The sequence below is a fragment of the Bos grunniens genome, chromosome 9 (assembly GCF_055505025.1).
Source record: "Bos grunniens cultivar Pamir isolate PY7600 chromosome 9, Bosgru_T2T1.0, whole genome shotgun sequence".
Taxonomy (NCBI): domain Eukaryota; kingdom Metazoa; phylum Chordata; class Mammalia; order Artiodactyla; family Bovidae; genus Bos; species Bos grunniens.
In genome coordinates, this window is record NC_141173.1 from 90,796,923 (window position 1) to 91,085,280 (window position 288,358).

A 288,358-nucleotide genomic window follows, 5' to 3' on the forward strand; every position below is an offset into this window, starting at 1 on the left:
TAAGTGAGGTCATGCAGTGTTTGTTTTCCTCTGTCTGACTTAGTTCACTTAGCATAATGTTCCCAATGTCAATCCATGGTGTTACGAATGGCAGGATTTTCTTTTTATGGCTGAACAATATTCCATTGCATCTATATCACATTTTCTTTATCTATTCATCCATCCATGGACACGAAGGTTGTTTCCATGTCTTGGCTATTGCAAATAATGCTGCACTGAGTGTGGGAGGACAGACATTTCTTTAAGACAGCGATTTTATTTTTTTCAGATATATGTCCAGTGTGAGATTGCTATATCATACCGTATTGTTAACTATAACAGTTCTATTTTCAATTTATTGAGTGTTCTCCATACTGTTTTCCACTGTGGCCACACCAATTTATATTTCCATCAACAGTGCACAAGGGCTATCTTTTCTCACATCCTCATCAATATTTATCTCATCTTTTTTTGGTAATGACTATTCTAGCAGGCATAAGATGATACCTCATTGTGTTTCCAGGAGTCTCTGGACCAACGGTGAGTCTATTTGACTTCCCATGGAGTTTTAGACTATGTGCCTACTCCCAGCAGCTCCCAAATATATTTCCCTGGCGTGCCAACTTTTGACATCCTTCTGGGCTCTTTTAGAAACCAGGTTTTAACCAGTACATCTTGGATACAGATGTACTATTCTGCATCCAAGTTCCTAAAATGCCCTGGGCTAGACACGCCTCGTGGCAGAAGTTCAGCACACCCACCATGCGTGCGTGTGTGCTCTGTTGCTTCAGTTGTGTCTGACTTTTTGCAACCCTATGACTGTAGCCTGCAAGGCTCCTCTGTCCATGGGATTCTCCAGGCAGGAATGATAGCTTACAGTGAAAGGTGCTGGATTAGTGATCTCTGAAGAAGAGAGGTTAGTTTCAGGATTAGAGATGAGGCTTCAGGCACTCAGAGCTTTATGTGGCAAAAGTTTGAAAGTTAAAGTGAAAGGCACTCAGTGTGTCTGACTCTTGCCGACCCCATGGACTACACAGTCCATGGAATTCTCCAGGCCAGAATACTGGAGTGGGTAGCCTTTCCCTTCTCCAGGGGATCTTCCCAACCCAGGGATCGAACCCAGGTCTCCTACATGGCAGGTGGATTCTTTACCAGCCTAGCCACCAGGGAAGCCCATACAGTGAAAAAGGGATGGAGAAAGATTCTGACATAGACATCAGAAGGGGACAGGAGAGTGTCCCACTTGCTAGTCTTACCAAAGCCCTATATACTTTTTCAAATGGTTACTAACAATAGAAAGGTCTTATCAGAACCACTCCCAAAACATAAAACAACAAGATTAGTCCAATAAAACTTTTTAAAATTTTTATTAGTCCAGTCTTAATGTTCCCATTAAGAAGGAGAAACGTGTCCTCGAGCAAGATACCTTGTACATTAGTACAGAGCTTAAGGAAAAACATACTCGAGCAAGATGTGTTGTTTTGTTGTGTAATCATTAGCTCTGGGCTTAAAGAAAGTTAGTCTTAGAAAAAATAGATTGTTGTCATAACAACTCAGAGCTTAAGAAGAAAAAAAAAAGTCTTATGTGACTAAGATGAAGGAATGTAGAAAAAAAAGTTTCTCTCTTTCTCCTCTTTGAAGGCCCTTGGGCTCCTTATCAACTTACCTAAGAATTAACTCTCTCAGGAATACTGGAGTGGGTTGTCATGCCCTCTTCCAGGGGGGTCTTCCTGACCCAGGGATTGAACCCTCATCTCCTGTGCTTTCTGTATTGCAGGCATATTCTTTACCACTAAGCCACCAGGGAAGCCCACAGCCACAGATACTGCCTTGGTAAAGAGGAAATGGTACCTTCAGGAAAGGATGAAACCTGACCTCAGAGGCTTTTTTCAAATTACAGGAGTATGTGGCTTCCTCCACGCTGAGCCCCTTGCCTGAGAACCTTGTGGAGCTGGTAACAGCACTCCTACTTCCTTCTTCTTGGATAACTGGGGAGTCCCTTGAGACCAACTGTCTGAGTTGGACAGGGAGTTGGTGATCTTCACTGATAGCAGAGCCACCATCATAAGGAATGCAGCTGCCTGGAGAGCATGGCATTTTACCCAGCCTCAGTTACCTCTCTATTGAGAAGGGCACTCCTGGCTCAGCCCAGTTGGCAGAACTCATGGTTGTTCACCTATCCCTTAAAGAGGCCTTAAAAAGGGGCCTTTTTTTTTTTTTCCAAAAAAGGGGCCTTTTATAGACCCACATTTTCACAGGCTCCTGGACCTTTGCTAACATTCTTGTGGTTCAGTCTGGCCATTGTATCCATGTTTGGAAATGAATAATTAAAACACAGACCAGTTACAGAGGCAGATGATATATACCTAGCCTGTGCATCACTATATTCTTCAGGATATTTTTCAAAATGCTATGCTGAAACTTTCATTCCACCAACAATTCATCTAGCTGCATGACACAACAATAAAATCTGTGAATAGCTGAAAAAAACCCCCAAAGTCTTCTTTATTTGAATCCCTGTTAAAATATGTAATTAGAACTCAATGATTGGATACTACAATGCAGCTACACGGGAGATAACAAAATCCAGATGTGTGACACCAAATGCCATCTTGGGAGTAAATAAGGCTGTCTTCAAGATTGTAGCGGAAATTGTAAAGAATGAGTACAACCTCATTAATGACTATTTTGCTATCTTTGGCAGCTGCTCTTTAGAACCAAATGCTTCTTGTTGCCAAAAGACATGGGCACTGAAGTGGAGATAAACACTCCATATTCTATGGATATTTATTTTTCCCAGAACACAGAATTAGGAAAAAAATGACCCAGAAAATCATGGAATTCACTTTTATTGTCTACTGTTAATACAAAGTATTATCATAATTATTATACATGTTACAATAGAAAATTTAGAAGACAAGAAAAAATGTTAATTAACCATAATCCCACCAACAAATGACCACCACACCTCTGTATTTTCTGCTTCTCCTCTATGCATAAATCAAATTATTTTTAGAAAAATACCTGCTTGCACAAGTAGTTAAAAGACACTTGCTCCTTGGAAGAAAAGCTATGACAAACCTAGACAGCATGTGAAAAAACAGAGACATCACTTTGCAGACAAAGGTCCATATAGACAAAGCTCTGGTTTTTCCAGTAGTCATTTATAGATGTCAGTTGGACCATAAAGAATGCTGATTGCCAAAGAATTGATGCTTTAGAATTGCAGTGTTGGAGAAGACTCTTGATAGTCCCTTGGACAGCAAGGAGATCAAATCAGTCAATTCTAATGGAAATAAACTCTGAATATTCATTGCAAGGACTGATGCTTAAGCTCCAATCCTTTGGCCACCTGATGCAAAGAGTGGATCTGTTGGAAAAGACCCTAATGGTGGGGAAGATCAAGGACAGGTGGAGAAGCAGGCAACAGAGGATGACATGGTTAGATGGTGTCACCGACTCCATGGACATGAATCTGAGCAAACTCTGGGAGATGATGAAGGACGGGGAAGTCTGGAATGCTGCAGTCCATGGGGTTGCAAAGAGTTGAACACGACTGAGTGACTGAACAACAAAGATTTATATGGGAGCTTCCCTGGTGGCTCAGATGGTGAGGAGTTTGTCTGCAACTCAGGAGACCTGGATTTCATCCCTAGGTCAGGAAGATCCCCTGGAGAAGAGACTGGCTACCCACTTCAGTATTTTTGCCTAGAGAATTCCATGGACAAAGGACCCTGTGGGGCTACAGTCCATGAGGTTGCAAAGATTCAGACACAACTAAGTGACTAAATTTGGCTTCCCTGGTGGCTCAGATGGTAAAGAATCTGCCTGCAATTCAGGAAATCCAGGTTCAATCCCTGGGTGGGGAAGATCCCTGGAGAAAGGAATGGCTACCCACTCCAGTATTCTTGCTTGGAGAAATCCATGGACAAAGGAACCTAGTGGGCTACAGTTCATAGAGTCGGACACAACTGAGCGACGACACAGAACAAAGTGAATATGATCATGTCCTTTGCCCTTTAACAGAGTGTATTTAAACACCAAAAGAAAGCCTTGAAATAAGTGTTATTTGGGTAAATATAGGTGGAGGTGAAATAGAAGCCAAATCTATTTCCTTTAATGTTCCTTTAAAATAAAAACTCGTCTTGACAGTAAGAATCCCATGACAAAAGATAAACTTAAGGGCTGGGTTGTATAGAATGCCTTTGTTTGGGCACCACTTTTGACTTCTCCAGAAAGTTGTAGAAAAGTCGTGGAAATTTGGGATTCCAGGACAGTAGTCTGAAGTCCCTCTGTGACCTCAGAATAGTCACTTTTTCTTGGTATTTTAGGTGACTGTCTAGTTGGAGTGCAAGTGATGTAGTAAGTTCTAATATTTGCTAACCTCTTTCTTTCTCTACCTTACCAAATATTAAATGATTATTTTCCATCTATGCTTCCCTATATAAGAAATATGGATTCTGCAATATTAAGCTAGTAAACAAATTCACACTGAAAACATAACAAGCACAGTAATTTCAGTAAATGTACTGGCTAGTATCATTCATAAAGTTAAATTTGATGCTAAAATAATATTCTTTCTTATTTTAAAGCAATGAACCATAGACGGGGAATGTATAAAATGTATAAAAATTGATGATTTGAATTTTATTGAGATGCATTCTAAGATTCCTGATGATTTGAAGCTATGTTTTTTTCAGTCAGCAAAATGTATTGATCCTGTACTTTAGAAAGAATTTTAATGGCAAAAATTGAAATAAATAGATTCAATCATTCAATCAATGATGAAACATCTCTTATTTCCTGCAACTGAGAATAGTGATGAAGAGGCGGACGGTCCTCACTTTCACACGGCTCACAGTCTAGATAGCGAATGCCGTCTGGAAATGGTATATAAATGGAAGAGACTTAAATAGGCCCACAGGATAGCTGGATTCCTGTGGTTTCTTCAGACAAACTTTAATAGATTAAGATTCACATTGTTTTTATGCTATTAATTTAGTTTATAAACTAAATGATTCTGTGTCCAAATTCGAAATGAGTCCTTTTCTATGAAAGACAACACTTTTTAAAAAACACATTTTGGTTGCTATGGTCAAATCATACGGATGAAGCAAACTGAAAAAGCTACCTATTCTAGCTCTCTGACTTATTTACTACCACCCACTAGCTTCTCACTGGACTCTAACACAATCCAAACTCCTAACTGGAAGCACAAATCTTGCAGGCATTCAGCCTCAGCACCTCGTGTTCCCATCCTCTCCTGTCCTGTTCTCTGCACACTTGAGTTCAGGCTCAATTGAGGACCTCTGGGTAAATTTTCCATTTACCTTGTCTCGTATGCTTTTCTCTTAGATTTTGTATAGATGTTTCCTTCTCATCACACAAGTGACAGTGTCAATGCAGCCCCCTCCAAAGAGGCTTCTCTTATTTCCAATTAAAAGGATAAATTCCCAGCTTGGCCATTCTCTTTCCCATTGCCTTATTTTAGAGTCGTCATAGTACTACTTAGTATTTGAAATTTCTATCTTTTTAGTTTATTTATGCACTATTTATTAGCCCTCATATAAAAGATCTAAGAGTTCAGGAATCTTGTCTATTTTGTACATTAGTTGCTATTTAATGAATACTTGTTGAATGAATGAATGAATGAACATGATTCCGTCTTGTTTTAAAATATCTCCAAAGAGGGATCACTGGGATCACATTTTAACTGTCTTAATTTTGAACTAACTGTAGAGTTTCTTTCCCTTGTATTTATTCAAAAATACTTACATTTTAGCTGGTAAGCTTTTTCTTGTTCTGTTCTTTTTAGAAAAAGATACTACATATTTGAATTTTTTCCCCAGACAAATGATTTTAGTTCCTTTAGGCTTCTGTCTTGGATCTTATGGATTAGTATTCTAACAACGTAGAAGTCTCGTTCTCTTCTGAAACCTATTCAAGTTTTTTATGTTGCTCTAAGTTTTGAAGCTTGGAAAAGTAGCTTTTATATGAATAATGTTCTGATCAGTGTTGAATGCCTATGAATCATCATTTCTGTTATATGAATCATGTTCTGATCAGTGTTGAATGCCTATGAATCATCATTTAATACACAAAAGGGGTAAATTAATGTCTAACAGCAATTTGTTTCCTTTATCTTTTCCTAATGAAAATTAAAATCTCATTATTACAGTACACATGCATGTAGAAATATTAAATTAAAGTTATATTCCTTGCAGTAATAATTTCCTATTTTCATCATTTTTGAAAAGAAATAAAGATGGTGTAATGGTTCCAGACTTTTAAAATGTAGCTAAATAACCCTTAGAAATATGAGTAATCATAAACAAATGTTTTATTCAGATCCTAATTGGTGATTAATCCCTTTTTGTCCTTCCTTCTTTGTCATGAGCTTCAACAATATTATGTTCCATTTGTTGAGTGGCCTCTGACATCTGGGCTGCACAAATCCAATCAGTGGCATTTCACATTACAGAGTTACTCATGATGTGCTAATGTCCACATCACCTTTGAAGCACAGTCTCTTAAGGAATACAAGAAAGATCAGGTCTCACTTAACACATATGGTTAGAAAGTTATTTGTTCTACACGTGGAAAGACTATGGGCTTCCCTGGTGGCTCAGATGGTAAAGAATCTGTCTGCAATGTGGGACACCCAGGTTTGATCCCTGGGTAGGGAAGATCCCCCTGGAGAAGGGAATGGCTACCTACTCCAGTATTCTTGCCTGGAGAATTCCATGGACAGAGGAGCCTGGAGGGCTACAGTCCATGGGGTCACAAAAAGTCTCATCATGTAGTAACAAGATCTCTGATGTTGGCCATATTCCTTCTGATCTTAAATAGACTACTTAGGGGGAAAAAAATGAATGTTTTTCAAGAATGTACCTCATTCATTCTGCTATTTGACCAAAAATGAAAATCTGTCTTGCTTTTAATTTTCTATCAAAGTCTTTAATACATGACACTTTTTCAGTGACCAGCATCTGAAGATGTATGAATATAAAATATATAAGGTACCTGTCCCTTTGCCATGAGGAAAAAAAAAATCTTTCAAATATGCCAAAAAAATGACAGTCACTGAGGTATCTTAATATCTAAATAGTATTTAATGACATTGCACTGGTTTCATTGCTTTTTTCCTTTTGTTGTCATGGAGAGTGTGTGTACACAGGATCTCTGAGTAGAATCAGATGAGAAAAGAGATTGGTCTCCAAACCTAATCTCCCTGGTTCTATTTATTTGAACTACCCCTGCCAGATTTACCTTTCTTGCACATAATGATCAACATCCGTCTGTCTCTCACACCCTCTGTGGCTACCTAAATCATTTGGCTGGTTTCCAGATTCTTTAATAATTTGGCTTTATCCTATACAACTTAATTTTCAAGGAAACTCCCAAGACATTGCTCCAGTGGTGTTCTTCATCCTAAAATCATCATTCCTATGAACACAGCTTACTGCTTCTTGCTCTCTTGTTCTCATCCATATCCTACCCTCTCTTGCTAGACAGTGTAGCTTTTCCTTACCCATCATAGTGCTCTTCCTTCAAATTCCAGGCCAAATCACAACTTTTCCCATGAAATCTTCCCTAATCTCCATCCTTCTCCCTCCTAACAATGCAATACCATCTACCCAGGTCAAGTCCCCTCTGGCCTTCTTTTTCTTAAAATCTCAGAATAGTTCAAAATTCAGCATTTAAATTCATGCACATCCTTTCTTATGTCATACATATTACTCATATCATTCATATTTGGCCATAAGAGCCTTAAAAATCAAAACACCATGTCTTAAACTTTTTTTCTCCCCCAAAGCTTATAATGCTGTATGGCTTTGTCCTGGAGTGTGCAGAGGAGGGGTTCCAAGCATGTCTCAAGGCCATTAGCATTACACATAGTGGTTGTTCAGTCACTAAGTCAGGTCCAACTCTTTGCGACCACATGGACTGCAGCATGCCAGGCTTCCTCGTCCTTTACTATCTGAAGTTTGCTCAAACTCATGTCCATTTAGTCAATGATGCCATCCAACCATCTTGTCCTCTGTTGCTCCCTTCTCCTTCTGCCCTCAATCTTTTCCAGTGTCAGGGTCTTTCCCAATGAATCGGCTCTTAGAACTGGTGGTAAATAAAGGTCCATTCTGAAGGAGATCAGCCCTGGGATTTCTTTGGAAGGAATGACGCTAAAGCTGAAACTCCAGTATTTTGGCCACCTCATGCGAAGAGCTGACTCATTGGAAAAGACTCTGATGCTGGGAGGGATTGGGGGCAGGAGGAGAAGGGGACGAGATGAGATGGCTGGATGGCATCACTGACTCGATGGACGTGAGTCTGAGTGAACTCCGGGAGTTGGTGAGGGACAGGGAGGCCTGGCGTGCTGCGATTCATGGGGTCGCAAAGAGTCGGACATGACTGAGCAACTGAACTGAACTGAACTGATGTTTTAAGTGATGAAAAGAAGTGACAAATGGACAGAAAGGAAGCAGTATTTTGAATAAGACATGGTGAAATACAGAAGCCCAGAACAGCAAGTTCTGGAGCTTAGTAATTTTTGGAAGTATTTGCAAGGCTAATGCATTCTATTTTCTGCTTAGAAACATTCAGTGATTGATATAAATCAGCCCTATAAGCCAGTTGGTAACCTGCAAACAAATGGTGCAGTCTACCTGGCCATCACAAATGAGATCTCACCAAAGAGATTTTGTTTTTCCTCTAAATATACTGCAGAGTGGCTGGCACATCATAATTGCCCAATAAATACTTGCTGGCTGAATTAATCAATGAATGAATTTCTAAATAATTAAGATACGAGCATTGACACTGATTCTGTGCTATTTAAGCTTAATATATACTTTTCAATCATGACCAAATGGAAACCCTCTTGACCCTTTCCTGAACTGTAGTAGGTATCTATCTTAGACTGTTAGGACTGCTATGTACAAGATATCATGGACTAAGTGGTTCATAAGCCACAGAAACTGATTTCTCATAGCTCTGGAGGTTGGGAAGTCCAAGATCAAGGCACTGGCAGATTCAGTATCTGGTGAAGACCCCTTCATTCATGAAGGATCCACCCTCACAACCTAATTATCTCCCAAAGACCTTATCTCAAAATATTAATATCAACTTTGGGGATTAGGCTAGAAGCCAGTATATGTATTTGGGGTGGGGAAGACACAGATTTTATCATAGCTCAGTCGGTAAAGAATCTGCCTGCAGTGCAGACCTGGGTTTGATTCCTGGGTTGGGAAGATTCCCTGAAGAAAGAAAACCTGCTCCAGTATTCTCACCTGGAGAATCCCATGGACAGAAGAGCCTGGCAGGATACAGTCCATTGGGTCACAAGAGTCGGGCTTCAGTTCATTTCAGTTCAGTCGCTCAGTTGTGACTCTTTGTGACCCCATGAATCGCAGCACACCAGGCCTCCCTGTCCATCACCAACTCCCGGAGTTCACTCAGACTCACATCCATCGAGTCAGTGATGCCATCCAGCCATCTCATTCTCTGTCGTCCCCTTCTTCTCCTGCCCCCAATCCCTCCCAGCATCAGAGTCTTTTCTAAAGAGTCAGCTCTTTGCATGAGGTGGCCAAAGTATTGGAGTTTCAGCTTTAGCATCATTCCTTCCAAAGAAATCCCAGGGCTGATCTCCTTCAGAATGGACTGGTTGGATCTCCTTGCAGTCCAAGGGACTCTCAAGAGTCTTCTCCAACACCACAGTTCAAAAGCATCAATTCTTCAGCACTCAGCTTTCTTCACAGTCCAAGTCTCACATCCGTACATGACCACTGGAAAAACCATAGCCTTGACTAGACGGACCTTTGTTGGCAAAGTAATGTCTCTGCTTTTCAATATGCTATCTAGGTTGGTCATAACTTTCCTTCCAAGGAGTAAGCCTCTTTTAATTTCATGGCTGCAGTCACCATCTGCAGTGATTTTGGAGCCCCCTAAAATAAAGTCTGACACTGTTTCCACTGTTTTCCCATCTATTTCCCATGAAGTGATGGGACCAAATGCCATGATCTTCGGCATGACAGCAACTAAATCACCACCAAATATTAAGTCTATAGCAGTCTCCCTGATATATTTACTCACGGTCAGATATGGCCGAGGATTTTGTTGTTGTTTAGTCACTCAGTCATGTCTGACTCTTTGCAACTGCATGGACTGTAGCCCACCAGGATCCTTTGTCTGAAGTATTTTCTAGGCAAGAATACTGGAGTGGGTTGCCATTTTCTCCTTCTGTGCATGCTAAGGCACTTCAATTATGTCTGACTCTGTGACACTGTGGACTGTAGCCTGCTGGGATGCTCTATCCATGGGATTCTCCAGGCAAGAACACTGGAGTGAGTTGCCATGCCTTCCTCCAGGGGATCTTCCCAACCCAGGGGTCGAACCTATGTCTCTTATGTCTCCTGCATTGGTAGGCGGGCTCTTTACCACTAGTGCCACCTGGGAAGCCCATTCCCTAATTAATTATCTGTTTTCTCCTCTAGAATCGGTGCTATAAGTGCTGTGAGCTCAAGGACCATAACTGCCTTCTTCACAGGTAAATCCCCTGTGCCTAACAGAATCTGCCACCCTGTATAAAACAAACATTTGAAGGAAGAAATGATTAACTTTCAACACCACTGAGGCTGCATTTTTCCAACCTCCACTCTGTCTACATTTTCCACAGCCCTCTGCATTTTAAAGTCAGATATTATGTGAAGGTTAGTTTGTATCAGTTGATAATTATCCTGATAACCATCTAACCCATACTCTCTAATGCTCATAAATAAAAGAATGTCTCATGATCTTTATTTTTAAATTCATTTTATACCATAAAATATTCTTAAACAAAAATATATATAATAGCTTCTAATAATTGGAAATAAAGATTTTTAAAATAAATGTATACTCAAATTCATAAAGAAAGAACATATTTTGGCAGACTGTTAGATATTCCCATTTGTTTTGCACAATGGTTGCAGATAATATTTGGTCTATTTACCTAGTTATTATTTTCCAGTTCTGATTTTTGTTATTAATTATATGATCTTAGCACATTAAAAATAATAAATAAAATAACAATGTATTTTGCTGTTACATTATAATCTAAAAAGAAAAATCAGGCTAATTAAGAGTATTCTAGGACTTTAAAAATAATTTCATTTCTCTTACTCTGATGATAGCTAAGAAATGAATTACTCATAGTTGCACCACTTCATAATAATATAGACAAATTTTATTCATGCTTGCATTATTCAATCTGCCTGAAGAAATCTGTCACTTTTAATAAAATGCTCAATATTTCAACATCATCAATTATTTCCACCTAGTAGTGTTTTGCCCTGTAAAAACAATTAAGTCAATAGTGTCACAACCAAAGATTATACTAAACACATTTTGAGTTAATTTAAATAACTTAAAAATATAAGCTAAACACTTAAAAATATAAGATGAACTTGGTATAGAATGCATACTACAGAAAAATGAAAAATAGACATCAATTCTCCTAAATCGACACAGTGCTTATATGTAAATATGCAAAAGAGAATCATCTATATGAAAGCCAATTGTGCTGTGCTGTGCTTAGTCGCTCAGTCGTGTCTGATTCTTTGTGACCCTGTGGGCTGTAGCCCACCAGGCTCCTCTGTCCAGGGAGATTCTCCAGGCAAGGATACTGGAGTGGATTGCCGTGCCTTCTCCAGGGATGAAAGCCAGTTACCTGATGCTAAATTTGAAAGTATCATTTTATTCATCTGATATATCTGTTTTTCTTATAGTTTTATTCAAAAGTTATTATAAAACTTCTAAGTATTTTGGAAAAAACAAGAATTATAGCTCTGTCCACACCCTGTATTTGATGAAAGGTAGATTAGACCAAAAATAATTGTCATTTTGAGAATAGCTACATTGTCATTTTCTTCCTGTGACTCATATCTGTGTCATTTATACTCTTAGTAGTTGTTTTTTTTTTTTTTCCTCTTTTCTTTTATCATCTAAGATGGCAGTCCTAGCTCCAGGACTAAAGAGGAAAAAAAACCAATAGTCCCTATAAAGGTCAGTCTTAGTCATAAAGGAGATGCACATCTGTGGGGTATAATTTCAAAGGTATCAAGCAAGTCTCCTGTTCCCAAAATGTTTTCTAGTCAATTCCAAAATTTATTCTGTGAGAGGGACTTTTTACTTTGATTAGGATAAAAACTAAAAATATGAGTTCTTCAAAGACATGACACTTTGACCTAAAAGTATAGTGAGGTTCATTATTAAACAAAGCCCTTCTAGATAGAAGAGTTCTGTAGACAGAAGGCAGAGAAGAGAGTAAGATGCAAAGACCCTGGTTACCCAGTGTGGGTGGAGTTGGTGTTGCCAACATCCATTTTATCATGGAGAAAGCAAGGGAATTCCAGAAAAACATCTACTTCTGCTTCATTAACTATGCTAAAGCCCTTAACTGTGTGGAACACAACAAACTGTGGAAAATTCTGAAAGAGATGGGAATACCAGATCACCTTACCTGCTTCTTGAAAAACTTGGATGCAGGTCAAGAAGCAACGGTTAGAAGTGGACATGGAAAAACAGACTGGCTCCAAATTGGGAAAGGAGTATGTCAAGGCTGTATATTGTCACCCTGCTTATTTAACTTATATGCAGAGTACATCATGAGAAACGCTGGGCTGGAAGAAGCACAGGCTGGAATCAAGATTGTCGGGAGAAATACCAATAACATCAGATATGCAAATGATACCACCCTTATGGCTGAAAGTGAAGAGGAACTAAAGAGCCTCTTGATGAAAGTGAAAGAGGAGAGTGAAAAAGTTGGCTTAAAACTCAACATTTAAAAAGCTAAGATCATGGCATCAAGTCCCATCACTTCATGGCAAATAGATGGGGAAACAATGGATACAGTAAGAGACTTTATTTTCTTGGGCTCCAAAATCACTGCAGATGGTGATTGCAGCCATGAAATTAAAAGATGCTTACTCCTTGGAAGGAAAGTTATGACCAACCTAGATAGCATATTGAAAAGCAGAGACATTACTTTGCCAACAAAGGTTCGTCTAGTCAAGGCTATGGTTTTGCCAGTGGTCATGTATGGATGTAAAAGTTGGACTGTGAAGAAAGCTGAGCGCCGAAGAATTGATGCTTTTGAACTGTGGTGTTGGAGAAGACTCTTGAGAGTCCCTTGGACTACAAGGAGATCCAACCAGTCCATCCTAAAGAAGATCAGTCCTGGGTGTTCATTGGAAGGACTGATCTCCTTTAGTTTCAGCTAAAGCTGAAACTCCAATACTTTGGCCACCTCATGCGAAGAGTTGACTCATTGGAAAAGACTCTAATGCTGGAAGGGATTGGGGGCAGGAGGAGAAGGGGAGGACAGAGGATGACATGGCTGGATGGCATCACTGACTCGATGGATGTGAGTCTGAGTGAACTCCGGGAGTTGGTGATGGACAGGGAGGCCTGGTGTGCTGCGATTCATGGGGTGGCAAAGAGCCAGACACGACTGAACGACTGAACTGAACTGAACTATCTGATGGTCCAACTCTAACATCCATACTGGAAAAAAACCATAGCTTTGACTATACGGACCTTTGTTGGTAAAGTGATATCTCTGCTTTTTAATATGCTGTCTAGGTTTGTCATAGCTTTTCTTCCAAGGAGCAAGTATCTTTTAATTTCATGGCTGCAGTCACCATTCACAGTTAATTTGGAGCCCATGAAAATAAAACCTGTCACTGCTTCTATATCAATATATCTCCTCAACTAAGGTGCAGAAAATACCTTTAATCTGTTTAAAGAAATAACAAGGCAGAGTTGTCCCATTAGACTTCATTTGCAAAAGATGAATTACTTAAAAAGATAAAATTACAAGGATTTCGGGAGGGTGACAGTAGAGCCGTAAGCTCCTCAGGACTCCCGAGTGCAGAGTTCAGTGTGAATGTACAGATCAGCAGTCGTGAAACTGGCCCTGACTCCAGGGTCTCTCCTAAGGCCTCCTTGAGGACAGGGCCATTTTGCTTTTCTAACACTTTTGTTCCTCTGGAGCATCTAGGACACAATCTGATTTACTTTTTGTAAATATCACTTTTACATCGGGTGGAAATTTGCTAGGAATGGAAGAAGGGAATTCAGTTAAGAAGCTCTTGAGCGATCTTGCTGTTGGTGAAAATACTCGCTCTACTCTTCTATTTCATTTGGGCATCATGAAATATCTGTCATTAGAAAGCCCTTGAAAATCTTTTGCTAATCAGTCCTCATAGATCAAATTGCCGTAGAATATATTTAACTAGCACAAAACCAACAGTGTATTCTTTTCCTTATATTTGATGTTCCCTTTTCTTACACATATTGAATCGTAAAGTTGGAACCTTGACTATGAATTCCATAATATACTGTAACCATTTCCAATTAAAACAAAAAAGCAATATAATAAAATACAACCAAAATTATGTTTCATAAATACTTTTGCATTCCTAATGACCTAAACTCTTGCTATTGAGGAAATTCTTCACTTGGACTACATTCCTACATAGCTTCAGTCAATCAGTAAAACACTGTGAAAGCTCCCTTTTAGTTTCTACAGACTCATCATCTACAACAGCGTTCAAGAGAGAAAGAGGAAGACAGCTGTCCTCACAAACAAGGACATACTATTTTCAGCAGAATAAAGCTCCTGCTTCACAGAGGTGAATATAAAATGGAAAGTTGGTATTTTTCCAGTGGTAAACGCACTGCAGCAGCCAATGATGCCAATTTGTTTCCTTTCCTTTATGTCTACTGGAAGGACAGGCCTCAAATGCACAGTGAGCTCACGAACGCTGCTGTTTTATTCAATTAGATTCTGGAGTAAGGCAAAACACTATAGACAGAAAAATCTATGACTGTGTAATTTCATCATATTTAAAGGGAAAGAGACACTGCTGTTTTTTGGTTCTGAACTTGTAATTTCAGAGGTAACTGAATCAAATAGTTACTATTGCTACTGCTGCTGCTGCTAAGTCACTTCAGTCGTGTCTGACTCTGTGCGGCCCCATAGACGGCAGCCTACCAGGCTCCCCCGTCCCTGGGATTCTCCAGGCAAGAACACTGGAGTGGGTTGCCATTTCCTTCTCCAAGGCAGGAAAGTGAAAAGTGAAAGGGAAGTTGCTCAGTTGTGTCCGACTCTTAGCGACCCCATGGACTGCAGCCCACCATACTCCTCCATCCATGGGATTTTCTTACTATTATGAATGAGTTAATTTCAAGTCAGAGAGGCACAGGTGACTTACTCAAGGATAGTAATCAAGATCCTATTTTTAAGAGACAGTTTGATTTTGTAGAAAGAAAAATATATTTGTGGCTAATTTAATGAAAAAAACCTTGTGAAGCATGGCCTTATTACTATATTATTCCTAGTTTATTAACAATTTTTAGTTGTGGACTATATATAGAGATGGTTGAAGAATAAAAAGAAAAAGATATCTACCAAAATATTCCAGTGCTAGAATATAAGTCTGGGTTATAATTTTTAAAGTAATTACAGAGATGTGCTTTTATGATAACAAATTATTATATTTTGGTGTCTATCAATTGTTTTAAAGACTTTTTTTGATGTGGACCTATTTTAAAGTCTTTATTGAATTTGTTACAATATTATTTCTGTTTTCTAAGATCCCAAGACATGTGGCCAACCAGGAATCAAATCCATACCCACTACACTAGAAGGTGAAGTCTTACCCCCTGGACCTCCAGGGAAGTCCTGGTGCCTATAAACTTTTGAAAAAAGATCTGAGAAGATGCTACAACTTTTATAGAAGTTGTGCACATTTACATATAAAATATGTATAAATAATATATAATTAAAATAATATCTATAGATGTATACACATATTTTATGTGTATATACATATGCATATATGATATACAGTATATTAGGCAGAAGTGTGTTTAATGTGTATTTGAATAACTGAAACTTATGTATATCACTGCAGATTTCCTTGTCTTTTCATAGACAGAAAACTTTTATAACCTAACATGAGACATCTGTCACAGGGAATGACAGTTCCATAAATTTTAGCTTGACTGTTCACCTCCACTCTGGATTTAGGAAACACATTTTGATGATTCATATATATAGCATAAAAGTATTATTGACAATAAAATGACATCAGGCTATATAGACCCATAAATAAAGAGAACTCAAGACTTTCATATAAGTAATCCATGTGAGAAAATCATTGTGTAAATTTGGAGACACCTATCCTATATTGGCATGATGGGCACAAGTCCTTAAAAAAGAAAAATAAGCGTGTAGTTTCCATTTTTTAAACACATTCAGAGTTCTTCTTCCCTTCCTTCTAAAACACATATTTTGGAATTTTATGGTGCCCAGCGTTAACTTTCTTCCAGTTGCTTGCTTTTTGAAACATACTTCATAAGAAATGATTTATTAATTAGTTAGTGGAATCAATCATTTGTTTTCTGCAGTTAACCATATTGAGGAGAACAGTGATTCTGAATCTTTAATGTGCATATAAATCACCTGGTTGTTGTTATTCAGTCACTAAGTCATGTCTGACTCTGAGACCCAGTGGACTGCAGCACATCAGGCTTCCTTTTCCTTCACTGTCTCCCAGAGTTTGCTCAAACTCAGGTCCATTGAGTCAGTGATGCCATCCAACCATCTCATCCTCTGTTGCCCTCTTCTCCTACTGCCCTCAATCTTTCCCAGCATCAGTGTCTTTTCCAATGAACTGACTCTTTGCATCAGGTGGCCAAAGGATTGGAGCTTCAGCTTCAGCATCAGTCCTTCCAATGAATATTCAGAGTCAATTTCCTTTAGGATGGACTGGTTGGATCTCCTTGGAGCCCAAGGGACTCTCAAGAGTCTTCTCCAACACCACAGTTTGAAGGCATCTGTTCTTCGGCACTCAGCCTTCTTTATGGTCTAACTCTCACATCCATACACAACTACTGGAAAAACCATAGCTTTGATGGACCATAGTTATATGGACCTTTGTCCGCAAAGTTATGTCTTTACTTTTTAATATGCTGTCTAGGTTTGCTTCCCTGGTGGCTCAGAGGTAAAGCATCTGCCCGAAATGCGGGAGACCTGGGTTCGATCCCTGGGTGGGGAAGATCCCCTGGAAAAGGAAATGGTAAGCCATTCCAGTACTCTTGCCTGGAAAATCCCATGGACAGAGAAGCCTGGTGGACCACAGTCCATGGGGTCGCAAAGAGTCAGACAAGACTGAGCGACTTCACTTTCACTTTCTTTCACTAGGTTTGTGATAGCTTTTCTTCCAAATCACCTAGGGATCTTACCAAACTGTAGAATCAGACTCAATAGGTCTAGCGTTGCTAGCAATTTTTCAGATGCTATTGCAGTTGGGCAGCAGACCCAAGTGGTCTATCAAGGCACTAGAATCCTTAACCCAGTTATTTGTTTCTGTTCCCTCTCACCCTCAGGAATTCAATGAACACATATCGAACATGAACTCTGAACCAGCCACTGTGCCCTCCAAAAAGCATATCTAAGTGCAAGCAAGTTTTCAAATTTCTTTTTTCTTTATATTTTGCTGATTCCCTTTCCGTTATGGGAAATAGGGTGCAAAATGCCCCAGGGAAAGTGTGAATGGAGAATATAGGCTACACTTGCTCGAGAATAAGTAATTCCTTCATTCAGGTTAATTTTTTGCTAAGCACTGTTTAAATCCTGGGGCTAACTATCCTCATAAGTGTTACTAAAGGGAATGTCTCATTCTTCCCTAACAGCTATAAAAATGTAGCCTGATATTTCAGTTATGAGAATCAACCAGAAGCTCATTTTCTCCATCCCTTCAAAATTTTTTCTAAGTAGGAAAATTTTATGGAAAGATGTTTTTTGAAATCAGACACATTTGGGTTTAGACACAACATATTCCACTTACTTGTGTGATCCTAGGTAACTTACATCAATTCCTCAAGCCTCTGTTTTCTTACCTGAAAACACGGTTCATACCAATTACCTTACATTCATTTACAACATATATCTTGAACACCTTCAGTGTACTGGCCACTGGTCTAGCTTTGGATGGATCAGTGAATAAACTGACACAGACATCTTCCTCCTACGACTGTTGGGCTTCAGTGTCCAACTCTCGGCGATCCTACAGACTGTAGCCCACCAGGCTCCTCTGTCCATGGGATTCTCCAGGCAAGAATACTGGAGTGGGTTGCCATGTCCTCCTTCAGGGGAATCTTCCTGACCCAAGAGGAAAGTCTCATGTCTCCTGCATTGGCAGGCGAATTCTTTAGCACTAGCCCCACCTGGGAAGCCCTGCGTGGAAATAATGCTATCACTAGGGCCCGGCACATTACTGATGCTCAAAAATGGTAGTAATTAGCAGTTTGTATTAGCTTTCAACTTTCTGGTGTTTTCCAGGTAACTCACAGGTAAGTAAAATTGCCATATTCATGAATTTTCATAGCAGTTCTCACTTTTTCATGCTTACTCTAAGCCAGGCATGATTCTAAGTGCTTTATGTATGTATCCACAGTCATCTAATCCTATGAAGTAGGTTGTTATTCTCATTTCATGAGGATAAGAACAGTGATGCTTAGAAAGAAAATTAAGAAATTTACCAAGATCACAAGCTGGTAAATAGTAGAGCTGGGATCTGAACACACAAAGTTTGGCTTCAGAGATTCTGCTCTTAACCACAACACCCTGTAGTAATAAAATTAGAACCATTCTAGGTAATTCCAAAAAGCTTCACTTCACGTATTAAAAGTGCCCATGCGTGCTTGCTAAGTCACTTCAGAAGTGACTCTTCGGACCGTAGTCCACCTGGCTCCCCTGTCTATGGGATTCTCGAGGCAAGAATACCAGATTGGGTTGCCGTACCCTCCTCCAGGGAATCTTCCAAACCCAGGAACCAAACCCGCATTTCTTATGTGTCCTGCATTGGCAGGTGGGTTCTTTACCACTAACACCACGTGGGAAGCCCCCAAAGTGCCCTCACCAAACCGTAAGTTAGCTAAGTGTAGTGTGCCTTACCTACTCCAGTACTCTTGCCTGGAAAATCCCATGGACGGAGGAGCCTGGTGGGCTGCAGTCCATGGGGTCGCGAAGAGTCGGACACGACTGAGCGACTTCACTTTCACTTTTCACTTTCCTGCATTGGAGAAGGAAATGACAACCCACTCCAGTGTTCTTGCCTGGAGAATCCCAGGGACGGGGGAGCCTGGTGGGCTGCCGTCTATGCGGTCGCACAGAGTCGGACATGACTGAAGCGACTTAGCAGTAGCAGTACGCCCTCTGGTGGAAAACCAAAGAAAGAAACACAAGGAAACATTGAGGGCAACAGGAAGAGACAGCAATAAGTTCCCTGACATTCTGGGCTCTAGAAAAGTTTGCAAGTTCATGAGAATGGCTGGAAAACCTTCCAGGAACCAGATATATAAGAGTACTGAGTAAGACTAAACAGAAAACATGATGTAGCTCTCTCACGCTGGCTACATATGACAGAGTCTTTACAGGGACAACTCTGCGATGGAATCTTATAGCATCTCCAAAATGAATATTAGAATCATAATTTTTACAAGAAATCATTTTAATTTAAAAAAGTGTTTGTCAGAATGTAAAAAAAAAACATGATCATGAAGCTACTGTGCATCACCTGCTCAGGAAGGAATTGCTAGCAGATGTGGCTTTCCCCTCCTCCTGGTGCTGAAAGTATTAGTTCCTGGGATATACCTTCCTAAGGCCCTAAGGGCTAATTCTGTGCTCCCTACTCTCATCTCCCAAGCAAAAGCTGCTTTAAAATAAAGTACTATTTCTTCACTTCTCAGACTATACACTCCAGTGGTTAGAGGCAGTCGGTCTTAAATGTGAACTGACTGGTAGAACTCGCCTGCACAGTGTCTGGTGAGAAGTCACCACACTGAAATTTTCCTGTTCAGGCAGCTGAGGTGGGGAGGGAAGTACTTCCCCCTCTTATGCTTCTCTTCACTCTCCTCTCATTCCCAGCAAGATAAGCATTCGTTTTTCAGTCTCTCAGTCGTGTCTGAGTCTTTATGACCTCATGAACTACAGCCCACCAGTCTCCTCTGTCCATGGGATTTCCCAGGCAAGAGTACTGGAGTGGATTGCCATTTCCTTTTCCGGTGGATCCTCACCCAGGGATTGAACCCACGTCTCCTGCATCGGCAGGCGGATTCTTTACCGCTGAGCCACCAGGGAAGCCCTCTTTTATCTTCATACAATCCATCCTCCGCTCATTTTAGTGCTAGTTCATCCTCGATTGAAAAAACTCATCCTTAAAAATATGGGTTGGCTTAAAGCTCAACATTCAGAAAATTAAGATCATGGCATCCTGTCCCATTACTTCGTGGCAAATAGATGGGGAAACAGTGGCTGACTTTATTTTTCTGGGCTCCAAAATCACTGCAGATGGTGATTGCAGCCATGAAATTAAAAGACACTTACTCCTTGGAAGGAAAGTAATGACCAACCTAGACAGTGTATTAAAAAGCAGAGACATTACTTTGCCAACAAAGGTCCATCTAGTCAAGGCTATGGTTTTTCCAGTGGTCATGTATGGATGTGAGAGTTGGACTATAAAGAAAGCTGAGCGCCAAAGAATTGATGCTTTTGAACTGTGGTGTTGGAAAAGACTCTTGAGAGTCCCATGGACCGCCAGGAGATCCAACCAGTCCATCATAAAGGAGATCAGTCCTGGATGTTCATTGGAAGGACTGATGTTGAAGCTGAAACTCCAATACTTTGGCCACCTGATGTGAAGAGCTGATTTGAAAAGACCCTGATGCTGGGAAAGATTGAGGGCAGGAGGAGAAGGGGATGACAGAGGATGAGATACTTGGATGGCATCACTGACTCAATGGGCATGGCTTTGGGTGGACTCTGGGAGTTGGTAATGGACAGGGAGGCCTGGTGTGCTACAGTTCATGGGGTCCCAAAGAGTCGGATATGACTGAGCGACTGAACTTAACTGACTGAAAAATATGGGAGTATTTTTATAATTTTTACTTAAAAATCTAAAAAATATATTTACTTTAAAAAAATAGTGCATGCATGCTGAGTCGCTTCAGTTGTGTTTGACTCTTTGCAACCCTGTGAACAGGAGCCCACCAGGCTCTTCCATCCATGGGATTCTTCAGGCAAGAATATTGGAGTGGGTTGCCATCCCCTCCTCCAAGGGATCTTCGAGACCCAGGAATCAAACTTATGTCTCCTGCAACTCCTGCACTGCAGGCAGATTCTTTACTGCTGAGCCACTGGGGAAGCCCTAAAAAAAATAGTGCTAGTCCTTAGAAATAAACTAAACTGGGTTCTGAAGTTAGGTCAATAATAATACGTGTTGCCTTAGGGGGTCATGAACTCCAGCACCACTTCAGAGTTTCCTTTCCTGCCACTCTACTCTGAATTCTTTAAAAAATGATTTCTTATGGCGTTTGCCTAGCTCTTGACATGATATAGAAGTTGTTTCTTTCTGTCATGTAAAGAAAACAGGTGATGAGAATTAGTTTTCTTCACAGTAGTAAAGGAACTCCTGGAATATTGGCAGCATAAAATTACATTTTGGAGAAGGAAATGGCAACCCACTCCAGTATTCTTGCCTGGAAAATTCCAAGGACAGAGGAGCCTGGCAGGCTACAGCCCATGGGATTGCAAAGAGTTGGACATGACTTAAGGACTGAGTAAAATTACATAAATGAAATGCAGTGGGTGTTGAATCATGTTTTTAAAAAAAGGGAGGGGGTGGTTCCTTCTTCTTCCCTTTAATACTAATGATCACTTCTTTTCACAGACTTTGTCCATTTTATCATCTTTTTGAAACCAAATGAAGAAGTGTAGCTGGACATGCTCATCTATGTCCACTATGTAAAATGACATTGACCAAAAAATAAACCCTCAAAACCAAAACAAGGCATTAGCAAAACCGTGTTTTTGCAAACCTCAAACTATAGGATCCCTATAGCCCTCAAAGCTCTGGAAGAAAGGAAAAGCTTATTCCTGGGGAAAGGGTCACAGAAGGTTCCAGCAGTGATGTGGAGGCAAAGCCCAAGTTCAGTTCTACTCATTGACTTCCACAGATGCCAGCCTAAATCCACAGTCAGTCATTCTTTTTATTCATTTCTTCCACAAATATTTAATAAACACTTGCTGTGTGACGGGGAGATAGGACCTGGCCTTCATTGGTATGAGAGGTGACCTGTTAGTTTGAGAGTGAGGAAAGGGCAGAAGTCAGATGAGGAGCAAGTTGCTGACAAACCATGAGTGTTGGGGGCTCTGGAGAAAAGTATCCAAGTCAATTTAAATGACCTTTAGTCCCTCATTTTCCAGCAAATAGCCTCTTCTCTCTCCACCTGAAAGTGAAAGTGAAAGTCACTCAGTCGTGTCCGACTCTGGGACTCCATAGACTGTACAGTTCATGAAATTCTCCAGGCCAGAATACTGGAATGGGTAGCCTTTCCCTTCTCCAGGGGATCTTCCCAACCCAGGGATCGAACCCAGATCTCCACCATGGCAGGCGGATTCTTTACCAGCTGAGCCTAGAGGGATGCCCTATCCTTATACCTAGAATAAACTTATTTTTAGAGTATGGAAGATCTAGATACTAGGGTACTAGAGTGTGATCTGTTTGGGCTATGGAGCCAGAAAAGATTCTTCAGCTACATGTTTGTTGTGTGATCTTAGACCAGTGCTGTCCAACAGAAACATAATGTGAGCCGCATATGTGATTTAACATTTTCTAGTTGCCACACTAACAATTATTAAAAGAAATAGGCAAAATGTATTTTATAGTATTTTATTTAACCTAGTATATCATTATTTCAACAAGTAGTCAGTATACAACTTATTCATGAGATTTTGTTTTTCTTCGTATCAAGTCTTTGATACCTGGGGTGTATTTTACATTTGCAGCTCATCTCCTTTTGGATTTGAATGAGCCACATTTCAAGTGTTTGCCAGCTTCCTGTGGCTACTGCATTGGCCAGTTGCAGATCTCAGCTTTGAATATAAATAGTGGACGTAAGTTTTGAAAATAAGGAAGTCTTTCGTTCTTTATACCTGAGACCAAAAGGTAAATAATTTATAGCTACCTATCACAAGCTGGAATTAAGATTGCCAGGAGAAATATCAATACCTCAGGTATGCAGATGACACCACCCTTATGGCAGAAAGTGAAGAGGAACTAAAAAGCCTCTTGATGAAAGTGAAAGAGGAGAGTGAAAAAGTTGGCTTAAAGCTCAACATTCAGAAAACGAAGATCATGGCATCTGGTCCCATCACTTCATGGGAAATAGATGGGGAAACAGTGGGAACAGTGACAGACTTTATTTCAGGGGGCTCCAAAATCACTGCAGATATTGATTGTAGCCATGAAATTAAAAGACGCTTACTCCTTGGAAGGAAAGTTATGACCAACCTAGATAGCATATTGAAAAGCAGAGACATTACTTTGCCAACAAAGGTTCGTCTAGTCAAGGCTATGGTTTTTCCAGTGGTCATGTATGGATGTGAGAGTTGGACTGTGAAGAAAGCTGCCACCGAAGAATTAATGCTTTTGAAGTGTGGTGTTGGAGAAGACTCTTGAGAGTCCCTTGGACTGCAAAGAGATCCAACCAGTCCATTAGGAAATCAGTCCTGGGTGTTCATTGGAAGGACTGATGCTAAAACTGAAACTCCAGTACTTTGGCCACCTCATGCGAAGAGTTGACTCATCGGAAAAGACCCTGATGCTGGGAGGGATTGGGGGCAGGAGGAGAAGGGGGCAGGAGAAGGAGGTGGCTAGATGGCATCACCGACTCGATGGACATGAGTTTGAGTAAACTCCAGGAGTTGGTGATGGACAGGGAGGCCTGGCGTGCTGCGATTCATGGGGTGGCAAAGAGTCGGACACGACTGAACGACTGAACTGAACTGAATGGATCCTAGATAAACACTATGTTGTGGGCTTTATACTATAATCTGATAGTACAGATCGAATAGAAAAGCAGTAACATTGTTTCATCCATTTTTACATTAAACTTCACAGGAATGAACAAATTGGGGTGTGATGTTGTAAGAGCGCCATCTAGTGGCATAGTGCTATTTACAATGTTGAAGCCGAATTTGAGAAAAAGGGTACAACTCCAAGCAGTCAAGGTACGATTATGATTTCAAGAAAGTAGCTTCAGTTTCTTAAATTTTAAGTAATGATGGAGGAACTATCATTGTTGCTCTCATATGCAATCTTTCAGGCAGACCCTTGAGTTGTATGAACCGGGCTTGACAAACTTCTCAGCCAGGTAGAGGATATGGAAATACCAAACTCTGGGTGCCAGGTAACATTTTAACACGAACCCTGGTGAAAGGCAGGCAAGGCTTTAGTGCTACTATATGAGTATGGTATTTGCTCCAGTGGAATATGACAAAGCGAACACTCACACAAGGCCAGTGCCTATGAACACATTGAGATTTTAGCAGAAATCCAAGAATATAATCTCTACCATTTAAATGATGACAGAACTACTGCAGAGCTGCCAACAACTTTCTTTGTCAGAATAAAAGCCTCAGTGAAGCAGCATTTGCCACTAGATGGTTGCTTTAAGTAATCAGAAATACCAACTGGCCCCAGCACTGTGTTAGAGTCGCCAAGAGTGACTCTGAGAGTACAGACTGCTCACTCGCTCGACCAGAGAAGCCATGTGAAGGCGGTCATTTAGGAGACTAGCTCCCCGGAGAGACCGAGTTTGACCAGGGTCAGCTCAAGGGCCCTTCTGAATGTAGTTATGGATTCTTGCCACAACATGAACCACCTAAGAAATCTCTTTTTTTTTTTTAAGGATTTATTCATTTTTATTTGTTTGGCTGCTCCATGTCTTAGTTGTCACATGCAGGATTTTTGATCTCTATTGCAGCATGCAGGATCTTTTTAATTGCAGAGGTATGTAGGATCTAGTTCCCTGAACAGAAATTGACAGGGGCCCACAGAATTGGGAGTAGAGTCTTAGCCACTGGACCACCAGGGGAATCCCAAGAAATCTTTTGACATAACATTTATTTAGATTCAATCCATAAAACATATAGGGTTTCCCTGGATACCAGAACACAAAGACATTTTAGGAAGCTTAAAGCCAGTAGTGTGACTTTCTGTTAAAAAAAAACAAAAAAAAAGGAATCATTAAAAAAAAAATACCCCATGTATCAGTCACCATGAAAGCACTAACACCTGTAAGTTATTCCTTCTCCTTTCTGTAGCAGACTTACAATAGTCCATTTTGGTGATCTATTTTGGTGCTGGAGTATGTGTTCTTTATTCAGGGACATTCTACACAGCTGCAAGATGGCTTAGCCTCCTGTAGTCATATTAATGTTGATTTCAGGTCAGGTAATTACACATCTCAGAGCCCTGGGGAGGACTTGACATTCTTAAAAATGATTAGTGCAGCTAATTGAACGGTGTAAGGAAAGACTTCTACTCCCCTTTCTCTAGTCCAGGGTTCCTAGAAAGGGGTGCCCACTCTGCATTTGTTGTCTATAATTGCATAACAAATCATTCTCAAACTATGGGACTTAAAATGATAAACATTTATTATCTCAGGAGTTCAGGAATTTGGGATCAGTTTAGTTGGGTGACTCAGTTTGTACTCAGGATGTCAACAGGGACTAAAATTTGAAGTCTGAACTGGAACTGGAAGACCTACTTTCAAGACGACTCACAGACTCAATTCTTTCAAAGACCTTAGTTCCTCACAGTGTGGGCCTCTCTAGGCTGCTGACAACGGACCTTCCCCCAGTGGCTGATGAGAGAAATAAAGGGAGGTAGAAATTACCATGTCTTTTACAACATAGACTTGAAAGTGACATGCCATCACTTCTGCTGTAGTCTGTTAGTCATGTAGACCAAACCTGAGGGAGTGTAGAAGGAGATTACACAAAGTTGTAAACACCAAGAGGCTGGGTTCACAAAGGATATTTTAAAGGCTCTTCTATTCACATTTTACTGAAGATTTAAGACATTATAATATGGCAAGAAAATGAAATAAATGCATATAGACTGTAATGGCAGAAATAAAGCTGTCCTAATTTTCAGAAAACATTGATCATCTACATAGAAAATCCCATAACTGAGTTTAGCAAGGTTGTGGACTACAAGTTCAGTCAATTACAGTTCAATATATTAACAATGAATAATTGAAAACTGAAATTAAAGACACCATTTACAATAGCATTAATATATAAAACTTAGGAATAAATCTGACATAGGATGTGCAAGACATGACAATTAAAAGACGAAACTGCTAAGAGATATTTTAAAAGATGTAAATGGAAGAACGACTATGTACACAAGTTGGAAAACTCAGTGCTGTCAAAATGACAATTCTCTCCTTCTCATCTAATCCAATAGATGAATAGGTTCATTGCAAGCTCAATCAAAATCGCAATTTGTATGTTTGTAGAAATTAACAAGCTAATTATAAAATTTATGTAGAAATAAAAAGGATCTATGATAGACAACTTTGAAAAAAAATTTTAAATAGAAAAGGACTGTCACTACTTCATTCCAAGACTTATTAGTGATCAAGGCAGTGTGGTTTTGGAGTTCAAGAGACAAATAGGTCAATTAAACAGTACAGAGTCCTGAAATAGTCCCTCATGTTTATGTAAAATTGATTTCTGACCAAGATGCAAAGACATTTCAGTTGACAAGAAATGAGTCTTGTCAACAAATGATGCTGGAGCAAGTGGACACTCATTTCAAATGGTACCTCCCACTACATCCCAAATGTAAACTGCAGATGGACCACGGACCTAAATATGAATTTTAAAACTATAAAGCTTCTAGAAGAAAACAAAGGAGAAAGATATGTATGCTCTTAAGTTAGGCAAATTAGTTTTTTTTTTAATTAAGTTATTTAATTGGAGGCTAATTACTTTACAATATTGTAGTGGTTTTTGTTATACATTGACATGAATCAGCCATGGGTGTACATGTGTCCCCCATCCCAAAGCCCCTTCCCACCTCCCTCCCCACCCCATCCCTTAGGGTTGTCCCAGTGCACCTGCCCTGAGCGGCCTGACTCATGCATCGAACCTGGACTGGAGATCTATTTCACATATGGTAATATACATGCTTCAATGGTATTCTCTCAAATCATCCCACCCTTGCCTTCTCCCAGAGTGCAAAAGTCTGTTCTTTACATCTGTGTCTCTTTTGCTGTCTCGCATGTAGAATCATTGTTACCATCTTTCTAAATTCCATATGTATGTGTTAGTATACTGTATTAGTGTTTTTCTTTCTGGCTTACTTCACTCTGTATAATAGACTCCAGTTTCATCCACCTCATAAGAACTGATTCAAATGCATTCTTTTTAATAGCTGAGTAATATTCCATTGTGTATATGTACCACAGCTTTCTTATCCATTCGTCTGCTGATGGACCTCTAGCTTGCTTCCATGTCCTAGCTATTGTAAACAGTGCTGTGATGAACATTGGGGTACACGTGTCTCTTTCAATTCTGGTTCCCTCAGTGTGTATGCCCAGCAGTGGGATTGCTGGGTCATACGGCAGTTCTATTTAGTTTTTTAAGGAATCTCCACACTGTTCTCCAGAGTGGCTGTACTAGTTTCCATTCCCACCAACAGTGTAAGAGGGTTCCCTTTTCTCCATACCCTCTCCAGCATTTATTGTTTGTAGTCTTTTTGATAGCAGCCATTCTGACTGGCATGAGATGGTACCTCATTGCTGTTTTGATTTGCAGTTCTGTGATAGAGTGATGTTGAGCATCTTTTCACGTGTTTGTTAGCCATTTGCATGTCTTCTTTGGAGAAATGTCTATCTAGTTCTTTGGCCCATTTTTTGATTGGGCTGTTTTTCTGGTATTGAGCTACTTGAGCTGCTTGTATATTTTTGAGATTGTCAGTTGCTTTGTTATTATTTTCTCCCATTCTGGAGGCTGTCTTTTCACCTTATTTATAGTTTCCTTCACTGTGCAAAAGGTTTTAAGTTTAATTAGGTCCAATTTGTTTATTTTTGCTTTTATTTCCATTACTCTGGGAGGTGGTTCATAGAGAATCCTGCTTTGATTTATGTCAGGGTTTTGAGGTTAGGCAAAGTTCTGAGATGTAACACTCAAAGCATGATGAGTTAAAGACAAATGTTAATAATTTATATATGATCAAAAATACTCTTCCAAAGACACTAGGAAAATGAAAGATAAGACAAACTCTGATAAAACACTTGTACCGACTGTATACTCTCAAATACCAATAATAACACACAAATGATTTGATAGACACTTGACCAAAGAAAATGTACGATGGCAAATAACAATGGCAAACATCATCAGGGAGATGTAAATTAAAACCACAATGAGATACTGCTACAAACACATTCAAAGGCTAAAATTAAAGACAGACTATACCGTGTGCTGATGAGCACATGACATAAATGGGACTCTCATACACTCCTTGTGAGAATATGAAATAGTACTCATTGACTTCCCTGGTGGCCCAATGGCTAAGAATTCACCTGCCAATGCAGGGGACAAGTTTGATTCCTGATCAGGGAAGATTCCACATGCTGAGGGGCAACTAAGGGCATGAGCCACAACTGCTGAGCCTGTGTGCCACAGAGATCCTGCTCTGCAACAAGACAAGCCACTGAAATGAGAAGTCTGGGTGCCGCAAAGAAAGTGTAGCTCCTGCTAACCGCAACGAGAGAAAGAACAAGCGCAGAAACGAAGATCCAGTGCAGCCGAAAATAAATAAAATAGTAGTCACTTTGGAAACATTTTGGTATTTTCTTAAAAAAGTTAAACATATAATGACTATATAGCCCAAACATTCTACTACTAGATATTGGAAAGCAAAAGTGAGAGTTGCTCAGTCGTGTCAAACTCTTTGTGACCCCGTGGACTACACACCGTCCATGGAATTCTCCAGGCCAGGCCAGAATACTGGAGTGAGTAGCCTTTCCCTTCTCCAGGGAATCTTCCCAACCCAGGGATCAAACCCAGGTCTCCTGCATTGCAGGTGGATTCTTTACCAGGTAAGCCACAAGGGAAGCACAAGCATACTGGAGTGGGTAGCCTATCCCTTCTCCAGTGGATCTTCCCGACCCAGGAATTGAACTGGGGTCTCCTGCATTGCATGGACATGGAACAACAGACTGGTTCGAAATAGGAAAAGGAGTATGTCAAGGCTGTGTATTGTCACCCTGCTTATTTAACTTATAACATCATGAGAAACGCTGGGCTGGAAGAAGCACAAGCTGGAATCAAGATAGCCAGGAGAAATATCAATCACCTCAGATATGCAGATGACACCACCCTTATGGCAGAAAGTGAAGAGGAACTAAAAAGCCTCTTGATGAAAGTGAAAGAGGAGAGCGAAAAAGTTAGCTTAAAGCTCAACATTCAGAAAACTAAGATCATGTCATCTGGTCCCATCACTTCATGGCAAATAGATGGGGAAACAGTGGAAACAGTGTCAGACTTTATTTTTCTGGGCTCCAAAATCACTGCAGATGGTGATTACAACCATGAAATTAAAACATGCTTACTCCTTGGAAGGAAAGTTATGACCAACCTAGATAAGCATATTCAAAAGCAGAGACATTACTTTGCCAACAAAGGTCTGTCTAGTCAAGGCTACGGTTTTTCCAGTGGTCATGTATGGATGTGAGTTGGACTGTGAAGAAAGCTCAGCGCCGAAGAATTGATGCTTTTTAAATGTGGTGTTGGAGAACTCTTGAGAGTCCCTTGGACTGCAAGGAGATCCAACCAGTCCATTCTGAAGGAGATCAGTCCTGGGTGTTCTTTGGAAGGACTGATGCTAAAGCTGAAACTCCAATTCTTTGGCCACCTCATGCGAAGAGTTGACTCATTGGAAGACTCTGATGCTGGGAGGGATTGGGGGCAGGAGGAGAAGGGGACGACAGAGGATGAGATGGCTGGATGGCATCACCGACTTGATGGACTTGAGTTTGAGTGAACTCTGGGAGTTGGTGATGGACAGGGTGGCCTGGCGTGCTGCAATTCATGGGGTCGCCAAGAGTCGGACACGACTGAGCGACTGAGCTGAACGGAACTCCTGCATTGCAGCCAGATTCTTTACCAGCTGAGCTACCAGGGAAGCCCCTCTCGATATTTGCCAAGAGAAATTAAAGAATACAACTTGCAAAGACTTATATATAAATGATTTTAACACCTTCATTTCTGGTAGCAAAAAAATGGGTGAAAAATCCAAACATCCAACTACCAGGGTGAACATACATGTAAACAAACTGGCATATCCGACAGTGTATTTCTTATTAAGAGAAAGGATGAATTACTGTGCACATAAAATGGATGAAACTCAAAAGTAATATTCATTGAAAGTAGTCACATAGTACAAAGTGATTTCATTTATAGAAAATTCTAGAAAAGACAAAGTAATCTACAGTGACAGATCACTGATTGCCTGGGGACTAACAGGAGGGATTACAAATGGGCAGAAAAAAATGATAATATTCATTACCTTCATCTGGCAAGTGATGGCTTCATGCATGTGTATGTCAAATTACATACTTTAATGCTTTTGTTTGTTGAAAGTTCCTTTAAGAAAACCATTGTTAATTTCATTGGAGATTTTATTCCATTAGAAAGACACACCCATTTAAGATAATCCATTTAAGATAAATCCTCTATCTTGGTTTCCTGTTGAGATCAAGGGCAAAGCCCTTAAGCCTCTAAGAAGCCCATTGATTGAGATGAATCAAAGTAATCTGAATCAAAAACACTGGTCATTGCAACCACCACCCTCCTCCAACAACACGAGACAAACTAAACATGGACATCACCAGACGGTCAATACCAAATTACATTCTTTGCAGCAGATGGAGCTCTACACACTAAGCAAAAATTATAGCTGGAGCTGACTGTGGCTCAGATCATGAGTTTCTTATTGCAAAATTCAGACTTCAATTAGGGAAAACCACTAGACCTGCCTCCTGTGAAACCTGTATGCAGATCAAGAACAATTAGAACCCGACATTGGAACAACAGACTGGTTCCAAATTGCTAAAGTAGTCTGTCAAGGCTGCCTATTGTCACCCTGCTTATTTAACTCATATGCAGAGTACATCATGAGAAATGCCAGGCTGGAGGAAGCACAAGCTGCAATCAAGATTGCCGGGAGAAATATCAATAACCTCAGATGTGCAGATGACACCATCCTTATGGCAGAAAGAAAACAAAAACTGAAGAGCCTCTTGATAGTGAAAAAGCAATGAATGAATGAATACACCAGAATTTCCCAAAGTGTGTTTTATGATCTTGCTTTGATCCATCTTGAAATGCTTATTTCAAGACCCAATTCCACTACTAAGATACTGGGTGGCAAGAAAATTGAAACTGGAATATGTAATTCTACAAGTTTGAGTAAACTCCAGGAGACAGTAGAGGGCAAAGGATCCTTGCGTGCTGCAGTCCATGGGGTTGCAGAGTTGGACAGGACTTAGTGACTGATGAGATGATCTTCCCTGGTGGCTCAGACGGTAAAGCATCTGCCTACAGTGCGGGACACCTGGGTTTGACCCCTGATGGGAAGATCCCCTGGAGAAGGAAATGGCAAACAACTCCAGAACTCTTGCCTGGAAAGCCCCATGGACAGAGGAGCCTGGTAGGCTACAGTCCATGAGATCGCAGAGTCGGACACAACTGAGCAACTTCACTTTCACTTTAGTGACTGAACGACAATCTCACAAGGTTCCCATAAGGAGACAAAGACCCACTCAATGCCTTTCCACACGTCAGTCTCCTACAGCTTCTTCAGCTGTTTCTAAGATTTAAATGTTTACCTACATAAAAGATTCACATTATTTATCAAGCTTGTAATAATTTTATTCATAATAGGAAAAAAATTACTTACATATATATACAAAAGACATGTATTTTCTTACTCTGACATAAAAAACACAGAAATATGTACATATGTACAAAATATTAAAACATTCAAACTTTACAAATAAGGAAAACAAGCAAAACTTCACCAAGGATACTTTTTTGGGAAATACACTCTAAAAAAGAGGTAAAACAAAGGTGACGAGACATTTACGTGGAGACACCAGAAGCTGATATTTCAGTAGATATTATTAATTGGGTAAAGCAAATAAAATAATCTGTTAATAGATGGTAAAGAAGATTTACTTTTAAGACTGTTTAGGTAAAATGACATGGTCTTCCTTTGCCATAAAATGGAATGAATTTTATTTAACCTCTGAATCACAATCATCATAGTTCCCCTTTTTTCCTTAAAATATTTATATTTTCTGATTTACATTGAGAATTTTAAATTTTTTCACTATTAAATTGTAAAATATTTTAATAAGTTGTGTACCCTCTTTTTTCACTGAAGGGAAAAATCCCATGTATTACACTGATTTCAACATAAAATTGAACATCACAATACATTTTTTTTTTTTAGTTAAAACCTAATATTTTTCTAACTAGCCTTCATGATCGATCTCAATTGATGTAATAAGCAATCATAACCGTCGTAAATTCTTCTTGCTTTTCTTAGTACCAGGCACAGGACCCATTTTATAACTGGCTTTTAGGGGCTTGCCATTTGAACAGTCTTCGGAGGTATGATAAGTACACAAACACTTTGTACAATAATCAAATCCACAGCTTTCTCGTTTACAGGTTGCCCGTTGTAAATAGCAATCATATTTTGCAGGTGAATTACAGCGAATACAGGCTTTAAGGCTTTCATTCTTTTTCAAAGTTTTGGCGACCTAGAAAGAAGAAAATCCATACACGTATTTTACTAAGAACTGAATGTAATTTAGCTAGTCAAAACAAGGGCACTTCCCCAATACATGTATTAGAGCACCAACACAACTCCTGCCTTTCAGGATCTTACTGCTCAACGTGGGAACAGACCACTGTCAACTGACCCAGTGGTTATTGTAGCATTAAGCTACAAATATGCTCTAATTCATAAATGCTACTCCCACATCAATGCCACCTTTTCTGTGGAACCAGGAGTTGGTTGCTCTTTTACCTCTAGCTTTTCTTTAAAAAAAACCTTTCACATTATATGGCATTTACCTTTATATAGCTATGAAGGTTACCATGTTTCCCTATCTATGTAGTGCCTGATAAAATTGACTTTTTGCTTAGCTCTCTCTTCCTCAGTTATCAAAGGCAATAATTGTGAAATGTAGTATTTAAGTTTTAGAAGAAACTTCAAGGTTTCTCCTTATTCTCTTAAGTGTTTCTAAATTAGAGCTCAACACCACTGAACTGTCATAAACAATGCCAAATAATATCTATTATTTTTGGCATAGAAAGACATCTCTGTGTACTTTCCTAATTTGATTACTTGAGTCATAAATGGTTTTCTTACTCTAAATCCTTTTAACAATAAATACCTCATTTCCAATTTATTGATAAACAAAAAATTACCTCAGAGAATTCACTGTGTCGACTGTAAGTAGAATGTTTCTGATCACCTGGATCAGGTAACTTAGTTCGAGCATCTTTTTTGGGGAGAGTCTGGGTTGCTGATTTTTGCACAGATGCTAAAGGGGTTCTGAATAAAACATACTCTCTGGTCGAAGCGTGTGGTGAAAACTTAATGTTTTTTTCCTAATTAAAAAAAAGTTTGAATAGGATTAAAAATTATCCTCCTATATTCTCAATAATCAGAAATTTTTATCACGTTTATACATGTAAAAAAGGGCAAATGAGAATATAAAGGATTTATTCCTGTATTCAATTTACCTGCATGTGTGTAAGCACAGCCACCCACAACTATTCAAACATTTAAAGCCTAACAACTAAGTTACTGAGAGAAACTACGAATCAGAAACTGTGAGAAAGCAACTTTACATGCTTAGTACCCAGCATTTAATACATGATTTATAAAGCACTACCCCCAGAACAAAAGGTCATTCTTCCTACCCACCAGTAGATGGCAATAGTCACATTCAAGTGTCACATCAGTGCTGTGAAAGGATTCAAAACAATCTATTGAGGTAGAAAATTTTTCATTGACACCAGCTTATGGATAAAGAAACTGAACCTGGAGAATTTAAGCAACACTCGACCTTAGTCTGCCAACTCCTAAGTCTGAAATTTTTATCGTGTGTTGATCTTTATTCTCAGAAACATCTCCAAAGTTACTAAGTATTTTGCAAAGTGAGTGAATTCCCTTCCTACACTAAAAATCTTCTATATGTAGATAATTTTACTACTTTGTAACAGATAAAATCCCAGCCCCTTTATCTTTGTATTTTCTTTTAATGAGTTATGAATGTAAAGGATTTCCAGATCTGTTATCTTTACTATTTCTCTCTCCCATTTCAAAGGTAGAGAGCACTAGCTGTTATATCTTAAAACAACTGCATAGACTTACAGTAATTCTTTGTATTGCTTTATTATACAATTGCAATGCCACCTTGTCATCTTCCAGAATCTTCTTCCAAGTTGTGCTCACTTTAGACACACTGGAAAAATAAATGATTATAAAGGGAACAATTAAGCACCATGAAGGCTAAGATGAATATATTACAGAAACACAACCAGTGCAAAAAAGAAATTTCTATTAGCAGTGCTTCGTAAACCTGACTATACTTAGAACTGCCTGTGGCACGCACTTAAGATTTAAGGATGGCCCATGCCTAGTCACTTGGGTTTAGTTGGTCTAAAATGGGAGCCAGGGCTCGAGCTCCCCCCCGCCCCCAACCTTTTAAAAAGTTCACCATCAAGTAATTCTAAGTAGATCTAGGCTTAGGAACCCCAACACTTCATTTTTTCACAATATACACAAATATCAAATCGGAAACTCCATTGTGTATATAGCTATTTATTAACATTAGACAAATTTCAAACATGTGACACATTGCTACTAGTAGAAATCAATTTAAAAAATCCATTTTGTTAACAAAAATGTTGTGATGTTGATTATCCCTCAAGAAGCTAGTCAATAATAAAAATCAATACTTGTGCCTGTTTTGGTTCAGTTATATTTCATGGACCAGCGTAAAGTAACAAAGAGTACTCCTGAAATTTTTTCAAAAAGCCAAAAATGAACCAAGTTGGAGGCAATCTAATCCAATACTCTGGATAATCATTTTCTCAATTGTTGTTTAGTTGCCAAGTTGTGTCAACTCTTGCGATCCCATGGACTACAACCCGCCAGGTTCCTCTGTCCATGGGATTTCCCAGTCAAGAATACTGGAGTGGGATGGGGAGAGGGGTTCAGGATGGGGGACACATGTATACCCATGGCTGATTCATGTCAATGTATGACAAAAACCACTACAATACTGTAAAGTTAGTAGCCTAAAATTAAAATAAATTAAAAAAAAAAAAAAGAATACTGGAGTGGGTTACCATTTCCTTCTCCAAATCTTCCCGACCCAGGGACTAAACCCAAGTCTTCTGCATTGGCAGGTGGATTCTTTACCACTGAGCCACTACTGCTGCTGCTGCTAAGTCGCTTCATTTGTGTCCAACTCTGTGCGACCCCATAGACGACAGCCCACCAGGCTCTGCCTTCCCTGGGATTCTCCGGGCAAAAACACTGGAGTGGGTTGCCATTTCCTTCTCCAGTGCATGAAAGTGAAAAGTGAAAGTGAAGTTGCTCAGTTGTGCCTGACTTCTAGTGACCCCATGGACTGCAGGCTACCAGGCTCCTCTGTCCACTAGGGAAGCCCTAATTCTCTGTTGCTGCTACATTGCTTCAGTCGTGCCCGACTCTATGCAACCCCATAGATGGCAGCCCATCAGGCTCCCCGGTCCATGGGATTTTCCAGGCAAGAGTACTGGAGTGGGTTGCCATTGCCTTCTCCAATGGCAATTCTCTGTTATCTCATCCTAAAAGGTTTTCTCTGGTTGGATAAGGAGGAAAGGGCAGTCAGTAAAACGTTTCTAAGAAATAGTCATAATCAGACCCATTTGTATGTTTCTGCATTTTTATCACTTTTAAACTTGAAAATGGTCTAAAAAGAACAGAAATAATTACTTCATACTTTCAAGCGCGACAAAAATCAAATTCCCATTGGACCTGTACAGCAGACCCCTAGGCTGTTGTTTTTATAGTTATGACCAGAAGATGTAGCTTAGATATGAACAATTTCAGAACCAAAAGAAACAAAGATCCTAACAGAAATAGCTTTCACTAGCATAATATGAAATTTGAAGTAACTGGATTAAAAGCATACTTTCATCACCTCAATTAAAACTACAGTGCAAGACTACACTACTATCTTTGCATGAGCTGGTAGCGCTGAGCTATCTAACAAAAATATTCACGGATTATACTAATACATACACTCAGAGCAACAATACTTACTTGATTAAGTCCATCTCACTGAGTTGTGTTAAAATATTTGCTAAGAGATGTTTGAGTCCTCTTCGAAATAGTTCACTGAGAATATCTACACATTCGAGGCCCATTTTCCTACCAATTATATTCTGTAGTCTAAAATTTCCACTGGATATAAATTCCTTCAGCTTCTCCCAATCTATTTTAGGATTTCGTTTACAATTTTTTTTTAACGTTGAACAAACCACTTTTTCAAAATGAAGAGCTGGCAGCAAGTTTTTGTTGGGATACTGGTCTGGGCTTTGTGTCTGTAGCAGGCAGCATTGTGGACTGTCATTGAAACTTTCCACCAGGGCAAGGCTACTGTCTTCATGTTCACTGAGGCCACTTCGTTGGGAAAATGAAGAGTAGCCACTGTCTTCATAACATCCGCTGGTCTCTAGTTCTTGTATGTTATTGGAACTATCAAGTGTTTGTTGTATGTGTTGATTTTCCTTGTTATGCAATGGCTTGCTTTCAGGTTCAAGTTCTACAATCCTGGGGCTCACAACGGGGGACCCAACATCTGATACCCTGTCATAGTCTTTAATGCAGTCTTTATAAGAACCTTCCAAATATGCAGTAGTATAGGAACCTTTTCTTCTACTGTCATCAGGCTTTACTGGTTTAATTCCAGAATGAACATGGTTATAGTTAAAATCACACTTCATTTTGACAGAGAGAGTGGAACTTTCTTCTTTACAACCTACAAAAAGAACATAACATTATGCCGGATGGCAAAAATTTCCATATATATCACTACTTCTTTAACTTTGGGATACAGATTTAATCACTTTGCATTCTTTCAGAACTGTGTACTTACCATGAAATTAGCTATGAAATTATCCAAGTATAATGTGAGAAAATATTACTAAAACCTAATAAGTACATATATCTTATTCTTGAGGGAGTACTTCAGTACAGTCTGCTTTTAAATCTGGTGTAACTATACCATCTGGCTTTTAGAGTCGTATCTGAATAGAAAATAGTGACAAAAGGGACTATTTAACAAATAGTCTGTGCTTACAGAATAAGGAAATATGATGCATCAAGAGTAGGGCCTGAGGTAAGAGACATCCCTAGAGAAATCAAATACTTCTAGAAATATGGTTAAGATAATGGAAGACGGAATGTATAAGGGTCAAAACAGTTTTGATAAAAGTTGCAAAAAACTTATATATTTAAATGTTAGTAATTATTATAACTGACTCATTGGAAAAGACCCTGATGCTGGGAAAGACTGAAGGCAAAAGGAGAAGGGGGCGGCAGAGGATGAGATGGTTACATAGCATCACCAACTCAATGGACAAGAACTTGAGCAGACTCTGGGAATACCTAAGAACAGGGGAGCCTGGTGTGCTACAATCCATGGGGTTGCAAAGAGCTGGACACAACTTAGCGACTAAACAACAATTTTAAGTCTTATAATAATTAATCACAAAACCTATAGGAAGTTTAGAGAAAGGACTAAAGAGCCAATAAATTTAATCATTTGTAAGTTAACCACTGGGGGTTTCCCAGGGGGCACCATGGTAGTGTTTAGAATCCGCCTAAGCGACTAAGCACACAGGCACAAATTAACCACACTAGTGACTTCTGGGGCAGGATGATTTTGCTGAGGGTTGTCCTGTCTGTTGCAGGATGTTTAGTAACTTTTAGCTATCTGATGCCATTAGCAGTCACTATTCCTCTAGCAGGACAATAAAAAATGTCTCCAGCAACCATTTATTGCCAAATGTTGGGAGTAGGGGGAAGTTGTGGGTGTGTGTGTTAGTTGCTCAGTCATATCCGACTCTTTGCGACCCCATGGACTGTAGCCCACCAGGCTCCTTTGTCCATGGGATTCTCCAGGCAAGAATACTGGAGTGGGGGAAGTTAGCAGAGGCAAATCTCCCCCATTCTTAGTTAAGAACTGCTGTTTTAAAAGATGATTAGGATTTCTAGCAGGCAATAGTGGCTGGGAAGGAATATAGTAGATGGGTTTAAGAAAACTGTTTAGCATTTTTTAAGGCAGAGTATATGGATTGTATGTGCTTCTAATGTACTCCCCCCATCTACTATACTATACCTCCTGCAAACCAATCACAGGTAGGTAACAATTTACCCTATAAGTAAATATACCTAAGTACAGTCAGTATGTTTAGTCTGTACTAAACATTGATAATCTGTTTATATGGAATTTACTGTTTTTACTTAGAACAGAAATGCTAAGCACTAAAGGACACCTTGTAGATAGAAACTTTCTTTTAATTAAGTTTAAATTAAAAGTTTAGGGACATAAATATTCCCCCAATTAACCCTAACTCTAGAACAAATTATTCTGAGTTGTTCCCTTGTACTCAGAAAAGAGTAAAAAATTCTGAGATTTTCATTTTTGCCTCAAGTAAGGAATTAAGTACGATTTAGCTAAGACCACCCATGTTATCTGAAGATAAAGAAACCACCAACAAAGACACGTTTTATTTTGTTTAGTTCCCTAAAGGGAATGGGCATGTTCAGTCGTGTCACACTTTGTGACCCTATGGACCATATAGCTCACCAGACTCCTCTGTCCATGGAATTCTCCAGGCAAGAATACTGGAGTGGGTTGCCATGCCCTTCTCTTGGGGATCTTCTATGACCCAGATATAGTATCCCGTCTTTTGTGTTTCCTGCAATGGCAGGTAGGCTCTTTACCACTAGCACCACCTGGGAAATCCTAAAGGGAAGAGGCCTGAAACTATATTTCAGAAACTCAATTCTTTTCAAAGGTATTCTTCCTCTGCTGCCTTTACAACTCAGTTACTGAAAGACTATCCTACAGAACCCTGTTCATTCAACATTATTCTCAAGAGTATGGACAGTTCCTTAAATTCAGAGCTAATAATGATTCAGCTACTTTATAATTGTTTAGAAGTCAACAATTTCCAACATTTCCAAACATATGTTCAAAACTCTGAGGTAGAATGTGAAGTGAAAGACGCTCAGCCAACGCTCAGTCATGTCCGACTCTTTGTGACCCCATGGACTTCTCCAGACCAGAATGCTGGAGTGGTAGCCTTTCCCTTCTCCAGGGGATCTCCCCAAACCAGGGATCAAACGCAGGTCTCCTGCATTGCAGGTGGATCCTTTACCAGCTGAGTCACAAGGATCATTAAAAAAGTGTGTATATATATATATATATATATATATATATATATAAAAAGCTCACAGTTCGGAGACCTCTTGAATCAGAAAGAGGAGGACTAAGAGTCAATCCTAAAGGAAATCAACCTTGAATATTCATTACAAGGACTGAAGCTGAAGCTCCAATACTTTGGCCACCTGATGTGAACAGCAGACTCAAAAGACCCCGATGCTGTGAAAGACTGAAAGCAGAAGAAGGGGACGACAGAGGATGAAATGGTTGGATGGCATCACTGATTCAGTGGACATGAATTTGAGCAAACTCCAGAAGACAGTGAAGGACAGGGAAGCCTGGCACGCTGCAGTCCATGGGGTCGCAAAGAGCTGGACACAACTGAGCGAATGAGCAGTAGAGAGTCTAGCTCTGCCACTTCATTTACCCAATGCCTACTTAGTGACAGTCTTGAGAAGGAAAGAAACTAGCCACAGATCTTTTGAAATCCTGGTATCTTGAAAGCCTTGTGAAAATCCAGACAGAGGTGGACCCTGGAAGGAAAAGTGTTGAACTTTCAAGGAAGAGGAAGGCCTGCAGGGCTGTGACTCAGTATACGATAGGGGGATAAGGATTGACAATTAATGTTGAAGAGATATAGAATGCTATAGGATTTTTAGGGTAGACTGGTTTAATTCATCGTGTAATAAAGAGCCTCTGAGGGGTTCTAAGTGAGACATCTGGTTAACACTAGGATTTCCCTGTAGCTCAAACGGTAAAGAATCTGCCTGTAATGCAGGAGACCAGGGTTCGATTCCTGGGTTGAGAAGATCTCTGGAGAAGGGAATGGAGATCCACTCCAATATTCTTGCCTGGAGAATCCCATGGTCCTATGGACAGAGGAGCCTGGCAGAATAGTCTGTGAGGTCGCAAAGAGTCAAACATGGCTGTGCAACTAACACACAAACACACAAATAAATAAACAAATGATTGCCAGCTATGGAAAATATTGGATTATATGAATAGGAAGGTATAGGGTTGGTCAAGAAGTTCATTGGGTTTTTTCAAAAGACACTGTGGAAAAACTTGAAAACTTCTCCTGTGACAAAATTTGAACAAACTTCTTGGCTAATCCAATATAAGTGAAAGCAGGGAGGGTAGTTGGAAATGCTTATCACAGGAGTCTAGAGTTGGGTACCCAAGACTAGGATGACCGCAGGGCAAATAAGAGATAACTGAATAGATCTGAGATCTTTTCAGAAAGGTAAAGTCAACAGAGGTTGGTGATACACTGTATTAGATGTGAATACCCTGGGTTTAAATCATGAGCATCTCAGGTGAAAAACAAAAAACTGAGCAAGTTAACTCTTAAAGCTTGTTTCCTCATGTATAAAATGCAGGTAAGAAAACCAAACTGGACTAAATGCATGGTGGAGTTTCCATCACATATAGTTTAATAAACAGAATCTATTTTCACTATATTATTTTTGTAAGCCAAACCCTTCATATTCTTTATATTTAAATCACGAACATGTTCAAAGTGGCAAAATACATTCTACACAGACTTATGCATTTCAGATTATATTTTCCCCTAGGAATCAAATCCAACTTCAAATGAAAGTCCTGGCTCAGCCTTTTGCCATTTTGTGATCTAGAACATTGAACTGGTCTTTCAATTTCTTTAAAATGGAAATACTATATCCATAATATCTACCTCATGGAGTTGGTAAAGATTCACCATTGCATTTTTAAAACCTCTTATTTACCAACTCAATAGTCCAATCATGAAAAAGTGGTATTAGGTAGTTAACTGTACAAAGTTAACTTCTATTTAACTTCCCAATGTAGATTTAACATTTCATAGTAAAATATAATACTTAAAAAGACTATAGTGCTTAAAGTTAAAAAATCTTTACAGCTATCCCAATGCTAAATAATTAAGTACTACAACCTCCAGTACCTACAAGATAACCAGCATGTGTCCAATACCAATGAGGCATGGCTAGTCCTTTAAAAGAACCTCAAGACCTGCTGCCATAAACTGCAAAAATCAGTCATAATCCCCAAGAGAATATTTTAGAAAAGCCTATTTCAGAAATATTTGAACGCAACAGATTTTTACATTTCATTTTCTTAAATTTTCAAATATAGAAAAAAATCTAGGGGACAGCAAATACTCTCGTGAGGGGCAAGGTAGTAGACAACCGAAGTTAAGCAACCAAAAAAATCCCTTCTTAAAGCCACCAATCTCCAGAATTTCAGAGGGTTTTGAGTCAGGGATTTCTAGACTAAGACTTAACCTGTTAAATTATTTTTTGAGTCTTCTAGATTCCTTTTCTAAAGAAAGGACCGTCTTTCAGTGGTTACCAAATATACACCATCAAGTTGTTAACTTCTAAAATTTTTCACAATTTCTAAAGTAAAATGAATGCAGCTGGGTCTTTTTAAGAGAGAGCAACAAAGAGGATAAAAGTTAAGCATTCATTTGGGTGCCTTCCATTCCACCCAAGAGCTGGAATAAAAGACTGGGTCTCCAGAAGCACAGGGGAAAAAAAAAAACAAACTAATTCTTCACTTCTCAGATGATCTTCCCCAATTCTTCAAAATCAGCTACATTTGGACAAATTCGGGGTTTCTGCATTAAAAATGCCCTTTTCCCTCCTTCCATTTCAGTCCAGGCCTTGAGACTGAGTCACTCACTGGGTTCAAGGAGGGAAAAAAGGAGAAATTAAACGTTTTTGTTCAGACATCCCCAACAGAGCCTTGGCCCGATGAGAGGGGTCCCTTCATTTGGCGGGCATTGGAGAAGGGGAGACCCTGGAAATCCCGAGGGGTCGGAGGGGTGGCCCTCAGGGCGCGGACCGGCGGAGGAGGCGGGAGATAACAGCGAGCACGATCTCCCGCGCCCGCCAGGAAGACTGAGGTGGCGAAAACCTGGGAGGACTGACTTCCGACCTGAGTGCGGGGCAGGAGTGCAGAAGGGGCGCTGAAGTGAGGGGTCGGGCACCCGGCTGGACCCCGAGGGCCGCTGGCTCGCGGGCCCTGTCAGCGCCGAGGCTCAGGTGTGGGGGAGGGGCGGCAGGGGGCATTTGGCGCCCGGGCCCGCGGGGTGGAGGCAGGCAGCCCTGCCCAGGGTGAGGAGGCCCCGACCCGCACCTCCCAGGGGGGCTGGCGCCCCGGCTCGCCGGCACAGCTGGACCCAGACGCGCCGGCCATCCTGCCCCGGGACCTCTGCTTCCCCTCTCCGGCCTCCCCCCTGCCTTCTTCCTCCAGGTCCCGGGGGAACCGCCGTCCGCCCTCCCGAGACCCAGGAAAGGGCCGCACGGCTGGACTCGGGAGGGTGTCGGGTCCAGGTTGTTGTCCACCGCCCCCCCACATCCCGCCACCGTCATTCCCCCGCGGGCACCCCTTCTGGAAGGCGCGCCCCGCTCGCACCCTCTCCTCTCACCCACCGTCCGAGGGGCAAGGGCGCCCGGCGGCTGTCAGGGTGCCGTAGCTGCAGCGGCAGGAACCGGAGAGCGGCCGTAGGGAGCAGCTGCAGGGCCGCCGGCTCATGCCAGGGGTAAGAGAGGAGTCGGCCTCAGGTGAGAGAGCTGCTGCCGCAGGAGAAGAGCAAGCGGCCAGCTTCTCAGAGCTCTTATCTTCCAAAAGGCGCCAGCTGGTACTTTTAAAATCTTTGAATTTGGTGCCCAAATCTGCACGGCCCAATGGGGCACGCAGCTCACACGCGCGATCCAATGGGAGGGCGGCGGGAGGGCGTCCCCTCACTCGCGCCCAATGGGAGGCTGCCGAGGCGGGGCCGAGCCGCCAGGCCCAGCCTCCTTCCTCCCTCTCCAGCACCTCTCGTCCGGAAAGATGCGGAGGCCGGGGGCGGGGCCGGGGCGGGGCCTCGGAGCGCGGGGAGGCCTCGGCTCGGCCGCACGTGGAGGGCTCCTACCACGCACGCGCGTTCCCGCCACGCTCTCCTGCAGTCTGAGGGACCGGCCTCCGGCGGGTCCTAATTTCATCCTGAAGGCGGCTCCGGCTTGTGTCTGAGCAGCTCCGATGGGTGCAGAGCACGGCCGACTTCCTCCGGTCATCTCTTCAGCGGGAGTTTGATGAGCGGCGACTCCTGACTGTCCGAGAATGCAGACTTTCCGGAAGATGAACCCTCCCCCCAGCTCGGCTTAGCCCGCCTCTCTAGGATTTAGGCGCGCTCCTCTCGCCTTCTAGTTTCGCCCCTCCCCCTGCTCAGCGCTTTCGCGCAAGCGCTGGTGGCGGGCGGCCGCCTTGGAGTTGGCGGGTTGGCGCTTGCGCGCTGGGGTCCCCCGCGTTTCTCTCAGGAGGCGGGGGAGGCGGAGAGCCCTGGGCAGCGGTGGGTGGGGCCGCGTCCCTCAGGCGCGCGGAGCTGGTCCTGCCTCCTCGGTGGCGGGAGACCCCGACTGACTTGAATCTCCTTGGGCCCGAGCTGAAGGGATGAGACTGGGACAGTCGCTTTTTTGTAAGCGTGTTTGTTTTTTTACTTTAGACCATTGTTCCTCAGCCACCTTGCTTTAATCACGGACGTTTAAGCTTATTAAATATATATCTACTGTACTCTCCTGGGTTTCCTTTCAAGTGCCAAGCACACACTGTAATCCTATTCCAGAATCAATGAGTGAATGAATCAGTCATCCTGTCCTGGGAGTTCCAAACCTAACTCCCTGAGTCTGAAGGCCCTTGGCCATGATTTTCTAGTGATGGAGGAAAGGGTGGAAGTATTCATTGCTAAGTCTTCTATTAGCAAGTTGTACCGTACGTGTCATACTGAAGTTTTAACTCTGTACGTTTAAGTGGTGACATTGCATTCCCCAGTTTCGATTTTGGTCAGAACGCAGTGAAGCCAAAGGATGTAAGCTCCCGAATGTCCGAATTCCTGTCTCTCGCAGTTTTCCCACTTTTGCCTTTCTGCAGCCTCCAGGAGAGTTAATAGTTGGCGGTGTGGTAAGCAAATGCAGAAGACAAGAGGTTCGATCCCTGGATCGGGAAGATTCCCCCCCCCCCCGCCCCCAGGAACAAATGGCAACCCACTCCTGGTGGCCTATGGTCTGTGGTGTCGCAAAGTCAGACTTAGCATGCAACACACAGGTGCTCAGTTAAGTTGTTATCAAGTCCTTTGTGAAGCAGGGCGGGGATCAAGGTGGATCCTGCAAATGCTGAGTAACTAACATTTACAAAGTGCCTATCAGATCAAAAAGCTACCATAGTTTTAATATTCATTTAACAAATCACTCCATTGCAAACATCCCTCAAACAGTTAACCACAATCTATAGGATCTGGCTTCTACCTGACCTCCACTCCTACAGTCTTTTGCTCTGTTGGCTCTAGAATTCCGTCAAGTCCTGGAATAAGTCTTTGTGTAAAATTTTTTATAGTTCATCATGGTTTTCTGCGTTTATTTTTATTTTTTAGAATGTTGCCTTAAATTAATATTTTTCTTGGTTGCTGAAATTTTGGGCATCCTCTTAAATTTTGCACCTGAGTCCTGTCTCTCACCCCACCCTGGCCCTGGTGCTAAGTCCTGGAGACACATGGTTGAAAAGACAGAAGTCTTGACCTTCAAGGAGTTTACATTCTGATGGGAAAGAAATTGGCAGTTGACAGTTTTACTGAATGAAAGAGGAATATAAAACAACATAAGAATTTAAAACCTCTTCCCAACCCAGGTATTGAACCAGAGTCTTTTACATCTCCTGCCCACCTGGGAAGCCCTATAAAACAACATAAGAGGGTAGAGAATGGGCTGACTGGAAGGTCATGGCTAAGGACTTTGGGTGCTCAAGAAGGTTTCTGAGGCTTTGGACAAAGTTTGGAATGTTGAGGTGGCGATGCAAAGATCTGCATAATAAGCAGAGGAAGGAGGCCGAAGGTATATGGCTTATTCCAGGACTTGATGGAATTCTAGAGCCAACAGAGCAAAAGACTGTAGGAGTGGAGGTCAGGTAGCAGCCAGATCCTATAGATCGTGGTTAACTGTTTGAGGGATGTTTGCAAGGGAGTGATTTGTTAAATGAATATTAAAACTATGGTAGCTTTTTGATCTGATAGGCACTTTGTAAATGTTAGTCTTTAATTCTCACAATAACCTTAGCATTTTCATTTTCTGATTGTGCTTCAAAGTGTAAGTTCATTGTCATAGAATGACACAGCTAATAAGCAAAAATTCCAGCCTGAGTCTTTGGGAATAGAGCATGTACTTTCCTCTGTGTTACACTGGGGAGTAATATTTGTGGGAATCCTGATTGTTTGTATGTACATTTTCATGTTACTTTTGACAGGGGCAAAGTGAAGGGACAAAATAGGTGACGATAGTTAATCCAACTAGGGGATTTAAGTAAAAAATATGGGAGACCCCTGTAAGTTAATAATTTCTCAAGAAATTATTAATAATTACTCAAGAAAGAATAATTATTCAAGAAAGCAGGCTTGCTTAGCAGCAAAACCATGTAAGAGAAGCTCGTGACATGCCCCAGGAAATAAAACAATGGTGGCGTGACACCCCCATCCTGCCCAGTGAACTCAGTAAGTTAATGATCCATAGGACATGCTCTCTGCATAAAAACATAAAACATAAAAACAATAATTTGTGGACCTCGCGTGACCATGTAAGGACAAGAAAACTCCCCTGCTTAACCTGGACGAGGAACTAATGATGGAAGCATGAAATCTACTCAAGAAAGATGCAGAAGCTCTTCTCCCCACTTTTCCTTTGATTATGAAACTATTGCCCAGTAAGTTCATGCGACACCCCCTTTCCCACCCACTTGTTAACCTCACAAGCATCCTGTTCTAGTGTGCGTGTGTGTTAGTCACTCAGTTGTGCCTGATTATTTTCAACCCTATAGTCTGTAGCCCGCCAGGCTACTTTGTCCATGGAATTCTCTAGGCAAGAATACTGGAGTGGGCTGCCATTTCCTTCTGCAGGGGATCTTCTCCACCCAGGGATTGAACCCAGAACTGCCACACTACCATCTGTCACCTGGGAAGCCCAGGTGATTCTAGTAAATCACTTCTTATGTATCACTTTGCCTCTTGCTGAATTCTTTCTGCACTGAGACATAAAGGTCTATGGTACTGAAGCTCTTCAGAGCCCCCGAAACAACACCCCAGTTTCACTTCCCATTTGACCTTAGAGATCTTTATTCACCTCTATTTTTAGATGAAGACATATATATGAAATTTGAGGGGAGGGGGTTCTCCAGTTATTTTTAAAGTTTATTTTCAGAAAAAGACTAAGATGTTGGGAAAATTAAAATTACTATTGTAATGTAAGGTAAGATAAAGATTGAAGCATGTTTTATTGCATGCTGGAATAGTCTTTTTCTCTAGGTTTAAGTTACTTTATATTGATTTTAACTATTAGAGCTTTATATTGAAATGCTATTTTTTATACTTATTTTTGATTGATGATTGCTTTACAAAATTTGTTTGATTTTTGCCATACAGCAGCATGAATTAGTCATAGATGTACATGTGTCCCTTCCCTCTTGAACCTTCCGCCCAACCTTTCCCACCCCTTCCCACCCCTCTAGGTATCACAGAGCCCTGGTTTGAGTTACTCTGAGTCATACAGTGTATTTCCGTAAGCTATCTGTTTTATATATGATAGTGTATATGCTTCCATGCTACTGTCTCCATCTCACTCTCTCCTTCCTCTCCCCAGCCCTTGTCCATAAATCTGTCTACATCTCAATTGCTGCCTTGAAAATAGGTTCATCAGTACCATCTTTCTAGATCCTGTATATGTGCATTAATGTACAGTATTTGTTTTCTCTTTCTGACTTACTTTACTCTGTATAATAGGCTCTAGGTTGATCTGCCTCACATTAGAACTGACTCAAATGCATTCCTTTTTATGGTTGAGTAGTATTCCATTGTATATATGTACCACAGCTTCTTTATAACCATGCATCTGTTGATGGACATCTAGGTTGCTTCCATGTTCTAGCTATTATAAAGTGTTGCAATGAACATTGGTGTGAAGAGTGAAAATGTTAAAGTGTTAGTTGCTCAGTCGTGTCTGACTCTTTGTGACCCTATAGACTATAGCCTGCCAGCCTCCTCTGTCCATGAAATTCTCCAGTCAGAGATACTGGAGTGGGGTGCCATTCCCTTCTCCAGGGGATCTTCCCAGCCCAGGGATTGAACCCAGGTCTCCTGCATTGCAGGCAGATTCTTTACCATCTAAGCCACCAGGGGAGTCATTGGGGTATATATGTCTTTTTCAGTTTTGGTGAATATTATTAACTGATAACTAACTTTCAATAGGCTCATGAGCACCTGTTAGTTTCATTCTTAGTGGGAAGTTTAGGCAGGACCTTTCTGAATTGTACTAGATGTCAACAGATGTATGTACCTCTTTGTTTTTGCAAATCTGTATCAGAATTGTTGTTTTTAGGTGGAAAATGAACTGCAGAGAGAACTGTCTTTATTCTCACCAAATCCTTATTGTATACGTGGGGTGTCTGGAAATAACTGAGATGTGGTGCCTGCCCCCTTTGCTTACTGTCTGGGCCTGCAACCTAATAGATGTAGATTCTCAGTAAATAATCTTTGAATAAAAACATTATGAGTATGGGGGTAGAGGATAACGTGTACATAATATAGCTGTGAACACTGGATGAGTCAAATGCATCTAGTTACAGTGGAATTTTTATAGTGACTATATTATAGAATAGAGGAGTGACTTCTGTACCCCAGGGTACGAGTACAGGACAAGGTTTGTCAACCTCAGCATTCCTGGCATTTTGGGCAGATGACAGTTCTTTGTTGTGGAGGCTGTGCTGTGCACTGTAGGGTATGACAAGATCAGAACCTTGCGTTTTAGGAACATGAACCTGGTGGTTATGTATGCATGATCTGAATTAGAGAGGATGCAGGGGACTATGCAAGTAGTCCAGGGGATGTAATTTTGGACCAGATTTGAATGGAATCTGTGAAGATGAGGGTGTTTAGTAAGAGACTAGGTGTGAGCAACAAACTGCCTATGAGGAAGAGGAGCAGAGAAGCCCCAGCAAGATGGTAGGTGCTGGAGCAGTGGCTGTGCAGTACTGGAGAGGCTCTGAGGAGATACCCCAGATCCAAGAACAAAGGAGAAGCCCCAGCAAGATGATAGGAGGGGCAAAATCATATTCAAGAATCAAACCCCATACCCTCCATAGACGCTCACAGGGCTCAAACAAACCTTGTACACACCAGGACCCAGAGAACCCTCAGAGACAGAGACAGAACTGTGAGCATCTCCTGTGGAGTAGGGGTCAGCGGTGGACTGCCTCAGGTGCAGGGGCTCTGGGTGCAGCAGACTTGGGTATAGCATAAGCCCTCTTGGAGGAGGTCATCATTAACCCCACCATAGAGGCGCCAGAATTTACACAGTCTGGGAAACAAACTCTTGGTGGGCACAAACAGAACCTTGTGTGCTCCAGGAGAAAGGAGCAGTGACTCCACAAGAGACTGACCCAGACTTGCCCGTGAGTGTCCAGGAGTCTCTGGCAGAGGCGTGGGTCTGCGGTGGCCTGCTGCAGGGCACTGAGTGTAGCAGTACATGCATGGGACCTTTTGAAGGAGGTCACCATTATCTTCATTACCTCCACCATAGTTTCCGTTCAGTTCACTTCAGTTCAGTCACTCAGTAGTCTCCGACTCTTTGTGACCCCATGAATCACAGCACGCCAGGCCTCCATGTCCATCACCAACTCACGGAGTTCACTCAAACTCACGTCCATTGAGTCGGTGATGCCATCCAGCCATCTCATCCTCTGTCATCCCCTTCTCCTCCTGCCCCCAATCCCTCCCAGCATCAGAGTCTTTTCCAATGAGTCAACACTTTGCATGAGGTGGCCAAGTATTGGAGTTTCAGCTTTAGCATCAGTCCTTCCAATGAACACCCAGGACTGATCTCCTTTAGGATGGACTGGTTGGATCTCCTTGGAGTCCAAGGGAGTCTCAAGAGTCTTCTCCAACACCACAGTTCAAAAGCATCAATTCTTTGGCGCTGAGCTTTCTTCACAGACCAACTGTCACATCCATACATGACCACTGGAAAAACCATAGCCTTGACTAGATGGACCTTTGTTGGCAGAGTAATATCTCTGCTTTTCAATATGCTATCTAGGTTAGTCATAACTTTCCTTCCAAGGAGTAAGCATCTTTTAATTTCATGGCTGCAATCACCATCTGCAGTGATTTTGGAGCCTCGAAAAATAAAGTCTGACACTGTTACCACTGTTTCCCCACCTATCTGCCATGAAGTGATGGGTCCAGATGCCACGATCTTAGTTTTCTGAATGTTGAGCTTTAAGCCAACTTTTCCACTCTCCTCTTTCACTTTCATCAAGAGGCTTTTTAGTTCCTCTTCACTTTCTGCCATAAGGGTGGTGTCATCTGCATATCTGAGGTTATTGATATTTCTCCCAGCAATCTTGATTCCAGCTTGTGCTTCTTCCAGCCCAGCGTTTCTCATGATGTACTCTGCATAGAAGTTAAATAAGTATGGTGACAATGTACAGCCTTGACATATGCCTTTTCCTATTTGGAACCAGTCTGTTGTTCCATGTTCAGTTCTAACTGTTGCTTCCTGACCTGCATATAGGTTTCTCAAGAGGCAGATCAGGTGGTCTGGTATTCCCATCTCTTTCAGAATTTTCCATAGTTTATTGTGATCCACACAGTCAAAGGCTTCGGCATAGTCAGAACCACCATAGTTTCAGTCAGCTCAGTCGCTCAGTCGTGTCTAACTCTTTGCGACCCCATGAATTGCAGCACGCCAGGCCGCCATGTCCATCATCAACTCCCGGAGTTCATTCAAACTCATGTCCATCGAGTCGGTGATGCCATCCAGCCATCTCATCCTCTGTCATTCCCTTCTCCTCCTGCCCCCAATCCCTCCCAGCATCAGACTCTTTTCCAGTAAGTCAACTCTTTGCATGAGGTAGCCAAACTACTGGAGTTTCAGCTTTAGCATCAGTCCTTCCAAAGAAATCCCAGGGCTGATCTCCTTTAGAATGGACTGGTTGGATCTCCTTGCAGTCCAAGGGACTCTCAACAGTCTTCTCCAACATCACACTTCAAAAGCATCAATTCTTCGGCGCTGAGCTTTCTTCACAGTCCAACTCTCACATCCATACATGACCACTGGAAAAACCATAGCCTTGACTAGATGGACGTTTGTTGGCAAAGTAATGTCTCTGCTTTTCAATATGCTATCTAGGTTGTTCATAACTTTCCAAAGAGTAAGCATCTTTTAATTTCATGGCTGCAGTCACCATCTGCAGTGATTTTGGAGCCCCCAAAAATAAAGTCTGACACTGTTTCCACTGCTTCCCCATCTATTTGCCATGAAGTGGTGGGACCAGATGCCATGATCTTAGTTTTCTGAATGTTGAGCTTTAAGCCAACTTTTTCACTCTCCACTTTCACTTTCATCAAGAGGCTTTTTAATTCTTCACTTTCTACCATAAGGGTGGTGTCATCTGCACCATAGTTTGGCCCCAGGTAAATAATAGGGAGGGAAAACAGTCCCACCCATCAACAGAAAACTGGATTAAAGATTTACTGTACATGGCCCCGCCCATCAGAGCAAGACCCAGTTTCTTCCTTAGTCAGTCTCTCCCATCAGGAAGCTTCCATAAGCCTCTTACCTTTCTCCATCAGAGGGCAGACAGACTGAAAACCACAATCACAGGAAACTAACCAATCTGAGAACATGGACCACAGCCTTGTCTAACTCAATGAAACTATGAGCCATGCCTTGCAGGGCCACCCAAGATGGACAGGTCATGGTGGACAGTTCTGACAAAACGTGGTCCACTTCAATATTCTTACCTTGAGAACCCCATGAAAAGTATGAACAGGCAAAAAGATAGGACACTGAAAGATGAACTCCCCAGGTCAGTAGGTGCCCAATATGCTACTGGAGCTCAGTGGAGAAATAACTCCAGAAAGAATGAAGAGATGAGCCAAAGCAAAAACAACTAGTTGTGGATGTGACTGGTGATGGAAGTAAAGTACAATGCTGTAAAGAGCAATATTGCATAGGAATCTGAAATGTTAGGTCCAGTAATCAAGGCAAATTGGAAGTGGTCAAACAGGAGATGACAAGAGTGAACATCGACATTTTAGTAATCAGTGAACTAAAATGGACTGGAATGGGTGAATTTAACTCAGATGACCATTATATCTACTACTGTAGGCAAGAATCCCTTAGAAGAAATGGAGTAGCCATCATGGTCAACAAAAGAGTCCAAAATGCAGTACCTGGATGCAATCTCAAAAATGACGGAATGATCTGTTTGTTTCCAAGGCAAACCATTCAATATCACAGTAATCCAAGTCTGTGCCCCGAAGAGTAATGCTGAAGAAGCTGAAGTTGAACGGTTCTATGAAGACCTACAAGACATTCTAGAACTAAAACCCCCCAAAAGATGTCCTTTTCATTAGAGGGGTCTGGAATGCAAAAGTAGGGAGTCAAGAAATATCTGGTATAACAGGCAAATTTGGCCTTGGAGTACAAAATGAGGCAGGGCAAAGGCTAATAGAGTTTTGCCAAGAGAACGCACTGGTCATAGCAAACACCCTCTTCCAACAACACAAGAGAAGACTCTACACATGGACATCACCAGATGGTCAACACCAAAATCAAATTGATTATATTCTTTGCAGCCAAAGATGGAGAAGTTCTATGCAGTCAGCAAAAAGAAGACCGGGAGCTAACTGTGGCTCAGATCATGAACTCCTTATTGCCAAATTCAGACTTAAATGGAAGAAAGTGGGGAAAACCACTAGACCATTCAGTTATGACCTAAATCAAATCACTTACGAGTATACAGTGGAAGTGACAAACAGATTCAAGGGATTAGATCTGATAGAGTGCCTGAAGAACTATGGACAGAGGTTCCTGACACTGTACATGAGGCAGGGATCAAGACCATTCCCAAGGAAAAGAAATGCAAAAAGGTAAAATGGTTGTCTGAGGAGGCCTTACAAATAGCTGTGAATAGAAGGGAAGCTAAAGGCAAAGGAGAAAAGGAAAGGTATACCCATTTTAATGCAGATTTCCAAATAGCAAGGAGAGATAAGAAAGTCTTCTTCAGCAATCAGTGCAAAGAAATGAGGAAAACAATAGAAGGGGAAAGTCTAGAGATCCCTTCAAGAAAATTAGAGATAACATGGGAACATTTCATGTAAAGATGGGCACAATAAAGGACAGAAATGATATGGCCCTAACAGAAGCAGAAGATATTAAGAAGAGGTGGCAAGAATACATGGAGGAGCTATACAAAAAAGATCTTCATGACCCAGATAATCACGATGGTGTGATCACCAATCTACAGCCAGACATCCTGGAATGTGAAGTCAAGTGGGCCTTAGAAAGCATCACTACGAACAAAGCTAGTGGAGGTGATGGAATTCCAGTTGAGCTCTTTCAAATCCTGAAAGATGATGCTGTGAAAGTGCTGCACTCAATATGCCAGCCAATTTGGAAAACTCAGCAGTGGCCACAGGACTGGAAAAGGTCAGTTTTCATTCCAATCCCAAAGAAAGGTAATGCCAAAGAATGCTCAAACTACCGCACAATTGCACTCATCTCACACGCTAGTAAAGTCATGCTCAAAATTCTCCAAGACAGGCTTCTACAGTACGTGAACCGTGAACTTCCAGATGTTCAAGCTGGATTTAGAAGATGCAAAGGAACCAGAGATCAAATTGCCAACATCTGTTGGATCCTCGAAAAAGCGAGAGAATTCCAGAAAAACATCTATTTCTGCTTTATTGACTATGCCAGAGCCTTTGACTGTGTGGATCACAACAAATTCTGGCAAATTCTTAAAGAGATGGGAATACCAGACCACCTGACCTGCCTCCTGAGAAATCTGTATGCAGGTCAGGAAGCAACAGTTAGAACTGGACATGGAACAACAGACTGCTTCCAAATAGGGAAAGGCGTATGTCAAGGTTGTATATTGTCACCATGCTTATTTAACTTATATGCAAAGTACATCATGAGAAACACTGGGCTGGATGAAGCAGAAATGGAATCAAGATTGCAGGGAGAAATATCAATAACCTCACATATGCAGATGACACCACCATTATGACAGAAAGCAAAGAAGAACTATAGAGCCTCTTAAGGAAAGTGAAAGAGGAGTGAAAAAGTTAGCTTAAAACTCAACATTCCTCAACATTCAGAAAACAAAGATTATGGCATCTGGTCCCATCATATTATGGCAAATAGATGGGGAAATAGTGGAAACAGTTGACAGACTTGCCAAGAAATTAAAAGACGCTCCTTGGAAAAGTTGACCAACCTAGACAGCATGTTAAAAAGCAGATACATTACTTTGCCAACAAACGTCCGTCTAGTCAAAACTATGGTTTCTCCAGTAGTCATGTATGGTTGTGAGAGTTGAACTGTAAAGAAAGCTGAGTGCCGAAGAATTGATGCTTTTGAACTGTGGTGTTGGAGGAGACTCTTAGAGTCCCTTGGACTGCAAGGAGATCCAACCAGTCCATTCTAAAGGAAATCAGTCCTGAATATTCATTGGAAGGACTGATGGTGAAGCTGAAATTCCAATACTTTGGCCATCTGATGTGAAGAGCTGACTCATTTGAAAAGACCCTGATGCTGGGAAAGGTTGAAGGTGGGAGAAGGGGATGACAGAGGATGAGATGGTTGGATGGCATCGACTTAATGGAAATGAGTTTGAGTATACTCCAGCAGTTGGCAATGGACAGGGAGGCCGGTTGACCACGGGGTCGCAGAGTCGGACATGACTGAGTGACTGAAGTGAACTGAGGAAGAGGAATTGAGTACAATTTAAATTTGAGAGGGAAATTCATGCCAGGAAAGAAACTGAGATCACAGCACAAGAAACAAGTTGTAGAGGAATAGGACAAGTTTCATTTTAGACAGTGATTATCTATTTATACTGGCTTCCCAGGTGCTTCAACCCTAAAGAATCTGCCTGCAGTGCAGGATAGGAGGGTTCAGTCTCTGGGTTGGAACAATCCCCTAGAGGAGGAAATGGAAATCCACGCCAGTATTCTTGCCTGGACAGAAGAGCCTGGCAGGGCTACAGTCCACGGGGTCACAAAGAGTAGGACACAACCTACAGACTAAACAACAAATCTGTTTATAAATCTTCAAAATTGCCATTCTGACTGAATGAGTTTTGATTAACTGATGTTGTAGGCCATTTTGTAATGAAGTTCAGTTTTGGTTCTGAACAATACACCAGATTTCTAGATAAATCATTTTAGATCTAACTGCCTTTTAGATGGAGAAGGCAATGGCACCCCACTCCAGTACTCTTGGCTGGAAAATCCCATGGATGGAGGAGCCTGGTAGACTGCAGTCCACGGGGTCGCTAGGAGTCAGACACGACTGTGTAACTTTCAAGTAGACAACCTGAGCGACTTCACTTTCACTTTCATGCATTTGAGAAGGAAATGGCAAGCCACTCCAGGGTTCTTGCCTGGAGAATCCCAGGGACCGGGGAGCCTGGTGGGCTGCCGTCTCTGGGGTTGCAGTCGGACACAACTGAAGCGACTTAGCAGCAGACTTTTATGTATCTTAGTGCCATAAGACAAATTTCATTCCCTGACCAACCCTTTCCCATCCTTGTTAAGCATACATACCTGAGATAGAAGTATACCGGGGAATTTATTGCCTTACCATCCATGTTGTCATACTGTGTGGAAAGTACTGTGGAATACTTAATAATATAAACTTAAGATATATACCATTATCACCCTGTATTATGAACACATATATGAAGTAACTGACAAATTCTGGTCTGAATTGGCATTGGCTCCCACTTTACTCATTAATCTAGTTAATTCCTTCATGAGCAAAAGTAATTTTTGGAACTCAGACAAAGATGAGTAGAGCAACATAATTTTTGCAGGAAGCCTACTGGAACAATACACCTAATACTTTTAAGGATCTTAGAATTAACCATTTTAGATCAGACTGCCTTTTAGATCTTAGTGGAATACTAATGCAGAATAGTGAATTCGGCCTAGGGCTAAGATGCCCTTTAGGTGGACCTTGAAGTCTGTCTGTGGAGTGTGTGTTTTAGGCAGAGAGGGCAGAGAGAACAAAGGCAGGCGTGGTGACAACGCATACTGTGTAATTCAGGTAGCTGTGTAGATGCAGTTTGTACAAATACCTACAAAATCTAAGAGCCTTAAAGGTCTTATTAACCCTCTCACATTGTCTCTTTATAAACAAAATGGTTTTCTTCATTCTCGTCTCTTCAAGACCTAATGGCACTAAGATCTAAAAGGCAGTTTGATCTAAAATAGTTAATTCTAAGATCCTTAAAAGTATTAGGTGTATTGTTCCAGTAGGCTTCCTGCAAAAATTATGTTGCTCTACTCTTATCTTTGTCTGGGTTCCAAAAATTACTTTTGCTCATGAAGGAATTAACTAATTTAGATTAGTGAGTAAAGTGGGAGCCAATGACAATTCAGACCAGAATTTGTCAGTTACTTCATATATGTGTTCATAATACACAGTGATAATGGTACATATCTTAAGTTTATATTGTTAAAATTACCAAAGTATTAAGATTTCTTCTAACCAATAAGGTGTTCTAACGGGAAGGTTTGAGAATTCACTGAAGGTATTTTCCCAACTTCATCAGTATGATTCTCACACTTTTTCTCCTGGGGGCAGAGAGGGAGGAGCAGAGAGTATTAGAGAATATTCTTTTATTAGAGAGTAAGAAACTTACTGGCTGTCCCCTGTTCCCAGAGTAAAATCTAATATTCAAGACCCTTCACAATTTCAATCCAACTTTTTTTCTTTTGGCTGAGCCATGAGGCATATGGGATCTTAGTTCCTCAGAGGGACAGAACCTGCACCCTCTGTATCAGAAGCATGGAGTCTTAACCACTGAATCACCAGGAAGTCCCTCAATCCAACTTTTTTATTTTCCCCTATAACTAATAAAACGAGAAATTAAGTCTATTATATACTGTATATTATATACTTTAGTATATTTAATAACCTGCAGCCATGTCCTTTTGATTCTAAAAGGAAACCTAAGACCCAAGGGGAAACTGATAAATCTGGGAGACCCAGGCTTGCAACGTGGACAGTGAATATTGTTGTAGGAACATGTCTTGCTGTAATCTTGGTTGCCTAGGTCACTAAAAGGGGCATTCATCAGCTGTTCTTGTGAAGGCAGAACAGAATGCCTCTCATGAGCAGAACATTCTGGGGGAGAGGGGTACTTTTCAAAATAAAACTCCCTGATGTATTTGGTAACCTTTGGCTAGCTTAAATTCTTAACTGTCTTTAATGGTTTTTCTGGAGAAGGCAATGGCACCCCACTCCAGTACTCTTGCATGGAAAATCCCATGGACAGAGGAGCCTGGTAGGCTGAAGTCCATGGGGTCACAAAGAGTCGGGCACAACTAAACGACTTCACTTCCACTTTTCACTTTCATGCATTGGAGAAGGAAATGGAAACCCACTCCAGTGTTCTTGCTTGGAGAATCCCAGGGACAGGGGAGCCTGGTGGCAGTCTATGGGGTCACACAGAGTCGGACACGACTGAAGCGACTTAGCAGCAGCAGCACACCTCCCTTTTACAGCAGAAAGAAGCTACCAACATAAAATTACTCTGAAATTTAGCACATGCTGGAACTCTAAAGGACATCTGGCTAACAAATGTTGACTTAAGAGGAAACAGTTACCTGACAATAATGTAGGTTTGAATGAATGTCATATGTATGACAAGGTGTCATACATATGTCCATAAAAATTCAGACAACTATTGATTTTAACAAATATGGAAAAATGTGCAATTCTGAGAGTTAACTAAATGTCTCCTAGTTCTCTAACCTATAAATCATATAACCTTAATAGTGAAATTGCTTTTCCTCCTCTGGAAATCCTAACTTGTTCTAACTACCATAAATTTAACATTTATTCATTATCTACTAGGTAGAGCTCTTCATAATTGTCATCCTGGAGTTTATGTTTTCAGAATATTCTTGGGCCAGCATTTCCAGCTTCTCTCACTTTTTTATAGGCTAACTGTCATGTCCTATTTCTTTTCTGTAGTTACAGGTTGGATTTATTAATACTTTTTGAAGTGAAGGAGCACACACACCATGGGAGAACAGTGAGGGTCTGTTTATCAAGCACATGATTTATTGGTGTTGCTCTAAACACCAAGAGGTCTTTGACAGCTGTGCAGCCTCAAGTAGACGTTCCTGGGCTTTCCTTCCCTCTCAGGCCTCCATCCTCTGAAGTCAGTCTTATCATTTCATGTTTTCCCTTGAGAGTCAAACCAAATTTCTGATCATTCATTAAATACTTTACATAAAACAAAGGACTATTCTCTTTTGTCTACTTCTTGTAAGGAAGAGTTCAAAATATTCAGCCAGAGTCATGATTATATGTTTTTTCACTTAATACGTTCAGAGACATATATAAATTAGCTGTTTATTAAAAATGTTATTCTCAACTGTGTTAACTCATGTGTTTCAAGAGAATACTGTATATACACAACCTGATTTGCTATAACAGAATTTTCACAAGCTATACAAGTCTTTAATAACAAATCAACTTAAACTTTTTTGGAAATAATTTCTACTAAAGATTCATAATTAGCATAGTCCTTCAATGACTGTACAAGTTCATCCAGTAGGTACTCTCCTTGCATAAAAGTTTCAAGATCATGAAGTGACTTGTTTATTCTGTGATCTGTGACTCGGTTCTGTGGAAAATTATATGTTCTTATTTTCTCTGACCTTCCTTTTGTGCCAATCTACATATTAAAAGAAAAAAAAAAGAATACAAGATAGTTAAACTCAGGGCAACTAAACCTACAAAGTTAATTTACCTGGAGATTAAGCTCTTGGTTTATAATTTGAAACACAATGTTAAAAACCATATTTTAAACATTTTGAATTCTCAAATTTAACATGGGCACTTGATACAGAAAAAAGAACACAGGCTTGAAAAGTCAGACAGCTTAGTACTTGAATTTTGAATCCTCTCTGCCATTTTTTTTTACTTTATAACTTCAAGTAATTTACTTCAACTTTAAACTTTAGTTTCCCCATTTATAAAATACAGATAATACCTACTAACACTGATAATGTACACATACAGCCTGGCACAGAGTTGATATCCAAAAATGGTAGCTAAATATATATAATCTCTGTGAATTAATCTGGTTATCATCAGTGATGACAAAGTGATCAATTCTCCATAATAAAGGAGTTAATAGAAGGGCTCTGTAATTATAAAATCAACTGCCAAACAGGAAGAAGGTAAGTTCAATTTCCTTTCCAACTTTCTTCCATAATTTTAAAAGGATTCAAAATGAACGGGAATTCGGTATATCTTTTTAAGATAACTTTGCTGAAAATTCTGAGAAAGACATTTTTGAATACAAAAACAGTGTAAATGTGTAACAAGATTACTATAAAACAAGCCCTTGGTTGAATGACATGAATTATACTTTAACTTTGACAAATACAATGAAATAATTTTAACACATATTAAAACTGGGTAATCTAAAACTATTTTTATCTTTTCAAAGCATTTAAAAAATTCAGTTTTACCTGAATCTTTCTAGCATTGTATCGTTTACTTGTTTCTTCTTCTAGCTGCAGGCTGTACAGTTTTGCACGTAACTTTTTCATAGCCATTTCTTTATTTTTCAGTTGAGATCTTTCTTGCTGGCATTCAGAAACAATACCTGAATAGTGTTATGAGAATTAAAAGAGTTTTAATAGAAACATCTTCTTCACGTATTATCAAGGAATACTCCTCTTCCTTCTTCCTTTATGAAGGGAAAAAATAAGACTCTAATATTAAAAAAGGAAAATGGCTGTCTGGGGAGGCCTTACAAATAGCTGTGAAAAGAAGAGAAGCAAAAAGCAAAGGAGAAAAGCAAAAATATAAACATCTGAATGCAGAGTTCCAAAGAACAGCAAGAAGAGATAAGAAAGTCTTCTTCAGCAATCAATGCAAAGAAATAGAGGAAAACAACAGAATGGGAAAGACTAGGGATCTCTTCAAGAAAATCAGAGATACCAAAGGAACATTTCATGCAAAGATGAGCTCAATAAAGGAAAGAAATGGTATGGACCTAACAGAAGCAGAAGATATTAAGAAGAGATGGCAAGAATACACAGAAGAACTGAACAAAAAAGATCTTCATGACCCAGATAAACACGATGGTGTGATCACCAACCTACAGCCAGACATACTAGAATGTGAAGTCAAGTGGGCCTTAGAAAGCATCACTACGAACAAAGCTAGTGGAGGTGATGGAATTCCAGTTGAGCTCTTTCAAATCCTGAAAGATGATGCTGTGAAAGTGCTGCATGCAATATGCCAGCAAATTTGGAAAACTCAGCAGTGGCCACAGGACTGGAAAAGGTCAGTTTTCATTCCAATTCCAAAGAAAGGTAATGCCAAAGAATGCTCAAACTACCACACAATTGCACTCATCTCACACGCTAGTAAAGTAATGCTCAAAATTCTCCAAGCCAGGCTTCAGCAATATGTGAACTGTGAACTTCCTGATGTTCAAGCTGGTTTTAGAAAAGGCAGAGGAACCAGACATCAAATTGCCAACATCCGCTGGATCATGGAAAAAGCAAGAGAGTTCCAGAAAAACATCTATTTCTGCTTTATTGACTATGCCAAAGCCTTTGACTGTGTGGATCACAATAAACCGTGGAAAATTCTGAAAGAGATGGGAATACCAGACCACCTGATCTGCCTCTTGAGAAATTTGTATGCAGGTCAGGAAGCAACAGTTAGAACTGGACATGGAACAACAAACTGGTTCCAAATAGGAAAAGGAGTTCGTCAAGGCTGTATACTGCCACCCTGTTTATTTAACTTATATGCAGAGTAAATCATGAGAAATGCTGGACTGGAAGAAACACAAACTGGAATAAAGATTGCCGGGAGAAATATCAATCACCTCAGATATGCAGATGACACCACCCTTATGGCAGAAAGTGAAAAGGGACTAAAAAGCCTCTTGATGAAAGTGAAAGTGGAGAGTGAAAAAGTTGGCTTAAAGCTCAACATTCAGAAAACGAAGATTATGGCATCCAGTCCCACCACTTCATGGGAAATAGATGGGGAAACAGTGGAAACAGTGTCAGACTTTATTTTTGGGGGCTCCAAAATCACTACAGATGGTGACTGCAGCCATGAAATTAAAAGATGCTTACTCCTTGGAAGGTAAGTTATGACCAACCTAGATAGCATATTGAAAAGCAGAGACATTACTTTGCCAACAAACGTCCATCTAGTCAAGGCTATGGTTTTTCCAGTGGTCATGTATGGATGTGAGAGTTGGACTGTGAAGAAGGCTGAGCACCAAAGAATTGATGCTTTTGAACTGTGGTGTTGGAGAAGACTCTTGAGAGTCCCTTGGACTGCAAGGAGGTCCAACCAGTCCATTCTGAAAGAGATCAGCCCTGGGATTTCTTTGGAAGGACTGATGCTAAAGCTGAAACTCCAGTACTTTGGCCACCTCATGTGAAGAGTTGACTCACTGGAAAAGACTCTGATGCTGAGAGGGACTGGGGGCAGGAGGAGAAGGTGACGACAGAGGATGAGATGGCTGGATGGCATCACTGACTCGATGGACGTTGAGTCTCAGTGAACTCCGGGAGTTGGTGATGGACAGGGAAGCCTGGCGTGCTGCGATTCATGGGGTCTCAAAGAGTCAGACATGACTGAGCGACTGATCTGATCTGATACACATAACAGATAATTTTACAGTTATTAGAAAACTGAAAATTGGACTTACAGCTCAAAATATTTACATACTGAAAGCATACATACTGAAGAGTAAGCATTAGTCATTTAATATGGATTATTTTCTGGTACTTTTACCTAGTCACAATTTTTTTCAAAAAGTAGTAACTACTCATTATACAAACTGAACTATAAAAGTTAATGTTATTACCAGAGATAATCACTATTAATATTTTTATTCCTGTTTATATACTATGTGTTACATAAAACATCATCTTAAAGTTTAACATGAGAATTTTCTCATTTAAAAAAAAGAGAAAAAATCAAGCAAGCACTGCCAGCAAGCACTACCAACCATGGGAATTATGCCTATCTGAGATCATTTATAGGAAGATTGAGGTTTCCTATCCTTGTGCTCTTTTTCACATGTAAGTCACTGGAGCAACACTTGTAAAAACACATGTAGTTCTATCTAACACAATTCTAAAGACTTAAAAAAAATTACAGCTCCACTGCCTAACACTATAATCAGGACAGAACCCCCAGATGTCTGCAGATGGACTTAATGGAAAGAAGCCCCTGAAATTGCATGCAAAACTTTGTATATAAGCATGTTTCTGGGTAAAAGGTCCAAGTTTTCATTTTCTCAAAGGAATTCATTTTCTCCTCTCTCCAAAAAACACTAAAAACTGGTGATTTAGAGCATTTTCTTATAAAGGATCACCCATGATATTACTTCACTGTGAGGATTTTTTTTATAATTAGTGATATAATCACTAATGTGGAAATTTCCTGGGCACGGATCTTTCCCTCTTCCTGCCTTTGTAATTATCCTACAGAGTTTCAGCTAAGGAATCGAGATAAATCAAGTGTTGAAAATAAACAGTTCCTAGTAGCCTATACGTTGCTGGTAACTGAAGATCTGTTTCAGAGGAAAAGTCATTCAGAGTTTGATTTTTATGTTGAAGAAGGAACCACGCACCCGTTGGGAGATGAACGATCCGGACAGCACTGTCTGTGGTGTTCACATGCTGCCCCCCGGCTCCACTGGCTCGCTTAGTATCAATCCTCAAATCCTTAGGATTAATCACCAGGTTAATCTATACATAAGAGAAAAGTTAGGAGTTTTGAAAATTACATGTGTGATCTGTTCAAAGAGAATTATTTATAAAAATGCACGTCATAGATAATATTCGTATAAGATTTGGAAGGTTTAATTTTAAGAAGAGAAAATAATTGGAAGGATACCATTTTTTTAAAGACTTGTCTTATTTGAAGAGTGGGGCTCACCAGGTGGCACTAGTGGTAAAGCCGCCTGCCAGTGCAGGAGACATAAGAGACGCAGGTTCAATCCCTGGGACAGGAAGATCCCCTGGAGAAGGAAATGGTAACACAATCCAGTATTCTTGCCTGGAGAATCCCATGGACAGAGGAGCCTGATGGGCTACAGTCCACAGGGTCACAAAGCAACTAAAGTGTCTTAGCATGCACACAGTGGATAAGTATCAAAATATAATGCAAAATAAAAACAAAACCTCCCTAATCCTCAAAAACTAGACTTCTCTGTAAACTACCCTCTTATTACCAATGGCAGATCTCAGCTATTAATAGAAATGTGAATATAATCACTAAAATGATTTCTGAGTTCAAAAAGACTTTAGTGGAGGAAAAAAAAAAGACGCTAAAACACTACAGGAAGGTTTTATTTTGTTTCATTTTAAATACAGGAAGACTTAAACATACTTAGAGGCAGAGCAGAGATGAATGGAAATGGCTAATACCAAGAAGTCAAGGATACAGATTCAATTCACAAATACACTGGATCTGATATCAGCATAATGCTCTGTCCTGGCAGTCACCATCCAAAGCACTGCATTTAAAGAGCTCTTGCATGAACTATACCCACTCTGTGAGATGTCCACAACTCTAGCAGCAGGCATCTTATCATTCACAGGCCTTCTAGGTCTCCCTATGTAGCTCTTAACTGTTGCTGCTGCTGCTGCTAAGTCACTTCAGTCGTGTCCGACCCTGTGCGACCCCATAGACGGCAGCCCACCAGGCTCACCTGTCCCTGGGATTCTCAAGGCAAGAACACTGGAGTGGGTTGCCATTTCCTTCTCCAATGCATGAAAGTGAAAAGTCAAAGTGAAGTCGCTCAGTCGTGTCCGACTCTTAGCAACCCCATGGACTGCAGCCTACCAGGCTCCTCCGTCCATGGGATTTTCCAGGCAAGAGTACTGGAATGGGGTGCCATTGCCTTCTTTGTCTTTACTGTTGCTGCTGCTGCTAAGTCGCTTCAGTTGTGTCCGACTCCGTGCGACCCCACAGACAGCAGCCCACCAGGCTTCCCCGTCCCTGGGATTCTCAAGGCAAGAACACTGGACTGGGTTGCCACTTCCTTCTCCAATGCATGAGAGTGAAAAGTGAAAGTGAAGTCGCTCAGTCGTGTCCGGCTCTTAGTGACCGCATGGACTGTAGCCCACCAGGCTCCTCCATCCATGGGATTTTCCAGGCAAGAGTACTGGAGTGGGGTGCCATTACTGTTGCTAGGAAGAATTAAATGAGATGATACATGGACCTCAGTCTCCATCTTTTCCTGAAAATCTCTATCTCCAAGATGCTTAAGCCAAAGTGACTAGTATCAAGGTGTTGCTTTTGCCATTTATCCTGCTTCCCTCTCTCCCTTAACTATCCTGTTCCTCACCTAGATTTCCTACAAAAATTAGACTAAAGAAAGGAACTCCATGTACCCTATTAGACAGTAATACAGACTTTCTCAAAAGTAATAAACAGAAATCCTCAAGCTTCCTTCTCACGTGCTTATTTCATTCTAAAAAAAGAAGTTAAAAATTTCCCATCACTTTTCAGTGTCAGTGATGTAAGCAAAATATAACTCCCCAACTAAGCTACTTAAAAATATATAGACTGAGAATTTGCTGGTGAAAATAAAGTATACTCATTGTGTACAATGTAGCGATGTGTTACTATTTTAATATGATTGGATTATAAACTCACAATTCTGTAAAGTAGTTACCCTTTATTAAAACAGGATTCTTGCTATTGATATTCTGGGAACAAGTCACACAAAGCGAGTCGCCATAAAGGCAAGCAGCTCGTAAACTCTATTTAATATTGTTTCTCCTTTATATGGTCTCAAAATACCTGCTATAAGCTTAGTAGTGGAGAAAAATAGACAATGCAAGATTATATGACTTTGTAGTTGTTTAGTCACCAAGTCATGCAAAGATGGACACAATAAAAGACAGAAATGGTATGGACTAACAGAAGCAGAAGATATTAAGATGAGGAGGCAAGAATACATAGAAGAACTATACAAAAAAGATCTTCATGACCCAGATAACCATGATGGTGTGATCACTCAACTAGAGTCAGACATCCTGGAACGTGCAGTCAAGTGGGCCTTAGGAAGCATCATTATGAACAAAGCTAGTGGAGGTGATGGAATTCCAGTTCAGCTATTTCAAATCCTAAAAGATGATGCTGTGAAAGTGCTTCACTCAATATGCCAGCAAATTTGAAAAACTCAGCAGTGGCTGCAGGACTGGAAAAGGTCAGTTTTCATTCCAATTCCAAAGAAAGGCAATGCCAAAGAATGCTCAAACTATGGCACAATTGCACTCATCTCACATGCTAGCAAAGTAATGCTCAAAATTCTCCAAGTCAGGCTTCAACAGTACATGAACCGTGAACTTCCAGATGTTCAAGCTGGATTTAGAAAAGGCAGAGGAACCAGAGATCAAATTGCCAACATCCGCTGGATCATCGAAAAAGCAAAAGAGTTCCAGAAAGACATCTACTTCTGCTTTATTGACTACGCCAAAAGCTTTGGCTGTGTGATCACAACAAACTTGAAAATTCTTAAAGAGATGGGAACACCAGACCACCTGACCTGCCTCCTGAGAAATCTAAATGCAGGTCAAGAAGAAATTGTTAGAACTGGACATGGAACAACAGACTGGTTCCAACTAGGGAAAGGAGTATGTCAAGGCTCTATATTGTCACCCTGCTTATTTAACTTCCATGCAGAGTACATCATGGGAAATGCCGGGCTGGATGAAACACAAGCTGGAATCAAGATTGCTGGGAGAAATATCAATAACCTCAGATATGCAGATGACACCACCCTTATGGGAGAAAGTGAAGAACTAAAGATAAAGAGCCTCTCGATGAAAGTGAAACAGGAGAGTGAAAAAGTTGACTTAAAACTCAACATTCAGAAAACTATTATCATGGCATCCAGTCCCATCACTTCATAGCAAATTAGATGGGGAAACAATGGAAACAGTGACAGACTTTATTTTTTTTGGCTCCAAAATTACTGCAGATGGCAAGTGCAGCCATGAATTTAAAAGACACTTGCTCCTTGGTAGAAAAGCTATGACCAACCTAGACAGCATATTAAAAAGCAGAGACATTACCTGGCCAACAAAGGTCCATCTAGTCAAAGCTATGGTTTTTCCAGTAGTCATGTATGGATGTGAGAGTTGAACTATAAAGAAAGCCGAGCACTGAAGAATTGATGCTTTTTCTGAACAATGGTGTTGGAGAAGACTCTTGAGAGTCCCCTGGACTGCAAGGAGATCCAACCAGTCCATCCTAAAGGAAATCAGTCCTGAATATTCATTGGAAGGACAGATGTTGAAGCTGAAGCTCCAATCCTTTGGCCACCTGATGCAAAGAACTGACTCATTTGAAAAGACGCTGATGCTGGGAAAGATGGAAGGCAGGAGGAGAAGGGACGACAGAGGATGAGATGGTTGGATGGTATCATCAACTCAATGGACATGAGTTTGAGTAATCTCCGGGAGTTGGTGATGGACAGGAAAACCTGGCATGCTGCAGTCCATGGGGTCGCGAAGAGTCAGACACGACTGAGCAACTGAACTGAACTGAACTGAACTGAACGTGTTCAACTTGCAACCCCGTGGACTGCAGCCCTCCCAGCTCCTCTGTCCATGGGATTTCCCAGGCAAGAATACAGGAGTGGGTTGCCATTTCCTTCTCCAGGGGATCTTTCCAACCCAGGAATTGAACCCACATCTCCAGCATTGGCAGGTGGGTTCTTTACCACTGAACCACTAGGGAAGCCCTTAAGTTCACTTATATGTCCTTAATTCTTACCATTTATTGTTAAAATCATACCTATTGGACTGCGATAATATATTTGAAAAATGAATTAAAATACAAGATGACAGTCAAATAAGAAAAGGAGATACTCAGTTCAGTGAGGTGAGTGTTAGTTGGGGGCAAGGTGCTGTGCTGGGCTAGGACTCCCGGGAGGGGGGCTATGGTGCCTCACCTCGGTGGGCTGCGGTAGGATGGCTACAGTTATGGTGCTGGTATGGATGCGGCCTTGCTTCTCTGTCTTGGGCACTCTCTGGACTCTGTGCACACCTCCTTCAAACTTCATGTGCTTATAGGCTTCTGAACCCCCAATGCTGGCAGATGCATGTCTAAGGCCACCTTGAAAACATTGGTGAAAGACGTTTGTTATTCCTGCCAATTACAAATAACTGACCATCACTTCTACCATCTTGAAATATAATTAAAAGAGCTACAAACTTATATAAACACATCAACTGTGAAACACTGAAAGCCTTTAGCAAGTCTATGATATTCAGTGTTTTAGTATCTTTATTGTTTATAATTATTAAACATAAAGCATTTATGGTGTCAATAAACTGACTCAGTAACACCCTGAAGGACTACTTTTAAAAAACCATTAGCCACTGAATGACAAGTATTTTATAGGCCATTTCAAAACTGGTAATATTTCTGCATTCAACATTATTAAGTTTGAGCAAACTCTGGGAGATAGTGAAGGTCAGGGAAGACTGGCATGCTGCAGTTCATGGGGTCGCAAAGAGTTGGACACGACTTAGCAACTGAACAGCAACAATTATTAAGTAAATGATAAGCATAAAACTACTTAATCCTCCTTACACAAAAATTATAAAGCTTAATCATGGTCTTTCCAACCCTTTCCCTAAAATACACATAAATAAATAAAATCTATGCTTTTCTCAAAACAAACCAAACAGTTTACTGACCTATTTCACTTGGAAAATATTCCAGGGTTTCAAAATGCCATCTTTTAAATGCAGCATACTGCTGATACATATCAAATATCTCTGAGGTAAACAACATTGCCTCCTGACCCCCAACTCCTGCAGTTACCTCCAGGATCAAATCATTTTTATCTGTTTCTTCTGAGGGAACCAAAAGTAAGATAATCTGCAAATAAAAAATATCACCCCTCCTATAATTAAGATTTAAAATATTTGAAAAAGAGCTCAGTGATTAGATATAGAATTTTAAATATTTAATTTACTTAAAAAAGTTTCTCTAAGCAAATACCTTAATATTGCTGATTACTATTCAACCATCTTGCCAACTAGACCATACAATGCATAACTTCTAAAAATATTAATGTTATAACTACATTACAAATGCTATAAGGTTCAGCTAAAACTTACAAGTTTATTTCTTTTTGGTGTTCATGTATATTAGTTCTCTATTCAGTTAATGATTAAGTCCTTGCTGTGAAAAGGACACTGTATTGTGTGTAGCAAGCATAAGAAGCAATCCTTGGAGATTTATAGCCTACTATGGCAGGAAAAGAACACTCGGATTGCATTTGTATTTTTCCTAAGCTTCTTTAATATGGAAGAGACATGTGCAATTTTGGAACTGCAGAGGCTCTTAAGAGATGATCTGGTCCAATACCCTCATTTTACAAGTCAAAGAAAATGAGATTAACAGAGTGCAATGATGAATTAAAAAGCAAAGTGTCAGTTACTGGAACTCAGATCCTTGTGCCTAAGTCAGTCTTCCTTCCACTAAAATTGTATGTTTCACACTTTAGTGTGTGTTAGACACAGACACAATAGAAGACAGACTTCTCAGATGAGGTGGATCAAGAAAGAAAAGCCGCCAACATTTATAAAAATGGTTCTTTAATAGAGAGGCACTCTGCTAAGGACTTTATGTATTTTAATTCTTAATACATCTTGGGCAGGTACTATTAACAGCTCCACCTTAAGATGTGAAAACTAAGTTTCTCAAGTTTAACTTAACTAATAAGTTTAACCCTAGTTGGCCAATACCCTACAACTAGAAAGTGGAAGGGCTAGAACTTGAACCCAAGTCTCCCTGAGTTCTGAAGCATCGCCAAGGTGTGCTGGCCAGGAGCTGGCCTTGTTCTCCTGCTTTCCCGTAGCTCTAGCCTGTGCCAACAGAATGTGCCCATTCACATCCTGAACTAGCACGACGCAATTTACACCTGTGAATTACTAGCCAACAAACAGAAACCGTTAATACACGCATTCTTCTACCTCACAAAAAGTTTATAGAGTAGAAGCCAAGTTACCTGAAGCTTTTCAGTCTATTGTGGAACTTTTCTTCCAGAGTAGGTGGTGCGGAAATTAATTTTTGGTAAGTTCCACACTTAGGTAAAGAGAGAGAATTTCTATGTTAAGCATCCCAGTTCCAAGCTCCGTCCTCACTTTATCATGTTCTTTCACTTATATTTCCAGAGATAACTGCTGTAAACCTTAAAGCTCTGCTTTACAGAATTAACAATGGATCTAATTTCATGATTTTTCATCTAACTTAATATGTTCTTCTGCAGTTCTCCTAGATATAAAGCCAATACTCTTAGATATAAATGCAATTCTGTTTTCAAAATCCTAAGGGGCCTAGTCCAGGCTGGCACTCTATAAGAGTATCAAAGACAAAAAGATAAAGAAATATTCCTGCTTCCACCTACCATTGCTCCACAGTCTCTTCTACTCATGTCTACCCCCACCCTCACCTCTCTTAAAAAACAAAAGAGAGAAAACACATTATCAACATTTCATTGCCTTCTTGGAAAATTCTATTAATGTGACATTCATCTTTCTTTCAGATTTCTACAATCCTTTTAGTATGATAAAAACAGAGCTACAGGGAGTATGCTTTTTCTGCTTTAAAAACCAGGTTTATAATTGTAAATACTAGCATGCTGATTAGTTCTTGACTTGCTTTTATAAAGTTCTAGTAAAATATAATGGAAGTGATAGCAGAATGCTTTATTCTTTGCACAAATGCCATACCTGATGCTTTAATTGAGCTATTTCTTTTTCACATGAAGTTATTTCATTTTCGGCAAGTTTCCTTAAGTCCTCATTTTCATCTAAGAAAAAAAGGCAGCAGGTTGAGTTTTCCTTAATTAGTATTAAATAGCTGACAGAGTTCAAGGTAAAAGTTTTGTCACTGCTGAAGGGAAATATAACAATTACCCTTTTTTAATAACTGTCATTAATTTATAGCACTTTATGCACTAGTTTTTATGAGCATGCAGTTAAAAAACAAAAACTTTTTTCCTGATGAGAAGGGTAGAAGTTAAAAATAAAAATAATCTCTATGGGAAAATACAAAGAAGCTACTAAACTTTTCTATAATTCTTCCTCCCCCAACTATTCATATTAACAAATATGCTTTTAGTTTTCAGACTTAGGACTCTACAATAACGAATGAATGCACTGAGTAAGTTAGATCAGAGGGAAATATAAGGCACCATTAGTAAAGCCAAAACTGAGTTAAAAAGTAGAAAGTTATTTATTGTCTTATTAGGAAATGCTTCATTAATATAAAAGTATCCACCTAAACATTTAGACCCTGCCTGATATTCACAGAGTACCTACAAGAAGTACTCTTCTTCTCTTTCAGGCTTTACTCTAGTTCTTATTTCATCTAGTTTTCACTTTTACCTTACAAAATATACCTCCTCTTTCCTCTATCTGATGGACAACATGCAACCTATAAAACAGAGAGAAGCGGAAATTGTATCAGCTATTACAGTTTGTTATCTCTGTTGAAAGATCAAACTCTGTATTGGCTGGAATGTCTTATTCATTTACTAAGAACCAATTACGCTGGGAACTGGGAATAACATGTAACACTTGCCCTCAAGGCAGGATTTTAGATCATTTTAGTTTCTTTATATTATTCTAGGGGAGAAAAGCTCACAAAAAATAACAGCCTAAAACATTATGTGGTTAAATATTAAAATAACAGCATGCAGAAGCAATTTTTTGTTTTAGAGATGCGCAGAATAAAGGAAAAAAGGATTAACTCAATGAGAAATAATAACAGCAGCAAATTGAGATAAACAAATACAGGGAGTGTTGGTGATATGGCAGGATATCATTTTGGTAAGAATGGGTTATGAGATTTGGTGAAATGGAAAAATGTGCTTCATTAAAAAAAGCAAAAGTGAATTAGAGCCCCAGTTCAACCACTAAGATTCTCTTAGAACATCTCTCCTAACGTCTCTGAATGTCAGTAATCTCAAGAGTAAATGAAAGATATGAGTTGGATAACTTCTAAGGGGCCTTATTAGTTCTGAAATGTAGGGTTCCGGTTAAGATGAAGAAGACTGGAACTAGGGTGTAGAAGTAATCTAACTTAAATACTTCATTTTATTTAATTCAGGTCCCCCAAACACTATCAATTTCAACATGTATTGAATATAATTTTTTTTTTTTTTTATATTAAGGCTTTGTGGCTGCTACGGGGACTTGAAGCTTGGCTTATGAAACTGATTTAATTTTCCCCTAAAAAAATACTTCTAATTTTTTTTTTCTTTAACACTCTGGGCAGCTTCTTCTCTTAAATCACTTAATTTAGACTCTCCTTAAGTCTCAACTATACAGTTGCATTAGCCTTCTGTCTTCCATGGCATCTTTAGTCCTGTTCCAGATTGCTTCTCAACTACCTCCCATCAAAGTTCCTAAGCAACAAAGCTATTCCCATTATTCACTCCCAATCCAAAAGCTTCTGCTGGCTTCCTTCTGCCAAAAGGATGAAACCAAACTTTGCAGGTTAGTATTTGAGCCTTCTTACAAAATGGTTAACCCCACCCTCCGGCTACCCCTCGCCTCCCCAAACCTACCCCTTCCTCAGTTAACACAGAATGCAGTGTTTAAGAGCATGAGATTTGGAGTCAGTCCTATTCAAGCTCTATTCCTTAAGAGTAGTTTAACCTGGGCAGAGCTATGTTCTCTTTGTATCTCAGGTTCCTCTTCTGCTGCATGAGGCTAAAAGAACCTACTTCATAGTTTATTATGTGAACTGGATGAGTTAATAGACAAAGAAAAGCAAAGCCTAGAGGAGGCAAAGGATCGATTAAAGGTAAACTATTATTATATCATCTAAGGTTGGGCCTTTATACCTGTACAAGCCTTTCTCCTTCCAAGTTCTCCTTGCTCTCCCAGGTCTTTACTGATCTATGTTCTCACTTATCAGCTGTATCAGAATTAATTTTCTTGCTTCAGTAGACTGTGACCCTCTCTAGAACCTTTCCTCTGGCTGGCCACAGGCCAGCCACTAGGCATCCCCAGGAATTTGTGCAAATTAAGTAACTTGAGCCCCATCCAGATTCGAATGGGCAAGAATCACTTGGCAAGCTTGTTAAAACCGCCGCATGTTCTAGGTCTCAGAGTTCCAGTCTGGGTTTACTTAGCACGCATTTTTTCTGTCACTTTTGCGGGTGGCCGCTCTACCACACTGAGAAACAATGCTCTCAACTCCTTAACAGGAATAGGGCCTTGTCTTCGGTGAGCTCATCTCCTGCCATTAAATACGCAACCAATTAAAGTCAACTTAAGTTTTGTAAAAGGGCGTACAGCACTGTCAAAAGAGCACAAGGAGAGGATGGGGACCAGAACTAACATAATGATGTCTTGACCTCTGGTGTAAACCATAAAGAGCTGCAACTGAGTAAAAACTTCAAAATCAGAGTGTGTGGAGACGTGACCGGCGGCTTGGTGCAAAGGGCAAATGAAGAGTCAAGACTCCGCTCTGAATCCCGCTGCCCTAGGCCAGGCCCTTACCATGAAGCAGGTGCTGGGTCTCCTGCAGCTCCTGCTCCTTGTCGCTCAGAAGTTTGGCCACCGCCACCAGCTCAGGCCGCCTGACCTGAAACTGGGCTTCAGAGCCTACCTGGCGCTCTAGGAAGGTCCGCAGAGCTCCGCCGCGGGCGAACAGCTCCTCCAGGGGCAGGTTACTGCAGCTTAGGTGTCGGCGGGCCGGTATAACACCCCGGCGGGCCCAAAAGCCCCGAAAAACATTCCAAACTAACCTGGGGCGCATAACTACAGCCAGTCCACCATGGCAAACAAGACCCGGAAGTTCCGGACAGAGCAAATCTCGCGATACCGCGAGGCTCGGACACAGGGGCGAGGCCTATCCGAGCTCCGCCCAGCTCATGCGCCAGTTTAAAGGGGCTTCCAGGAAGCCTGGTTGGGAACTTCCGGTCATGCATTATTAAACGCCGTAGTATTCGCGGAGGCCGGAAGTTGAGATGCAGAGCTAAAAGCGATAGGGGCGGGTCTGAGAGACCTCGGGCTCCTCCTCTAAAGGGTAGGTCAGAAACGCCTCCTGTAACGAGCCGGGGCGGAGTATTGGGCCGGAAGGGGAAAGGCATAGATTGTTATTACGCTTTCTGACGTCAAGATTGCTTCTCAGGTACTCAGTGAAGCTTTCAAGTACCGTGCTGGAGGGCCGTCCAGTGTCAGCTACAGGAGCTGAGATCACAGTACAGATGTCAGTCTGGACTGACGTTCCCAAAGGCGAATTGTAGAATGGCCATCAGTGTGTGTATGTGTGTTTACTCCTCTTCCATTTCTCGTTCTCCTGTTTCTCCTTTCGACGGTGGTTAAGGCTCGACTCATGGGGTCGCAAAGAGTCGGACACGACTGAGCGACTGATCTGATCTGATCTGATCTGAAGGCTCGTATTAATGGGACGTGACAAGTGGATTCGAAGACCAGTTACCGAGTGATTTAGCAAAATCTACTTTCCTGCCCTTTATCTGCCACTTAATTTACATAGCCTTTAAACGACTTGCTTCCACACCGATTCTCCTGCCTAGTCTCACTTATCCCTTGTTAGTCGGCTACTTTTTAAAGACGTTGAGCCATTCGTTTCCTGTTTGCTGCTAACCACTGCCAAGCAAAGCCTTGACAGCCCCGCCTCCGGGGGCCCCGCCCGCCAATTTGACATGGTGGATTAGTGCCCAGAATACTGAAGTTTATTCGTGTAATGCTTTTGAATTTTTAAAGACCTCTTCATAGACCACTAGAAGAATGTATGAAGTGAAGTGAAGTCGCTCAGTCGTGTCCGACTCTTTGCGACCCCATGGACTGTAGCCTATCAGGCTCCTCCGTCCATGGGATTTTCCAGGCAAGAGTGCTGGAGTGGATTGCCATTTCCTTCTCCAAGAAGAATATATAGGAGAGTATAATACAACCCAGAGAGGCCTGGGGACGCTACAGCTGAACTCTCAATTGGGGAACTCTCACCACCTAACTAGTTTGAGCAGGGCTTACTTACTGTACAGAGACCTGACATACTGAAAAAGTTTCTCATTTATTTATTTTTTAAATATAAAAATACAGGAGTCCTCTGCAAGGTTCAGTCATCCTTACTTAAGTCATCTAATCAAAATTGTTAAGTATAAAATTCTTATAAAATGCGCTTGCATTGCCTCTGCTGTATTCATTTCTGTACTCTACATACAAATGCAAAGTGAAGTAGAGGAATGAGATCACTCTCCAAACAATATAAAACAGAAATATGTTTGGCTACTTAGAAGCTTCCACTAACTCAAATCTTCTTTCATTTTGTATGTGAATTAAAGCCACACTACTTTTACAAAATTGTCTTGCTTTAAAGTAGTGATTGAAATCGAATCTTAAATTCAAATCCGAGTATAGAACAGGACTGATGAGGTTATCTACATCTCTTTTAGGAACAGGTATTTCTCAAGTCTAAACTCAACTTTGAATATTGTTTTAAGCACAGAATTGGGGGGAGCTACTTGACTCCAAACTCTCAGCTGAATTTTCAAAACAAGTCATTTCATGAACATACTTCATTACTTATAAAAGGTGCAAAGGTGCAAAAATGTAATAAGCAATAACCTTGTAAAATAATGTAAAGAATCCAGCCAGAAATTATTTTCCCTCAGATGTGTAAGCAATTTAAGTAATATAAATAAGTGTACCTTTACTCCTGTAATGTGACACCAATGAGGAAACAGTGACTTGTCTAAGGATACATGGGTGAATTCTTTATTAATTCAAAACATTTAAAAAAAGTCAGTGTGTAATGCATGTGTGTTTTACAGTAATATCCATGGGTGTCCACAGTGTAGTCAAATGAAAACAGCTGTAGTTTGATTTACTTTGAAAAGTCAAAGATCTATACCGTTTGAGATTTCTGAATTTTCTTACATTATTGTCATGCTCAACTTCTATTATATGTTGAAAATTCTAGCATTTTCAGGAAGTCTTATTGTACATAGGTAAAAATAATAAAATAGATTCAAGGAAGGAGGAATAAAAACCCAAAACAACTTAATTTAGAGGAAAAATAATCTGGATTATCTATTCAATTTATAAGTACCTACAGTTATTTTGGCATTTCAAAATAACCAAGCATGGTATCTCAAGTTATATTCATGCATTCAAAACTTCTTTATGGTCCACTAATAAATATTGATCAACTCCAAAATATGGATATAGATTATTAAGTACAATGAACATAGCAAAAATTTACACATGTTCAATATGATAAATTTTACAAGAATCGAACACATTGAAATTATTTTTAATATTTAGCAAACATCTTAAAATCATATACAAGAAACATTGTATTTATGACAAATAGGTTAAAGCAAGACGGAAAAAATCAAGTCTTACATTATTCCAGTATTCGGTGTTCATTGTTCAGTGAAAGGCAATATAGAAAAGTACTCACCAAAATGACCATCAATTGAGACTACCTTTTAAGACAGTAAGACTAAAATCTTCACTACCCAAGAGACGTAGAGGATTAAGGTAATTATACATGTAATTCAAGAGAAGAAATTCACTTTCACCCCCATTAAGTGAATATTCAAGTTAACACTATTTTGGAGTTTTACTTTCCTATATCAATTTCCAGTTCATTATATTTTCTTCATAATGTTTGTTAGCAGTCATTTAGTGGAAACTAATAGCAGCGCTGAGGAATCTGCTCTGAGTATTATGTCAGTGTAAATGTCCAGTAAATCTACCTCCAAAATACCCTCTTAAAAAACGTATCACTTTACGTTTAAACGTATCACTTTACGTGGAAAAATCTAACAGACACTACCTCAGTCAGACGATGACGTTCAACATCAACAATAAGTCATGTTGATGATGGTATGTACCTTTGATATGGTGTGATATGAATGGCACTTCTGTGGTCTTTCCTCCAAAATCTAATAACACCTGTCTATTCATGGGAAAACGATCAGAAAAATTCCAGTTGAGGGACATCTTACAAAATACTAGGCCTGTAACTCCTCAATACTGCCAGGGTTATCAAAAACAAGAGAAATTTGAGAAAACATCATAGCTAAGAGGGTAACATGATGACTAAATGTAATACCATATCTTGAACAGAATCCTGGAACAGGAAAAAAAAAAATTATGAAAAGCAAAGAAGGGCAGGGAAGCCTGGCATGCTGCAGTCCATGGTGTCTCAGAGAGTCGGACATGACTGAGCAACCGAACAACAGCAAAGGAATCTGAATAAAGTATGGACTTAATAATGCATTGATATTGGTTCACTGGAGAAGGAAATGGCAACCTACTCCAATAGTCTTGCCTGAAAAAAATCCCATGGACAGAGGAGTGGTGGGTTACAGTCTCTGGGGTTGCAAAGAGTTGGACGGGACTTTGTGACTGAACATCCATGTATCGGTTCATTTATTGTGACAAATGTTTCATGGCTGTGACATGTATGGATCCTATCTGTACTATCTTTTCAATTTTTCTGTAAATCTAAAACTATTCTAAAATTAAAAGTTTAATAAAAAATTTTATGAACACACAACTACCTTTTATTCTCTTACTTTCGTGATAAACTTATTTTAAAAATCATACTACCTTAATAGTAAAAAGCATGCTTTCTATTCCATGGCAGTGTCAATGTTTTCTACTGGCTATCTTTTTTACCTTGGGTTTTAGCTCTAACTCCTACATATATACTTGGCAGATTAACTGAAAAATTCTTCCTATGCTTGGGAATGTTTATTTCCTGTGGAATTTAAATTTTCAAATGATTTCTCTTAAACTTTGATTTAAACCTACAATATTATACACCCACTCACACATCTGCATATACACATCTAAATATATCTGTGTGTGTGTCATTGAAAGAAACATTTCTTGTTTGTAGATTGAGTATGATGTTGAACTGAGAACAGTGATTTTGAATCACATTATTGAACAAAGCAAAGACATATTCATATATTCTTCTGTCTTAAAATGAGCTTGATCGTATTTTTTGAATGAATAATTCAATCAGATTTTTAAAGTACAGTTTCAAAAAAATCTTGGCAAGTGCGTTGAAGGCACTTAATGCATTCATTCTTGAAATGGGAATTACTGAGCTAGAGAACTTTGATATAATAATATGTAACACTTCATTCTTTCTATGTTTAATTCATTCTCATGACAATCCTGTAAATTTTTATATTCTTCATTTGAAGAGAAAGAAACAGGTTCAGAGAGGATAAATGATTTGCCCAAGGTCACATGAGACAGAACTATAACTGGAAGACAAATGTATAACTAAAGCCTGGTATTTGGAAAGAAAATGTATCCCTCTGTGGATTGTTGTGTGTTCCAAGGATACTACTAAGAGTGCTGCAAGGAAGATCTGAAACAAGTTTTCGATATCAGTTTCACTGGTAAATATTTGCAGTTGTAATAACTAAACTTTTTATGGATTGTTTTCTCAGAAGAACAAACATTTTATATTGGTCAGAGATTAAAAAAACTGAAAAGGGCATACAAAGTGTTTGCAAGTTATATTTTGAAAACTAAGGTCATAAAGTGTCAGTATAAATACAGGTAAAAAAACAATTCTAGAAATATCTTTCCCACTTTTCAAAATAATTTGCCATCTAATGCAAAGTTTTCAAAGCTTGTGTTTGATAGGGCCCTATCCATAGACCTTTTAGGTGGCTTACTTTGTATTTTCTGACTGTATTTTAAATTTCTTCCTTGCATACTTCTTCCTCAAAGCATCTGGTATATTGCCATTTTGTAAATGTAGTTTGTTACAACTACAATATGACATATTTCTTCAATATAAGTTAAAAGTGTATAGAAAAAAAAGGATACATTCAAAAATAAGAATCAGGTATTATTTTAAATCAGCTTAATGGGGTGAAAGTGTATTTTTGCCCCTAATAAATAAATACTATTTACCTATTTCTATAGTCCTTTTGCAAAACTGAACTCTCAGGTAAATACATGATACACATTTCATTCCACACTAACAACCTAGGCAGCATGAAAGGATACTAATAAACACCCCATGCATATGACCAAATATCAACTGGTCATCTTATGTACATATTTTAAGATTAAAAAAAGTGACCACATTACGGTCTTAACTTTTGCACTTCATAGTGTTGATATCAAAATTGTGTTTTGCTATTGTTCTTTTGCCAGTGCACCTACTGAGCTTAGAGCTGCCCTATAACACTGTTGGGATATCTGTATTACCTTTGGGTAACGTAATAACAATTATTCAAAGTAAAGAAGCATCATCCATTCATTTTTAATGTGATCTAAGTTCAAAATGCATCTCTGAACAGATGTCTCCAATTTATATAAATATATATGTATATTTATATATGACCTATATCCTCTACTTTTCTTTCCATTATAGACACATCTGAACTTAGGCATTATTTAAAGAGCATTAACCTCTTTCTGTGTACATTAGCAGATTCTAACAGTATACAAAGATATCTTGGTAATGTAAAACATGAAGTGTACCTTCTAAAGTGCTAATTTTTCCTCAGGGAGGAACTTACTCTCTAGAAAAAAATCAAACTCTACCAAAACAAATATTGTGCTCTTGGAATGGTAGCATAGACACCAGTTGAGGGCTTTTTTGTTTGTTTGTTTGTTTATTATAGCTCTGTAATTAAAACAGAAAGAATTACACCATACTTTAAAAATTGGTAGAGTTGCAGATACATAGACATACTGTTAGATACACTTAAAACATTTTGAAATTAAAAGAGTTGCTCTCCCCTCCCCTGAAAATAGGAATTTAGCACAGAGGTCCTCACATAGTGTGGTTATCGATATTTGATGTGTAAATCTACCCTAGACTCATTCTCAACACATTTCTAATCAGGTTTCAAAAGGGTATATCAGCTTCAAAATCTGTATTCTACAAATGCCCCGGGTTAGAGATTAGGACTCTTTATAAGGGCCCTATCTTTTACATTTGGTAAAATATTAAAAGTATTGTCAAACAGACAATTCATCTAATAGTCCAAAGTATCTTATAAAGATAACTTATGACTAGCAGGTCACCATCATATATAGTAACAACAAGAATATAAAGTCTACACTTAAAAAATTTGATTCATGCGGTGTATCTTAGTATATTACATATTTTCTAGTCATGTATACCATACATTGTGCCTCAAACACAGGAACAAATGTGATATTATAACATATATGTGTATACATCATTGTAGCATAACAAACTCAACTCTAATCAAGAAAAAAATAGTTTAGGAACAATAAACTTCACGATAGAAGTGATGATTCTTTTAGGTTTTTCTTCACTCGTTAGGAAAAAAATATGACTTTTTGTAAACATCTTCATAGCTCTCTTTTCCCACTATGTTACTGAAAACTATTATTCAAACAGTAAATATTTAATTGACATGGATAAAGCATGTCTTAACACTAACACTTTCAGACAAAAACAGGCATTTGTTAAAAGAAATGTTTATTATAAATATTTTCTATCTTATATTTTAACTACATTTTCATAAAGAATGTATTTAAAAGTGCTGAATACGGTAGGATAGTCAGCAACGCCAGTGTAAACAGAACGCTTTGTTTTCTACTCTGCAAACGTTTTTTTTTTAATCCCATTTTGTCAAACACTGCAACAGTTAAAATATTTGCATAGGGAAGATTATAGCCCTTTTAATCATATCTCCTGAATGCTATACAAATTAGAAAATCAAATTCACATAAAAAAATTCTTGAAATGTTTAACTTTATGGAAAAAGAAAATTACGATGCCAACCTTTCAAGTAAAGTAAATTTTAAAAAGAAAACCCCAAACTTGTTTTTCTTAAAAAAAGTTTAATAAATTAAAAAAATGAGAGGTAGTTAAAAAATGACAAAGGAAACTTATAATTTTAATATCATCCTTAATATAAGGCCAGTATTCTTAGTGGATATAAATATTTTTAAAACTTTCATTTTAGGTTACTCAATATTATACTTATTAAGTTTAAGATTAAAAAAATAGCCTCCAGGGGATATTAATATTCAAATGTAACACTTTGATATAAATATGACACTGTTGTCTGTGTGTGCACGACAGGATACTGTTTCCTTGAATGTCAAAAGTACATGCCAAGGTCAGGCAAGTATTTTTTGTCTTAAAAGATTTAGTGGTACTTATAAAAAAATAATATGGCAGCTAAAACATTTGAGCACTGTTCTGCCTTTCAATTAGGGATGAGAATTAATAGTTTGGTTTTAACATATTTTAAATAAGTTATTTTTAAGATACTACGTGAAAACAGTTAAGGTCTGAAGTAGAGAATTATCTTCTAAAGAACCCCTATAAAACTTTTCTTCGTTAAAAACCTTAGCTTTTACTGGATTTCACTTTCAACGAAAATATGCCACAGTCCAGATGCTATTCATCCAAAGTTTTAAGATGCTACATATAGGCATTCCTTTATTAAATCTTTTCTTTATATTCCAAAACTAAGTTATCAAGCTTTTTTTTTCTTGCTAAAGTACATACTTTATGCAACCATTTTAGAACTGGAGACCCAGTCTTTAATAAATTAATTACAGTATTGGACATCTGATATATACATAGATTCATTTTCTTCTATTACAACTAAAAACAATATCACTCTTTGATTCGTCATTGAGATAGAATATCTTCAAATTGTTTTGTGCTTTTTTCTTTTTTCCTCATATATATATGTATATATTATTTTTTACATAGCAAACTCTTCTGTAATGAAAATGCCACAGTTTTGGCAGTGAACAACCAGAGGAATTCCCCATGAGGATTTTCCAACAAACAGAGATAAATAGCTCTTTTTTCATGTACAGAAATATTGGCTTCAAAGTTAGTGTACTGAACACAGTATATAGCATGTTGACTACCAGAGTTACAATTTTAAAATTGGCTTTTTCTGTCTTAGAGTATATTTAAAAATGCAAACCACAGCCAACTTTGGGGCAATTATTTCTATAAGACCATATTGCACAAAAGTCCTTAAATACAGATATAAGTTATGCCATTTGGATTTAAGTGTTGTGAAAACTAAATGGCAAATGAAGCGGGTTTACTTGGCACATGCAGTCTCTGGGCACACTAGGAGACTGTTCATAGGACTACAAATACAGTTTGCTTGCAAGTAGAATGAATGCGTGTTCAACGAAATAAACTTAATTTGGCAATTCATTGTTTTATGTGGTATTTTCTCCAAAGTAACCACGGATAAACCTTGATAAAAATGGAGCCAAAGACCATATGGTTGTATTTTCACAGTAGCCTGAGGATTGCTAAACTGTAGTTCTCCAGGAACTCAGTTTCAGGTGTTACGTAACTACTTTTATTTCTCATCGCAGCCCTCCAAAATGATTTTCTTTAATAAAAATTAAGATTCAGAAGTAGAGCTGGCAGTACTTTCAACAAATGACTTATAAATTTGAGAGTTCAAAAACCTGGGGAAAGAATCTCTGTGCATTAAGGTATATATCTGGAGTTGGGCATCTTCATACATGTGAGGATTAGGATCCAACAGATTTCTATTGATCACCTCTCTAACTCGAGAATCGAGACTGACCTAAAAAGAAATAAGAGCAGATTTATTACATAATATTTTTTCAAAAGATCTCAATCAAGTAACTATATGCTCATGACATTTCAGAGAAACCTTAAAGAGTAAATCTAAAAATCTTGAGGTTATGTTTTCAAAGCTCTCATAACCCTGCATACTTTTTTCCTTCAAAAATTGAATTAAACAAAAACCAACTGTAAACCAAAATTTGAGTTCAGATATCTTGGCTTACTTGGATGTACCCCTTCTATGCATTCATTCAGGAGTTTTTGACAATTTCTCTCATTGTTGCAGTGCTAGAGAGTCCCCTAGCTAGAATACAAAGGTGTGTGTGTGTGTGTGTGTGTGTTAGTCGCTCGGTTGTGCCTGACTCTTTGTGACCCCATGGACTGTAGTCCACCAGGCTCCTCTGTCCATAGAATTCTCCAGACAAGAATACTGGAGTGGGTTGCTATTCCCTTCTCCAGGGGACCTTCCTGATCTTCTCCTGGGTTTCCTGAACTGCAGGCAGATTCTTTATGGTCTGAGCCACCTAGGAAGCCCCTAACCAGAATACAAAGTTACCTCCTCCTATTACATGACTGCTGGGCTGACTCTCTTCATTGAACAAGATAAAAATCTAGCGGAGAGTAGTTCTCTGTCAAAACAACATGTAAATTACATACTGATACCTGACAGTTTCACGTCCCAACAAGTCCTACTGTGTCAGGATGACACCAGGAATGTGGAAGGGCTGAGCAGAGCAGAACCAGAGCACATACTCTTCAGGTGTTACAACTATAGACCTGTTCACACAGAACACGCTATAGTCCTTCCCTAGGAATACGTCCAAATCACTCTGTACTAAAGATTAGAAGAACAATTTCTTGAAATGCAGTCTTTGAAAGAAGAAATATCAGTAGGAACTCAGAGCACCCATTAAAGTAGCCATACAGTGTTATTTGAAAAGTGTAAAGTAATTTTAAGAAATTAAATTCTGCAAGTGATTCTGTTTTTTGTTTTTGTTTTTTTCTCCCTGAATGCTAATCCTGTTGGAACTGGTAGGGTAAGTTGGAAAAGGAATGGGGAGGATTAAATAGCAATAAAGGCATGCTATGGGGAACAGAACTAAGCTCTTTCCTGAAACGAAAGAAAAAAACCCTCCAAGAGGCAAAACACCTCTGAGTCTGATTGGTGTCTGACGTTCTCACTGTTGAACAAAGACCAAGGTATGGTGATCCATAGTTACCCATTTCATGATGTACTTCTATACAAAGCCTTCATATGTATAGCTAAGCTTTTGTCACAAGCATCTTGCAAAAGCTTTTTTGGTTCTGGCTTCATTTTCCACCCATTCTTTGGATAAGCCTGGGATCTGAGATGGTCCCAATGAGAGAAGCCACTCATATTTTCTGGTGTTCCCAGATTCCTAAACTTTATAGCCCATGTGGAGTTGAGTTCATAGAAACACCCCAGGATGACAGCTAGCGGGGGAAGATACATCAGGAAGTGGTGATCCAGACTAAATTTCTGTGGTTTTGCTAGACTAAGTTATACAAAGACAAAATTAAACGTTTCTTGGCTGAATTATGTGTTATTCTCTCTAGATTCTAAAGAAAAAAAATGTTCTGGAAATGGGTCAAGTTTAATTCTCTGTGTTATTGCCACAAGGATCATCAAGTACAAAGTAAAAAAGCACAGAATTTTAAGCTCAACTTCTTATTAAAAAATATTTGTGCCTCTCGCTCAACAGGAAAATGTTGATACTGAAGTTTAAACTGATAGGTCTTGTTCTGAAATGTGGTATTATGATAAAGTGAATCTTAACAAACATATTCTACTATTTTTTTTGCAGATGGTGCTTTTACTTTCAAACTTGTGTACTTTTTGTTTCATTGGAGAAAGGAACACTAGATTAGTGATAAAGAGATAAAAGAGGTCTTTATTTCGTAAATAATAGCATATTGAATATATGCTATTTAACACATACATTCCCTAACATATATATTTAACATATGATAAACTGATAACAGTTTATCAGTTGCTAGAATGATATTCGTTATCTTAAGACAGAAAGCAAAATAATTTGAATTATTAAATGTGTTGAGTCTTCATTGTATGATTTAAATTTTATTTTCAAACTAAAAACAGTAGTGAAATATCATAGAGAAAGTAATACCATTCAACATTTAGTAATCTGTAACAAAAACACATTTGCTATTTCCATTTAAAAAATAAAATATTTACCTTAATATCTGGTGGTTTGTTTGAAAAGGTTGTCTGTTAGTCAAAAGACGTGTAGAGAGGTCAAATAACAAGGATAAACCCCATGAGTATGACAATCTATGGTTTCATCTTGTGGCCTCTTTGTGCTTCGATTGTGGAACATCTATAATACAAATTAGTGCGGGTGGATCCCAGCATGGGCCTGAGCCTAGGCCCCCTAGGATTCACCCCTGAGTAGTGCCATCTCATCTGGGGTGAGATGCCTTAGTGCCTAAGGCCCCAGGGGATTTCCTGTACAGACATAACTTAAGGGAAAAGAAAGTTGAGTAGCACTAAGACAACAGCTATTCTAGGTAATGCAAATTCTTTTCTTACTCAGTCTTCCCAGACTCCCGTTTAGCGGGGTGAAGGAAACAATGTGTGCTCAGTCGAGCCCCACTCTGCGCAACCCTTTGGACTGTAGGATTTTTCAGGCAAGAATACTGGAGTGGGTTGCCATTTCCTGCTCCAGGGGATCTTCCCAACTTAGGGATCAAACCCATGTCTCCTGCATCTCCTGAATTGCAGACAGATTCTTTACGACTGAGCCACAGGGAAAGGGAGCAAAGCAGTGCTGTAATAATAGAGTAAAAAGACAATCTACTCCCGTGGGGCTGGGCACACGACAGCACTGATAGACCCGGCAGCCCTGACCCAGCAGTCTTAGCGGTGCTGGAAAAGTGGGCGTGTTGAGAGGCGGTAAGTGAAACTGATGGAACCATCCATTGCCACAGGGAGGAGACAGGGAAGAACAGCACGTGGCTTACAAACACAAAAATATCCACCAGCAACTCCACACGGAGAAGGCAATGGCACCCCATTCCAGTACTCTTGCCTGGAAAATCCCATGGACGGAGGAGCCTGGTAGGCTGCAGTCCATGGGGTCGCTAAGAGTTGGACACGACTAAGCGATTTCCCTTTCACTTTTCACGTTCATGCATTGGAGAAGGAAATGGCAACCCACTCCAGTGTTCTTGCCTGGAGAATCCCAGGGACAGGGGAGCCTGGTGGACTTCCATCTATGGGTTCGCACAGAGTCGGACACGACTGAAGCAACTTAGCAGCAGCAGCAGCAGCAGCAACTCCACAAACTAGTTGGGAGGAAAATGAAATGAAAGCTAAAGGTTCAACAAGAGTGTGGGGGTAAAATGGGCAGAATGAAAACAGAAATCTTGTTTGTGTGACTGGGGAAAACCTGGGTCAAACTGAATTATATACTATGCATGGAGCTAATTCACGTGAAGTAGGTGGATATGGCCAAAAGGCAGCACACCAAGTTTTGAGCCTGACTTCCCCTTCTGGTCATAGAAATGCAATGAAAATTTTGATTCTTTGGACATTGTTTTGGTGGAATTATACTGAAAATGAATTACCACAGAAAGTCTTTTATCCTCATAAAGACCCTCCTAAGTTAACTTAATTCCTTGAACATTTTCTTTTTTTACATACCATGATTTAATTTTCCCCCATTTTTTTCATTTTATTTTTAGTTTTACTGAAGCTGCTTTACTATTTTTTTTCTAAGTAAAATATTGATTAATTTTTTTTCCTTTGTAAGCCCATGTTAAATTTTTACCAACTATAGCTTCTGCTCCTGGAGATGTTCTCTATAATTTTAACTAACTTTGGTCTCATGTAAAATTTTGTAAATTTGAAGGCTATCTGATTCTCCTATCTGTTTTAGTACACTTTTTACCACATGCATTTTTAGCCATATTACTTTGTGTCGGTTACTTCTATGGAAAATAATTCTATATTGCAAATAAGACTGACTATTGGAATGCATTTCTTGAAGCAAAGATCATTGGTACAGTAAGGTGGAGTAAGCATACTCCTGGTGGCGAATAATGATGGGAAAGTTTATCTTGCTTCTGAAGGACAGTTCAGACATGTGATGAAGGTTGCTAGTTCTCACTGTGTCTCAAGTTCTAAGTTTGGGTTCACAGAAGTCCAGAGTTGTGTCATGAATAGAATACTAAACAATGGAATAACAACGAGCATATTGTAGTTGGAAGAGCTGCACTTGGAATCAGAAGATCTTGGGCTTATGTTCGCTCTCTACCAGATATAATTCTACTGTCCCTGCTTTACTTCTTTGAGAATCAACTGGTTTTGCTATAAAATGGTGCCATCTGTCCTAGAGGCTAAAGGGTTATTGTGAGATTTATACTGTAATAGTATCCATAAGAGCATTTTATCAACAACAAACTTTAAGCCCAATGTAAGATAATAATAGTACTGCTAAGTCGTTTCAGTCGTGTCCGACTCTGTGCGACCCCACAGACGGCAGCCCACCAGGCTCCCCCTTCCCTGGGATTCTCCAGGCAAGAACACTGGAGTGGGTTGCCATTTCCTTCTCCAATGCATGAAAGTGAAAAGTGAAAGTGAAGTTGCTCAGTGGTGTCCGACCCTCAGCGACCCCATGGACTGCAGCCTACCAGGCTCCTCTGTCCATGGATTTTCCAGGCAAGAGTACTGGAGTGGGGTGCCATTGATTGATCATATGTATAACAATACCTTTTTCGTCAAACCCAATGCCTTTAGACTTCGTATCAGCTTGAATTTTACCTTCTCAGAGTGACCTTACCAGACTAACCTTATTCTAATGACATCACTTGACCTCCACGCCATCATAATGCTTATCACGATTTTTAATTACTTGTCTTTGACATGATTTGTCTGTCTTCCTAAAATGAAAGCTCCGTAAGGTTCACCATTATATCCCTAATATCTAGGCCAGTACCCAGCTCACAGGAAGTACTCAATGCATATTTTTGAATGATAATATGCATGCACAAAGAAAACTAGAAAGATACAATCAAATGAGTTTTGTTAGGAAAAACTGATTTAAATCATCAAAACTGTTAAATTCACATAATTTTGCATGAAGAGACATCTGTCTGTGTGCACACATGGGACCACATGTCTATCACATATACAATATTTTTAGATAATTCTGGTTTTTAAACAGGCTTTTTGCTTTCTCCTCCTAGATAGCAACTATGAATAGAAGGAGTTTAGGGTGAAATCAGAAGAAAACAGTACCTACTACTATAAAAACTGTCATTCAGCAGAACCTGAAAGTCATAGATTTAGTTGGTTTTAGAGCTTCACCCAGGCCATTATTCTATAAAATGAGGAAGCTGAGGCCACAGAACACTGAAGTGAGTTGCTTAGTGTTCGACAGTTAAGTGGCAGGCCTAGATTACAGCCATGGTTAAGGACAACACCATCACCAGATATCCGAACACACATGCTGCTGCTGCTTCTGCTAAGTCGCCTCAGTCGTGTCTGACTCTGTGCGACCCCACAGACTGCAGCCCACCAGCCTCCGCCGTCCCTGGGATTCTCCAGGCAAGAGCACTGGAGTGGGTTGCCATTTCCTTCTCCAATACATGAAAGTGAGAAGTGAAAGTGAAGTCGCTCAGTCGTGCCCGACTCTTTGTGACCCCAGGGACTGCAGCCTACCAGGCTCCTCTGTCCATGGGATTTTCCAGGCCAGAGTACTGGAGTAGGGTGCCATCGCCTTTTCCCCCGAACACACATAGTTTTCTGTAATTCTGATAAGTCTTACAGTTGTTGCAAGATTTACAATTATCTCTTTGTTCAATAGCTCAATGTTGCTTAAGTTGGTTACAACTTTTAATCAGACTGTTTGATTAAAGTTATTTTGCTGAGCTGATCTTTTCAATACTTAATATGAGCTGCCACTGACAACTGCAATGCATAGCAAGGCTACTATTCATCTTAAATTCCTCTCTATTACTTCCATTTGAGGTACCTTTGAGGACCTCACATAAAAAGAAAACTTACTTTTGAAAGAAATGACATTTTTTGTTTTTAGATTTTTTAAAATTTAAAATGTGGTCATTTCCCCTCTTGAAATGGGTGCTACACCAAGAATGAGAGATATAGTGAGTCCTATACATGTCAACATGTCAACATGTATCTTATAATATAATGTTTAAGTTGTTAAAAATGCATATAACATAATCTTAAAACAACAAAATGTAATTTTCAGCACACTGGCTTCATGAAGGAAATATGCTATGTTGATAACATTTTAAGAATGGGGACCTCCTCTACATTTAATAGGCTTCTCTGAAGACTCTTGAGAGTCCCTTGGACTGCAAGGAGATCCAACCAGTTCATCCTAAAGGAGGTCAGTCCTGAGTGATCATTGGAAGGACTGATGTTGAAGCTGAAACCAATACTTTGGCCACCTGATGCGAAGAACTGACTCACTGGAAAAGACCATGATGCTGGGAAAGATTGAAGGCGGGAGGAGAAGGGGACGACAGAGGATGAGATGGTTGGATGGCATCACCAACTCAATGGAGATGAGTTTGGTTAAACTCCAGGAGTTGGTGATGGACAGGGAGGCCTGGTATGCTGCAGTCCATGGGGTCGCAAAGAGTCAGACACAACTGAGCAACTGGACTGAACTGGTGGCTCAGTTGGTAAGAAATGTCGGCAATGCAGGAGACGCAGGTCCTGTCCCTGGGTTGAGAAGATCCCCTGGAGAAGGAAATGGCAATCCACTCCAATAATCCTGCCTGAAAAATTCCATCAACAGAAAAGCCTGGCAGGTTACTGTCCATGGGGTTGCAAAGAGTTGGATATGACTGAGCAGCTAACACTTTCCTACATTTAACAAAGGAGAACATGATGACCCAATCAAATTATGGTAAAATGAAAGTCTGGTGAAGAAAACTGAGGTTCTGGTTAAGAATAAAGTCCTGACAGCTTGCAGCTATTTAGTTACTACCATTTTACAAATGATTCAAATGTTCACGTTCTTTAAAAAATATTTTAAGTAGAAACCGTCTTAGAGTTTCAGAGGTAGAGCCTGATTATCTAGCCCCAAAGTAGGAGACAGATTCCCGACTCCATTTGGTTCGCAGTGGCTGCTGTGCGGACTGTGCTAAGAGAGATTCTGAGGTTGAATCTGGGTGCAAAAGGCAGGGTCATGGTGTGTGTGCATTAGTCTCACAGTCGTGTCCGACTCTTTGTGACCCCATGGACTGTAGTCCACCAGGCTCCTCTGTCCATGGGATTTCCCAGGCAAGAATACTGCAGTGGGCTGCCATTTCCTTCTCCAGGGGATCTTCTTGATCCAGAGATCGAACCTGAGTCTCCTGGATTGCAGGCAGATTCATTACCACCTAAGCCACCAGGGACACCCAAGATGACGAGTAAACTGACCATGTCGTTTGCTGGGACACGGGGGCCTTAACAGCTGTCGTTCTGGATTTGGTTCACTATCCTCTGTGCCCCTTTATACTTTCAGTTTTGTAAACAAATCAGCTGAATACGGAGGCCCAGATAAAAGTGAATTAATTTATCCCAGGCCACACAATTAAGTTGGAGCTGAGTCAGGACTGGAATCCTATCCATCTGAGTGTTAATTTAGTGTTCTTACTACTATATAGTCCGGGATCTCTGAAGGTGAAATTAATACGCTAGTAAAATTCAAGTAGAACTGATGAGATGCTGAGGGTCTAAAGAGACCAGAAACCTGTAAAGTGTATCTTTAGGATGCAGAATTTTAATGGTGTTAGGAATACAAAGTGGTATCAGTAATACATGTTTGGAGGCTATAGAAAAAATCATCCCCACCTGGTTTCTATGGCTACCTTTCTTTACCTTAATGCAGGAAATAAAAAAATAAGACAATCTTTTGTGTATCCAATCCAAGCTTTCTCATGCAGAGACAATACTACTGGGGTAGTCTGGAATACCAACGGCACTTATAGAATGACTGATACATTAAAAAAAAATTACTTAGGAATACTTGATGGGAAGTGAAATGGCTTATATAGCATTTCAAATACAGAGTCAATAGACACAGTGAAAGTGAAAGTCACGCAGTCATGTCTGACTCTTTGTGACCCCATGGACTATACAGTCCATGGAATTCTTCAGGCCAGAATACTGGAGTGGGTAGCCTTTCCCTTCTCCAGGGGATCTTCCCAACCCAGGGACTGAACCGGGGTCTCTTGCATTGCAGGCAGATTCTTTACCAATTGCGCTATGAGGGAAGCCCAGAGTAGACACAAACTCATCTTTTGGATTTCAAGGTAAGGAGTGTAAGACAGGTTGGGGTCACATCAAGTGTGGTAACACGGCCTGTTTCCAGGGAACATAATAAATGTCTGTGTGCAGGAGAGGGGAGTGAAGGATAGAGTCTGGGGGCAGAAAGTACCAGGTCAGAACGTTTACATGGATAGGTGAAATCACAGTGGATTAAGAGAGATAGAAAAGACAAGAAGAGGGTGACATGCAGAAGAGAAGGCATTCCAGGAAACTCTAAATTCGCATTCCTAAAAGCCCTGGTGGAACTCACTTACTCAGCACTTCAGAGGCTGGGCAACTACGAACCGCTCCCCCTCCAAGTGCTTGTAACTCTGGGAACTGGACCCTTTCTCAGGAGCAAATTGATTTTTTAAAAGTTAATGGAAAGGTATTAAACTGATTGTTTGAAATGTTCCTTATTTATTAGGAACATTCTAGCAATGGGAAGAACAGCTTTCACTTAACAGGAACAGGAAAACTAGAACAAGGGAAATGATTACCATTACACATCTCTCCCCCAAGAAGAGTAATGGGGTGATGCCTGCAGGCTCAGTCACTCAGTTGTGTCCGACTCTTTTCAACCCCATGGACTGTAGCCCGCCAGGCTCCTCTGTCCATGGGATTTCCCAGGTAAGAATACTGGAGTGGGTTGCCATTTCCTCCTCCAGGGGAACTTCTTGACCCAGGGACCAACCCTGCGTCTCCTGTGTCTCTTGAATTGCAGGAGGATTCTTTACTGCTGAGCCACCAGGGAAGCCCAGTGGGTCATAAATGGTCATTTTTCAGTTCTATATAAATTCTAATACAAGCATCAACATCAACATGCTTTTCTGAAGCATCAACATTCCCACCCCTCCCCAGACCAGAGGTTTTCAAACAGTAGGTATGTGGGACACTGATTAAAGGTACAGATTTCTGGGCTCTATTTTCCAAAATTCAGGTTCAGAAGTTCTGACTCGGCCTCGAGAACTTGCTTTTCAAACAAATGCTCTAGGAGATTCTCAGAGGGTGATCTGAGGATCACACTTTGAGAAGCATTGCCCCAGTGTAAGTCCTTCTTTTCCATTTTAGTTGAATTCTTGGCCAATTGTATTTACCAGGCTTCCCAAGGTTAGTTCTGAAAAGCAAGTCACCATCACAGGAGTCAGCCAGAGATAAACAATCAAAGCACAGTGGGGAAACCTAACCTTGAAACACCTGCTCAGGTAGATTCTTAGAATGGAATCTAGATTATCTACCCAGATAAATCTTCTAGCCTCTCCACACCCAATGCATTACTCAATTCGGACAGAGGTCCTTTTAAGTTCATCCTTGGTCTTAAGAAGCCCACATCAATCCTTTACAGATTTTTACCTCTTTTGGTGAGAGTATAGAAATGTAATCGTCATATATCATCCTGGCCTTTTCTTCAATTACTTTTTTGTTCTGCTCTTTCTTTAAGTCTTCACAGGCAAGCCAGAAAAGTAGGTTCTCCTCACTGTATTCCGTTCGCAGGAACTCCCTGAAGAGATTTCTTCCTGCCGGGGCCTTCATCATCTTGTCAAAATTTTGAGACCAGGACAAGACTTCATCTGAAGTGGGGTTTTGGCTGCCAAGACAGAAGAGGGGCATTATCAAAAGCAACTTTGGTGCAGGGATGAGAAGTAGATAGAAATGCTGCCATCTAGTGGTCATATAGACTCAGTCCAGCCTGACCTGGCAAACATCTGCCAGGACTGGGCTAGTTATTTCTGGGTCTTGACAAAAATTATTGTAGGTATAAGCTATGTGTTTGGGAGCCAAGCATTCAAATAGCAAGGCTCGATACACACTGAGCACATGGTCATCATCAGTTCAGTTCAGTTCAGTCGCTCAGTCGTGTCCGACTTTCTGACCCCATGGGCTGTAGCACGCCAAGATTCCCTGACCATCACCAACTCCCGGAGCTTGCTCAAACTCATGTCCATCAAGTCGGTGATGCCATCCAACCATCTCGTTCTCTGTTGTCCCCTTCTCCTCCTGCCTTCAATCCTTCCCAGCAGCAGGGTCTTTTCCAATGAGTCAGTTCTTCCCCTCAGGTGGCCCAAGTATTGGAGCTTCAGCTTCAGCATCAGTAGTTCCAATGAATATTCAGGATTGATTTCCTTTAGAATGGTCATCAAAGATTCTTAATGAAGCTTGGACATTTTTGAACTATAACAATCTACCACAAATCTATTACATTACTTTGAAAGGCAAACTGAACTTTTTGTTTGCATCTGATGTAGATCTTAGTTTCCAGGTCATAAGATAGAGTTTCTCTTTTCATCTCTGGTAGCTGTATTTTCACTTTTCACTGAATCAAAAATAAGAACACATTGTGTGCTCTTTCACATATTTACCTAAACTTTAAGAATTATTCTGGTAAATATTATGAGTGAATTGTAACCACTGAATGGAGTTACCACAGCTTTTGAACTGTGGTGTTGGAGAAGACCCTTGAGAGTCCCTTGGACAAGGCGATCAAACCAGTCAATGCTAAAGGAAATCAGTCCTGAATATTCACTGGAAGGACTGATGCTGAATCTGAAGCTCCAATACTTTGGCCACCTGATGCGAAGAGCTGACTCATTAGAAAAGACCCTGATGCTGGGAAAGACTGAAGGCAAGAGAAGAAGGGGATGACAGAGGATGAAATGGTTGGATGGCACTACCAACTCAATGGACATGAGTTTGACCAAGCTCCAGGAGATGGTGATGGACAGGGAGGCCTGGCATGCTGCAGCCCAGGGGGTCCACAAAGAATCACACATGACTGAGCGACTGAACAACAGCAATGACAATTAAAAAGCATAGACCATTTACAATGACATCAGGGACTTTTTAGATACCTGTATTCAGGTTTTTTAGCAACTATTTCCCTGCAAAACCTCGTTTGCCTATACATCAAAGAAGTATAGGAGAGAAGCAAAGATAATTTTATGGCTAAATTGATCCTGATTTTGCTTTCCTATGCCTTGGTATGTTTAATAATTTTCCAACCTAAAATACATTAGGTCAGAAAAGTAGTCATATTTATTTTTTCCTTACCTTTTGGACCAAATATTTTAAGTTGATTTACTATTATTCTAAGATGTCTGAACCTCCTCATTTGTTAAAAAAAATTTAAAAGACAGAAAAATCACTATGAAGCCTCAACATTAAAACCTTCTCCTGAGCAGCAGAAAAAGAAAGCACCTGTCATTATACAAATAATCTACTTGTGTTTCAATTCTGTTCTGTAGATGCTGCGTTTCGAATTCTCATTTTGGAGAAAATACTTGGTTAGAGTCTGTTCCAATGGAAATGGGACCAAGGACCAGCTAGGTGCCTTTCTGACTTAGGTAACTTCATAAATCGTTTTTGTTTTAGACTCTACACCTATAAAGAGAATGACTTTAAAAATTCTTAGAAAGGGAACTAAAGAATTAGGGCAATTTGGGGGGGGCATAGTTAATTCACGTAGCAATCATTATTTTTGGAAAGAGAAGGATAAACTCAAGCAATGTTTTAGCCAATAGTTGAACAGATCTAACAGAAAGAGTGATAAAAAGGAGTTGCAATCACAAAACAAGATCTGCCAGACGGAGTGGGCATTCATTTCCCAAAACCGTTTTGAGAAGTACCAGGAAGCAAGAGACGCTGTTTAAGCCCTGGGAAGAGGTAAACAGCACAGATACGCAGACACAATTACAGCACAAGTCACTCACCATTCCTCTAGGACCTGGATACTCTCCATCTTCGTGGTATGCGTGGGTCTTCCTGCATTTTCCCCTCTTTCTTCATTCCTAACAGTGAGGCTGTAATGTAGTATAACACTTTATTTTGTCAAGGGAAAACAAATTATTTAAAGAAAAGAAAAAAAAAGTTCTAGGACAACACTTCATGGAAGAATTTTATTGCCAACTATGTGAGTGTATTCAGAGTACAAAAGAAGCAGCACCATTTTTAAATGACAGGTAAGCCCTCGTCAATGAAGGGAGAGAGAATTACCATTTAATAAAGCAAGCCATAATCTCAAGAATGGGTGCTGTCACACCTTCTGACTTCATCCTTGAAAAATCTGAATTACTTACAATCTTTGCGACACCCTATGTGATTATATGCCTCAAAATTCTATATATATCATTATATTACTCTTTGGAGTAATGCTATTTTGACTTGTGGTTAGTTCTATTCTGATTTCAGCTGATTCTCCCCCCTTGATAGCTCTGCAGACCAGGCTTTCTGTGACTTCCCATCATTCCTCCACCCACTCAAGTTTGAGTGACAGCATTTGTATTTGACATTTTCTTTGCCCTTTCATCTCTTCAAGCAAACCTACAATAATCCTAGAGGGAAAGCCAGTCACTGAGGGTCTGAATAGGAGAGTGTTGGGTGGGAGGCCTTGCTGTGTCTCTGGGACACAAATTTGGGAATTCCATAGGATTATAGGAACTAGGTTATTGATATTTCTCCCAGCAATCTTGATTCCAGCCTGTGCTTCATCCAGCCTGGCATTTTGCATGATGTACTCTGCATATAAGTTAAATAAGCAAGGTGACAATATACAGCCTTGACGTACTCCTTTCCCAATTTGGAACCAGTCTGTTTTTCCATGTCTGGTTCTAACTGTTGCTTATTGACCTGCATACAGGTTTCTCAGGAGGCAGGTCAGGTGGTCTGGTATTCCCATCTCTTTAAGAATTTTCCAGAGTTTGTTGTGATCCACACAGTCAACTGAGGGACTGAACTGAACTGACAGGAACCAGGATAATCCCAGGGGCTTTAGTAACCCAGAACAAGAATAAGATTTCTCTGATTCAGGTAAACTAGCCAAGCAGCATCGTGGTTCTAGGTGTAGACAATGTGATGGGGAGGTTATGGGCAGGGTGGACAGAATAACTCAGTGGCCTTGGAAAAGTCAAGCTATTGAATCAGCCAATTGATCCCCTCTGTCTAGAAGCCAAGGAGCTTCACAAGAGCCTACCAGAGAGCAAAGGAAGTTGGGATGACATCTCGTTCAGTCATTATTTATTCAATAAGGGGAAATAGAAACCATTACTTTCTAGTGCCTATTATGTGCCAGCCACTGTGGTTTTACCTTCAATTTTACTGTCCCCATTTTATAGATGAGCAACGAGAGGCACAGGGCTGTCTGTCAGTCACTCCGTTGTCTCTGACTCTTTGTGACCCCAGGGACTGTAGCCCGCCAGGCTCCTCTGTCCATGGAATTCTCCAGGCAAGAATACTGGAGTGGGTTGCCATTCCCTTCTCTAGGGGATCTTCCTGACTCAGGGAACGAACCTGGGTCTCCTGCATTGCAGGCAAGCTCTTAGCCACCAGTGAAGTCCAGTTGGCCCAAAGGCAGGCACTAAATATGCAGTATGATTGGAATTGGAACCCAATTCTCCTGAACAACCCTATAACTGTTATTGAGTGCCTGTATCTGTTATTATGAACCATGCTCGCTGATAGACACTACAACAATAGACTCCTTATGTGAATGCAGAAAAGCGTCACTAAATACAGTGGTAGCTTAGTGCATGAAGGCTTCCAGTAATTAGCTGTTATTAATCTGGAACATCTGGGGAAGGAAATGGAGACAATATCTCATTAATTCATTCTCAGGTGCCAGGGTGAAGATGGGAGAATGTAGCAAAGATTTGAAGGCAAAGGAGTCAATCTACAACTGAAAGTGAGACTAGATGGAAAATTCAGTCAGAGAGAACTTTCAATACTCTGAGATAAACGATAATGGAAAAGAATACTAAAAAGAAGGTATCTGTACATGTTTGCGTGCATGATCAGCCGCTCAGTCATGTCCAGCTCTTTGCGACCTCATGGACTATAGCCTGCCAGGTTCCTCTGTCCATGGAATTCTCCAGGCAAGAATACTGGAGTGGGTTGCCATTTCCTTCTCCAGGGGATCTTCCTGACCTAGGGATTGAATCCATGTCTCCTGCATCTGTGTGTATTTATATATATAAATCACTTTGCTGTACAGCAGAAATCAGCACAACATTGTGGATCAAATACAATTAAAAAATGTAATCCTCAAAAAAAAAAAAAAGTGGACGATCTGGAGAAAAGAGAAACCTATAGGAATTAGAAAGAATTCTTCAGTCAGAAAAAGGACACTTCAATGAAAACAGTCATAATGAAATAAATTCAGTTCTTCTCTATCAACTTCTAGGGCAAGTGGCAGATTTTACTGGTGTAGAAAATCTCTCACAAAGGTGGTGTGGCCCAGGGAATTCTAGCCGATTGTCACTCAAACGTCCAGAAAACCGAGGCATGCCCTGCAGGGAAGCAGCAATTCCTGACCGCTCTCAGCCTTCAATGTAGGGGAACCTGAGGAAATGGTGAGGTGGGATTCAGAGAGCCCCCCAGTTGGTTGGAGGGCTGCCTGTGGGCACTGTGAATGCGCTGCAGCTCAGGTATGTGTTGGAGGAGAGAGTCATTAACTTCTCCAAGTGTCTTTGAGGACGAGTGCCTCTCTGGAATTTGACATATTTCCAGCAATGATGGGAAATTATACACCACTGATAATATTACGTGAAATTTCCTGGAAGAAGCTAATGACGGGAAACGTATAAAATATGCAATTTAGGGTGAAAGTGAAAGTCGCTTAGTTGTGTCCGACTCTGCCACCCCATGGACTATACAGTTCATGGAATTCTCCAGGCTGGAATACCAGACTGGGAAGCCTCTCCCTTCTCCAGGGGATCTTCTTAACCCAGGAATCGAACCCAGGTCTCCCCCATTGCAGGTGGTTTCTTTACCAGCTGAGCCACAAGGGAAGCCTGCAAATTAGGAGGGAAATTCTAAATAGAAAGATCACATTTAAATAGAAAATTAGTACTCATTCTGCCAAGCTTCACTGAGCTCTTACGTATGTGTGCACACATAGGGGGGACTATAACAATATTAGGACATGAGGCTGCTTTGCTGATTAAATAAGAAACCCCTTAAGAATTTATTTTGGTTACATTTCCATACCGTGTCCTATGGAGTGTGCTACACCAATGCAGATATCCTTAATTCTCATAACATCTGTGAAAAAAATGTATTTTCCATTGTGTCTTCACTGTAGAGCAACAAATCTGGACTCCACACACATGATTCACAAGTTTCTGAACATGAATCCTGGCTCCTGTATCTGTTTCTGTGATATTTACAAACATCCCAAATGCCAGCATATTAAAGTGATCATTATGAAATATTGGGTTGTGTGTGTATCTTTTATTTCTACAGATGGTAAAATATGGACACATATTTGTACTAAAACTACTTATAACAGACATTCATTCAGTAAGTGCCTAACTGTTCACCGTTTGCTCCATTTCTTTTTTTCATTTTTATTTTAGTTTTGGATGTGTTGGGCCTTAGTTGCAGCAAGTGAGATTTTTGGTCGTGGCACTTGGGTTTAGATTCCCGGCACGTGGGATCCTAGTCCCCGGATCAGGGATCAAACCTGTGTCCTCTGCATTGCAAGGCATATTTCTAACCCTGGACCACCAGGGAAGCCCCTTGCTCCATTTCTTGATCCGGTATTGGACACAACACAGTCCTGCAGAAAGAAATTGACTTTTAGCAATCAATGTGTCCTTTTTAATCAACTGCCCTTTAGGACCATTCTCTAAAAATTGGTTTCAAAGTTCCAATTATCAAGAACTACCGATAATGCCATTTTAAAAGATGAAGAGAAATGGAGACAATGGTAGAAGACTTGATACTAGACTATTTTCCATCTATGTCTTAGACACATCTGTCCCAAATTTCACTAGGTCTTGCTCTAAGTAATACAGTCAGTGTTTTGTTTTGTTTTTTTAGGTAATAAAATACAGGACATATTTGCTGTGAATCAACATATACATATAATACGTGCTTAAAAAAGCTCTAAAAGAAAAAAAAAAAAACAGTCATGAGGGGTCATGTGGAGACATGTTCTTTTTCACTTTTACACTGCTCGTAACATTTTAAACTAACATTTGCACTTTTTAAACAACTAAAGCCATTGAAGAGAACAGAATGCATAAACAATGCTCACTGTAGAAGTCTTGATCAAAGCTTAAATGTTTTATGGGAGAGAATGCAGATAGTCTATGCTAATATTAAAATCAGCATATAAAATCCCGTTAGAGATTTCTTCAAATAGTGACTTTAGGAAGAGAAATACATTGGGTGTATTTTAGAAAATAAGGAAGTATGTCCTTTTTACGTGTGGGTGGGTTTTTTGTTTGTTCACCAAGGAGTTTGGATAGTGGAATGGGGAAACATTACATACTGCCCTTAATCCAGTTTACTTCCTGGTTCTTCGTCATGGCAATGTATGGGACCTATTTTGGAAGAAGGTCTACTTTTTAAAGAAAAACTGGTTCTTAGGGAAAATCCTTGAAATGGTTGTAAACAAGATGAAAACTTTATAGTAGCCCTGTTAACTCTGAGATAAAGGCTGAGGACAAAATCACATGTGTCTTTACACAAACCATCAACTGAGGAATTGATTAGATGTTTCAACTTAATACAGTATGACATCAAGGCTCAAGAAAGAATCAGTCATTGGTAAAAGGAACTCATTATTTTGACATTCTCACATTGTACTATCAGCTTTTCCTTTTTATGTGACTGTTCTACCTCAAATTTCCTAGTGCAAAAATGGAATCAAGTTCCTTCAGGTTCTGGAAAAAAATTGGTAAGTTATTCTTTAAATGTTTCATTTTTCTCAGTCAAAACATCATGATAAATCAATACTACAGCTTTACTTAGGAGTCAAAGACAATTTACAAATGTGTATGAGACACCTGATTTATGCAAGAGCGTCTGAGTTGGAAAGTCAAGATGAACAAGACAGAGGCTCTGAAACTGAGGCTTTCTGACAGGTAAATAGGCATCATAGAACATTATACTGAGAGCTGAGTTAGATGTGTTTGCCAGATGGAGACCGAGGCAAAGGGAATTCCAAGCAGAGGGGGAAGAGTTGTGTAGAATTGTGAAAAGGCATGACATCAACATAGAACTAAGTGGGCAGATCAGATGTTTCAAGGTGGGAGCGATAAATTAGAACAGGCAGTGAGGCGTGATTAGGTGCTGAGCCAGGAAAACAATGAGGTGGAATCCGAATCTCAGATAGATCTCCTTTAAGATGATTTTGGCTTTCCAAGCTTTATTTTCCCTACTCACAATGGGAACAAAGACTAAACACTTGGAGCAAAAAGGCAAATTATTACACATGCTTAATTCAGTTCAGTTCAGTTCAGTCGCTCAGTCGCATCTGACTGCGTCCCCATGGATTGCAGCATGCCAGGATTCCCTGTCCATCAATGGAAAGGCAAATTGACTGCGTATTTAAATGACAATTTAAATGACTGCATATTTAAATGACAAGTTTATCTGAGTTTTTCCTTTCAACTTGAGAGAATAAACCCTTACACCTTGCTGTCATTATACAACCCTTTCTCATGCAACACCTTACCATTTCTTCTTCACAACAGTCCTGGAAAGTAAGCAGGATTTTTTTTTGTTTTATTAATCATTCCCATGAGTCAAGAGGAAGTACTCGCCAAGGTTGACTTACTGATTGCCCACAACTAAAACACATCAAGCCTAGCACTGGAACTCATGCCTTCTGCCTGGTTTCACACTCATTTTTGCTGTGCAGAGTTTCTTCTCTTGATATAGAGGAATGAATCGTGGTATTTTACCTTTTCAGGTATTTACAAAATGGGTTGCTCTTCAACGTTTGGAAAGGGTAAAACCTCGTATTGCAAACCCTCTCGTCACAGCGCTCAGTCTCTAGGAGGCATTGCCAGGACGACTGAATATGCGATAGATATTGGCAAGGAACAACTTCTCAGCTCCCTGGGACTTGAGACTGCCAGGGAGAAAGGAGCTGTTCTAGAAGCTCTGACAACAAAGCCTGACAAGGGAAAGAAGAGGTGACGCCACTCGTGACTACAGAACCGGGGTCGCTACCGCAAGGAGCCTCCCTGGGAGGCTTTGCTTCCACAAGCTAAGACCACTTTGGGGAGAAGCGGATTGGGAAAGGGGAGAAGCACCGATGCATTGCTTAGGAAAGACTATACAAAGGAAGAAAAACGGGAGCCGAAGGGGCATAACCATATACCCTCTGCCATTTCAGACAAATACAAATCCAGTGATAATCAAACCTATGACTTGAACCTCATCTCCTTCCTTTCTATACTCCGGTGAAACGACCTGGTTTTGAATGGGGTGTGTGAGGATGGGAACGGTGGTTAGAAATGTGTCTGGAAAGGTTATACAAGACTTGTCCCCCAAAAACATTGCCCCTAGAATTACTCCTCCTATTTTTCATAATGAGGTATCAAATATTGTAAAATAAATGTTTCATCTGGCTTAAGCTTTTATTTCATTGAGTTAAAACCTGTCAAAGTAAAATAATCTGCTACTAACACTCTGTCCGCTAGAGGGCAGTGTTGCATTTATAAACAATGTTTTCATCAAAATAAAAAAGAAAAAAAAAAATGCAAGTTTCTGAGTTTATCCTTATTTGGAGAAAAAAAAAATCTATCCTTATATGTATGGGGTTTTCATAATTACATCTTTCTAAGGACTTTGAAAAGAGTCATTAAATTTTCTGTGAGTGAAATAAACTCAAAAGCGATAAATTTAATCTTGGGCTAAGTTGCTTCAGTTGTGCCCGACTCTGTGCGACCCCATAGACGGCAGCCCACCAGGCTCCCCCGTCCCCGGGATTCTCCAGGCAAGAACACTGGAGTGGGTTGCCATTTCCTTCTCCAGTGCATGAAAGTGCAAAGTCAAAGTGAAGTCGCTCAGTCGTGTCAGACTCTATGCGACCCGACCCCATGGACTGCAGCCCACCAGGCTCCTCCATCCATGGGATTTTCCAGGCAAGAGTTCTGGAGTGGGGTGCCATTGAGGTGTGTATAATTATACCTAGTTTTCCTTTTTGCTACTTACCCTAAGTCATTTAACTTAGGAATATTTTAGTCTTAAAAAAGGGTCAGGCATAATCCTATTAACATTGTAGTTATTCTTCCCAATGATAAGCTGTTTGAACTCTTAATATGTCTCTTGCTGGGGTAATATGGCCTGAAGATACATTCTTAGAATAAATTAATTAGAAAAGATTTTAAACTACCAACAGGCAGGAAATATTTTTTTTCCTTAAAATGTGTTCAAAGAGCCATGGTGAAAATGGATCCCAAAGGATTTCAATGCCAGTTTGTGCTGTATGTTAATCACTTCTTTTGCTGCCAGGTAAAGACAAAATCACTGCATCTTCTCACACGTGGTCTCTTTGTTACCAATTTCTCTCTACACCTGCTTCTTTGAAAAGATATGTTTCCAAAACTCTCTTTTTCTATTGGTATTAAATTTTTGTTTCTATCGGTATTAAATATTTATATTAGTATTACATTTTTATTTTACTTATTTCTATTGGTATTACATTTTTATTTTTATTTCCATGTATTTTAGGTTTATGGACATTCAATTGGTTTGGGATGCCAACTGCATTTAACAAGTTATTACCTGGTTAAAATCTGGATCTACTATGTTAGCTTATGTTTAGTTAAATAACTGAAGCCTCCTATTTGGCATGTAGATAGTTTCTTTTTCCCCCCCTTAAAATTAAGAGAATTACAGGATTGAATATTTAGATGTATTTTATATAATATATGCCAATTATTAGAATCCTCGACTTCAGTTCCCAACTTGACTGAAGCCCTATTTTAAGCTCTTTCTTCAGCCCACTGTAATTTTTGCTGTAAGTCATAATTAAGTTGGATGCTTCTGTGGGAAAGCAAGTATCTAGGATGTGAAAAGACCAACTGGACTTTTATTGACTTAGTAGACACTGTTATTAAAATGGCATGTAATCACCCATGTCCTTAAATGCTTCAGTTAAGTTGGAATCAGGCTTCTCGTTTTAGTTAACATGTGTGTCTATTATAAAAAGCAGAATGAAAAGGCTAAAACACCAGCAGCTGATACTCAGAAAAACATCTGCTAGCTGTCACTTACCCATCCATGGCATTCATTCCTTCCCAGGGATTTTCCAGTTACTATGTGTGTGACTATGTGTGGGATTAACAACAATTGAAGGTGATAATCCTGATCTTTGGGGAGACTTGCTTAATCTCAGGATATGATGAACTTAGAACACTCTGGGTATAAATGAGTGTGTGGTCCCTGCTCCACAGAACTCAGGGAATACTGAGTTCTATCTGTACTCCTTTATACGAGAGTTGGAGAGAAAGGACCAGGGATACCCAATGTAGAAAATAGGTTCTGTTGCATTAACTGAGATATAAATAGAACATGCTAAGCACACAGTGGCCAAATTCCATGAAATCTGAAAATTTCCCATCAGCCTGAGACTTGCAACTAATATCTATCAATAAATGATTATTTAGGGATTCCTTAGAAAGTACTGAACCCTAAAGTAACAGGTATAGGTATGTTGTGAATCCCATCTTAACAGATGAAGAAATTGAAGCTCAGAGAGACTGAAGTGAAAGTCGCTCAGTCATGTCCGACTCTTTGCGATGTTATGGACTGTACGGTCCATGGAATTCTCCAGGCCAGAATACTGGAGTGGGTAGCCTTTCCCTTCTCCAGGGGATCTTCCCAACCCAGGGATCGAATCCAGGTCTCCTGCATTGCAGGTGGATTCTTTACCAGCTAAGCCACAAGGGAAGCCCCCGAGAGACTGAGAAACTTGCCAAATATTTCATAGCCATATGTTATAAAACCAGGATTCATCCAGGTCTAATTCCAGTGTGGTTTTCTTCCCTCTCCCATGCTGCTTCTTGAAAGTAGGCTTTATATGAGGAAGGCATGTTATTAGAATTTGTGTGTCATCTTTAAATACGGCCAGGCCACATCTATTCTGAAGGAAGCACATGGAGTTATTATTTGACTATTACTTATGAAATTGGTTAATTAAAAGTTTCTGTGCTTTTTTGCTTTATACAAAAAAGTAGCAATGAAATATACTTTCTGCTTAGGAGCACATGTTCCCAGGCATGAAAGTGAAAGTGTTAGCCGCTCAGTTGTGTCAGACTCTTTGCGACCCCATGGACTGTAGCCTGCCAGGCCATGGAAATTCTCCAGGCCAGAATACTGGAGTGGGTAGCCATTCCCTTCTCCAGGGGATCTTCCCAACACAGGGATCAAACCCAGGTCTCCCACACTGCAGGAGGATTTTTTACCATCCAAGTCACCAGGGAAGCCTCCCAGGCATGAGATGTATATTAATAAAGACAGGAATTTTGTGGCATTGAAAATGATCATATTTATGAAACCCAATGAAGCAGAAGTATTACACAATCAACTTCATATAGGCAAGAAATGGATTTTATTGTCTTATCTGGCAAGTACTTAGGAATTCTTCTTTTTCTTAGATTATTTTCCATGTGGACCATTTTAAAAATCTTTATTGAATTTGTTACAATATTGCTTCTGTTTTATGTTTTGGTTTCTTGGCCTTGAGGCGTGTGGGTGGGATCCTGGCTCCCTGACCAGGGATCAAACCTGCGTCTCTTGCATTGAAAGGCAAAGTCTTAACCACGGGACTGCCAGGGAAGTCCCAATCAGTCGTTCTTGAGTGAGGTCCTAAGACAGCAGGCAGATTTTAATAGGTTTACCAGGCCTAGATCTAAAGAAGCTAAACCTAAAAGGAATATAAAAAGTTCCATTGAGAGAGACGAAAATAATATTAATTTCAATCAGATGTAGGGAAACTATGACATTTTCCAGATAAGCAAGGGGTAGCAAAAATGTTGTGACTAGTTTTCATATTATTATTGATTTGAAGAGGCTGGGGTGGGGTGGAGGAGACAATTCTTAAATATTGTCCAGGTGGCTAACATATTTGGCTAGGATTTACAGGGGCTAGATTTCATTTTGTTTTAGAAATTGAATAATTTGATTAAATCAGAAAGGGAACCCCAGCTTCCCTCACCTTGAGTCTTCACTCCAAAGGATCAGGGTGTCTCAGAGCCTTTGGAAAGGGGTGCACTCAGCAGTGTTTCTCTCCAAGTTTTTCCTCCTCGTGCACCTTAAAGAGAAGTTTGATTCTCCGAGTTCACTGACCACCTCCCGGTCGAACAGACGACAAGATGTTTTACTATCCTTATCCCTTTGGACCTCCCTGGTGTGTTTGCAACATCCATCTTTCCCCTGTGTGTGAATCTCTCCGTTCTCCGGGCTGCTGTGCCAGCCTCGTGGTGTGTGTTGTGTGTTACCTCCCAGACCATCTCTTCTGTCTTCTGCATTTGCAGAGCTGTACCGCTCTTCCCTGAAAGGCTGGTTGGTATTTCCCGAGGTTTCAGCCTGTAGTTCATCGCTCTACATGCTAGGTCATCTTATCTCCTGTCTACTGTGTGCTGATGACTCCCTGCTTGTTCTACCCAATCAAGATCTGCCCTGCAAGCTTCAGCATCATTTCCACAACTAATCCTCGGGTACCACCAATGGAGCGAGTCCAACTGGGCCTAACCACCTTCTCTTCCAACACGCTCCCCCCTCTCTGAAGGCTCCGTCTCTCTACACCAGCTAAGGCGGCTCCTCGACACCACCACCACAGGGCCAGGTCAGGGTTGGCAGCCCCCACCACAAGCTCTGAGGCTTCTGCCCTCTGACCTTTCCCTCCCCAACCCCCCTTCATCCTCACTCCCCTCTGTGATTCCTCACCAGGCTCCTCACACTTGGACGCTCCCCTCTCTGACTTCCCTTCCACGTCATGGGAACCATGACCCAGGTAGCCCCGCAGGCATCCCCAAGACACCCAGCAGGACGCGTGTGTCGCTGGTTCCTCCCTGAGCTCAGGCTGTGAGCACCTGACCTTCCTGCTGGCTCTTGCTTTCTTCTAGCTGGATTTAATCTTCTTTCTCCATTCTTTTTTGGTTCATTCTTTCTACTCTTTCCAACAAGACTGGCTATAATGTTTTCATTGAGTATTTTATTTTCTCCATACCCATCTTTCCACTGACGGTCTAAGCGCTGCAAATGTGACTCAGAAAAAATATATATATACATTTACAGTAAACGAAGAGTTGAAAAGGAATGGATAAAGAAGATGTGGTTCATATATACAATGGAATATTACTCGGCCACAGAAAAGAACAAAAGAATGCCATTTGCGGCTACATGGATGAACCTAGAGATTATCATGCTACGTAAAGTCTGACAGAGAAAGACAAATATTGTATGATACCACTCATTTGTAGAAATTAATTTAAAAAATGATATAAATGAATTTATTTATAAAATAGAAACAAACTCACAGATTTTGAAAACAAACTTACCAAAGAGGGAATGTTGAGGGGAGGGAAAAATTAGGAGTTTTGGGATTAACAAACACACAGCTATTATTAATATATATAAAAATAGATAATCAACAAGGCACATACTATATAGCACAGGGAACTCTATTCAATATTTCCTAATAACCTATATGGAAAAAGAATCTGAAAAAGAATGAATAAATGCATATGTATAAATGAATCACTAGGCTGTACACCTGAAACTAACACAATATTGTAAATTAACTATGCTTCAGTACAAAAAAAAAAAGAATGGAATGCCTTCAATGGCAAAGGGTCAAGGAACCCTGATTCTGGCAGTTTTCCAATAGATAGCACTCAGAGGTAACACAGACTCGGCAGAGGCCGCCTCAATACTAAATTTTTCTGGAGGGTGACCTGGGGAGTAAAACCAAATAGTCATGTCTAGATTCAACTGCTTATTGAGAGTCTGTTCGCTGTCACACTGAGGCAGGGAAAATCCTGTGAAAGCTAATGACGTCAACAGTATCAGGCAACAATCAGCCTTCAACTTTAAATGACTGAATGAACAAGGGCATGACTTAGAGAAGGTCCCTAACCCCAGTGCCCACTTTTTGGTTTTGTGTATATGGCCTGGGAAACCTGGGTTCATTCTGGTACAAGTTTTTTGACTGTGTGTGTTTAAACGTTATGATAAGTTATAGAAACTTACTGATAAAATTTACCCATGACATGGTGAGACAGAGTTTTAAAACTAGAATTCTTTGTAAGCGATGTTTTTGATGGTCTGGTTACAAGTCCTTTGGAAGTCCTATGTAGCAAACCTGTGCTCCCACGTGAGATGAATCAGTCTCTGAGGGTGACAGGCAGAGAAAAGACTGCTTTTCTCTGAAATGACTCAACTGGCATGTGTGAGTGGATTTACTTCCAGGGGGATGGTTTCTTTACCATGGAGCAGACACGGATTTTGTTTTTCCTTTCAAAAAATATCCTTTGGCTTTTAAAGCATGCCTTTTAGTATTTCCACCGGCAAAGAGCTAACGTGTGACAGCGTCAGAGGATAAAATAGGACATTATTTTTGCACTGTTTTGAATTATACAGGCTGTGGTACTTGTTAAAAATGGAGGGAGGGGTGACCAAAAGTATGCTGATGAAGTGTTTAAGGTTCACTTAGTCAGATCTGTTCCATGGTCTGGAAACCAGTGTGTCAAATGGGATATAATTTTAACTTGCACAAGGCTATTTAACTCATTCATCTCTTGACCAGTTTCTCCTGAGAAGGATGCAGACCATCCAGTGCAGTGGACCAAATACTGCAGGCAGTACCCAGGAGCGCACGGGACTGTGAACTTCATTTGACAAGTCTTAGTTAATATAGTTCTTGAAGAGTTTACAAAGTAAAAAGCTTTGGAAACGGTTCATATCCAGCCTGTAAATGAAAAGTATGGAAGTGTCATCTTATAGTGGACAAAACAATGCATTGGGATACTAAGAGCCTTGCATTTTAGTCCCCCTACTGTCCTTAAGGAGCTTAATAACAGCAGGCAAGTCTTCAGTTGCCTTATCTGTCAAATCAGACATAGAATGTTCCAAATACTAGCTTTTAGCAAGGCCATTTTTCTTTCAAACAAAATCCTGTATCTTAATCTGATGAGTGAAAAAGCTAAATAGAGAACCATTCCCTTGGATACTGCCAGTGGGGAGCTTGGGACCGTAGCCAGTGACACTCCCCACCCAAACCCCCCAGAATCATCATCTCACTATCACACAGCAGCAGGAGGAGTCAATGGAACATTCTGGACACATGGTATCTGAAATCTGTGGAGTTCTCATCTTTTATGAGTAAACACAGAAATCAGTGTTGCTTGCTAGGACACCCCCAGGAGTAATGGAGAATTAAAACAGAAGTGGCTTAGTACCTAGAAACTTCCTTGAAAAAAAAAAAAAAAAAACACCAGTCTGGGTTATTTTAGTGTAGCCTCTGAAGTTAGGTGAGAGTTCATGGAACAATTTGGAAATTAGGTTTAAGCTCGCAGTGCATTCTGAAATCTCTCCCTTTCTACCTCCTTTTTGAGGCACCTTGTTAGCACGATGCAACACGCTTTCACAGGTGTCTGAATGATCTCATGGATTCACACTGTGAGTGGTTTCGTAATGAGCCCACATCTTTAAAAGCATTCTTTCTCATAGAGAAGAGGGAAGGGGGTTAGCTACCTGAAGAGGCAGGTCGCTTTTTTGAATCCTGATCTAAGGGGAAACATTATTTTGACAAACCTGAACCTCTAGACATGTGGTCTTGACAACACCGTCCTGGTCGGGAACAGCTTGGTCCCCTCTGCAGAAGGGCTTGCAAGTCTGTAGGCCGTCTGGTTGATGGCCAAGACTCGGACATCCGTGACTTACTTGTGTAACAAAGCTTAAAGGGGCTAAACCCCATTCCTTTGCTTTCTCTTCTTGAAATGAAGGGCACTGGGGAGAAGAGAGAGATAGATGGACTTGGGGAAGGAACTGAAGTGGTTCTTTGACAAGGACAGAGGACATCGTGAAGAAGTCCTAACTGTTGAGATTTTTGAAGGAAAATATGGGAATATTCAGTAGTTATGTATTTATTCTCTTTATCATTGCCCCAAACAAACCATAGTGGTAATTTATAAGGACAGAAATAAATTTAAGCACGAGAGAGGAGCTGACGATGAAACGCGAAAGAGAAATGCAAATCTGAGGAAAATACTAAGTTGTTTCAAAAAGCTATAACATGGGAGGCTCCAGTGAGGTATTTATATTTATTACTAGACAGAGAAATTGATTTTCTTGGCACTCTATTTCCTTAAAAGGAGGTAAAATCAGCTACATGACAACTGTTCCTACTTAAGAATGACGGTTATGTCAGACTTTGATTTCTAACTTTTTTGTACTTAAATTACATTTTTTAGTGTTTCTTTTTGTTCTACTCCTTTGACCTAGCCTGGAAAATTTGAAGAACACTTCTTTCTTTTTATTTTCCCTCTCTAATAAGCTTTGACAATTTCTTGCCCTAAACTCAAAGTATAAAAGTTATGATATTTAAAGAATGGATGGGTAAAGGACATCTCCATTTATGAAGAGTTAACAGTTCCAATTAGCATCCAACTTATCGGTTTTTTTTGTTTTTAAATAGTTGCTTACATTAGAAACTACCTGTGTGAGCTCAGTCGCTCAGTCGTATCTGACTCTTTGTGACCCCATGGACTGTAGCCCACCAGGCTCTTCTGTCCGTGGAATTTTTTAGGCAAGAGTACTGGAGTGGGTTGGCGTTTGCTGTTGGAGTGAGTTGCCATTTCCTACTCCAGGGGATCTTCCTGACATAGGGAATTAACCTGCGTCTCTTGCATTGGCAGGTAAATTCTTCACCACTGTGTCACCTGGGAAGCCTCCATACTACCTTGATCTTAGCCAAAAGGCTGAGAGCAATTACATACTATTTATCAAAAAAAGACTTGTATGCTTATGGATTGTGCATTTTACGACCTAGACTTGGGTATCCATGACTCACTGATAGCAAATACTGTTCTTGACAACAATGTTCTCTTGTCTAAAACTAATACAACGCTCATCCAAGGCACCATATGTTTAGGGTCCAAATAGCAGGTTGGCCAAAAGATCACTCCGGTTATCTGTAAAAACCCAAAAGAACTTTTTGGCCAACCCAATACTTGTCACCCTAGATGTGTGGAGAGTTATTGTAGCTTCCAAAAGCTAATTTGTTCTCCATCCACTGTGTTCCGAGACAATCTGATGCTCACAAGCTCTCATTGACTATTGTGCTTAATGTACACCTGAAGAATTAATAAAAGCAAGTCTTGCTAAATATCTGAAGGACAGATAAAAGCAAACTGCACGAAACATCTGTTTGACAACAAAGATTACACAACAAAACTTCAGTGTTTGTTATTTTAATCCTGAAGCAATTCAGAAATGATTTCCTGCAGGCAAATACACTCATATCCTAATTACTGGAACATGGCATAGAGCAAGTGAGAAATAGAAGTCTAATTCTTAACAGGATGTAACAAAATATTTGCAATGTTTTATACAGACTTTAAAGTAAAACAGTCTTCCTTTCCAAAATAATTTTTTTTATTATATCCACAAGGGGACATTAAAAAAAAATGCATTATTTGAAGCTGCTACTGCTAAGTCGCTTCAGTCGTGTCTGACTCTATGCGACCCCATAGACGGCAGCCCACCAGGCTCCCCCGACCCTGGGATTCTCAAGGCAAGAACACTGGAGTGGGTTTCCATTTCCTTCTCCATATTTGAAGCCAGGTCTTCTTTAAAGAGTTTTTATTTTTCCCATATGAAATGTTCCATAGCCCAGTAACCAACTCTTATTAAATGCACACTATGGGTCAGGCGCTGTTCTCAGCTAGTATGTGTTTTATCTCATTGAATGTTTAAAACGACCTTATTACGTAGGGATTCTTACCACTGTCATCTGATAGATGAGAAATCTGAAGACACTGAGCAACTTGTTGAAGGTCAAACAGACAGTGACAGATGAAGAGTCTGAACCCAGGCAGTCTGACTTGATGCTTTTGAACTGTGGTGCTAAAGAAGACTCTTGAGAGTCCCTTGGACAGCAAAAAGATCAAACTAGTCAATCCTAAAGGAAATCAATCTTGAATATTCATTGGAAGGACTGATGCTGAAGCTGAAGCTCTAATACTTTGGTCACCTGATACAATGAGCCGACTCACTGGAAAAGACCCTGATGATGGGGAAGATTGAGAGAAGGAGGAGAAGGGGACGATAGAGGATGAGATGGTTGGATGGCATCACCGACTCAATGGACATGAGTTTGAGCCAACTAGGAGATAGTGAAGGACAGGGGAGTCTGGTGTGCTGCAGTTCATAGGGTCACAAAGAGTTGAACATGACTGAGTGACTGAACAACAAGTCTGACTTCAGAACCACCATATAAAGTTGTTCCCCTATAATTCATGGATTAAGGCCAGAGCTAAATGATCTCCTGAAGAATGAGACAGAAAAAAATTTACACAATCGCACTAAAATACTTCCCTCTTTTAGAACTCTCTTTCTTCCATCTGAAATACTTAATTTACGGCTTAAGGTTGAAAGAAAAAGGAATCATAGCATGACTTTTCCCAACAAGGAACCATCATCTGGGAAGCAATTTTGATCTTTATAAAAACTATTTTAAACCTTCTAGATTGCTGCAGTATGGGATAGTTCTCTGGCAATGAAGTCTCCTAGAGAGCTGAGAGTGTGTTCAACACCAAGGCTGCCACTGGAGCATCACGTTTCATCTTCTGCTTTGGTCACTGTGATAATGCCACTAGATCACAGGACCAACCTCCAAGGATGTTGGGAAACTGTAGCGATCATGCACAGGAAGATGACTCCAGCAGCTGGGCATTGCTTTATGTTTTTTAAAAAAAATTTATTTATTTTAATTGGAGGCTAATTAATTTATAATATTGTAGTGGGTTTTGCCATACATTGACATGAATCAGCCATGGGTGTACATGTGGGCACATGTGCTTTATGGTTTTGAAACAGGTTGGGGAGATCCAACGGACCATTGCTAACCCAGAAGATCCACCTATGAATTGGATCTTATAGGACCCTGAAACATGCAGTTCTACGGAAATTTCATTAAGTTTAGTTTGGCCCCTCCAACCTCCCAAGGGATGTCATCTTTGTAAATCTCGGAATTCTGGGTCCCACTGATTTTCTTATTTGAAGGCACTTTGTGGATTTGGAATGGAAACAGGTTTTCTGAAGTGCCCGAATCATGGACATTTAGCACTAGCCAGTACCTTGAGAATCAACTTTAACTCTCCATCACTTTTCTAGTGAGGAAACCACAAACCAGAGATTACAACTTTAATGTCAAAGAAGCTGTCAGTGACAACACTGCATTGGTAGCAGGTTCTCCGGCTCTAAGTTCAGAGTTTTTAACAAACTGGCTTGACCTTCATACCCATCATAGCCCCTGGCCTTTTAGATTTGTGGGCGTGAGTCTGTGGCACTTCTTTATCCTTTTTAGGAGTCTGTGGCTGAGGCTGCCACTCAAATCTGTGACAGAACAGTCAATCTCTCATGAAAGAACATAGAACTAAAACACTACATGGAATTCAATACTGCTAGAGATTACTTTAGTGTTCTTGCACCTTCTATTATGGGAGAATGCTGTCTACTGTTCAACAAATACATAGCCGCAAATCTTATTTTTACTCATACCTTTAAGAAGCATGGGTGGAAAAAGTCATGATACAAAACAATTTTTCATTCTTTCCTACCAATTTCAGTGTAGATTCTGAGGAAGTATTATATTTTGCTTAGGGAAAGGTGTGCATTAAACCAATGAACATCTCCAATAACTGCTGCTTGTAAAGGGAATAAAAAGACAGATCGAGAAGTTTCTATGGTTCCAAGAGGTGACACGCATGTTCACGCCAGTTATGACGCAGCTCAGGTGTGGTATCACACAGATAAGAGGACGTACCAGGAGCAGCTGCAGCAACAGCACCAACAAAAGCAACACGTGTTGTTGGGTCTCTGGTTTCCAGGTGCCTGAGACACAGCAGGTGTTTCTTCATTCTGTGACTGCTGCCTTTTTCGCATTTCAGCTACTGCAGTGCCCAGGTGGCTGAAAGAAGAGAGAAAACATGAGATTGGAAAAAATTACGAGGGTAAATTGCCTCTGCGGAAGGAAGCATACTTTAGTTAAGGGGTTGGGGAGAAGACAATTTGAGAAAAGGTAAACACGAATAAGCTTTAGCAGTCAAGTTGCCAATTCTCCAGAAGTTTTTTTAGGCAAAATTCTAAAAACTACCACTTTCGGCCGCATACAATCACAGTAAGTGTTGCCACGTAATCAGAATCAGTTGGGAAGGTAAATATGATAAGGTTTGAAAATGTATTTTCACTTCCTTCTTTACTCAAAGATGACTACACCTGCTTTCCTTTATGGACACCTTTACATGGTTATAGTGGGTGTGAGTGTTTTCTCCACTGACGTTTACACTAAGGTTATAAGTTTACGAATCATCGCTGCACGGTTTCTAACTCTATAACATAGTCAAGAAGAACAGTTTGATTTTAGCCCTCTCTGACCTTTTATTTTTTTCTCATCTCTTTTTAAAACATACAAACTCCTTTGTGGCACTTCTGGCTCACCGTCCCAGGACTTGATAACATTGGCAAAATTCCTTACTCTGGTAGGTGTCCCTGTTGCAAATGCATCAGCTCCCTTTCCTCCAGCACTCAAAATTTATGTTCATTTAGTAGATACTTGTGGAAAAATAAAAAGTTATCAAACCCACAAGAATCATTTTAGTGGAATTTATATATCATGGCAGATAAGAAAAATGCTGGGGTACAGACTGTCCTACCAGTGACCTTACTGGTAGGGTGAGTGGCCACATATTTATAAGCCAAGTGAGTTGCCACATATTTATAAGACCAACTCTAATCCAAAAGTTATTTATGATAAAAAATAAAGTTTTATTTTATTAGACTAAAAGATAGCATAAACTTCTAGAAAAGGGAATGATTCTACTGAATAATATTTTCACTAATATGTAATGTATGTAAACCACACATATATATTATCATATGTATGACTGTAAGCAATATTTGTTAATAACATAAAGTACTTTGGAATTTTTAGCATTGTGATCTCACACTTTAAAAAACATTTTCAGCTCTGAATACAATGATACTTAAAAAAATACCATATTCTTTTTTTTATTTTATTATGTTTTACTGGAGGATAATTGTTTTACAATGTTCTGATAGTCTTTGTCATAAATCAATATGAATAAGTTATATCGATATATAGATACAGATATCCCTTCCCTGTGGAGTCTCCCCCTCCCCACCCCACCCCCTCTAGGTTATCTCAGAGCACCAGGCTGGGCTCCCTGTGTTACAGTAGCTTCCTGCTAGTTACCTATTTTAAACATGATAGTGTATATATGCCAGTGCTACTTTCTCAAGAGCAACCCTCTCCTTAGACCAGAAACAGACCAGAAAACCACAGTGGTGGATAAACAGGGGTAAAGTCACAGTAATTCTGTAATTCAACTACGGGAACAGAAAGCAGCAAAGGCTCCATATTCAACTGGGGTAAAAAATGCTCCACCGTGAGCAGTGGAAGGCCAGAGTTCAGGTCACCTGAATAAAGTCAGGGGGTGGTGGTTCTGTCACTCATAAAAAGATGCTAAAAAAACGATCTGTACTATCAAGGGTAGCTAGTGCCCGGAGTGAGAGGATGCACAGAGAGCCCCCTGACCTGACCCAGGCCAAGCAGCCCACAGGTTCTGTGAGCGGGTTAAGGATATCTCCAAAACCATTCCTGGATGAGAGAAAATCCTGAGATGCCAATGAAAGAGCTACTTTGGAACTGAAGGTCTTGAGGGAGTATAGGAGATAACTGAGAAGCATTATAAAGAGTGAGAGTGAGGAATACACCTCTTAGTGAAAGCACAAAATCCAATGAACACTAAAACCAGAAAGTCACTCAACAATCATGAGATGACTACACTCCTGATCAAATGCGAATAATAGAATCATCTAAAATTAGTTTAATGAGCATATATTTAACATAAACAATATGACAAAGGAAAAAACTGTTCATGTAAGAGAACAAGAAATTATAAAAACAAATATAGGCAAAAATGAAACAAAAACAGATAAAATAGAAAATGGAGAAACAAACAACATAGCCATTAAAAAGATTCAAATGAAATAATCTCTTCCCATAGCAACCCCCAGAAGAATAAGTATCAAGGACTGTACTCAGAATTCAACAAAGAGAAAAGCTGAAACATATAAAAGGGAATTGAGACAACTATAGCAGTAACACTGAAAGATTCCTGTATGTGTCCAACAAGATTTTTATCATAAGGAAAGAATTAACAGACTGTCAGGGAAGTATTTTCCAGGAAGCTTTATTGGAAGAAAAAACAAAAAAACAAAACCAAAAAGACTTACGATGAAAGAGCATACCACATGCTTTAGCAGGATTAATAAAATCCATACATATATGCATTAAAATATAATCACAGAACTCTAAGATAAAGATATCAGCTGAATTACCCACAGAGGAGTAGCAAGGACTGACAGAAGAATAGCCACAGCAATCAGACAAGAAAAATAAAAGACCAAAATCGGGGACTGACCTGGTGGTCCAGGGATTAAGCATTTGCCTGCCAATGCAGGGAACATGGATTCGATCCCTGGTCTGGGAAGATCCACATGACATGGAGCAACTGAGCCCATGCGCCGCAACTACTGAGTCTGTGCTCCACAATTATTGAGCCTGTGCTCTAAAGTCTGTGAGCCACAACTACTGAGTCCGTGTGCTGCAATTACTGAAGTGTGTCTAGAGCCCATGCATTGCAACAAAGAGAAGCCCTCACTCACCACAACTGGCGAGACAGCCTGGGCAGCAACGAAGACCCAGGGCAACCAAAAAATGAATTCCAAATTGGAAGGGAAGAGGTAAAATTGACTACACATGAAAACTACCAGAACTAATAAGTAAATTCAGCAAGGTAAGAATCTGCCTGGAATGCGGGAGACCTGGGTTTGATTCCTGGGATGGGAAGATCCCCTGGAGGGCATGGCAGCCCACTCCAGTATTCTTGCATGGAGAATCCCCATGGACAGAGGAGCCTGGCGGACTACAGTCCATAGTGCTGCAAAGAGTCGGACACGGCCTCGCAACTAAGCACAACACAGCACACAGCAGGATACAAGGTTAACATGCAGAAATCTATTGCATTTGTTTATGCTAACAATGAAATATCAGGGGAAAAAACGCTTAGTTGCATTTGCTTCCTGTGTGCCATGATAAACAGTGATGCTAAAGGTAATTCACTGTGGTTTACCTATAAATAAAGAAAGAAAAATTTGTATGTCTGTTATATTTTTCTTTGAGTTCACCAATCAAGTTTTAAGCAAAATAAGTCTTCTTAATGTTATACAAGTGAAGAAAGAAAAAAAAAAGTTTTGCAAAATGATCATATCTATGGACTGAAACTGTCAAATACTTTTGAATATGTGGAGGTCAATCCTTCTTCCTTCTCTTCAACCCCATAGGGAGAAAGACTGTCAAGAGATCACTTACTTTCAAAGATAGAGGAGAATGAAGTAGGAGAAATTCTCCTTTACAAGAACGCACCTGTGCACCGAACTGGGACTTCAGGCTTTGTGAAATGTGCAGCCCCAGGAGGATGCAGGATCCAGGGGCAGAGCAGGGCCGGGAGCAGGTGTGGTGGCATCTCAGATTGCTCCCCTCACACTGGCCAACTTGAAAACATTTCATTTAGGGCTTTCCTGGTAGCTCAGTGGTAAAGAATCTGCCTGACAATGCAGAAGACATGGTTTTCATCCCTGGTCTGGGACGATAATACATGCAGAGCAACTGAGCCTGTGTGCCACAACTGCTGAGCTTGTGCTCTAGAGCCCAGGAGCCACAAATATTCAAGCCCTCGGGCCCTTAAGCTCAGCAACAAGAGAAGCCACTGCAATGAGAAGCCCGCGTACAACTACAGAGTAGTTGTACTCTGCAATAAGAGAAAGCCCTGCTCTCTGCAATAAGAGAAAGCCCATGCAGCAACAAAGACCCAGCACGGCCAAAAGTAAATAAACAAATTAAAAAACAGAAATACTTCATTTAGTTCTCACTGAGGTTCTGCAAATGCTGTTATGGAATAAGATTAATGGCTCCAGCATCTTCATTTCCCCCTCCATGGCTTAGGAAAATTTATTAACCAGGAAAACCCATAAATCTATATTGTGATCAGAGAGGGCTTTCCTTCTGTTGTGAATTAATTGTATCTTCCAAGAAATGAAGAGAAAATTCTGATCTCACTCCAGTTGTATACAATTTTATCCCATGTAGCTCCTTCCATTTTTTCTGGATGAGATGCAATGATCAAAACCATCTTTATGCAAAAAAAATCAAAATTCAACATGCAGAACTACAGCAAAACAAAAAGCTCTGCACATCAAAATGAAAGTCAGTCTACAGAATGAGGGAAGTACTTGGGGACAACAGGTCTGATATGGTCCCCAAATATTTCCCCCATCCTTTAGATTGACTCAGTGATAAAGACCCCACCAGCAAGGCAGGGGTCACAGGAGTTGTGGGTTCGATCCCTGGGTCAAGATCCCTGGAGGAGGAAATGGCAACCCACTCCAGTGTTCTTGCCAGGAAAATCCCATGGACAGAGGAGCCTGGTGGGCTGGTCCATAGGGTGGCAAAGAGTCAGACATGACTGAGCGACCGAGAACATATGTCTGATAAAAGGTTAATTTGCAAAATATACAAAGAATTCCTACCATTCAATAACAAAAAGACAAATATGATTTGAAAACGGGCAGAGGAATTGAACAGACATTTTTCCAAAGGAGGCAGACAAATGGCCAAACAGATGGCAATATGCTCAGCCTCACTAGTCATCAGGGGAGTGCAAATCTAAGCCACAACGAGATTATCACCAGACACTTGTTAGAAGGGTTATCATCAAAAAGACGAGCGAGAACAAGTACTGTCCAAAAATGTAGAGGAAAGGGAACCCTTTGCAATATTGGTGGGAATGTAAATTGGTTCAGCCACTAAGGAAAACAATATGGAGGTTCCTAAAAAAATTAAAAGATAACCACACGATACAGCAATCCCACTTCTGAATATATGTCCAAAGGAAATGAAAACTGGATATCAAAAAGATACTTGCATTCCCATGTTTTGAAGCATTATTCACAAAAGCCAGGATATGGAGATGACCTAAGTGTCCATCGATGGATGAATGAATAATGTGATATACATATACACATACAAACAATGGAATATTATTCATGGATAGTTCTTGAGGGCATTATGTTAATGGTGATAAAGCAGACAGAGAACAAATATTGTATGACATCACTTATATGTGGGCTTCCCAGGTGGTTCAGTGGTAACAATCTGTCTGTCAGTGCAGGAGAGGCAAGAGACACGAGTTCGATCCCCGGGTCGGGAACATACCCTGGAGGAGGAAACGGCAACCCACTCCAGTACTCTTGTTGGAAACTTTTATGGACAGAGGAGCCTGGTGGGGTATAGTCCATGGGGTCACAAAGAGTTGGACAGGGCTGAGCGACTGAGCAGGCATGCATTACTTATATGTAGAATTAAAAAAAGTTGAATTCATAAAAACCGAGAATAAAATCATAGGTACCAGAAACTAGGGTGTGGGGGAACTGGGAAGATGTGGATCACAGGGCACAAACTTGAAGTTAGAAGATGAATCAGTTCTTCTTATTCATAGAAGATGAAGAGCTAATGCATGGCACTGTGATTATAGTTAACACTACTATATTGCCTATTTTGAAGTTGTTAAGAGACCTGAGGATGAGATGTTTGGATGGCGTCACTGACTCACTGGACATGAGGTTTGATCAAACTCCAGGAGATGGTGAAGGACAGGAAACCTGGTGTGCTGCAGTCCATGGGGTCACAAAGAGTCAGACACCACTGAGCGACTGATGATGATGAAGAGACTTGATCTTAAATATTTTCACCATAAAAAAAATGGCAATTATGTGATGGGATGAAGGTGTCAGCTAATACTACTGAGGTAGTCATATTGCAATATATAAATGCATCTGATCAACACACTTTACACCTTAAATTAATATTGTTATATGTCAATTATATCTCAGTTTAAAGAACATCTTTACAGTTTGAATAAAGAGTCAAATAAAACAATATAAAATTTAAAAGGATAAATACAAGCATCTAAAAAGCTGCATATGACAAGGATGGGAGAAACATGGCTTAATAGGACCATAACAAGGTAATTTATTGGACAATAAATTCATTATTAATCAACAGTATGATATAAACAAAATCATTTAGAATGCATTAATAAGAATATGGTTTGTAATACAAACTGGTGATAGGTCTTCTCTGGGCTGGTTAAATGATTACGTTCAATTTTGGCCCCCACAACTTAGGAAGGAAAGTGGAATTTGCTCAGAAAATCAGGAAAGTTAAAAAAAAAAACTTAAAAAAAATCTCATGAGAATATTGCACTTAGAACATAAGTGTTTAAAGAAGATTCAGATAATCAGAATCAAAATTACCTAGTATTTGAAGTAACATCCAGTAGAAGAAAATGTCCATCTGCTTGTAAGATCCCTAATGTTAGAAGATGGATTGATAAATAGAAGCAACCGAAAGAGACTTGCTTTCATAAATAGAAAGTCTGTCTGATATTCAGGTAAGACCTTAATTTACCTGTGAGGTTAGTATCAAGTCAAGCGTTCTTGAACTTATTCAAGCTAAGGCTGGACATGCTGAAAGAGGTTGATGTACAGGGGCCTTAAGTTTACATGGATCGTTAGACTGAGAAAAATGTTCTTAGTTCTAAAGTTGTTATTCTTAAAATGGGCTGCCCAAGCTGAGAACTGTCTTTGAAAATACAGTTGGGAGGGAGAAGAAGAACTGTTTTTCTTTTAAATTTGTTCTCTTGTAGATAGCAATGTCAATTCTTGAGTACGCCCTGATGTTATTCTTTATCATTTTTGCTTATATATTGTTTCCCAATTGAATTATAAAACTCTTATGGGGAAGGAGAGAAAAATATATTTAATATATATTGGTTTTCCTGGAATTTAGCAGTGTTTTCTGTCAACAGCAGATGCTCATGATATTGTATAAGCTATTGTCAATAAAAAACAGTGGATTTTTTACAATAAAAATACAACACAATAAAGTAAAATAAAATAAAAATGTGTATTTTATCCTCTTAGAAACATTCATATCTTATCGTAGGAACACGACTCAGGAATTGAAGCTGGGTCTCCTGCCTTGCAGGTGGGTTTACTGTCTGACCCACCAGGGAAGCCCATATAAAACTTCAGTTCAGTTCAGTTCAGTCGCTCAGTCGTGTCCAACTCTTTGCAACCCCATGAACCGCAGCACGCCAGGCCTCCCTGTCCATCACCGACTCCCAGAGTCCACCCAAACTTAGAAATATACAAATGACAATATCCTCCATCCCTCCTGCTAAGTTGCAGTACAATATGGGGATTAAACCATCTTTGGAGTTGGGCTGTGTCCAGATCTTCCCTCTTGTCATCAACTGTACACCCTTTGGATAGTTATTTAATCTCTTTGTGTCCAATGTCCATATCTGAAGATATTTATTGATAATTACAGAACATATCAGTATATCATTACTACTATAAGGGTTAAGTGGATTGAAAATTTAAAATACTTGGGAAAAAACCATCATACATACAGTAAGTACGTAAGTCCTTACTTAAGTATGTTGTACTCAAGTCCAATGCTTGAGAGCATTGTACATAATGTCACCAACAAGCTGGTGTGGTAAATATTTTCAGGCTACAGATGCTGAAGATTTCTATCACTTCCTTCCTACTGACAGATCACTCCACTTTATACAGGGCGGATTGTACTGTTCTTGTGTCCACTGGTTAGACTTTTCCTAGATCAGAGATCTACACAAAGGCTTACTCAGTGAAGAAAGAAAACTAATGGTTTGAATTTTCACTTCACCACGAACACTGTAATTTTTATCACATGTAAATGAACTGAGTCTGAAGTGACTCATAGTATCCACAATCAACTCCTTACCCCTCAATCACACTTCATTATAATTGAAGCCGTCTTGTCATGTTTAGTGAAAGCATTCCGTTTTGTCATATAGTTGTTGATTCAGTGTTGAGCCCCAAAAAGGTATTTGCTAAATAAGCCAAATTTGTGAGGCCCTTTTTAGCATGAGGGCGGACAAGAAGCAATTCACCATATTTATTCCTAGTCGTGATATATTTTCCCTGTGAAGGAAAACAACCCACTCCTCAATTTAAAACTTCTGATAACTACCCTGCTTCAGCTAAGCCAGCATATATTTATGTAATGGAGCAAACTTTCAGTGACACCTTCTGTTTCACGACTTATTCTTCTAAAAAGGGTGGTATCCAAAACAGCTTTTCCCCCTTTTTTGAGGAGGGGAGAATTTTGGGTATGCTTTTTTCAAAACTCACCATTTGGAAAAATCACCATTTTATGATTACATTAAATGAAACATTCAAGAGGTAAACTCTTCGTGCATTCAGAGTGAATAATCACTAGGAACAGGATTCGGTCCACTCTTGGCAGTTAGAATCTGGTTCCATCAGTGAATCCATCCATTCAATTCCTTTTCCTTAGGAAAGCTTGCTAAATGCCACATTATGTTGAATCAGCAATTCTGTCGTGTTCATATTTTCATACATATTTATAAATACATAAATATGTATCATAACATATAAATCTATAAAAAGACTAGAAAAATTTTCCTCCTGGGCTTTCCTCTACATTAAAGTAGAGACCCAGAACCTTGTTAGTCCCCTTCCTCTTTCAGCTCATGAGCATTTTTCAGACACGTTGAAAAGCATTAGTTGATGGAGCTATCCAAAACAGCACCTTGTGCGGCTCAGCTGCTAATTTTTGTCCCCCAGAAGATTCAGTCATTTCCATCTGACAGAACATCACAATTTCTACTCGTGTGATTCTGCACTTCTATCAATTTTCTATTTTCTTCTTTTGACTATGATTTTTGGAGTATAGTGTCTTTGGAGTGAAAGAGATCTGGACTGGAATCACAAAGAGCTGCCTGTGCTGGCTACATGGCATTAACGTACTTAATCTCTGCCTCTGTTTGTAAAACGGAGCATACCTGCTTCACAGGTGCTGCAGTGGCAAAAAATCTGCCTGCAACACAGGAGACGCAGATTCAGTCCCTAGGTGGGGACGATCCCCTGGAGGAGGAAATGAGACCTCACTCTAGTATTCTTGCCTGGAAAATTCCATGGACAGAGGAGCCTAGTGGGCTACAGTCCATGGGGTCGCAAAGAGTCAGACATGACTGAGCACCCACAGAGACACACACACATATCTGTAATTACAATAATAATAATTGCTCCTACTTTTATTACCTTTAGACAAATTACTGTCTTCATATTTGTTTACAAACATACTCCTGATGATTTCCTTCAAATTGTATGATAGGTTTTTAAACTGTAACTGCAAGGATGAGAGATTTACTTAGCAGTTGCCAAGGTTTTCATGCAAAGAGTTAAAACTTGGGTGCTTGCCATCATTCCAAGTGTAGTCTTTGGACCAGAAGCATGACACCCCCTGGGAGGTTTTTAGGAAAGAGGATTTCAAGTCCCACATCAGATGTGCTGGATCTGATTTTGCATTTTAACAATACAAAACAATATGGAGATACAAATGATGGGTGTACTTAGAGCCTGGGAAGCACTGGTTCAGGCCACACTAAGCTGTGAACTTGAAGCATCGTGGTTGTCGTGTAGAGGAAGTGTATTCACAAAAGTCAGAAAGACATCGTGTGTTCGAGTGAAGCACCAACTGGAAGGAAAGATCACCAAAGGCTCGTTCAACTGCTCCCTGTCAGGCTCATTCACTTGTTTTCCTCTCTCTAGGGCTTTCTTCCCAAAAGACCCTGATGCTGGCAAAGACTGAAGGCAGGAGGAGAAGGGGACGCCAGAGGATGAGATGGCTGGACGGTATCACCGACTCAATGGACATGAGTTTGAGCAAGCTCTGGGAGATAGTGAAGGACAGAGAAGCCTGGTGTGCTGCAGTCCATGGGGTCACAGAGAGTCAGACGTGACTGAGCGACTGAACAACGACAGGTGCTTTCTGCTCAGTGTCACAAAGAACTGTGTGCCTTCCTCTTTGAGCTATGACTTGTCTACAAGACTGTTTATATGAGAACTGGACTCTGACATCCTAAAGGGTCTCACTATTTTTGGTATCTCCAGCACCTGGTGGGGGTACTTCCTCCAGGAATCTTTGCAGAACTTCCCAGCCTGTGGGAACGTGCCGGGCACTGCTTACACTTCTCTGACCTGTAATTCCATATTGTTTTAGAGCTTTGCCATTTGAGAGCTTTTCTTACAAGACTGTGAGTTCTTTTAGGGCACAGTCTAGACCATTCACGTTGGTACTTTTGATACTCATGAAATAACACTCATGTGTCTTAAGCTTCCACTAAGAACTGGTATTTTGCGAGCTGATGGAGGTCATAGAACCAACCCTCTGTTTTATTCTTAGCGAAAGAGTTAGCTTCATGGGGAAAAATTTCTCTCATAAAGTTTATCCCTTTTTTTCCTTCTTCACATGTTGATACCTGCTCATGTTTGTGTATTTTGGAATCTAATATAAGTGAAAGTCACTCAGTGGTGTCTGACTCTTTGGGACCCCGTGGACTGTAGCCCACCAGGCTCCTCTGTCCATGGGATTCTCCAGGGAAGAATACTGGAGTGGGTTGCTCTTTCCTTCTCCAGGGGATCCTCCTCAACCCAGGGATAGAACCCTGGTCTCCTGCATTGCAAGTAGGTTCTTTACTGTCTGAGCCACCAGGGAAGCCCATGCAAAAGTTAGTTATTTGGATGCTTATATTGTCAAAAGGATATGTGGTAAAAGCACCATGTTTTCCAGGAATTTCACCACACACAAAAGCTTGAGAACCAGTAAGGTCGTCAGTGTTTGTTAAATGAGTGAAACAGAGAAAGAAAAGGCTCTTCTAGTGCAAGTGAGTAGGCAGATGCTCTAACAGAGGCCAGAGTTGCAGAGTTAAAATGAATGGAAAGGTTATTCAATTACTGGGTAATTTCAGAAAGTCTACAAAACCAATACAGACAAAGCAGCACTTTTAAAGGCCCAATTTTTACCTGACTCATTCAGGCTTTGCTTTAGTTTAAAACAGCAGCATTAGCTTAGGGTGAATGTTTTCGAAATGGGACCAAAAATACATTACAGTAAGAGCAACTCTGTCATAAACACTGCCTGGTGACGATGCGACTCCTTAACATGGCCTATTACTGTCATTGTGCCATTCGAGAAAATACCAGGGATTAATATGGAGTCATAATGTGTTTACTTAGGAAAGAACTGATAGCACTTTCCTCTTTGTGACATATTCATTTTGAGATTCATCAAACTGCTTTTCAAAGAGCAGACATGCTCATTATTTCAATCCACATAAAGAAGATAAGCAAGTTAACATGAGGAAAGGAAAAAAGAATGAAAATGTGAAAAGAAAAAAGAACGCAGTACAGAAAACAAAATCACAACATTTGGGAAAAGGGTGTGCCAGAGACAGTGTCTCCGAGCAGAAATTATTCATACAATTATTTAAGATGCTTACACAAGCAGGGATAATTACTGTGGAAATTCAACATAGGACACTGTTTATATAAACACGTTAAACGAGAATAGAGATTAATACCATGTGGAAGCATTCCCAAAAGGATCTAAAACATACAAAATATATCCCATTTATGTTTGTGTTTCATGTCATATCTCTGCATGCTATTCAAGTTCTTTTCCACAACTAAGCCGACAGGGGTTCCCTCTGATCTCTCTTGCATTTCGTAACACACCCATATGGAACAATAGTCAACTCACACATACTCAGCATATGAGGTAGTATACTATCTGTTCTTCCAGAAGCTACATTCTGTATATTTTGCTTTATACTCATAAACACCTAAAAAAGAACTTTAAAATATATAATCAGGTAACCAGTAAACTTGCTCAAAAGTCTGTGTTCTACTCAAGGTGAAAATTTGTCAAAGAGAATGATTTGTGGTCATCATTCCCTTCAGTACATTTGCTCAGTCGCTAAATCGTGTCTGACTCTTTGTGATCCCACGGGCTACAGCATTCCAGGCTTTCCTGTCCTTCACTATCTCCCAGAGTTTGTTCAAACCCATGTCCATTGAGTTGGTGATGCCATTCAACCATCTCATCCTCTGTCGCTCCCTTCTCCTCCTGCCCTCAATCTTCCTGAGCATCTGGGAATCTTCCAATGAGTCAGCTCTTTGCATCAGGAGGCCAAAGGAATGGAGCTTCAGCATCAATCCTTTCAATGAATATTCAGGGTTGATTTTCCTTTAGGATTGACTGGTTTGATCTCCTTGCTGTCCAAGGGACTCTCAGCACATTGCATCTATTTAATCAAAATAATGACTTCCCTTTACTGTCTTTAATATAAGTAATTTCAGCAAACGGATGCCTATTATAAAGTTCATTTCAGTTCAGTCTTTCTTTTTTTCAATAAGAACGCTGACCTCCAGGAAGTACACAAGTGATGGAATCAATTCAATCAGCTCTCTTCAGTTACACAGCAAAACATTTTTACTCATTGCAGGAAGAGTGGGCAGCTGCTATTAGAAAGGCTGAGTACAAGGATGAGGCTCTACTCAGGAGCCCCTGACCTGGCTACTCCCAGTCGCCCACCAAGGACCCTCCGAGATACAGAAAAGACACAAGAAATAACAGTTTTATTTTGGCAGGGGGTGGGGAGGTGAGGAACCATAATTATTCTTCACTCTCATATATTCATGGAAGAGCACTGGTAATGAGAGAAACTGTTAATTTAATTTTTAACAAAGACTAAATCTGGGGCAAAAAGTGAACACTGGCAGTAATATCCAGAACAAATCAGAGTCAGGTCTAGATGGATATTGACTAATGATAAATGATAGATGATATTGATAAATGATATTTGATAAATGATAAATGATATTGACTTCAAAGTTCTGGGGTTATTATAAAGATATTTAATATTCTCTATACACAGATATATACATAGATGGTATATATACATAGATGGCATATATATACATATGTATATAATACATATTTTAATATGTACATCAAGATATATATGCATATAAGTATAACATTGTTCAGTCACTAAGTCGTGTCTGATTCTTTGCAACACCCATGGACTACAGCATGCCATGTTTCCTTCACTATCTCCCCAAGTTTGCTCAAACTCATGTCCATTGAGTCAGTGATACCATCCAATCATCTCATCCTCTGTTGCCCACTTCTTCTCCTGCCCTCAATTTTTCCCAGTATCAGGGTCTTTTCGATGAGTCGGCTCTTCACATCAGACGGCCAAAGTATTGGAGCTTCAGCTTCAGCATCAGTCCTTCCAGTGAATATTCAGGGTTGATTTCCTGTAGGATTGACTGGTTTGATCTCCTTGCAGTCCAAGGGACTCTCAAGAGTCTTCTCCAGCACCACAATTTGAAAGCCTCAATTCTTAGGCACTCAGTCTTCTTTATGGTCCAACTCTCATATCTGTATACGACTACTGAAAAAACCATAGCTTTTACTACATGGATCTTTGTCAGCAAAGTGATATCTCTGCTTCTTAATATGCTCTCTATGTTTGTCATAGCTTTTCTTCACGTATACTCACACACACACACACAGACACATATACAGAGAGAGAGAGAGTCAAAGCAGAAACATAGACAGTAGTAAGCAGTCAATTATCATCAGCTAGTTACACTGCCATCATAACTACCACTTCATTGGTGACGCTTGCCCAGCTTGCTAATCCTCTGGTTTAGAAGAGGGACCCTCGGGACTTCCCTGGTGGTCCAGTGGGAAAGAATCTGCCTTGCAACGCAGGGGACATGGGTTCCATCCTGGCTGGGGAACTGTGATCCCACACGCGGTGCAGCAACTAAGCCTGCACGGCACAACTAAGACCTGACGTAATCAAAGAAAAATATATTTAAAAAAAGAAAAAGAGTGACTCTTACATTGTTGAAGGCAAAGAACCAGGGTGTTTTTTGTTGTTGTCGTTTTGTTACTGTTTTTAAATTTTCAAATCAGTCTTATAGCAATATTTTTGTCAAATAAAATAATAAATAATAAAATGAAAAAAAATGTACAAGCCCCAATTAGTCTCTGCTATTAGATTTGTGTATGTGTTAGTTTCTCAGTCGTGTCTGACTCTTTGTGACCCCTATGGACTGTAGCCCACCAGGCTCCTCTGTCCTTGGGATTTTTCAGGCAAGAATACTGGGGTGGGTTGCCATTTCCTTCTCCAGGGGATCTTCCCAACCCAGGGATTGAACCTGGGTTTTCTGCTTTGCAGGCAGATTCTTTACCATCTGAGCCACCAGGGAAGCCCTACTATTAGATTTAATAGATATAAACTCACTCTGTTAAATTGCTGTAAACATTTCTAAATGCTTCCTTTCCATTCCATTAGTTACTTTGTTGGGAACCAATAAGAAATGTTTTGCAAATTAGCACATGGATCACACGTGGCCACACACTGGGTAGCAAAGTTCTAACACTTACTGTCTGGACCAAATGTCAAAACTAGCTTTGCTGCAGGAAGATATTGGGCAAATGATGGCTATCGTCCAGCAGGGGTTGCTCTGTTGGCTCATATGTGTCCTGTGTACTGACTGACTGATGAGAAAATGTACTGAAGTAGTTCACATATCTTCGCTAAGGATGATACCCAGATCTTGCTGGGAAAGATTGAGGGCAGGAGGAGAAGTGGGTGACAGAGGATGAGACAGTTGGATTGCATCACCAACTCAATGGACAGGAGTTTGAGCAAACTCTGGGAGACGGTGAAAGACAGGGAAGCCTGGCCTGCTGCAGACCATGGGGTTGCTAAGAGTCGGGCACGACTTAGTGAATGAACAATACAACAAGGTAAGATAGAAGTGAAACTCGGATATACCTTAAGAGGTGTGTTAGAATTCAGATGTATTTTGTGGTAAGTGTATTAACGTAAGTGTTTCATGTCATTCTTGAGATATACAAAGAAGGAATTTTTTTTCAGGATTTAGAACATTTTTGAGGAGGAAATGAACTCTGCTATTTTCAAGAAAAGAGCTGCCCCTATGTATAAGGCAAATTTACACAATTTTTTATATTTCCAAAACTTATAGTGTTTTCTGTATAATTGTTACTGTGTAACAGTTTACTCCTGTCTGTTCAATGACACACAGATAGTACAGCCTAAAGTCAGCAGAGTTCTGCTGCTTGCAAGTCAGCATTTCTGAGTTTTAACACACAGACCAAATTAATTCAACATGAGTGGCATTTCTACTAATAATACATCCCTTTCATTGTGTTTGGCTCTGTGCCCTTTTTTTCAACTAGTCACATAAAATGTGTTAAAAACACTATTCACTTTCAACAGCTTCTGCACAACAAAACTCCCTGTTAAAGCAGAATGGATGTCAGAAATACTTGAAGTTCTCTAGTAACCATATTGAATCGACTGTGGAGTAGAATGAAAAAAAAAGTCTCCTTAGTTCTGTAACTGGGAGGAAAAAGGCTGCCTTCCTGGTTGCCAGGTATATAGATGTTATAAACAGGATGTACTTTATTAGAAACTTCTCCTGTGGCTTAGTTAATTGGATGTTGTGATCAGTCTTTGGTCTCCTCATTAACTGCATTGGCAGAACTTTAAAAAGGATTTCTGTACAGACAGTCATCTATGGTTTATATCAAAGATAGATTTTATTGATTGCCTTTCCTATGGAAACCTCAGGTTGGGAAAGGAACTAAGACCCACTCTTTGAACTTTTCTTTTGAAGTATACTATTAAGAGAGAAAGGGCTTCCCAGGTAGCACTAGTGGTAAAGAACCCACCTGCCACTGCAGGAGACATAAGAGACATGGGCTTGATCCCTGGCTTGGGAAGATCACCTGGAGGAGGGCACGACAACCCATTTCAGTATTCTTACCAGCAGAATCCCATGGACAGAGAAGCCTGGTGCGCTACAGTCCACAGGGTTGCCAAGAGTCAGACATGACTGAAGTGACTTAGCACACAGGCACGTTAAGAGAAAAAGACTTGGAAAGGCAGAGATCATCATCTGTTCCCCTGTTAGTGCAATTCAGCATGAAACCACGAGCTGCCCTCCCTGGATGCCGATCAGAATACAGAACAAAACTGGGCTGATTATTTCAACTAGATGAATTTACAAAATGATGAATAAGTAACAATATAAAGAAACAAATCTGTACATTTCATTCTGTGCTGTATTTGAAATGACTTACACAGATCAAGTTAGGTGGCCGAGCTTTAAATAAGCTGAAAATAATTTGATTTGTTATTTTGTAAAGTCCATTCTTATTTGTCATTCACAGGTAAACCTAGTTCAACACTGATCCCATGTAGAGAGAAAAAAAAATAGAAATTTAGTATAAAGCAAAAATGAAAAGGATGCTTTTAAATTGTATTAGAAGAAATTAATTGCCATTTGGAAAGAGATAAAATTAGTTAAGAGGTTTACATGAAGTGAAAGTGAAGTCGCTCAGTTGTGTCCGACTCTTTGCAACCCCATGGACTGTAGCCTACCACACTCCTCCATCCGTGGGATTTTCCAGGCAAGAGTACTGGCGTGGGTTGCCATTTCCTTCTCCAGAGGATCTTCCCAATCCAGGGATTGAACCTGGGTCTCCTGCATTGTAGGCAGAAGCTTTACCATCTGAGCCATCAGGGAAGGCCAAGAGGTTTACATGCTGCTGCTGCTAAGTCGCTTCAGCTGTGTCCGACTCTGTGCGACCCCATAGACGGCAGCCCACCAGGCTCCCCCGTCCCTGGGATTCTCCAGTACATATGTGGTCTCAAAAGAGTAGGACATGACTCAGTGACTAACAATTATATAGCCGACTGTGTTAGCTGGGTACCCAGGCTAACTTTGTTGGACTTACAAACAAATGGGAGTTACAAACCCGCTCTTGGAATGAAATTTGTTTGTATGTAGGGAAATTAGTGTATATAGTCAAAGTGTTAGTTGCTCAGTTGTGTCTGACTTTTGTGACCCCATGGACTGTAGCCCACCAGGCTCTTCTGTCCATGAAATTCACCAGGCAAGAATACTAGGGTGAGTTGCCATTTCCCACTCCAGGGGATCTTCCCAACCCAGGGATCAAACCTGCCTTCTGTAATTTTGAGTTGAGATGTTTCAAACAGGAGCAACGAAAGCTGTTACATTTCACTTATACACGGCTTTAGTTGCATTGTAAAAATTATGCTTTTATTTTCATTTAGCTCCAAACATTTCCTACTTCTCTTGTGTTTTTTGACCCATAGTTTGTTTAGAAGTATGCTAATTACTAAATATTTGAATATTTTTCAGATATTTTTCTTTTGTTAATTTCTAATTTAATTCCACTTTGTACTGAGAACATTTTGTATATATTTTAAAATTTTACTTTAATTTTTAAATTTAATAACTACTTATGATTCAGCAAATGCTCTATGGTAAAGATTTCGTGTGTACTTTAAAAGAATATGCCTTGTGCCACACTTGAATGCAGTGCTTGTAAATTTCAACTGGTTGACAGTGCCACAGAGTCTTTTATATCCTTTCCAATTTTCTATTTGTTCCACCGATTACTTACAGAAGACTGATGAAACCTCCAATTATTATTGCCAATTTTTTCTTTCTCCTGTCAGTTCTATTAGATTCCATTTGGTATTGTGAAGTTTTCTTATTGTGGCTATACACATTTATCATTGTTATTTCTTTTTGATGAAATGTCCCTTTTTATTTCCAGTTATACTCTTTATTCTGAAGTCTAGGTCTCTGATAGTAACATAGATTTTTTATAGTTACTTATTTGACAGTATATCTTTGTCTCTTCATCTACACGTACCTTTAAAGTGAGAGTTTTGCGGTAATATATATAGCCGAGTCTTGCTTTTTTATGCAACCTGAGGATATCTTCTAAGTGGAATGTTTAGACCATTAAAATTTAAAATAATTATTGACATGGTTAGTTTTAAATCTATCATATTTCTCTGTTTTCTGTCTCATCTCTTCTTTCTCCTTTTTCCCCCTTCAGTATACATCCCTTTCATATGCCTCCATTCTTTTTGTTATTATTGTTATACCTTTTATTTTTACATGTTTTAAACCCCATAATAACACTGCTAATATTTTTGCTTTAACCAATCAATAAATATTTAAAGGAAGTGAAAAATAAGAAAAAAGTATTTCATATCTACACACATATTCATCATGTCTGGCCAGCTTCACTTCTTTATTCTGGCTGAATGACTGTCTTTAACACTTCATGTAGCACACTTTTGTATGGCACATATTTTCTTAGTTATTGATTATCAGATTGAATTTTAATTTAGATGTCAATCTTGGAAGATAGTTGGGGAGTGTAAAAATTCTAGGTTGACTTTCGGTATTTTAAAATGTCATTCTATTATCTTCTGACTTGAATAAGGTTTGAAGAAAGTTTGAAGTCATATTCATCTCTGTTTCTCTGTATATGGTGTGTGTGTATGTGTGTGTGTCCTGGTTGCTGTTGTGTGTGTGTGCTAAGTCACTTCAGTTGTGTCCGACTCTTTGGGACCCTAAGGGCTGTAGCCCAACAGGCTCCTCTGCCCATGGGGCTTCTCCAGGCAAGAATAGTGGAGTGGGTTGCCAGGCTCTCCTCCACGTGATCTTCCCAACCCAGGAATCAAAAACATATCTCTTATGTCTCCTGTATTGGCAGGTGGGTTCTTTACCACTAGCACCACCTGGGAAGCCCGTGTTAGGACATCTATTTATTACTAGCTTCCATATTGCTATGTCTGTTAGTGTGATTTATTTGGCTTGATGTTCACTGAGTTTTTTTCTGTGAATTTATACAAATTAATCAAATTGGAAACTTTTAGTTATTATTTAATAACTAATAACTAATAATTAATATTATTATTATTTCTTCAAATATCTTTTGTGCACTGTCTCTTCCAAACTCTGGAATTCCAGTTACGTATATGTATATATATATATATATACACATTACATAGCTTGGCATGGAGGTCTGTTCCTTTTTATTTACTGTATGGAAGGCACTGTATTTTTCATCTGTGTGTTCCATTTTGTTATTTTTTTCTATCTCCACTTCTCTTCATTATGTTCATGTTTTCCTTTAACTCTGAATACAGCAAAATAGCAATCTTAACATTTTTTACTAGTTCCATCATCTATGCCCTTTTAAAATTCCGATTCTGATCGTTCTGATATTTCTGTGGGTTATGAGTCATGTTTCATTGTGTCTTTGTACATCTAGTAAGTTTCTCCTGGATGCTGAACACCGTAATTTTATACTGTTTGGTGCCTACATTTTGTTTTCCTTCTTTAATGGGAGCTGGACTTTGTTCTGGCAGGCTATTAAGCTACTTGCAGATCATCATAATCCTTTCAAGGCCCCTTTTAAAGCTGTGCTAGCATGGCTTTATCATTCCAGGGGCAGTTTAGCGCTGCTCCTAACGCCTGATACAACTGGGGTCCCCACTGAATGTTCCACGTGACTGCTGTGAACTATGCATCTACTCTGGCTGGTTCAAGCTCGAGCGGCTTCCTGCCTAGCTGTGAGCTCTGGGAACTGTTTACAATTCTTCCCTCCTTTGTTTGACTGTGGAGTGTCACCTTAAACATATATGGCTTAGTACCCAGCAAAGACCTAAGAAGTCTCCACAGGTTTCTGAAGTTCTTCATCTGAAAAGTTACTTCCTCTATGAAACTCACAAATTCCAGTCTCTCTCTCCTCCAAAATAAGATCGTATCTCTAATTGGAGGTTCATATACATTCTGTGTCTCATTTCCAAGGAATACTTTATGAGACTGAGAAAGTTAGCTTCTGTCACTAGTTTTTAAGGAAAAAAATAGATGAAGAAATAGTTATTAGAGCTGTCAGCACAGCTGGATTTAAAAAAATCCTCTTTTGGGAAAATGCTGAAACAGATTAAGGTCTATGCCATGGCCAGCTTTATAGGAGGCAAACGTTTTCTAATTTCTTTTAATTTTTAAACAAATGGATCATTTCCTACAGGCAAGCTTGCAAAAGGAAAAGCTGGCAAAGTGTGAGTCTATTTTTATGGAAATAAGGTCATTAGTACTAATATTTGATGCACACAATTCATTAATTCTTGGACAATCTTGATGGAGGACGAGAGAAAAGAGAAACAAGCAAGAAACAGAACCAGTAAATATTATTCCATGGTTAGAGTTTGGAACTGAAATATAAAAACTGCTACAAAATGAATAAAGTTTAAAACCATAGCGCCACTCTTGAACAACGAAAAATCTGAATCACAAGCTAAAGTCACTTGAATATGTTGATACTGGAACCTATAAAATGGCACGTTGATTTTGAGAGGACAGTATCAGTTTTACCATATTAAAAACTGTAATATTTATTTCCAGATAAAGGGTTTATATTTTTAAACATGTACACACACATATTAAAAATATCGTGTTAAACCTTGTTATCATGAACTAAGAACGTTGACAGTATTCATGCATAACATTCAGGTATGATGTGTGATCTTGGGTTGTGAGAATTAATGATAAATAAACCACTGAACATGCGTGAATGACTAATCTATTTATTTAGCAGAGGGAAGAGATGACTGCATTGAAAAGACTTGGTCTTCTGGCATGAAGGTGGTAGGAGGGTCTGGCAATTCCCAGATGGGAAGAGCAGAGTTTCTACCATCAGCTGGAAGTTCTGCTGCTGTTGCCTCAGCTGGGCCTTCCTCCTGGATATTTAGCTAGAGTCTGTCTCACTGGCCCTCTTAGAAATCTGTGTGCTATTTAAACTCCCTTAACAAATTTACTTTCTCTTTTATTGTAAAGTGAATCCTGTACCTGAAACCAAGAAAATTTACTGAATTTAGCTACATGGTGGGGGGGTCAATGACAATCAGATGACAGGCCGTTTGAGTATAGTCCTAGGATGTTGGATTAATTCAGTTCAGTTCAGTCGCTCAGTCATGTCTGACTCTTTGCGACCCCATGAACCGCAGCATGCCAGGCCTCCCTGTCCATCACCAACTCCCGGAGTCCACCCAAACCCATGTCCATTGAGTTGGTGATGCCATCCAACCATCTCACCCTCTGTCATCCCCTTCTCCTCCTGCCTTCAATCTTTCCCAGCATCAGAGTCTTTTCCAATGAGTCAGTTCGTCACATCAGGTTGGAGGAGTGTAAATCGCTGTCATGTCTGACTCTTTTGTGACCCTATGGACTGTAGCCCACCAGGCCCGTGTGTCCACAGAATTCTCCAGCAAGAATCCTGGAGTGGATAGCCATTCCTTTCTCCAGGAGATCTTCTTGACTCCCGGAGGGATTGAACCCAGGTCTCCCGCATTGTGGGCAGATTCTTTACCACCTGAGCCACCAGGGTGAGGTACAAACTCGAGGTAAGGAAAGGAAGTCAGTCAGCTTAAACAACTCTTTCAAAAGTTTGGTTGCATTAATCCCGTATTCCTAACTCGTCCTGCCTTGGCTCTCCCCTTTGGTAACAAGTTTGTCTTCTATGTCTGTGAGTCTGTTTCTGTTTGGCATATACATTCATTGTATTATCTTTCAGATCCCACATATAAGTGATACATACAGTATTTGTTTTTTCCTGATATATTTCACTACGCATTACATTCTCAAGTCCATCCATTTTGCTGCAAATTGTAAATCAACTATACTTCAATTTTAGAAGTTTGGTTGTGCAGAGGAGAGGAATGGGAGAGAATAGTTGGAAAAGGATATAGAGTCAAGGGAGGGAATTGTAATTTCTAAAGATGGAAATGATTAAGTCTTCTGAGAAGGATGGAATGTAATACAAAGAACAGCTGGAGGTAGTCTTAGCTAGAAGAAGCTGGTCCTCCTTTAATACAATAGAAGGCTGGAAAGATTGAAGGTAGGAGGAGAAGGGGACGACAGAGGATGAGATGGTTGGATGGCATCCTTGACTCACCAGACATGAATTTGAGCAAACTCTAGGTCAGAGAAGTCTGGCATGCTGCAGTCCATGGGGTTGCAAAGAGTTGGACACGACTTGGAGACTGAACAATAACATAGGTACTGTCCAGGGAAAAGCTTCTTTGACTCCAGAGTGGCTGGAAGTATACAAATATTTGCTCTGGAAGAGCCTCAGCTAGTACACGAAGAAGGAACTGAGAAGCGCCATAGAAACATTCATTAAAAGACATCAGTCCTGAATACTCATTGCAAGAACTGATGTTGAAGCTGAAACTCCAACATTTTGGGCACCTGATGTGAAGAACTGACTCACTGGAAAAGACCCTGATGCTGGGGAAGATTGAGGGCAGGAGGAGAAGGGGATGACAGAGGATGAGATGGTTGGATGGCATCACTGACTTGATGGACATGAGTTTGAGCAAACTCTGGGAGTTGGTGAAGGACAGGGCAGCCTGACGTGCTGCAGTCCATGGGGTCGCAAAGTCAGACACGACCGAGCGACTGAACTGAACTGATATGGAGAAAAACTCAAAATTTTGTAGCTGTATAACATTTAATTGACTGCATTTGTATGCTATTCGTCATTTATATTTGTGAACAATATAACCACATTATAAAAATTTAGGTAACAGAGGGGGAAAAAAGTCAATGTACAGGCCTCCTAGTTTCACGATGCTTTTAAAATTGCGTTTTTAAAAATTTACGCTTGGTCTTTTGCTTGTTTCCATCTTATGTAGTATTCAGTTATTATTCTAATACTATACTATTTAGTTGCTATAATTTATGTAGCCTTTTCTCTATTGCTGCTGCTGCTGCTAAGTTGCTTCAGTCGTGTCCGACTCTGTGTGACCCCATAGACGGCAGCCCACCAGGCTAGCCATGACTGTATCTAAACTTAATCAATGCATAAATGTAAATTATAGCTCTAAGAAGGAGCTCAGGGATTATCAGATGCTACATCCTCTTCACATAGAGGAGAAAACGAAGATACAAAGTCGCTGAATATATTCCATCAGAATCACACAGCAAATGAGCAGCCAAATCAGGACCAGACCCCTGAACCATAACACAGACAGAAGGCAGGCTGGCAGAACTGATTGGACCTGCTATACTCTTGCTCAGTGTTTTTCAAAATTCTAGTCTGGAAAATGTTCACTACTGGTCACCCTGAGATAAGGGGCTTATGGAAGAATATGGAGAGAAAAGCATTGATTTATATTTTGTCACTGGTCAGTTACCATCAGCTCCCATATCAGCATCAATCTGTATATCAGCCTTTGAGTAGGACAGTGCTAACTGAAAAATCACTCACAAAATCTCTGGTTCTTTCTATATCCATCACTAGCATTAGTAAATATTATGTTGGAGTTTCATAGCCACATTTAACTTATATCTTTCCTTACAAAATCAAAACAAATGCCCAAAGACTGATGTTTTGAAAACAAAGCACTCACACTTGCTCTGTAAGTATGAGCATGAAGTGCTTACCATGCAGTTTACATGGCTTTAGCTGAAGAGATGCACATATGAACAAGGAGTGTACAGGAGATGGGCTGTCCTTTTAATCTGGTCCATTTTCTTGTCTGATAATTCAGCAGAGTTCTTGGGGTTCATCTTCTCCTGTGTTCTGAGAGAAGAATATGTGTATTCCTGATAACTATAGGCTTCACTCATCCCTGACCACTACAGAAATAAATATTTCAAGAAATGTTTTATGTATTTAAACACCAAATGCACATGATAACTATAACCTTCCCTCATCCCCAACAGCAGAAAATGACAATACTAAGAACAAACAAACAAAAACCAAAATAAACAAAAAACTCAGGATGGCATGATGCCATGATTCATCAAACATGATGTCAACTGATTTTCAGAACTAATGATGAATTTGGATACAGGGACGGGGGAATATGGTGGGCTTCCATCTTTGGGGTCGCACAGAGTCGGACACGACTGAAGCGACTTAGCAGCAGCAGCAGCAGCAGCAGGTTATACCTGGTTGTGGTAGATAGCATATTTATAGCTACTTTGATTCCTACAGCTCCTCCCAAACTAGGTTATCTGTTTTCAGATGCTTAAGCATCATTATTACCACCGTTAAAGGCAGCACACTGAATATTCTAAATCATTTGTCACAAACATCCTAAGAGGTAGGCACTATTCTTTAACTCTATCATATAAAGGAGAATGGGCTCCAAAATCACTGCAGAAGTGACTACAGCCATGAAATTAAAACACATCTGCTCTTTGGAAGAAAAGCTATGACAAACCTAGACAGCATATTAAAAAGCAAAGGCATCACTTTGCTAAAAAGGTCTATATAGTCAGAACTCCAGTAGTCATGTATCGATGTGAAAGCTGGACCATAAAAAAGGCTGAGCACTGAAGAATTGAGGCTTTAAATTGTGGTGCTGGAGAAGATGCTTGAGAGTCCCTTGGATTGCAAGGAGATCAAACCAGTCAATCCTAAAGGAAATCAACCCTGAATATTCATTGGAAGGCCTGATGCTGAAGCTGAAGCTCCAATACTTTGGGCACCTGATGCAAAGAGCAGACTCATTGGAAAAGACCCTGATGCGGGGAAAGATTAAGGGCAGGAGAAGAAGGGGACGACAGAGGATGAGACGGTTGGATGGCATCACCAACTTAATAGACATGAGTTTGGGCAAACTCCAGGAGACAGTGAAGAATAGGGAAGCCTACCGTTCTGTAGTCCATGGGGTCACAAAGAGTCAGACATGACTCAGTGAATGAATAACAACAATAAAGGAGCAAACTAAATAAGAGAGGTTTGTAACATAACTTGCTCTAGACCAGCCATACAGATGTCAGATGTGAACCCAGGTATCTGGCCTGAGAGCCTGCGCTCTTAACTGCTAACTGATTGTTTCTCAATGATTTAGGATGAGTTAATTCATGACAGTACCTGGAAGTGCAATTGAGCAAATTCCATGGTTCTTTTGATCTTAATAGTCTTCTGAGCTGTGCAAAATGGTAGCTACAAGCCACATGTGACTACTTAAAATTAAATTAATTAAAATCAAATACTATTAAAAATTGACTTCTCCAGTCACACAGTTAGTAGTTAACTGGGACAGCGCACTTCCATCACAAAGAGTTCCACTGGATGGCACTGGTCTATAGTAACACCAAAATTCTCAACAATGGACCACCTACTTTGCTTTTATATATCTTTCTTTTGTAATGCCCTCTGCAAATAAAGATGGTAGATAGAAGTGGCAAGGTTTATAGAAGAATAAAAGTCTACCAATGTCTAAGTGACTTAAATCTTTAAACGGTAATTTAGGAAGTGCAACCAAAATATTTTTAATAGGTACATGATAGGTAACAATAAAGTAACTCAGAACTCAGAGTAAAATTAGTGAAAATATAAACATAAAAGTATTCATTATTTTCAAGAATGAAACCCTGTTTTTTATAAACATGGGGACAGAGTGGTTTAGGAGACAATACAAATGCAATTGCATTTTTTAAAAATGTTTATTTATTTGGCTGCACTGCGTGGCTTGTGGGGTCTTAGTTCCCCAATCAGGGATCAAACCTGTGCCCCTTGCAGTGGAAATGTGGAGTCTTCACTACTGGACCACCAACGAATCCCTGAAATAGTATTTTAAAGGACTGTAATATAAACTACTGAATTTCATTCTGTGAGAAAAACTGTAATAACAATCAGGAGACGGTTTCTTTACCCAGAAAAAGTATATTTGAAAGGAAAAATCAGCCGAGTTCAAGTAAATGTATGGCTTGATAAACTGACTCAAAATAATAAAACTTTCCAGAGTAGAAAGATTTATCAACTTAGCATGAGGACAAGAGTCACTTATCCTATCTCTTTTTCTAATTCAGTGCTCACCAAGCAGTTATCATGGACTTCCCTGGTGGCTCAGACTGTAAAGCGTCTGTATACAACGTGGGAGACCTGGGTTCAATCCCTGGGTCGGCAAGATCCCCTGGAGAAGGAAATGGCAACCCACTCCAGTACTCTTGCCTGGAAAATCCCATAGACAGAAGAGCGTGGTAGGCCACAGTCCATGGGGTTGCAAACAGTCAGACATGACTGAGCGACTTCACTTTCTTTCTTTCTTTTCTTTAAGCAGTTATCATAATCAAGAGTGTTTATTTCTATAAGAGGTAGAGGAAAAAAGTTCACATTTCACTCCTGTTTTTTAATACCTACAATAAGACCATTTAATGATTAATAAAATAATAAATAATTTAAGCAGTAATTTAAGCAAGTATTTATAGACTAAATAAATATTTTAAAGAAAAATTTAGTATTTAAAATTATCTAATTCTACTTAGTATGATAATCTCTAGGTCAATCAATCATTCTTTTTTATGGCTGAGTAACATTCCATTATGGAGAAGGCAATGGCACCCCACTCCAGTACTCTTGCCTGGAAAATCCCATGGACGGAGGAGCCTGGTGGGCTGCAGTCCATGGGGTCGCAAAGAGTCGGAAATGACTGAGCGACTTCCCTTTCACTTTTCACTTTCATGCATTAGAGAAGGAAATGGCAACCCACTCCAGTGTTCTTGCCTGGAGAGTCCCAGGGACGGGGGAGCCTGGTGGGCTGCCGTCTATGGGGTCGCACAGAGTTGGACACGACTGAAGCGACTTAGCAGTAGCAGCAACATTCCGTTATACACATACACAAACTCACACACACACACATACATATATGTTATGTGTGTGTGTGCATGCATGCTCAGTTTCTCAGTCTCGTCCAACTCTTTGCAATCCCATGGATTATAGCCTGCCAGGCTCATCTGTCCACAGAATTTTCCAGGCAACAATACTGGAGTCGGTTGCCATTTTCTTCTCCAGGAGATCTTTCTGACCCAGGGATGGGACCTGCGCCTCCTGCATTGGCAGACAGATTCTTTACCACTGAGCCACCTGGGAAGCTGTGTGTGTGTGTGTGTGTGTGTGTGTGTATGACATCTTCTTTATCTATTCATATGGTACTGGCACAACAACAGAAATACAGATCAATGTAACAGAATAGAAAGCCCAGAAATAAACCCATGCACCTATGGTGAATTAATCTATAATAAAAGAGGCAAGAATACACACAATGGAGAAAAGACAGTCTCTTGAATAAGTGCTGCTAGGAAAACTATATGTAAAATAATGAAATCAGAGCATTCTCTAACACCATATACAAAAATAAATTCAAAATGGATTAAAGACCTAAATGTAAAACCAGATACTATAAAACTTCTAGAGGAAAATATAGGCAGAACACTCTAACATAAATTGCAATAATTTTTTTTTGAATCTCTGTCTTACAGTAATGGAAATAAAAATAAAAATAAACAAAGGGGACCAAATTAAAAGCTTTTGCATAGCAAAGGAAACCATAAGGACAACCTACAGAATGGGAAAAAATATTTGCAAACGATGCAGCTGACAAGGGATTAGTCTCCAAAACAAATAGCTCATATAGTTCAAAACAAACAACCCAATCAAAAAATGGGCAGAAGGTCTACATAGACATTTCTGTAAAGACATACAGATGGCCAAAAAGCACATGAAGTTGCTAATTATCATAAAAACACAAAGCCAAACTACAATGAGGTACCACCTCCCACCGGTCAAAATGGCCATTATCAAAGGCATACAAATAATGTTGGAAAGGGAATGGAAAAAAGGTATCCTCCTACACTGTTGATTGGAATGTAAACTGGTACAGCCACTATGAGAGCAGTATGGAAGTTCCTTAAAAAACTAAAAAGAGAACCACCATATGATCCAGCAAACCCAGTCCTGGTCATATATCTAGACAAAAACATAGCTCGAAAGCATACATGTACTCCAACGTTCATTACAGCACTATTTACAATAGCTAAGACACGGAAGCAATGTAACAGATTATCATACCAAATGAAATAGGCCAGAAAGAGAAAGACAAATATCATATGAAATAACTTATATGTGGAATCTAAAAAAAAAAATACAAATGAACTTATTTCCCAAAAGAAAGAGACTCACAGGTATAGAAAACACAATTATGGTTACCAAATGGGATGAGATAAATTAGGGAGTTGGGATTAACACATACGTGTTTGTGTGTGTGTGTGTGTGTGTGTTAGTCACTCAGTCATGTCTAACTGAGACCCCATGGACTATAGCCCGCCAGGCTCCTGTGTCCATGGGATTCTTCAGCCAAGAATACTGCAGTGGGTAGCCATTCCCTCTCCAGGTGATCCTGACCCAAGGATCAAACCCCCAGGTCTCCTGCATTGCAGGCAGATTCTTTACCATCTGAGCCACCAGAGAAATGCAACATATACATACTATCACTTATGAGACAGATAAAAAACAAGGGCCTGCTGTAGAGCACATATTATTACTCAATATTTTATAATACTCTATAAGGGAAAAGAATCTGAAATATATATATATATATATATAACTGAATTGTTATGCTGCATACCTGAAATTAACACGATACTGTAAATCAACTATATTGCAATAAAACAATAAAAAAAGAAAGTTATCTGATTTTATAGGTCAAAAAGTCTTTAGGAAAAGAGTTTGGTTTAGAAATAGCATGAATCTGGGATAGATTTCTACTAATTAATCTCACTGTAAAATAACAGTCTCATGTTGCTACCTAGCAATCCAATCCAAAGCACAACTGATTATAAGTGTGTTCCAGTGGCTTATTGAGACACTGTATTCTACTCTTGAACATGAAAAAAAATGGCTGTTTTGGAGGACTGTCATATGGTTTTGTCAAGTGCAAATCCATAAATATTTTTGAGGAAACATCTTCGTTAACAGTCATGGTGCTCTCAGAGTCCCATAATGACATATTAAGCAAAGATACAACTCTGGAAAAACCCAGACTTCAAGTATAATTATTCTAATGCAAACATTTGACTTCAAAATACCGTTTCCATTGAATCTGGTCAATTTGGGGGAACCAAAAAATGAAAATCAATTTTAAATCAGTGTTTGACAAGACATATATTTTTAGATCAAGCTATGAGAGTTTTAGACAAAAAAAAAAAAAGAGTGGTTTAGGGAAACTGGTTGAAATACAATGCCCGATTCAACTGGAAGTATCCTAAGATGGATGGTCACTACTACAGTATGTAAAAATCTTAACTTGAGCCGATCATTAAAAAATTTCCCCCAAATTACTGGATTTACTTTTTGCATATTTTTATTTTAAAAAGTCCAGACACAATTTATCTTCTTTTAACCCACAGTATATGATTATCCACTCTGGACCATTCTTGGCTTGAAGAAAATGTTCTCTTTTTGATACAGCTAAACATTAAAGTGTAATTTTAACTTTTTGATTGTCATGGCACTAGTTAGGTAAGACAGGCAACATTTCTATAGGAGGGCCAAAAGGGTCTTGCTGTTCATTTTTCGACACTGAAGCATTTATCAATATCCGTTTTATTAAGATCTCTCCAAGAAACTACAGAATTTTGGTATCAGCATTCTAAAGTAATGCCCCATTAGTTTGGTTGTTTTGTCATGGTCTTCATTCACCTTCAACCCCATCTTTACTTATTCTGCCTTTTAAATAAAAAATGCACAATTATACATGGCCTGGAGCAAAATGGGCTTGGGATATCACAAAATTAAAGCGACACAGTCCTCTTAAAAAATACCTCTCAGCTAGAAAGTCAAGTGAGACTTGGAAATGCTAGAGGTCAGAACATTGCTCACCAATTATCCCAGTACAATTTAGCTTCTCAATGTTTTAGAATTAGACAAACAGCATCTGATGACTCATATAACTTGTACCTTAAATGTGTTTTGCTGGTGTGCATTCCTTTCAGTCCAAGTACCCCCTGAGGAACAGAGTGTAACAGAAGCAGTTACGGTTTCAATTTCCCCTGTATGATTTGCTTTCATTTGAAAACCAGTAAAAAGTGGGGAGGAGGTTAGGGGAAATGGACTGGCTAACTCGACATTATCAGAGCTTCAGAGTACCAAGTTTCCACTTTCCTTTTATCAGGGGAGAGAGCCCTTCCAATGACAATAAATAACATGGGGAAACCAAGAAATATGACGATGTTACTTAGGAAAAGTTATTATCAACAGTAATTAATTAGTCTTACCAGGTTCTATGTACTTGAGACATTATTTTTTAGTTTTAAAACTATTGCACATCTAGTGTTTCATTTGATTCCAGATTTGGGTTGGTGTCCTTCAACTTGGATATTTTTACGGTATGCTCAAACTATCTACAGGCAGATGAACTGCATTTTAGATCATCAGGGTAATCTGATCCGATTCCTTCTGTATCTCTGAGACTTACTGTTCTTCAGGGAGGTCTTCCACTGATATGCAGTATGGTGATTCCTTTGCTAAGTTAATAACGCATGTGTGACTCAAGTGCTGGTTTGGTTCTTCTTTCTTTCTTCTACCAGGAGAAAGTTTACTTTACCTTTCACAAACTCCTTAACTAACAACTCCTAATTACGATCATTCCTCAGCTTTCTTCAAGGATGAGGAGTAAACAAGGGGACAAGTGGTAGGGACACTGAGACACATTTGGAGAAGGTAATTAAAGGGTAGGATACATGGTGCGTATACTTTACAGAGTCTACAGAGACAGGGAGAGCAGAGAGGTACCCAGAGGGCACCTACCCTCTACAGTCTTGACTTAGAAGGTAAGGGGATGAACATGCAACAAATTTCCATTTATAGCTTTCTGGGGACTCAAAAGTGATCTAGAAAAAGATCACTGGTCTTGGAACCAGAAGACTTGCGCTTCAGCCCTTGGCATACTAAATCACTGGGTAACATTTGACAAGTCTCTTAATGTTACTGTGCCTTGGTTTCTCCATCTGTGAAATAAGGATAAAATCCTCTAGTACCTACAGGGTTGTTCTCAGGTTCAGATGTCACAGTGTGTATGAAAATGCATTATGTAAATATGATTATGTTTTATCTGGTTTCATCAAGGGATGAGATTTCCTGTATGTGTGTGTGTGTGTGTGTGTGTGTGTGCACGTGTGCTCAGTTGTGTCTGACTCTTTGCGACCCGCATGGATTATAGTCCGCCAGGCTCCTCTGTCCACGGGACTTCCAAGGCAAGAATACTGGAGTGTGGGTTGCCATTTCCTTCTCCAGGTGAATCTTTCATTTCCTGCATTGGAAGGTGGATCTTTATCACTGTGCCACCTGGGAAGCCCTGACTTTACTGTATGTACTCGTCTACAATGTTCTACACATCCATGAATTGGAAGGTACGTTGAACTATCTATGTGATACCCATTTATAATTGACGATTAGAGAAAAAAAAAAAACCCCGTTGTACTAAGGACAACTCCTAGTTCTCTGCGTTTCTGTACCTAATTTCTATGTTTTCGTGATACTCTGAAAATGAAATAAAGAAAATTCAGAGTGCTGAACACAATTAAGGAGGCTGGCTTCTTGTTACTAGAATATAGATGAGCTTCAGTTTAATTTAATTCTTTGTCACATATTTTTTTGTAGCTCTTTGAGATGTTTTCAATATATTGGTAACTTGAAGACTATATAAGCAATCAATGGCAGAAGGGAAGATGTCTCAAAATAACTTTCCAGCCTTCTTTCTTCTTTTCCATTCTTTACCTACTCACAGCTGTATATTTTTAGTGAGGGCTTTTATACCTCTCCCAAATAAAAATATACAATTTTGTTATCAATTAAAGATCTGTTAAAAATTTTAAATTAGGATGCTCAATTAAAAAAAAATAGCCTTTTTAATAATTATCATATTTACATATGAATATAATATTTTCTTTTTTAAAATTTATTTTTAATTTGAGGACAACTGCTTTACAATATTGTGTAGGTTTCTGCCATTACATCAACGTGAATCAGCCACAGGTATACATATGTCCCCTCCTTCTTAAACCTCCCTGTCACCTCCCACCCCATCCCACCCTTCTGGGTTATCACAGAGCACGGGGTTGAGCTCCCTGTGTCACACAGCAAGTTCCCACTGGCTACCTGTTTTATACATGGTAATGTATATGTGTCAGTGCTAGTATTTGTCCCACCCTCTCTCTTTCCCCCGCTGTGTCCACAAGACTGTTTTCTCTGTCTGCATCTGAATTGCTGCCCTACAAATAGATTCATCAGTACCATTTTTCTAGATTATCATATATATGCACTAATACACTATATTTATTTTTCTCTTTCTGACTTACTTCACTCTGTATAACAGGCTCTAGGTTCATCCACCTCACTAGAACTGACTCAAATTAGTTTCTTTTCATGGTTGAGTAATACACATATGAGTGAGCTTCCAGGGTAGCTCAACTGGTAAAGAATCCCCCTGCAATGCAAGATACCCTGGTTCGATTCCCGGGTTGGAAAGTTCCCCTAGAGAAGGGATAGGCTTCCCACTCCAGTATTCTTGGACTTCCCTGGTGGCTCAGATAGTAAAGAATCTGCCTGCAATGCAGGAGACCTGGGTTCAATTCCTGTGTTGGGAAGATCCCCTGAAGCCTCCTTCAGGCTTCATGGCAACCCACTCCAGTATTCTTGCCTGGAGAATCCCCATGGACAAAGGAGCCTGGCAGGCTATGGGGCTGCAAAGAGTTGGACACGACTGAGTGACTAAACACACAACACACATATGAATGTAACTTTGTGGTTAACATAGTCTTTATAAATAAAAAACTCAGTATCTCCAAAAATAGCAATAATAACATAGTATGTAAGATATGTCCATTAATAGTTTGGCATTTATTTGGTATGCTTTTGTGGAAATTAAAGAGTCATCCTACTTTTTAAAGTATGCCTATCATTTTTATCAGTCCATCATGGATATGCTATTTATTTCTGCATAAGGATTCCTATGAGGAGGGCATGGTAACCCACTCCAGTATTCTTGCCTGGAGAATCCCCATGGACAGAGGAGCCTGGCGGGCTACAGTCCATGGGGTTGCAAAGAGTGGACATGACTGAGAGCACAGCACATGGATTCCTCTGTTCTCAGCAGCATGTCTGTTGTGGAGTGTGAAATCAACGATGCAATTAACATGTTTTTTTGATTAAACTATCATCTAAGGGCTATCATCTAGCAGAAAGCTGAACATAAAGTGAGCAATCAATAAATAAACTGAATTAATAATGACAGAGTTGAAATTAGAGCACCATATTTTTGAACTGTTTTCAATAAGTTCTGACAAAAATTTGGAGAAATACTGAGCAACTCTGATTTCATGTTAAACTTTTCCCCAAGGTGAACAAACTTTCAGGTGACTCTTACAACTTGAGTTTTTCCTAAATTTTTTTTTATTGTGGTAAAGTACACAAACATAAAATTTACCATCTTAACTATTTTCAACATCAGTTCAATGGCATTAAATAACATTCATAATGTGCTACCCTTACTGCCATTCTCCTCCAGAACTCTTTCATCTTGAAAAACTGCAACTCCATGCTCTTAAAAAATTATTCTCCATTCTGCCCTCCTCCCTAACCCCTGGCAACTACCATTCTACTTACTGCCTTTATTATTTTGATTACTAGTAATTATTGTATTTTTTCAAAAAAACAAAACAGTTTGGGGAAAATAGAGACTTAATGGACTTGTTCTCTGAGGGAACATAATATTTATGAAATTCAGTCTTGTTCAATTACTGCCAAATTATTCAGAGATCCTGAGTAGAAGAGAAAGAAAATCATCATGTTTGATAATGAAATATATTTTGATATTAAAGAGAGTCTATTAAAAGGAATTTAAGGGGATATATCTTAGCCATTCTGTGATAGGTATTTAAAAAACAACAATAACAACCAAACAGAATAGCGAAAAGGACATGAATAAAATAGGAGAAATATTTTGCATTTCTGAAATAGCATTGTTATATTAATAATTTTAAATATTTCTACTTTGTGTTCTGGAAAAATGTTACAATTTAATAAATAATTTTGAAACTGAATACCAGATGTATTTACTCTAGAAAGATCTATTTCAATATTTAATAACTGAATCTGTAGAACAGCAGGCTTTCAAATTATATACACTATTCTATAGAAACACAGAAATAACGTTCTAAAACTATTCCAAATGATTCTCTGAAATAAGCATTTCAAGAGAGAGGATCTCAAAGTGTTTTTTATTTACCAGAAAGCCATTTCTTCCATTTTATTGGAAGATTATGAAAAATGATCTAATTATATTATATATTACTCGTATTTCCTGAGTCATAAAAGGAGATGCGTAACTCTCCAAATGGAAAGGCACTTGATTATTTAGTCTATGAGAAAGACTTGTAGCTTGGTGTGCAAATAATTACAAACAATACTTAAGGTCCAAATTGTTTCAAGTCCCTGAAAATCTGCATATATCAGCTCAGGTCTTTAAAACACACAGTTTGTCTTAGAATTTAGTTATCTAACCAACGACTGTTAGACATCTTCTACGTCTTAGATAACTGTTAAATCCAAGAAATATAAATAAGGCAGAGTCTTTAAGAAGCTAATAGTCTTGTGAGAAGAAAGACACATGAAAAGATAATTTATAATAATACAAAATAAGGGCTTTGATAGAAGTGTGAACAAAGCGTTACTAGACTCCAGAGGAGATGGCTGGAATGGTTTGTGAAAAGTACTGACATTTCAGTGTTTTGTGTTTTTTTTAATCTTTTTAAAAAATATTTATTTATTTTAATTGAAGGCTAATTACTTTACAATATTGTAGTGGTTTTTGCCATACATTGACATGAATCAGCCATGGGTGTACATGTGTTCCCCATCCTGAAACCCCCTCTCACCTCCCTCCCCATCCCATCCCTCAGGGTCATCCCAGTGCACAGCCCTGCACACCCTGTCTCATGCATCGAACCTGGACTGGCGATCTGTTTCACATATGGTAACATACATGTTTCAACTTAGGGATGGGGGAAGAGACCTACACCAACAGGACTTCCAGGCAGAAGGAACATGAGCAAAGGCACAGGGATGGGAAAGGCATAAGGTGCTGGGGAAACAAGAGCTCAGTGTGGCTGGACCTCACTTGCTGTGTAATAGTGAAACATTATTTAGCCTCTCTGAGCTGTTTCCTCATTTGAAAAACAAATAGGGCTGATGGTAATAAGACTTACCTCACTACCTTGTTGTGAGGATTTTGTGATGCATGTAAAACGCTTGGCAAAGTGTTTGCTCCCCACTTACATGCTCAATAAGCATTAGTGGCTGTAAACAGGAGATCCTGGGTGTCAACCTGGGTTCATTTCCTTATCACATTAAGCTGCCCATTTAATCTCATTGGGTTGCTCCTTCCTTTCTTTAACAGCAGAAGGATCAAACTAGATGATAGACATTGACCTCTAGTTTTTTCCACGTCACGGACGACTACAGTTATATGGCCACTGCCACATAAATAATAGTCCACTTAACATCTAAAACTTAAAATTCTGTTTCTATAAGGAAAATTTTCCTTTATAAAAATTTGACAAGTAAATGGATGCAGAATTGGCTTTCAAGTCTTCAGGTTGAATTGATTATAACTGAAAACCTCTGATTTTCATGTTTATTTCAGATAAATTTAATTTCAAAATTTATATTAGAGTCTAGTTGATTAACAATCTTGTGTTAGTTTCAGGTGTACAGCAAAGTGATTCAGTTATACATATATGCATCTATTTTTTTCTAATTCTTTTCCCATTAACTTTTTCTTGAAGGATTTGAGAAAGATGATAGAAAGCATCTGAAAAATGTGGCCAAAGGTATAGACTGTCCCTTTATAAGATGGCCTCTTTCTCTATATATAACACTGATGATAGGGGAACAGTCTAGAATCTGTTTGTTTTGTGGCTGTTTCAACTTAGTATCTTGTTGGATTTTAACTTAAGAATGAAGTGTAACTGTTTAACGGGCACTCTGACTTATTTGTTCCTTGACAAATCATGGAAAAAGCAGTGAACAAGTCAACTGTAATTTGTGGCTTCAGATAAAACATGCATTGTAACTGCATGAGAGAATGGTCAAATGTTTCTTTTTTCTTCATGGAAAATGGTTTTTATTACTCTTGGTCAAAGCAGGATGATACCTGATGGGTTTGTTTATAACATTAAGAACAAAAATAGCTTTAGTATCAAACAATATACTGTTGCAAAACTAAATTTTGGTTTTCTCTCTCTTAAAATGACATTTTTTGGATTATTGGTCTATTATGTATTTATTTATTTTTAAATTAATTTTTACTGAAGTATAGCTTCTTTACAATGTCAGCTTCTACTGCATAGCAAAATTAATCACAAATGTTTCTTAAAAGCAAAAGCAGAAGAGGTGGTATGAATACATAGAAGAACTATACAAAAAAGGTCTTAGTTACCCGGAAAACCACAATGGTGTGGTCACTCACCTAGAGACAGACATCTTGGAGTGTGAAGTCAAGTGCGCCTTAGGAAGCATTACTACAAAACCAAAGCTAGCGGAGGTGATGGAATTCAGCTGAGTTATTTCAAATCCTAAAAGATGATGCTGTTAAAGTGCCATACTCAACATGCCCACAAATTTGGAAAACTCGGCAGTGGCCATAGGACTGGGAAAGCTCAGTTTTCATTCCAATCCCAATGAAGGCCAATGCCAAAGAATGTTTAAACTACTGTACAACTGTGCTCCTTTCACATGCTGGCAAGGTAACGCTCAAAATCCTTCAAGCTAGGCTTCAGCAGTTTGTGAACAGAGAACTTCCAGATGTACATGCTGGGTTTAGAAAAGGCAGAGGAACCAGAGATCAAATTGCCAACATTTGGGTCACAACAAACTGTGGAAAATTCTTCAAGTGATGGGAGCACCAGACCACCTTACTATCTCCTGAGAAATCTGTGTGTGGGTCAAGAAGCACCAATTAGAAGCAGACATGGAACAAATGGCTGATTCAAAAATGGGAAATAAATTATGATAAGACTGTATGTTGTTATCCTGTTTATTTAACTTGTATGCAGAGTACATCATGCAAATGTTGGGCTGGATGAAGCACAAGCTGGAATCAAGATTGCTGGGAGAAATATCAACAATGTCAGACAAGCAGATGACACCCCTCTAATGGCAGAAAGTGAAGAGGAACTAAAAAGCCTCCTGATGAAAGTGAAAGAGAAGAGAGAAAACCTGGCTTGAAACTCAATATTGTAAAAACTAGGATCATGGCTTTGGGTCCCATCATTTCATGGTACATAAAGGGGAAAACATGGAAACAGTGACAGATTTTATTTTCTTGGGCTCCAAAATCACTGCAGACGGTGACCGCAGCCATGAAATTAAAAGACGCTTGCTCCTTGGAAGAATAGCTATGACCAACCTAGACAGCATATTAAAAAGCAGAGACAATACTTTGCCAACAAAGGTCCATCTAGTCAAAGCTATGGTTTTTCCAGTGGTCATGTATGGATGTGAGAGTTGGACTATAAACAAAGCTGAGTGCCGAAGAACTGATACTTTTAAACTGTGGTGTTGGAGAAGACTCTTGAGAGTCCCTTGGACTGCAAGGAGATCCAACCAGTCCATTCTAAAGGAAATCAGTCCTGGGTGTTCACCGGAAGGACTGATGTTGAAGCTGAAACTCCAATCCTTTGGCCACCTGATGAGAAGAACTGGCTCATTTGAAAAGACCCTGATGCTGGGAAAGATTGAAGGTGGGAGGAGAAGAGGATGACAGAGGATGAGGTGGTTGGATGGTGTCACTGACTCGATGGACGTGAGTTTGAGCAAGCTCCGGAGCTGGTGATGGTCAGGGAGGCCTGGTGTTCTGCAGTCCATGGGGTCACAAAGAGTCGGACACGACTGAGCAGCTGAACTGAATTTTACTGAATCCAGTGATGATTTTCTTTTTTTAAAGCTTCAGCAGCCAGGAGTGAGCGGACATGAAGGGTATGAAGGACAGTGAATGGATCAAGTTGTAGCCCCCATGTGGTCAAAAGGTTGCTGAAATCTGGGAGAAGAATGAACACACGATGCAGGCAATACAGTCAGAGAAGATGATGTCCAATATTGAGATTATGGAGGAGGTGCAGAAATTTGCCACGTGTCAGTTTAAGGAGGAATGACATGAAAGTGAGTGTCTAGCACAGGATGGAAAGCAAGATCATTGGGAAAAAGAAGGGCAAGGAACTCAAGGAGGAATCTTTAAAATTATTAAGAACAGAAGGAAGGCTGTGAGAGGGACAGTACACCAAGAGTGACCCTGGGTGAGAAATGAGGGGGAGTGATCCAGGATTTAAGTGGATGAGAGCATTGAGTGGTAGAGGGTTATGTTAACTGATTCCCTTCTCCAGGGGATCTTCCCAACCCAGGGATCGACCCCATGTCTCCCACATTGCAGGTGAATTCTTTACAGCTGAGCCACAAGGGAAGCCCATGTTATCCAATTACATGAGGTTTAAACGTGGAAATTTTTAGGGAGGAGGGGGAGAGACTGGTCTGGAAGGCGAAATGGTGAGCAAGAAGGATGACCCAGGTATAATGTTCCTAGGGATAATTATAAGGAAGTGCATCAAGGGAGTGAGATAAAGAAGGGCCAGAAATACCAGAGTGGGAGATTGTTAGGGGACCCATTCATTCTGATTTGCATGGAACTAATCATATTCACATCTTAGTTCAAGGTGAAAGCCTTTCTAAAATGAAACTAACTTGGATGATAAATTTTATGATTTGATCTAGACACAGTAGATTGCAGAATGAAGGTGAACCCACACACATCCATGTGGCATTTAGTTGAAATAAAAATTTAATTCACTCACTCCCTTGAACACACTTTTCAAATGAAACCATGATTTTTGGAACTTTCCTTCTCCTTCTAGCAGAGTTGAATGAAAAGTGACTTTGTCTTTATTTTTAATATTTAATGTTTATTGATTTACATTTAGGTACTTGCAGAACTTTTAATTAATCTATTTTTTAACATTTAATGGAGAAGATTTGGACTAAATTTTAAATAGCTCTTGGCAGGGGATAAAGTTAAAATAAGTATAATCTGACTTAATTTGAATTATGTTTCTTCTCTCTTATTAGAGAAGCATGTTATAAGGAAACTCTTCTAAAATAGCTGTATCTGTCTTTGGGGAAAGTGTGCCATTCTGTCCACATCAAATTTCTCTCTCATTTGAATCTAAGTTACTTTGGGGACGGCAGAGGATGAGATGGCTGGATGGCATCACTAACTCGATGGACAAGAGTTTGGGTGAACTCCGGGAGCTGGTGATGGACAGGGAGGCCTGGCATGCTGCAATTCATGGGGTCACAAAGAGTCGGACACGACTGAGCGACTAAACTGAACTGAACTGAAGTTACTTTGTATTTTATAAGTCTCTTTATAAAGAAAAATAAATATGAGATTGGGTGGGGAGAAAAAAAGGTTAGGCTTTTGAACCAGAAGCCTAATCTTTTTTTTTTTTTCCCCCTGGATTCAAATTCTACTTACACCATATATTACTTCAATAACTGTAAGCAGATTACCTAAATTCTCAACATGTTCATTTCCTCTTTTGTCCAATTATTACTCCACAAGGGGAATATGCATGAAAGGACCCATCATAGCACTTGGCACTCAGTTCCTCAAATGTTATTGGGCTCCAGGTGGCTCAGTGGTAAAGAATCCACCTGCTAAGGCAGGAGATGCAGGAGACTCAGGTTCAATTCTTGGATCATGAAGATCCCATGGAGCGGGAAATGGCAACCCACTCCAGTATTCTTGCCTGGGAAATCCCACGGACAGAGGAGACTGCCGGGCTACAGTCCATAGGGTCACAAATAGTCGGACACGACTGAATGACTGAACACTCTACCTTCAGCTTCTTCTGTTTAAATCTATAACCCTTTAAGCGAGAACAAGTTTTAATAATATTTTTGAGATGTTACCAGTCCCCATTTATATTCAGGACATTCTTCTTGAGAGGGCAGAAAAGCAAATGAATACATTTTCAATTTGACAGGATTTTTCCCCAAGAAATTAAAGGAAACTTGTTGAGTCTTAATTAACCTAGCAGATCATTTACCTAGAGGCTTCTTTCCCTTGAGTGTTCTGATTAATCAAATTTTTATGTAAAAGTAGTATCAGATAATTTGTGTATTTAAAGACAAAATACTTTTGTGTTTCACATACTGCCATGCTCAGTTGTTCAGTCCTGTCCAAATCTTTTTGATCCCCTGGACTGTTACACCCTGCCCCCAGGCTCCTCTCCATGGGATTCTCCAGCAAGAATAATGGAGTGGGTTGCCATTTCCTATTCCAGGGGATCTTCCCAACCAAGGGATTGAACCCACATCTCCTGTCTCCTGCATTGGTAGGCGGATTCTTTACTATATACTGCCACAATGTATGTATTTTATTTTTTTTTCTGTAAGAGGCAATAATAGGCTCCTATTTGTCATAGTTTATCTGTTCTGTCTTGTTTATGAAAGTGAAAGTCTCTCAGTTGTGTCCGACTCTTTGTGACCCCATGGACTATACAGTCCATGGAAATGACTAGGCAAGAATAATGGAGAGGGTAGCCTTTCCCTTCTCAGGGGATCTTCCCAACCCAGGGATCAAACCCAGGTCTCCCGCATTGCAGGCAGATTCTTTACCAGCTGAGCCACAGGGAAGCCCAAGAATACCAGAATGGGTAGCCTATCCCTTCTCCAGCAAATCTTCCTGACCCAGGAATCGAACCCAGGTCTCCTGAATTGCAGGTGAATTCTTCACCAACTGAGCTATCAGGGAAGCCATCTTGTTTATATTCCGATGTAATTCTCCATAGCAACTTTTCTGTAGAATCAAATGTTATAACTGGGGTTAGAATTCAGAGAGCAAAAAGAAATGGAAATAATAGTTTAAGTACTAATACATATGGGACATTATTGCCTGATGTTTTAATTGACCTAATTTATTCCTTTTAATTCTATCACATAAATAGTCTCTCTACTTTATAAGTGAAAACCTGAACTTCAAAAAATCTAAGTAATTTGCTCATATTCTAAATACTGGAATTAATATTCAAACATAGTCTTGTAGGCTTCAAAGTTCATGCTTTATTCTACTCTGTATGTGACTATATTGTACACTATTGCTTTAAAAGTAATGGCAGATGTTATTTCTATTTACAGCAGAATCTGTTTATAAAATAGAAATGGAGACTATAGGATTGACCTTACCGGTTAATAGTATATGCCACCCTTGGTGATTACTTATGTTGGATGGTTGTGAAGTGGTAACTACCAGTGGAATACAAAATTCATTGTCTGGCTTCCATCAATATAGTGACCTGCCTTTATACTTGAAGACATTTTGCTCCTTTGCAGTTTTCTATCAAGGGGCACGATAACACTAATCACCTAAGTCCTCCAGTAAGTCCTAACAGTGGACAGTAGATGATGCTGTGAAATGTCCAATGGGACACCAGTAGGGAGGACAGGAAATATAATAATGCCAGAGACACACTCTGTCATCTTCTAGAAGGGTAGAGCTGGCAAAACTCAGACCTCTCCCAAGTTAAGCAGAATTACAAATACGACGTGTGTGTACAAACATATGTGAACAAACAGGAAGACTAGTTCTAGAGTTGCTACATTCCTAGAGATATGATTTGGGCTACAAAGAAGTATTATAATGAACTACACTGGAATTTTTTACTGGGTACAAATCTGTAGCCTTTTCTAGTCAAAGAAAAAAATGTCTTTAGCTTCCTCACTGAAGTCATATCCACATCATTCTGTAATCTATTTTCACTTTTATTTAGGGAAGAAGCATACCCAAATGGAAGCTAATACTCTCATTTTTAACGTACAGATCAAAGGGGGAAAAGAATGGGAGAATCAGTTGGCATGGGCTCATGATTTAGAAGGGCTTTCTACATGTTGATCTGGTTAATCACTTCTTCATAGAAAAGAAAAATGGAAGTAGCTGAATTATAAAGGCTTTGCAACTAGATGAATGGAATCAGATGTCCTGAGTCTAAAAATGTAGATATAGAATCTAATACACGTACACTTGAGTTTGGACTTTGTCCATAACCTATTAAGCACACAGTGAAACCATTAGGATGGACAACTATTCGAGTCCCCTTGAAATGATTCAGGGATAGTTCATTGACATTTTTTTAGTCCATCTCATTCCTGTGGTTATAACACAATGTCACAGACAGCAGTGCCCCTTAGGGTCCCTCCAGACACTCTGTGCCTGTGGAGGAATCTAATCACAGTTGCCACCCGAGGGCTGGCTTATGTAGATGGATGCCCAAATATTTATCTTTCTGAGTATTAACTTTCTTTCAAATGCTAATAAGGGCTAAACCCAAAACATTTTGGTGCTCTCCTCACATAAAGGAAAAGTACAATGCAAACATAAGCATTCTATTTTCATTGTGTATGTGTCCTGTTTCATGTGTTCTAAAATATTTAATTTTAGCCGCAGCCCTGACACTTACTGGCTAGTACTTGGTAGAATTTCAACCATAATGGCTGAATGAATACAATGAATTGTGCAATGAGTTTTTCTCGATTGAAAGTCATTATGGACATTTACTACATCCATCTCAGAATTTTTATGGCTTGGTGAACGAAGAACATGGCTAATGTGTGCAGAATTTCTTGCAATAACCCATATAGCACTCCTCTTTTCCAATTCTGTTCACTGGAAACAAGGACACTACACAAGCCCCAAGATATATAGGAGGATATAATATTTGAGGAATGACCTACTGCTAGACAAGAAACCTGGATTATTTGTTTTCAGTTTAAGAAAAGTGTATGAGGAATAATGGGCTGAAATGTTGCCTATCTTTTGATGACATCTTTAGCAGTAACTTTTTCATTCCCTTTGTGTTTATATTTTATTTAAAGTATAAAATATTACTGCCATTGATGGAGGGCAGTTATGATAAAAGTGTTCTATTTCCATGCCCTTCCACAGAAGGCGTGGTGGAGAATGCTGCTTCGATCTGTGGGTTTCTGCCACAGCCCACTGGCTCCTCTGGGATGACAGAGCCACGTGTACTTTTCAAGTGCAGCTACTACCCTTTTCTCCTAGCAACCATATTATGTTAAAGTGTGGTTGCCGGGGTTGCTAGGATATTCTTCTATTCTTGTCCTCCATGACCAAACCAAAGGGAAGAGAAAGTGTAAACCAAACCAGAATTGAAGATATAGGGAGAGAGACTCAGGAAAACAAAGTGCCCTCCTCTTATTTCGAAGAAAAAAAAACGAGCAAATTACTTTGTGGTTAATGCCTTAAGTAAATTAATAATTTCTTTTCTTTGGGTAAAATCAGAAAAAGTTTAAAGACAACCTACAAAATAATGGCTATTAAATATTTTAAGGTGATGTGACTACTTTAACATTATTTATTGAAGGCCATTTTTTCCCAAATAGAGGAAGAGGGGAAAGTATCTGTTTTTAAAAAACTTTTTGTTTGTTTGGGGAAGGCTGAGCATCGAAGAATTGATGGTTTTGAACTATGGTGCTGGAGAAGACTTTTGAGAGTCTCTTAGATAGCAAGGAGATCAAATCAGTCAATCTTAAGGGAAATCAACCCTGATTACTCTTTGGAAGGACTGATGCTGAAGCTGAAGCTCCAATACTTTGGTCACCTGATGTGAAGAGCCAACTCATTGGAAAAGACCTTGATGCTGGGAAAGATTGAGGGCATGAGGTGACAGAATATGAGATGGTTGGATGGTATGATCGACTCAATGGACATGAATTTGAGTGAACTCTGGGAGATGGTGAAGAACGGGGAAGTCTGGCGTGCAGCAGTCCTAAGGTTGCAAAGAGTCAGACACGAATGAGGCAACAACAACAAATAGCCAATTAGGCCTTACCTGCTAGCTCAGCTGGTGAAGAATCTGCCTTGAGTGCAGGAGATCACCTGCAACGCAGGAGACCCAGGTTCAATCCCTGGGTTGGGAAGATCTCCTGGAGAAGAAAACAGCAACCCAACTCTGGTATCCTTCCCTGGGAAATCCCATGGACAGAGGAGCCTAGAAGGCTACAGTCCATGGGGTTGCAAAGAGTTAGATATGACTTAGCAACCAAACCACCACCATTGCAGATTAACAATGGTATGATCGTTTCAGGTGAACAGAGAAGGAACTCAGCCATACATAAACACATAGAGAGGAAAATATCTTAAAATTGTCAGAGTGATCTGAAAGATTCTGAACTATAATTACCATCATGTTTCACATATGAAAGGTTTGAAATACACACCATGCATCACTGAACTGAAGACATCATCAGCTATATAGTACATACTGATTTCTGAAATGTTAAAATGTGAAAAAGTGTGCATCTTAGAATTGTTGAAACGGCATACTATGCTACTTCATTTGATATTCCAATCTATTCTGAGATAAAACATCTTCCTTATTTATGGAAAAGGAGGCAAATTTTCTCAAGAGTCATATGCTAATAAGCGCTAGAGTCAGAACTCAAATCCCTATCTGTTTAATTATGTTCAAACTCTTCATTATGCCATGCTGCCTCTTTGGCTTTTCACACAGATAATAAATAAAAATAGTTACCAACTAGCATGCTTACAGAAGTTTATAGTTTGTCATATTCCCAGTAATTCATTAGGTATTATTAGCCCTGTTTTTAAAAAAATGAGACAAATTGGACCCAGCAAGATGCAATGACTTGTTCAATGTCACATAATTAGAAAGTGACAGAGCCAGGAGTGAAACCCAAGCTAAATCCCTCTAATCCAAACCATGTTTGACTAAGGTCAGACATTAACTAACCACTAGGCCTGAAACTGAATCATGGACATAAAGTTTATTCAAAGAGAAATATATTTGTTGGATGTACAAGAAGAGCTGTTGCACATATCAAATGGCTTCATTGGTTTATTCAATTAATATTTATTGAACAGCTACTTTGAGATTGGCTCTGATAGCTGGTATATAGTAGTGAATAGATGACATAAAAATCACACAGACTTCTGAGTACTATTTAGAGAAACAAGGTGAAAGAGAGGAGGAGCCTGCAATTTTAAACAGTGGCATAAGAAGGTGTCCCTGAAACATGACATTTGAACAAAGAAAGATAAAGGAGGTAAGGGAGTAAGCCACATGGATATCTGTGGGAAAAACATTCCAGGTAAGAGGAACACAGGGTCTGAGTTGGGAATAGTCTGGCCCACTGCATGAACAGACAAAAAGCTGTTCATGGTTGGGCCAGGGCTTTCCTGGTGGCTCAGTGGTAAAGAATCCACCTGCCAGTGTGGGAGACTTGGGTTTGATCCCTGGGTCGAGAAGATCCCCTGGAGAAGGAAATGGCAACCCACTCCAGTAATCTTGCCAGGAGAATTCCATGAACAGAGGAGCCTGGCACAAAAGAGTCAGACGTGACTTAGTGACTAATCAACGGCAAAAACAACATGGCTGGGCCAAGCAGCAAGGGTGGAGAGCGGAAGGTGATGGATTCTGAGAAACGGGGGGTTGGTGCGGGAGATGTGGACAGATCACACAGGGCCTTGTGGGTCAATGTAAGGATCCAGGGATTTTCTCAGAACAAGAAAATAAAACTTAGGCAGAGGAGCATCATGGAATTTGGAATCTGATCAACTTCAACACATTGATCCTAGGCATCCCAAGTATGTCTACTTCATCAGGCCATATAATCTTGGGGTACCTGGCAAACAGATGTTACTCTATATCTACCTTGCTACTGGATTACAAAGCATGGCTTATTTCAAAGAGGGTTGACAGATAAGCTTCCAGCTTCACGGACAGTTAATACATAAATACTTATTGGAGACCTTGGGTGGGACATTTATTATTATTATTTGTGTGGGACATTTAAAAAAAATCTTCTGCTCCCCTCTAAAAAATTGATCCCTGTGTTCAATAAGCTTATAACCTGGTTGTGAGATCATAAAAGTCTCTACCAAATTTTCATTTGTGGAGGAGTAAGCACAGAATTATGCTGGGGGTAGCTAGAAACAGTTCTATTGAAAGCAATGTGTGAGATTTTCCAAGTAGATAAAGGCAGGTAAAACATTCCATCTAGAGGTAATACTATAAGCAAAACCCAGGAGACTTATAATAGCATGGCCTGTCTTTTAAAGATAGATTCACTCATTGATTCAATGTGACTGGGGTATTAGGTGCCTGAGAAGAAAAAAGCAATCAGGGACAGATAGGCAGGCAGGGAGGAATCAGGAAGAGAGACATGCAAAGTATTTGAATTTTATCTGTAGGTGATAGGAGACAGTGCATGCTTCCTAAGTCTACGGCAGCATCAGGAGTAATATGCTTGCTCATTCTGGCACTGGCGTGGAGGACAGGTGGACAGAGAATGCTGCCAAGGAGTCCAGGCAAGCTGCGGACAATGAACTGGAAGAGCAGAAATGGGGAATGGGGCAGAAGTAAGAAGTTCCCAAGAGGCAGAGCAAGCCTTTTGGGGATAGTTAGATATGAGCGAGGGTGTGATGGCTGTAGTGGGGAGGATCAGTCAAGGCTGATTGCTGGAAGTCCAGTGTGGGTGACTCTGTAGATGCCACTCTTGGATAAGAATGTGGAAACAGAAAGGGTTTGCTCATGGAGAAGACAATACAAGTGTCTAAATTTAAAAAAAAAAAAAAAAAAAACTATGGAGAAAAAAATAAAGAACATGTGTCATTGTTATGATACAGGCAGTTTCCAAAGAAAGAGAGGCCACTTGGAGGAGGCCAGATGAGGGTTCATGAAGGTCTTCAGACTTGGGCTTAGACCTTCAAAGATGGTCAGGATTTAGGAATGTGAAGGGACATATGTACAGCGATCCAGGCAGAAAAATGTCGAGCAAAGGCACAGACGTGGCAGAGCAGAAATCACTTTCTGGAAGTAAGCATATATATTGGTCTTTGCAGGTAGAAGAGTGGGGGAAGAAAGAAAATGAAGACATTCATCCTCAAACAGTGCAGAGTCTGCCTCTGAAATCTTTCTTTAGGAGGAAGCATTCACTACATTGTAAAGCATCCAGATCCATGGTCGATCAGCAATCCCAGATGACTAGTGGGAACCAACATAAATATCGTGATGACATGACAGTGATCTCATCTGAATATTACAGTTCTTAGGCATGCTAGGATTCAGAAGTTCATAAATTAGCTTTACGGCCATAGCTAGGATTCAGTTCTCCAAAATCCCATCTCAAGATTAAACACACATTTTAGCAGTATAGTATCATATACTGTGGAGAAGGAAATGGCAACCCACTCCAGTTTTCTTGCCTGGAGAATCCCATGGACAGAGGAGCCTGGAGACCTACAGTCCATGGGGTTGCAAAGAGTCGGACATGACTGAGCAACACACACACACACACACACACACACACACACACTATATACTATAACCACTGGCATGCCAAGTTTTTTGCAAACACCTCTTAACAGTATTACAGTTATATTTAAAGTGTCAAAAAACAAGTTTAACACAAATGTAATAATTTATTTAAATCGATTTCATTTTACTATGAAGTCTTTAATTGTTCTTTTAAGTTAAACTAGATAAATTATATAATACAATTTTCACATTGTACAAAACAATTACTGATAAAAATAAACTTCTTAAAGTCTGTATTGTATTTTCTATCACATCAGGTACTATGATAATTACATTTTAATTCCTTCCCCAAACACTTAACTTTAAAACTTATTATTTTAAAGTCTCAGCTGTAAAAATATCCCTTCTTCTATTGTTGTCCAGTCACTCAGTCATGTCCCACTCTTGCAACACCATGGACTGCGGCATACCAGACTTCTCTGTCCTTCACTATCTTGCAAGTGGATATGGAATACTCATACATTTGTAAAGTCCATCATTGCAAAACAAATAAAACCAACCAAAGCATTAGCTATAGTTACTTATTTTCTTGGAATACATTCAGATTTCTTTGTTTAATTTCCCCTTGGTAACAATCAAATCCCTAACAGCTCTTGATAAGTCTTCATTTCTTGCTTCAATACTATCCTTGAAAACAAAGGCATTCTATGATTCTGTATATGTCATTATGAACCAAAATAAATCACAGATACAAGAGGAGGTCAGATTGCTCCACTTTAGGAAATATTGTTTCTCCTATAATTGGAAACTTTGCATACATGTCAGTTACAGGGAGATCTGCTAAACATCTGTCAAAAAAAAGAGTACCATATCCTTCCTTGTAATTTTAAGCTGCCTTTGCTTCTTCTCTGTTACAGTTTTATTCATTTTTATTCACTTTACTTCCATTCTGGCTCCACACACTAAACAGTTACCATATATAATTTTTCCAGGGGCTTAGACACAGTAAAATTGCATTCCTATCTTATTACCTAAATATGCATTTCAGGAACATATTTCTTTTAGTTTTCTACCTCTGTTAAATATGATCTAAATTTTCTGATGCTCCTCAAAATTCTCTATCAGTTCATTATGCTCTGAATTCTCTGAAATGTACCTCAGAGCCCAGAACACAGGGAAGCATGAGCAAATGTGAGAAAGAGCTAAGGGATGAATATAAAACAGCCAGCTCATTCCTGGGAAATTCCTGGAGGGAAGTCAGATTTCTTGCCTAAGAAAAATAAGCTCACTTCTCCCCCTGGTGCCCGGAACCTGGGATGCTATCAGCTCGATTTCCTTGAATGAGGGAAGGCAGGAGCATGGACTCTTCTTCCTCTGACCTCTCATTCCAGGGTTTTCTGAACTGCAACTAACGTATTTGGAGTAGTACAATACATTGGTTTGAAATGGACTGATGTCATGTCAGTTTACAAAGAATTAAATGTAGAAAATTCCTTTCATACTTCAGTCTGATATGGTTATTATGCCTTTCAGTTCAGTTCAGTTCAGTCGCTCAGTCGTGTCCGACTCTTTGTGACACCACGAATCGCAGCACGCCAGGACTCCCTGTCCATCACCAACTCCCGGAGTTCACCCAGACTCATGTGCATCGAGTCGGTGATGCCATCCAGCCATCTCATCCTCTGTCGTCCCCTTCTCCTCCTGCCCCCAATTCCTCCCAGCATCAGGGTCTTTTCCAATGAATCAACTCTTGGCATGAGGTGGCCAAAGTACTGGAGCTTCAGCCTCAGCATCAGTCCTTCTAATGAACACCCAGGACTGACCTCCTTTAGGGTGGACTGGTTGGATCTCCTTGTAGTCCAAGGGACTCTCAAGGGTCTTCTCCAACACCACAGTTCAAAAGCATCAATTCTTCGGTGCTCAGCTTTCTTCACAGTCCAACTCTCACATCCATACATGACCACTGGAAAAACCAAAGCCTTGACTAGACGGACCTTTGTTTGCAAAGTAATATCTCTGCTTTTTAATATGCTATCTAGGTTGGTCACAACTTTCCTTCCAAGGAGTAAGCGTCTTTTAATTTCATGGCAGCAATCACCATCTGCAGTGAGCCCCCAAAAAATAAAGTCTGACACGGTTTCCACTGTTTCCCCATCTATTTTCCATGAAGTGATGGGACCAGATGCCATGATCTTTAGCCTTATTTATTTGCAATTAATGGAGGAGTAAAATAAAATATTAATATACAGAAATATGTATATATTTTATTAGTATTACACACACACACACACACACACCCATATACACAGATATCTATTTGATAGCCCAGCTTTACAAAGGACCCTGAATGCCTTACAAAGGATTCCCTTTATGAGTCAATTTAAAAAATCAAAGATCAAACATATATGCCTCCTAGAGACAGGCATTTTTGTCTGTTTTGTTCTTTAATAAATCTGAATCTCCCAGAACAGAGCCTGTCACTTAATAGATACTCAATAAGTTTGGCCACCTGATGCAAAGAGCTGATTCACTGGAAAACACCCTGATGCTAGGAAAGATTGAGGGCAGGAGAAGAGGGCAACAGAGAATGAGATGGTTGGATGCTATTACTGACTCAATGGACGTGAGTTTGAGCAAACTCTGGGAGGCAGTGGAGGACAGGGAAGCCTGGCGTGCTGCAGTTCATGGGGCTGCAAGGAGTCAGACAAGACTGAGTGACTGAACAACATTGACAAAGTATTTGTTAAAAGAGAAACTTCACTGGGTGAGTCACACAAAAAGTCTGCTTCTCATTCAGCATCAATCCTCTTCTACTTCACAACTTTTTTTCACTTGTTCTCCATCCCCAGATTATTCCTATAGAAGCCAAATGCAGTGGGACATTAGAAACAACCAACTCCAAGACATTACACAAAGTGAATTTGATTTCTGCTTTGTGGTCTGAAAGACCTGCAGTTAAACACTGATTTCTTCCTTTCGTTTTTATGATCTGAACTTTCGTTTTCTGTTTATCTCTCTACTTTTGAATGACAGCTCACTACTCTGCCTTCAAATAAGAGAATGAACATAAACAAAAATTAACCTTATTTCATATCACATTCAAAAGACTGCTTTCCCAGTGAATTTGTGACTTTTAGCACTCATTTTCATTTTGAAATTTGTATTCATAGCTGGTCAAAACTATGGTAATTTACTTTTGCTCATTTCACAAGGCAACACTTACTAGATTGACAGCCCCTTGTGGAACAAGTTAACAAAAAATAAGTAGAAAATTCTTTGTTCACGTTTTTATGAACTTTTTTGACAGCCAAACATTTGGTCAGTTGACTAAATAATACATTTAATATTATGATCAAAATTTCTCATTCAGCATGCAAAGAAAACTAGATTATTATTTTTATTCTGTCTTCTAAGCTGAAAAAACTTTTTGTCATTTTGGATGTTTTCAGTAAAACCATTAGGAAAAAAAGCAATTTCTAACATTTGTTCCAGGACATCTTTCTTCTATCTCTGAGCTAAAATATTAGAGTTGAGAAGATGGTAGAAAAAAGAACCCATTATTTTTGTGGACTCAGATAGTTTCAAGGTACCTCTTGAGCTTATTATGCTCCGTGATTCTAAACTTCCTTGTCTGTCTACAACCTTGGGGAAATTCCACTACTTCTAAAATGCTATACTTGTACCCTAGAGTCTGGAAGCAAAGCCCAAAACGGGGCTCAAATAATCACAATTTCTTTCAAGGATTAGGTCTAACCTTGAATGAATGAATGATGAATAATATATGCTGTTTTTCAATATCTGCTTTTGTTTTCATATAGAAACATTTTACATTTCTCAGGGATGAATAAAAGCAATACTCCAGGAAATTTCATAGCATTCCCTGGGAACTTTCTCCATTGATGATTTTGCTTCTCACAACCAGCAAACCTAGTCCTCTCTAAACCTAAAATAAATGTTGAAAAACACTTTTCCTGGGTTCTGCTACCCACCTCGGGCTGCCATGCCCTCTTCTCTATTTAGTCCTCACCTTGCCATAGTTCATTCAAACAACTAGTCTACATTCCTTGGTTCTCAGGTTCACCTTTTGTTGGCTTCAGTCTTAACATCAGTTAGGTTCATTTTCTTCTCCAATACACAGGTGCTTGCTTCTTTCAAAGGGCACCTCTGCTTTTCCATTTGGAAGTCAGTGAACTGATTTATACCTGAGGCAATTATTATGCATTTCTTGGACCACCCACAGACACCTCCCCCAACAGTGACACTTCCCAGCACAATAGGGGTTTTATTGTTAACTGTCTGGAGGGGCAATAAAGGGAGGTATAACTAACAGCAAAGTACTTGAGTCCTGCGACATTATTTATGCCAAAATAGCAAACAACATTTTTGAAAGATATTCTTCAAAAGTTAAGTGGGTAAAGTTAAACAGTCTCATTTCAAAGGAGAAAAAAAAAGGATTTGCCACAAAGAGTTGGACACGACTGAGCGACTTCATTTTCACTTTTCACTTTCATGTATTGGAGAAGGAAATGGCAACCCACTCCAGTGTTCTTGCCTGGAGAATCCCAGGGACGGCGGAGCCTGGTGGGCTGCCGTCTCTGGGGTTGCACGGAGTCGGACACGACAGAAGCGACTTAGCAGCAGCAGCAGCAGCAGGGCCGTTTGTGGGCTTCCCAGGTGGTGCAGTAGTAAGTATCACCCGCTAATGCAGGAGACGCAAGAGACATGGGTTCAATCTCTGGGTCAGGAAGATCTCCTGGAGAAGGAAATGGCAATCCTCCAACATACTTTCCTGGAAAATTCCATGGACAGAAGAACCTGGCAGGCTACAGTCCAAGGGGTTGCAGAGAATCAGACATGAATGAGTACGTGTGTGCGCGCCCACACACACACACACACACACACACACACGGCCCTTTGTGCTCTTCCTACTTAAGCTCCTCCCATTAGAACCTTGATCAATGAATGAATATTCGTGAACATAACATTCATATTAGGAACCTTGCTTCTTATAAGTGGAAAGGCAAGTGTACAGAGAATCTGTGCTCTTCTTCCAAGTCCGAGTGTTCTTAAAATTCCCAGAACAAAATCTGTCATGATGATAATCATCCTTCTCAGCTAGCACTTTAGGGAGAATTTATTCCATTCCCAGAACCACCATTCGTTTAGTTTATACCATCAATACTGAGCTGAGTTCCTCCCCATCCACAAATCATTCATTCCTTCCACACACGGTGCACCTGCTCTGTTCCTGGCATTTCCCAGTGTACTAATTTGCATTCTCTTTGGCAGAAGGAGGGAGATATGATAAATAAAATAACAGTACAGTAAATGCTGTGGGTTAAATAAAGTAGGCTATTATTAAAGAATGACAGATCAAGGGAGGAATAAGGATGGGCCAACATTAGAGAGTACAGAAAAGGTCTTTAAAGAGGTGACATTTGAACTGAAGTGTGGGTGATGAGAAAGATCAAGAGGAGAGTTGCTTAGGTCGAGGGAGTGGATGTGCAGAGGACCTGAGGCTTCAGGGCATATAGTGTCTCCTCTCCACTGTGTTCCTGGAACTACCCTAGAGTCTCCTACTGAGAATGCCCTTCCTTCTAATGCTACCTCACATGCTGATTTTTTAGACTCAGGAGTAACCAGATGCCTGGCTCATCTAAAATTATCACTGCCTTACTGGCTTTTACAGACTTCATCTTAATACTACATACTTGACCTTCAAGGGCTTAAAAAAGAAACTAATTCAAAGCAAGCCAGCATCTGATTCAGCAGCACCATGGTAGTGTAATATGCTACCGTTTCTTAACTGAGAATCCATAGGATATACAACTCACAGAAATTCATGCCAGGGGAAAAAAAAGACTTCTGAAAGACTGTTTTCTTCATTTACCAGTGGGTTCCAGGTAACCTGTCCAGTTAAACCCTATTACTTTGGTGGCTGGAACTTGAGAGCTGAAACTGAGCACTTCCGTTATGACAACATGCCCATCCATGTTCTGGGGCGTGCTTACTGCCCACCCCCGTTTATTTCTCTCTGTGGCTTCTTACCTATATATTGCTTACTTTTCATTGCCCTCTGTGAAAGTGCTTTTGTTTAAGCTGCCGCAAACCTTTTGGAAACAGAAAGTGCATAAATCATTAATCACAAGTGCTTTCTAGACAATCCCATGGAATTTCCTGATCTTACCCTCTCTGCTACATGACATAACCAGCTGCTCTTCCTTCCCTGTCTCTTTTCCAATCTTTTTTGGGAGAGAACTATAAATATGAATGAAACTGGCTAAGAGTAATTCCACTTTCTTGATTTCATGGTATATTACAGTGCCTTCACTCTCTTTTTTAAATTAATTTTTACTGGAGTATATTGTTGCTTTACAATGTCATGCTAGTTTCTACTGTACAGCAAAGTGAATCAGCCATATGTGTACATATATCCCCTCTTTTTTGGATATCCTTCTCATTTAGGTCACCACAAAGCCCTGAGTCGGGTTCCTTGAGCTACACAGTAGGTTCTCATTCATTATCTATTTTATATTCAGCCATAAAAAGAAATGAAGTTGGGTCATTTGTAAAGACATGGATAGACCCAGAGTCTGTCATACAGAGTAAAGTAAGTCAGAAAGAGAAAAACGAATATCATTTTCTTTTTAACCCCTTTTTTCCCCATTCTGATCATTTTACGAATGAATGTATTGATATATATGTGTATGTACTTTAGTTTCCTTCTTTTCCCACATGTCCATTCAACACAGATACTCTACAGGATTCTATTCCAGGTTGCTGCTGCTCCCTAAACATTTTTCTTTGGTAATCACTTACTACCACCACCTGTAATAAAAGATTTTCAAGGTTTATCTCTAGCTGAAACCTCTCTCCTGAGTCTATATTCCAGATTCCCCGGAGCCATTTGAACTGAGGAGTCAGAATGAGGCCTTGCCGTTCTTTTACCCTCCAAACCCTTAACTCATCTCCATAACATCTCTGCCAACTGTTTATCCACTGAGCATTTGGCAGTAAACTCATCATTTTTCAAGGCAGCCCATCTACCAAGCCGGCTTTGACTGTTAACCAGTTATTCTCAATAGGATAGCAAAATCTATCTCAGTGACACGTGCCCACTGGTTCTAATGCTATTTTTAAGACAGTGGTAAAGACAGTTCGTGATGGAAGACTGGCGTGCTGCAATCCATGGGGTCACAAAGGCTCAGACATGACTGAGCAACTGAACTGAACTGAAGGACAGTGGTTCAGTGGTAAAGAATCTGCCTGCAGTGCAGGAGATGTGGATTCGATCCCTGTGTCAGGAAGATCCCCTGGAGAAGGAAATGGCAACCCACTCCAGTATTCTTGCTTGGAGAATCCCACGGACAGAGGAGCCTGGCAGGCTATGGTCCATGGGGTTGCAAAGAGTCAGACACGACTGAACAACTAAACAACAACTAACAGCTAGGTTACTTAAATGCCAAATTTACATTTGATACAGGGCAATGTCTGTATTATCTCCTTACTCTGCCATGTGGTTTTGTTATTCCCGTTATGTCACTGGGGCAATTTAAAATGAGTCTAATCATTTTGCATGGCTCTTTTCCAAATGGAGAAACACACATATTCTCTAGGGAAACCACTCTACTCTATGTTAAAAAAGTACAAATGCCTCCAATAACCACTTCTCCCATGAATGACTGGTTTCTGTTCATTTTACTATTTGTATCACAAAAGTGTAACCAGGGTGTCCAGAAGGAAAGAAATTTAAAACAGCATTCTAGTTGTGGTTTGAAAAATGCAGAACAGTACAGAAGTGTCCTCAACTTCCTTCTAGACACTCTGTGCCTCTACTGACATAGCTAAGAGCAGACTTGTTGCTTACTACTGAATCAACCGGGCTTTTAATCAACAACCCTGATAGATCTGGCAAAGCCTTCCCCAAGCTGAATTCAGCCTCTTCATTAGCTTGGTTTCTCCAGGTCTTAATGGCATCTGCATTACCTAGATATACAGGCTCAAATCTATGTTGGGTTTAACGGTCTTTTCACATCTTCTAAATTTCAATGGTGACCAAGTCTTGAAAACTCTGAGTGGAATAGGTTTTCACGATATCATCTTCCCAACTACCTTCAGTTAGCCTTTGGATATTTTCCCAATTCAGGCCTCATCTTCTCTCACCTGAAGAGTTGAAATCGTGTTCCTGCTGCCTTCTCCTCCCCTCTGCCCAGACCTGACATGTACAGTCTTCATCCTGTAATGTCCTATTTATTCGATACCCATGGCACTCTGCCCCGATCAAGGACGATGCTAGCTTTTCACTTGGATATTAACACCCACCAGTATCTGTCTCCTTCTCAACTTTATCCTGTGATTTCCTGCCCGTGCTTTGTACTTCTGGAAAACTGTGCCACAAAGTATTTTTCGACTTTCCCTAGTTCTGCGCCTTTCTTTCTTTACATTGTCTCTGAGCCTGGAAGGCCATTCTTTGTCAAATTTCCATCTTTCAGTACTTTGAAAAAATGTTACCACCTCCAAGAAATGTTTACCAGATTCTGGTCTGACCACCTAAAATGAATCGAAAGTTCCTCACAGCATTTTATTTCTCTCCTAGAACAGAATAGTAATAGCAATTTACATACCCATTTTCTTTCTTCAACTAGTCTTTAGGTTCCTTCAGCCTCGGCTATGATTCACTTAATGATACTAAATCCCAATTCTCAGTGGTAAAGAATCTGCCTGCCAATGCAGAAAACGCAGGAGACTTAGGTTTGATCCCTGGGCCGGGAAGATGCCCTGGAGGAGGACAAGGCAACAGACTCCAGTATTCTTGCCTGAAAAGTGCCATGAGCAGAGGAACTTGGCAGGAGGGTACCGTCCACGGGGTCACAAAGAGTTGATCACGACTTAGCGACTGAGCACACATATTCCCAATTACAGAGTAAGGCTCCAGTGAGTTGCATTAATTGTGAATAAGGAGGCAGGAAACGAAAATGGTGAGAGGGATGAGTAGCTGAATCTGAAAGCTAGTTGGGAACAGAATGCAAACACTTGGAAAACCAGACCCACGTGGGCCATTAACAGGTGCACCAAAAGACCACTCTTTTTCCATCATTTCTGCCTGTTCATAATTTAATTTTTTAGATTGTAGGGTCCAATATCAAGCACAGTTCCAGTTCTTCCTTCTTTTTCCGTGAGATCTAACCAGACTTGACCAGACTTGGACTTTCCTGGGACTAGTGGTCAGGGGCCAGAACACTCAGTGCAACATAGATTTTGGGTGTAATCAGCAGCTTCACTGTAATTACTTTCAGTGTTTCTGCTAAGCCATAAATCCACATTCCCTTAAAAATAATCTCCTCCAAACACACTTGTCACTCCCTCAAAGTCTTAATAAATAGTTTGGACGTTAAGTCATTGTGCTGTCCACTGCTCAGTAAAACAATGTGCATTTATTCATTGCTGGTATTTTAAAGCAAAATGTAAAGATCTCTTTGTCACACAAAAAAAGTTAATTTTATGCAAGATGGACTTAGGAGTAGTGACATTTAAAAAGAAAATTTGGAGCAGATTTTCTATCAATGCAGTTGAATTTGAGTATCACCTACAAGAATTTTTAACTATTCAACATAACCTATGTCAAGTCAAGAAAAGTGCTCTACATTTTTTTCCATCCTGGAATTTACACTTATTTGATGAAATTCTACCTCATGAAACACTACTTGTATTACTCAGATGTTCAGTCAATGAAAAAACTGAATTAAGGGGAAAAAAATTACCTTCTTAAGATTAGATCACATGAATTTACAAAACTGGAGGTGGTTACATAATACAGCAGAGTTACATAATAATGTACTGAATGACATTATACCTTAAGAAGTACTAAGTTTGTAGCTAATAGTCTTGTTTTCTGAGCCCAGTCTTTCTGTTTTTTACTTGAGTTTCATTCTTACCTCAGTGTACCTCCCCTTGGATTTTCAAGTATGTATTTTCCCCTCCCAGCATTTGGCTATGACTACACAAGCATCAGGTCAGTTATTTCCTGCTCTCAACTCATAAACAAAAAGGAAAGCCATACCCACATACTCAGACACTGACACTCAAAATCATCTTTTTAAAATATTAAACTTTGATAACAATTCCAATGTACAAGAATTTCTCTATCCTTGCTTTTCAGCATAAAAAAATATACAGAAATATATAGCATAGCTATGCCTTGCTGCTGCTGCTGCTGCTAAGTCGCTTCAGTCGTGTCCAACTCTGTGTGACCCCATAGACGGCAGCCCACCAGGCTCCCCTGTCCCTGGGATTCTCCAGGCAAGAACACTGGAGTGGGTTGCCATTTAGTGCTTTCAAAAAAGATACTCATTTTCCTTTGGTTTTATCTAGTGAGTCCTGCCCACACGAAACTCATAGGTCATCAGCAAAATGCTGTATAGTAGTTCTGAGTGAAATAAATTGAGAGATAGGTTCAAACCCCAAATTACTACAAATGGTTACTTATTAACAGCCCAATTAAAGCTTTGAAGATAAGTAAGTTAAATCTGCTGGCTGAAATGAGCTTATTTTCAAGTTAATTCATTCATAATGCCAATTCTTTCATTACTATATACAGCTAAATTAACTGTACATTCACAGCATTTTGCTAGGACGGACTTGAAGCCTTCACCCTGGTTTTACAAATAATATCAAATCATCCTAGATCAGGAAAAATCTAGTTGCTAGACTTAGAAATCATGTAGGTGATTTCAACAAGTAGGTGCTGAAGATGGTTTTCTTTAAAAACAAATTTATTTTTTTTCATATCTGAAAAGAGTATTCTGGATTTCTGGTCAATTGTGTTGTTTTAGTTGCTAAGTCATGTCCAACTCTTTTGTGACCCCCATGGGCTACAGCCCACCAGGTTCCTCTGTCCATGGGATTTCCAAGGCGAGAATACTGGAGTGGGTTGCCATTCCCTTCTCCAGGGGATCTTCCCAAGCCAGGGATTGAACCCAAGTATCTGGCATTGGCAGGCAGATTTTTCATCACTGAACCACCAGGAAGCCCCTCTGGTCAATTTACTATATTACAAAAAGATTGTTATCAGTGAAAGAACTGCGATCATACTGGGGGAAAAAATGACAATATATTTATCGTATGGGAAATGTGGGTCCTCAGGAAGGGTGGGGTTATCACTTTCTCTATCTCCCTTTGCTTACCCCCTCCCCCAACATACCCAAAATAACATCCCAATTATATATACCCAGGGTAGCCTTTAAGTGGGGGGAGAGGGGTAGGCACAGTACACTTGTATGCAGACAAATGCGGTCACTTTAAAGAGGGAGATTTGGGAGTTGGGGCGGGTCCACAAAGACGGCTGAGCCTCAGGTCTTCTATGGTTTGGACTTGGTGGCTGGTAAATCATCCACCGAGCTCCAGCGAACCACTTCCTATTTTCCCTTCCCCTTATCTGAGCCTCTGCTTAGAGCTTTCTTTAGGAGCAGAGATTTCTACACTTGGAAGTCAATGAGCCTAAAATTCCTAAATCCTCAGGAGATCCTTTCTCATTACTTCCACATCATCTCCAGTTATGACTTGTAAACTAAGAACACCCAGGGCTCAACTGATGCAAACAAAATAATACTAAGTTGAAGAAGCTTCTATGTGAACTTGCAGAAAGAGGCCATGTTTAATCTTTTTTTTTTTTTTTTTGCATCCAAAATCATATCGCAGGGCCTGGCATATAATATATGCTTGAGAATGTTTATAAATGAATGAATGTTCACTTAACAGGTTGGTTAAACAAGCTGCTCAGGAAAGAATAACACGGCAACATGGCAGACACTAGGGGAACAGCTTTCATATTAATTAAGGACCCATTAGTCAAGACAACTACTGACAAGAAACAAAAATGCCTTTAAGCACTTACCATCCACTGGATGCTTCTTGGGTTTATCTTAATTATTGTAATTATTCTTGGGTTTATTTTTCATTGTTTAACTCTAGTACAGTATCAGAGAAGGCAATGGCACCCCACTCCAGTACTCTTGCCTGGAAAATCCCATGGATAGAGGAGCCTGGTAGGCTGCAGTCCATGAGGTCGCTAAGAGTCGGACACGACTGAGAGACTTCACTTTCACTTTTCACTTTCATACATTGGAGAAAGAAATGGCAACCCACTCCAGTATACTTGCCTGGATAATCCCAGGGATAGGGGAGCCTGGTGGGCTGCCGTCTATGGGGTCGCACAGAGTTGGACACGACTGAAACGACTTAGCAGCAGTACAGTATATAACAGTTGCATGTGCGTCCTAAGTCACTTCAGTCACGTACTCTTTGTGACCTTATGGTTGTGACCTTATGGACTGCAGCCCACCAAGCCCCTCTGTCCATGGGATTCTTCAGGCAAGAATACTGCAGTGGTCTGCCATGCCCTCTTCCAGGGATCTTCTCAACCAAGGGGTCAAACCCATGTCTTTTAAGTCTCCTGAACTGGCAGGCAGGCTCTTTACCGCTAGTGCTGCCTGGGAAGTCCCATAACAGTTCCATAGTGATTGTCAATACATGACAAATTATGGATATTATTTTATTTAATCACTCAACATTTTTAAGATACATACAATCAGTCTTCAATTTACAGATAATGATACTAAGACTCAATAATGTTAAGGCTAAATCTCTGGCTGTTTGCATCCAAAGTTTGAACTCTTTGTACCAAATTGCATTCCCTGCTTCTAAAGTCTCTTTCAAGGGGAATTTTCCGTATGCTTTTTCACACCCTTTAAATTAAATCACACAGTTGCCACTCTTGTTACAGCAGACTTTCAAATCTTTGTTGATTTTGATTAACTGAAGCCTGAAAAAGGAAAAGAGTTGAGGGAAAAAGGGCGGAGATTTGAGGTAGTTTTCTTAGAACCAAAATGGATTCGTAAAATCTCTAGATTAGACAGCCTGTCATAATATGCCAAAAAACATAAAAACTAAGCCCCTACCATTTATTGAAATACAGACTGTTGTCAACTTTCACAAAAGAATTTTCCTTGAATTTAACTCATGATGCCACTGGGAAGCCCCAAGATAATTAAAGAAATGAAATAAACACTTACCTGCTCATTCATTTATGTCATAATTTCCCCTGGGTTGTGTCTGTTTAATGTAATGCCATGGCTCTTGAATTATAACCTTTGTATTTCAACAGCCAATCAGAAGTTCCTTGAAAAGCCTGTGACCTAATCCAAGGAAGTAAATATTTGCTTTGTGAACCACATTCATTGTCTATAATAAAATTATATTTATTGACACAGAGTTTTTTTTTTTTTAATCTCAAACACAAAGTTTAAGGAATTCAGAGAGATTTTAGATGTTTACTACTCATGCTAGAATTTCAAGTATAAAGCACTTACAGAGTTTAGCAAAAAAAGCCTGCGCATCTAGTAAACAGTAGAGCAAGAATGAAAATCCAGTTCTATTTGAAACTTTGAAGCTTTTCTGTTCCACCAGACCTCACTGTTCCTCCTATAGGGGCCTCTTGTTCATTATAAATTCCAGGTTCACACATTCTGTATTACTGAGGCTTTACAATATTTGATAAACTGCAACCAGTAACAATTATAAAAAATTTTACACTTTCTAGGTAGTTTAACAGCTAAGGGGCTTTATAGATTTTCCAAGCTAAATATTTAAGCTTTTGAAACCAATTGTCTATAGACACAGAATTAAAAAATTAAAAACCAGGAACTTATCAGAGCACTCAATCACATGAAACACTACAGCACAGACTCATTAAGGTACCAGATTAATCTCAACTTTTAAATATTTAAGTTTCACCTCCAGTTAAAAAATGAGGTAAGTTAGGATTCCAATACGACATGGCCTTATAATGAAACTTACTTGATTTCATTCTGGTGAGAAACTTCAATTAATGCTCTGGAGGACCTCCATCGACTTGCCTATTTCCTTTCAATCTCACTTATCTAGGGAAATCTCAAAAGTTTACACTGGCAACTGGCAGAAACAGTCAATGGAAATCTGAGAACTTGTCATGTCGTGTGTTGGGTTGCCACAAAGTTCAGGTTCTTCTGTAAGATACATCTTCTTGTTAGTACGGTGTGAGTGCACATGCATAGTACACAAGAACGATAGACCTCAGTGAGTAAGAGGAAATATGTGCTTTGGAAGGCCCAAGCATGGTGGCAAGTGGCGGTAAGTTATGGATACCACAGCAGCCCGAATCACACGGCTGATCCTTCTCCAGCCTTTGGTGATGTTTACTTCACTCCACGTGAGAGGGAGTCAGTTCAACTACAATCATCCCAGTAGTCTGCCACTTGTCTTCTCTGTCACTAAGCACTTGCTTTCTTTCTTTGCTTGTGCCTTGTCTCTTAACATTAACATTAGCATTTCAAATACATAAAATCATTCAGAATACAGTGGACAAGGTGGCAGAAGACTTGAACAAGTGATCCTCAAGACAAAAAAAAAAAGCTGCTGTAAGCATGTCGAATAAAATTATAAGCATTCTTAGTCACCAAAGAAATAAAAGTTTGAAAATATCGTTTTCACACATCAAATTAGTAATGATTTTTTAAAAGATGATATTACTTTGGAGAGATCTAGATACCCTAAGTATCAAGCCTAAAGGGAAAAAATGCCATAAAAACCTATGCCTAAGAATGCACATCACTTAAAACAGTAAAATATTGAAAATAACATAAACATTGAAAGATTAACTAATAAACTGAAATGCATAAGGTGAACTATTTTGCAGTCACTAAATTATATTAAAAATACTGATTTCAGTTTCTTGGAAAATGCCAACAAAGTAATGTCTGTTGTTTGTAAAAGCAAGTATGAAACTCTATAATGTGATTCTAATTCTTTAAAAAAAAAAATGCCTGTTGACTCATAGGAAATGAATTGGTCATAAACTGCCTCATATATTCAGTAGCAGTTTTTTAGGCTTTGGAAGACATGCTAGGCACATACCCAGCACTTTATATACACTGTACTATATTTATGCTTGCAAACATCTCAGGAAGTGAGTGTTTATCCTTATTGTCATATCTGAAGAAACTGAGGCTCAAAGCAGGTAAGTGATTTGACCATGGTGACAAAGCTATTAAACAGAGGAGCCAGGACAAAAACTAAAGTCAACTTGCCCCAAAGCTTGTGTTCATCATGCCCATGCCTGCCCACAGGTAATTTAAACTTTAATCAAAGTTTGAAACAGATCAACAATAGCAGTATTATGGCAAAAACACGAATATTCACAAAGTGACAATTCTAAAAATGGCTTCCTCCAAAGATGCAGGACTATGAACATGATCCTTAGACTCTCAAACTAGTATATTTGGTAATGTACATGAGCACTCTTCTAAACAAATGTAAAAATCAAGGAAATCTTTTGTGATCTTTGCCAACTCTGCAAAATTCATTCATTGAATAAGCCCTTATTTAATATTTGCCTGTTGCCAGATATTATGCTAGGTATTGGCACAGCAGCAGGAATAACAAGAGAAAGGAATTTTGGGGGGATATTAGGGAAGTCTCTGGGAGGAAAGTGGAGATGGGAAGAGATGGTGAGGGTAAATATAATATAACATTAAAAGACCTGGCTACCTAAATCTAAGGACTGTTTCATTTCTTTAACACTTCCATAAACATTTATAGTATTTCTGAGGATCCAGGTCACTCCCTGGAAATAACATATAATTTTAAACCTCTATAATGAATTCACGTTTATACTCTACCTGTAATAATCAAGTGAAATAAAATACTTTTTACTATCATGTTACCTGATGGTTCAGTGGATAAAGAATCCACCTGCAATGCACGAGACACAGGAGATGTGGTTTTGATCCCTAGGTCAGGAAGATCCCCCTGGAGGAGGAAATGGCAACCCACTCCAGTATTCTTGCCTGAAAAATCCACAGATAGAGGAGCCTGGTGGGCTACAATCCGAAGGGCTGCAGAGAGGTGGACACAACTAAGCACAGCACATAAGCAACTTTATTCTCATCCACGGTGTGTACAGTGGCCCTTGTATTTGCCCTTCTGGGTGGTGCAATACATTTTCATTGTTAAGTAAGCAGAGTTGGGCTATCCGAAAAAGAATTCTCAGCAGAAATGCAGTTGAATAGGTTCCCATCTCTCTTGGCTCCATATTTCCTTATCCATGCCCCCCTTTGACTTTTCCAGAAAAGCCCATGTCTTTTAGCAAATGGGTTTCTAATATGAAGGCCACTATCTCTACAACTGCAAATTAACAGGTAAATGCTTTCTTACTTTTAATCCTCAAGTCAACCAGAATTTTTATCAATTTACTTTTGGATTTGGCTGTGATAATAAGGTCAAATGGGTGAGGATATAAACATTTCTCCTTTTCTTCAAAGGCCCTGGCCCTAGTGGTAAGAAATGTTAAGGAATTTTTGAAAATTATTACTATTATTTTAAAAAGCCTAAGACGTTTAGGACAACTCTTCATGAGCCCACGGACTGTAGCCCACCAGGCTCCTCTGTCCTTGGAATTCTCCATGCAAGAATACTGGAGTGGATAGCCATTCCCTTCTCCAGGGGATCGTCCGGATCCAGGGATTGAACCTGGGTCTCCTACATTGCAGGCAGATTCTTTACCATCTGAGCCAACAAGGAAGCCCAGATCTCTGTAGAAAGATTCCTAAAGGCAGAGAGAGATCTATTTGAGCAGGAAAAGCTGGATGTCTTATTAATGAACAGGAATAGCAAATTAACTCTTTCTGTTAATTCTCTTTCGTAGGGATTAAAAACCAAGGAATAGTTGAGAAGCCAGAGCAAAAGGGTAGAATTTGGCACAACAAACACCTTCTGTTGCTTGTTTTGTAAATTAGGTGGGTCTCTTGAAATGGCAACCCACTCCAGTGTTCTTGCCTGGAGAATCCCAGGGACAGGGGAGCCTGGTGGGCTGCCGTCTATGGGGTCGCACAGAGTCGGACACGACTAAAGCGATTTAGCAGCTTAATCTTTCAGACTACAAATTCAGGAAGAAGGATAAAGTGCCCATGGCTCTGAGATCAGGTGGCATTGTCATGGAGATTCATCTCATTTAATAAATGATACCATCCAATCCTTTGTAAATAAACACTTTTCTCATCTCCAAAAACTGTAAATAAACTACCCTACCATGACTTCTTTAAATATAGTTTTTTAGATTATTAAAATAGTGAATGTCTACTCTCCCATGAGTGTGCTAATTATTGTTTTAGTTAATGCTAACAGAAAAAACAGCTTAATAATAGAAACTTAGTTGGAGGAGGTCAAACGGCTCATTCATTTGAATTAATGAATACAAATCAGCTTTTCATTAGGTATTAGTGCAAAATGTATGTTTCACAGATAACTGCTATTGTTGTCATAAGAAACAATACAATTTACCCAAAGTGTTTCACAGTTTTCGAAAGTATTTAATACACATAATGTCTAGCAGCTATGAAACCAAGACAGAAAGATTATTTCTCATTACAAGAGTGAAAACTGTTTCTCATTTCTCCAATTAAATGATTTTCAGAGAGTTCACCACCCGGAAAACCAGTGTATGTGAATGCCGGAAATGCAGACGACAGTCTCAGAAACGCTTATTGTAAACGGGAATCAAATACAAGATTGCTCTCATTATTATTTGTGACAACCATCCCATGATGTAAAGAGTCTGGCTGTATAACAATTTTTTAAAAGAAAAAGAAACAACTGTGGGAAGACTGCAAAGTTCTCTAGACAAACCTTCGAGTGCCTCTTTTTAAAGAAGGAAACGTTTATGTAAAGGTCAGAGTGGCTAGGAAAACTACTATGCCAGGAGCCAGGGTCAGTCTTGCCAGAGCGACCGAGATTGTCCCAGGTGAGTGAGTGTCCTTTCAGGGGGTTCCGGACGGAGGTGGGGGGCGCAGGGCGTGTCTCCCGCACACTGGGCATCTTTTTTGGCCAAGGCGACCCCTGCTCTGTCTCCAGGAGCCCAGGGACTCCCGAGGCTGGCGCGGGCTGCGGGGGAAGCCCTGCCAGCAGCCTCCCGCTCGCCAGGAGCATCTCCCCATCCGTGGTTTCCGAGACCAGCTCTGTCTCTCCGCCATCCTCAAGTCCTCCGACATTTTTCAGAGACAGGGAGGCAGGGAGTAGAGGAAACGGCCGAGTGTCTGCACCCAGCCTCCGCCGCAGCACAAGAAGAGGCAGAGGAGGAGGAAGGCTGGCGAGTCAGCCGCTATTAAACTGGAATTCTAGCGATAATGGAAAGAATCAGCATCACCTATAGCAAGAGTCCCGGATACACCCACCCGGGCAGCGGCTAGGGGTTTGGTGGGCGTTCCACCTCCTCGCCCCTGGATGGCTGTAAAATCTACCCCAAGCAGTGCACACTGGAACTCCCTTTCCTCTGACCAAAAGGAGGGCAAAGAACAAAAGAGAGGCCCCCATCCCCTACACACACACACACACCTCAGCTATTTTACCGACGCTCAAGGTATGCATTTTTGCACTGACCCCACCCCCCCTCCCCTTACACCTTCCCCACCTGCATTTTCCCAAAGGTAAAGAGAGAAGAAAATACCACCCCGAGGTGCTCGTTCGATTGGACACTGTTAATTTCACATTCGGTTTGCTAACAAGCAGCCGACCAAATCTACTGGACCTTGCGCCCCCGCGGGGTCTCCTGCCGCCGCCGCCGCCCCCCGGCCCTCGCTCGGATCCCCAAGGCGCCGGGATCTCCGCTGGGGGAACCCGGCTCGAGGTTCCCGGGGCGGGCAGGACACTCGCCCAACGGGTCCGCAGCAGCGGGAGGGCGACGAGCGCACCGCGCCGAGGCTGCAACGCGGGATTCAACTTCCCAGACCCGCGGCGCGGCCCCCGCTTCCTCCCGCGGGGCCCCGGAGCGGCCCAGAGACCCCCCGCGCCGGCCGACTCCCCCGCCGGCGCACCGACAGTTGCACTCTCCGCCCCCTCTTTCCTTCCCCTCCGCACCCAACCCCTATTACCTTTAAAAAAAAAAAGGACCCATCGGTGCAAAGCAGACATTTTGATGCCATTGACTTAGCACCGCTCAGGATCGGAAGCAACATCTTACCCAGTCGCCTGGAGGTGTGGGCAGCGCAGCGATGGGTCCGGGGGCGCGGGGCTGAGCGGCTCGGTCCTCTAGCGGAGCCGGTTTGCTGCCATCCGCCCAACTTCAGCACCCGGCGGGCGAGGAGAGAGGGAGCCAGGCGGGGATGAAGGGGCGGGGGAGCGGGGGAGGAGGGAGAGGTGGGCGGGGAGGGAGCCGGCGCCGCTAGGTAGCGCGCATGCGCCCCGCGGGCGGGCGCAGCCCCTCGCCCGGCTCGGCCGGAGGTGCAGCCGCGGCCCCCGGCCGCGTGAGTCACCGCCCCGCCCCTCCCGGGCCTCCGGCCCCCGCGCGCCCGCCTTGCCTCGGCGCCCGCTGCGCTCGGGGACTCGGTGTGGAGCTCCGGGTCGCCGCCCCTGGGGTCCGCGGCTTCGCGGGCACCTTGGGAGACCTGGGAGCCTCCCTGGATGAGACAGGCTCTCGCGCCTAGACGCCTTCCAACTTCAGGTTCCCCCGCAGCCCGCGTTCATTTTGCGGTTTAGATGATGTGAAAACAGAAGCCTGTCTTTTAAGAAACAAAACAGGTGCAAGAAGGGCGGGGGGGGGGAGGGTGGGGAGTGTCCCATTGGAAGCCGTCCCTGGGGGTTCAAAGAAGTATGAGGCTAAATTAAGCAAGTGTTGCTTCCCAGGAGACTCTACTTTTATCAAGTGTTCTTATTTTACTGAAGTCCTCAGCCCCGAATCTAACCCTCTTCCCTAAGAATGATCGCAGGTGCTCTCTCTCTGGCCTGGGCATATGTCTTGTCTCAGACATCAGGACCCCTGGAGCCAGAATTTTGAGTGAGAGAAGCTGATGTCAGGGCAAGAGTCCTGGATTACTAGCTGAGGTGTTGATGCTCAGGCTGGAAGCAGCCTTCCAGGTCAGTTCCATAGCGATCAGGTCTGATAATTGTGCAGTTCGCAAGCGGAGCCCAGCTTGATAGTGAAGGAGCTTTGGGTACTTACTGCATCCTGAGCGTTAGATTGCATCTCCAATGATTAGATTGAAGTGTTTGTGAGGGTGAATTAGGGAAGCGGGGGTCTCTTCAGATGTGACATCTGTGGGAAGAGAAGTGAGTTTCTGGCAGGAATGATTAGGCTTTTTTCCCCCCTCATTCTTATTTAAAATGGATTGCCTGTAAATATGGGCTTCCCAGGTAAATCAGCCCGTAAAGAATCCGCCTGCCAATGCAGGAGATAGGAGACCCGGGTTCATCCCTGGGTGGGGAAGATCCCCTGGAGTAGGACATGACAACCCACACCAGTATTCTTGCTTGAAAAATTCCATGGATAGAGAAGCCTGGCAGATTACAGTCCATGAGGTCATAGAGTTAGACTGGACTGAGCACCCTGCACACTTGTAAATCTGTATGGTTTCCCATTGCTGTGTGTTCATACATTCAAACACTGTTATCATTATATCAGGCTCCTTTACTGAACACCCACCTAGACTCCCCCATCTCCACCCCCTTCTCCACTGAATTGTGTCTCTGCTTGCTCCAGGGCCTTCCTCTCTAGCTAACCCTGACTTTGAGTACTAGTGCTCTTCACAGGGTATTCCCTGGGCTTGTGCTGGTCTGCAGATTGTTCCATATTCATCTGTGGTGAGAGCTACCTATAGAAATTGAGAGGAAGAGAAGAAATTGAGAAGAAAATGATAGCAATTTGGTATTGCCTTGGCATCCAAGCACATTAGTTAGTTGGACTTTGTTTTATTCGTAAAGGTTTTTGTTGAATTTTCCTAGAATATTGGTCCACACGGTGCATCGAAAAGAAAAAAGTCCTCCTCCAAAAATTGGTTTGAGCAGCACCACATTCTATATAACTTGCAGATTTATATCTCCATCTGACCTCTCACAGAGCTCTTTTACATCCTCAGCTACTTTTACATCATTGTGTTTGTGCTTGGTCACTCAGTTGTGTCCAATTCTTTGCAACCCTGTGGACTATAGGCCTCCAGGCTCCTCTGTCCTTGGGGATTCTCCAGGCAAGAATCCTGGAGAGGGTTGCCATGCCCTCCTCCTTTTATATCTCTGCTAAGTCACAGTCGTGTCCGACTCTGAGCGACCCCATAGACTGCAACCTACCAGGCTCTTCTGTCCATGGGATTTTCCAGGCAAGAGTACTGGAGTGGGGTGCCATTGCCTTCTCCTTTTTACTCCTAGATCCAATTAATTAACAAGTCCTGTCATCTCTAAAAGGTGTCCCCAATTCATCTACTTCTCTCCCGTCCCATTGCTGTAGCCTCGGTCTAAGCCTCTGTCAACCCATTCTCCAAACAGTAGCCGGGTAATTTTTTAAAAATATGACCAGGTCACATCATGCTTCTCTTTAAACTCTCCAGTGAGAGTTTGTTGCACTTTAAATACAAACCCTAATCCTTACCACAGCAGAGAAGTTTCTATTTAATCTTGCCCCAGCCTGATTCTCTTATACCATGCTCGAATAGGCCATAGCTTTGAGTGCTAGAGCCACATTGCCCTGTGACTTTTACTTTCCTGAATAAGTCTACTTGCTGTTCCTTTTGTCTGGATGCCTCTGCACCCCCGCTACTCCTTTACATAGTAGGCTCCTAAATATCCCACAGGTCTCTGCTGAGATATCACTTACTCCAATAGGCTTTATCTAACCAACTACCCAGTGTAATGTACCCCAGCATTCTTCTCTCTTGGATCCCCTTGCTTTATTATCTTCCACACATTATTCACTCTCTGAATCAGCTTGTATTTGTTTACTTGTATATTATCTCCTCATTCCCCTCTAGAAGAGAGTCTTTCATTGTTTTAACAAGATTTGACACATCCTACATACTCAGTATTTAGTGAATGAGTGCATGATTGAATGAATAAATAACACACTGAGGAAGAATATTCTGTTTTCCCTGACACTTCATCTTGGGTCCTCCTTGCTGCTGGTCAGAATCTCTTGGGTCCCAGAAGCGCACAGATAGACCGTTTTGTTTCCCCTGTCCCCTCATCAAAGACAGCTCCATGGAATGACATGCGTTTCAACTCGATGCCGGAGTAGCATTCCTAGAACCAACTTTAATGCAAATATACTTGATAAGAAAAAGATCCTTGCTTCTGTAAACTTCCCTAAATTGTAATCATGGCTGTTTGGGCAGTTGCTTGCACGTGGGACAACTTGACTCTTCTGCTGATCATTCATTGCTGAATCCTAATGTAACCGCTTGGTGACTTCCTTTCCTAGCTGTCGGGTGTTATGTCATCCTTTATATGTTAGCCAGAAGCTTCAATGACAGCACTCTAGGAACTGGATGAGTTGCCACATTCTAAGTGTTAGAGAAAATGAGTGGAACCAGCCACTTCTTAATGACTTTCATCACTTTCAGTGTGTATGTCTGGGTCTTAAGAACCATCCAGAGCGCCAGTGATAGCAAATGATGGTCAAGTCAATATTTCAATTCAATAAACTTTATTAAGGCTTATCATAGCCTGAAATTATGTTTTCAAGTTTATTTCACAAAATGTTGTGTAAAATGATTATAAATGACTCAGAAATGGATTTCAGTTCATTTTGGACATAGAGAAGCCTTCTCTTCTTTTTATATGGAATTTCAGAGCTCCCTTGGCTTAGCATCATTAAACAGCTGTGTGGTAAATATGAAAAGCAGCATTTGATCATGAATATTTCCATGACATTCTGCACGTGTTTTTCAGTGAATCTGGATACAGCAGCAGATTTTGGTATGGGAGGCACACAGGAGATTTGAACACAAGGTATTTGCAGACAGGAGGAATTGGAAAAGTACAGAGCATCAGACTATTTACAGTTCATTTACTCACAATTAGGAATCTCAGTTAATTTGGTATCCTTCAAAGGTTATTTCAGAAGGAAATTATGCAGTATCTTTACATTTTATTCTCTTTTTTCTCCCATGCTTGTTTATTTAATGATTGCTTTTCTTTTGAAAATGGAGGGAAGAGGGAGAAGTTTTGCTTGAATCTAGGAAACCCTGATTGTTCCATTCAGACAAACTTCTCCAGAGTGGATTGTTTCATCCAGACAAAATTCTCCAGAGTGGAATGTGGAAGGATAGTTTGTCTGTTTAAATACATTTTTTCTTTATTTTTAGTAAATGGGGCTCATTATGTTTCTTTAACTAGTTTTGACCAAACTTCAGAGACATCCTCTTCTTAGGGAACTTATTTCGGATGGAAACCGAGTCACTGTGCTATACACCTGAAACTAACACACCATTGTAAATCTACTATACTTCAGTTGAAAAAAAGTGAAGTCATAAAGTTAAAAAAAAAAAGAAGTGTTTAGGATGAATCAGAGAAGACAAAAAAATACTTGTATTTCTTTGATAATATTTGGAGATGAGTAAAAGGGAAGAAGACAGTCTGCCTCTCAAATATATAAATGAGATGTAGAGTTACGCATTTCATATATATTTTATTTTTTAAATAAATCATTGGTTGTTAATATCCCTTTAATTGTTTAACTGACCATTATTGAACTTAGAAGGCTCAATAATATTCTTTCAGAGTAGCATGAGTGAATTTATATTTCAGTGCCATTGAATGAGTCCACAGAAGTAGATATTAACACCTTCATGTGGTTTTTGTCAGTTATGCCCAACTGTGCACACCATATATTCCCACAATGGCTTGGCAATATAGAGTTGTTTTTGAGTCATAATATCAATAACCTCAGATATGCAAATGATACCACTTTTATGGCAGAAAGTGAAGAGGAACTAAAAAGCCTCTTGCTGAAAGTGAAAGAGGAGAGTGAAAAAGGTGGCTTAAAGCTCAACATTCAGAAAACGAAGATCATGGCATATGGTCCCATCACTTCATGGCAAATATATGGGGAAACAGTGGAAACAGTGTCAGACTTTATTTTTTTGGGCTCCAAAATCACTGCAGATGGTGATTGCCGCCATGAAATTAAAAGACACTTATTCTTTGGAAGGAAAGTTATGACCAACCTAGATAGCATATTGAAAAGCAGAGATATTACTTTGCAAACAAAGGTCCATCTAGTCAAGGCTATGGTTTTTCCTGTGGTCATGTATGGATGTGAGAGTTGGACTGTGAAGAAAGCTGAGCACTGAAGAATTAGTGCTTTTGAACTGTGGTGTTGGAGAAGACTCTTGAGAGTCCCTTGGACTGCAAGGAGATCCAACCAGTCCATCCTAAAGGAGACCAGTCCTGGGTGTTCATTGGAAGGACTGATGCTGAAGCTGAAACTCCAATACTTTGGCCACCTGATGTGAGGAATTGACTCATTGGAAAAGACTTTGATGCTGCAAGGGATTGGGGGCAGGAGGAGAAGGGGACGACAGAGGATGAGATGGTTGGATGGCATCACCAACTTGATGCACATGAGTCTGAGTGAAGTCCGGGAGTTGGTGATGAACAGGGAGTCCTGGCGTGCTGCGATTCATGGGGTCGCAAAGAGTTGGACACAACTGAGCGACTGAACCGAACTGACTGAAGTACTTTATAGAAGTTCTCAGTAGATGAAGCCCGCATACTCACATTCTGTTTGGTACAACAGATCTCTCGTGTAATGTTGGACAACAGTCCTCTGCTCCACCATGGAAAAATAGTCAAGTGTTTATCTCACTTAGAGCACATGATAGTCATCAATTATTACAGTTAGATTCTTTGCAGATGGAGAAAAGTTCCAGAACTTAATGGTCTATGTTGTATTATTGTGAGATTTTTAAAAGTCTCTAAATAATGATTGCCTGATTGGGGAATAGGCTTCTGCTTTGTCAGACCTACTTCCAGAGCTTGATGAAGGAAGAGGGGAGAGAGGCAGTGATTTAATTTCTCACCATCTTTTCTAGGTTTGGCTCATGGCAGGGCAAGATCAGAGATGCAGAAAGTCAACACAGATCTTTCTATTTATGTGTATGGAGAGGAGTAGTTTTCTAAATGTGTCTAGTATTCAAAAGGGTCCAAGTGATTAAATTTTGAGTCCCATATTGAAATATACTTAAGTTGCAGATCAGAAAATCTATGCTCACATTGCCAAAGGCTTCTTAAAGTCTCCATGATTTCTTGATTTTCTTTGAACTAGTTTTATAGTGTGGATATGTTGCTATAGTATTGAAAATCCTGTACAGTCTCACCTGTCTTCACATTTGAATATTAGTATCATTTACCTAATGCTAAATGATTGCCTATTCAAGTTTCTTCCATCTAATCATTCATTTATTCATTCACCCATTCACTTAAAATGCTCTTTGAAAACATCTGTACTGGCATCATGGGGAATAAAAATACAGTAGGAAATATTGTAGTGCTCAATGAGAATTTATAATCTAAGTGAGATAGGCTTTACTTCCATGAAGTTACCAGAAGAAATCAATGAAAGCACTTCATTTTTTTTTATCTTTTATCCAGGAGGGAGACAAGAGAACGATGAAAAAGGAAATTGTATGTTTTACAATCAGAACTCTCAACTGCACAGCATAGAAATGACACAGGATCAAAGTAGCCCATTGAAATGCACCTGGAGAACTTTCTTTGTATTGCCCAGGACTGGTTTTGAATGGTTCTCATATTTACAGTAAGAATCCAAAGGAAGGATTGAGAATATAACATATTTAAATAGAAAGTTACTTGATATACTTTTGGTTGACAGCCACTTAGAAAATATTAAGCACCTTCAATACTCGAGGCCCTGTGCAAGGCTCTGTGAAGGTTGTATAGATGAATCAAAACATAAGAAATGAAGCGGTGATCATGCTGGGGAGCTGAAGGGTGACTGTGGCCCTTTGAATAACTAGGAAAAATCAGAGACCATTGGCAATATATGCTGAGATGTGAAGAAGGGTATTTGGGTTAGAAATCACAGTATGGTGAGAGAGGGGTTAAAATCTCAGATGTGGCAAATTCATTTTATCTCCACACCAACTCTAGTTAACATCTGCTAGTACTGTGTTGTACGGAGAAGGCAGTGGCACCCCACTCCAGTACTCTTGCCTGGAAAATCCCATGAAGCCTGGTAGGCTGCAGTCCATGAGGTCGCTAAGAGTCGGACACGACTGAGCGACTTCACTTTGACTTTTCACTTTCCTGCATTGGAGAAGGAAATGGCAACCCACTCCAGTGTTCTTGCCTGGAGAATCCCAGTGACGGTGGAGCCTGGTGGGCTCCCGTCTATGGGGTCACACAGAGTCGGACACGACTGAAGCGACTTAGCAGCAGCAGCAGCAGTATTGTGTTGAGTAGAATTCTGAGGTCACATCTAAGATTAAGGAAGAAATATGATGGTAATTGTTAGCAATATCTGGTATGTTTCTAATATGTTACATCTGTCTGGTGTTTGAAATCCCTGTTCTAGTCAATAGGGAGTCCAATGAATCTGAAAGGGGTAGCTGTCTATATTCAGGATAATAGGTCTTGAAACTCTGAAACTGTTGTTTTCCTTTTAACATTGGTACTTGGGAAACAATGAATTCACTTGATAAATAAACTAGGATAATGGAAATTGATCTCTAAATTTCTTTCTTGGGATTTGGCAAATACATATTAAAGGCTTTGAAAAGTTTCTTAACAAGGAAAAGAAAAAATAGAAATCCCTAACCATGGAGCTTGGAGAAGGCAATGACACCCCACTCCAGTACTTTTGCCTGGAAAATCCCATGGACGGAGGAGCCTGGTAGGCTGTAGTCCATGGGGTCTCTAGATTCGGACACGACTGAGCGACTTCACTTTCACTTTTCACTTTCATGCATTGGAGAAGGAAATGGCAACCCACTCCAGTGTTCTTGCTTGGAGAATCCCAGGGATGGGGAAGCCTGATGGGCTGCCGTCCATGGGGTCGCACAGAGTCGGACACGACTGACTCGACTTAGCAGCAGCAGCAGCAGCAGCAGCAGCAACCATGGCTTATATTCATAATGATGGAGACAAGCAAAAATCAAGGTTAATAAAAAAAAAAACGTATGGCAAGTTAGACAACTGTAAGGGGAAAGCTTAAGAGGACCTGTGATTGTGTGAGAACATCTGAGTTGAAAAGGATTCTGAAATTGTACACAGGGTAAAAAAAAGTCCTCACTAAGGAAGTGATATTTGAGTAAAGACATGAAGGGAGCAAGAAATTGAGTTAGTGGATCCCTGGAGAAAGAACATTCCAACAGAGCTATCAACCAGCACAAAGGCCCTGAGGTGAGAGTGTGTGTGTCACAGTCACAACAGCAGTGAACACCCTGGGGAGGGCGGGCTGGGGGGTTGTGAGAGATAAGGTTAGAGAGAGAAAGAGAAGGTAATCGTGTCCTGCCTTGTAGCTCAGGATGTTGGCTTATACTTTTGGAGAATTGAAGAGCCATCAAAGGATTTTGAATAGTGGAGTGCTGTGAAAGAAGATTGTTTGCAGTGTGTATATAATACAACATCCTAAAAGATTGTTGTTGTTCAGTCACTAAGTCATGCCCGACTCCTTGAGACCCCATGGACTGCAGCATGCAAGACTTCCCTGTCCTTCACTCTCTCCCGGAGTTTGTTCAAACTCCTGTCCGTTGAGTCGGTGATGTCATCCAACCATCTCACCCTCTGTCTCCCTCTTCTCCTCCTGCCCTCAATCTTTCCCAGCATCAAAGGATTGCTAATTATCAGTAAGAAAATGATAACAACCAAAAAAAAGAAAAAGACAACAATCAAATAGAAAATGGGGTGAAATGAAAATAGGACCACTCTGGCTATGACCTAGGGAGCGAGGACAAAAGCAGAAGCCAGGAGGGGGGTTAGGGAACAATTGTATTCAACTCCGTGAGGGATGATGGTGACGTGGACCAGAGTCACCATGGAAGTCTGTAGGAGTAGTCAGAGGTTTGATACATTTTCAAAGCAGCGCTTATAGGATTTGCTGACTGCCTGGATGTGTGGTATAAAAGAATTTGAGGAATCAAAGATGACTCCACTGGTTTTGGCCCCATCACAGAAACTTTCCGTTAATAATACTGTGCCCAACTTCCTGCTTTCATAGCCCGCCTATCCCCACAGCTGAGACCAATAAATTGCTATAAACAGGCTTAACCAACAGTTCCTGTGGGGCCTCTTGGTTCAAAGAGCAGAAGGAATTCCAGAAAGAGGCAATCCAGAGAGACCTGTAGGCACAGCCTGTGGGCTCTGCACCTATCAGAGCTCCCCAAGGTGCAGTTGTGACCTTGGATCCTGGCCTCAGATCACCTCCTTTTGTTTTGCTCCTACTGCCTCTGAACGCCTGCTTTGATCGTCTGGAATAGAAGGGCCACTCTATTATCCAAGTCCTTAAAAGCAATGAGGTCCCACTTTAGTGCTGCATGACCGGCTACCTGCTTCCAAAGCCCTTGCTGCCAACCACCTGCCTGCCTGCTTGTCCATCCGTTTCCCATTGCCAGATCCTTGACACCAAGATCTGCCTAGCTGCCAGGACATCTGCCTGTTGCCTACTGTTGGACCTCTCTGGTGCCGGCAACTTGCCATTCTGGCCTGGACCTTTGCCTGCTCCCCACTGTCCCCAACTCCTAAAGTTCTGTGGCTTTTCCCATGTGTTCACTTCTTTCCGGTTCTTATGAGAATTCATTCATATAAGGATTCGTTCATTCATATCTGCTTTCATGCATTCAAATTAACGTTTAATCAGTGCTAACTCTGAGTCATCTATCTGTTGGAGACTGTAGGTAATAAGTGAATAATACATAAGCTCTATTTCCTATGTCATAGAGAAATCTCCCTCAGAGAAGGCAGTGGCACCCCACTCCAGTACTCTTGCCTGGAAAATCCTATGGACGGAGGAGCCTGGTGGGCTGCAGTCCATGGGGTTGCTGAGTCAGACACGACTGAGGGACTTAACTTTCACTTTTCACTTTCATGCATTGGAGAAGGAAATGGCAACCCACTCCAGTGTTCTTGCCTGGAGAATCCCAGGGACAACAGAGCCCCGTGGGCTGCTGTCTATGGGGTCGCACAGAGTTGGACACGACTGAAGTGACTTAGCAGAGAATCTCCCAGAGTCTAGGAGGATGTGGACTGATGAGGGAGAGAGTCATGTAAACTATATTTATAGAAAATTGTGATAATTGCCCTCCATCTACCATCATCTTTTAAAAAATGGGATCATTTTGCTGCTATCCAAGAGTGTCGTGGAGCTTCCCCTGGCTCAGTTAGTAAAGAATCCGCTTGCAATGCAGGAGACCTGGGTTTGATCCCTGGATTGGGAAGATACCCTGGAGAAGGGATTGGCTCCAGTATTCTGGCCTGGAGAATTCCAAGGACTATATAGTCCATGGGGTTGCAAAGAGACAGACACGACTAAGTGACTTTCACTTTCACTTTCAAGAGCATCTTGCAGTGTTTTACAGCCTGGGGTACAAGTTCATATGATGGAGACTGGGGTTTTTGCTCTCCCCATCGTTAGCTGGGTGACACCGGCCAATAGATTTACCTCTGTTACTTGAGTTTTTTCATCTTTGAAATGGGAATAATAACTCAATGTCTTACAAGGTTGTTGTGAGGATTATGTAAGACCTTCTTGGAAAGTGCTTTATCATAACTTTTGACACAGACTAAAGCAGTCAGTTTTATCATGTCTTCCTTTTTTTCTCTTCCTTCTCTTGCCTCTCCTAGGAATCTAAGTGGGAGTGACAGGAACCAGGAAGAGAATCCTTGGCTTGAGGGAAACATTCTCTGCTCCCACGGGTTTAGATTAGAAGTCTAGGACTCTCAGGGCGCCCTGTACTGATCTGAGTTCTAATACTGTTTAGTCATTACCTATTTATTTGGCCATCTCCCTCGAAGACTTTCACTCTTGTGGGCAAGGACTTTGCTTCCTCAGCATCTTGCTCAGTGCCATGTATGAAGACAGACCAGTAAATATTTGTTGACCTTGAACAAAAGGATGCCAAGTCTTCCCAGTGGTGGTGCCAATTGCATTAAATTTGAAAGAAGGCATTTATCACATGAAAGAGGAATAAGACTGTTTCAAGCATTAAGAATAATGTGAGCACAGCTCTGTGACAGGGCACCTCTAATGTATTCGGGAAATCTCAGGTCATGCTGGAGTCATCTATTTATCTGTCTGTGCATGGCATATGCTTTTGAATTTTGAAAAGTGGGCAGAAGCCAGGTCTAAAAGGACCTTGTATGCATAATAACTGAAAAGTTTGGACCTTTTACTGGGATGCAGAGCATGGAAGGATATAAAGAAGGGCCCTTGAGGCTTTTTGTGATCTAGTCCTCATCTGTCTTTTTCAGACTTGTTTCTTTGACTGACAGCTTAAACACGAAAATATTTGCACACCATCCCTTCCCCACCCCTGAAACATCACAATGCTTCTGTTTCCTGCTTTCTTTGCTTATACTGTTCTCACTGCCTGGAATCTCCCTCGCCTCCTGTTCACCAAGGCTTCCAGGGGCCCCTCTCTGCAGGCTAAGCATTATTCATCCTATAGCCCAGAAATCACCATTTCCAGAAAGTCTTGCCAAGTTCTGAGTTCCCTAACTCTCAGGCAGTTACTGAAGTTCACATTCAATGAGCACACACTACATGTTAAGCACCCTGGTGTCTACTTGGTGTCTATAATTTGATTTAATCCTTACTAGTCCCACCCTAAATACTATAAAATAGATGCTATTCCTTTTGTTAGAAAACTGAGCAAACTGATATACTTTTGGGCGGATTTAGTCTACATTTTTAGATGAGTAAAAAAAAAAGCTTGGATAAATTATCTAGGGTTCAAGAGTGGCTGAGTCACAACACTAGATGTAAGGGCTATACTCCCCACTGTCTTTGAACTTGAACATGACACTTGGCTACCTATGTATTTTTTTTAAGCGGTATCAAGTTGGTGGAATATTCAGTTGACACAGCTTTCTTTTTTCAGTTACAGTCTTAAAACTTTCTGTGTCAAATCCCTTCTCCCTATTCCTTGATGATATCTTGGGCAAGTTCTATAATTATCTGGTCACTTTCCATTATTAAACTGACCTCCGCCCAGTTTTAGTTTTCCAAAATCTTTTTCTTCCCATTGCAGGACAGGCTCTTGGCACAAAGGACCCGGAATGAAGACTGGGCACAGTCTGCTCAGTCACTCTCTCCCCACTTCCTCTATCTAAGACCCAACTTCACTGGGTTGGAGGGAGTCAGGGAGGAGAAGAGTAGAGAAAAGGGCTCACGTCTCTTGACTACTGGTCTTGGCTCTCCTTGTTGACTGGATGTGCTTTGGAGACAGACACCAATGGGCTCGCATTTTCATTTGATGGCACACATCCAGTCACTGGTTGTCTGTGAGCACACACGTAGGTTCTTAGGAGGTCCATGCAGGGGCACCCACATACAATTCCCTTATATTTTCTCCAACACCTCCACAAGTCCTCTAACACCAAATCCTGCCACTCATGGTCTCCCCACAGGCTCGTGTGGATGGAATGTTCTCGCTGAGTGGGCAGTCCTCTTAGCTTGGATGCCAGCAAGTTGGCTCAAACACAGGTAAGTTTCACAGTGTCCACATGATCATGAGAAATTCCCATGACCTTGTTATCCTCAAGGGCATAACATGCAGAAAGGTATCCTGGCAATAACTCAGATTTTTATCCGTCTAGTCATGGGGTTGATGAACAAATCTACCACCTTAGCAGGTGTCCACTCAGGGTGTGAAGTGATGCCCTGCCTATAGCATCACCCCTCACCTATGACTTTGCCTTTAAAAACATTCTTACATATAAAATATATCATTCATAATAAGGTGTCTGCACAATTTAGTGAACAATAGTAAAAATAATGACTGCCTTGCATTTACCATTTTGAGAATTAAAACATGGCCTAGTACCTCAGTTGTCCCCGAGTATCCACTCTGATTGTGGGGTTTTGTTAATTCATTCTTACACATTAAAAAAAATCTTAGCACAGACATATTGTATTCATTTTGTTTTGCTGACATAGTAAACTAGCACAAACTCACTCGTGGCTTAACAAATGTAATCTGTAGGTTTGGAGTCTGACATGGGTCTCGCTGGCTATAAAATCAAAGTGTTGATAAGGCTGCTTTTCTTTCCAGAGGCTCAAGGGGAGCACGCATTTCATGCCTTTTCCAGTTTCTAGAGACCACTCGCATTCCTTGGCTCATGATCATCTTCCATCTTTAGAGTCAGTGATGTTGCATCTCTGACTTTCTTCCTTAGTCACACTCAGTCTCCCCCTAAGTGACTCAATTGCTTTGTCTCCTTCTGACCACAGTGAGAAGAGACTCTCTGTCTTTAAGGATTCATGTAATTATTGGCTGGGTCAAAAATTCCATTTGGGTTTTTCTGTAAAATGTCGTAGGAAAATCCGAATGATCTTTTCTGGTCAACCCAATAGCTGAATCTACCTGAATGATCCACCCATCTCAAGGTCCTTAATCACATCCTCAAATCTCTTTTCCCAAGTAAGATACATATTACCAGGTTTTGAGGATTACAATGTGGACATCTTTGGAGGGAGCATTATTCTATGTACCACATAAATATGTTGCTGAAAAACATTTTGTACAGTTTTACTTGGACAGAGGAGCCTGGTGGGCTTCAGTCCATGGAATCAAAAGAGTCGGACATGAGTGAGTGGCTAAGCAGAGCACATTCTTTTATGACTTGCTTTTTCTCTTAATATTAGGTTTTGGGTTTATCCACATTGATTCAGGAGATACAGAACATTTATTTTTGTTACTATGTAGTATTCTATTGTAAGAATATACTGTGCCATGATATGACTATAATATACCATTTATGTATCAGTTCTACTGCTAATAGATGTTTTAGTACAGTTGTCCCTCAGTGTCCGTGGGGGATTGATTCCAGAATCTCCATAGATACCGTAATCCATAGGTGTGCAAGTTCCTTCTGTACAAGTATACCTCGTTTCTCATTTTGTAGTGCTTTGTTTTATTGCACTTCTCAGATACTGCAATTTTTTTTTTTTTTTACAAACTGAAGGTTTGTGGCAACCCTGCATTAACCAGATCTGTTGATGTCATTTTCCCAAACAGCATTTGCTCACTTCCTGTCTCTGTGTCATGCTTTGGTTTGGTAATTCTTGCAATATTTCAAACACTTTTGTTTTTCACTATGCTTGTTATGGTGATCTGCAATCAGTAATTTTTGATGTTACTATCATAATTGTTTGGGGGCACCACGAACTGTGTGCATACAAACTGGGAAACTTGTTTTGTGGGTGTTATGACTGACCCATTCACCAGCCATCTCCCATCTCCTTTCCGAAGCTCCCCCTATTGCCTAAGACAAATCAGTACTAACATTAGACCAATTAATAATCCTATTGTGGCCCCTAAGTGTTTAAGTGAAAGTTGCATGTCTCTCACTTTAAATCAAAAGCTAGAAATAATTGTGTTTAGAGAGGCAGGCATTTTGAAAGGTGAAATAGGCTGAGAGCTAGTCGTCTTGAGCCAAACAGCCAAGTTGTGAATGCAAAGGAAAAGTTCTTGGAGGAAATTAAAAGTGCTACTCCAGTGAACACATAAGTGATAAGAAAGTGAAACAGCCTTATTGCTGATTCAGAGAAGGTTTTAGTGGTGTGGATAGAAGATTAAACCAGCCACCGCATTCCCTTAAGCCAAAGCCGATTCCAGAGCAAGTCCCTAACTCTCTTCAATTATCTGAAGGCTGAGAGAGGTGAAGCAAAGTATGAAGCTGCCAGAGGTGATTCCTGAGATTTAAGGAAAGACGCCATCTCCATAATGTGAAAGTGCAGAGCGAAGCAGCAAGTGCTGATGTAGAAGCTGCAGCAAGTTATGCAGAAGATCTAGTTAAGATCATTAATGAAGGTGCCTGTACTGAACAACAGATTTTTTAATGTGGGTAAAATAGCCTTCTGTCAGAAGATGTCATCTAGGACTTCCGTAAACAAGAAATCAATGCACAGCTTCAAAGGACAAGGTGACTCTCTTCTTAGGGGCTAATGTAGCTGGTGACATCAAGTTGAAGCCAATGCCCATTCACCATTCCCAAAATCCTAGGGCCCTTAAAAATTGTGCTGAATCTGCTCTGTGCTGAGTCATGTCTGACTCATTGCAACCCTATGGACTGTAGCCTGCCAGGCTCCTCTGTCCATGGAATTATCCAGGCAAGAATACTGGAGTGGGTTGCCATTTCCTCCTCCAGGGGATTTTCCTGACGCAGGGATGAACCTGCGTCTCCTACATGGGAGCCCAAGTCTGCTCTACCTGTGCTCTAGAAATGGAACAACAAAACCTGATGACAACAACCTGTTTACAACATGGCTTACTGAATATTTTAAGCCCACTGATGAGACCTACTGCTTAGAAAAATAGATCACATTCAAAATATTACTGCTCATTGACAAAGAACCTGGTCACCCAAGAGTTTTGATTTAGATGTACAGTGAGGTCAATGTTGCTTTTATCCCTGTTAACTCAACAGCCATTTTGCAGCCCATGGATCAGAGAGTAATGTTGACTTTCAAGTCTTACTATATAGGAAACACATTTTGTAAGGATACAGCTGCCATAGGGTTCCTCTGGTAGATTTGTTGTTGTTCAATTGTTAAGTCATGTCCAACTCTTTGTGACCACATGGACTGAAGCGTGCCAGGCTTCCCTGTCCTTCACAGTCTCCCAGAGTTTGCTCAAACTGGTGCCATTGAGTCAGTGATGCCATCCAATCATCTCATCCTCTGTCGTCCCTTCTCTCCCTGCCTTCAATCTTTCCCAATAGATGTAGACAGAGTAAATAAAAAACTTCTGGAAAGAACTTACCATTCTAGATGCATTAAGAACATTTTTGATTCATAGAAAGAAGTCAAAATACCAACATTAACAGTGGTTTGGAAGAAGATGAGTCCAACTCTGCTGGATGACTTTGGAGGATTCAAGACTTTGGTGCAGGAAATAACTGTGGATGTGGTAGAAACAGCAAAGAACTAGAATTAAAAATGGAGCCTGAAGATATGACTGAATTGCTGCAATTTTATGATAAAACTGTAATGCATGAGGAGTTTCTTCTTATGGATAAGCAAAGAAAGTGGTTTCTTGAGATGGAAGCTACTCCTGGTGAAGGTGTTATGAAGACTGTTGAAATGGCAACAAAGACTTTAGAAGATGATGTAAAACTTAGTTGATAAAATAGTGGCAGGGGTAAGAAGATTGACTTCAGTTTTGAAAGAAGCTTTGAAAGACTTAAAAAGCTATCAGACAGCTTTGAGTGCTACAGAAAAATTGTTCATGATAGAAAGAATCAATTGTTGTGGCAAGCTTCATTGTTGCCTTATTTTAAGAAATTGTTACAGCCACCTCAACCCTCAACAATCACCACCTTGATCAGTCAGCAGCCATAAACAATGAGATAAGACCCTTTACCAGCAAAAAAGATTGCAACTTGCTGAAGGCTCAAATGATGGTTAAAGTTTTTTAGCAATAAAGTATTTTTAAAGTATGTACAGTAATTTTTAGATATATGTGCACTGGGAAGCCAAAAAATTCATTTGACTTGGTTTATTTCTATACTCGCTTTATCATAGTAATCTAGAACCAATACACAATATCTCTGAGATATGCCTGTAAAATGATGTAACGGTTGGCCCTTTATATCAATGTGTTTTGCATCCACAGATTCAATCAACTGTGGATCTATAACTGTGGATGCAGAGGGCCAACCATATTTTTAAGTTTTGGGCTATCATATACATTACTGATATGAATATTCTTATGAATATATCCTGATTTATGTGAACACATAGGTCTTTAGGGTTTTCTTTATGTGTGAAATTGAAGAAATTTCAAATATTTCTGTTTCATATTTGCTCCTGAGAAGTCAATCATCATCAGTTTATTAGTCATTTTTCTTTTATGTTATCCAATTTTTTTTCTGGATTCTTTTAAGAATGTCTCTTGTCATTATTTTCCTGCAATTTTACTACAATCTTGCTGTGTGTTTTTTTTTTTTTTAATTTACATGTTTGAAATTAATCAGATTTTTGGAGCTGAGAAAGGCTGAAAACAAATATGTTAATTTTATCCTTCAAAATGTTATGAAAAAGAACAACATAATCTGAAGAAAAGCAGAGGAAGAAATTACTAAAGAAGTAAGCAGAAATAATTAAGCCAGAACAAATAAAAAGTAAAACAAATTAAAAAACTGATAAAAATCATTAAAAAAAATCAAAAGTAAAATTAATGACTAAAAATAATGTGCAAATACTAAAAATAAGGAATGACAGGGAGAAAACCATCAAAACAAAATGAAGTTTTATAGATCACAAAAGATGTCTTTGTACAAGTTTATGCAAATAAATTTCAAAATCTAACCAACTGAAAAATGATTAGACAGTTTTTGGCAAAATTATAGATAAGGCACAGTGAATTTATTAAACTGTGCATTTAGGCATTTTTTAAAATTTGTGATAAATGAAACAATAGCATATATGTGTGTGCTTTGACAGTGTAAACACATCTGAATTGACAAAAAATGTAGGGCTGAATGGGAAGAGAAGCTGGAAAAGGAATGAACACACAAACTTCTTCCTAAATAATAATAGAGAACGAAAGACCATCATTTAAAATGACAAATCAAATAGCAAAGATCTGACCATATTTAAGTATAGTGCTGAGCACTAAAAAAGACAATGAGTACATTAGATGGTGAAGGAAAGGAGGGAAAGACTAGAAGAGAATTTTATTATTTCTAGTTATATAAATGTCCACACACACATCAATATACTCAATATAAAACTAAATTGTATAACACATTTGAGACTCAAAAGGGCTTTCATATTAATACACGTAAATAGAATTATCATTCTTATCACAAGAAAAGATTTCAGGTTAGATCATGCAGCTGCTGCTGCTGCTGCTGCTAAGTCGCTTCAGTCGTGTCCGACTCTGTGCGACCCCATAGATGGCAACCCACAAGGCTTCCCCGTTCCTGGGATTCTCCAGGCAAGAACACTGGAGTGGGTTGCCATTTCCTTCTCCAATGCATGAAAGTGAAAAGTGAAAGGGAAGTTGCTCAGTCGTGTCCGACTCCTAGTGACCCCATGGACTGCAGCCTACCAGGCTCCTCCATCCATGGGATTTTCCAGGCAAGAGTACTGGAGTGGGGTGCCATTGCCTTCTCCGGGTTAGATCATAGTAAACCCCAAATCTGAGATATATGCTAACGACATGACTGAAACCGAGATATTAAAAAGATAAGGAACATATAAAGTAAACTTATTAAAATGAAAGGGGGTGTCTCAAACTTGGCGTTGGACAAAATAGAATTGAAACTGAAATGCACTGACTGAGACAAAGAAGGGTACTATATAAAGCTAAAGAACAAACTCAAAATCAGTTCAAATAGCACAGGATTATTTTTAATGCTACAGAAATTATAGAAAATGTAAGAAAAATATTTTGAAAAAGACATTAAGAATAGTAACTTAAATCAAGATAGGAATCAAAAAGTGAGCAATCAAAAAGCAATCAAAAAGATTTATTTTTATTATAAATATTTGAGCTCATAAATTTTATATTAAAGATTGCTGAAGTGATGTCCCCAACATTAGAGCAATTTTTATTCTATTTTTTCTATTATAGCAATTATAATTTAAATTTCTATTTCCCCTTTGAAAAAAAAGAATTTGTAGGTGAAAAAGCCTTTTTGTACACTAATATTGTTATCGATAGCGTCACTGACTCAATGGACATGAGTTTGAGCCAATTCTGGGAGACAGTGAAGGACAAAGAAGCCTGGTGTGCTGCAGTCCGTGGAGTCACAAAGTCTGACATGACTTAGCAACTGAACATCTGTTATCAATTGTGTCTTACTGCCTTATGATAAAAGAATGTTTTCTATAGTATTTATTTTCAATATATCTTTCATTTTTTTCAGTTCTTAAAAATAATGTCTGATTTATATTATCCGAGCTACTGTGTTGATTATGTCATTATAAAATGTCTTTCATTGTCTCTCGTAACAGTTTCTTCAAGTCTATTTTTTTCATGTTACAAGCATACATGGTTTTTTTTTGGTTCTTCTTTGCATGGTATACATTTTTTCCATCCTTTTACTTTCAAACTATTTATGTTTATAAACCTGAAGTTTATTTCTTATGGACAGCATACAGTTGGATTATTTTTGAAAATTTATTTTGCCATCCTTTGCTGTTTAATTGAAGAGTTTAGTGCATTTACATTTAAAGTAATTACAGATATGGTAGTGTTTACATCTTCCATTTTGCTATTTCTTTTCTCAATGTCTTATATCTTTTTCGTTCCTTACTTCCTCCATTACTGTCTTCATGTAGTGTCAAACAGATACTTACTAATTAAAATTTCCATTGGTTTTAAATTTCTTTTACTATTTATTTTTGAGTTATTAGTGATTGTCCTGCAGATTACCATTAATATCTTAATTTACAGCAATCTAGTTCAGATTAGTATCAATTTCAATAATATTTCTAAAGTATGTTGTTGTTGAGTTGCTAAGCTGTGTCTGATTCTTTGTGACCCCATGGTCTGCAGCTTCCCAGGCTCTTCTATACTCCACTGTCTCCTGGAGTTTGTTCAGACTCTTGTCCATTGAGTCAGTGATGCTATCTAACCAACTCATCCTCTGCAACTCCCTTCTCTTTTTTGCCTTCAATCTTTCCCAGCATCAGGGTCTTTTTGAAAGAATTGGCTCTTCAGAAATAAATGCAAAAGAAACAAAAGAGACCATAGCAAAAATCAACAAAACCAAAAGCTGGTTCTTTGAAAGGATAAATAAAATTGACAAACCATTAGCCAGACTCATCAAGAAACAAAGGGAGAAAAATCAAATCAACAAAATTAGAAATGAAAATGGAGAGATCACAACAGACAACACAGAAATACAAAGGATCTTAAGAGACTACTATCAACAATTATATGCCAATAAAATGGACAACGTGGAAGAAATGGACAAATTCTTAGAAAAGTACAACTTTCCAAAACTGGACCAGGAAGAAATAGAAAATCTTAACAGACCCATCACAAGCATGGAAATTGAAACTGTAATCAAAAATCTTCCAGCAAACAAAAGCCCCGGTCCAGACGGCTTCACAGCTGAATTCTACCAAAAATTTAGAGAAGAGCTAACACCTATCCTGCTCAAACTCTTCCAGAAAATTGCAGAGGAAGGTAAACTTCCAAACTCATTCTATGAGGCCACCATCACCCTAATACCAAAACCTGACAAAGATGCCACAAAAAAAGAAAACTACAGGCCAATATCACTGATGAACATAGATGCAAAAATCCTTAACAAAATTCTAGCAATCAGAATCCAACAACACATTAAAAAGATCATACACCATGATCAAGTGGGCTTTATCCCAGGGATGCAAGGATTCTTCAATATCCGCAAATCAATCAATGTAATACACCACATTAACAAATTGAAAAATAAAAACCATATGATTATCTCAATAGATGCAGAGAAAACCTTTGACAAAATTCAACATCCATTTATGATAAAAACTCTCCAGAAAGCAGGAATAGAAGGAACATACCTCAACATAATAAAAGCTATATATGACAAACCCACTGCAAACATTATCCTCAATGGTGAAAAATTGAAAGCATTTCCTCTAAAGTCAGGAACAAGACAAGGGTGCCCACTTTCACCATTACTATTCAACATAGTTTTGGAAGTTTTGGCCACAGCAATCAGAGCAGAAAAAGAAATAAAAGGAATCCAAATTGGAGAAGAAGAAGTAAAACTCTCACTATTTGCAGATGACATGATCCTCTACATAGAAAACCCTAAAGACTCCACCAGAAAATTACTAGAAATAATCAATGACTATAGTAAAGTTGCAGGATATAAAATCAACACACAGAAATCCCTGGCATTCCTATACACTAATAATGAGAAAACAGAGAGAGAAATTAAGGAAACAACTCCATTCACCATTGCAACGGAAAGAATAAAATACTTAGGAATATATCTACCTAAAGAAACTAAAGACCTATATATAGAAAACTATAAAACACTGGTGAAAGAAATCAAAGAGGACACTAATAGATGGAGAAATATACCATGTTCATGGATTGGAAGAATCAATATAGTGAAAATGAGTATACTACCCAAAGCAATTTATAGATTCAACGCAATCCCTATCAAGCTACCAACAGTATTCTTCACAGAGCTAGAACAAATAATTTCACAGTTTGTATGGAAATACAAAAAACCTCGAATAGCCAAAGCGATCTTGAGAAAGAAGCATGGAACTGGAGGAATCAACCTACCTGACTTCAGGCTCTACTACAAAGCCACAGTTATCAAGACAGTATGGTACTGGCACAAAGACAGAAATATTGATCAATGGAATAAAATAGAAAGCCCAGAGATAAATCCACGCACATATGGACACCTTATCTTCGACAAAGGAGGCAAGAATATACAATGGATTAAAGACAATCTCTTTAACAAGTGGTGCTGGGAAATCTGGTCAACCACTTGTAAAAGAATGAAACTGGACCACTTTCTAACACCATACACAAAAATAAACTCAAAATGGATTAAAGATCTAAACGTAAGACCAGAAACTATAAAACTCCTAGAGGAGAACATAGGCAAAACACTCTCTGACATACATCACAGCAGGATCCTCTATGACCCACCTCCCAGAATATTGGAAATAAAAGCAAAAATAAACAAATGGGACCTAATTAACCTTAAAAGCTTCTGCACATCAAAGGAAACTATTAGCAAGGTGAAAAGACAGCCTTCAGAATGGGAGAAAATAATAGCAAATGAAGTAACCGACAAACAACTAATCTCAAAAATATACAAGCAACTCCTACAGCTCAACTCCAGAAAAATAAACGACCCAATCAAAAAATGGGCCAAAGAACTAAATAGACATTTCTCCAAAAAAGACATACAGATGGCTAACAAACACATGAAAAGATGCTCAACATCACTCATTATCAGAGAAATGCAAATCAAAACCACTATGAGGTACCATTTCACGCCAGTCAGAATGGCTGCGATCCAAAAGTCTACAAATAATAAATGCTGGAGAGGGTGTGGAGAAAAGGGAACCCTCTTACACTGTTGGTGGGAATGCAAACTAGTACAGCCACTATGGAGAACAGTGTGGAGATTCCTTAAAAAACTGGAAATAGAACTGCCTTATGATCCAGCAACCCCACTGCTGGGCATACACACTGAGGAAACCAGAAGGGAAAGAGACACGTGTACCCCAATGTTCATCGCAGCACTGTTTATAATAGCCAAGACATGGAAGCAACCTAGATGTCCATCAGCAGATGAATGGATAAGAAAGCTGTGGTACATATACACAATGGAGTATTACTCAGCCATTAAAAAGAATACATTTGAATCAGTTCTAATGAGGTGGATGAAACTGGAGCCTATTATACAGAGTGAAGTAAGCCAGAAGGAAAAACATAAATACAGTATACTAACGCACATATATGGAATTTAGAAAGATGGTAACAATAACCCGGTGTACGAGACAGCAAAAGAGACACTGATGTATAGAACAGTCTTATGGACTCTGTGGGAGAGGGAGAGGGTGGGAAGATTTGGGAGAATGGCAATGAAACATGTAAAATATCATGTAGGAAACGAGTTGCCAGTCCAGGTTCGATGCATGATGCTGGATGCTTGGGGCTGGTGCACTGGGACGGCCCAGAGGGATGGTATGGGGAGGGAGGAGGGAGGAGGGTTCGGGATGGGGAACACATGTATACCTGTGGCGGATTCATTTTGATATTTGGCAAAACTAATACAATTATGTAAAGTTTAAAAATAAAATAAAATTGGAAGAATAAAAAAATAAATAAATAAATAAAGAGGCAGGAATACAAAAAAAAAAAGCGATTAAGAGCGCCTATAATACAAAATAAATGAATTAACAGAAAAAAAAAAAGAAAGAATTGGCTCTTCACATCAGGTGGTCAAATATTGGAGCTTCAGCTTCAGCATCCGTCCTTCCAATTCAGGGTTGATTTTCTTTCGGATTGACTGTTCGGATCTCCTTGCTGTTCAAAGAACTGTCAAGAGTCTTCTCCAACACCACAATTCAAAAGCATTAATTTTTTAGCACTTGTCCTTCTTTATGGTCCAACTCTCACATCTGCACATGACTACTGGAAAAATCATAGCTTTGACTATACAGACCTTTGTTGGAAAATTGATGTCTCTGCTTTTTAACATGCTATCTAGGTTGGTCATAGCTTTTCTTCCAAGAAGCAAGTGTCTTTTAATTTCATAGCTGTAGTCATTATCCACAGTGATTTTGGAATGCAAGAAAATAAAATTTGTCACTATTTCCACATTTTCCCCATCTATTTGCCATGAAATGATGGGACTGGATGCCATGATCTTAACTTTTTGAATGCTAAGTTTTAAGCTAGCTTTTTCACTCTCCTCTTTCACCCTCATCAAGAGGCTCTTTAGTTCCTCTTCACTTTCTGCCTTTAGAAAGGTATCATCTGGAAGTCTCAGGTTGTCAATGTTTCTTCCGGCCGTCCTGATTCCGGCTTGTGCTTCATTCAGCCTGGCATTTCACATGATAACTCTGCATATAAGTTAAATAAGCCAGGGAACAATATACAGCCTTGACCTACTCCTTTCCCAGTTTTGAACTAGTCCGTTTTTCCTTGTCTGGTTCTAACTGTTGCTTCTTGACCTGCATACATATTTCTCAGGGGACAAGTAAGGTGGTCTGGTATTCCCATCTCTTTAAGAATTTTCCACAGTTTGTTGTGATTGATCCATGAAGTCAAAGGCTTTCATGTAGTCAATGAAACAGAAGTTGATGTTTTTCTGGAATTTTCTTGCTTTTTCTCTGACCCAACAGATGTTGGCAATTTGAACTCTGGTTCCTCTGCCTTTTCTTTTTTCTTTTTCTTTCTTTCTTTTTTTTTTACTTTACAATATTGTGTTGGTTTTGCCATACATCAACATGCATTCGCCATGGGTGTACATGTGTTCCCCATCCTCAACCCCCTTCCCACCTCCCTCCCCATCCCCTGCCTTTTCTAAATTCAGCTTGTACATTTGGAATTTCTCAATATCTGTTCTGCTGAACCCTAGCTTGAAGGATTTTGAGTGTTACCTTGCTAGCATGTGAAATGAGCACAGTTGTATTGTAGATTGAACATTCTTTGGCATTGCTTTTCTTTGGGATTGGAATCAAAACTGACCTTTTCCAGTCCTGTGGCCACTACTGAGTTTTCCAGATTTGCTGGCATATTGAATGCTGCATTTTTTTTTTTTTTTTTAGGATTTGAAATAGCTCAACTAGAATTCCATCGTCTCCACTAGCTTTGTTAGTGGTAATGCTTCCCAAGGCCCACTTGACTTCACATTCCAGAATGTCTGACTGTGGATGAGCAGTTACATCCCTGTGGCTCTCTGGGCCATTAAGTCCATTTATGTGTAGTTCTGTGTATCCTTGTTACCTCTTCTTAATCTCTTTTGCTTCTATTAGGTCCTTACTGTTTCTGTCCTTTATTGTTGAGACATGTAACCAATTTTAATAGCATTGGAATTATCTCCTATTAGCCCAACCTCCAGCTTTCACTGAGTGGTTGACCTCCCTGACCTTGCAGTCATTTCACGTTTCACCTGTTGCTTGTAGTACTTAAGGTTTTAGGCACTGTGAGAACGTCCCAAGTTGCATGTGTTCCTTCTGCATTTGAGTCCTACCTTCTCTTTTCTCCAGGGAATTAACAATTATGGTCAGGAAACATTATTGGCCCAAGAACAGTTATAAAGACAGTGAAATAATCTTCTACTTTAAAAATCTAGAAAAACAAGAGTAAAATAAATCAAAAGTTACAAGGAAAGAAATAATAAAGTTTAGACAGAAAATCTAGAGAAGGGAAAACAATAGAGAAGACCCACAATAGCAAGAACAAGAATTTCAAATTCATCAATAATATTGATAAGATTCTTCTTTCATGTCTTAGCAATGAAAAATGAGAGAAAACACAGTTGTAAAAATTAAAATGGAAAGCTCAGATAATTTTTCAGATGCACAGCAATTAAAAGGATAATGAAGGAATGTAACATGATTTTTTCCCAATAAATCTGATAGCTCAGATGAAATGGACAATATCCTTGAAAGACACAAAATATCTAATCATACATAAGAAGAAATTAAAAATCAGGACCTTCCTATAATTTATGAAACAATTTAATATGTAATTAGAATTTTCCCCCCAAATAAAAATCTTTGCCCAAATGGCTTCACCAATGAATTTTACAAAATCTTAAGAAACAAACGATTCTAAATGTTTATCAGTGCTTTCAGAAAATAAAGGAAGATTTTCCTCTATTTCAAACTGATTTAAACCTACTGATTTTCCAACTAAAGTAAGCCTACTTTGATACAAAACCATGATTTTGTTTAAGAAAAAATACAATTACATGCCAATAACACTCATTAAATGTAAAGAAAATATTGTCAGTAACATTATTAATATATCAAATCACCAACAAATAAAAGGGATACATAAGTCCAACAGTTTATTTTAGGAAGGTGAAGTTGTTTCAACATTAGAAAAATCAATATAATTTACCATATTAACAGAATAAAGAAGAACAAACAGTCGTCTAAAGTTGAGATAAAGTATTTGAAAAAAATGCAACACGTGTTTATGATTAAAAACTCTTAGCCAACAAGACAAAGTGAAGAACTTCCTCAGTTTTACAGGAGATTCTGTGACTGTTATGGCAAAACTGTAAATGCTTTCCTCCTAAGATTAGGCTTCTCCTTTTCCTCTCTTCTTCTTCAGTCTTGTTTTCTTCCTCTTCTTCTTTCTTCTCCTACCCCATTTCAGTTTTTTCTTTTCCAGAACCACAAGTGGCGTCCATTGCTTCTGTCCACGTCCATGTGTTACATGGACCCAATCTAAATGCACACGAGCTGAAAAATTCACCTGCTGCACATTTGAGCTTTTTTTTTTTTCAGTGAAATTCTCTTTGAACACTTACTACTTTTTCAATTTTTATGTGTAGAAATTCTTTATATACTCAATGGACATGAGTTTGAGCCAACTCCAGGAGATGGTGAAGGACAGGGAAGTCTGGCATCCTGCAGTCCATGGGATCACAAAGAGTCAGACATGACTGAGTGACTGAACAGCAATATACTCTGATAAATACATTATTGCATATTATATATATTTCAAACATTCCCTGGTCTATTGTTTGTTTTTTAATCTTGTTTAGAGTTACTTTTGTTATATGGATATGGTAATTTTGTACTGGATTTTTCTTTGTAATTTGCGCTTCCTATGTCTTAAGAAATTTCTTCTTGTCTTGATGTCATGAAGATATTCTGCTATATTTTCTTCAAAGAGTTCTAAATTATTTAGTTTGTTTTTGCACTTGCTTATTTAAATCCATTAGGGATGATATATTATTTTTTCCTGTGACCTAGTTTGTGATGCCACTTCTGCCATATGTCAAGTTTCCATGTTATGAGCAGCTTCAGTTTTTGTTTCTAGTGTTTCTGAAGTTACTTCCATTGATATATTTGTATATATCTATGGAATAAAATGTTTAGTTACCATAGTTTCAAAATAAGTCTGATTCCTCATTTTTCTGTTTATTTTTTAAACTTCTTGGCTATTTTCCAACATTTACTTTCTCATGTACATTTTAAAATCTATTTGTCAGTTTTTAGCAAAAATTCTATTAGTATGTTGATTTCAATTACATTGATCTCTAGATAAATTTATAGAGAAGTTAAACACACATCATATTGCATCCTCTCTTTTAGGATATTTTTATATCTATTTGTATTTTTATGTCTTTAATGATATTTACCAATTTTCTCCAGGTAGGTGTTATTTATTATTTGTTTGGTTGATCCTAGGCTATTCATGGACTTCCCAGGTGATGCTAGTGATAAAGAGCCTGCCTGCTAATGCAAGAGATACAGGAGACGTGGGTTTGATCCCTGGGTTGGGAAGATCCCTGGAGGAGGGCATGGCAACCCACTCCAGTATTCTTGCCTAGAGAGTCCCATGGACAGAGGAGCCTGGGGGTTATAGTCCATAGCATCACAAAGAGTCAAAGAAGACTGAAGTGACTTAGCAGACACACACGCACGTGAGCTATTTATACATTCATATCTGGGACGCAACTTTTAAATTCCATATTTTCTTTCTGGATTTCAATATTTGCAGGCCCCTTATTTTATTGTATATGTTATTCATGTATCCTATTGTTTCCTGGATTTTTAAAAATTATAATATTTTATCCCCAAAATTATTTTTTGGTAAAGGATATGTTTGTTAGTAATCTCTTTTATTAAGATACTGTAGATAAACAGCTTAGAAAAGTGCCTGATATAGAAGGGGCTTAATAAATGTTGCTGCTGCTGCTAAGTCGCTTCAGTCGTGTCTGACTCTGTGTGACCCCATAGACGGCAGCCCATCAGGCTCCCCCGTCCCTGGGATTCTCCAGGCAAGAACACTGGAGTGGGTTGCCATTTCCTTCTCCAATGCATGAAAGTGAAAAGTGAAAGTGAAGTCGCTCAGTCGTGTCTGACTCTAGTGACCCCATGGACTGCAGCCTACCAGGCTCCTCCGTCCATGGGGTTTTCCAGGCAAGAGTACTGGAGTGGGGTGCCATTGCCTTCTCGCTGTTAGATAGTATTATAATTGTTATCATTACTACTGTTTTTTTGGAACATGAACTTTTCACCTGCAAATAATGACATATTTTTCTGTAACATTTTGTAGTTACATCCTGTTTCTTTTTCCTGTTATATTGTGTTAGTTTGGAGTATCCTGAGTGATAGTAGGAATTCACCTATATTTCAATCTGAGATGATTTTTGCTGTGATTGTTTTATCAGGTTAAGGAGGTCAACTTCTATTTCTTGTTGGCTAAGAGCTTTGAAACAATCATGAATACTGGTTGATTTTTGCAGACATTTTTGCATCTATTGAAATGATTTCTCCTTTGGTATGGTAATATACAAATTCCATTGCCAATCACTGCAATACAGGAAGATAAGCTTGAGGGAGACTGCAGTGGGTGTTGAGTGAACGTCATTCTCTGCGTGGTGCACCTCTTTGGTTTTCAATATTCAACTTCTACCCATCTTCTAATATTTAAAATTGCAAATAGCCTCACAGTAACTCCTAAGTGCTACTGTCTAACATAATATATTCATTCCTGTACTAACAAAAACAAATCTCTCTGAAAGCGATGGCACAAAGTCTCATCAGTTCCTGCATTAATTTCTGCTTTATGTTCATTCTTCTTTTAGTTCACAACTTAGCAGCATCTTTATATCCTGTAATCTCTGCACTGAGGAACCATTACTCACACATCCTGTATAGTATCATAGGTAAAAGTGAGAGTGGAAAAGAAAAAAATCATATGCAAATATGAACATACCAGAACAAAGGAAAAATATGGGTAATCACTATGGACTTCATTTACAAAGCTGTGCAAAAGGTCATATTTGATACATAATATTTATTTCCCAGGTTACCCTAGTGGTAAAGAACTGCCTGCCAATGTAGGAGACATCAGAAACTTGAGTTTGATCGCTGGGTCCAGAAGATGCCATGGAGGAGGATATGGCAACCCACTCTAGTATTCTTGCCTGGAGAATCCCATGGACAGAGGAGCTTGGCGGGCTGCAGTCCATAGGGTAGTTAACAGTTGGACGTGACTGAAGCGACTTAGCACACATTTATTTTCTGAACTACTCCGTTTTCTCCTCTGCTTTTAGCCATTATCTTTACTGGGAAGTTTCTGTAGCTGACAGGTGATTTAATTTGTTTTCCTTAGAGATTTGAACTCTTGACAATCCCCCCTGTTATTAGGGTGCTGGGTTATTTCTGTCTCTCGTACAACTGCATGTGGGTACATTGTGGGTGGTGGCAGGCCCAGCAGAATTCCCTGAATAATGAACATATCCCTCCTTGTGGTATCTTTAAAAACCCAAAATACATTCAGTTACACTCCTCTTCAGGTTATCTATGTCCATTTATCAAGCAAAGATGAAAGTATTTATATTGATTGATGCTTAGAAACACCTTTATTTTTATTTTCTTTATTTGTGGTAAATGAGAAACTCCAAGTGATGTACAATAACTGACCAAAAAAATCCTGAGCACCACTCTTTGTTAGAGAATGGCTTGAATATTTACAAGTGAGCTAGTGACTTATCACAGCCATTTTCTTTCAGATAAGCTTTTGAAGGACTCTGTGTGTGTGTGTGTGTGTGGTGTGTGTGTGTGAGCACGCATGCATATATTGCTCAGAGTTTCTCAGATATCTCCCACACTTAGCTGAGAGCAGAACCCCTTATCACTTAGATGTTTTCTTTGCAACCGAGAGGCTTGGGAGTTTCCTGCTTTTGTTCCATAGCGCTTGTGGTCAAGCTCAAGAGAAGAACTGAGATGGAGCTTTTTGAGTATAGTGAATCAGGTGTTGCATTTTTCTTGGACATGGTTAGGGGCAGTCTAACTACATCGCTCACTTAGATCCTAAAAGAAACCCAAAGGAGAGGTTGTAGGGTAGTCTTGCATTCCACCATTCCATTTTCTGGGGTCAGTCTTTCAGATTCAGACATGGCTTAAGCATTTCTTGTAGTATCAAAGACAAATATGACTCTAAGATTACATTTTTGTTGCTTATTTTGTTGTTGTTAATAAGACTACACATGCTATCAAGGAACTGAAATGTTTATATACTGTCCAGAAAATAATAAATCTCTTCATTGGTAGCAAGTCTAACTGAGAGAAGAGTACAATGCTTGTCAGTTTTTAAGATCAGCTATTTCTACCTATTTTCTGTCCTCTTAGTAAATGTTCTGTTAATTATTTCCACTATTATTTAAAAAATTATTAAGAAGAGGCATTATTAGGGTTTTCTGGACAATAAATATTCCCAACTTTAATTAACAGCTAGCACACTTAGCTATTTATTAAAAACTATTAATTAAAACTTCCCCTCACCTTATTCAAAGTTAGAGCTGTACAAGAATCCCTCCCCATATTACTAAAATGACTCGTGTGTGAGTGTATATTTTGAGAGAGGAGTTTTTTTCTGTGTATTTTTCAGGATTAGTATCAGTTTAATCCTCCAGAAGGAGATGGAAGTGAAGCAACCCACTCCTGTTTTCATATCACAGGGCATATATCCTTTTCACATTCTCAGTGTGTCTATTTCCACGCTTTTGAGTGGGAGAGATCTGTTGGTGAGCATGGCTTGTTGGAAACAGACAAGAGAGAAAAACTTAAAGACAAATTGACAATCCTTTTCCTAAATGACTCCGTTAAAAAAAGAGAAAATAGAAAAACTCCCGTTACTCCTTATTTTAGAACTTTTTATGGAATGCTATTTAGAAATGAGAAATGTTTAATAGTCATTGGACTATTGAATATAATTTAGTCATAGTACATACATGGATCCATTACTCATTTTTTTTCTACACTAATGTGAGTTAGGAAATAAGAACAAGAAATAGCAAATTAATATATACTTTTATGGTGAATATATTGTGAAAATAAAATAAAGTATTTGGAAAGAACTTAGAAATAATCTGCGTCTTATTTGCAGTTTACAGAGTACAGAATTTAATGCTTCAGAACCACTGGATATCTAAATTGTAGGTTAATTACCGATATCATCTTTAAAATCACTTTGCTTATGTTTAAAATATGATAATTAATTCATGTGTTGCCATATCCAACTGCTCTTAGAAAATATATTTCAATTTTTACACTGTGAGAAAAAATAACAATATAAAAACAGGAATGAATTAAAAAGAGGATTAAGTAAGAAGACAGGCAAATATTTTTATTTACGTCTTACAAAGTCATGTAGATCAGGTAACATTCTGAAGTTATTTTAAAACGAAGTTATGTTTTTAAAATAAATGGCATATAGTTTGCTAAACAGGACTTCCCTGGTAGCTCAGATGGTAAAAAATCTGCCTGCAATGCAGGAGACCCGGGTTCAGTCTCTAGGTTGGGAACATCCCCTGGAGAAGGAAATGGATACCCACTCCAGTACTTTTGCCTGGATAATTCCATGGACAGAGGAGCCTGGTGGGCTACAGTCCATGGGGTCACAAAGAGTCAGACATGGCCGATAAACTTCGATAAACAGATAATTCAAGGAAAAGTTTCTTTACAAAATATTTTAAAGAATCTCTCACAGAACTAGAAGAGTTTTTATATATTATTTAAATCAAATGAATAAGAACCTTTAATTAAAGAGTTTAAAAATATCTGGACATTGAATATGTTCTCTGCTGCTGTCAGTTTTGTTTGAAATGCTCCATGTTGTTGAGAATACTGTGAAATCAGAACCTTCATACATTGCTGGTAAGAATGTAAAATAATGTAGCCACAGTGGGAAAATTTGATATTTCCTCAGAAAGTTAAACATAGAATTATCAAATGATCCAGAAATTCCACTCCACTTTTGAACAATTGACAAGGACTCGGATACATGAATAGCAACATTTTTTGCAGCATTATTCAAAGTAGTCTAAAGGTGGAAACAAGCCTACTGTTTGTCAACGGATGGATGGATAAAGAAAACATTATATACATATATAAGGAATATTATTTAGCCATAAAAATAAATTAAACCTTGATATATGCCACAACATGAATTAACCTTGGAAATAATATTGTGTTAAGTGAAAAAAAAAGACACAAGATGGCAAAACATTGTATAATTCCATTCATATGAAATCTTTAGGCAAATTCATAGAGACAGAAAGCAGACTAGAGGGTATCAGGGGATGGAGAAGGGAGGAGTGGAGAGTTATCATTTAAAGAATACCATTTGGGGTGATGGGCTTCTCAGGTGGTGCTAGTGGTAAAGAACGTGCCTGCCAATGCAGGAGATATAAGAGATGTGGGTTTGATCCCTGGGTTGGGAAGATCCCTTGGAGGAGGGCCTGGCAACCCACTCCAGTCTTCTTGCCTGGAAAATCCCATGGACAGAGAAGCCTGGAGGGCTATAGTCCATAGGGTTGCACAGGGATGATGGGAAAGTTTTGAAAATATTGGTAGTGATTGCATAACACTCGCAGTGTAATTAATGCCACTGAATTATGCATTTTAATATGGCAAATATTGTGTTATGTTTTACCATAATCAAAGTATTTAAAAATAAATTTGCTACACCTAGGTTTAAATGAGAATATTGTTTTTGTAAATGTTCATTCTCAAATAAGGAAACAGTATGAGAATGTAAGGATGAAAAATAAGAGTTGAGCCCAGGTTGGGGTTTAATTTCTATAAAGATACTGTTCTTCCTTACATATGACAATATTTTCCTATGCTATTCTCACATGTAGCATGAAAATTTCCTTGAGACATTTAACTGGATTCTATCTGAAAATATTCTATATAGGAAATGACAATATGTACCTCTAAAAGTATATATCTCTAAAGCTGTGCTTATGGTGTTCTTGATCCCCATCCCTTCCAAACTGTTCTTACAGCATAAGGCAGAATTCATAAAGAGAACTTGCATCAACAAACTCTGGTTTTAATAACTTTAAAAGTAAAGAACATTTATGTGGTCATGAAATACTAAGCATCTGATACCGTGTGAGTCCTTGAAAATTTATGAAATGTAATAACAGGGAAGAGTTGAAAGAAAAAAGTTTAGTCTGTTTCAAATTATCTGCATAGTTGGAGCAGGTAACAGAACAGATAATCTTAAATGGATGATAATACACAAATCGATTAACTTTGGTATGGTGTTTCTGAATTTCCCTTTGAATATGAGTGGATCTGGCAGTCTGGATGTAAATACATAATGGAGCCAAGTAAAAGCGTGGCACCCAGCTTTCCCATCCCACGCTCTGTAATAAACAGTACATCAGTTATCCAAATTTGCATTGATTTGCAATGATTCTTTCAGCCCGCATCATTGCTTGTCTGTACTGTTGCTTTCTAAGTTCTCTTCTCTAAGTCTTCTCTTCTGAGATCTTCGTCTTGCACAGCTGAAGTCAGGATATCCTCATGGCCTTGATAAAAAGTGCTCAGTACTAAGGTCTAGAGTGGTGGAAGTGTAAGGAGTGGCGGTGGGTTAGTACACAATGAAACGGCTGGTTCTCTTGCCTTAGGCTCCTATTTGCCTGAGTTCATTGAAATGAGCTTTGAAATGATTTTATGCTCTTTACTCTTGAAGCCACATTCAAATCCCCCTTACCCCTGAAAGGACTTTTCAAAATACCCACATGATAATGCCATTTGTTTAAAATTATTTTCATAAATCTCTGTAATGCTATATTGCTATGCATTCTATTTAAGATAATAGGAAAATAATGGAGGGATAAAAATTATCTCTGATGTGTCTGCCATTCTAAACAGAGGCACTTTCTTTCCAAAATTAAGCTTAATGCACTTTAAGATATATTGAAAAATCAGGTAGACATGCTGGTTACTATGAAGCTACCACTAGGATCAACTATGCTAGACATATCTTAATTTTTATCTTGCACCACCTCTACTTATTGGATGATCAATGTAAACAGAGCAGGGCAAAAAGAGGAAGTTCTGAAATTTTAGGAGAATCTCATGTGATGACGTCAAAGACTCAATTTTCGTAAAATAAGTCAATTTGCATATCCCCATGTGCCTTTGAGAAAAGAATCTTCAGCAAGATTCCTGAAATTTATACCAGTCTTCTTGCAACATGATTTCTGAGATCACCCACTTGGTTTCCATGTCTGTTGTTTTTTATTTCTCCTTCCAGAGTTTCAGCAGTTTCTTCACCAATTGTGAAATCTGTAGAGAGACTAGGGCTAGGGTTTTCCCAGTGTACATTTCAGAAAAGAGGCAGTGCTCTTTCGGTTGTAATAGTCCTTCCAAAAATATGTGGCCTACGCTTGCTAATATTTCAGACTCCATAATTATATAGCACTGACTGCGTTTCCTCTCCTAAAGCCTCCGTCCTCCCCAGAAGACTCTGTTACCTCAGTTTATAGTTCTTTTCACATCACCCCAAGCATATAAGGCTACTGTCTGTTTTCAAGCAATGTTTTACTTATAAAAATTTGTATTTATAATAGCACTGTGACTTTTACAGACATAGATTATAATTTGGGGATTATTTTTCAAATTAATGCACCATCTCTTGGTTTCATTGGTTAGAACACATGAAAAAATACTCATGATCATGACCCAAGCCTTGAACAAGTTGCCTTTAATGGGAAACCATGCAGCCTAATACGAAAACAATTCTTTATTGTACATTCACACTCTCTCTAAGCATGCAGCCAAGGTGAAAAATCCTTTTTGTCTCCTGTCTTGTGAAATGAAGGGGGAAAAAAATCTACGTGGTCCTAAATGGATTAGGGAAAATGGTAAAAAAGACCCCAGTGACTGGTATTATGAAATTGTCCTTTTAAGCTCTTGGTGACTTAGAGTCCCTGCTGGAAGTCAGAGAGGGAGAGTCTTTAATCACTAGTACTCAAAAATGTTGATGGCCACAGTCATTTTGTGGAACAAATCTGTACATATTTATAGGAAATGGTTTAGAAATTATAGTAATTTGATGTTGATTTTTATCAACATTATAAATTAATATAAATATCTTGTGCTATATGTTTGTTTTGCTGGAAGGCACTTGTTGAAAATTAAGCGCTGAGTCATAGAAACATCTGGGCAAGAGTGAGGATGACTCAGGACAAACTCATCACCATTATTGAAATTTAAAGAGCATGGCTTCCTGACAATGAGTCATGAGCATCAAATTTTCATACAGAGGGTAGGGGTCTCAATTACTTCTTTACACCTCCCTCACCCACTCTCTGCATCCCATCCCTCCTTGAATTATTAGAATTGATTTGTGGACTTCACTTGTAGAAGGAAAACATGCCATTTTTATATATTTTTTCTTGCATTTCTTGCATTGATATTTGATGACTTTATACAGCAGGAATCACAGAAATCATATCACACAAATGATACTGATAAAAAACAGAAAATAGAAGAACCATGAATAATAACATGGAATAGTCCCTTTGGATTATTGCTTACCTTAGAAGTTCAAGAAGGAACTTAAAAATGATGAGCCATTTCATTTCAATGAAATTCTAATTTATGAAACTTGCTAGTCTCAACAAAAATTAATGAAAATCTGTCTTTTCTGTGGCTAAGCCATAGTTTTTGTGATGATGGTTACACCTGAAGTTAATGAATACTGAGGTTAATATAATATTGTATATGAACTATATACTTATATAGTATATCATATATACATATCATATGTACATACACACATGCACATAGCATATCATACATATATATCAACCACATACATGTAGTATATCAACTATACTTCAACAAAAGAAAGAGAGAAAATAATATTACCTACATTCCTTTCAAATTAAGTCAGATAGAAAATTACATTAATATATCTTTCAGAGACTCTTGCCTTGAATATGTTTTTAATTATGTAGTACTTCCGGGCCTGCAGCGGTCAAACCACATGTTTAAATCAAAGAGTTTCTAGTGAAGGATTAGAGCCACTTATATTCCATAGAGTGCTGGCTTTTTTCTTTCTTTTCCTTTTAGAGCTTGTCACTATTTGGCACAGGCTGAACCTTTGATGTACATATAAGGTTTAGTTTTTACTTTAATGTTTTAGCTTGTGATCTATTCTGTAGATTGAAGATGACATACTGGAGTTAGAAAAATGGTAAAGTCTTTTCTAGAACAAACAAAATTCTCCAGCCTGGTGCAGCCATTTGGAAATTATTTAGTTGCTTTAAGAATAACCTTAAAAACATTAGGTCATTTGTCAGATGGTATTCCCAGAGATGAACAGCCAATTTCCCAGCAAGAACCACCTCATCTAGGATTGACATTGCCTCAGTATCAGAAACACAGAGCAGTTCTGAGCCATGACAATTCCTATTAACCAATAGTTTGGAGAAATCTGAGTAGTTTTCCATGTGATGCCTGGCACTGGGAAGGTTGGTTGCTATATGTCCAGATTGAAGTTTAAAATGAATTTAGCCAATTTAATACTGTCAAAGAATTCTAATCAAGCAATGTACCATTAATTCCTTTAAAATGTGAGAAAAATAGAAATAAAAATATAAGAAAATGTAGACACTTTGACAAGTCTGCTAATAAAAGTAGAGAAAAAATTGTTCAGAACTGTAAAAATAGTACTATATTTAAAAACACGAAAACACTGCAACTGAATTTTGTGTGTGATCATACTTCATCGGCAAACAAAGTATTACACATCTAGAGTTGCAGTAACTCTCTAGCATTTAATGAGGACTTACTATATGATCAATGTTGCAGTGATTTTGCTGGTATAATTTCCCTGCCGTTTAGTATTGGGAGGTGGATCCTGTCCGTGGGTCTGCATATTTTTGTCTTCCTGTTCTTTATTTTTTTTAAACTAGCGGACTTTCCAAGCGCTTCCTGGTTCTAACCCGAGGATGTTCAGGAAGCAGCATTGCTGCGAGCTGGGACACGTGGATCACAGGCTTCAGACTTTAAATCTTATTTGTATTTGGGATTTCAGGGTCAACTTTTCAAGCTGTCATTATGGTCTTTGACCAACTAACCCAAATATGGATGATCATTGGCATATTCAATGAGAGCAATGGCCAGACTGACCAAGAGGAAAGCTACTGTTGAACACCAGGATTTTTATTTAGTAGCTATTATTTTTATGATCATAACACATATAATTTATAACCTATTTATTCACTAAACTTTATTTTAATGAATAAATATTTATACTATGTGAAGAAATATTTATTAATTATTTAATAAATGAATATATGAATAAATATTTACACTTATTTTATACTATGTGTCCAACACTGTTAGACAATTAGAATACAAAAATGAGTATTAACAGACATGGTCCTGGCAATCGCAGAACATGCTGAGGGGTGAGGAAGGTGAAGAGCACAGAGAAGGACAAAACTTAAAAAAAGAAATGAATATAAAAGTGCACCTCTGACAAATATCAGAAAATGTTATCCACAATACTAGGACAGTCTTAACTCTGGGAAGTAACCTAGTGAGCAAGGACAGGAAAGACTATTTTGAGATAACGATGAGATCTGAAGGAAGATTAGGAGTTAAGTAGGCAAAATGTGGGACAAACTCATGGAGAAGAACATGTGCAAAGGCCCTTTGGCATGGGGAGCATATGGTAGAAGGTACTGAAAGAAGGCTAGTAAATACCCACAGAAGAGAGCCTGGAATAAAGGATGTTAGGTGGAATCTGGGTATCGCAAGTCTTCATAGTTCAAGCTAAAGCATTTTGTCTTGGTCTTAAAAACAATGAGTATTAAAATGGAACGTTTTTTGCTAGATGTGAGAGGGTAAAGTGGTTAGACACACTTTTTTCCCCTCCACAAGATCACATTTGAGGGAGACCAGAATGGATGCAGGTAGGCTTGTCAGTAATTGAAAACAGTGGTCTAATTGAATTTTGTTGGTAGCATTTATATCTAGTTTATGAAAAGGTCTATGCTTCATTAAGCATAAATGTGAAATATAACAGTTTTGTTTTCTCCTCTTATTTTCTTTAAATAAACCCTGTCAGATGTTGATTTTCCATCCTTTAGTGACATCTGAACAGATGCAAACCTTTTGGACACATTTCAGTCATTTGGTCCAGTTTACACTGGCCTCATTTAAAGCTTCAATCCGTTGTCAGCCTCTCCTCCCGCTTTGCTCTCAGCATTATCCACGCTTTGGTCAGAAGAACTTCCAGTGATGAGGGGGTATTGCCTGTGCTTTCACACCGTTCTCTCCCCTTTCTGTTAGCGATTCGCCTATTGGTATGTTGAAAATCTGGAGACGAGATTAAGAGAAAAGGGACCAAATGTCTTTTCTTTCACCTGATGATGGTGCCATCCTCCCTTGACCATCATTGATTCTCCAGTGAATTCAAACGGACTGAAGACATTCCCTTTGGAGCAGACTTCTAAATGCCATTCTCGTTGATGAAATACATGTATCAGTTCTTTACAGAGCATTTTTAGATCCTCCTCACTACCTAGCTGCTTCACTGCTCCTTCTCCCCGTCTGGTGTCCCATTCACATCTTTCTGCTGCTGGCTTTGTCTTGCCCAACAGCAAGTCCTCCTGCATAAGGTTCTGGCTAGATGACTCACACCCACGTCACTTCCGTGGTGTTTACTGGACCCTGGGACACTTACTCATCTTTACTCTAACAAATGCGGAAATTCAAAACAAATGTGGCTGCACCTCTGAAATGACATCCTTTTCCGGTTCTTTTTTCTCTTCACTCAAACAGTCACAAGTAGCATATAAGTCAGAAAGAAAACAACAAACACTGTACATTAACACATATATGTGGAATCTAGAAAAATGGCACCGATGAACTTATTTGCAGGGCAGGAATAGAGATACAAATGTAGAGATGGACATGTGGACATGGAGTGGGGGATGAATTGAGACTGAGGTTGAGATATAAGGTATATATATGATCTGTTTACTGGTGGGAACCTGCTGTAGAGCACAGGGAACTCAACTCGGTGCTCTGTGATGTCCTAGATGAGTGATATGAGGTGGGGTGGGAGGGATGACCAAGGGGGATGGGATATATGTATACACATGGCTGATTCACTGTGTCGTACAGCAGAAACTAACACAGCATTGTAGAGCAGCTATACCCTGATTAAAATGAAAGAGAAGCGTATAAACAAGTCTACCGGTAGAAGGGAAGCCAATGAGAAACCATTGTTCGATCTAGTCACCTGACTTGTCGGAGGTGGTGATGGTGTTGGTGGGGCCATCAGTGGTTCACAAAATTACAGAATTCTCCCTTGCCCTCCTCGTAGCCATCTCCTTTGTAGACTGGAGGGAGACAGTTAAGTTCATGGCTGTAAGTTCCAACAGGTCTGGATTCTTCTTAATAAACCCCAAAGAGGTATCTGGATACCATATGTTTTCTAGTGTCTTTAGAATACGGAATAATCTTTACTTTGTATTCCCAATTTTAGCTCCTGCTTTGATCTATTCCAACGAGAACCATCTTATTTGGACTCCCAAATGGTTTCAGTTATAGGGCCTCTCCAGATATTCAGTGGTAAAGAATCTGCCTGCAATGCAGGAGACACGGGTTTGATCCCTGGGTGAGGAAGATCCCCTGGAGAAGGGCATGGCGACCCACTCCAGTATTCCTGCCTGGATAATCCCATTGACAGAGGAGTCTAGGGGGCTACAGTCCATGGGAGTTGCAAAGAGTTGGACGTGACTGAAGCAGCTTAGTGGCAACAGCAGCATGGTTTCAGCTGTAATGGAGTTAAAGGAAATGGAGATGGTGGTTAACCAGAAAGAGACATGATAAATTATCCAGCACTTCATGAGAGATTGGTATTGAGGATGAAGGGGAAGGAAGAAGAAAAGGTGACTCAGATTTGTCTTTATACTTCTCAGTATGTGGTGGTATGAGAGAAACACTTGAAGAAGACCAAGGTTCCCCTTAATTTCAGCTTGCCCCAAGGGAAGAGGAAGAAAGATGAAAACTATGTGTTCAGCTTGAGAAGATATCAAACAGACAAGCCCAGAACTCAGAGGAGATGTCAGGGCTAGAGATGTACACCTGTGAGCCACCTTTTGTAGGTAATAAAGGAGGACAAGTAGGGATGATGTTGCCAGAGAGAGAATTTAGGGTGAGAAGAGTCCATTAAGGTATCCATGTATACATATGTATGTACAGATGCGCATATACACAAACACAGAGGAGGAATGGGAACACAGAAATCTACAGGAACTCACAGAAGTTAGGATGACTTTTGATGAAGTTTATAAATTGCTGTCATTATGTCATAGTCACATATACCATTGCTCTCTTTCTCTCCATATCAAACGGGACATGGTTTATCCTATGAATAAAAGTGTAGTCACTCAATCTTGTCTGACTCTTTGTGATCCCATGGACTGTAGACTCCTGGTTCATCCCATAAACTCATGTAGACTGTTGAGAGGCCCACTTGGTTCCCATAGAAACAAAAGATGCATAAGTTCATTTGACAAGCAATGACTTCAACTAGATTATTTGCTTCTGAATATAGTGTTCAGAGAGTTGAAGAGGAATGGGAAATATAACTAATTGTCTCGAAAAATATGGCTGGATCATAAATCTAGCTTTTCTAGGAGGTTACGCTGCATACATTGGGGTTGGAGGGCATTCACACCCACCTCAGAACAGAAGCCCTGGTAGGAGCAGTATTGTGCCTGGCTTGGCACGTGGATGGGAATATTAAGGCCCCGTGGTCATTCTAGAAGGGAGAAGTCCCATGGAAGAGAGAGTGAGAGAGTGAAGCAGAGGCTATGGCTGCAGCAGGTGAGATTTCAAACACAATGACCTTGCTGGTGAACTTGGGGTAGAAGATTCAGGGATTTTGATAGAGACCATCCAAAAAACAAAGAGTATTCTGAGAATTGAAATTTTTTTTTTGTCATTGCTAATACACCTTTTCTTCCTGAAATAATTATTTTTTATCAAGGTAGAATCACTGCAAGCACGTTTAAAAGTTTAAGAATATGTGCACAATGAATAATAATGAGAATAATGCACAAAATTAATATTCCTTATTACTAAGTGAAAGTTTTGCCCTCTTAGCAACTGTGGTACGTTAAGGTGGCCTGGTGGCTCAGATGGTAAAGAATCTGCCTGCAATGTAGGGGACACAGGTTTGAATCTCTGGGTCAGGAAGATCCCCTGGAGGAGGGCATGGCTACTTACTCCAGTATTCTTGCCTGGAGAATCCCACGGACAGAGGAGCCTGGTGGGCTACAGTCCATAGGATCGCAAAGAGTCAGACATGACTGAGAGACTGACAGAGGATGGATTTCCCTCACAAGTGGCTGTGCCTGTCACATTGTAGTCCACATAGGGAATTGTCTGTGATGGCAGGTGAGTGATTCTGGACAGCCTCAGCAGAGTAGCCACACCTGTGACCTCTTGGGATCCGTGAAGTTGCTCTGGTGCTAAAGTGTAAATCCCAAGTGCTCCAAAAACAGCCAAGAAATGACAGCTTTGTCTTGAAAACTCAGGCTGTCCAGAGAACATTTCCTAATGCTTTATTAATAATTCTCTCTTACTCTAGGAAAGAAACATCTTACTTTAATCAGCCCTGGGTTTGAGTCATTTGAGGTACTCAAAAAGCAGTGTGTGTGTGGCTGAGGAGTGCGTCTGTGCTCTGCTTTGCATGTTTAAGGGGTTTTCACACTCTTAGGACCTGGCTGACTCCCTGTTAGAGATCTGTCATTTCTCCCCCTTAGCATTCAAAAGCACTCGAGATTGGAAAATAATTACTTGCTCTAGTGGTTTTCACACCGTTTTTCAAGAATAGAAGAGTCTAAAAGAGGTCAATTAAATGTTTGGCCAAAAATATCTAAATTAGCCAAAGCATGCTAAGTGCTCAGTCGTGTCTGACTCTGGGAGAACTGTAGCCTGCTAGGCTCCTCTGTCCATGGAATCTTCCAGGCAAGAATACTGGAGTGAGTTGTCATTTCCTCTTCCAGGGGATCTTTCTGACCTAGGAACTGAACCCGTGTCTCCAGCGTCTCCTGCATTGGCAGGCAGATTCTTTACCACTGAGCCACCTAGGAAGCCAAACCAATGGATGAGATTTCTTTCTTTCTTTTTTTAATATAAATTTATTTATTTTAATTGGAGGCTAATTACTTTACAATATTGTATTGGTTTTGCCATACATCAACATTTAAGCCATAGGGCTTCCCCCCCACCCGGGGGTAGGGGTGGGGGAAGGGTTATTTTACATTGTTATAAAATGACTTGATTTTTGTCATGTAATAGTTTCACTAAAAGCAGTTCATCCTCCTAAAAATTTGTGACAATTTTCCTGGCTTCCACTTTATTCAGTGGAGTGAAGCCTCAGCTGTCTTAAAGATCCCTTAAATGTCTAGCGGGGAGAAGTGGGCAGGTTGGTGCCAGAGTCTCAGTGGGGTGAGGTTCTTGCACATGTGAGTTACCAGGTGGCTTTGGTTACCCAGGCAACCAAAGAAAGGTGTGAACCTGTCAAGGCTCCTTCGCTCCTGCCCTCACTGCTCAAATTAGAGAACCTAGGATAGAAGGCAAGGGCACCCCACTCCAGTGTTCTTGCCTGGAGAATCCCAGGGACAGGGGAGCCTGGTGGGCTGCTGTCTATGGGGTCGCACAGAGTCGGACATGACTGAAGTGACTTAGCAGCAGCAGTAGCATCAGGATAGAAATGGAATGCTTTTGGCTCCATGCCTTCAACATTGTTGTTGAGTCACAAAACATCAAAAATTCTTCTAGAGAATACGTTTTCCCAACTCACACAAAATAAGTGGGGACAAATTATTCTATTTCCAGATGGTGTAGAATGAGTTTCCAAATAAATATCACTATCAAGAAGCTTTTCTTTCACTCCACTTCTCAAAATAATAATAATAGAGATAACTGTAATTGCAATAGCTATCATTTAGTGAGCATATAGTGTATACCAGCCTCTGTGCTAGATGCTTGACCTGCACTATCTCCACTCTTAACAATAACTTTGGAAGGTAGATGTTATTACTATTTTTATCTTTAAAAAAAATATGAGGATCAAGGAGGTTCTGTGATTTTTTCTTCAACTTACACAACAGATGTGTATAGAACTGGAATTCAGAAACAATTTCATGTGACTTAAAAGTTTGTATTTTTGCTTCGGTGCTAAACTGTGTAGAACCAGTTTATCCTATGGAAATCTAGACAGGAAATCTACACTGAACTGAACTGAAATGGTTCATTGCTAATTTTGTCTCAATCTACTATTTGCATGGTATTCCAGGAATTAACCATGTTTTGTTTTTCTGAAGGAACATTTCCTTTTGCATTTACACCATCAATGGAGAATTAGGAAGTGTGTTGTCATTCCATCACTCATTCTTTATCTACAGCTTTGCTCAGAGCTTACCTTCTGGTTGAGACGTTCTATAAACACCATGTTTAAAATTGCACCACCCACAAAACCATTCCTTACTTTTCTCCATAGCACTTATTACTGCCTGAAGCATCTTGTCTTATTTATTGTGTTTGTTATCCATTTATGATCACTGGAATACAAATCCCATGAGGGCAATATTTTTGTCTGCTTCATTCACTACTATGTCTCAGATCTTAGAGCTTTGCCTGCTCCACAGTAGATGCGCAGTAAACATTTGTTCACTCTCTGAGAACAAAGCAAGCAGATCCTTAAGATCAAATCCATGTTACTGAGAACACAGTCAGCAATTGTAAATGGGCTGTAGGTGAGTGGTTATCTGGATCATGGTTATCTGGATCATGGAGATTTTTTTGTATAGTTCTGTGTATTCTTGCCACCTCTTCTTAATATGTTCTGCTTCTGTTAGATCCATACCGTTTCTGTCCTTTATTGTGCCCATCTTTGCATCACGGTGGTGTGATCACTCACCTAGAGCCAAACATCCTGGAGTTCGAAGTCAAGTGGGCCTTAGGAAACATCACTATGAATAGAGTTAGTGGAGGTGACGGAATTCCAGTTGAGCTATTTCAAATCCTAACAGATGGTGCTGTTAAAGTGCTGCACTCAATGTGCCAGTAAATTTGGAAAATTTAGCAGTGGCCACAGGACTAGAAAAGGTCAGTTTTCATTCCAGTCCCAAAGAAAAGCAATGCCAAAGAATGTTTTAATAACTGCACAATCGCACTCATCTCACACACTAGCAAAGTAATGCTCAAAATTCTCCAAGCCAGGCTTCAACATTATGTGAGCTGTGAACTTCCAGATGTTCAAGCTGGATTTAGAAAGGGCAGAGGAACCAGAGATCAAATTGCCAATATCCATTGGATCATTGAAAAAGCAAGAGAATTCCAGAAAAACATCTACTTCTGTTTTATTGACTATGCCAAAGCCTTTGACTGTGTGTATCACAACAAACTGTGGAAAATTCTGAAAGAGATGGAAATACCAGACCACCTGACCTGCCTCTTGAGAAACCTATATGCAGGTCAGGAAGCAACAGTTGGAACTGGACATGGAACAACAGACTGGTTCCAAATAGGAAAAGGAGTACGTCAAGTCTATATATTGTCCCCCTGCATGATGCAGAGTACATCATGCAAAGTGATGGGCTGGATGAAGAACAAGCTGGAATCAAGATTGCTGGGAGAAATATCAATAACCTCAGATACGCAGATGATACAACCCTTATGGCAGAAAGCAAAGAACTAAAGAGCCTGTTAATGAAAGTGAAAGAGGAGAGTGAAAAAGTTGCCTTAAAACTCAGCATTCAAAAAATTAAGATCATGGCATCCGGTCCCATCACTTCATGGTAAATAGATGGGTAAACAATGGAAGCAGTGAGAGACTTTATTTTTGGGGGCTCTAAAATCACTGCAGATGCTGATTGCAGCCGTAAAATTATAAGACGCTTACTCCTTGGAAGGAAAGTTATGACCAACCTAGACAGTATATTAAAAAGCAGATATATTACTGTGCTAACAAAGGTCCGTCTAGTCAAAGCTGTGGTTTTTCCAGTAGTCATGTATGAATGTGAGAGTTGGACTATAAAGAAAGCTGAGCACTGAAGAATTGATGCTTTTGAACTGTGGTGTTGGATAAGACTCTTGAGAGTCCCTTGGACTGCCAGGAGATCCAACCAATCCATCTTAAAGGAAATCAGTCCTGAATATTCATTGGAAGAACTGATGCTGAATCTAAAACTCCAATCCTTTGGCCACCTGATGTGAAGAGCTGACTCATTTGAAAAGACCCTGATACTGGGAAAGATTGAAGGCAGGAGGAGAAGGAGATGACAGAGGATGAGATGGCATCACGAACTCGATGGACATGAGTTTGAGTAAGCTCCGGGAGTTGGTGGTGGACATGGAAGCCTGGCATGCTGCAGTCCATAGGCTCACAAAGAGTCAGACATGACTGAGTGACTGAACTGAACTTGCATGAAATGTTCCCTTGGTATCTCTAATTTTCTTGAAGGCATCTCTAGTCTTTCCCATTCTGTTGTTTTCCTCTATTTCTTTGCACTGATCACTGAAGAAGGCTTTCTCATCTTTCCTTGCTATGCTTTGGAACTCTGCATTCAAATGAACCATTCAGGAAAGAAGAAAATGCATAAGTGTTTGGTGCTAAATACTAAGCTTGGTGTCAGAAGTACAGGCAGCTGTGAACAAGACTCCAGATCTACTTTTTGCTTTACTTATAGAGTGGCCCCGAGTAAGTAGATGGTTATGCTAGGGAATGAGATGCCATTATGGAGCTGACAAAGAAAGACACCTATAGCCACCCTAGGGAGGCTGAGCAGTGACTACTGGCTGAAATGTGATTGCTAACCAGGTAAATGATGGCCAGAAGGAAGGAAGGGCACTTTAGGTCGTGTGACTACCATATGCAAAGATCAGAGGTGAAGAAAACATGGCACCTTTGAGGAAGTAGAAACATGTTACTAAGAGTGGGATATAGAGATAAGGAGGGGAGAGAGAAGACATTTTAATGTATTGATAAATCAGTATTTTTCGCATAACATTCTGTGAAATACTGGCCCCCTCTGTTTCACAGGAGGCAGAGGTAGACACTTGGCAACTGGGATCAGCACTCCAAAGCATCAGCAGTAATGAAGAGGCTCTTTTTTTCTTTAACTTTTCAATCTCTGTGTTAGTAGTTTAGGTTTATTACATAACATAATTAGAAAGCACTGCTTGCATGAATTTGAAGATCTGAGCAAATGAGACAAATAGAAGATTTCAGTTTGGTTAGTAATTTTGGCTGATTTTTTTTTAAAAAGAGAAAATAGAATATTCTATTAAAACAGAACTTGAAATATTAATTACTGATATCTGAGAACATCCTCTATAGCAGACAGGGCAGTGCTCATCACTCATAATGATGTGCTGTGAATCAGTTATATAAGGTGTCCAGAAGAGCCCTTTCTTCTGTTTTCTGGTGAGGTCAGGAGGGAACTGGGTCAGCTCCAGCTGCGAACACTCTGGTCTGTTTCACAATTGTGCTATACTGTCATTTATGTCTTCCTCCAAAGACTGCACTGACTCAATATAGGAACCCAGTCTACACTTCCAAAACATAAATGTTCTGCTTTCAGTTCAGTTCAGTTCAGTTCAGTCACTCAGTTGTGTACGACTCTTTGTGACCCCATGGACTGCAGCACACCAGGCCTCCCTGTCCATCACCAACTCCCAGAGTTTACACAAACTCATGTCCATTGGGTCAGTGATGTCATCCAACCATCTCATCCTCTGTTATCCCCTTCTTCTCCCGCCTTCAGTCTTTCCCAGCATCAGGGTCTTTTCCAATGAGTCAGTTCTTTGCATCAGGTGGCCAAAGGATTGGAGTTTCAGCTTTAACATCAGACCTTCCAATGAATATTCAGGATTGATTTCCTTTAGGATGGACTGGTTGGATCTCCTTGCAGTCCAAGGGCCTCTCAGGGTCTTCTCCAACACCACAGTTTAAAAGCGTCAATTCTTCAGCACTCAGCTTTCTTTTTTGTCCAACTCTCATATCCATACATGACTACTGGAAAAATGATAGCTTTAATTAGATGGACCTTTATTGGCAAAGTAATGTCTCTGCTTTTTAATATGCTGTCTAGGTTCGTCATCACTTTTCTTCCAAGGAGTAAGCGTCTTTTAATTTCCTGGCTGCAATTACCATTTGCAGTGATTTTGGAGCCCCTCAAAGTAAAGTCTCTCCTGTTTCCATTGTTTCCCCATCTATTTACCATGAAGTGATGGGACCAGATGCCATGAGCTTAGCTCTCTGAATGTTGAGCTTTAAGCCAGCTTTTTCACTCTCCTCTTTCACTTTCATCAAGAGGCTCTTTAGTTCTTTTTCACTTTCTGCCATAAGGGTTGTGTCATCTGCATATCTGAGGTTATTGGTATTTCTCCTGGCAATCTTGATTGTTCTACTTTAGCAAACCATTAAAAATATTTTATTATTAGTGATCCCTGTTTCATGGAAACTTGAGGAGAATTATCACACAATCATACAAGGATATAATTATCATATAGTTTCTGAGCATACACTATGTTCTAGGCACTCTGATAAATCTGTGGGGTTGGCACATATGTGCGTGCTAAGTCGCTTCAGTTGTGTCTGACTCTTTGCAACTCTATAGACTGTAGCCTGCTAGGCTCCTCTGTCCTTGGGAGTCTCCAGGCAAGAACACTGGAGTGGGTTGCCATGCCCTCCTCCAGGGGATCTTCCTGACCTAGGGATTGAACCTGCATCTCTTATGTCTCCTGGACCGGTAGTCAGGTTCTCTACCACTAGTGCCACCTGGGAAGCCCATGGAATTGGCATATTAAGCACCAAAGAGGACAGACATTTGTGTAAAGAGACAGTTTAAATTCTAGCATTGCTACTCACCAGCTGTGTGACTTTAGGCAAGTTACCTGCCATCTCTGCACCTCAGTTTCTTAATCTGCAAAATGAGGAATAATTATCACATGCTTCACCAGATAGAGGGTAAAAATGAAAACCCTTACCAGTTAACTGATGAAAAGTAAAACCCCATGTGCTTGTTGTGGGGATTAAATCAGATATAATGTCCATGAGATTCAGAATACTACCAGGAATGAAGTAAGTGCTGTAAAAATATTAGCTATTATTTTTATTTTCAGAGATTCTAAAGAAAGGTAGAAAGCAGGGCTGATGAGATCTTTCTGCCTGGGCAGAGATTCAAAGATGAGGGGGATTTGTCTGAAACAAATCACTGCATCTGAGATGCCTCTTATATAGGTCTCAGCGATGTGTTAGCAGAATGTTTACATACATTATCTTACCTCCCTAATTTCTGATCACTTTATGAGGCTGTAATGCACTATGTTCAGACTTTGAACAATCTAACATCCTTTGAATACATTCCTTTTCTATTTAAATTAGTCTGAGTTGTCTCTGCTGTTTGTGAATAAAACCCATGATTGGTACATCTCCACGTGGATGTTTTAAAGAAAAGGTTAGATGGATTATGAATTTTGTTCAAGTTCGTGAAGCTAGTGAATAGTAGAGAAAGAATTTGACATATATTATTCTCACTCCAGGACTTTATTAAATCTCCTTTTAAGTGATCAATACGTTCATTTAATAAATGATTTGATTTCTTTGGTATTCAAAAGGAAGGTCTAAAATTTTTTAACAATGTAAGGTTGAATACCAGTTGAATACTAAGATATATAATGACACTTTATTTTTTAGCACTCTCATTGGTAAATGTTTCACCTAATATTATGATCTTGAGGTTTCTCATTGTTCTCCTGGAGTACATGCTGTCAAAGTAAAGCAAATACTTTCCAAAGTACATTATGGTATGTGCAATTAGGATTAAGTGGTAAGTGTAAATTATAGTATTAATTTTATGATAAAAATGTCTAACAGTAGGTTCTACAGAAAATTATTTATAGAATATATAAAATATATAAATTTATAGAGGCATATTCTTGAAACACCCTTGAGAATGATGAATGCTATAAATTTAATTGCCCAGTTTCCTAGATATGTGATATTCCCTTAAGTTACTGGGTCAATTCATGAGCCTTGGGGGTGGGTGGAATCATAATTTCTTCAGGATTGTATGATGTCTTATAGAAGTGATCTGGCCTCTGCTAGTTTCATGCTATGGTATATATTGATGATGATAATGGGGTCATTAGAGCAGTTTGAAACCCCAAATTTCAAATGTAATCATAATTCCAAGGAATTAGAGTTGAGATATTAAGCTAGAGAGGAGTTTTGAGTCAAGCCACAGTTGAATGTAAAATTAGAAATGAAGGAGGCCACAGTCTTAAGAAAAATTAAGAAATTAAAAATTAAAAAAATTAAGAAATTAAAAAACCAAGAGTAAAGCAAGATCAGAGGCAGGAGGATTTGAGGGGACAGTGTAGTGCAGTGCCCATAGCAGAGGCAGTGAGATGTGCATGCAGGCTTTCTCAATGTCTGATGCCCAAGATGCTGATTCTCCACTTTGGGTCACAGTAACTACTCTGTGACAATCCCTGTGGGATTTTGGCTAGGAGTTCCTAGGAAACTAGATCTGACCTTTTCATGTAACTAAGGACCACTTAGCCAATCCAATGACACTTGAACTCATTGAGGAACGAATTCAGTAGTTATGGCACATGGCATGCAAACCATGGAAATCTAGCCACAAATCAGAGAAAATAATTCTCTTTGGTACTAATCTCCAGCTTTAATTTTTTTACATTAAAGTAATGTGTGTGCAATATAAAAATGAAAAAGAACAGATGAGCTTAGGATGAAAAACAACAGTCCCCTGTATACCTTCAATATTCCTATTTCCATTTCCCAGAGGAAAGAATATAGTTTGTATATTTATTTATTTTCATGATTGCTCATATCACTTGATTTATTGATACAGCTACTTACTTGCAGGTGTGAGAGAATAGGATTTAGCTGACACTACATTCTCTTTTCCCAACCTCTTATCATAATTTTTTACATACTGCTACATTTATGCCTTTAAATGGTATATTCTTTCTTAGATCATCAAATTTGAGCAATATCTCTTGACAGTCTTTGCTAGCTTGAATGATGATACCACTGACGACTATATCCTTGATTTTACTTCTGTTTCTTCTGCCCCCCCCTCCTTTGTGTCTGCCTCACTTTTACTCTCACACTGTCAAGGTTATAACATTTATATTATATTCTGCAACCACAAGAAGGATTTCAATTGTATATGAAGGTCAATTATAAAAAGTTAAAAATATACTAGGGAAATCTATTCTGTTTGTTCTTTTGGAGATTTTTTTCAATGCTGCTGTTTTTCTTCATGTTTGTAGTGATCTTTAGCTGTTTATTCAGGTTTAAAAATTGAGGACTTAGTTGAATTTAAAGGAAACTAGTCTGAGTTTCTCTCCTGTTATTGTGTCTGTGGGGACTTTTCCCACTAGGAATGTTCAATGAATAGAAAATATTACTCTGAACTCTCTTGATGTAAAAGGGGTTATCATTGCCTTATCAACTTGAGGATGAAAAGGAAAGAAACTAGTTTTTAAAGTGCAGGGAGAAGGAAATGGCAACCCACTCCAGTATTCTTGCCTGGAGAATCCCATGGACAGAGGAGCCTGGTGGGCTACAGTCCATGGGTCTCACAGAGTCAGACACGACTGAAGCGACTTAGCATGCTCCAACATGCAAGATTAGGAAGGCTTTCTTCTGGAGTTCCAGAAGCCCTATATTTCTAAGGTAGCTTGGCAAATTTATTTGGAATTTTCAAATGCTTGCCAGGGAAAAACCTGGGTTGTCTTGGAAGTGAAGAATGAAGGAAATCTCAGGCTTAAGACATGTTCTTCCTAAAAAAAAAACAAGAGTAAAAAAGTGGTTGCCATGAGAGGATGACAGGCAGAGAGGGCAATAGGCAAAGGTAAGTAAAAGGGTACAAATTTTCACTTATGAGATGAGTAAGTTCTGAGAAATGTATGCATAGCATGGCGACAATAGTGGATAACATTTCATTGTGCAATTTAAATTTGCCAAGAGAGCAGAATTGAAATGGTCTCACCCCCAAAATATAAATAAATATAGCAGAGATGTTAATTAACTGGATGGGAGAATCCTTTCACAATGTGTGTATATATATATTTCAGATCATCACATTAAACACTTTCGATGTTTTACAATTTTATTTGTCAATTACACCTGAAAAAAAAAGACATTATTTCTGAAGGTATTTCTATATCATAGTTCTTTCTCTATCTTGCCTTCATTAGTCTGAGTTTGGAACCTCTCTGGAGTTGGGCTTGAAAGATAAACTCTCTCTTTTTTTGTGGTCATCCTCCTTGGCATATTTTGCACTGCTGTTTTAAATCTGTTATAGGTTTCCACTCTATTTCTATTTTTCAAAATTTGTTAAACTTTTTCTTTTAATCTTTGTGTGGACAATTTTTCTCTGATGTAATGGGTTTATTTAATACCATTTCACTGGGAATGTTGAAAAGAGATGGAGATGAACACTGGGTCTGTGTTCTTGAATCAGAAAGCCAACAATGACTTCGACATCTCTTTAGAAAGACCTCATAAACTCCCCTCAAATTAAAAAGAAAAGGAATTAGGTTGCTATATTTATAATGCTTTGCAATATGCATGAAGCCACTTACATTTTTAATATTATTCATCAAGGACATAGAGTAAGATCGTCATTTGATATAATTGAGGCATCAGTTTTCTCTGTCAAGTGAATCCCTGAAAATTTTCTGGAAGCTTTTCTGCAAGAGAGACATTTAGAGTAAATTTTGATCTTACCCATGGGACAAATCAAGGTTGTTTTTGTTTGTTTGTCTCTGAGGGGAAAAGAATAATTGAGAAAACCACAAAGAAAAATTTTAAAACCACAGAGAAAACCTCAGAGAAAATATTTCACCAGAAATCTTTAAGACTTGGCTGCTTCTGTTTTCCTGCTGGCTGTTTTTGAGGTCAGTGTTCTGTGGTGACCTAAATGGGAAGGAAATCTATAATAGAGCGGGTATGTTTATGTGTATAACGGATTCACTTTGCAGCACAGCAGAAATGAACACAAAACTGTAAAGGAACTCTACTGCAATAATTTTCTGAACAAGCCTCAGAGAGGAGTCACTTGACCATGAGTTGAGACCAGAACCAAGACTACCCTTTCAGTTTATACAGTGAGGCGAAGGGAGCCAGGGAGCCAGGTTTCAGCAGCCAAACCTCTAAAATAAGCATGAGATTAAAGATTTCTAAAAAATAGAAATTAGGAAGGACTCAGGTGCAAAAAGATGGAAGCTCAGGAATGTGGCCAGTTATTGAATAATCAACCTGCATGATGTTTCTAGTAATGTGGAGGTTTTGTGTCAAAAACTGAAAATCATCCTTTGAGAGTTAACTTATTGATCATCCATTTGTTGATTGCACAAGTGTTTACTGAGCAAGTGTGAAGCTTCTTACTATGAGGATTCTGGAGATCCAGTGGGGAAAATTCAGATTTTGTTTCTGTTCATAGAGAGATTAAGATCTTATGTGAATCTTGACAACTAAAGAGATAAGAGTCTTTCTCAACAGCTAGCTAGAACCAAAGCATATCAAGAATGTCCGCAGATGTACCATGACTTGTGTGTTCTTCCATGCTAATTACAGTTAAGTGTGTGTGTTACTCGCTTAGTCATGTCTGACTCTTTGTAACTCCATGGACTGTAGCCTGCCAGGCTCCTCTGTCTATGGGATTCTCCAGGCAAGATACTGGAGTGGGTTGCCATTTCCTTCTCCATACAGTTAAGTAATTGATGAGATTTTTCAAATACAAATATTGACATTAATGAAGTGAATAAATGAGAGTATGGGCAAGCTTAACCATCAGTTGAAAATTACCCCTGTAAAATACTGTTCTCAGCAATGTGTGTGTGTGTGTGTGTGTGTTTCGTCTCTCAGTCATGTCCAACTCATTGCAACTCCATGGACTATAGCCTGCCAGGCTCCTCTGTCCACGGAATTCTCCAGGCAAGAATATTGGAGTGGGTTTGCCATTTCCTTCTCCAGGGGTCTTCCTGACCCAGGGATTGAACTAGGGTCTCCTGCATTGCAGGCAGATTCTTTACCATGTGAGCTACCAGGGAAGCCAATTCTCAGCAATATTTAAATGTTAATGATGTGAGTTCTCCAAATTTTGCAAAGAGAAGCTATGGTTAATTTTCTGAAGCCATAATGGTACTAAAGGTTTTGATGAGGCACATATATTTGATTGCATTTCCAACTGAGAAAATAGAAATGTGGTCACTCATTCATTCTGGTCAGATTCCAGAATCAACGTGCTGGATTTGGTTCAACATGCGCTGAACCTTTTTCCCTCCTGATGGTTAGTTACCTTAATGTCTGTTTGCAATTCAATTATGGGATTTGATGTAAGGCAAGTGGAAGAGCTAGTGTAGAGTTTAAAAATATTATCTCCCTTTAGAAATCAACCTGAGAAAAAGGGTGATGGAAAGGAATGAACTGAGCATGCATTTAACAAGCCAAAGATACATCAATGGGACAAGAAGAAACCACTTTACAGTAAAAATGTTGCTTTGATTGAAACTGGGCAAAAGGCCAAAAGTACTGAAAGTTGACTAAAACATACTGAATTTTTTTCTGGATAAAACACTCCATTAATCTAGGTAAAAAGTGAAATTTTCTAGTAAATTTTGAGGCTACAAAGAAATGGGCTTCTTGCTGAGCTCCGGAGCTGAGCCATTGATCGCAAAGTTTCCTTCTTTCTAAGCAAAGGATAGGCATAGATACATGCATTCATGTAAAAATGGATTCATGAAATATCAACACTGAGCAAGAATTTCTCATCTGTAATTCTGGAAAAAAAGTTACAGGTTTGTGTTTCTTTGATTATAAAAAAGCCATTTAACGGATTTCACAAAAGCCTTGTTATGACAACTAAGGATTCTTAGAGTGTAACAATGACTATACTTGGTAAAGCAACTTTTATATTGATATGATGAAACTAATCACTTACTTTGTTATATCTCAGGCTATTGCATTCATTGTTTCATCAGTGTTGGAGATCAATTGTTTAAGATTTGTTTTCCCTATTATACTGCAGAACACTGAGGCAGGAACTATGATGATTTTGTTCAAGACTGGCACATAGTACATTAAATTTTATCAAATTAAGCTGTCAAACATTGGGATATATTGATAAAACTAGTTTGTATTATTTCATATTATTCCCATTCACAATCATGATTTATGTCAAAGTGGGGCAAACTTTATTCCATTCAGATCACTTGTGTATGGCTCTATCTATAAACTCACAAGCAGCTATATGAGACAAAATGATGAAAATCCAATAAGTCAAAGTGCAGATTCAGATAGAGAGTTGGTGTCCTACAGTTACGACAGCTGCAGGACAGGGAAACTTTCTTTTAGGGAGGCTGAGTGCCAGGTAGCCGAACACTTTTCCACTGGAGTACGGGGATCATGCTGGCAGAGCCATGCCATATTAGGAGCTTCAAAGAGCAGGGCCCTAGCAAGGAGGTTCAGTGGAGGGCAGGACTAGATAAATATTAATTTTACTTATAAATACGACTTCGTTGAGAGGATAAAAAATAAAAATAAGTAAATTATCGCATTAAGTGCAATGATGAAGAATGTAGAAATGGAGTAAAGTAAAAATATTTCTACACAAAATGAAAACAAAGGCATTTAAAATGTGTAACATTAAAAATCACATAATAGTGGTCGGTGTATAATAACTCAAATTATATTGATAAAGACCATTGTGTGAATGAGGAAAACTTTGAAAAAAAGGTTAGCACTAGTAGAATAAGATACATATCTTCTAACACTATAGATTATAGAAGTAAAATAAAACTTTTTAAAAAGCTCACGTGGTAAAAAAAATAGCTAGAACATTGAACAAGCTAACATAAGCCAGACCAAAAAGAGGAGCTATAACTGAGCTGAGGAAAAAAATTGTTCTGCTGTTTGAGAGGAATCAGTCATTAGAAGCGACACCTTTAAAATGAAACCCACTCTAGATATTTTGCTGCAATTTTTAAAACACAAAAACAAAGTAAAAATTTGAAAAGCATATAACAAATGTAACTCAGAAGGACTATTTTAAGAATGGAACTCTTAGGTGAGGTAAAAAAAAAAATTAATTGAAACAGTGTCATATAAAAAAGTTCAAAAGGGTTTCAAATAAAAGAACAGGCAATTTTATCAGGCAAAAATGGAGAGTTTATAATATTAGCATCAATATGTAGAATTTTAAGTAGAACAGTTGGAGAATATTAAATGGGGAAAAGAAAAATTAAAGACTTTAATGTAAAGTACTAAAATTTTAGTCAATTTCTATGTAACTTTACAAGTGGGCTGGTGGCTTTCCAAGCTTGTCAGAAAGACAAATATAAGACAAAATGTAAGACAAAATGCATAAGACATAAAACAAAAGACATAACACAAAACATTAGATATAAAACATAAGACAAAACATAAGACATAAAACATAAGATAAAACATAAGACAAACATAAGACAGATAAGACAAAAGCTTGTCATAAAGAGAAAAACAGGTGGATCTTTCCATTTGAAAATTTCAAACTTCTTTATGTTAAAAAAACAAACAAAAAAAATAGACAAAGCAACAATACAATGAAAAGATATTAGTAAGTCTGGGTAAATATTTTCAATATTTATGACAAATGATAAACATTTTTATTATTAAAAAACTTAAAAATATTAAAAATAATTTTACAACTCAGGGGAAAAATAAGTAAATCACAAAATAAAGCAGAGATAAGAGAAATGAAAGAAACAAATAAACCTGCAGAAGTTTAACCTAATTAGAAATCAAAGAAATGCGAAATAAAATATGTTTCACCTGGTGACTTGGGAACTGTGGTCTCTCTGTTTTTTGTCATTTTGTTTTTAGAATAATAATGGTATCTTTGAGTTTTCAGGTAATTGAAAATTCTCATACACTGTTGACTGGCATAAATTAGCAATCTTTATTGAAGGCAATTTGTTAACCTGTCAAAAGCCTTAAAATATTCATTCCTTTGATTTAGTAATTTCAGTTCTGAATTTATTCTGAGATTTATTCACACAACAATGTGTTATAAAAGAGTTCAGCATAGATGTATTTATGCTAGAAAAAAAGGTTTATTTTTCCACTGTATTTTATTGAAGATAAATTTTAAAGTAGACTACTTTGCAGCCATTAAAATCTATGTTCTAAAATATATGTAATGATAGAAAATCCCCATAATATAATATTAAATGAAAAAGACCAACTTAACAAACATTCATTATTCAAATTCTATTTTAAATATATTTATGAGAAGAAAAATGAATAAAAAGAAATATAAAAAATAACAATAATATTTTGAGGTGCAAAATTATGAGTGACTCTCATTTTACTGTTATATATATTTCCAAAATTAACTATTAATATAATAATAAATCAACTTTATAACAAAATGCAATTTAAAAATACACAGTAAAGAAATGAAGGTAATTTGGGATTTTTTTTTCCTTAGCCTGTATTATTTGAATGTTTTTCTAATTTAAAGTTATTTCTCATTCCTCAGGGAGGATTTGTCACCCACAAAAGAAATACATATATATATATATTTAATTTGTTAGTGTATTTGTTTCTATCTCTTGGACAATAAGCTCCTTAGTTGTAGGTATCCTATTTTATTTATATTGGAGACACAAAATGCCTAGCTGTTTAGGTGTTTTTCACATATTGTTAATGCTTGTTAAATATCTGTTGAGTTGAATAAACTGATTCTAGCTCAATTACAAATGAAAAGTTAAAGAGTAAATGGTTTCTAAAACTACCCAATAATATAAAATACTTTGACACTGAGTTCCTTAATTAGTATCTTTTTAATTTAACAACTTGAATGCTCCTATGTTTAAGAAATTTGATCTGATTTTGTTTTATAAATCTTCTTTTATGTTTCATAACTATTGACATATTTCTAAATAACCTATAGAAAATCTTTGGGGTCACAAAAGAGTCAGACACAACAAAGTGACTGAAAACAACAACATAGAAAACCTTTTTATATACACATTTGTAATAAATACAGGATTTGGAATAAATGTATAATACTTATACCCTGTTGATGTATGGCAGAAACCAACACAATACAGTAAAGCAATTATCCTCCAATTAAAAATAAATTTAATTTCCTGCTATCTCTAAAAAAAAAAATAAATTTTAAAAAAGAAAAAAAAATACTGTGATTACATATTTTCAAAGCCACCACTCTTGAACTGAGGACTGTTCTGATTGAAACTCTAGGGAGTTTCCACAAATTCTAAGGTCTAGAATCAGTCCATTTTACTAATTTTATATATGTTGCATTTTTCCTTTCTATAGGAAGGTAATATTTTTTTTCTCTCTTTGGAATTCTAAAAGCAGGAAAATAATGGGATGGCGTGTATTATAGAAACTTGTTGGATAGCACCATGGCTTCCTTCAGACATAAGGGCATGCAGAGCAGGCATGCTTTGAGAAGGGCGTAGTAAACAAGAGTTGGATTAAAACTACCTGAAGGGACCCTGAAGCTAAAATAAGTGCATCCTTTCTATGAAGAGTCTTGCATTTATCATCTTACTATAGTCAATCTTGATTCTAGCTTGTGCTTCTTCCAGCCCAGAGGACTGTGGTGTTGGAGAAGACTCTTGAGAGTCCCTTGGACTGCAAGGAGATCCAACCAGTTCATTCTAAAGGAGATCAGTCCTGGGTGTTCTTTGGAAGGACTGATGCTAAAAGCTGAAACTCCAATAGTCTGGCCACCTCATGCGAAGAGTTGACTCATTGGAAAAGACCCTGATGCTGGGAGGGATTGGGGGCAGGAGGAGAAGGGGACGACAGAGGATGAGATGGCTGGATGGCATCACTGACTCGACGGACATGAGTTTGGGTGAACTCCGGGAGTTGGTGACAGACAGGGAGGCCTGGCATGCTGCAATTCATGGGGTCGCAAAGAGTTGGACATGACTGAACGCCTGAACTGGACTGAACGCCTGAACTGACCTGAACTGATAGTCAATCTATTGATTTTTTTGTGTGTTTTAGAAAAGGTCTGTCTTCTATTGTGATATATGAAGGTTTAAAACCTGATTGAGCAGAGTAAACAGAAGAAAAATATGATAAAAATAACTGAATGTATAATAACCTTAATATACAAAATACAGCCGATTTTCCTGTGATAATTATTGGCAGCATTTCTTTTTCATCCTCCTGGTGTTGGAGATCTTTTTTTTAAAATCATCACTGTAACTATAAGGTACACTTGTTGTTGTTTAGTTGTTAAGCTCATGTCCAATTCTTTTGCTACCCCATGGACTGCAGCCTGCCAGTCTCCTCTGTCCATGGGATTTCCCAGGCAAGAATATTGGAATGGGTTGCCATTTCCTTTTCAAGGGGAGCTTCCTGAGCCCAGGAACTGAATCCACCTCTCCTGCACTGACAGGTGGATTCTTTACCACTAAGCACCAGGGAAGCCCATAAGGTACTTTAAAGAATGTCAAATGGCTGTATTAGTTTGCCTTCCTACCAACAGTGCAAACTAGTGCAGCCACTATGGAGAACAGTGTGGAGATTCCTTAAAAAACTGGAAATAGAACTGCCATACGACCCAGCAATCCCACTGCTGGGCATACACACCGAGGAAACCAGAAGGGAAAGAGACACGTGTACCCCAATGTTCATCGCAGCACTGTTTATAATAGCCAGGACATGGTAGCAACCTAGATGTCTATCAGCAGACGAATGGATAAGAAAGCGGTGGTACATATACATAATGGAGTATTACTCGGCCATTAAAAAGAATGCATTTGAATCAGTTCTAATGAGGTGGATGAAACTGGAGCCTATTATACAGAGTGAAGTAGGTCAGAAAGAAAAACACCAATACAGTATATTGATGTATATATATATATAATTTAGAAAGATGGTAACAATGACCCGATATGCAAGACAGCAAAAGAGACACAGATGTAAAGAACAGACTTTTGGACTCTGTGGAAGAAGGTGAGGGTGGGATGATTTGAGAGAATAACGTTGAAACATGTATATTATCATATGTGAAATAGATCGCCAGTCCTGCATGAGGCAGGGCACTCAGGGCTGATGCACTGGGTTGACCCTGAGGGATGGGATGGGGAGGGGGGTTCAGGATGGGGAACACATGTACACCCATGGTTGAGTCATGTGAATGTATGGCAAAAACCACCACAATATTGTAAAGTAATTAGCCTCCAATTAAAAAAAAAAAAGAATGTCAAATGGGTGATAGATGCCTGTGAGAGAAACGGAAGGACTTGAGACCTGTTTTCCACTGTGGCCTTCCTTTGCACTCATGTCTGGCAGCTGTTCCACCCACCTTTGCACAGGACGTAGTCCTGAACTATTCCTCTTCATCCTTCAGATAAAACCCAGGCTGCCAAACGGTGGCTGCTAATCCACATGAACCATCCCTCTCTTCCTATTTCCGGAACCAGTTGAACTTTGCTTGATCCCCTTCCTCCTGTTAAAGCCCCTAAACAGGCCACCCCTCTCCCAAATTTAGATGCTCCATCACTGCCTTCTCATGCCAGGCATTTTCAAATAAAGTCTTATCTGAATGGTATCCTGGTTGACTTTCTTCTCCAAGTAAAAATACTCTAGGAATTCAGAATGAGGTGGGAGAGAGTATTTCTACATTTTGCGATCAGTGAGGATCGATCAAGTGGGGAATATTTGAACTGAACTTAAATGGATGGATTTTTTTTACAGATTAAATAATAAATTTCACATACTTACAAATTACTGTCAGGAATCAGTTTTCACCCAGGTATTCCTATATACATCAAGGCTAAAAATATTGTAAGATAAAATCAGAAGTTGGAAAACTCCCATGAAGGTGAATACACGAGTATAGGTACGAACTAAAGTGTAAATAAAGCCATTGAGTGTGGAAAGTCTCATTCTAGAGGGGACTTTAGCTTGTTCCAAGGCTTTTTGAATAGTAATATAGTCTTAAAACCTAGAAACATTCTAATCCATGTAATCACAAAGATTTCGATTCACAAAGAGTCATTAAACTAAAAATCATTTTTTCTGTATAGCTGAAGAGCCAAATATTTCAGGGAAATATTTCAAGAACCTTTGACTTATTTTAATGTGACAGGACATTATTGCAAATAATTTAATGTGTAAATTGCACATTATTTCACCTTTATCAATGTGTAAATTATTGCACATTCAATTAAATACACATTAAATTACCTAATGTCTCTTTAATGTATTAATGCAGAAATAATATTCTCATCAAGATATTTATTATGTGTTCTAAGCTGCTGTAACTAGGATGAATACATGTCCATAGTTACAAATTTAATTCGACCCTAGATGTATCCTTTTCCTCTCTTCAGAGTGAATATATGCTTTAGACTTAAGAGACCAATTCTTTTCAGATGTGGGAGAATTAAAGTGATATCTATTTCTCTTTCTTTCAAGTCTGAGGTTTGAGTGTTACCAATCATTGAATCTACCTGGCTTAACCTTTGGGTAATATCTTAGGTTAAAGGACCAAAGCTTAGATTAAGGGATCAGTTCTGTGTCAGTAAATGTTTGGAAAGAGGGGGAACTGATCTGTAGTGTTTGCCAATTTCTATGTTTTGAGTACTACCACCATGGCCATTTCAAGTGAACAATGTGATGTTACTAAAAGCAGAGTTGTAAAGCAGGGTTCAGCAGGACCCCATCCTACAGTATTTTCATCATACAGACATAATAGATGTGAATAACTTCAAGAGCATGGCTAAAAATAAATTGTGGAAAATGAATCAGGAAGTGAAGAGTTTTAGATATATATTTCCTTTGTTTAGGTATTTCAATTTATTTACTTGAAATTTTACACAATTTAACTTTCAATAGTAGCTATGTTGCTGCTGCTAAGTCGCTTCAGTCATGTCCGACTCTGTGTGACCCCATAGACGGCAGCCCAACAGGCTCCCCTGTCCCTGGGATTCTCTAGGCAAGAACACTGGAGTGGATTGCCATTTCCTTCTCCAGCTATGTTAACAACTAGCTTACAAAATTCCTGAAATGTAAAAATAGGCTGAAAACATGAGCTAAAAACAGGCTCCAGCACAGCACATGCTTTGTCTGTTAACTCCTTTGTTTTCAAAATATGGCTGCACAGATTGGGCTCCCATCAGCATCATCTTGGAACTTATTAGAAATGCAGAGTCTTGAGCCCATCCCAGCTCTACTAAGTCAGATTGTTCATTTTAACAAGCTCTTTGGATAATATTTACTCAAATTAAAGTTTGAGACGTCCCAGAAATCTTACTCTCAGTCTGGGTCAGCCTTGGGGTTGGGAAGATTCTTGATTAATAGAAGAGTTTATTGCTGGCACAAGTTTTAAAATTGAAGGAAATATTTTTATATCTTTATCTGTGACTGGAAAGCCTTATTAGATTATAAATCTCTAGGGAGAAAGTGGAATTGGGATAAAGGTGAAAATAGTAGGGGAGATGTATGATCCACATGACTTTAGACACTGCATATAATTAAAAAACAAACACCAACTTAACACTTAGAGGCACAGGACATACCTAATGATATAACAAAGAATGTATCATGGCATTCATTTTTTTCACGATGGAGAAATCTAATTATAAGTTGGACATCAACAATAATAAAAATTATTTTTCCTACAAATAGGTGTTTAAAATTCTCCTCCATTCATGCATAGCAAGCAGATCTGCACATGGAAAAGAGAAACACTCGAAATGAAAGAGACGCCTGATGATGGGCCAAAAGTTCTGCTGAATGTCGCATTCTAGGGGTGAGGTAAAGTAGAAATCCAGACTTAATAACCTCAATAATCATATGGTTAAAATGACAAATGAATGTCAGTCAGCTTTTTTCCCCAACCCCTTCAGTGCACGTCTGATGGCCCAGGAACAAAGTGACCAGGATGGCAAGGATGGAGAGTCACCCTGAGTTCAACAACTTGGGCTTCTCCTTAAAAAAGGATAATCCGGCTACTGCTTATTGCTGAGTGCCCAACCTCCCAATGACAGACAGCATCTCTGAATCTGGTGTTAATATGGTGGTGATATTTGAGGGGACCAGCCAGTGACACTGGGCTGATCGATTACATTGAACTATTTCCATCACCGTGAGACAGAGTCATCTTCACTGAAAAAGACATGTTTTCCTGGGGCTTCCCTGGTGGTCCAGTGGTTAAGAATCCACCTCACAATGAAGGAGACATAAGTTCAATCCCTGGTTGGGGAACTAAGATCCCACATGCCAGGGAACAACTAGAGAGCCCACTCGCTGCAACTAGAGAGTCTGTGCATCACAACAAAAAAAGGTCCCCTGTGCCACTACTAAGACCCAATGCAGCCAAATAAATATATCTTAAAAAAATAAAAGATAAATAAAAGAAAAAGATATGTTTTCTGGATATGAATTTGGCATCCCTGACTTTGATGCTTCTGCCAGCATCACCACCCATGGACTTGCAAAATGCCTTATGAGCACTCATGATATCCTGGACTGCATTGCTTCTGAACAGGGAGCCAGTCTTGCAAGAAAGGAACTCAGCTCATGAAAGGTGCTCGGCTCATGCAGAAGGAATGAACTGGTCTGATGGCATATTATCTCTTAGAAGTAGCTGCTCTGCTTTAAAAAAATGGGATAGCTATTGAAGTCTCCATTACAGTTTTACTTAGAAGACTACACATTGAAAGAAGGAGCTTTCATCTTTTAGGATACAATGTATGTTTTGAATCAGAGCATTATGTGCTGTTTTCTCTCATATAGTTGGAAAAATTGGGTCTGATAATCAAGCAGTGAAGTAGCTATATATATATATGAACAGTATATGAATTTTGTAGAAAAATAACTTTACAATTTAGTCTTTAGCGACTTTATGGACTGTATCCTACCAGGCTCCTCCATCCATGAAATTTTCTAGACAAGAGTACTGAAGTGGGTTGCCATTTCCTTCTCCAGGGGATCTTCTTGACCCAGGTATCGAACCCGGGTCTCCTGCATTGCAGGCAGACTCTTTACCGCCTGCACCACCAGGGAATCAAAAGAATATTCAGTGGGACTGTAACTGAATTGGTGGAATGACTGATACAATAGGTGTTGAGACAGTGTTTTTCCATTTGGGGAAGAGGATGAGAGCTCCTTTACTAATGTGAGGGAAATTGCCATCCTGTTAGATAGAAACAGAGATGTGTTGTAGGGAGGCTGAAATGTGTGTTCAAGTATGTGTGTGGTTACTGAGTGGCCAAGGGGTGGATTGTGCCAGTTAGGATTTATGACTTCTCAGCTCCAAACTCACCCTTGTTTGCCCTGCTTTGTGATGATGGAATTAGACTCTGCAGATTACATTTACCTTTTGCCAGCTGGCTTGGTATTAGGCTCTGCTGAGAAGACAATAGAGGGTCTGGAGGGCAGGAAGAGTAGGAAGGGATGCTTATCCTTCTGTGCTCTGCTTCCCATGGGACATGGAGAAGGTGGGTGTGAAATGGATGCTGGCACACAAACCACAGCTGAACGTGCTTTGCCTTTTTCTGAGGACACCTCCTAGCGTGTTTCTTCATCGTTTTGCAGTTCAGGGGCAGCCTCCTCCAGCAGGTGTCTTGATCACCACAATGACAAGATATTTTCATGGTTCCACAGTTTTGTAAAGAGTGCTTTGATTGACTTTCTTCATCATCACAGTGACAGGCAGCAAATAGCAATGACACCATCCACCCTGAGGTCTGGATCTCAGCCTTGCAGCCTCCCTTCAGTTTCTGAGTTCCTTCCTTATCCATTTCCCCCTCCACCCTAAGGGAGTAACCAGCCTGCAGCTGCTCATTTTAGCAACCACATGTTTACTAGTTAGAAATCCTGTCTTCCTCATTCAAATTCCTGATACATTTTCTGTCTCCTGAATGGACTGTGATTGAGAGGTTTACAGCTTTATTATTAAACTTTTTTTTCCTTTGGTTAAGAATTGTGTGTAATAGTCTGAGTAGTATACTATAATTACCATATTTATTATATTAAACTTTAAAGACTAAATGGCGTTTTCATGCTACTCTATGGATTGAAACCCTTTCTACTAATCCTTTTGCTGAGTTGAATCATTTGGCAGGGCCCATAAAGCTTGATGCATTCTAGGGAAACCTCAGGGGATGGTCTTTAATTGTATTTGACATTTTTTTCATAAAGAGTTGAAGCTTAATATTGTTGGAGGAGGTCACGGAGAGGACACGACTACTGGTGGACCTGAGAGCTGGATTCTGACAATCAAAGGCTTCTGACACTTCCTTCCCCTGGCCCTGGCCCTTGGGAAGTACATTCTTCCCACCATCCTGCCCCACAGGAGGATCCATTTCAAGAATGCCATGTTGAGTGTGTTGTTGAGACCATCTGCACTGTGTATGTGACTGAATCCTGTTAAGCCCTCTAGAAGTTTTAAGATTCTGGATGGTGGTCGTGGAGATCTATGCTTTCTGTGGATGCCCAAGACAAGTCTTGTGTATGTGTTCCCTTGTTTACTGAATATTCATTGGAAGAACTGATGCTGAAGCTGAAGCTCCAATATTTTGGCCATCTGATGTGAAGAGCTGACTCATTGGAAAAGACCCTGATGCTGGGAAAGATTGAGGGTGGGAAGAGAAGGGGGTGGCAGAGGATGAGATGGTTAGATAGCATCACTGACTCAATGGACATGAGTTTGAGCAAACTCTGGGAAATGGTGAAGGACAGGGAAGCCTGGTGTACTCAGTCAGTGGGGTCGCAAAGAGTAGGACACGACTGAGTGACTGAACAACTGAAACACCACCAATGAACGTGGAGTGGTCTGCCTCTTTCTTTGGTCTCCTCTTGCCCTTTGAGTATGGGGGCTGGTTTTGAATTTAACTCAGGGAACTCCCAAGGTGGTGTTCAACCAAATACATCAGAAAATAAATTTGGTGCACTTGGATATATCTACCTGTTCATTTTTCTCTGGGGACTCACCATTCTCACCCATCTACAAGGTCAAGTTTTGCCACTGAGAAGCCCAGTGTGATGTTATGTCACTCTGCTCCCTCAGCCATGATCACTTGAACTAAGATGAATACTTGATTCAATTTGGGCAGAGTCTGTTCAGCAGAAATTTGAACTTGTCAATAATAGATTCTTGCCTTTGTTTGGCTCTAGCTACAAAGCCTTGAAATCATTTCAGTTTTCAGTAACAAATAATAATGAAATGTTTTCTGCCATATAGTGATGTTAAAGGGAGCAGAATTTCATGAAATCAATTTAAATATAATCAATTTACTTTTAAATGGTAATGAAGTACGCAGTTACTAAGGATTTTATATATTTTCCTAGCAACTTTCATATAAAATTTGGTAAGCCAAATCTTATACTGAACTCTTACTGTGTTATTTACACAAAGACACTGAAAATTTCAGGGCAAGTAAATAATCTCCACATCTGTAGCCATGGATTCTTTTTCTTTTCCTCTGTTGGAATAAGAGACTCAGAGAATAAACTTCCTCTATATTCAGACATTTGTCTTTCAAGAACTTCCCAAATTTTGTATATTTAGGATTCAGTCAAGTGGAAATGTCACTTCTCCTCTTTACTGAGGTTGATCCAACCTCCAATGCAGGTCACAGGGTAGCTGTTTTGTCCTCTGTATCCACTATCCGTACAGAGTACACTCCTGAAATCTTTCTCATCCTTCATTAAGCGAATGTGAAGTGAATGTTTGCTCTGTGCCAGATACTATGTGTTAAAACTGAGGCTCTGGTAGTGACAAGATGGAGGCTTTCCTGACCTTATTGATTTCAAAGGTTGATGGATAGAAACAGTAACTTAATATTTAAATTGGTTTTTAATTAATAAATATTTATTGAATATTTACTTTACAGCCATCACTATCCTAGGTGCAAGTGATAAAGCAGTGGAAGGAAAATAAGGTGAATATCCCTGTCCTTAAGAAGACTGACTTCTAGTTGATATAAAATTACAAATGCTCAAATATAGCGGAAGAAGAATTGTAACATTCAATGATGTAACCTAGCAAGCATTTCAAGATGACCTGAGTCGTGATGTCTAAGCTGAGCCCTGAAAGATAAGAAGGTGTTAACCAGGTAAAAAGGATGAGCAAAAGAAAATATTTCAGGTAAAGAGAACACATTTTGAAGATCTGGTCTAGTTACTATACAACTGTGGGAAAAAAGCCCTGAAATATTAAAATTCAAAAGTGATTAAAATTTCTAGCAATTAATTTTTAACCCCTAACAAATTAATGTTAATCAAGTGACCAAGGGGGTACTTCTCTTGGGACTTTGAACAACATTCAATTTATGCTAAAAACAATTGATATATTCAAATATGAATATTTATCAGGAAATTCTGATTGAGGATAGAAAAACGGTGAAGTTTATATTTCTCTATTTAGGATAAATTTCTTGTTCAGTTGCTCAGTTGTGTTCAACTCCTTGTGGCCCCATGAACTGTAGCACCCCAGGCTTCCCTGTCCTTCACTATCTCCTGGAGTTTGCTCAAACTCATATCCATTGAGTTGGTGATGCCATCCAAACATCTCATCCTCTGTCACCCTCTTCTCCTCCTGCCCTCAATCCTTCCTAGCATCAGGGTCTTCTCCAATGAATTAACCTTTGCATCAAGTGGCCAAACTCAGAGCTACCAAATAATATGTAACATGTATGCAGTCATAATTATATAATATCTTAAAAATCAAATAATAATTTAACATTTCTACATTTTAAATTTGAATATAAAGGAAAGGGAATAAATTCATTATTGGTAGGAATACAGAGCTAAAAAGTAATTTTTATTATTTTTGGATGCTACTGAGATACATGTTCATCGGGTCAGTAAAATTTTAAAAGTAGACAAAATTATAAAAAAGGAAATGAAAGTTAATCATTATTGATCTGCCAAAGTTTATATCAGTCTTTGTTATTTTTGATTTAAAAGCCAAATTAAAAATAATTGTATATTTTCATGTAAAAATATGCTAAAATTAGATTGTAAGATACAGACATAGATTAAGGTAACAGACTACTGTTTTGAAGTTTATGTAGCTAGGATATTTACATATTTTACATAATAAAATAGAAATATTTTTAGATTTCTTGTTTCTATCATAATTAAACTTAAATGATGAATTTTAGAAAATCAGGACATTATATAATCCCATAACTTTATATCATTTAATCATATAAGCATTCAATTTTTACGGTGTAAATATTTACACAGTAAAATAAAATTTCTAGTATTCTGATTATTTTTGACAGTAACATAAAATATAATAATAGTCTAATATAAAATATGGATAGTGCACTGCAGATATGGGGCTTAATAGATTTAGCTGAGGAATGAAAGCATTAATAATTGCTAGATTTAAAAATATGCCAATGATCACTTCTGTGTTTATTTTATCCTAACTTCTTAATTTAACATATTATTTTAACTGTAGTAGCTTGTTTTTCTCTAAGAAAATTCATTCATTTTTTCCCCCTAAATATACCCAATGGCTGAGGAAACTGAAAGGAATGTGTAAAATATAGATATAATAATCTATAGATGGCAACCAAAATTCATCAAGAAGATGATGCATAAGATCATTTACTAAATAAACTTTAACAGTGGACTAATGTCTGGGCCACAGGTGGGTTTGTGACTTGAGTCTGCCCACGTGTCCCAACTAAAACCATGGTAGACCATTCTGGAGCCACCTGACCCCAAATACTTGAGTGCTCAGCCAAGATCCCAGAGTCTCTTGCTGACTCCAAGCTAGCTATGGAGGCCTGACTGAGTCAGCCATGATCAGAAAGCATCTAGCTGACCTGAAGTCATACAAGCAATAATAAATCCTAGTGTCTTAAGTCCATGAGTTCAAGGATGTTTTCTTACCTGGCAAGGACTATTTTACTTGCATGCTCAGTTGCTCAGTTGTGTCTGACTCTTTGTGACCCCATGGACGGTAAACCGGCCAGGCTCTTCTGTCCAGGGGATTTTTCAGACAAGAATGCTGGAGTGGGTTGCCATGTCCTCCTTCAGAGGATCTTCCTGACCCAGGGATGGAACCAGAGTCCCCTGCAGCTTCTGCACTGGCAGGCAGATACTTTACCCACTGTGCCATCTGGGAAGCCCTACAGTCTAGTTTAGACTCCAATAAATGAATTAGAAAAGACACAACTTTAAGGCTTTGGAAGAAAAATTGGTGATTTAATATGTGATTACTGGTTAGTGATGTTGAAACTACACAGGGAAGCCAGTCAATCAAGTTAGAAGCACATCTCACATCTTAAATTGTATTAAATTTGAGATGACTCAAAGATGTTGAGAATACAGGGAGTACTCTTTGTAAGCATAATCTTACAGTAGTAAAATGAAAAAACAAGTAAATTACACAGTAGTGTAATGGGAAAGGTTATATTTGATTAAGTAATGAAATAAAAAATCTTTTACTCCACACAATTCTCCTTAGGAAAAAAATTATCCTTGTTTTGGAGAATATACTGAAGTACTTTCTCCATTAAGCCTGAACACTGAAAGCAAACAAGCTTCTGATAGAAGAAATCCCATTACATTAGTATGCATAGCCTGATGGATTTTATAACAAGTGTTAACTGATTACTTCTGGATGATGATATTAAAGGTTTATTTTTATTTACACTTCTATGCATTTTTAAATTATTTTCCAAGAGGAATGTTTTGCTTTTTCTTCATCTTACAGGTTTTTTTTTTTTTTTTGGTGTTATCATTTTCATTATTGTTCAGTTCTAAATGCTTTTTATAGTATATCGTTATTTTCTTTCTAACCCAAACATTATTTAGACGTTTGTTTTTTGTTTCTAAAATTTCTGATCCCTTCAGGTGGAAGGGATTGGCTCATTGTTAACTTATAATTTTCTTAGAGTGGGTCAGAGAATAATCTATACGCCAAATAATTATGGGACTCATTGAGACATTATTAGTAGCCTTGCATGTAGTTGATCTGAAGTATTTTCTCTTTTGAGGAATGATGGCATAGGAAACTACCTATGTTCATGGGACCAAGCTTATTAGTTGAGTTTCTCAAATCTTCCTTACTCTTGCTACTTTTATCAGTTTTGAGGGTGGTATGCCAGTACCTCCTGATAATAATTTTAGCATATCAAACTCTCATTGGAATTCTATTAGTGCTGGCTGTTTTTAGGTACATTTGTTGGTGTTTAGTCTCTAAGTTGTGTCTGAATATTTTTGTGATTCCATGGACTGTGACCCTCTAGGCTCCTCTGCCCATGGGATTTCCTAGGCAAAAATACTGGAGTAGATTGCCATTTCCTTCTCCAGGGGATACATACATATGGCTAATGGTTATGTAGTTGGCTTTCTTAGAAACTATGCAACACATGATTCTCTTTCCTTGACTCTTCAATATCTACTTCTTCATTCTCAGCAGATATTTTATTTTAGAAAACAGAGACAACCTGAAGAGATGTTCCACTATCTTTTCTTCATCAAATCTGCCAAACTACCTCCAATGGTACCCACTTTCCTTCTTGACACCATAAGGGATTGTCCATCTCTCCAAAGTTGAGTCAGCTCTCTAGAGGACACACAAATTTGCCCCTGCAATTGTCTCTCTCTTTCATCGTTAGTTTCTTCCTTTATACCATGTGACTCCCAGCAACATAGGAACTGCTATGTTTCTCCTAAATTAAAAGCCTTTCTTTCATCCTAAACTCCCTTAGTGAAACACTGTATTTCTCTTATTAATGCGTCAGTTTTCAGATTCTTGAAGCTTGGACTGGGATCTAAGACTTAATCAAATGATACGCTGGAGGTCAATGAAGAAGGCATGAAATGAATGTAGGTAATCAACTGACAATGGCCAATGTCAATATTGGGCTTCCCTGGTGGCTCAGATGGGGTCTGCTTATCAATATTGATACTCCTTCAATTTCTCTTAACAACCTTAATTGGAGTTCTACTTGGTCAGGCATCTCAGGAGTCCTTAAACTCCACAATGTAGATATTCCTTGGGGTTCTTCTCATTGAAGAGGATTAGATATCCATAGTTAGATCTCCAAAGAGACAGGTGCTTGAAGACTCTCTCATTGTTTTCTATTTCAAGGGTTTCTCCTGAGGAAAAGAAGAAAATTAAGCTCCAGACTGAAACTCATCTGGCTCTGGATGGGGTGGAGTTAAGCTCCATGGAAACTGAGATGCATGACCTCCAGTGTCCTGTTATTCCTTGTGAGAATTTTCTTCTTTGAAATGAAATTAGCATGGCAGGCTCCTCCTTTCTCTACCATGTTGGGCTAGGTATCAATGGAGTTTTCCCATGCTTAGCTGCTCGTCCTGGGGCCTGGAGTCTTTTGAGGTCTATTCTATTGGAAAGAGGGAAGGTCTCTAAACCCATATATGCTTCCTGTATTATTGGTTTTCCAATCTCAGTTATTCTGTACCAATGTTTCTTCTGAAAATACATAAAGGTGGCCCATCTTTCCAACACAAGAATTAATTCTCTTTCAAAGACTGCTAGATCTGGTTTATGTGAGGGAGGCATGTTCTTTTTGCTAATATTGTATAACTTTCTTGTAAAAATGATAAAGCTGACCTTATCATGTAAATACATTTTTTTTTTCCTGGCTTGCTTTTCATTAGACAGGCTTATTATCTTAATCAATGAAGACCTTATTGCCATGATATAAAATTTCCTCCTAGGATACATGTTCTTTCCTAATAGACGGGGTCATATATGTATTTATGGGGCTGGGTGAAGAAGAAGAGTTGGGATATTTTCAAATTTGTCCTAACAGTAGGAGTAAATCTGTCTATTCCTGAAGTATTCAAGCTATTTTCATAGTCTTATAAAAATTTTTTATCTCATCTGCTTTGAAGACCATACCCATTGCTGGCTTCTCTGTTCTCATTGATGGCAAAGAAATAGAACCATCTACCTGATGGACTTTCCAGGGTTTCTCTAGTTCTCCTAGGTATCTCAGTGAAATGTAATGATGGAATGTAGTTTTAGAGTCATGCAGAACTGGGTTCAAGATTTAATTTCCCATTAGCTGTATGGTTTAAATAAAGTTATTTAATCTTTGTCTGTTTTTGTAGAAACAGATAAACCTAGCAGACTCTGGGAGAATTATACCTTATAGGGGTTTTATTTTATTTTATTTTTTGACTTTTTATTTTATTTTTTAACTTTACAATATTGTATTGGTTTTGCCATATGGGATTACATACAATGGACAAAAAGTACCTAGTATAGTGCTTGTCATATAAGTACCATATAAACATATTTCATGTTTCTTTCCTGTATTTTCGCAAATACAAGTGCTGGACTCTTAATCGGACTATGGTAAGATCTCATTCAGAAAAACTCACTCTTCTAGCTCTTTCTCTTTTTATAGTCCCTACTGATTTTCATGCCTCTTCTTATAAGTGATACAGGCAAATGATGTTTTAGAGGAGCTAGACTTTTGCATTGTACACAGAAAGTCTACAACTTTATTTCAGTTCTTAAGCTGGTACGGGAGGAAATACACTTGACACTCCAGCTAGCACTAGGAGGATCTCTTTAAGACACAGGAATAGAACAATCTTCAGGATTCTGCCAAGGGAAGAAGCTGGAAGTTACATTTTCCTCAAGGGGTCTCTGCTGTGACATCATTTGCAGACTGCTCTATATCCAAATCATATCAGAGTATTTCCAGGAAATCCAAACTTTCTTTTCTTTCCCTTTGGGCAGGCTGAGTTATCCTAAATCCCATAGGATTTGACAACTTGCAAACCTAGAGAGACACCTGCATGCTGTCAGTACATATTATCAGTGAGCAGCTAGGAGAGCCTCTTCTACACAGTTGCTCCCTCTGTCACAAGGAACCCAGTGGGACCCAGGTCAGCAGAGCCTTGTGTACCCCAAGGGCAGACATGGGGCTGACTCTCTTATTTGCTTGCTCTAGACGGGATTGCTTGTTTGCAAACAAGAGATGACTGGTAAAGTGGCTTCACTCCATCTTGGACAAAGAAGGAATTTACAGAGATAAAGAAGATGGTCAGTCTTTTTCCATTCCTGCTTTGGAAGTAGTTACTAGTTCCAGCGGTGGTCCAGATGGGCTTCTCTGATGGCTCAGTGGTAAAAGATCCATCTGTCAATGAAGGAGACATGGGTTTGATCCTTGGGTCGGGAAGATCCCCTGGAGAAGAAAGTGGCAACTCACTAGACTATTCTCGCCTAGAAAATTCTATGGACAGAAGAGCCTTGCAGGCTACAGTTCATGGGTTGGCAAAAGAGTCGGACATGACTTAGACTTAGCGACTAAACCACAACAACTAGTGATATCTTAATAATAATGTTGAAACCCTCACCACCTTTTTAGAGTAGAGATGTTAGATGCCTTCTAGTTTTAAGAATTAGCAATCCATCTTTATGATAATGTCTACAAGTTCTAATCAAAGGAAATTGCAATTAGTTACGGTGTGCTCACATTTTTCTCTTTGGACCTCCAGCATCTGATAAAATGTTTATTTTAATACTTGTTGGAAAAATAAGAATATTTTTACTTTTTAACTATTCATAATGTATTAATTTACTGTGGCTGTTTTAACAGTTCCCATAAACTTGGTGCTTAAAACAACAGACATTTATTCTTTCTGTTTGGAAGCCAGGAACCTGAAGTCAAGCTGTCAGCAGGGTCATGCTCCCTCCAGAGGCTCTAGGGGAGGACACTTCCTTGTCTCTTCAAGCTTCCAGTGGTCACTGGCATTCCTTAGCTTGTGGCCACATGACCACAATCTTCCATCTTCATATCATTTCAGTTCAGTTTAGTCACTCAGTCGTGTCCGACTCTTTGCGACCCCATGGACTACAGCACACCAGGCCTCCCTGTCCATCACCAACTCCCAGAGTTTACTCAAACTCATGCCCATTGGGTCGGTGATGCCATCCAACTATCTCATTCTCTGTCGTCCCCTTCTCCTGTGGCCTTCAATCTTTCCCAGCATCAAGGTCTTTTCAAATGAGTCAGCTCTTTGCATCAGGTGGCCAAAGTATGAGAGTTTCAGCTCAACATCAGTCCTTCCAATGAATAGTCAGGACTGATTTCCTTTAAGATGGACTGGCTAATGTTTTTCCAGTAGTCATGTATGGATGTTAGAGTTGGACTATAAAGAAAGCTGAATGCCAAATAATTGATACTTTTGAACTATGGTGTTGGAGAAGACTCTTGAGAGTCCCTTGGACTGCAAGGAGATCCAACCAGTCCATCTTCATACGGTCTTTACGTTTGTGTGTGTGTGTGTGTGTGTGTTAGTATAATCTCTCTATGCTTTTTCTATAAGGACACATGGCACTTAGGACACAGATAGTCCAGGATAGCTTTTTATGTCAGCATTCTCAGTTTAATTACAACTTCAAAGTCTCCTTTTCCATATGGCACCATTATTGAAGATTCCTGGGTTAGGACCTGGTATCTTTGGAGCCTGTGTTCAGTCCTCAATATTTGGTAAGTAGCATTGTTAAATACAGCACTTGTTGTTTTTCAGTCACCAGATGATGCTGTGAAAGCACTGCACTCAATATGCCAGCAAATTTGGATAACTCAGCAGTGGCCACAGGACTGGAAAAGGTCAGTTTTCTTTCCAATCTCAAAGAAAGGCAATGCCAAAGAATGCTCAAACTACCGCACAATTGTACTCATCTCATACGCTAGTAAAGTAATGCTCAAAATTCTCCAAGCCAGGCTTCAACAATACGTGAACCATGAACTTCCAGATATTCAAGCTGGTTTTAGAAAAGGCAGAGGAACCAGAGATCAAATTGCCAACATTGGCTGGCTCATGGAAAAAGGAAGAGAGTTCCAGAAAAATATCTATTTCTGCTTTATTGACTATGCCAAAGCCTTTGCCTGTGTGGATCACAATAAACTAGAAAATTTTGAAAGAGATGGGAATACCAGACCACCTGACCTGCCTCTTGAGAAACCTATATGCAGGTCAGGAAGCAACAGTTAGAACTGGACATGGAACAACAGACTGGTTCCAAATAGGAAAAGGAGTATGTCAAGGCTGTTTATTGTCACCCTGCTTATTTAACTTCTATGCAGAGTACATCATGAGAAATGCTGGGTTGGAAGAAGCACAAGCTGGAATCAAGATTGCTGGGAGAAATATCAATCACCTCAGATATGCAGATGACACCAGCCTTATGGCAGAAAGTGAAGAGGAACTCAAAAGCCTCTTGATGAAAGTGAAAGAGGAGAGTGAAAAAGTTGGTTTAAAGCTCAACATTCAGAAAATGAAGATCATGGCATCCGGTCCCACCACTTCATGGGAAATAGATGGGGAAACAGTGGAAACAGTGTCAGACTTTATTTTGGGGGGCTCCAAAATCACTGCAGATGGTGACTGCAGCCATGAAATTAAAAGGCACTTACTCCTTGGAAGAAAAGTTATGACCAACCTAGATAGCATGTTCAAAAGCAGAGACATTACTTTGCCAACAAAGTAATGCCAACAAAGGTCTGCCTAGTCAAGGCTATGGTTTTTCCTGTCGTCATGTATGGATGTGAGAGTTGGACTGTGAAGAAGGCTGAGCGCCGAAGAATTGATGCTTTTGACCTGTGGTGTTGGAGAAGACTCTTGAGAGTCCCTTGGACTGCAAGGAGAACCAGTCCATTCTGAAGGAGATCAGCCCTGGGATTTCTTTGGAAGGAATGATGCTAAAGCTGAAACTCCAGTAATTTGGCCACCTCATGTGAAGAGTTGACTCATTGGAAAAGACTGATGCTCGGAGGGATTAGGGGCAGAAGGAGAAGGGGACGACAGAGGATGAGATGGCTGGATGGCATCACTGACTCGATGGATGTGAGTCTGAGTGAACTCTGGAAGTTGGTGATGGACAGGGAGGTCTGGCGTGCTGCGAATCATGGGGTCACAAAGAGTCAGACACGACTGAGCGACTGAACTGAACTGAACTGAACTGAAGTAGTGTCTGACTCTGTGACTCCATGGATTGCAGTACACTCTAGGCTTCCCTGTCCAGTCCTGTTTGCTCAAACTCATGTCCATTGAGTCAGTGATGCTACCCAACCATTTCATTTTCTGTCACCCCCTTCTCCTCCTGCCCTCAACCTCCCAACATTAGAGTCTTTTCCAGTGAGTCAGTTCCTTGCATCAGGTGGCCAAAGTATTGGAGCTTCAGCTTCAGCATCTGTCCTTCCAATGAATATTCAGAGTTGATTTCCTTTAGGATTGACTCCTTTGATGTCCTTGCTATCAAGAGTCTTCTCCACCACCACAATTCAAAAGCATCAGTTCTTTGGTGCTCAGCCTTCTTTATTGGCCAACTCTCACATCCATACATGACTACTGGAAAAGCCATAATTTTGACTGTATAGACCTTTGTCAGCAAAGTGATGACTCTGCTTTTCAATATACTGTCTAGGTTTGTCATATACAACATTTAGAATTTCTTTAAAAAGTGGTAGAAATGAACAAAGGAATAAATACATTTAAAATATGCCTGAAGATAAATAACACAAAGGTGCATGAGACCAGAGGAAAAAGAGGTTTATGGATGAGGTTGTGAGAGATGGCAAGGGAGGCAGATGGAAGAGATAGGAGAAGCCAGGAACTTTGCTTCTGAGAACATTCACAGCCTTCTCATTGCTAAGGAAACCACTTCAAAATTTCCTGCCTCAATTTCAGCTCTGAACAGCTGCTTTACTTATAATTTGGCTTCGCTGAAGGACTTTAATTGCAAGGTTATGAAAAGCCAAAGTGTCAGTGTTGGAGAGGAAAGAAAAATTATGATGATGCAAAATAACATAAAGACAAATTATTTAAGATAATTGGTAAATCTGGTGCTTTTTAAAAGGAAGTTAGTACTCCTCTTTTTCTCTCTAATGGTACCTGAGTGATGGTGGCAAAGTTAAAGTGATTGCTTTAAACAGGTGCTTTTAAGTTTTCTATGGATGGAAAAAATTAATTAAGCAATAATGCTAATTCACTTTCCTCAGTTAGAAATGTCAAGTGGACATTTTGATTTTTAACCTTCTTTTCCCTCAGTTATGTCTTTGCTAACAGGAGTCAAAATGAATGTACTGCTGAACCCTCCAAGTACCTCTCTGAATGAACAAGAGGAAATCTTCAAAAGTACATGCCTAGCTAGAATTTCGCTACTTTTACAGGAATGTGGCTTTATCATGGGCTTCCTCACATTGGTGGCTAAGCTTATAAAGAATCTGCCTGCAATGTGGGAGACCTGGATTTGATCCCTGGTTTGGGAATATCCCCTGGAGAAGAGACCGGCTAACCACTCTAGTATTCTGGCCTGGAGAATTCCATGGACTGTGTAGTCCATGGGGTCACAAAGAAGTCAGACATGACTGAGCAACTTTCACTTTCATCACATAGAATTCTATAAAAGTAACCTTCTTCTCTGTTCTACTTTCTCATTCTCCTCTTTGTTTCATAGGTTTTCAGTAGCCAGCTTCCTCCCTTACTGCCTCCAACACTACTGCTGCACATTTGGCCTTTCTTTTTGTCTGACTTTGCTGCTAAAAAATCAATTTTGCTCCTTTCAAAATAATTTTTTTACAAAGTACAAGGCAGCTGTAGAAATGAGTGATGACAAACTAAAGATCTTTTTGTGTGTGTGTATAATACTAGACAGAAATCTAGAATTACTCTGTCTTTTAAAAATTTTGTACTGGAAATAGTTGATTTACCATGTTATGTTAGTTTCAGGTATACAACAAAGTGATTCTGTTACAGACATATATAGACAAATTTTTATTGGAAAAAAATTTAAGGCCTGAAAAAAACTCAAAATGCATTTGGTAAGGGCTGGGCTAGCCTGACTTTTGATAGTTATTTAGGTAACAGATAAATAGTGGAAAAGTACTTGTCATAATATAAGAGGGACTATTTTGCTATGTATTTAAATCAACAGCTGCCTATTCATACACAACTAGTCCATCCAGATGATTCCACTTGGTTTTTCAGTTTGTTAAGTTTGTGTCTGTTACCTGTAGAGATTATAATTCTTACAAAAATAACAGATGCAGGCTAAGTGCATAGTCTAAATCTTGCTCTGTCCAGTGTAGGGCAGACACAGGTGCTAAAAAAATATGGGAAATCAAATGCTCTAGGAAAACATTGCTCTAGCCCGTCACTTCAAGAGATTCTGGAATCTCACTCTCTTGCAGAATCTGTCTGGATCTGGTGGAAAATCAGGCAGTGAGTGATGAATGTGTCAGTTCCGCCAGCCCCCTAGTTCTCAGCCCCTAGTCTCTCTCTAGCTCTCCATCTGATCATGAACTGTTACCCTTCATGTCACTATGTATAAAATAGATAACTAGTGAGAACATAGTGTATAGCACAGGGAGCTCTACTTAATGCACTGTGGTGACCTGAATGGGAAGGACATCCGAAAGGGAGGAGATATATGTATATGTGGGGCTTCCAAGGTGGCACTAGTGGTCAAGAATCCAACTGCCAATGCAGGAGAAGTAAGAGACATGGGTTTGATGCAGGTGACTTAAGAGATGTATGTTCAGTCCCTGAGTTAGGAAGATCCCTTAGAGAAGGACAACCCTCTCCAGTACTCTTGCCTGGAGAATCCCTTGGACAGAGGAGCCTGGTGGGCTACAGTCCATGGGTTGCAAAGAGTTGGACATGACTGAAGCAGCTTTGCATGCACATATGCATGCGTCTATGTATGGCTGCTTCATTTTGCTCTACAGTAGAAACTAACACAACACTGTCAAGCAAAGCTATATGCCAATGCAAGCTACTTCTTAAAAAAGTGTTCTGTCTCAGCATTAAAAATGCATATGTCAGGGGAGTGTGTGATTTCCTTAGTTCTGTCTTGCTGCAGCAAATATTTTAAATGGTGTACCAGTGTTACAGCTCGGTTACACCTCAGGGTTTTATTCGGTAAGTAAAGGAAAGTACACCCTTGAGGCGTGAGGGCGGGCTGACCCCAAAGGAAAGGCCTCAATGTGTCTTGGCTTCCTCTTTTTATATGTTTTGTCTCCTCTCCGCTGAGCCCGCCTTATGCAAATTTGGCTAGCCAAGAAGGGCCATGTTTGTTTCACCTGAAGTTCTCTCTCCAGTCCTCGGATTTTCTTTTGTTCCGTTTTTGTGGGCTTTTTCCTTTCTTTGTCTTTTAACCACTGCCATTTTGGACTCATTTTTCCTATTCTAACTACCTAACAATTACTTAATGTAAATACAGCTGGATTAAAGGTTTATATAGATGTACAAAAATATTAAATATAGCAATAAATATCAAAAAGTTTTCTTTTAAAAAAACCCATCTATGTTGTCGATGTGTTATTGCTCTTCTGGTCTCATGTTCTTATTCCATTATTCTTTATAAATGAATGACATGATGGTTTACCATAGATTATAAACTTCTAGTGGGTAGGATGATGCCTACCTAATCATTTATACTCAGTGTCAATCCAAGCATCACAAAACTTTAAACACTAAAAGAAAAAATCAATTTTTTTCCTGCTGCTGCTGGCTGAGAGGAGCTCCAAACTGCAGCAGAAGGAACATCTCTTTTTTTAAAATTGACATCCATGAAATGATCATGTCCAACATTACTCGAAAAAAGTTTAAATATTTTGCAGATGCAGAGTGAGGAAAATAAAGGCAGGAATCTGGTGTTTAGTAAATAGTGCAGCTGCTTCTGCAAACACACTGAGCCTGGAAAAGGTAGAGTTTTATATGTAACCAAGCAGGACCCTAAGGAGCCTTCCCAAGACAGGCCTTCCCTCATACTCTCTGCTTCAGCTCCTCTCTGAAGTACCCAGATAATAGTATCTGATGCACACTTCCTGAGTTGTTTTACAGATATGAACCCTGACCCCCTTCCCTCCCCCAATTAAAGATGTTAACTACTTGATGACCAGGAGCACATAGCCCCAGACTCCCCGGAGCCTAAGGACTGATAATGTTAAGCTCTGTCATACCACCGTGCAACCTCACCACCACCCAGAGAATTGTGCCTGAGCTGATCACATTCGCTGTGATCCCCCAACCCCTACCCCCACCCTCACACCAACCTGGCTTTTAAAAGCACTTTGCTGAAACCCTTCCTAAAATCCCAAGGCTTTTTAGGTCATGAGCCACCACTTCTCCTTGCATGACCTTGCAATAAACTTTCTCTGCTCCAAACTCTGACATTTCATTTTGTTTGGCCTCACTGTGAGTTGGGCACATAAACATGCATCAACAAAAGAGGAGAGGCAAATGCCAGAAGGTGGGGCTCCTGCCTTCATTCCCTTTGAAGTTATTTTCCTGTCAAGGAGTAAGTCAAGGCTGTATATTGTCACCCTGCTTATTTAACTTATATGCAGAGTACATCAGGAGAAATGCAGATTGGATGAAGCACAAGCTGGAATCAAGATTGACAGGAGAAATATTAATAACCTCAGATATGCAGATGACACCATCCTTATGGCAGAAAGCAAAGAAGAACTAAAGAGCCTCTTAATGAAAGTGAAAGAGAGTGAAAAAGTTGGCTTAAAACTCAACATTCAGAAAACTAAGATCATGGCATCTGGTCCCATTACTTTATGGCAAATAGATGGGGAAACAATGAAAACAGTGAGAGACTTCATTTTTTTGGACTCCAAAATCACTGCAGATGGTGACTGCAGACATGAAATTAAAAGATACTTGCTCCTTGGAAGAAAAGTTATGATCAACTTAGATAGCATATTAAAAAGCAGAGACATTACTTTGTCAACAAAGGTCCGTCTAGTTAAGGCTATGGTTTTTCCAGTAGTCATGTATGGATGTGCAAGTTGGACTATAAAGAAAGCTGAGCACCGAAAAATTGATGCTTTTGAACTGTGGTGTTGGAGAAAACTCTTGAGAGTCCCTTGGACTGCAAAGAGATTCAACCAGTCAGTCTTAAAGGAAATCAGTCCTGAATACTCATTGGAAGGACTGATGCTGTAGCTGAAACTCCAATACTTTGACCACCTGATGAGAACTGACTCATTGGAAAAGACCCTGATGCTGGGAAAGATTGAAGGCCAGAAGAGAAGGGGACAACAGAAGATGAGATGGCTGGATGGCATCACCGACTTGATGGACATGAGATTGAGCAAGCTCTGGGATTTGGTGATGGACAGGGAGGCCTGGCGTGCTGCAGTCTATGGGGTCACAAAGAGTTGGACATAACTGAGAGACTGAACTGAACTGAACTGAAGCACTCCGAAAATCTAATATTCCTAATCTGAACTCTTTGGCTTACCATGGTGTGTATTACTCCTTATTTCATTTTCACTATATAATTATAAAACTGATATCATGTGTTGCTTTTTTCAAATTGTGAATATGATCCAGGGGTGAAAAATGAAAACTGAACTAAAATGTTTTTAAAATAATTCAAATCCACATTTTTATGTTTTGTGAAGCACCCCAGTGTTTTCCCTCTTAGCCTATTCATTTCTACATCCTGAAATTTGGAGGCATCCTCTTTGCATGTCAATGAATCCCAACTCCCACTTTGGGATTAATAAAATAAGTGAAAATGAATGTTCTTGCTACTCCATTTATGGAAATAAGTGCTACATTGGGTCTTGCTTTACTATTCTGTTTTTAGACTTTTTTCCTATTTTTTTTTTATTCCCTTCTATAGTTCCAAGAACACATTCCAAGTGGCCAAATTGTTATTTTGGAAATTGTTTTGGCTTAATGGACATGTTTAGATGTTTATTCTTTCTAGAGACGAGGCAACTTAAGATCTTGGAACTGACTCTGTTAGGAGAGAAGTAGAAATGAGTGACCGTGGCCAGAGCTGCCTCTGCTCCATAGCGAAGCCAAGAGGCCGGTGTCTGGAGCCATTTGTTGTCTGTACATAACAGCGCAGAGGTATGGGCAGCTGGTGGTCAGTTGCAGGCCCTGTGAAAGGGAGATATGAGAGGTTATCCTAAAAGGGATCTCACTGAAGAGTGCTGATTGGAGAGGAGCTGTGACCCCAAGATGTGGTCGTGGCTACAGCCCAGCTACTGAGAAAGCAGAAAGCTGCCATTGCAGACACATCATCCTGAGGAGGATAACACCTCGCCTCTGACCAGCAGCTGTCTGTGCTTAGTCGCTCAGTCGTGTCTGACTCCCATTAGTGTCTGCAGTGGTGGCTTTCTGCTTCATTGTTCCAAGCTTATTTTCATCTCCTCAGCCTCAGCCGTATGGTTCTACTGTTTGCATTCGGGAAACTGAGTTTTCAGGGCAAAAGTAGCATCTTGTAGAGTTTGTGGAATCGTGTCTAGGGGCTGGTGGCCTCTCAAGTCTTTCTTTGGTGGGATATTCTTACGAGTTTATACAAAATACTTTGAGACACTGATTAACTTTGATGTTCAACTGTTTTTTAGACTTGACTATCAGTGAGAACTATGTTAAACTACATGGATCTGTTTATTTAGCATTGAATTTCTGCAATGCCAACGATCAAACTAGTCACCGAAGATACAGAAAGTATAAAGAAAATTATTATTACAGAAAAATTATTTTTGCAAAGGAGTAGTAAAGCTGATGATTGCAATGCTTTTAAAACTATTCTGGAAATGGAAAAAATAGTGAATATTTAAAATGTTTCTATATAATTAGAAAACATTGCTACCAAAGCCCAATAAGAAGATAACCCAAAGTAGAGTCCAGTTTTCTTATACATATTAATGTAAAAACTCTAAGTATTTGCAAACAATTCATCAACATATTAAAAGAATTTTACAGCATGGATAGGTCCATTATAGAACTGATTGATATATAAAATAAATTTTAAAATGTCATGTTAATAGATATGGAAATATGGAAATATCTATTAGAGAATAAATATCTAATAGGAAAACCAGAGCTATATAAAATTTGTTAGAATTGGAATACTTATTAACATGATTATTCATGGTTTATTTAATTTATTGAAATTGTGCATGCTTGTGTGTATGCTTGTATGTGTGCATATATCGATCTATCTAAATTTATATTTGTTTTGTGATTTACTGAATGAACTAAACTCAAAGAGATACAAATAGGAAATGTGTTTCTCTCTTGATCTTCAAGCAAACATGTTCCATTACATCTTCCTTCCTCATTTTTTAGTAATTCAGGCAGGTCCATCCACTTCCGGGTATTAAGTATTCCAATCAAATTTGAATGCTAAAAGTTCAATCTCGCATACAGTGCAAAAAATTCCCCTTTCTTTCCAGCTCACGCCCACCTATCACTCTCAGGCCTGCAAGAGAAAAAGGTAGGGAGGAAGCTGGTTTGTTCTTTCACGCTTTCTTCAATTTCACTTCTGCTTTCTTATCACTTTGATGCTTCTGAATTTTCCTTTCTTTCTTAGTTAACATCAGTTCCCCAGATTCAGGGCATGAAAATTGATCTCTCTTAAGAACTTTTAACAATTTGATTTTGGTGCACTGGCATGAGGCTAAACTTTTCAGCAACTCAGTAAATATCAAAGCCAGGGATTGAGGGCTCATCTACGCTTCCTGCAGAAAACTTATGTCTTTGCAAGTGCATTGCTTGGCATGTCACTCTCTCACCACTCACTGGGCAATATTTATTCCCTTATCTTCTTTCTGAGGCTGATATGAGCTGGGCAGGATAACAACCAGTTGCCATCCCTGGGCAATCCCTAGAGAAAGAGGTCTGGCAGCTTCTTGGCCGTTTTCTTTAGAATGCAATGGTGGTGGTGAAGTCGTTAAGTTGTGTCCGACTCTTGTGACCCTATAGACTATAGCCCTCCAGAGCCTTCTTCTGTCCATGGGATTCTCCAGGCAAGAATACTGGAGTGGGTTGCCATTTCCTTCTCCAGGGGATCTTCCCAACCTAGGAATCAAACCCAGGTCTCCTACATTGCAGGCACAAGGGAAGCCACCTTAGGATGCAGAGTTCTTATCTGTTGTCCTCTGCTTTGAGGCTTTTCACCAAAATTCTAGGAACAAGAAGAGTCTCATTCTTTACCTTGTTATATGAATGTGTTGCTAGGTTTTCCAGACTTTGGCCACCTGATGGGAAGAACTGACTCATTGGAAAAGACCCTGATGTTGGGAAAGATTGAAGGCAGGAGGAGAAGGGGACGACAGAGGATGAGATGGTTGGATGGCATCACTGACTCCATGGACATGAGTTTGAGCAAACTCCGGGAGTTGGTGATGGACAGGGAAACCTGGTATGCTGCAGTCCATGGGGTCGCAAAGAGTTGGACACGACTGAGCGACTGAACTAAACTGACTGAAACAGATATCAGCTTTATCTTTCTGTTTTTTCAAACTGGATCTGTGAGTTATTTCTTCTCTAGATCATGGGAAAATGCTTAGGCAGGAGTTCTCATGGGTTTTCCTGTCATTTTAAGATGACTTTCCCCTGCTAGTTTAATAATTACTTATTTCTTATAGTGTCATAGTTCGAACGTTATCCCATTTACAGCTTCCTTCAGCCAGAGCATGAGCAGGTTTAGAGCTCAAACATGCGTGGCATTCAAAATGATGGGGCGGGGGTGGGGGAGGGGAGGGCGGCACCCACGGCTGTAGGCCCCATCTCCTCACTCTGCTGAAGCAGGTTGCTGCAGTCAAAGAGCAAGTGGATGGCATGGGAGGTAATGATCTTTGAGAAGCCCCACAAGAAAGGCAACCTGCTGGGAGGACCTCTAACACTAAGATGATATGGGTTGGACTGTCAGAGCCTTGAACCTGGGGATAAGCTACAGGAGCACAGCGCCTCACATCAGGGGACTCTGCAGGGCAGAGACAATTTGAAGAGGGCTTCAAGAACTCAAATTCAGTTGTAAACCACTAACAAAAATTATTGCTCACTGCCCGGCACTTGGAAGTTGAACAAATAAAACCAATCATAGAAATACTTTCAGAATTTAGAAAATATATGGAACTAAATATAGCAAAATATTGTATATCAAAACTTATGGATACAGTTAAAACAATACAGGAAAATTTATAGTCTTAAATATTTATTTTAGAAAAGTCTTCTTAAGGACAGATGGAGTGCATAAATAATAATGATAATAAACTTATAGTTTAGAAAACCAAGAACAACAAAAATGCAGAAGAGTCTTAAAGAAAAGCAGATTTAACAAACTTTTGGCAAGATTGATCAAGATAATAAGAGAAAAGTAAGAAATATTTTTTAAAAGGATGACAAAAGGGCCATTAGTTTAGATGCAGGGCATATTAAAAGATAACATAGGATGTCATAATAACTTTATTGCTGAAAGTGGAAAATTTAGAGTAAGTAAACATATATTTGGAAAAACTGCTGCCAAAACTGATTCAGGAGGAAAAAGAAAGCTAAATATTTTTTATATAATTAAAGAAACTTAATTATTATTTAAATGTTTAACTTATGTGTAAATATTTGGGTGTGCATTTGAACATGGAATGATGTATACCATTTGTTATCCTCAGTTAGCTGAGGGCTCTAAGACTTGAGGGGACTCCAAACTTGACTCTTTTCTTACTTTATCATTAGAGTTGCCTTCCTTTTATCCTCAGCATGTAAATAAAGACCAGAATTGCACATAAATTTATTTCCAAGCTTATATTCTCTGAGCCTGCATAAGATGCAAATATGATTTTTTACAGCCTTGAGGAAGAAACAGCCACTATTTTTTTACCCCCCACCACAAATTTTTAAAAATTAATTCATTTTGGCAATGTAGTTGCATTACAATGTTGCATTAGTATCTTCTGTGCAGTAAAGTGAATGAGCTATACATATACATATATCCGCTTTCTTTTGGGTTTCCTTCCCATTTAGGTCACCATAGAGCACTGAGTGGAGAAAGCAATGGCACCCCACTCCAGTACTCTTGTCTGGAAAATCCATGGACAGAGGAGCCTGGTGGGCTGCAGTCCATGGGGTCGCTAAGAGTCGGACACGACTGAGCGACTTCACTTTCACTTTTCACTTTCATGCATTGGAGAAGGAAATGGCAACCCACTCCAGTGTTCTTGCCTGGAGAATCCCATGGGCAGGGAAGTCTGGTGGGCTGCTGTCTATGGGCTCGCACAGAGTCGGACACGACTGAAGCGACTTAGCAGCAGCAGCAGCAGCAGCAGAGGTCTGAGTGGAGAAAGCAGTGGCACCCCACTCCAGTACTCTTGCCTGGAGAATCCCATGGACGGAGATGCCTGGTAGGCTGCAGTCCATGGGGTCGCTAAGAGTCACACACGACTGAGCGGCTTCACTTTCACTTTTCACTTTCCTGCATTGGAGAAGGAAATGGCAACCCACTGCAGTGTTCTTGCCTGGAGAATCCCAGGGACGGGGGAGCCTGGTGGGCTGCTCTCTCTGGGATCGCACAGAGTCGGATACGACTGAAGTGACTTAGCAGCAGCAGCAGCAGCAGCAGAGCGCTGAATGTGCATCCCTGGTGGCTCAGCGGTAAAGAATCCACCTACAATGCAGGAGATTCAGGGAACTCGGGTTCAATCCCTAAGCTGGGAAGATCCCCTGGAGGAGGAAATGGCAATCCATTCCAGGATTCTTGCCTGGAGAATCCCATGAACAGAGGAGCATGACAAGCTCCAGTCCATGAGGTCACAAAGAGTCGAATACAACTGAAGCGACTTAGTACCACACAGCATGGCACAGCACAGCACTGAGTAGAGCCCCCTGTGCTATACAGTAGGTTCTTGTTGTCTATTTTACATATAGTATCAGTAGTGTATGCATGTCCATCCCAATCTCCCAATTCATCCCACCCTCTCTGCTCTGCCCTGGTGTCCATATGTTTGCTTTCTATGTCTGTGCCTCTATTTGTGTTTTGCAAATAAGATCATCTATATGTGGAATATACCCCCAATTTTTTCTTACCTTCTTCTTTGCTAACATAATTTAATAAAGGTATGAAAAGGTACCACCAAATAATATATTTTGTTTCCTTTCCCTTACAGCTAGATAGTAGCCCTTTCATTAAGTTCTTGGTAAATGAGAGGCAAGTGGAAGTATTACAGAGTTAGCACTGCCTTTCTTTCCTCGCCTTCATTCTGCTGCTTTGAACAAGGAGAAGCCTGAGACATCCTTCTGAAAGTCATTGTAGAACAACCAACACTAGTACTGCCTAATTTTGGACCCTTTTGCATCAGCTGGAAATAAAACTATATCTTCTGTAAGCCCATATTATATTCTTAAAATTTTTATTATGTGTAATCAAACCTTCCCCTAACACAATGCAGACAACATGCAGTTGGTTCTTCCCAGTGGAACAGGAAACCAGAATGTTGCCTCCCAGGTCACTGGCATTCCACCTCTGAGTTCAGTGTCTCTATGGCAGTATTGTCCCAGTCATAGTTTGTTTTAGCAAGACAGATCTTAGCAGCAAGTCAACTCTGTGGCTTGCAAAAAGAACCTTGTTTTTAGTTCAAAACTTTGTAAACTTTTATCTGATTATGAGATTTGTTCTATTTACTGTCTCTGTGATAGGATTTACCTTGAAGAACTCAAAGTCCTTCTTTCTATACACTACAAATTATTTCCTAAGAATGTTTCAATTTTCTGGTTGTCAGTAGCCTGTATCAGGGTGTTCACAGACTATTAAACCCCAGTAGAGGCTTACTCCTTGGAAAGAAAGTTATGACCAACCTAGATAACATATTCAAAAGCAGAGACATTACTTTGCCAACAAAGGTCCGTCTAGTCAAGGCTATGGTTTTTCCAGTGGTCATGTATGGATGTGAGAATTGGACTGTGAAGAAAGCTGAACGCTGAAGAATTGATGCTTTTGAACTATGGTGTTGGAGAAGACTCTTGAGAGTCCCTTGGACTGCAAGGAGATCCAACCCGTCCATTCTGAAGGAGATCAGTCCTGGGTGTTCTTTGGAAGGACTGATGCTAAAGCTGAAACTCCAATACTTCCGTCACCTCATGCGAAGAGTTGACTCATTGGAAAAGACTCTGATGCTGGGAGGGATTGTGGTCAGGAGGAGAAGGGGATGACAGAGGATGAGATGGCTAGATGGCATCAGTGACTCGATGGACGTGAGTTTGAGTGAACTCTAGGAGTTGGTGATGGACAGGGAGGCCTGGCGTGCTGCGATTCATGGGGTCGCAAAGAGTTGGACACGACTGAGCGACTGAACTGAACTGAACTGAAGAGGCTATGTCCACAAGGATATATTGCATGGAGCCAGGCAGAAACTGTACCAGCCCTGAGAAGTCTGGCATCTTTGTAAGAAATTTGGTGTCAACTTAAGAATCCAGTTCTTGGTCATATTCACTGGGAAATTTCAAGCATTTTCTTAATTAATCAATTGACATAACATTGTACAAGTCTGGTTTTCTGCCTGGAACATCCAGTACCAAACCATGTATTCTTCCCAAATTGAAATTCCAATCTAGTGTGGTCGCTACCAGATCCCTTTTACTTTCTGGGGGTAGTCCAAAAACCGTCTCTCCTCATGCTTTGTTCAGATTTTCCCTCTCCTCCTGTCTTTGGAATCTAGGCAGACAACAAGAATGCTCATGTGACTCAGGTGAAGATTTAAGTCTGAAATCCAGCTGGTACAACGCCTTGGCTTTAAAACTCCACTTTTACTCCATCACTACCATCAACTAAAACACTTTCAAACATTGACCTCGGTGACTCAACCCCACCATTAGAAGAAAAATGTCCTGGAAAGCAAGAGTAATTCCAAAATGACACGCAAAGGAACAATCAGTCCCCCCAAAACTTGAAATCTGCCTCATTTCCCATTTACCAAAGCGGCTTGCATTCCCAGTGTGCTCCAGACCACAACTTTTTCTGTAGGCCTCACCTTTGTACATCTTCTTGTTTCCTTAGACCCTCTTGCCTGTCTCCATTTCTCCCAAAGGAAGCCAAAATATTTGGGCCAATAAGAAAGCTTTTCCATAGAAAAACAGGGGTAAAAAGGAGACCAAAATGGGATAGAGAATTCTTTTTTTGAAGTTAGGGGAAAAGAAGGCTGGAACACTTGTAGGTCTTATAGGTTTATCTTGGCCTAGAACCAACTGAATATTTATTTTTTCTCATGTTATATTGAGAGTATATTTAGCTGATCAATCTTGCTGCTGCTGCTGTTAAGTCACTTCAGTCGTGTCCAACTCTGTGCTACCCCACAGATGGCAGCCCACCAGGCTCCCCCGTCCCTGGGATTCTCCAGGCAAGAACACTGGAGTGGGTTGCCATTTCCTTCTCCAATGCATGAAAGTGAAAAGTGAAGGAAGTCGCTCAGTCGTGTCCAACTCTTCGAAACCCCATGGACTGCAGCCTACCAGGCTCCTCCATCCATGGGATTTTCCAGCAAGAGTACTGGAGTGGGGTGCCATTGCCTTCTCCTGATCAATCTTGAAGTCTGTGGATTTGAAGGCACTAGAAGATTCCTCGATTATCTAACCGTCTATGACCATTATTTACCTAAATTACAGGCATCGTGCTTCTATATACCAGAAAAAAAACCACATTTCTCCTACAGAGAAGCTAGAGTCAGGGTGACAGCTATACAGCTATAAATATTTATTACCCATGTTCCTTCTTTAATGCCTTTTTGATGAATAGACTCAGAAACTTCACTTTCCACTGACACAGTGTAGGTGGTGACAGGAAAAAAATACTTTACATCAGATATAAAATCAGCAGATAAAAATGGATAGGCCAGGAAAGTTCTTGGAGGAGGTATTGTCTGCTTTTTTCTTTTCTTGTTACTTTTTTGAAAAGAAAAATGACTGAACTATTTATGAATTCAAGAATAAACTCCAATGATCATAATCAGATGATAAAATACTAGAAACCATTGCATTCCTTTTCAGTCCTTCAGTTTCACTCTCAGTGGAAGTAAAGAACTGAAACTTTCATTAGAATCAGTGTACATCACCCAGACCTCCAGGCTGGGGGATGAGAAGGGGACTATGAAAGCAACCAGATGAACAGTGAAGGGACTGAGGATAATACACAGAACTTTTATTTTGTAACTTAGCAGTTTTCCATACAATAAAAGATAAAGCAATAAATTGGACTGGCTGTGGATAAAACTGGGTCTTGCTCTAATGATCAGGGCCATACTCAGTTCAGTTTAGTTGCTCAGTGGTTTTTGACTCTTTGCAACCCCATGGACAGCAAGACGCCTTTTAAGATTTTTCTCTTTATGTTTTGTGTTGGGGGCCTGAGTGAGGCACTCGGCCCGTGGCAAAGGTCATGAGGAAGGAGGCTCGACATACGCAAAGGCGGGATCGAGCCTCAGGAGTCCCCCTGGAACTCCTTGAGCATCTACCCCCATAACCAGAGCCTGCCTACTTTACTACTTTGTGCTCTCACCTACACCTCTGACTTTACGGGCGGCTGTCCCCCACTACCTCTTTCAGAGAAGGAGTTAACTTAGAGCTCCAGTTAATCAAAACTCCTGGGCGTGACAAGAGTGTTTTAACCTACAAACTCCTCTGAAGGTTCTCTAGCCTGCCTGACAGGCTTGTCCGGCCACATGTGATTGCTCACAGCCTCCCAACTGAGAAGCACGAGATGCTTTAAACCTTCTAAAAACAGGTTCCTTACAAAAGTTAGAAAACCATTAGTATAAGTATAGTGGGCTGATTAGAAACTGTATTGGTGAAGGGTTTTTCATTTGTTGAGCCAATGTTTGTTGCTAAGTCTCCACATCCCCTGCCCTTACACACATTAATGAATATATAGAAGAAATAAGTATTAACCTTTGATATAAATCACGTTAGACCTTAGGCTAAGTAAATTCTTTCCTTAACTAAAACCCACTATACCCTCACCCTATAGGAATGTAACTTTATTTGGGTGGCGTCTGTTTTAAGAATAATCACCCCTGGAGAAATAAGTGTCCTGGTTGACTGACCGCTGTCACAAGGAGAGGGTCATAAATTGTCAGCAGGCCCCCTGGCCAGAAGATGATGTAACACCCCTAAGACCTCTGTATACATTTGTATGAAGCACCTGACTTTGATAAAAGTCAGGACTGCTGACCCCAAGTGACTTTTGCATAATGTCTCAGTGTATAAAAGTAGACCATGGAAAATAAAGAATGGGGATCAGTTTCTCAAAATACTGGTCTCCCCATGTTGCTCTCTCTCTCACTCTGGCTGAATCTCCATCTGGAGCGCAGAACCCACCAAGCTTACTAATTTTGCCTGGGCTTCTAAGATCCGACCCGGGAGGCCTCAGTGTCTCCTCTCCTTCGGGAGAATGGAAGGACACCTGTGGCCTCCGTAAGTGGTGCAAGCTTCTTGTCTTGAAGTTTTATTGGTCTCCCGCGTAAACCAAGCTACTCAGCCTCTTTTCTCCACTGAATTTTCCTACTGAGCCATCCTCATTCTATTACTCTTTACATCTCTAATTAATATCTAATTGAAGCTATTGTATCCTGATCCTCACCGACGCCATCTCCACTTCGAACTCCCTGGATCAGCCCGGGGCTGGACCCAGGCAGTTTTCTGCAGTTTCATCAAAAATTTCGGTTCAGTTTAGTTGCTCAGTCATGTCCAACTCATTGCGACCCATGGACTGCAGCACATCAGGCTTCCCTGTCCATCACCAACTCCCGGAGCTTGCTCAGACTCACGTCCATCAAGTCGGTGATGCCATCCAACCATCTCATCCTCTGTCATCCCCTTCTCCTCTCACCTTCAATCTTTCCCAGCATCAGGGTCTTTTCCAATGACTCAGTTCTTCCCATCAGGTGGCCAAAGGATTGGAATTTAAGCTTCAGCAACAGTCCTTCCAATGAGTATTCAGGATTGATTTCCTTTAGGATGGACTGGTTTGATCTCCTTGCAGTCCAAGGGACTCTCAAGAGTCTTCTCCAACACCACTGTTCAAAAGCATCAATTCTTTCATGCTCAGCTTTCTTTATGGTCCCCCTTTCACATCTATACTGGAAAAACCATTTTGCATAATGTATTCTGCATATAAGTTAAATAAACAGGGTGAAAATATACAGCCTTGACATAGTCCTTTCCCAATTTGGAACCAGTACATGCCCAGTTCTATCTGTTGCTTCTTGACCTGCACATAGATTTCCAGGAGGCAGATAAGGTGGTCTGATATTCCCATCTCTTTCAGAATTTTCCACAGTTTGTTGTGATCCACACCATCAAAGGCTTTGGCCATAGTCAATAAGGCAGAAGTAGATGTTTTTCTGGAATTCTCTTGCATTTTCTATGATCCAACAGATGTTGGCAATTGGATATCTTGTTCCTCTGCCTTTTTAAATCCAGCTTGAGTATCTGTAAGTTCTCAGTTCACGTACTATTGAAGACTAGCTTGGAGAATTTTGAGCATTACTTTGCTAGCATGTGAGATGCATGCAATTCATCTTTGAACATTCTTTGGCATTGCCTTTCATTGGGATTGGAATGAAAACTGACCTTTACAGTCCTGTGGCCCCTGCTGAGTTTTCCAAATTTGCTGGCATATTGAGTGCAGAACTTTAATAGCATTATGTTTTAGGATTTAAAATAGCTCAGCTGGAATTCTGTCACCTCCACTAGCTTTGTTCCTAGTGATGCCCTAAGGCCCACTTGACTTCGCATTCCAGAATGTCTGGCTCTAGGTGAGTGATCACACCATAGTGGTTATCTGAGTCGTTAACATCTTTTTTGTACAGTTCTTCTGTGTATTCTTGCCACTTGTTCTTAGTATCTTCTGCTGCTGTTAGGTCCATACCATTTTTGTCCTTTATTGTGCCTATCTTTGCATGAAATATTTCCTTGGTATCTCTAATTTTCTTGACGAGATCTCTAGTCTTTCCCATTCTGTTGTTTTCCTCTATTTCTTTGCATTGATCTCTTAGGAAGACTTTCTTAACTCTCCTTGCTATTATTTGGAACTCTGCATTCATTCAGATGGATATATCTTTCCTTTTCTCCTTTGTCTTTCACTTCTTATGGCCCATTTACTGGGCCATTCTCAGTAAATATACAGCCTTGATTTGGTCCCATTGCTTCAAGACAAATAGATGGGGAAACAAGGGAAACAATGAGAGACTTTATTTTGGGGGGCTCCAAAATCACTGCAGATGGTGATTGCAGCCATGAAATTAAAACACGCTTGCTCCTTGGAAGAAAAGCTATGACCAACCTAAACAGCATATTAAAAAGCAAAGACATTACTTTGCCAACAAAGGTCCATCTAGTCAAAGCTATGGTTTTTCCAGTAGTCATGTATGGATGTGAGAGTTGGACTATAAAGAAAGCTGAGTGCCGAAGAATTGATGCTTTTGGACTGTGGTGTTGGAGAAGACTCTTGAGAGTCCCTTGGACTTCGTGGAGATCCAACCAGTAAATCCTGAAAAAAACAGTCCTGATTACTCATTGGAAGGACTGACTGATGCTGAAACTGATGCTCCAATCCTTTGGCCACCTGATGTGAAGAACTGATTCACTGGGAAAGACCCTGGTGCTAGGAAAGATTGAAGGTGGGAGAAGGGGATGACAGAGGATGAGGTGGTTGGATGGCATCACTAACTCGATGCACATGAGTTTGAGTAAGCTCCGGGAGTTGGTGATGGACAGGGAAGCCTGGCATGCTGCAGTCCATGGGGTCTCGAAGAGTGGAACAAGACTAAGTGACAAAACGGAACTGAACTTTCAGTAAATCTTTAATCCAATTTTCTCCTGATGGGTGGGGCTGTGTTCCCTCCCTGTAGTTTGGCCTGAGCCTAAACCATGGTAGGGGTAATGACTGCAATGGAAATCTCTTTCAAAAGGACTCCTTCAAAGGCAACATATCTCAAAAGGCCTGACTGCCAGGACTGTTGTAATTAGTGTCCCTGACCCAGCGCCAGGCCACTGTCAACCCATACCTCCACCAGAGACTCTGGGACACTCACAGGCAAGTCTGGCTCAGTCTCTTGTGGTATCTCTGCTCCTTTCTCCTGGGCCCTGGTGCACACAAAAGTTTTGTTGTGCCCTCCAAGCATCTATTTCCCTGGAGATTCTTAGTCCTTTTACCGGATCCCTAGACTGGGAAATCTGTTGTGGGCCCCAGAATTTTTGCATTAGTGTGAGAACTTCATCGGTGTAATTGTTCTCCAGTTTGTGAGTTGTCTGCTCAGTGGCTCTCTAGGGGGCTGAAGGTGACCTCCGCCAGGAGGACTTATCCCACAAGCTATACCTCCCTGGGCTGCTGCAACCAGAGCCTGTGTCCCCACGGCAGGTCAGTGCTGGCCCATGCCTCTGTAGGAAACACTCATGCAGTTCTGCCTCGGTCTCTTGTGGGAGTCACTGCTCCTTTCCCTTGGTCCTGGTGTGCACAAGGTTTTGTTTTGTTCACTGAAGCTCCAATACTTTGGCCACTTGATGCAAAAAGCCAGCTCATTAGAAAAGACCTTGATGCTGGGAAAGATTGAAGGCAGGAGGAGAAGGGGATGACAGAGGATAAGATGATTGGATGGCATCACTGACTCAATGGATATAAGTTTGAGCATGCTCCGGGAAGTGGTGAAGGACAGGGAAGCCTTGGCGTGCTGCAGTCCATGGGGTGACAAAGAGCTGGGCATGACTGAGTGACTGAACCATAATACATTGAAAAAAAGGCAGCAGTAAAACCAACCAAGAAGATACAATAGAGAGATTCTGTAAAATGGAAGATGACAGTTACAGCAGAAAAATGATATCTTTACAAAAAAACTTTAGTAATGCAGTTTAAAAGGTGCGTTTTCCCCTTCAGAAATACATAAACTATATGAAATTAGAAATAAAAAAAACAAGATAATGAAACAATACAAGAAGAAGGAGCTGAGGCACATATAAATTTAAAAAGAGAAAAGTCAGCTGAGGTGAACAAATATTTCTATTTAATCTAATATACTCACAGAGTTTACATAAGCACCTTGGAATAGACTGAGCTGTGCCCTCTCAAAATTCTTACATTGAATCCACAACCTTCAGGGTGACTGTATTTGGTGATGAAGACTTTCAGGAGGTAATTAAGGCTTCATGAGATGACAAGGGTTGGGCCCTGATCCAATAGGACTGGTGTCCTAATAAGAAGAGGGAAAGACAGCAAGAGTGTGTGTGCACAGAAGAACGTGAGGACACAGTGGAAAGGCAGCTGTCTGCAAGCCAGGCAGAGATTTACAAATATTTGGAGAGTACATCTAAGTGATAACTTTTACTGATAAAAAATTGTTTCACATAAGCACAATTATTTAATTATAAGAGACTAAATCTTTCATTTAATATCATAATATTGGATAATTTCAAGATTAAAGAAAGAATCTTTTAACCCCAGGTTTCCCAAACTTTGTGCTGAAATGCATTTGGGCATGACCATAAGCTCACAGTGGGCTATTTTACATTTTGTAGGGGAAATGCAGTCAGATATTTGGATATCTTTCAGATGTTGCATCTATAGCTTAAGGTAATTCATAATTTCAATGTTAGATTGCACTACATTCCTTTCTATAATGTCGTAACTATGTGAAACTGAGTTTTTTGGTAGGTGCTTTGATAAAAACATGTGAAAGTCAATGTGGAATGAGAAATGAGTTTGCAAGTGTGCAATCTGATTCCAGGGTTTGAGAAGGGGTGCTGTGATCAACGGGAACACACACATTCCCTTATTACATCATTGTGATAATTAAATGATTGAAGGGGTAATTGAGAAATAGTTAATTACTTAAGGGTGCCATGAACCACAAAGCTTTGGGAACCTTAAATCAATCAGAAAGACATTAGAGCAGGAAAAGCAAGAGAAGGAAACAAAGCCATTTATTATAAAAATAAGGCAAATTACCTTGTCTCAGATTCTCTCATGAAAGTAAACTTCAACTGGCTCAAACATATATATTAAAATCTTTTTGTGAGGATATGCACATTGTACACATTTTATTAGTTCTTAAATGTTTTCTATTGTCATTTAAATGAAAGGAGTTCCTACAAGATACTAAACATGAGAATGATAAACAAGAATGTGCTTAAACTAAACATGAGACAAATCGAAATTACTAAGCGGTAGGGAGATCATGATACAAATGTACTGAAAACCAGTACTTTTAATATAGCACAATTATTTGTACATATGGCTTCAAATCAATTAAAAGAACAATAAATTATTATTTTATAAAGAAAAAAATTTTAAATACATTAAGAAATAAAAGTCTATAACTAAAATCCTACATTTTTGGATAATAAACACTAATGTAATTAATGCAAATATTTTATTTAATTACATGTTTTTTAGAATCTGTGTTTCATGCTTTGTTGAGAGAATTCCATGTGCCAATTGCTTCTGAGGTTTTGACCCAGTTTCCCAGTATGTAAAGATTTCCTGTGAGATTTTATTTATACTCTAGGTTATTTAGAGAATGAGTCTTTAGAACTTATATACAAATAATTTTCAGTGACATAATATGATTAATCATAAATTGAAGGGAAAATAATCAAATAAATGTGATTTTGAGTTTTGAGATTCCAAAGCCAGTATTAGCAGAAATGCAAATGAACACTTTATTTTCTTTCCTTTAGTGTTGATTTCAGTAACAGGAATTTATGGAGTAAAGATATTAACAAAAATGCAAGCAAAAATGAATATTCTTCCCAGCTACTTCAAAATGCTACATATATCTACATATAATAGATAACATGTATTTTAAGGATTTTATAATATAAAATATTTTTTATTTTATATTAAAATATAACATGTGTTTTAATGATTTTATAATAGAAACTGTAACTGGTTAGGCATATATACTTGGTCTTTATTATAGAATTCACTTTTTTTTTTTTAATTTCTAGGTAATTCTTATCCATGCTTCAGTGAAATAGTACTATGAACTAAACAAATTAATCCCAATTGTACATATTTGTTTTTTTTAATTTAAATTTATTTAATTAGAGGCTAATTACTTCATATTTGTTTTAAATTCAATAACACAAATGCCAAAAATTATTTACTTTGCCATCAAATTCAAAGAGCCAACTCATTGGAAAAAACTGAAGCTGGGGAAGATTGATGGCAAGAGGAGAAGAGGGTGAAGAGGATGAGACGGTTGGATGGCATCACAAACTGCATGGACATGAGTCTGAGCAAACGCGAGGAGACAGCGAAGGACAAGGAAGCCTGGAATGCTGTAGCCCAGGGCTGACAAACTCGGACACCACTGAAGCAGCTGAGCACACACGCACGCAGTAATGATTACTTTGAGTTTTTCTTGATTAAAAGCTAAAAAAATTTTACATTTTAAGATCTAATTCAAGAAGCATTATTTTCTAGATTTTGAATAAAAAATGTTCAATTTAAATCCAAACAGCTTATTAGAGAAAGCTAAGAAATGATCTTCCTAGCACGATGGTGGCTATAGTATCATTATTATGCTTATTTTACATGAAAGTGAAAGTGTTAGTCGCTCAGTTATGTCCAGTTCTTTGCAACCCTGTGGACTGTAGCCCGCCTGACTCCTCTGTCCATGGGATTCTCCAGGCAAGAATACTGGAGTCAGTTGCCATTCCCTTCTCCAGGGGATCTTCCCAACTCAGGGACTGAACTCAAGTCTCCTGCGTTGCAGACAGATTCTTTACCATATGAGCCACCAGGGAAGAAGTATTTTACATGGTAAAGGTAAATTATTTCACTTGTGAAAGAGAACATAATGTCTAGCAATATTAAACTTTTTCATATTTCTTAAATTTAACAGCTGGATTATAGACTGTGTTGCTGTCTTAAATTATTTTCTTTCTGAAGCATGTTGGTTTGGATAATTCTTACATTATGGAGAGTTTTAAATGTTTTAAAATATCTTCCAGGAAAAATTGGTTTGCTTGTGTCTTTCTCTCTGTGTAGGACTTAAATTTTTACAGAGGAAGAGATGGTCCTAATGATACGTGAGAAGTATGGATCAGTGGCTTTTTGGGGAGTTTTTAAGACTATTCCTTAGCAAATGGAAAAACTCATTTGCTAAATGGGCCCTTACTGTATTAGGAAATGTTGACTTTGCTCTTTTATGTAAGTTCAGCTTGTTTAGTTCCAGTATTAACCTGATTTTGATAATTTCTCCTAATCTCTCTTTTCACAGCATAAAACTATTCATTCAGGATTCTGCAAAAACACAACTCAAACTACTTTGAAGTTATTGGTTTTTTTTTTTCAAGTTTTTTTAAAATTTTATTTTATTTTTAAACTTTACAATATTGTATTGGTATTTTAGTATTTTATTTTCAAAGCTGATCTGCTGAGAGTCTTTTTTCTTATCTGTGTAATAGGAGTTACTCTGTGGAAAAATAATTTTTAAAAAATGAGTGAGGTAGTTCCAGCCACCTTCATCCCCTTATTATTTATGGTTAATATTTTTCTTAAAAAATTCAAAATGTAAAAGAAACTCAGTAAATGAGGATTTTCTCTACATGGACTTAACTAGTAAGTTTTTAGAGACAGCATGTTCTTCCCTGTTCTTGTTCAAAATCTTTTCTCTTGAGAAATAATGACATCTAATAGATATAAAATCATGCAGAATTTAAAAGGCTGAAATTGTATTTTCTTTCAACAATTGATAAATACACCTTTACATTGAGGTATTTTTGTCAACTACAGTAGAAAATTCCATGTAAACATGAGGAAGATCAGTACACGTAGCATTTTAAAATGGTGTAAATTATGCCAACTGCGTTTCTAGGCATCAACACCAGAAGGCACTAAAACACTGCAGTTAGTGGTCTGCTGGCTGTCGAGGTGGTGTTCACAGCGTGTTCTGCACGTAGGGATAAACTGAAGCATTGGCGGCGAGGGGCACGTTCTAACTACGTGGGATGTTAGGAAATGTTTAAATGCCGGGTGTTTTCTGTTTTCTTTCTGTACACGGGCGCTCAAGAATGCATTTCATTTCCCTTTATCTCTTTCATTCTTGATGGCAAAAATTAGTGTTTCAGTGCCTGTGATGAAAGGAAAGACCTAGCTGGCTGTGTCTGTTTAAATTTACCAGTGGTCATGAACACTAGCGACAGGAGGGAAAAGATCCTCAGGCAGAAGCTCAAGGATAATTTATAAAGGATTAGAAGTGTATTTGCTTTCAGGCAAAAAACAGAGCATTTCTGTTGGAAACCATGTGAAAATCTCTATCTGGTCATGAGCAGTAACAGAGTTATTTTGCTTCTGGTATCAAATGATGCCCTATCATTGGAAATTTTTCAAAAGACATCAGTGGCCACAGATCATTGATGTTAGTGGGCTAGGCTCAGGTCATGAGTAGAGTTGGGCTCCCCATTCTCTGAGGTTTTCTAGAATTCTGTGATCATATAATTCCATGACAGTGAAAATCGTTTGACAGCAGTAGTGGAGACGGCATCAGGAATATTGACTCATTTAATTGTGTTAAGATGTGAACACCTGTAAGTAACTTTGCCTCTTAATGGCCATACTGAGGGCAGGAGGAGAAGAGGGTGACAGAGGTTGAGATGCTTGGATAGCATCACTGACTCAATGAACATGAGTTTGAGCAAACTCAGGGAGATGGTGAAGGACAGGGAAGCCTGGCATGCTGCAGTCCATGGAGTCACAAAGAGTAGGACACGACTTAGCGACTGAACAACAAAAATGAGCATATTGTATTGAACATTCTCATAAAAAGTTTGTTAAAGAATAAAATAAAGTATAAAAATCTCAAAAGTGAATTTACTGTTCTATTTCCGGTTCATTAAATAAAATAAGAGAAAATGAAAAAAACAATTTTGACCACAAAATTAAATTAGTGGATTTAATGAAGTGGTTTATTCTTTAAGAAATGTGACAGTTGAGGATCCCTAAAGAAAACTACATATAATAGATAATATATTTTGAATTTCTTTTGAAGAAGATTCTGATGCCTATTACTTCTAAGTTTATTGTACATGAATTTATTCACATTTATGTCTAATAATCTGAAAAGGAAAACTTACCATTTTGGAGTCTCTCTCCTTGTATTCCTACAAATAATAAAAGAAAAAATTAACTATTTAATTAAGAACAGAAAAACATATTGTTGTGGTTAGGCAATACAAGCTCTGCAGATTTTCTTGAGAAGGTAATTGAATGACAGCACTGCAATTACTTTTATTAAGATTAAAACAACACAATGGCTATTTAATGGTGAAGAGATATTCAAATTTATTTCTCAGTTCTTTTTTCTGAAAATGAAAACTTCATAAACACTTAACAATCTGTTAATTTTCAAGAGATAAAATTCAATAAAACCTTGATTTAGTATACCACTGATAAAAAGAAAAAAAATCATTATTAATATTTTTAAATCTTTTTTTTTTGGTTGATTTCTAATTACAAGGCTTTGAAAAGACCATGACTTTTTGAAATAGTTTCAAGCTCATTAACCTGTAGTTATTCTTGTAAATAGAAATAAAAATGTGAAAATAATGAGCTTTAACAGTCAAGCTAAACTGCACAATTACATTCCTTTTTTGAATCAACTTATTCTTTTATACTGCACATAGTTTTAGTGGTTTTATATATAGTTAATAGTTTTATATATAGTCTCATTAGTTTTATGAGTGTATAAATTATGGAAAATATCTTCTATTTTCATAAATCATGAATGGACTTTTGGGCCAAGTAAAAGATACCAAAGTTAAACTTTGTTATATTTTATTTTTCCTTATTATTGTTGCATATCATGGTTTCAAGATTTAAACTATCTTGTTATTTTATACCTTTATCAGAACAGAAAGTAATGTGAACTTTATATACATTTAACCTTAAATTTTGGTGTTCAGATAAGGGAGACATTGATGAATATCTGAGGTTGTCTGGTTCTTAAAATATCTAGAAGGGTATGAGTTTTGAGACTAGGGCAGTGAAACTTATACATGTGGAATTGTAAGGAGGGACATTGAAATGGTAATTATTAAATAGAAGGCTAAACAATCTGATCCCAGAGAGTTTAAGTATCTGTGTATTAAGACTCTCCTTAGTTTGAGTGATTTAAGAATAGCTTGTGAACTACAAGGATGAATGTTAATAGAAAAAGATTCTTCAGAAAAGATGCATATTATAACACAATGAAAATCTGGAAAACAAGCTAAGATTTATGATGGAATCCTAACCTGGGAAGAATTCAATCTGAGATTCATTTTTGCTAACTCTGCTAACACTGTGAAGCAAATATACGTGTTGATGACAAGGTCACAAAAACTAATAATAAATGTAGTAACATATCTTTAATAACCTCTTATAAAAATGATAGATTACATTCTTTTTAAACCAAATTTAGTAACTACTGTTTGTTAAGATGCTCTTTAGTGAAAGCTTGACCACAAAGTTAAAAGAAAAATAGAAACCACAAGTAAAAACCACACATTGAAATACTTCCTGATTTTCAATACTGTCAGTGTTTTATATCATTAATTTTTTTTGACAAACCACAAAAGCACAATCGCTAGAGCAGGGACAGAATGAAATTCATAGTTTTGATAGACTGCTAATATTTTCAATTCTAGCTTTCTCTTTATGTGAAGAAATTCCATCAAAGTCTATGACAGGGGCTTCCCTGGTGGTCCGGTGGCTAAGACTCTGCACTCCTAATGCAGGGGCCACGAGTTTGATCCCTGGTCAGTGAACTAGGTCCCATAAACTGCACCTAAAAGATCCCACGTGCTACAATGAAGACTTGGCACAGCCAAATACACAAATAAATAAAAATAAATATTAAAAAATAGTCTATGGCAGCATAGGATTTTGATAGACACCATACAAGGTCATTTCAAACCATCATGCTTCCTTTCAGATATTCCTACAAGTAATTTAAAATTGTAAAATTATTACTATTATATGTGTTATTATCATAAAGTAACAAGTCAGATTTCCGTAATTACATAAGTTCAGCAATGAACTGATATTAAATATTACGCAATTTTTACTCACCTGTGCTAAAATGTACTTTAATGTATCCCTTGATAAATTTTAAGTGGGTTGCAAGCTTTAACACATTACTTTTTTAATTGGAATTCATTTAACACTTTCTTCAGTTGCAACATTCATAGCAACTAGCTATGCAACACTTAAAATCATTCATTCTTAGGGGTGGAGTTTATCAACACTATCTTAATAATAATCTTTTGATTCTTATCATTAACAAAGAGGAAAAGAGCATCTGTCTTAGAATTTGAAGTAGAAAGAGATATAGTTTAAAAGGCTAAGACTGATAATCTCTGTATAATGGGGCTTATTCTGTCAGCAGAGAAATTGGAATGTTTCTGAGTTTTTCCTCAGTTGCCTTACATTCTAATCTCAAATAACCTTTTCTTTTTAAAAGGAAGCCAATGATTTCTTATAAGAGATTTTTTGAGATATGGTGATATTTCAGCTTTATGGTTTTGCTAGCTTTTCATCAATATATAAATTGGCTTCTCACTTGTTAGCAGAGTTAGCAAAAATGGATCTCAGATCAAACAATTCCTCATTGTGAAACCCCCAAGTGACATCCCATTCACTCAGAGTAAAATCCAAAGCTCTCACAGTCACCTTTCAGACATGACAGGGTCTCTGAACATGCTCTGATGTCCAATCTCTTTCACACTCATGCCACTCCTCCCACACGGCTCACCTTGCCGTGCTCTTTTGCCCAGCACCCTCCCCTTTGCAATGATTGGCTATTACAATGGGGAGTTTTAGACAGCAAGGGATTGGTTAAAAGTAGTTATCTTATACCATTTTTAGGAAAATGACAAGTGTTTTTTTTATGTTTATCAGAGGCATTTACAAGAAATAACCTGTTTTGCTTATGTTCATGAAATAAACTAGATTTAGTTTTTGCTTAGGTGGCTTACATAATTTTTGTCTGTTGGGGCATTTTCAAGCCAAGTCTCCCTTTTATTTTAACATTCAGTATAGTTTAATTTCTTTGCTGAGAGTCTTCATTTTCCTTTGTTTCAAGAGTTTTGTAATACATCATTGAACTTTCCTTTTTTTTTTTTTAAATCATGGTGGCTTTAAAATTCTTGTGAGATAATTCTAATATCTCTGCTCTCTCAGTGTTGGCTTCTATTGGTTGTCTTTTTTCATTCAGTTTGGGACCTTCTTGGTTCTTGATATGATGGAAATTTATAATTGATACCTGAACATTTTTGTATTGTGTTATGAGTCTTTGGATCTTATTTAATCGTTCTATTTTAACTCTGCTTTCCTGACACTGCTCAGGCACCTGCTAACACACGAGGTGGGATATACTCCTTTGTTACTGCTGGATGGCGTGGGTGTTCCCATTCCCCAGGTCGTCTTCACTGACACTGTGGTAAGGTAGCCTAGTTACCACCAGAAGTGGCTATCATTCTGACTCTCTCTAGGCTTTCTCTGACAAGTCACCAGCAGACAGGAGCTTCATCACTTCCAGGTGAAGGTGAGTCCAGGCTTGCATGTGTTCTGTGCTAACACCGAGCAGACGGCCCCCTAACCAGCCAGTAGAATAGATGGTCCTAGCTCTCTACTTGGCCTTCTCTGCCACCATGGTGGCAAGGTGATCTTCTTTACAGCTTCGTAAGGATGCATGTCTAGCTTCTTACTCTGTCTTGGCTGCCTGAGTTGGGGAAGGCATGGATTTCTCTGGATTGCTTGGTTAAAATAGAGTGGTTATTGTCTGCAAGGTTTTTGTCTTTGTAGGCTGCCTCCTTTCCTGGTTCTTTGGCTAGAGAAAGTAGGCATTTTATTGATGTCTGTATGTTTTTTCTTTGTACCTCTTCGTGTTTCCAGGTTGTTGGTTCCTTCAGCTCCAATTCTGAGATATAAGAGGCTAAAAGAAAACCCATGGAGGTCACAGCTGGGCAATGTACTGAGTTCTGAGATCTCTGCTCCATTGTCTCTCCACCTTTCACAGTCTTCTTTCCAGGGTTTTTAGTTGCCCTAAGCAGGAAGAAGAGGAGGAAGTATGTCTACTGAATGTTCCCAGAAATGTGAGTCTGTCTCAAGCATGCTTTTGTTTTTCTGTGTAACTACTGTATTAGGGGGAATTTGGGGTCCATCATCAGCTGTTTACTTTCCCTGGCAGAAACTGCTTACAGGTAAAACATTTTTGCTTTTCGTCAAAGCAATCAAACTAACAAAAATGATAGCATAAACTCATACTTCCTGGAATTACCTGTGTTTTCATTTGTCTTGAACATGTTCTTTCTAAGTGCACAGCCCTTTTCAAACCTCATTTGCATACAGGAAAAAATGTGCTCATTTGTGTTTAGAGGCTGTTGATGCCTCTCAAATCACTGGCTACAACTGTTAACCTCAATTCTCCAGTCAAGATGTACAGTGAATATAGTCGTAGTGTGGTTCTTAACTGAAGGTTGTTTTGCCCCTACAGGGGGCATTTGGAAATGCCTAGGGAGATTTTTGGCATTAGCTACTGAGAAAGGACGTTCTCATAATGCCTCATGATTAGACTCTAGGGATGCTGCCAAAAATCCCAGTGTGCACAGGGCACACCCTCCCAATAAAGAATTTTCCAGTTCAAAAATGCCGATAGTGATGAGGTCAAGAAATCCTCATCACTATTGACATTATTATTGAGGTGGCGTAATGGTAAAGAATCCTCCTGCCAATGCAGGAGACTCAGGAGATGTGGGCTCGATCCCTGGGTCGGCAAGATCCCCTGGAGGAGGAAACACACTCCAGTATCCTTGCCTGGGAAATCCTATGGACAGAGGAGCCCGGTGGGCTACAGGCTGTGGAGTCACAAAGAGTCAGACACGGCTGAGGACGCTCCCATGCATGAACAGTAAACTCTGCTCTCACGTGCTCCCTCCCTAGATAGACTAGTACTTATTATTCAGCAAGAAATAGGTGGGAATTGCCTTCTGAGAGAGCAACCTTGGGAGACAGAGTAGCTTTCAGTTCAGCACAGAGGGTCAACATAAGCACTGTAGTCTTAGAAAATTAGAATTGAAAATATGATTGTATGAGAGAAAGCAATAGTCTAATCATGTGGATCATATAAACAAGTAATCTGCACCATGAGTGCAGCTGTGTAGCAAAGGGGATTCTCATACATTGCTGGAGGGAATGTAAATTGACACAAATACTTCGGAAAATTGCCCAAGAGTGTCTAATAAAGTCAGTGATGCACGTATGCTCTGACCTGGAATTCAAGGTCTAGGAATAAAGCCTAGAAACCCTTCCACACTGGTACCAGGAGACCCATAAATAATGCACAGAGCAGTACTTTTCACAGTCATCAGGAAACTGGGGACAATGAAATTTCCCTCAATAATAGACTGTACACAAGTTACGGCCTCTTCACATAAAGAAAATAAATGATTTATAGCTATATGTATTGCCACTGAAAATTTCACAAGCCCTACAGCTAGAGAAAGAAGCCTGTTATCAAAAACTACATACAGTATGATTCCATTCATAGGACATTTAAAAAATAAAATATATTTTATAGTAGGAAGCACAGGCTTGATAAAATTAAAAAATAAAATCATTACATAATCATCACAAAAGTTAGGGTGAAAGTGAAAGTGAAGTCGCTCAGTCATGTCCGACTCTTTGCGACCCCATGGACTGTAGCCCACCAGGCTCCTCCATCCATGAGATTCTCCAGGCAAGAATACTGGAGTGGGTTGCCATTTCCTTCTCCAGGGGATCTTCCTGATCCAGGGATTGAACCCAGGTCTCCTGCATTGCAGGCAGATGCTTTAACCTCTGAGCCACCAGGGAAGCCCAAGAATATTGAAGTGGGTTGCCATCCCTTCTCCAGATATTCCAACCCAGGGATTGAACCCAGGTCTCGTTTCCTAAGAGACGGGGAGACGGATACAGGAGAGAGGGAGGTAGAGGTCACTTAGAGCACAGGCAATGTTTGTTTCTTAATTTGTGTGTTGTTTACAAGATTATATACTTCATTCTTTTTATTTATTACCACTAAATTATATGCATGCATTTGGTATACTCCATGTATGAAATATTTAGAGATATTAAAGAGCTATTAAGAGATATTAAATAAAAAATATCTAAATAGCTATTAAATGCAAAATATGGGGCTTCCCTAATGGCTCAGATGGTAAAGAATCTGCCTGCAATGCAGGAGACCTGGGTTTGATCCCTGGGTCAGGATGATCCCCTGGAGGAGAAAATGGCAACCCACTCCAATATTCTTGTTTGGGAAATCTCAGGGACAGAGGAACCTGATGGGCTGCAGTCCATGGGGTTGCAAGGAGTCAGACATGACTGAGTGATTAACACTTTCAAATAAAAAATAATGTAAACAAAATGAATTGTTAAGAAATAGTTCTTCATGACATATATTTTTAAAAAGATACTAAACAAAAATTTTTTTATGAGTAAATAGTAACATCCAAGGCAGAAAGAAGTCTAATCAGTTGGACAAGAGATTATAAAAACAACCGTATACCTGTTATTTTATCTTGGATGAAATAAACCCTGCTTCTTTCTGGCCCTTCAACTTCCTAACCCAGCTGTCCATCTAAGTCTCTTTGTTCTGAGTTAGATTTAAAAGTTGAATTCTGATAACAACTTCAATTGATATTACAAGTTGATGACAAGAGTATTCCGGTTGTCAGAAGACAACTGAAGTAAATGCATTGGCATTCTGGTTTATAGACAGTTATGCCAAGACACCACTAGCTTGCTATGGCTTCCCAGACCAGCAAAGCTCAAGGCCCTTCATGAACATGGCAAGTCCACATTTCCTATCTTCCTCATTCTATCTCTTAAGCTTTGTTGTCATCTCTATTATTATGGTGCTCTGCAAGATACTATACTTAACATTTGCAGAGAAATTTTTAATGTTCGCCAAGAGTTTTTCATATGTATTTTCATATTGAAACTTCATAATCACACAGTGAGATGATCAGAATAGTTTCTATTATCTACTTTCATCAGTTGAAGAATAACAAGTCAAGGGGCCAATATAAAAGATTATTTGTAAACTAGCTGTGTACATAGCAATATAGATAAATTTTAAAAATACAGAGTAAAAAAAGAGGAAAATAGAGAGTTGTGAGAACAACACAATGTGTATAAGATAACACATGTGTCCAAAATAACTTCACGTGTTTTAGAAGGAGATGCATCAATAAATGTGTGTAAATAAAAGATACTAAAATGGTTGCCTAGGATGGGAGGAGAATAATAGGGATTGGAAATAGGACAAAAATGAAAATAAATAAACAACAGAAGTTTCTAGTATAGACAAAATTAAAATGATTTGGAATGAAATTTTGAAACTAAAAACTTACCAGCTGCATCATCAAAATATCCAGTATTAGAAACCAGGTCTCCCGAATAAAATAAAGATATTTTTTCCTCTAGCTTATACTTGTAACCATTATAAAGCAATTCAGTAATAATAGTGGAGGGACTAAAATTCCAAAACATAACTTTTACCCTTGAAGGACTTAGAGCAAATTTGAGATAAAATATATAATTATAGGAAATATTCACAAAATATAAAAGCAGATTGAAATTATAGTTTATGTTAACTATAGAATTGATGTCTCAATGCTATGCTTGCATAATTGCCAAGTAGCTGACTTAGGCTAACAAAAATTGCTATGTGTCATTCATACAAATAATATGTATTAAATATCAACTCTGTTCCAAATTTGAGATATATCAACTAAAGAAACAGCCAAAAATTCTTAACCTCATGAAGCTGATATTCTATCTGGGGGTGTGAGACTATAAACAACAAACGTAATGAATATGAAAAGTACTGTGCTTAAAGGCTTATAGTTAAATATTAAAAAAAACTAAGATCGTGGCATCTGGCCCCATTACTTCATGGCAAATAGAGGGGGGAAGGTGGAAGTAGTGACATATTTCCTCTTCCTGGGCTCTAAAATCACTGTGGATGGTGACTGCAGCCCTGAGATCAGAAGATGTATGATTCTTGGCAGGAAAGCTATGACAAACCTAGACAGCGTGTTGAAAAACAGAGACACTGCTCTGCTGACAAAGGTCTGTATGGTCACGGCTATGGTTTTCGCAGTGGTCAGGTATAGTTGTGAGAGCTGGACCATAAAGAAGGTGGAACACCGAAGAATTGACACCTTCAAACTATGGTGCTGGAGAAGACTCCTGAGAGTCCCTTGGATAACAAAGAGATCAAACCAGTCAGTCTTAAGTGAAATCAACCCTGAATACTTGTTGGAAGGACTGACGGTGAAACTGAAACTCCAGTATTTTTGTCATCTGATGCAAACAACTGACCCATTGGAAAACTTCCTGGTGTTGGGAAAGATTGAGGGCAGCAGGAGAAGAGGGCATCAGAGGATGAGATGGCTGGATGGCATCCCAGTGCAATGGACATGAACTTGGGTAAACTTTGGGAGATGGTGAGGGACAGAGAAGCCTGGCGTGCTGCAGTCCACGGGCTCACAAAGAATCAGACGTGACTGGGCAACTGAACCACAACAGCGACAACAAATACTGTGTATAGAGCCTCAGAACACAGGAGAGGCTCGGGGGAAACAGCCACGTAAGGGGTTAGTAGTGCTGAATGTGAAGGCTTAGGATGCAAAATTTTATACTAGGTTAATTGTTAGAGATGCTGGGCCAGAGGAAGCACAAACTGGAATCAAGATTGCCAGGAGAAGTATCAATAACCTCAGATATGCAGATGATACCACCCTTATGGCAGAAAGTGAAGAAGAACTAAAGAGCCTCTTGATGAAAGTGAAAGAGGAGAGTGAAAAAGTTGGCTTAAAGCTCAACATTCAGAAAACTAAGATCATGGCATCCAGTCCCATCATTTCATGGCAAATAGATGGGGAAACAGTGGAAACAGTGGCTGACTTTATTTTTCTGGGGTCCAAAATCACTCAGATGGTGATTGCAGCCATGAAATTAAAAGACGCTTACTCCTTGGAAGGAAAGTTATGACCAACAGAGATAGCATATTGAAAACCAGAGACATTACTTTGTCAACAAAGGTCTGTCTAGTCAAGGCTATGGTTTTTCCAGTAGTCATATATGGATATGAGAGTTGAACTATAAAGAAAGCTGAATACTGAAGAATTGATGCTTCTGAACTGTGGTTTTGGAGAAGACTCTTGAGAGTCCCTTGGACTGCAAGGAGATCCAACCAGTCCATCCTAAAGGAGATCAGTCCTGGGTGTTCATCAGAAGGACTGATGTTGAAGCTGAAACTCCAAAACTTTGGCCACCTGATGCAAAGAGCTGACTCATTTGAAAAGACCCTGATGCTGGGAAAGATTGAGGGCAGGAGGAGAAGGGGACAACAGAGGATGAGATGGTTGGATGGCATCACCAACTCAATGGACATGGGTTTGGGTGAACTCCGGGAGTTGTTTATGGACAGGGAGGCCTGGCATGCTGTGGTTCATAGGGTCGCAAAGAGTCAGACACTACTGTGCGACTGAACTGACTGAATTATTAGAGTAGACCTCACTGAGAAAGTGCCATTTAAACAAAGATCTGAAGAAGATGAAGCAGTCAGCTCTGTGGATATCTGTGAAGAGTATTTGGTGTAAACTGCAGGTGACGTCTTTTCGGAGAAGAGATTAGATGTTCAGTTTTGAGATGTTTGCTGGACAGTCAAGTGCAGATGTGGCATGGGCAGTGTGTATATGAGGCTGGAGTTCAGGAGAGCTGCCTCACTGAGGAATACTATTTAGGAGTCATTGACATACGGTTTTTAAAGTTGTTCTCTGTGAGCTGTCTAATGGAGTGTGTGTAGCTAAGGTGAAACAAAACAAATGCAGAAACCTGGAGATCAAGTGAAAAATGTTGGAAGGAGGGAGTGATTAACTAAGTCAAATGCTGCTGAGCCAGAAATGAAACACAAGACTTTTTTTTTTTTTGTATATATATTTTTTGGCTTCTTAAGGATGTAATCTTAAAAAAAAAATTTAACAGACAATTTTTTAGAGCAAGTTTAAGTTCTATGTTCACAGCAAAATTGAAAGGCAGGTACACAGATTTCCCCTTTTGCTTCGCAGGTGGCCCAGTGGTAAAGAATCTGCATGCAATGTAGGAGACCTGGGTTTGATCCTTAGGTCAGGAAAATCCCCTGAAGTAGGAAGAGGCAATCCACGCCAGTATTCTTGCTTGGAAAATCCCACTAACAGAGAAACCTGGCAGGCTACAGTCCATGGGATCACAAAGACACAACTGAATGACTGAGCACACACAGATTTCTCACATACTCCCTCCCCTCTGTTCATTCCTTAGAAGAGGATGAACATACATTGGTTACAACCGATGAACCTGCATTGATGTATCACAATGACTCAAGTTGACAGTTTACGTTGATGCTCACTCTTGGTGTTATATATTGGATTTGGACAAATATAAGACACATATCTATCTTTATAGGGTCAAACAGAGCCTATAAGTCCTAAAAAAAAAACCTTAAGAAAATAAAATGAATAAAAAAGTAAAAAGATGTTACAAATGTGCTCACAGATTTGAAGGAAAACTTGAACATATGAGGTGAGAAAGAGAGACATAAAACTATGTCAAGTAGAATTTATAGAGATGAAAAGTTCAGTTTATCTTTAAAAATGCATTGGATGGGATCCACAGCAGATAACAAACTTTCCAAAATAGAAGGTCACTGGACTTGAATACATAAAAATATGACTATCCAAACCGAAACAAGAAAATGTCAATAGGAAAAAATTGAGACAATATCAAATAGTCTAACATACATGCAACTGGAGTCTGAGAAAGAGGGAGAGAGTGGAGATAATTTTCCTGGTACCCCATCATAGTGGGAGGTTCTGGCTGAAGAGTTGTCTGTGGGGTCATTTTCAGTAACAAACTAGATACCAGTCTGCTGTGTCCCTTGAACTTTAGCAAATCAAATTAGGCTTCATAAGTGTCTCCTTGAAAGCCCTGTCACCAGGTCTGAGATGATGAGAGGGAGGCATAGACACTGCAAGTTCTCTCCAAAGAAATTCTTTCTGTTGACTTCTTCATCTCACCTTTTTTATTGTCTTCAGGGTGGCTCGAAAGTTGTGCAACCTACTTTTAACCTCTCCATTCACAATGCCAACATAGGTGGGCCAGCACTTCTTTTGGAATATGAGAGTACTTACACTCATTATTTTGTTCCAAGCTTTTTGAGACTCTTTCCAAAATTTTAATATTATACTGCATTCTGATAAATTTTGAACAGGTCTTCATCCTCAGATTAAGAATATTGCTAACATTAAATCAGCACTTTTAAGTTTCTAGGTTACCATTATTAATGCTGTAAATGTGCTTTGAGATTTTTACAAAATGAAATGTGATATAAATACAAAGAGATAATAATAGTTGAGCATAGGTCTTATATAAACTACACAAATAACTGAATTGACTAATCTCTCTGAATATAATGTTGCTGTTTTACAGGTTTTAAAAAGCTAAACTTACCTGTAATCTTTGATTTTAATTTTCATCACAGGAAAATTGTTCTTAGACCACTTCTTTGCCTGGAATGACTTTCCTGAATTTTTTTTTCCCGTATGGTCAAATATTGCTCCTTCAAATTTACATTTCAGTTTCATCAGACCCATTAAAATTTTCTAGATTTCTCTATTTACAATTTTCTTTTTTCTCTTAATTGATATAAAAATTCTAGCTTGAAATCTGTGACTTAGCCCTTACTGTGAATTATAATGTATTGTTATGCTTCTTGAGTTTAACTATATGGAGGTTGCAGAGTGGTGGGCACACCGTATAGGATAACAGATTGTGGTCTCCTGGGGTGATGGGAAATAGACTCAGAGACCTTCTACAGGATGGCACCCTTATTTCAATGAATTCAATACTGTCCAGTTTCATCTCCTTAAACACACAGCTCCTCCTCAACTCTCATCTTGCAGTATCAGAAGTTTAACATATATATATATATATATTTAAGCTTATATATATATAACATTTATATATAAACATCAAGAATGGATCCATCTTTCAAGAATAACTTCAAATTAAATAAGATTTCAAAGGCTGGTACATGAACCAAAATATTTATAATAAGAATTAGAAAACTCAAGAAGGTTGTAAAATTATGTTTTCTGACTTACGCATTCTTTCCTTGAAAAGATGTGTGAGAAGCCAAGTTATAATTAGAATTACGCTTGATGAATGTGAGATTCAAATGAGTTAGGCAGATTTATACACTTTTAATATTTTGTAGTATTGGGCTAGGACAGTCTGATACATCTGTTTCTACAACTATAAGTTGCCAACTCTGCCAGGATTCTCTTGTTTTGGGGCCAAAACTATCTCTTTCCTGGACAATTAAGATAGTACT

At 39.4% G+C, this 288,358-nt stretch overlaps 3 protein-coding genes across 15 annotated transcripts; all 3 read right to left on the reverse strand.

Moving 5' to 3' along the window:
- Positions 1 to 31,794: 31,794 nt before the first annotated feature.
- FBXO5 (F-box protein 5) lies at positions 31,795 to 43,696 on the reverse strand. 2 transcript variants are annotated; one of them, XM_086318399.1, is made up of 5 exons: positions 42,840 to 43,696; positions 36,279 to 36,996; positions 34,338 to 34,428; positions 33,386 to 33,568; positions 31,795 to 32,712 (listed from the first exon to the last, which is right to left on the reverse strand). In XM_086318399.1, exons 1-5 carry the CDS (start codon positions 42,940 to 42,942, stop codon positions 32,461 to 32,463), a joined length of 1,347 nt encoding a protein of 448 aa, XP_086174525.1. In that variant the 5' UTR covers positions 42,943 to 43,696; the 3' UTR covers positions 31,795 to 32,460. The 2 variants fall into 2 exon arrangements, with proteins under 2 accessions (XP_086174525.1, XP_086174526.1); XM_086318400.1 differs by lacking the exon at positions 33,386 to 33,568 and having other exon boundaries at positions 42,840 to 43,579.
- A 14,153-nt stretch (positions 43,697 to 57,849) lies between these two features.
- MTRF1L (mitochondrial translation release factor 1 like) lies at positions 57,850 to 72,348 on the reverse strand. 11 transcript variants are annotated; one of them, XM_086318411.1, is made up of 9 exons: positions 72,159 to 72,348; positions 69,926 to 69,974; positions 69,269 to 69,348; positions 68,545 to 68,621; positions 67,226 to 67,409; positions 66,475 to 66,638; positions 62,137 to 62,254; positions 58,991 to 59,127; positions 57,850 to 58,188 (listed from the first exon to the last, which is right to left on the reverse strand). In XM_086318411.1, the coding sequence occupies exons 5-9, from the start codon at positions 67,320 to 67,322 to the stop codon at positions 57,988 to 57,990; spliced, it is 717 nt and encodes a 238-aa protein (XP_086174537.1). In that variant the 5' UTR covers positions 67,323 to 67,409; positions 68,545 to 68,621; positions 69,269 to 69,348; positions 69,926 to 69,974; positions 72,159 to 72,348; the 3' UTR covers positions 57,850 to 57,987. The 11 variants fall into 11 exon arrangements, 10 of the variants coding, with proteins under 10 accessions (XP_086174537.1, XP_086174533.1, XP_086174535.1 ...); XM_086318407.1 differs by having other exon boundaries at positions 72,050 to 72,348; XM_086318409.1 differs by lacking the exon at positions 69,926 to 69,974.
- A 5,806-nt stretch (positions 72,349 to 78,154) lies between these two features.
- RGS17 (regulator of G protein signaling 17) lies at positions 78,155 to 177,801 on the reverse strand. 2 transcript variants are annotated; one of them, XM_086318413.1, is made up of 5 exons: positions 177,629 to 177,784; positions 111,209 to 111,352; positions 93,135 to 93,212; positions 90,781 to 91,015; positions 78,155 to 81,114 (listed from the first exon to the last, which is right to left on the reverse strand). In XM_086318413.1, exons 2-5 carry the CDS (start codon positions 111,325 to 111,327, stop codon positions 80,926 to 80,928), a joined length of 621 nt encoding a protein of 206 aa, XP_086174539.1. In that variant the 5' UTR covers positions 111,328 to 111,352; positions 177,629 to 177,784; the 3' UTR covers positions 78,155 to 80,925. The 2 variants fall into 2 exon arrangements, with proteins under 2 accessions (XP_086174539.1, XP_086174538.1); XM_086318412.1 differs by having other exon boundaries at positions 79,969 to 81,114; positions 93,135 to 93,224; positions 177,629 to 177,801.
- Between the last annotated feature and the right edge of the window lie 110,557 nt (positions 177,802 to 288,358).

Excerpts from the sequence above, each read along its gene's own strand:
- FBXO5 (XM_086318399.1), bottom strand. The coding sequence starts at position 42,942 with ATGAGCCGGCGGCCCTGCAGCTGCTCCCTACGGCCGCTCTCCGGTTCC. Across the intron at positions 36,997-42,839 it reads GCGCCCTTGCCCCTCGGACG|GTTGTAAAGAAGAAAGTTCC; the intron begins GTGGGTGAGAGG and ends TTCTTTTTGTAG. Across the intron at positions 33,569-34,337 it reads AAGCAATACAAAGAATTACT|GAAAAAAACATTAAGTTTTC; the intron begins GTAAGTCTATGC and ends TTTTTTAATTAG.
- MTRF1L (XM_086318401.1), bottom strand. The coding sequence starts at position 72,308 with ATGCGCCCCAGGTTAGTTTGGAATGTTTTTCGGGGCTTTTGGGCCCGC. Across the intron at positions 59,128-62,136 it reads GATCGTTCATCTCCCAACGG|GTATTGTTTCTGAATGCCAG; the intron begins GTGCGTGGTTCC and ends AACACTATTCAG. Across the intron at positions 58,189-58,990 it reads ACAATGCTAGAAAGATTCAG|ATTGGCACAAAAGGAAGGTC; the intron begins GTAAAACTGAAT and ends TTTAATATGTAG.
- RGS17 (XM_086318412.1), bottom strand. The coding sequence starts at position 111,327 with ATGCGAAAAAGGCAGCAGTCACAGAATGAAGAAACACCTGCTGTGTCT. Across the intron at positions 91,016-93,134 it reads ATCCAGGTCCTAGAGGAATG|CCAAAACCCCACTTCAGATG; the intron begins GTGAGTGACTTG and ends CTGTCTTGGCAG. Across the intron at positions 81,115-90,780 it reads CTATACTCTCACCAAAAGAG|GTCAGTCTCGATTCTCGAGT; the intron begins GTAAAAATCTGT and ends ATTTCTTTTTAG.